At 39.4% G+C, this 278,429-nt stretch overlaps 18 protein-coding genes and 1 long non-coding RNA gene across 31 annotated transcripts in view; 10 read left to right on the plus strand and 9 right to left on the minus strand.

Annotated features, from left to right (window-relative positions):
- The first annotated feature begins 724 nt into the window (after positions 1 to 724).
- dnmt3ba (DNA (cytosine-5-)-methyltransferase 3 beta, duplicate a) lies at positions 725 to 18,914 on the plus strand. Its single transcript, XM_056385539.1, has 25 exons — positions 725 to 855; positions 1,619 to 1,764; positions 2,263 to 2,428; positions 2,546 to 4,281; positions 4,376 to 4,505; positions 4,717 to 4,776; positions 5,017 to 5,072; positions 5,477 to 5,626; positions 7,734 to 7,796; positions 7,954 to 8,103; positions 8,197 to 8,304; positions 8,932 to 9,061; positions 9,413 to 9,529; positions 9,688 to 9,732; positions 9,830 to 9,909; positions 10,063 to 10,175; positions 10,390 to 10,573; positions 11,836 to 11,920; positions 12,152 to 12,297; positions 12,472 to 12,562; positions 12,665 to 12,813; positions 12,900 to 12,985; positions 13,107 to 13,176; positions 13,577 to 13,695; positions 14,419 to 18,914. The coding sequence occupies exons 1-25, from the start codon at positions 732 to 734 to the stop codon at positions 14,558 to 14,560; spliced, it is 4,446 nt and encodes a 1,481-aa protein (XP_056241514.1). The 5' UTR covers positions 725 to 731; the 3' UTR covers positions 14,561 to 18,914.
- A 3,248-nt stretch (positions 18,915 to 22,162) lies between these two features.
- On the minus strand, positions 22,163 to 35,152 carry LOC130174248 (protein SOGA1-like). Its single transcript, XM_056383914.1, has 9 exons — positions 33,912 to 35,152; positions 31,391 to 31,615; positions 30,195 to 30,353; positions 28,024 to 28,095; positions 26,692 to 27,912; positions 26,459 to 26,578; positions 24,986 to 25,035; positions 23,728 to 24,904; positions 22,163 to 22,726 (listed from the first exon to the last, which is right to left on the minus strand). The coding sequence occupies exons 1-9, from the start codon at positions 34,557 to 34,559 to the stop codon at positions 22,571 to 22,573; spliced, it is 3,828 nt and encodes a 1,275-aa protein (XP_056239889.1). The 5' UTR covers positions 34,560 to 35,152; the 3' UTR covers positions 22,163 to 22,570.
- A 1,104-nt stretch (positions 35,153 to 36,256) lies between these two features.
- LOC130174269 (oxysterol-binding protein-related protein 2-like) lies at positions 36,257 to 46,763 on the plus strand. Of its 2 annotated transcripts, none has more exons than XM_056383962.1 (14): positions 36,257 to 36,381; positions 36,674 to 36,819; positions 36,935 to 37,046; positions 39,211 to 39,286; positions 39,782 to 39,916; positions 40,072 to 40,169; positions 40,286 to 40,468; positions 41,005 to 41,112; positions 41,202 to 41,291; positions 41,384 to 41,510; positions 42,123 to 42,242; positions 42,659 to 42,782; positions 42,919 to 43,009; positions 44,482 to 46,763. In XM_056383962.1, exons 2-14 carry the CDS (start codon positions 36,783 to 36,785, stop codon positions 44,582 to 44,584), a joined length of 1,404 nt encoding a protein of 467 aa, XP_056239937.1. In that variant the 5' UTR covers positions 36,257 to 36,381; positions 36,674 to 36,782; the 3' UTR covers positions 44,585 to 46,763. The 2 variants fall into 2 exon arrangements, with proteins under 2 accessions (XP_056239937.1, XP_056239938.1); XM_056383963.1 differs by having other exon boundaries at positions 36,291 to 36,381; positions 36,782 to 36,819.
- A 1,545-nt stretch (positions 46,764 to 48,308) lies between these two features.
- On the plus strand, positions 48,309 to 55,368 carry LOC130174271 (proteasomal ubiquitin receptor ADRM1-like). Of its 2 annotated transcripts, none has more exons than XM_056383964.1 (10): positions 48,309 to 48,416; positions 49,400 to 49,627; positions 49,721 to 49,837; positions 50,165 to 50,288; positions 50,398 to 50,484; positions 50,609 to 50,705; positions 52,197 to 52,438; positions 53,636 to 53,793; positions 54,106 to 54,208; positions 55,003 to 55,368. In XM_056383964.1, exons 2-10 carry the CDS (start codon positions 49,418 to 49,420, stop codon positions 55,104 to 55,106), a joined length of 1,242 nt encoding a protein of 413 aa, XP_056239939.1. In that variant the 5' UTR covers positions 48,309 to 48,416; positions 49,400 to 49,417; the 3' UTR covers positions 55,107 to 55,368. The 2 variants fall into 2 exon arrangements, with proteins under 2 accessions (XP_056239939.1, XP_056239940.1); XM_056383965.1 differs by having other exon boundaries at positions 48,345 to 48,416; positions 49,403 to 49,627.
- Positions 55,369 to 55,601: 233 nt separating this feature from the next.
- LOC130174268 (CDK5 and ABL1 enzyme substrate 2-like) lies at positions 55,602 to 66,527 on the minus strand. Of its 2 annotated transcripts, XM_056383960.1 has the most exons (9): positions 65,822 to 66,527; positions 65,198 to 65,290; positions 62,844 to 62,921; positions 62,598 to 62,697; positions 61,344 to 61,512; positions 61,154 to 61,251; positions 59,726 to 59,832; positions 59,032 to 59,236; positions 55,602 to 57,236 (listed from the first exon to the last, which is right to left on the minus strand). In XM_056383960.1, the coding sequence occupies exons 1-9, from the start codon at positions 66,373 to 66,375 to the stop codon at positions 57,096 to 57,098; spliced, it is 1,545 nt and encodes a 514-aa protein (XP_056239935.1). In that variant the 5' UTR covers positions 66,376 to 66,527; the 3' UTR covers positions 55,602 to 57,095. The 2 variants fall into 2 exon arrangements, with proteins under 2 accessions (XP_056239935.1, XP_056239936.1); XM_056383961.1 differs by lacking the exon at positions 62,844 to 62,921.
- Positions 66,528 to 67,871: 1,344 nt separating this feature from the next.
- xkr7a (XK related 7a) lies at positions 67,872 to 74,625 on the minus strand. Its single transcript, XM_056383959.1, has 3 exons — positions 74,038 to 74,625; positions 71,433 to 71,632; positions 67,872 to 71,177 (listed from the first exon to the last, which is right to left on the minus strand). The coding sequence occupies exons 1-3, from the start codon at positions 74,571 to 74,573 to the stop codon at positions 70,222 to 70,224; spliced, it is 1,692 nt and encodes a 563-aa protein (XP_056239934.1). The 5' UTR covers positions 74,574 to 74,625; the 3' UTR covers positions 67,872 to 70,221.
- Positions 74,626 to 76,743: 2,118 nt separating this feature from the next.
- Positions 76,744 to 87,921, minus strand: LOC130174924 (ras-related protein Rap-1A). 5 transcript variants are annotated; one of them, XM_056385174.1, is made up of 10 exons: positions 87,770 to 87,921; positions 86,213 to 86,353; positions 84,636 to 84,700; positions 83,907 to 83,994; positions 83,087 to 83,155; positions 82,914 to 82,970; positions 82,676 to 82,816; positions 81,664 to 81,807; positions 80,306 to 80,424; positions 76,744 to 77,503 (listed from the first exon to the last, which is right to left on the minus strand). In XM_056385174.1, exons 4-9 carry the CDS (start codon positions 83,961 to 83,963, stop codon positions 80,335 to 80,337), a joined length of 558 nt encoding a protein of 185 aa, XP_056241149.1. In that variant the 5' UTR covers positions 83,964 to 83,994; positions 84,636 to 84,700; positions 86,213 to 86,353; positions 87,770 to 87,921; the 3' UTR covers positions 76,744 to 77,503; positions 80,306 to 80,334. The 5 variants fall into 5 exon arrangements, with proteins under 5 accessions (XP_056241149.1, XP_056241145.1, XP_056241148.1 ...); XM_056385170.1 differs by lacking the exon at positions 84,636 to 84,700; XM_056385173.1 differs by lacking the exons at positions 84,636 to 84,700; positions 87,770 to 87,921 and adding an exon at positions 87,627 to 87,735.
- A 7,073-nt stretch (positions 87,922 to 94,994) lies between these two features.
- kdm5bb (lysine (K)-specific demethylase 5Bb) lies at positions 94,995 to 113,726 on the minus strand. Of its 2 annotated transcripts, XM_056384935.1 has the most exons (28): positions 112,828 to 113,726; positions 111,296 to 111,373; positions 110,687 to 110,809; positions 110,421 to 110,591; positions 109,858 to 109,914; positions 108,199 to 108,354; positions 107,948 to 108,041; positions 107,571 to 107,689; positions 106,841 to 106,999; positions 106,490 to 106,609; positions 106,243 to 106,401; positions 105,854 to 106,035; positions 105,545 to 105,707; positions 105,325 to 105,444; positions 104,461 to 104,655; positions 103,970 to 104,151; positions 103,646 to 103,770; positions 102,355 to 102,505; positions 102,128 to 102,242; positions 100,675 to 101,030; positions 99,753 to 99,891; positions 99,459 to 99,638; positions 98,389 to 98,550; positions 97,784 to 98,269; positions 97,604 to 97,688; positions 97,253 to 97,461; positions 96,902 to 97,168; positions 94,995 to 95,966 (listed from the first exon to the last, which is right to left on the minus strand). In XM_056384935.1, the coding sequence occupies exons 1-28, from the start codon at positions 112,978 to 112,980 to the stop codon at positions 95,829 to 95,831; spliced, it is 4,644 nt and encodes a 1,547-aa protein (XP_056240910.1). In that variant the 5' UTR covers positions 112,981 to 113,726; the 3' UTR covers positions 94,995 to 95,828. The 2 variants fall into 2 exon arrangements, with proteins under 2 accessions (XP_056240910.1, XP_056240911.1); XM_056384936.1 differs by lacking the exon at positions 109,858 to 109,914.
- A 2,558-nt stretch (positions 113,727 to 116,284) lies between these two features.
- On the minus strand, positions 116,285 to 123,127 carry tuba5 (tubulin alpha 5). Its single transcript, XM_056386163.1, has 4 exons — positions 122,771 to 123,127; positions 119,874 to 121,054; positions 118,212 to 118,892; positions 116,285 to 118,136 (listed from the first exon to the last, which is right to left on the minus strand). The coding sequence occupies exons 2-4, from the start codon at positions 119,892 to 119,894 to the stop codon at positions 117,843 to 117,845; spliced, it is 996 nt and encodes a 331-aa protein (XP_056242138.1). The 5' UTR covers positions 119,895 to 121,054; positions 122,771 to 123,127; the 3' UTR covers positions 116,285 to 117,842.
- Positions 123,128 to 124,109: 982 nt separating this feature from the next.
- On the minus strand, positions 124,110 to 134,640 carry LOC130175259 (kelch-like protein 12). Of its 4 annotated transcripts, XR_008828719.1 has the most exons (13): positions 134,127 to 134,331; positions 133,016 to 133,242; positions 132,554 to 132,707; positions 131,206 to 131,423; positions 130,206 to 130,355; positions 129,978 to 130,092; positions 129,768 to 129,874; positions 129,486 to 129,681; positions 129,186 to 129,344; positions 127,692 to 127,790; positions 127,416 to 127,602; positions 124,993 to 125,432; positions 124,110 to 124,511 (listed from the first exon to the last, which is right to left on the minus strand). XR_008828719.1 is itself a non-coding variant. In XM_056385633.1 (12 exons), exons 1-12 carry the CDS (start codon positions 134,519 to 134,521, stop codon positions 125,306 to 125,308), a joined length of 1,752 nt encoding a protein of 583 aa, XP_056241608.1. In that variant the 5' UTR covers positions 134,522 to 134,640; the 3' UTR covers positions 124,110 to 125,305. The 4 variants fall into 4 exon arrangements, 3 of the variants coding, with proteins under 3 accessions (XP_056241608.1, XP_056241609.1, XP_056241606.1); XM_056385633.1 differs by lacking the exon at positions 134,127 to 134,331 and adding an exon at positions 134,509 to 134,640 and having other exon boundaries at positions 124,110 to 125,432; XM_056385634.1 differs by lacking the exon at positions 134,127 to 134,331 and adding an exon at positions 134,339 to 134,640 and having other exon boundaries at positions 124,110 to 125,432.
- A 2,541-nt stretch (positions 134,641 to 137,181) lies between these two features.
- ptpn1 (protein tyrosine phosphatase non-receptor type 1) lies at positions 137,182 to 147,290 on the plus strand. Its single transcript, XM_056385618.1, has 9 exons — positions 137,182 to 137,719; positions 139,585 to 139,675; positions 140,960 to 141,060; positions 142,747 to 142,845; positions 142,955 to 143,092; positions 143,367 to 143,576; positions 143,828 to 143,989; positions 144,191 to 144,351; positions 145,000 to 147,290. Exons 1-9 carry the CDS (start codon positions 137,663 to 137,665, stop codon positions 145,292 to 145,294), a joined length of 1,314 nt encoding a protein of 437 aa, XP_056241593.1. The 5' UTR covers positions 137,182 to 137,662; the 3' UTR covers positions 145,295 to 147,290.
- Positions 147,291 to 159,536: 12,246 nt separating this feature from the next.
- cebpb (CCAAT enhancer binding protein beta) lies at positions 159,537 to 161,114 on the minus strand. Its single transcript, XM_056385856.1, has one exon. It carries the CDS (start codon positions 160,902 to 160,904, stop codon positions 160,002 to 160,004), a length of 903 nt encoding a protein of 300 aa, XP_056241831.1. The 5' UTR covers positions 160,905 to 161,114; the 3' UTR covers positions 159,537 to 160,001.
- A 2,531-nt stretch (positions 161,115 to 163,645) lies between these two features.
- peds1 (plasmanylethanolamine desaturase 1) lies at positions 163,646 to 170,392 on the plus strand. The gene is made up of 6 exons (XM_056384048.1): positions 163,646 to 163,860; positions 165,346 to 165,465; positions 165,622 to 165,713; positions 165,877 to 166,021; positions 166,168 to 166,380; positions 166,487 to 170,392. Exons 1-6 carry the CDS (start codon positions 163,725 to 163,727, stop codon positions 166,606 to 166,608), a joined length of 828 nt encoding a protein of 275 aa, XP_056240023.1. The 5' UTR covers positions 163,646 to 163,724; the 3' UTR covers positions 166,609 to 170,392.
- A 900-nt stretch (positions 170,393 to 171,292) lies between these two features.
- On the plus strand, positions 171,293 to 175,337 carry ube2v1 (ubiquitin-conjugating enzyme E2 variant 1). Its single transcript, XM_056384049.1, has 4 exons — positions 171,293 to 171,398; positions 172,409 to 172,557; positions 173,293 to 173,418; positions 174,663 to 175,337. The coding sequence occupies exons 1-4, from the start codon at positions 171,377 to 171,379 to the stop codon at positions 174,807 to 174,809; spliced, it is 444 nt and encodes a 147-aa protein (XP_056240024.1). The 5' UTR covers positions 171,293 to 171,376; the 3' UTR covers positions 174,810 to 175,337.
- A 27,822-nt stretch (positions 175,338 to 203,159) lies between these two features.
- On the plus strand, positions 203,160 to 206,726 carry slc52a3 (solute carrier family 52 member 3). The gene is made up of 4 exons (XM_056385284.1): positions 203,160 to 203,433; positions 204,191 to 205,277; positions 206,075 to 206,198; positions 206,495 to 206,726. The coding sequence occupies exons 2-4, from the start codon at positions 204,271 to 204,273 to the stop codon at positions 206,705 to 206,707; spliced, it is 1,344 nt and encodes a 447-aa protein (XP_056241259.1). The 5' UTR covers positions 203,160 to 203,433; positions 204,191 to 204,270; the 3' UTR covers positions 206,708 to 206,726.
- Positions 206,727 to 208,854: 2,128 nt separating this feature from the next.
- Positions 208,855 to 256,636, minus strand: LOC130175023 (uncharacterized). Of its 2 annotated transcripts, none has more exons than XR_008828674.1 (4): positions 256,357 to 256,636; positions 256,190 to 256,260; positions 254,887 to 254,954; positions 208,855 to 208,979 (listed from the first exon to the last, which is right to left on the minus strand). It is a non-coding gene; the product is annotated as an uncharacterized LOC130175023 (long non-coding RNA). The 2 variants fall into 2 exon arrangements; XR_008828675.1 differs by lacking the exon at positions 208,855 to 208,979 and adding an exon at positions 247,695 to 247,781.
- On the plus strand, positions 240,258 to 249,859 carry scrt2 (scratch family zinc finger 2). The gene is made up of 2 exons (XM_056385285.1): positions 240,258 to 241,415; positions 245,022 to 249,859. Exons 1-2 carry the CDS (start codon positions 241,256 to 241,258, stop codon positions 245,819 to 245,821), a joined length of 960 nt encoding a protein of 319 aa, XP_056241260.1. The 5' UTR covers positions 240,258 to 241,255; the 3' UTR covers positions 245,822 to 249,859.
- An 8,285-nt stretch (positions 256,637 to 264,921) lies between the features above and the next one.
- On the plus strand, positions 264,922 to 266,477 carry tcf15 (transcription factor 15). Its single transcript, XM_056385255.1, has 2 exons — positions 264,922 to 265,586; positions 266,101 to 266,477. Exons 1-2 carry the CDS (start codon positions 265,110 to 265,112, stop codon positions 266,161 to 266,163), a joined length of 540 nt encoding a protein of 179 aa, XP_056241230.1. The 5' UTR covers positions 264,922 to 265,109; the 3' UTR covers positions 266,164 to 266,477.
- Positions 266,478 to 274,166: 7,689 nt separating this feature from the next.
- The window catches only part of LOC130175004 (uncharacterized), a 5,028-nt gene continuing 765 nt past the window's right edge, over positions 274,167 to 278,429 (plus strand). The window contains exons 1-4 of the mRNA XM_056385265.1: positions 274,167 to 274,263; positions 274,503 to 274,631; positions 274,784 to 274,997; positions 275,847 to 276,013. Coding sequence (XP_056241240.1) covers positions 274,237 to 274,263; positions 274,503 to 274,631; positions 274,784 to 274,997; positions 275,847 to 276,013 — 537 coding nt within the window. The 5' untranslated portion in view covers positions 274,167 to 274,236. The remainder of the gene's footprint in view (positions 274,264 to 274,502; positions 274,632 to 274,783; positions 274,998 to 275,846; positions 276,014 to 278,429) is intronic.

Here is a 278,429-nt window from a genome sequence, read left to right on the forward strand (position 1 = left end):
ATCCAGCAAAGCTGTATCACAAATAAATATGATATCACAAATAAGAACACTATCCATAAATAAAGAATAGAATTTTTAAATTAAATTGGGTCCTTTCACTCTCGTACATCATTAAGTGCATCCACAATTTGGGTATTTAGGTAATTGTCAAATTAAACAAAAATGCAATACAAAACAATCCAGTAAACACTCAAACAAATCCACAAAATAAATTCAAAATAAGTTCATAAGGGGAAAAATCCCTGTCGCTTTGTTCTACACTGCAATGGTTTGCATGTCTATTACGCAGTTGCAGGAAGTATAAGAGTTGGGTGTGGTGGTTTAAGGCAAAACTTCATTTGCCTCTCATTCTCACACACACACACACACCAATGATAGCAGTTTACATTTGAAGGTGCTGGCCTAATCAATTGGTGCAAATTGGTTTCAGTGTCATGCCTAAAGACACTTCAGTGTGGACAGGATGAGCCAGGGATCAAAAAGCTAAAGCTGAGATTAATGGATGACTCCCCCTCTACATTCTGAGTTGTAGCCACCAAACAGTCAAATCTACAAAACATTGAGATTTTATGTTTGATTAAAAATGGAAATGATAGAATTGATAAAATGTATAGACATGAACCAGTGTTAACTATAATAATAATAATAATATTAGATGACATAATTATTACATCATACTTTGAAATTATAAAAAATTATTGTTATTGGGGTTTCTTTCAGAGACCTGCAAGATGGCAACTACAGAAGTTGTGATTCCAGACTCCTCCCATGATAAAACCAGCCGCTTCAAGTTGGTGACCTGGATCAACAACCTGCTGAAGACAGGCTTCAAAGATGTGCGGGAGATGGGTTCAGGTGATTCATCAGAATAAGCAGACCTCATGCAGTTTTTCTATACGCCTGCTTTAGCCCACTTAAGTCATGTCAAGCCACTACAAGCTATGAATACAAGGGTCTCCAGTTTCACTGCACAGCTGTGTGTTGTCACACAGATCTGTGCTGTTGTGGCCTTTTGTCGTGTAGTTGACTGTGATGATCTCCTCCCAAAACATGTCTTGTGCTAAGCTGGTTGGCAACATGTGTATGGCTGCTGCTGGTGACAAGAGAGAAAGCATTGTCTTTAAAAGGTCTCTGTGCTCGGCTCTCAGTACTTTTGTAACTTGTAGTTTAGTTTCACTCCCATGTGCATTTTAATACCCCCAGATACGTTATTCAGATATCAGCTTTATTTTACTGTTTACAGTCATATCACAGCTGTATTTGAGCTGCAATACATTGTAAGTTGCTGCTTATTTCCTGCTGTTGATCACATTGAAAGTTTTCCACTGGCAAACCAGCATGATGTTTTTATTGTGAAGCAGCTATTGGAAACTCAATGTCACTGAGTTAGCATCATTAGAGGCGCTACTCTTTAACAATAAATGGTCAGACAGCGGACCAGGAGTAATTATACAAGCAAAAACAGCCAAAGTCGTCTTAGATGAGGAGCCACGACGTGGCTTGAATGGTCATGGCTGCTCAGCTCAGCGCAGTGCAATATCCCCACTGCGATTGAAAAACAACAAAAGAGTTTTCTTCACACTTCTGAACTGTCTATTATTTGTGTATGATCCTACAGGTGCATGTCACTGTCAGATCATGGACTGGGTTTTGCCTGGTTCTGTTGACATGACCAAGGTGAAGTTTGACGCACAAAGTGAGGAAGACTATAAGCACAACTTCAGTCTCCTCCATGAAGCCTTCAGCAAGAATGGTATCACGAAGGTATGTACTTTTTCTCCAGTGGAGTAGCATTACACCTTTATGTTGTTTTTTGTTTTATTTTACTTCTCTTTTACATTTCTTGAAGGAGAAGAAGATAGTTTACAAAATCTATCCATTATGAGTAGTGCAAGGACCATGCCACTGTTGCATGCCCATGTATATTATATTGTGCATTAGTCATCATAATATTATATGATACAATGCAAATGTAGAGCCAGGATAGTGACTTCCTGGAGTATCAGCTGATTTGTTTGGCAACTAAATGGTGACGGCAAAGACTTTCAGCAGTTTTACTCTGAATCACTGACCTCAAATGCCTTCTTTATTATGAAAGGACAAAGATGTATACTCAAGTGTATGTGTGTTTATACTTTTTTTTTTCAAATGATGGATATCCCTTTTTGGAACCAAATGTTATTTCATAGTAGTGTATCCCTATTTTTCAATATGATTATATTAATTTCAAAATTTTGCCATCTCTTCTTTGTCTTGATTTAGACCATTCCAGTTGAGGAGCTCATAAAAGGGGATTTTAAAAGCAACTTTGAGATGCTGAGGTGGTTCAAACTTTTCTCTAAAGCAAATGTTAAAAGTACAAAATATGATCCTGTGAAAGCCCGGGACAGCCACGATATCAGCCCTATTGTGGTTTCTCCACAATCAGGTAACTGCAATTTCACATTTTCTCTCACTGTGATACTAAAATAAGGCAGTGTATTGTGTTTCAATCATCACATTTACAGTGCTTGTGCAGTAATTATTTTTTATTTTACTTTGTCAGGGAGGTCTAAATTGGATTCAGAAACGGAAGAGAACGGCTCTGAAATGAATAAAAAATTCCCTTACAGTGAAAAGTGGAAGGATGTTTTTTGTTGGGCTGAACGCAGTCCTCTTGGAGAACAATATTCGTACTGCCGCACTTGTGCCAGAAACCTGAACACATTTCATAAAGGCCTCTTTGAACTTAGGCGACATGTGGAAACAAAAAAACACAAGAAAGGGGTTCAGATTTCCAGGAGAGCTACGATACAAAGCCGGCGCTCTGAACTGCTGCCCTGTAGTGATGCAGCTATCCGATTTATCCACAAACACTGTTACAATGGCTCTGCCAATGGTGAACAGGTGTCTAGACAGTTTGCACGTCGTAAGCTGGGGCTGCAGTACCCCAAAGATTTAACATCCGTTTGCCAGCACACTCCTTACTGTGTATACATTTATGGCGGGGTAACAGTGGGAGAGGAGGAGACCGTCTCTGTGGTCCTTGTTGGGTTTTTTGATGTCGAAGCCTGCAGGCACTGCATCCGGTTTCTGGATGCTCTTCAGTCAGTGGATGGTGCAGGAGATCAAACAGCTGCAGCAGTGGGGGAGACCTTGAAGAAATTTGGGTTACCAACAGATAACCTGGTTGCTGTTTATGTCAGTGGTCATGGTGGCGCCTCGGAGCAGATTTGCTCACAGCTCAGGGAACTCAGCCCAAACATAATAGTCTTAGGAGGGCTCTACACCATCGCTGATACTGCTTGCCATGCTGGGGTTAAGCAACTCTCCAATCAGGCTCAAGAGCTGATAGCAGACATCCATGCCCACTACTCCTCCTGCTCTATGAAGAATGATAACCTCAAGGCACTTTTTGGCTCAGCTATTACTGCGGACACTCCAGCATTTTGTATCAACACCAGCTGCCTTAACTTTTGCCAATTAGTCACGAAAATCTTGGAAATATGGACAGATCTTAAATCGTACTTCAGCTCTTGTGACAAGGATGATGACAAAGCCAAGTTAATCTGCTCCCAGCTGCAGGATCCCAAAGTCAGGGCAACATTTATGTTCCTGGAGCAGGCCTTAAAGCCACTGCACAGTTTCCTAAGTCATCTGCAAACACAGGAAGGAGGTTCCCGAGCTGATTTGCCTCTCATCCTAGAGGAAGCCAGTAACCTGATGTACACCTACACCTCGTACTTCCTTCATCCTCAAGCTGTTGTTCGCTTCCTCAAGGAACGCGATGCCCAAATCCTTAAGAACAAGAAATTCCACCTGCCAAGCTCTGAACTCAGTCTGGGTGGGAAAACCGTGACAGACTTTGTGAAGGAGTCTGAGGCTGCAGAGGCAATGTCACTGTTACAAGAGGAGGTGCTGTCTTTCTACATCGCACTCACAGGTTGCATTTCAGAGGAGCTACCTCTCAGCGATGGGTTGCTAAGGAGCATAGGTCAGCTGCTGAATCCTCAGAGCAGGCTGAAAGTGACAGGGAAAGCAGTAGAGGAGCTAGGAACCAAGCTGGGAATCTGCAGCTCCCCTGAGGAGGTCAAGCAACTTACAACTGAATTCCTTGCGTATCAGCTGACTGAGGAGGGAAAAGGTGAAGATGGAGACAAGGACCATTCAGCAGAGATTTCACTGGAAAAACACTGGGCCGGCATACTGAAGGACACCAAGCCAACAGTCTTCAGAAAGCTTGTTTTGACCCTGTTGTCTCTCCCCTGCCCTCCGCTTGATGCTCAGCAAGTTTTTACTCAGGCAAGTAAATTCAGGAGCTGTATCAACAATTATATTGTATTTAGGTTTTGCATGTTTAATTAATTTTGCGCACTTTCTGTATTTCCTGTCTCAGGCCTTAGAGAATGGGGATGCTGCACTGTTCTCTGAGAATGAAGCCTTAACAGAAAGCGAGTATGACTTCACGTCTGACAGCGCTCTCTCTGACAGCACCAGCAACAAAGACTCCCCATTTCACACTAAAGGTAGGAAGACAGATAGTTCACCAAGTAAATTAAAACAAGTTAAATCATCATCTAACTTAAATTAATAATTTGATAAACCACTTTTCATGAAATTATGACAATGATTCATATGATGTACTGTACGTACTTATAAAGGAGGTGAAGAAGTGTATAGGAAGTCATTGCATTTGATAATTTGACATGTTATCTTCACTTTTATCTTATTATCTAGAACTTAATGGCCTTGATATGACAGTGAAGCCGTGTGAAGTCCGCCTGACGAAGATGAAAAGTAAGAAAAACAATGAACATTTTTTATCTGCATAATTTACATAATTGAAGTGTAATTTTCTCCTATATATTTAATTTGTAAATTGGAGTAAATCTTGATGTGGCTTTTTAGCTGGGAAACTGTTGGGGTTGCTGTCATCACCCAGATTTTCAGTTTTAAGATGTCAGAAGGCCTTTATCACTACTCTGATCCTAACACTAAAAAATACTGTGCTGCGATACTTTCTCTTTCCTTTCAAAGAGTCAAAAAATGGACATGATGATATAAATGGAGAGAATGGTGCCCTTTTGAAAGAGGTAACAAATTCTCACCTCTGCCCTTTTTTTTGCTTCACAATCTTCTACATCTTCATGAAAAAGAAGCAACTTGGTTTGAAAAGTTAAGATTGTCAATGACAAATTTTGACCATGAATGCTATCAGCTAGACTTGATAGCAGAAACCAGAACAAAAGAGCAAAAAATATTCTTGCTGCATCATATTTGGCTTCATTTCAAATTCTAAGTTGCTGCTTTTGTAAAGTGATTCCTCCACTCTTCAGTCCTTCCCACCTACTAACAGTCTTTTGTCCTCGCTTCTTTACTCTTTGCACCCCTGGTATGATGAGGTGCAGTTTGCCTATATGGAGGTATGTGAGTGTTTTGAATAACATTTGCATGTGCATGATATTTGAGTGTGTAATGAGAGTGTGTTGTCTCTCAGGGGACCAGTAGGGGATGTTTTGGCTGGGAGAGCAGCTTGCGCCAGAAGCCACAGGCCCGTACAGTGTTTCAGGCTGGTGCTAGCACCTGGTCCAAACCCGTAGATCTTGATAAGGACAGCAAAAAGGGTCTGGAGTCCCAAGATGAGGTGGTAGGTATACTCAAGTATACTGCCAGAATACCCCTGTAATGAGACAGGCCTCTTTGCCCTCTGAAATGCTACTAGATAGAACAAAATAAGTATTCAATGGTTTACCTGACAACATGAGAGCATCCTGCACAATAAGTATTTGATTGCATGGTTACAACCAGGTTTGGAGCGAGTATTTTATCAAATCTTCAGTCTTTTGAAGATCATATCAGATCTAGGTTTAGCTTCAACAATTTTAAGTAAGTTTAAACAACAACACAAAATTCCAACTAAAATCCAAAGAATTACATTTAAAGACATAAAAGACAGATTACATATTTGGTATTTAGTTAAATTGCCATATAAAAGATCAGCATTTAATTTCATTTATTTATTTAAGTCTTAAATTTGATTTACAAAAGTTTATGAATATTTCAGTCAACCCCATCAGACCTTTAGTAAATACTATTGCTAGTGTCGCTATGCAGCTCATAGACTCATGAGGAGCAAGTGCCAGTTTTAGTACAAGACTAGGTCAAAACCTAGTATATGGTTGGATGGTGTTGTAAGCTATTTGCATCCTGCCTAGTATCAGGTGGTTTCAGCCCTTTAACTGTTTGCTTCTTTCCTCCTCTGTGCTCGCATATACAGTATTTTGATACAGCCGAATTCTCAACTAAGCTGTTCTCATTAACATGTTCTTCTGTTTCTGTTGTCAGACAATGGAACAAGTATAAAATAGTCACGGAAACACAGCCCATTAAGACTTCATGTTAACCAGCCGTCACTTCCAAGCCATCTCCAAGCTTCTGCTCCCCTGAAATCCTGATTTTTCTAACTGTGTCTTCATCTGACAAAATGACAAAAAAAGTGATAGACAATGGCTGTGCTGTAATTCCAGCTATACTTACTTTTGAAATTATCACAAATAAAAGTTAGAAGCTCATTCATGTCAGCTGCCGTGTGGTCAGCATAGAGAGGTCCGCTGCAGTGGGAAAGCCTGACCTCACACTTGTGGGGCAATACTGGCGACTCTCTTCTACGAAAAGCCCCTAAGGTTTGTCCAAAACGTAGCTATTTGTTGCCAGGGTTTTTGTTTTTTTATAAAAAGGTGCTGAAGAGGCCTGGAAAGTCAGTTAAACTAGCGACAAAGGTGCTAAGTTGGCAACACTGCTTGTGCGCACTAAAACATTTTCAAAGAGCAACAACGGACTCCAATACTTGGCCGGCCAACCAATGGTGTACCCTTATTAGTCAGTCCCGTGGCATTAGGATATCCAATGGTGTAACTTGATCACTCAGTCAGTCAGTGACAGGCCCATCTATAGGGCTGGCCCCGTTGTTGCGGTCCATCCAAAAACATACAGGGGCTCTGTGAGGCTTATCCTAGGCTGTGTGAAATTACGACAGGAGTATTTCTCACATTTTATAGACCAATCAATGAATTGAGAAAATAAACAGCAGATTTAATTGATAATGAAGATAATATTTAGTTGCCCACCCTAGCTGCATTTGTTACATTTACGTTTACATTCATCATAAAAATGGAAGCATATCTGTTGTGTGAGAAGACTGAGTGATGGCTGTCAAAATGCATTGAAAACACTTTCTGTGGGATTGCTCTTTAGACTCAGAGTTTAATGAATTAAAAATTGAAAATCTGAACCAGCTATCAAAATCCGATCCTACCTCTAACACACCTTCATTTCAGATTAATCATTCGCTTTGTTCACCTGGCGCCAAGTCAGATTAGAAATAAATTGAAAATTCTATAATTCATACTCCAAAATATTATGCTGGCTCCAATGTTTAAATTCAATTTAAGCAATTAGTTTGAAACCACCATATTGGAAAAGACATTTTCTTGTTTGTTATTGGATTTTTCCAATTTGCTACTTTGAACAAAGCGAATGTTAATTTCATCATAATGATGAGGAGCCTTGCTTCTTGTTTTTAACAGATTCTCCCCTCTTTGTCATCTGAAATTAAATAGCAAACACAATGATGATTGCTGATAAGCGATTGGTGGTAAATTTAGAAACACCTTTACCTAAACTTACCCCCAAATACAGTTACACAGATATCTGTTCAGTAAGAAAATGTGGCTCTAAATATGGTTGACTTTCAGCCAGAAGAGTCCTCACCATCCAGTAAATCCACACCAAGACGACGACGGAAACACAACTACCAGGTAATATGTTACAGTTGCAGGAAAAAGCCCACAATACAAAGTTTGCACATTAAACTTCATGTCATAGAAAATATCTGTGCTAGATTTTTTATCTGCTTCTAGGTATGTAATGTAGTTTTGAATAATGTCTGCTTTTCTTGTTTTTTGATGTCTGCAGGATGGGAAAGGGTTTCTGTCAGGAGAGCTTGTGTGGGGCAAAGTGAAGGGGTTTTCCTGGTGGCCTGGGATGGTGATGCCTTGGAAAACTAAGTCAGCTCCTCCGGGCATGCGTAGGGTGGAGTGGTTCGGAGACGGGATGTTCTCAGAGGTAAGGAGTACAGTGCATGTGCTTGACCTGCAAAAAACACTAAACGTGTTGAGTTGTATTTTTTTTTTACATCATTCTTGCTCTCTGTTGCAGATCTTTACAGAGGGTATACTCACGTTTAGTGCCTTCACTAAGTGCTTCTGCAAAAATTCCTTTGCCAGCTTGCCCGTCTACAAGGAAGCCATCTACCAAATTGTCGAGGTAATAGACCAAAACTGTCACAAGACAAAACATCCTGTTCATCAGGATTCATTTTCACATTTGCATATCTGTTTCTCTTCCACCATCTCTTTGTGGGGTTTCTCTTGCTCACCAATTTAAATACTGTGTGGAGCTTCTTCTAAGAAAGGTTCGATCAACTCAGACCATAGAGGATGAAGTCAGTTCTCATCAATGTGCATTTTATAAATCAGAGTGATTATTTCTACAATTTTCTTCATGATTTTGGTGAAAAAAATCCATCTGAAAATCTCCTTCAATCTTCTTTCTGTGGGGATTTTATCAGTCCACTGAGAAGGGGTTTGGCATCATGGATAACATAGTTGTCTGTTGTTGTGATATACTGGGGTATTTTAACCTTTAAAGTATTATATTCAACATCATTCTCCTTTTTCCATTGTTCCATCTCTTATCTTCTGTTCAATTAAGACATAAATAAAGTGGAAAGTCCGACTGTTTTTATTTGACTGTGTGTGGCTTTAAAAAGGACAAAATCCGAAGGTTTGCTGATTAGGGCCAAACATCAAAGATGGATCATGTATCATGGTGTCAAGCAGATTGCTCAGAATCACTTTAGGGAAATGTTTCACCAACACCTGTGTTGTTCAGTTGGCAGGTGAGCGATGTGGGAAGTCTTTTGCTGAGGCGGAAGGAAATAAAGAAAAAGAGCTGAAGTTGATGCTGGACTGGGCCTTTGGAGGATTTCTGCCTACAGGACCTGAAGGATTCACACCTCCTGGTATCTACTCTCAAATACACAATGATTTATTTCTAAAATGTTTTAGAGCTGTAATAATCAGGTGAAAGTTTGAAATTGATCAGTTAGCTGTGTTATTTTTACATACATTACGTCCTCATTGCAGTGTAGTGTATTTAAGCTTTGTTCGTTCTCTTTTAATGGCCACGCATCCAGAATCAGCTTGCTACATAGTTTCAGTGACACAACATATAGCCAGACATGATATATCACACAATTTACAATGATGATAATAATAATATTCCTCAGTGGACAGTTACGAGCTGCATGTATGATGAAGCAGTGATGTTGACACTTCTAAAAACATGATTCCATCTTTTTCTGATCTACAAGATTCTGCAGTACATCTTGACACTTCTGACTCTGCCCAGTCTGACTACCAGCCTCCACCAAAAAGGAAGTATGTTTTTAAAAATAAGGCGAATGCACCCGTCATCACCTATAACAGAGGTATGTATTATTTTTGTCCACATTTAATCCACAAACATGAGAAAAAACTCTCATAAGAGTAAACATTTGTGGAACCTTGTAGATTCGGAGTAGGATGAATGTTATTATCATTATTATTTTTTCCTCTGTGTGATTTGTTTTAATGTTTCACTTTACAGAATCAATAATACAAAAGGTCAAAGAGAAAGGCAAAACAATTGAAGGTATGTTTTGTGTGAGAGTATGGAAGAAGTTTGTATTTTAACATTTTTGATATAAACATACATTTCTGAATTCTAAGGTAATGGTTTGTTATTTCAGATTTTTGTTTGTCTTGTGGATCAACTGAGATTGAAGTACAGCACCCACTGTTTGAAGGTGGTCTTTGTCTTAGGTGCAAGGTAATCTAACAACCCAATGATTTATCTTTGTCTATGTCAATGTGGTTTGCTTTACTCCATTCCAGCCCAGTTTGTAAATGTCTAACCTCCATCCGAAACACAGCTGCCATTAACACCCCAAATGCTGCGGAACGACATTGTCACTGTTTGCAGGAGAACTTCACAGAAACGCTGTATCGCTACGATGAGGATGGCTACCAGTCGTACTGCACCGTGTGCTGTGCCGGCTTAGAGGTCATTTTGTGTGGCAACGCCAGCTGCTGCAGGTAAACACTGCTCAGCTGGTATCTCTCACAGACCAGTTAGTATTTATCACTGCAACCTTATTTGGTATGCTGAATTAGCTGTTTGAACTTCTTGGTTGCACAGTACCCCATGGGATTACAGACAATTATCACTGAATTACTTTTATCCTGAAAACAATGTAAAAATGTGATGATTCTCAGGCAAGTTCTCGGATGTTTTCTCTCTCTCTCCCAGATGTTTCTGTATGGACTGCCTGGACATCCTGGTGGGCCCAGGAACCTTTGACAAGCTGAAAGATGTTGATCCCTGGAGCTGCTTCATGTGCCAGCCGTCACAGTGTAAAGGAAACCTCAAACTCAGACCAGACTGGAGCGTCAAGGTTCAAGACTTCTTTGCCAACAACAGCGCAATGGAGTTTGTACGTATCACACTCCTCCTCCCAGTACACATTTCTATTTCACACCTTAAGACAGTGGAGGGTAAATTCTGAAGTATATACATTTCTAAAAAAAAAAAAAAATAACGCCTGCAGTAACTGAAATAGTTCCAGGAAGGAAATACAGTCAATTATCCGTTTATTAGATACACCTGTCAGCGTTTATTATTATTGCAGCTATCCTAAAGCTCATTGTGTTTCTTGAGATTCTCTGAGAAATGTTTATCCAGCTCGCTGGTTATTTTGAGGCCGTACTTTGTGGGGCTGTTTAATTGCTTTTATTTCCATTATTCCACACCCTATAAACTGGAAACTCAGTTACAACAAAACAGATCCCCTGCTATGAGGAAACCTGGGTAAAGGAGCCGGAAGTGGACAGTAAATGTCAGCAGCATAATATTAGTTCATAAAACAAATCACAATTACAGTTCAAATTAGTTGTTAACATCAAATTGATAGAAATTTAAGCTGGTAGTTTTTCTAGCAGTTATGTGAGTCAAGTGTAAGTGAATCCTCATCTCTGTTTAAGATGAAGTACGTTTGTTAAGGTGAGGGGATGTTAAATTAACAATTGTGTCATCTTTTTTTGTCTCGTTGAAGCAAAAGTTAGCAGGTTTAACTTAGGTTACTATTATTTTCATTATTAATTAATATGCTGATTATTTTCTAGATTCATTAATTGATTGTTTGGTCCATAAAATGTATGAAAACAGAAAAGGTGACTTTGTGAGATGTCTATGTCAAAATGTCAAAATATCAATTTTACAATGATATAAAAGAGACAAAAGCATAAAATCGTCACATTGGACAAACTGAAACCAGAGAATATTAGATGTTTCTGTTTGACAAATGACTGAAACAATTGATCATTTATCAAAAAGATGCCGGTTAATTTTCTGTTGATCAAATTATTAAGCTCTAAAAAATTATTCTCTCTAATGTTAACTGAAATTCAAGGGGAGAACATAACATGTGATGACAGGTGTTGGTAGTGGTCAGTGTACACTCATGCTAGTTAAGATGTATCTTATTTCTCCACATTGCAAAAACATGAAGACACTGCTTAATGTGATAATTACTAGTCTTCCACTCTTAACACTGAACCCTCTTAATTAGGGACAAAACTTATGTTCATTGGGACGACAGTTTGCAGGTACATTACAAGTGTCTCCTGCTGCATCTGCTGTTAAATAACTAGTTGGTTCAGTGATGCTGAAAGTTGTCTATTAATGATTTTATCACAGGAGCCTCACAGAGTTTATCCCTCCATCCCTGCTGATCAGCGCAGACCAATCAAGGTGCTCTCACTCTTTGATGGCATTGCAACAGGTTGGTTCATCGTGTCATGCTTTAAGACATCTAAACCCTAGTTTTGTTTCAAGACAAACTCATCCAGTCTTTGTGATGTTTGGTCTACACATACTACTGAAGAGGAGCCTTTGGGAGCCTCAGAGCTGCTTAAACCAAGAGTACATGCCTAATGGGAAATCAGTAATTGCATAAGATGTGGGAATTCTTTTAATCAGTAACCTGGCTTTAACTACTGTCACATCACGACAGGATACCTGGTGCTCAAAGACCTTGGCTTCAAGATGGAGCGCTACATTGCTTCAGAGATCTGTGAGGATTCCATCGCTGTGGGGATGATCAAGCACGAGGGAAAGATCGAATACGTCAATGATGTTCGCACCATCACAAGGAAACATGTGAGTACAAGCTGCAGTAAGATTACTCACGCCACACACAAACCACTGAAAAGTAATGTGAACCCACCTTTAACTGAGCCGTCATTCAGTTTGTGTATCAAAGTTCACACCAAAGAGGCTTAAAAATGTATAAAAATATGAAGTGAACTAAAGCTCTGCAGTTGTGTGTTGAAGCTGGCTGAATGGGGTCCGTTTGATCTTCTGATTGGAGGCAGTCCATGTAATGACCTGTCCATGGTCAACCCTCTTCGAAAAGGATTATTTGGTAAGCAGCTTCCAAACTACATAAAATAAGGTCACTATAGGTTACAGCATCTTCTACACACATACATTCTGCTTCTTTAATAATTCTCTGTTTGTGCTTCAGAGGGCACTGGGAGGCTCTTTTTTGAGTTTTACCGCATTCTGACCTTGTTGAAGCCAAAGGAGGACGACGATCGTCCGTTCTTCTGGCTGTTTGAGAACGTGGTTTTCATGAGTGGCAACGACAAATCAGACATCTGCAGATTCCTTGAGGTGATTGATTATTGGTGAAAGTATCCTGTCGGCACGCATTAAGTTTTACTGCTCATTATTTGAATCTTCCCTTTTTGTTTTTCCAGTGTAATCCGATTCTCATTGATGCAGTGAAAGTCAGCCCTGCTCACAGAGCACGCTACTTCTGGGGAAACCTCCCTGGCATGAACAGGTACGTACTAAGACACAGTCATATTCCTTTCTTAATGCAGATTCACACACTAAAAGACAAAATAAATTCATTCCTTTAAAAAATGTGTTCAGTTGACATGCCTGTCTGCATTTCTCTTCAGGCCTCTCGCTACATCTTTAGACAACAAAGCGGCTCTTCAGGATTGTTTGGAGTCTGGACGTACGGCAAAGGTAGAAGCATTTATTTTGCTGTGTGTGAGATAGATGATAACCTGAAGTGCCAGAACCATCAGACCTGTAGCAAACAGTATAAACACCACTAGCCACAGCTGATTGGAAGTGGGTCAATTTTAGCAAAAAAGTTAATGAACTGAAGTAAACCATTTTTAATTGGTTGATACATCCATCAATTGTGATCCATTCAGCCCCCCTTGGTTTTCTATTATACTTAGGCCAGTATGATCATGAAACAGCTATTAAATTGCATTCGACATGATATTAAAAAGTCTTAAATTCAACTTGGTGGAAACTGTAGAACTCCTGAGAAAAGACTGAATAACTGTCTTCTCTCAAAACACAGGTCTTAAAATTGTAAAACACCCTCCTTCTGTTTTGTCATCTCTTCCTGCAGTTTGACAAAGTCCGCACCATCACAACAAAGTCTAACTCCATACGGCAGGGGAAGATGGGACCACTACCTGTCACCATGAATGGCAAGGAGGACTACCTGTGGTGCACCGAAATGGAACAGTAATTATTTCCGAAATTAACATTTTCTTGCAAACATATTGCTTACATCACAGTATAATCTCATGTTTAGTATTCATTAAGTAAAGCATTGTGTCTGCAGCTGCTGTGCTCCACAGTCCCCACCCACAGCCAGTGGAAATTAGTACAAAGAAGCTAAAATGAAAGCTGACTGTGTGAAACTGTTTAGCCTAATTGGTCACACATTTTGAAAACGTCAGTCAGTGTTTTGTCAGAAATATTATGTATTTTAGATTTGTTACCAGGGACATATGACGACTTTTCCGTTCTACTAAAAACAATATTTTGTTATATGAAGATTATAGAAAAGCATGAAACAGCCTCCAAATTACAGACAATGTGGGCTTGCCAGAGTCCTGGTAGATTGGTGTTTAATATGCATATCAAATAAATCTCTGTATCTGTATGCTGTTGCTATCTATAAAAGGCAAAATGCAAAAAAGAGAAAAGAAAAAAAAGACAAATTGGGCCGGATGCTGACAGAATAGAATAGAGGAAAACTGCTCTGCCTGATTTTCACAAGTGGAAAACATGGGCAGCCTCGTCCTGACTGTGTTAAAGTAGATCACATCTGGATTGTGACCTTGTGTCACTTGTCTTCAGCAATATACTGAGAAACATTTTGAGCATGTCAGTACACAGACACATATTAGATTATTTGATGTTTTGTATCTTTAGCATTTTCCATGTGGTTGACTCTTACAGGATCTTTGGCTTCCCCAAACACTACACGGATGTGAACAACATGGGCCGAATGCAAAGGCAGAAAGTCCTGGGTCGTTCCTGGAGTGTCCCTGTGATTCGTCACCTCTTCGCCCCACTGAAGGATTATTTTGAATGTGAATAACGACTCTGAAGTGAATCTTCGTGTCAGAGCAGCAGCGGTAATCTACTGCCTTTTCCTGCCCTGTATTACTAGCTCTCCAATCTTTTTCTGAAAGACTTAACGTAGTATTTTCTGTTTTGAGTTTTAGAAATGTTTCGCCCATGAGCTCGTTTAATCCTGTGAGTTGTCACTCATCCACCATCCACCATCACCAGCAGGCACCGACACTTTCCAGATTTGTTTTTTTCCAGGTTTCCTTTGATTAATGATGGTGCTGTGATCAAACAGTAATGCTACTCAGAACATGGGCCTGTGTCATGAAGCATGATGAGACAGTTAGCCAGCTATCTTTGGGCTTTCTTCAGTATCACAAGGCCGGCTCAGCTTAGAGTAAATCATCATGGTAACCTACTGCAGGACTGACACTGACAAGTAATAAAGGTTTTATAAGTCAGTAGTTGTGATCAGTAGATCATTAGTTTACATACCATGATAATTATGTCAGAGACAAAGCAAACAAACATTCTTGCCCAACCACACATGTCCACTGTCAGATTAAAACAGGACTCTTAATAAGCTTCGCTATCAGCCCAATGAATGGCAGTTGTTTCGGTTTTGTGGCCAGTAACTTTACTGTTTTGGTTCATTCTCATCACCCTCATAGCATCATTTCAGCTGTTTTCACAAAGAAGAGCTAAAAACCCACTGTCGTGGCGGATAGAGTTAGAGACTAACTGGTGAACATAATGAAGGATTTAGCAGCTAAAGGGCCAACTCTTCCTCCCAGGAGTTTGTAGAGACCAAAGTAGAGCTAAAAGAGAGTGAATATGCAACTTCTGGTCGTCAGGTGACCAAAATGTCACTGTCTGCTGAACATGTTGAAAAGGACTAGATAATGCTTCCTACACTTATTTATAGCCTCTCTTTTCATATTTGGATATTATTCCTGATGTTTCTACAACTTCTTAGTCCATGCTAATTGTGTGATCATATTATATTAATATATAGTGTACAGACTGATAACCAGCCTTGTGATACCTGTTATTCAGGATTCAGAGAAGCCAGGTAACCCAGCTGTTGAAGTCTCTTTGTGATACAGGCCCCAGGTCTCTACCTCAACACTGATTTATCTGCAGTTACACTTTTTTATCTTTATTAATTTATGAAAAACTGTAACTTTGTTTTCTTTCTACATTAATTTTTTTTTTTTATTGTAAAATCTTACCAGGGAAGTCTGATCTAATCATGTTCATCAATAGCTGTGAATAATTTTATTATTCTTACCTCTTCAGTGAATCGACTGGACAGTTTTTTTAATCTAGTTTTTATTACATTTTTATCCAAATTACATTAATCTAACTGTGGTGCACCAGTGACTTTGTCCAAAATGACCTCACTGGTTTTGCATTTGTGCTAAAATTTTACCTGTTTTAAGAGCTGTTATTTATACGAGACCAAAAATATTTTGTGGCCACTCATTGAGAACAAACTGTCTTTGATATCACTGTTGTTAGTACAATACTGCAGCAGGCTGACCTAAACATAATGTAAAGTGTCTTCTAATGCTAGGAGACATGTACCTTAAAAGCCCATAACAATGGTTTTGCACATTTGATCTCTTTAATAACAAAATGTGTTCTCTACAAAACAAAATCCAGCCATATTTCACAGCACACTATAGGCTCGAGGTTGAAAAAGTCAAGGCACAGTTCTTTGTTGAAGTACAAAAGCTAAAAAGCTTTTATTATTGTGGTTGCATTTTAAAAACAAGACCAACATCTTCCTCAGGGTCAAACAGTAACACAAACACAGGTGAATACTCTAAGAACAAGGTGCCAATTTAAACATAATGCATGCACTGCACATAGGATTTTCTTTGTTTTGGTTGGTTTGTTTTTTTATTTCAAGCCATTTAAATGCTAGGGCTGTAAGTAATGATTATATACGTTATTGATTGATATGTCAATTATTTTTATTATTATTATTATTATTATTTTAATTATGTTTTCTTTGAGCAGCAAATCCTCACAAATGATCAGCTAACATTCCCACTTGAGAAATTACTTCATATTTAATTGATTATCGAAATAAATATCCATTATGTTTGTGTTGATTGGCTAATCTGCTAAGTGTTGCAGATCTCATAAATATGACTAATAACTATGACTAAATAATTAAAATAAATCAAAATGTCATTAAAAAAATAAAATAAAAAATAATGAAAAAATTATATTATTAACTAATAAAATTAGTTAGGAATGACTTTACCGATCATGACTTTTAAAAATGCAGATGACTATTTGTTAATCATGTTGCCACAGCAATAAAAGCTTTAAAACATTTGTACTAATACTAGAACAAAGCAGTGAGCCTTGAATGATCCACCTGGTGCCTCCTTCATTCCTTTTGCTTTCTGAATACAACACACTGAACATTCAGTCTGCTATAGTTTTGGCAAAGTTATACTTCAGTCATGTGGTCATGTAAACAGTGTATTCAGCTGCTTGAGATTTGATGACTGCAACTCTTTAATGCAAGAAATTGTGGCAACTCAGCATTCAAAATCATAACAAATAAATAAGACGGTTTGAAAAAGATAATCACACGAGTAATCACAGATCAAATATGGAATACAACTATGATATCCTGCTTCTTTTCACTGGTAATTTAATTATAGCTGTTTTCCAAAAACTGTTCATGTTTTTATTCAACAATCTTATGTTTCCCATTGGCTGTTTATATCATAATGCCACTTTGCATCAGTGTCTTTGTCGGTTGGTCAAGACAAAAAAAAAAGACAAACAGATAAGTGATTGGCCAATCACATAAATCGCTCTGCTCCTTTTGTCTTGATTTACAAACAGAAAGACGGTTATTGAGAAAAGTGACATGAAATAGAGAAGTTTGTTATTATGTTTCACAATAAACTGAATTCTAAAGGTATTCAAAGGATTATTGCACAGTTTCATGGACATATTCCATATTTATTCATGTGATTATTCATGTCACAATGTCTTGTTTATTCACTTAATTTGAACACTTGAATTTTAATAAGAAATTACCAAATTTACACTATTCCACTTACAAAAGCCACGTTTTGTTATTGTTCATTTGATTTTCTGACCCATCATGCAGCTCTGTATGTGGGACACCTGACATTTCTCGCTCAGTTTCCAGCCTCTCAAATGGCAGAATTTGTTATAAACTGAATATCTTTGGGTTTTGGACTTTTGATTGGACAAAACTTTTTTGAAACTTACCCTTGGACTTCTAATTGTTAGAATAATAGATTATTAAATTACATTTTCAGTGTGAATCTTATTGGATGTTGGCCTGTTGATTGGACAAAAATACCTTTGATGATGTCACTTTGTGAGTCTGGACATTGTGTTGAGAATTTTTCACTCGTCCATGATATTTTTAAAGGAATCGATTCACAGAGAAAATAATCTGCAAATGAATCAGAAATTAAAATTATAGTTATTTGTAGCCCTTCTGTATCGTCAAATTAAGAACTTGTTTATTAACAATGATGTCAGCAGTAATGTTTATTCTATGTATATGCTGTAGGTGCGCATTCAAATGTCAGTGAGATTAGACCCAAAGTTAATTTGCATGTACCATTTTTTTTTTTGTTTTGTTTTTCTTTATGTTTGGTGTGAGGTTGTTTAATCATCAGTACTGTTCAGGTGTCTGTAAAGTCAGGTTTCATGCACACCTGTGTTTCTATTTTTCAAATGGGTGATTTTCTAACTTTACAGAAAGTTAAGATAGTGGTGCTGCCTTAAGTATGAGTCATTTGTTTTCCTGTGATTGACCCTTCATTAGTGTTCAATGACAGTGAGATCAGACTGTTCTGACGTGGTCGACGCCTTTACCTCATCGTTTGTTTGGACTTGTTTCCTAATGGTGCTACACTAACGGTGCTAACTTTTCATGTAAGTTTTTGGTTTTGTCTTTTTTTACCTCTACCGTTAATATGCGCCAGATAAAAGTGAACTTTTCTTGTAGTTTTTTTGTTATGAAGTGTGTTGGACATTAAATTGTGTGTTGCTTTTTATGAAATGAGAAAGTGACATAGCGAAATATTAGTGTGATTTATCATCAGCGACATGTTATTTGTTTTTTTTCCCTTTAATATTCTATTATTTGTCAAAAAATGCCATTTCCTTAGTCAAAAACAAAAACACCTAAATTTGACTTGTTTTATTGCTTCTCAATGACTAAACATACTTTGGTCACCCTTTTGTAAAATCATTATATAATTGTAGTTAACAGTTAAATGTTGTACTGGAGCTCAGAACAGCTGGAGCTCAGAACAGCTGGAGCTCAGTGGTGCTGCAACATTGGCTGATGGAATAAAATCTAAGCTGTGTATCTTGTCCCTCTTGCTTTTTTAAATCAAGTTGTATTGAACATGTGACAACTGAAATGACTTATATTCCACCACCAGAGGTCAACATTGTTCACATTTGTGCTGCAGTAAATCACTCGAGACTTGCAGAGAGAGGACCAGCAGTTCTATGTTGAGCTAATCAGCCTCCTGGGAATCTGCATCCTGTCACAATTACAGCTGTTTAAGATGGATGTGTTAATATGGAGGCAACAGTGACTTTATTTTATTTCACCAGGATAACCACCCAGTATCAAAACTGCTTACAGGGAGTTCTGCGTACATAAAAACAAAAAATCGAACAAAACATCAAACAGTTGGTACTGGTGTCAAGTTTGATCCCATGTAGATCCCATTATTTATCCGATTCCAGATAGTGGTAGTGTAATACAACTGGCTGCTCTTGAATGCAGCATTTCAGGGTTTTCCAGGAGGCGTGGGTCCCTCCTCTACAAAGTTTCTGACCTTATGTGATGGGTTGGTGGTGTACCCTAACTAAAATAAAATTAAGGCTTTAATACCTTTTTACTACCAATAGAATAAAATTTAAAACCTTTTTCCACAGTCATATCTGACGGAAATCAATATTCAAGACCATGTCAACATGTCATCTAGTTGGAATTTTTCATACTCTTTAATTAAAAAATATTGATTTTTATGTACACAGTGCCATAAAGAGGGAAAGGTCACTTGGGAGATGATGCTATTTCCCAAGGTTTCAGTACTCTCTCCATCTGAGAAGGAGTGGGACTCTGGTTGCTGGGTTTTATGTCCAGTTTTATTGTTCCTGGCACTTCCCTTCCCTCCTGAATCAGCCGCATCACCTCTGCAAAGGAAAGCTGCTTTACCTCTGTCTCTGCAGATGTTTCAGCGCCTTGGTTTTTACTGACATCAGAGTCTGAATCTGAAGGAGTCGCCTGGTCCAGCTGCTCCACACTGCAGTCCATCGGTGTCACATGAGAAGAAGCAGAGCTCCACTGTTTGTAGCTCGTTCCGTTAATAGGCTCAACAAACCTGGTGATGACAGAGGAGAGGAATAATGATCTCTTGGTTTTGTGTTCTGTTTGTTTTATAAATGGGGCTTGAAAAGGAACGATAAACAGAATTAATTTTGTGTGGTAACAGCATTCAATATAAATAAAGCCATGCCTTACTACTATTTACACTTACTCCTTTCCTACTTACTTTTATTAAGTAATATTAGAATGTATAAAAGTACTACATTACAAACAAGTATTTTTTTACTATTGTGAATGTTTTTCTCAATTCTTTGTTAGTTTCTTGTATTGTGTAGTCGTGTTGTCTTTGTTGATGATTGAGTCTTTGTGATTGCATCTTGTTTTTAGGTCTTTGGAAAAGTATTTTAATCTCAATGAAACTGCCTGATTAAATAAAAATTACATTAAAATACTTGAAGTGTCAAAAGTAAACCGGAAGTGACCTGACTCCACAACACTACTGGGAAACTAAGGTTGAATGGTTTGGGAACAAGCAGCATCATTGCCTCTGGCACTGCACACCAACATGAAACCTTCATCGCAAAGTTGAAAATTTCTTTTTTCTTTTGCCAATTTTAACAACTGATATTAGAGCAGCTCAGGCTTCTCGAAAATCATTCAAATGTTGAATGAAACAAAAGCAATATGAGGTTGAAATGCTTACAACTCACGTACAGGGTTTCCCTCTGATGAGGGGGGTCACAGATACATCCTGCTTAAATGATACTGTCAGTGAATGAAGCTGCACAGACCTGTCGACACACACCTGTTGTAAAAGAAGAGCTTCATGTCCTGCAGTCTGGTCTCGTCCCTGCTGCTGCTGGACTTGTGTAAAAGCTTCAGTCCGTCCTGAAACCTCTGATCAGCCTCAAAGTCATAAGAGTCAAACCTCAAGAACACAGACTCCATCTCCGCTCGGGTCAGTGTTTAACTTCACTGTTTATCACGAAAGACAGATTTCAGCAGAGAACCGGTTCCGCCATGTTTTTGTTTTTTGTTTTTTTGTTTTTTGGCATCAACAACTGTGGTTAAAGAAGGTTTACGGCGGACAGGGAGAGCAGAGCTGCGGCTGCAGCGCCCCCTGAGGTCACATTCAGTCCTGCAACTTCACACTGTGGGCAAAGGGTGCAAGAACTCAGATTCTTCACTGAAGTAAAAGTAGAAATACCACAGTGTTAAAATGCTTTGTTACAAGTAAAAGTAAAGCATGCAGTTACCAAGCTAAATGTATTAAAATCATCACTTATTGTGCAGAATTTCCTGTTTGAGAGTTTTAAATTGTTACTGGACTATTATTATTACATCGCTGACATCAGGATTGTGGTGAGAGTGGTGTGTTTGAACTTAGAGATATAGTCAACCAATTTGTTTGTTTGTTTGTAACTCTGCTTTGGTTCAAACACATTTATGCACTGCAGGAAATTTAATTAACGGAAAAGATTTACAACAATGTGACACTCACATGATTTTGCCTATTTTTTTATTTTCTAACAAAATACACTACAAATTATAATTATTATTATCATTATTGATTATTCATTAATATTACCTTTGTCAGACACATTTCTTGTTGTTGGTCTATTTTGTGTGTGATTGTCACTACTTGTGTGAAACTAGGTCACAGTGAATTGAAGATACTCCACTGGGCAGTAACCTACATTGTTGTGTATGTGTGTGTGTGTGTGTGTGTGTGTGTGTGTGTGTGTGTCATGTGTAACAGTAGAGGATGAAGGCGTGTTGAGAGCAGAAACATGACACCGTGTCATTGTGTGACTCCTCCACTTGCTCTGTCCTTGACTGCAGCCTCAGGCCGGCTGCCGCCAGTTGCAACCAATTCAGCTTATCTACTCCAAGAAGATCTGAGCTTCCATCTCCCACAGTGAATTTAAATTTAATGTCCAAGTGTATATTAAACAATTACAAAACAGAGCAGTACACTCTGATGTGGTGGCTGCAGCTTTTCAGTGACAGTGAAAGGCAAGAGTCACACAACTGGGGAGGGAGGGAGAGAGGGAGGGAGGGAGGGGGATCATGCTCCTAACAGGCGAGGAAATCTTATCTTATTAACTACTTAGCAGTTACTTTTTCTTTTTTGAGCATGTGAGGTAAAGCCCTCTCCTGAAGCAGCTGATTACTGCAGAGTAAACTCATTTCTACAGCTTAAATAAAAACCTACAAATTTCAGAGTGAGGTGTGACAGAAAAAAAAAAAATCACAGTTACAGCATCTTGGTCAGATTGTAGATGTTTATTCAGTAAAACAGGATATTGTCTACAAAATACCATAAAGATAATATAAAATTAAATCACAATATAAGTGCAAAAGTCAGTTTTAGTTTAGAGTTTAAACTGTTATTATAAATGAGTAATCAACATTTGTAAGATTGTATTTTTTTTAGTAATTGAAATAAGCATTAATCTGTGTTTTTAATTGCACCAAAAGAAACATCTATCACTATCAGTTTACTCACAGCTCTCCTACACATCCCACATACAGTCTACCAGTTCTCCCATTTGCAGTAAAGCAGGGTTTACATTTAAACATTACATGTTAAATTCCTGCCCCATGGCAACGAGCGCTCTCAGCTGTCCAGAAGTATCAGGAGAACTGCTGCTGTTACTCCTCTGCCCGTTCACTCACTCACTCACAGGTGGAGTCTGCGGCCGTGCTCACCGGAGGAGAGTATCTGTGTCGGTGGAGTTTGCTCTGGTTAGACGGTTGTCTCTGGGTGGAGCGAGATGGACGGGCGAAGCAGAAGGTCAAGGTGCTGCCGGAGCTGCAGTCGTAGTTTCCGTCCTGCTCGGAGAGACAGTAGAGATGGAGAGGAGGTGGATGAAGTAGCAGAAAAGCTTTATAGTAGAATGCCAGTTCGTTGAAGCTCATTAGGTCGGTAACAATATGTCGATTAATCAATATGTCAGTTGACAGAAGATTAATTGGCAATTAGAACAATTAAAATACAAAATATTCTCTTGTTCCAGCTTCTCAAACGTGAGGATTTGTGTTTTTCTTTGTCGTATATGACGGCAAACTGAACACCTCTGAGTTCTGTCAAATAAAACAAGCAATCTGAATACATCTCCTTGAGCTGTGGGAAATTACAACTGGCAGTTCATTGCAACACTAGAGCTCATGCTCAGTTTGAAATGAAGCAACTTGATGGTCAGGTGAATGCAGCCTCTGTGTATTGATTAATTGGTCTTTAAAAGGCAAACTCCACTTTGTAGTCAGTTCTCAGGTCTTGGGGAGTGCTACTGCTGTGGCTCCAGCTGATACGGCCATTACTTCTTTTATTCATTTATTTAATTGTATTCATGTTTTCAAATGATCTATTCCCTCTCATGGATTTTATTTATGCATGTGCTTTTCCTACTGAGACATGTCAAAATGACGTCGTGAAAAATGCTAATTGTGAGCTTGGTGTTCAAACATGGGCCAAAGCTGAAGTTTTCACTTCTATAGTATTTAAACTTTTGAAACTTTTTTTTAATAAATAAGTCTGGATAACAATATAAACAATATAAAAACAACACGCAACGCACACCATTAAGGATGAGCTACAGTCTCTTTCCAGTCTCTCCTCACTGTCCCTCTCAATAAAGGCTGAATGTATTATTTACTTTAACTGACGTCTTTCCTCAGATACAATCAATCCAATTTTATTTGTTGATGAACAATGTGTTTACCCTGCTCTTTGTCCACCTGATGAACAATGTGAAAAAAAAAATCTGGTCCATGGCTGAATGTAACTGTTGACCCCTGATGTAGTGATGCATGTTTTTCTTTGATACACTGACCTCTGCTGTGCCCTGTCTGACAGCGTGGTTCAGGCTGCTGCCCCTCTCCTCTCTCTGGGCTCGGCTGGCCTCCTCTCTCTGCTTCATGAACCTCTGGTTGACGATCCTTGTCACACTGTCAGTCCTGTGCAGCGAGGCGGCTGGAGGCCTCGTCGGAGCACGTTCCAGGTTCTTCAGGCCGCTCTTCGTCTTCTGTCCTGACGCCGGGACCGGTTTCTCAGTCCGACCGCTCACCCTGCGCAGAAACTCAGAGACCAAACCGTAACGGTTGGTGCCTGCAGCTTTGGTTGGAGGCTTGGCGCTGCTCAGAGAACTGTGGTTCTGCCCTGCGCCTGCTCTGGTTTGTCGGGTCCATGCGAGGCCAGAGGGGCTCTGGTGATTCAGGTTCCACAGTGCTCGGTCTCTGGAGGTGGATACAGAGGAGGGGGAGCTCAAACCGGTGGTTGAGGGGAGAGGGGATACACCGGAGGCAGAGTGTCGCCGGTACATTTTAGGTGAGGAGGTGGAGGGTCTGGGCCTCTCGACTCGACCTGCTACTCCGTCCAGTGAGGTGGAGATGTGATGAGAGCGGGCGGAGACCAAGGAGGAGCTCAGGCCTCGAGAGGGGCTGCTTCTCATGGCGACTGGCCCCTGATTCCCATCTGTCTGCAGACCAACACTCACCATCTGTGGCTTCATGTGGGTCTGAGTACCTGAGCAGGCCACGTCCACCCACTGGCCAACTAATCTCCCTTTCTTCTCCTGCGAACTGCCATGAACCGCCTGCCTCCAGCTGGCTGTCATTTCCTTCACGTCGTCGCTCATGTTAGCAGATGAGACCAGACAGAGTGGAGAGAAGGAGGTCGGCGGCGTGCACCAAGGAGAGGGAGTGCTGACAGACTCTCTGTCTGCGACGGGGCTTTGCTTCAACTGAGCCAGCTGGACTCTGCGAGCTGACGGGGGGCTGTAGTAGATGCGGAAGGCCGACTTCTCCGGGGCAGTGTGGCTTCTCTCCACTGACATCTGCTCAAAATTGAGATGAGGGAAGCTAAGCGGCATGATTAGATGGTCCCAAGTCTTAACAGGGTCTTCTCGGTCCAGCTGGGCGGCCTCCTGGCTCACATAGCACCAGTTCTTCCTCTTAGGGCCGTGTGGGGAAAACTGTCGCCTCAGTCTTTTCCCCTTTGAGCTGCAGATTCTGTGAAAACAGCAGGAGACAGTTGAGTTATGACTACAACGACCTCATGAATAAAAAGGATTAGATGGAGAAAACACTGACCTGTCAGCTTCACAGGGTCGTTCGTCATGAAAGATATCGCTGACGGCAAACTGAGCAAAGAGAGGACAGACATAATAAGCAGTTGGACAGTTAACTTGTAAATCGTGGTGTTTCAGAGACTTTTTACCCACACTATGGACGACTCTGTTGGTTTGTTGATAGATCCACCACTTTCATCCAGACTAAAATAGCTCAATAAAATTTGGATGGATCGCCATGAAATTTGGTACAGACATTCACGTCCCCCTCACGATGAATTGTAATAACTTTTGTGCTCTTGTAATTTTTCTTCTAGGGCCATCATCAGGTTAAATTTTAATTTGTCCAACAATATTTTCCTGTATGACCAATTACCTGCAAAACCTTCTCACCAGCCTCAGCTGTACTCTGTCTGATAAAAACCACAAAAAGTGCAGCCAAAGTCTGTTAAAGGTAATAAAATGCTGCAAATTAATTGTCTTGTTGCTATATTGAACAAACACAGTATTTTTACCCCTACACGATCAACTCTGCAGTAAAACCTCCATCACTCAACGTTGTTACACTATTTGCTGTCAAGGTAATACGATGTTCTTTAAAGAAATGCAGCTGATGTTTGTGTCTTTCTCTGTTATTTTGTTAGTGTTTATTTATTGAGACAGCCAGTATTTCTGGAACTGAGTGAGAAGCAGTAGAAGAAGACAATTGACAGCTGCCATCTTGAGTTGGCGTGAACGCTCACAATTCATAAACATGGGAATCCGTCCCACCATTACCTTCCCTCCCACGGGACGTGACAGGGCATTTCATTTGTTAAACGTTACATCGTGTTCACGTCATATGTCATGGATGGTACAGATGGGAAAGATCTCGAGCATGATGATGGTAGCATTCAGCTCAATGCATGGCTGTGAGTTATTGCAGCCTCACAGAGCCACTAACGTAGCAGTAGACTCCCAGTCTTGTTTTTATAATGGCAAACTAAATGTTCCTCTGAGGAAATGAGGGATTACAGTCTCTCCCCTGTGGAGTAAGAAGGAGAAAAAGAAATAAATCCGGCCTTTGCAAAGCAGATCTTGAGTCATGCTGTGCTAAGGACGCACCAACAGTCCTGTGGCAGCAACTCAAATGTTGGATTACATTTCTTAACTAATGCATTAAAACTATCTTTCCATTTGCATTTGACCAAACAGGTGGAAACAGTAACTGAACATAGGTAAGTTTGAAATATTACATCACGTTTGGTCACTGCAGAGAATCATTTGAGGTATTTCATGCAGCAGATTTGAACATGCCTGTCCTGTTTGGCTGTCGCCCCTACAAGAGATTAGCCTAAATACTCTGGCATGAGTCTTTTCATGATGCCTGTTGAACCGAGAGTCAGGAGGACGTGTGGCCGAGGAGACAGATCGTTGGCAGGACTTCCCGCTGTATCACACAGCCTCGCACACAGCAGGGGGGGAAACATGCCTGAAGGGTAAACACCATCCTTACCTCAGCTGCCTTGCCCTGCATGGCCTTGGCCTCACTGGGGAATTCAATCCGCTCATCCCGAAGCTCTGCACCGAGGTCCTGCAACAACCCTCGCAGCACAGACATGGTTTTGTCTTTACCCTGAGTCAAAAAAGTCCAAACATATTTAGATATTTCAAAGATGCACCAAAGCGCTAAAGACATACACAATTCTCTTAATCGAAACAGTAAATGATCAACATCTTTAATTTGACCTCTTTTCCCTCCAGCTCGGGTCCTTTAACTTGACACCACCGATGGAGGATCCACAGAATCTGCAGGGAAAGTTGCATTTTTGGGTCCCTGCAGCTGTGGAGGAGGTCCCACTGGAAAGAAGGCGCTTGTCTTGTCGCTCTCTCCTTAACCTCGGTGGTGCGGAGGTCTTCAACACACTCCTGCTCGCTTGGTGTCTCTTTCACATTATGATTATCCACGTCATGATCTGCACAGTCTCCAGAGTGAAAGGAGAAAGCGTAGGAATCCCAAACATGTCCGTCCTTGTGAGCAGAGTTTTTGCCTAAATCCTCTCCAGTTAAAAGCGTCTCCACCCTCCCAATGAAAGCCAACAGCATGGCCTTCAGAAGCTCCAAGGCCTCATTTAAAGGTCCCGGCAGCAATATCTTCTGCGCCTTACCATTCGAGTCCACGTCTGTCGAAGAGGTAAAAGCACATGTGGGAGATGAACAATGCCTGTTTTTTGCAGGTGTCGTCAGGAGCTGTATGGCTGAACTCAAAATGCAGGAATGATCTCTGAGAGCTAGGAGGGTTTCATAGTCTTTCACAGTCATTCCTTTGAGACCACTGTCATTTTTTTTGTTGTCGTCACCCTCCGGACTGTCTGAAGGGTCCCACTCACCGCCTACAGGACCTTCTCGAGTGATGTGACAAGCAGTAATCATCCCTTCAGTTTGTGATTGGTTGCAAAGCAGAGATGTCCCAACATCACTTTTACCTTTTTCTGCTTCCTCATCCTGACCCTGCTCGTAAGCAGGTAATCCCACTTTGGAACTTTGCTCCCTTCCGTCTCTGTCCTTCACCGGCGTTGAAGCTGCCACATTTTCCTCCACAACATCCCGATTCTCTTCCTCATCCTCTTCCCCTCCTCCTCCTCCTCCTATTTTCTCTCTCAGGTCGCTCATTTCTGCTCTCAGTCCACGGTTCTCCACCTCCAGTTCAACGATGCGTCGGCTCAGGAGTGTGGCCTCCTCTTCCACCAGCTTCAAATGAACTTTGACCTCCGCCTCCCTGGCGTGGGCGGAGTTGTGTTTGCCTTCGGGTGATTGGGTGGCATCTATGTCGCCGTAGGCTGAGTGGTATTTGGCCAGCTCCTCGCGCATGCCCTCACTCTCTGATACCAGTTTGGTGAGCTTCTTGCACATGAGAGCTAATTCCTCTTTGGCAAAGTGGAGTTGGCACTTGAGATCGGCGCTGTCATCCTTTTGGCAAGCACAGTAACGACAATTATAATCACTTACAGCCAATAACAGCTTCTCATAGGTGCAGCCAGTTTTCATCATCATCAAACATGAATTATGAATATATCAAACCTCAATCTGTTGACAGAGCCTCTTCTCAGACCTACTGGCTGATGAACGGATGCTTTTCTTCCTCAGAGAGATCTGAGGAAGAAAAACATGGAAAAGTGTTCAGTACATAAAAAGCCATGAAATTAGTTTAAGATGTCTCAGTTTGTTAAATTTGCATCTTTTCATCTTTTGGGACATTTTTAACAGCCTTTAAAACTGTGATATACACAACAACGTAAAGAACAGCTGTTTAGAGACCGCACTGAAATCTGCTCCACAGCTCAACAGGATCCTTTCACTTTAAAGGAACAGTTTGACATTTCTAGCTGAGAGTTCAATGAGAAGATCAAAATTATTCTCATAACTGTTGAATAATCTATCACCAGGACCCAGATAGCAACGGTTAGCATAAAGAGTATAAACAGGGGGAAACAGCTAGCCAGGTGCTGTCCAAAGGTAACAAAATCTACCTGCCAGCGCCTCTAAAGCTCACTAATAAAAATGTTGTATCTCATTTGTTTAATACACCAATTTGTGGTTTTACAAGGTTACATGCCGGACTATTTCTTGGCTGGGCACAGTGACTTCATGGAGCCTTACTGACCACAAATTATTGTTTTGGTTTTTGTATGGTTTAAACAAACAACATGTTATTAGTGAGCTTTAGCTACTACTAGGTATGGTAGGTATAGGTAAGGTATACTGCTGGCTACAGCATCATATTTGATGGACAGACATGAGAGTGGTATCATTATTTTATTGTAAGTCTCATAAAAAAAAAACAAAGAAAGTGAATTTCCCAAAAAAAGTTTTTTTTTATTTTTTTATTCAATTGCTAAATATTAAATGCTCAACACGCCTTTGTGCTACTTTCAGAGATGTTTAAAATGCACTAAGTGTCCATGGTGTGTTTGGATCAAAACTTTTTCTCACCTCTGAGTTCCTCCTCTCTCTACATGAGTGAGTTTATTTGTAAGTCTGAGCATGGGAGGAATGTTAGCTTCTGGCTGGCGGCATTGTCTCACTCTTAGACACTAGACATGATGTCGGAATGTTAATAAAGTAATCTCATAGTCAGGCTAGAAGAAGCAAACATAAGGGTTGCAGTCTTTTCAGTTCAAGGTCAGTGGGCCTGTAGGCTGTGCAGATATACTGTGACCTGAAATGTGATATTACAAATTACAGAGGATAATATACATGATGAAGATAAATGGTGTGTTGCACTTCAAAATAAAAGTGCAGCTGCAGTCTGTTTTACATGTCTTTGTTCATGCTTTTGTTATTGTTCTAGCTTTTTCAGCTACATTATGACCTGACTGTACTGTGTTACCAGTCAAGGCCCACACGCAGGACAGCAGTGTGAATCTCTCAAATGCTCATCCTCCTTCACATCTATCTAAACTGTGTTTTGTGCTCCTAGATTAGGTAATGTAAGTGGATTTCCTTGTTGGGATCAAAGGGACTAGCAGCTGTTTCAGCTGAGTGGACTAGACTGAGCTCACGCCAAAGCACCGAATCCTGGATTAAACCGAACACGTGTCACCAGAGTGCACGATCGTTACCACAAGAGGCGCCGAGGCAGGAGGGGCTGCAAGAATAAAAGGTGGACTGGAAATTCAATCACTGTCAGGGTGTGGTGGGTACAGTTTGATGAAAGTATGTGTGGGTTGTGATGGTTGTAGGTCAGTATGTCAGCACACCAACACTCGCCTTTATGAATGCCATAATACATGCTGATCCAGATTTAGCCTAGCTTAATAGAAGCAGAAAGAGAGAAAGCAAGAGAGAGTCTATTTCTGTAATCTCTCGCACCCTCTCTCCCTTTTCTCTGTCCTCTCGGCTGAGAATATCAGCTGTGCCTGGAGTTCAGGCTTCAGCATACCAGGCTTCTTCTCCCCACCCAGGCACAGGGCAGCTGCGGGCCGAGCCCTCCACTCATATCATTGATCTGCACCAGGGTCATGTGTCACCTGACATCAGGGGGACAACTGGCTGAGATGGGTGCAGCTGTGCGGGGTAATGGAAAGGAGGATTCCTGACCAGAGGGATGGAGGTTTATGAGGGGTGTAAGCTTATGTTTCTGTCAAGGTTTAGGCTGCATATCGAGACCCAGTTATTTAAGAGCCCTTCCAGACATGAAATAGCAGTAAGCAAAACTAATTTTTGACTGGTTTTAATGTAAAATTTCACACCTCTCTGGCCTTCTCTGCCTCCGTCTGTAAGACCTGCTTGGCCACTTCCAGTTCCTGTGTCTTCTCACGAAGCACCTCATTTTCCCACTCCAACTGGGAGTTCTTCTTCTGTACCGCCTCCAGCTCGTTGTACAGCCGGAGAGAAACACTCTTTGCAACCTGCAAGCAAAACAAAGGCCAGGTTATTGTAGCTCCAATCAGAGACTGATTATTAAAATAGTTCCCTGAGCACAGACACGTAAAAGGCTCCCAACCCAAAGCCCAAAGAATGAAAGAGACATAACGCGTCAACAAAAGACACAGTGGTCACGTCTCTTTATGGCCATTCTGTGTCACCATTTGGTCATTTTAATGGCTTTATGACCTCTTTTTGGCTCTTTGTGTTTCTTTGTAATAATCTTTATAGTCGTTTGATTGACCTTCCAACAAGAAATGTTAACAGTCACTTCAAATAGAGGGTCTGGATCTGGGGTCCCCTTGGGGCCCTTGGCCTGTTCAGTAATCCATCCATAGATTCAATCAGGCAAAGTGCTGTAAGAAAATCTTTTGGTCCTAGTTGTACTCATTTGCATTGTTTTGTGACTGCAGTATGTTCTCTGCAGCAGTTGGTTTGGCTAAAGCAGAAAAACTTTACAAGGAAATGCTTCTCACAGGAATTCACCATATTAGTGGATGGGGGGGGTGAAGCTGGGGCTGCTGGGAATCCAACACCGGCACTATACATACGCTGGTTCAGAGAAACAGAGTCAGGCTGCCACCGCAGGGTCTCGTTTTAACGACAGTGATTGACTTGCCATGATTCTGATGAAGATTACTGTGCTTTTATGTTTCCTACTCATGGACAACAGCTCACCACATAATTACAGCATGGTATGTTAAAAATATCAACAGGATGCATGATGAAGACATTTCAACCTAATGAATTTTTTGTGGTGTGGCCAACAGCAGGGAGTACTTTACAGCACAGCCAACAGTCGTGACTCATAGTGCTGTCAGCTGATTACAGTCCTTCAGTGTGTATGAACAAGTTGATCACTGTTTAGTGTACTGAAATGAGAAAAACCTTTGTGGGACTAACAGAAAATGTTCACTTTGATGTCGGCAACTGGAATGGCAGTGATTCAGTCAGTGTGTGAGTTTTAACAAGACCACATGGTTACACACACAGAGGGAGGCGGAGTTAGCAGACTCCTAACCTTGATATCATGCTCCAGGCTCCTAACCAGCTCCCCGTCCACCTGTCCCGTCTGAGCCACTCGGATGCTGCGGCGCTCGGCTTTGCGGAGGCGGTACTGCAGGATGCGACACATCTTGTTGGCCTGCTCCAGCTGCAGCCGCAGCTCCTGCAGCTGGTACACCTCCTCCTCCTGGAACATGTCACGCATTTCCAGCATCTCACAGCGGAGCTCCTCCACCTCATCCTGAGACAGACGACACAGAAATACAGCTATTAAGACCAAAAAAATCAGTTTGGGTTTGAGACCTACAGTTTTCAAGAAAAAGGCTGCGCTACAAACTGGAGGTGTGTAGTGTGAAAGAAGTGGGCATTTAGGAGGCAAGAGGGGTCTAGTGCTTTGCTTATGACGAGTTATTCTAATAATCATCCAAAATAAAAGTTTCCAGAAATTCAAGTTGTAATGGTGACAACTCCAATGGATCTGTCTTGGAACTTAATAATATGGAAGTGCCACCGAGAAGCCAAGAACATGTGGATGCTACACATCAACCTAAGACCATTGTTCAAAATAATTAAAGTCAAATCTACTGGATATAGTGTTATGTTCTAAATAGACAGTGTTTTAATGCTCACATGACCAACTCTGTATCAAGGGGCAACCTCGGAGGCTGAAAAATGAAGCCAATACAGAAGTGCCAAAAACTGCAGTTCCTTGAATGACTTCTTGAGGCTGGCTGCAGAAGTGAGTCAATCCACATCGACTCTCATGTTAAAATGAACAACTTTACAGCAGAAAAACATGTTTACAGGCTGGTACAAAACACAATTTTGGTCTATACAGCTTTCCCCTTTCATGACAGCTGTACTGGGGGTAAAAAAATTTTAATATAAATTTTTTATTAAGGTTTAAAGTTATACATTGATTAAGGGTGAGCTTGCTTTGAGTGACAGGTGGTTGCCATCACAGTTGGCTAGCCACTAGCTGTCGCCTCAGCTACTACAAGTCGCTGAACCTCTCTGTTTGTAATGTTGGTGACTTTCGAAGGATTTTTCATAAAAATTTCAGACAAATAATATTGTTTGTTGTTCGGTTACTTGACTAACAGAATGTGAAGAAGTCTGTGCTCCTGTTTTCTGAGCAGAATTAAATTCTAGTATTTTTCTATTTACATATTACCACTAATTAGCAAGTATCAATGTCTGCGCTCACCTTACCTGGCTTGTTAGCTTAGCACGTTAACTAGCTATTTAGCCAGCAAATTAATTAGCGTTAGGTTAGCCTTTGAGCAAGATGCCTGAGCCCCAGCTGTATTAATGATGCTAACGGGAGCCAGTTCTTGCCACAGTTGTTAAACCTGCAAGCACATAAGTCTCAGCTCCACACATGCCTCACCTCATTGCCCAATTTTGGATTAGCCAGTAGTTATACGAGTCAGGCGCTGCCAAGATGGCGACAGTGAGCAGCCCACTCTGACCTGTTGAAAACAGCTCTGCAGAAAGCTATGGGTGACATCATAGAAGCTATGTCCATCTTTGTATTCAGTGTATGCCGTGAAGGCATTTCTCACTTGTCTTAGACTTAACAAACCAAACAACAAATGGACTGATCAAGAAAATCATCAGCATATCAATCCATTATGAAAAGAATCACTGGCTGCAGCTCCAGAGTTAAAATCTATCTCAACCAACTTCAACAGGAAAATGCTGCTTAACACGTGAGTTGTAGCCTAATAATGCAATTACATAAAACAATACACAGGGGCCATTTCCCTGCATTGAGTAGCCTACTTTTAAGAACATTTTCCTGATAATGTTTACAGAACAACACGTTTTGAATGCTGTACATTTGCTAGTAATTAAGTATTTTTATAGTCCAGTGTGGTATTGATACTTTTACTTGAGTAAAGGACTTGAATACTTGATCCATTGCTTATTTATAAAGCATGTCATACAGGAAATGAAAGACACAGCAGTCCGCATCACTAACAGTACCACAGTACCTACAGACACAAAATTACTGCTCAAATAAATGGCAACAAACGTATGAAGGAGCAAGTCACTGTTTTGCTCATTTCTACTTTTGAATTGCACCAATTAAAAGTGGCCATAAATAATGACTTCTTAGAAATTCTTTGATTTGCAACCAGAACTAATGACTGGCTGTTTTGTTTGACCTGGTTTTCCAGAGATTTCCTTTGTAATTTTTCTACCAATAAGCAGTTTTTATATAGAAATTGACTGATGATACCACGTTATTTAAGTCAGCAGAGACTCTTGACTTTTGATGAGAGCTTCCCTTCACTCATCCTGCAGTCACTAATGAAGACTGACATGAGCATTTAGGCTACAGAAAATCGGCTCTGGTGTCCAGAGTCTGGAGGGCCTCTCATTGGGACTGGCATGCTCTTATAGATTTTATAAAGCCATCTTAGAGATATGAGGAAATTTATTGCAAGACAGGATATCATGCAAACCTAATTAAAATCGCAAACTGAATTAAACAAATTGAATCAAGTAGCCTACAATTAAATTAAACTTACTTTCAGATACTCATTCTCTGATCTCAAATCTTCCACCTCCCTGACAAGATCCTCGGTTGTCTCCCCCATCATAAGCTCCATGAACGTCCCTGAGGAGTTAAACAAACCGAGGGTCGCTCCAGTCGCATCAGGCTGCAGAGCGCAGCTATCTCTGGCCGCTTTTGCGCACGGTTTGCCGTCAGCTTTCTCCTCGATGTCCGGGTTCACATAAGCTCTGCCGTCTATCCAGCTTAATTCATTGTCGCTACTTGGAGAGTCGTGCTTGTTGCCCTCCGAGGGGCAGTCGGATATTTCTGAGCTGCTGTCGGAGGAGGAGAGTTTCCCAGAGAGGCAGCCGGAGTCTTTGCTCAGGTCCTCTGATGCGTTGCTGGCATCGGATAGTTTCCTCTGCGTGCCGGGACTCCTCTGGCATTCTGCGGTGGCACTGGATGACACTTTCCCCGAACGCTTTCCCTGTAATCCGGCAATTTTCACCTCCTTCTCTGAGTCTGACTGACCTGACTGTGCCTCTTTGGAGAAGGGGCCACTTTGAGCATCTTTAGAAGTCGGATCCTTCTTCTTCTTCTGGACAGAAACTTGCTGGTGCGTCCTGGGTGGTTTCTGGCTCCGGAGCGCAGTCTTTGCGCTCTTGTCTCCGTCTCTGTTCATTCCGACTTTTTCCCGTGACTCTTTCTCTTATGTTTTCAGGTGGAAAAAAGTAGGCATGCAGTTTTTTTATTCAAGATGATCATGATTTATTCACAAATAAAATAAGTCTTAAGTCCGCACTTTACAGCTCAATGTCGTTAGAGATCCGACTGGCTGCTCCACATCCTGAAGACTGAAACTTTGGCATAATGCAGACAGAGGGCAGACAGTGACCAGTGTCTGACTTACGCAGTTTAATGATTTCCGGTCATCACTTCCAAAATAAAGGCCTGCCATCCAACCTTGATGAAAACGCTCTGATTTCTTGTTCATTCGACCAAAGTTAAATATTCATTTTATGCTTTAAATTTTTTTCCACACATCATCTATCTTGATAAGGACACACTTTTTTTTAATACACTAGTTGCTTCCTAATATGGCTCAATGGTCGATGAGGCACATAGTGCTAATCAGATTTTATTTCAAAAACTCACTTTTCCCGGACTTACTGTGACTCATTAATTGACTTTGAAGCAGTTGAGTCAATGTTGCGGCCACCCAGCTTCCACTCTCTGCTGTGCAAACCTGATACACAGTTAAACTTACCATTTATCCTTCCGAGTATTCAACTATTATTAATTTATTTACCAATTTTAATAAAACAATTACTTGACTTTAAGAGTCAAAACATTTATGCTCCCTGTAGATTAATAGATTCTGAAGACAACATATTCAAAATTCACACAAAATGTCCTTTTGATGGGATGCATCTTGGGTTTAAGATTTATTTACTGCAGTATTTCAAACAGAATTTTGAAATAAATGTCCAAATTTAAGTTAATTTTAGCGTTGACTGATCACAGGTATGAAGCTGCCACCTTGTGGATTACTTGAGCTGTATTCAGCACTAATTTGTGGGCAGAAATACAGGGGGCGGTTTACCTCGACCCACTTAAGCTTTTACATACGAAATATATGAAATGTTATCAAATAAGACGCTTTGTTGAAAAAACTATAAACTCCTCAATTACGTGAGTATTTGCAACTCTGCATCTGAAACAATTGCTGAAACAGTTGACAGAAAAATAACTATTTTGATAGTCTCGTTTAAGTAATTTTTCATGCAAAGTAACAAGTAGGCCTCTAACTACCTCAAAACTTAAGTAGGCTACACTACCTGAGCAAATGTCCACCACTGGTCATGTCCTCCCAGCCTATATTAATGTCCTGTGTGACTTTTTAAACGTCATATTATTGAATCTTTGTTGAAAATAGCTGCTGGACTCAACATCTGGATGATATGTATGGTTTAAGGGCCAAATTAAAAGGGCCAAATTAAAAGGGCCATTACAACTTATTAAAACTGTGAAAACGACACTTCAATTTACTCCTCAAAAAAGCCTCAATTTTTAAATCAAGAGGAAAATTGAGAGCTATATATATATATATATATATATTTTTTTTTTTTTTTTTTTTTAATGTGGCATTTTAAGGTACAAATTAAGAGGTACATGTAATTTTTTGTACATGTTAAGGGGGTTCTGCCCTTTAAAACCCGTCAAACCATACTTCCTTTATTTGAGGAGTCAGGTCCTCCCAGCCTATGTTAAACTCATCAGTGGCCTTGTTTAATGTCACATTATTGAATCTGTGTTGAAAATAGCTGCTGGACTCAACATCTGTTCTTTACCTTCTATTTCTAGACGGCTACTGGCTGCGATCTGATTGGCTGAAGGAGTTGTCAATCAGGGTGTCCTTGCCGCCCACTTCCGCCCAGCTTCAGAGGCAGTGCACTCTTCGATTGTTTATGTCACTAGCGCTTTAATTTGACCTTAATTCACAGGTACATTTAATTGGATTGTGTTTAAATCTTCGTGTGTGTGCTGGTATGTGTTTGTCGGTGTCTGTGCTGATAACGTTAGCTAATCTCTGCTGTCCACTCTCCAGCTGATGTTTTAACTCAGTGCAGCAGCGATGCTAACGGCTAGTTAGCTAGTCAGATAGCTAACTAACAGCTCCGGGGAACGGATGTACTGACAGCTGTTATTTTATTCATAGCATGGTCTAGAAAATGTTTGGCTTTGACGACCACTGCCAGCTGCCCTGCTCGGTGTAACGAGCTGTCCGTGTTGCAGGTAGTGTGTTTGGCTGTCTGTGATGCTTGGAGAGAGGCTGGGCTGCAGGGACAGGCCGATGGTGGAAACATGGCTTCTGAGTAACGCTTAGTTACTTTTTCTGCTCAGTATGAACAGCGAGGAGGAGTTTTACGACGCTGAGACAGGTGAGACGGACTGAGAGTGGTCTGTAGTTAAACATATTTACTTATCGTGTCTAAAAATGAATGAACCGCGTCTTTACTTTCTTCACCCCCCTCCCCCTCCTCTTGCCCCCAACAGGGCTGGAGTCAGATGATTCCTGTGAGGTCAGTTTTAAAGATGCCCTGGTGTTTGACAGCAAGCAGGTGACCGACGGCAGCACCACACAGGAGAATGGGGTGTGGGAGCGCAGGTGAGGGATGTATAGAAGTCTGTATGCATGTATGCACTGTTGTATTCGGATAAATTACATCTTTTGTTGTAATTTTAAGCGAAAAGAAGTAAATACGACCCCTGCAGCAAACATTACAGCATTACAATTGAGCCTTTCTTCAGATCTTAATGCACCGTTACTGCTTGTGAAACACTCAGATTATCATTAACTCATTTGGCCTTAATTGACTTGTTACGACTTGTAAGGCATGTCAAGAATTGTCATTAGAAGTTGTCAGCCAATAATAAATTCTCCTTGAAGAAACTGACTGAGGACCTGAAAATGATGCCTAACTGGAGGCTATAACTAAGATGTCAGTGCTTCCAGTTTGAAATTTCAACTGTCAGTAAGAAATGAAAGCTATGGATCTCAAAGACACAGACATTTTTCAGATAAAACAGCACAACCGCAGAGAAGAAAGGTAAACCCATCCTATGACAGCAAAGGACGTGAAAGGAAAAATGTCCCACTGTGCAGCGTTGATGCACAAACATGATACATGGAAGAATCTTCAGAAGGAAGCCTTACCTGTGATCTCATCACAAAGTACCTCTGAAATATACAGAGCAACTTCTGGATAATCCAGAGTTGTTTTAGAGATATGTGCTGTGCACAGAAGATGTTAGGATGGAGATCTAAGGCCACAATCACCAAAGGTGTGTATGGAGGAAAAAAGGGAGCGACGTTTGAGGAAAAGAACAATTTGCCATCTGTTAAGCATGTGAGTGGAAATATTCTGCTTTGGGGTTGAGCCAGTGGCACAGGAAACATTGCACAGATACATGGAAGAATGGATCCCACTATATATCAGCAAACTCTGGACCCAAATTGAAACTGTAAAGAGCTTTGCCTCTCCAACAGGATGATGATCCAAAGTAAAACTCAAAATCCAACATGACCTACTTCAAGAGACACGAGCTGAAGATTGCGTGACAGCTCTCTCAGTCCCCTCACATGAGCATCATTGAAAGACATAAGATTCTCAGTCATCCGAGTCATTGTATCTCTTAGCTTTAACTACTCTTGTTTGAGGTTCCTCTCATATGAAAGGCTTCTTCAGGTGCAGCTGGTGAAACGTCTACAAGAACCTCAAGCAAGTCCAGCTGCACTCCTACAGCTCTGAGAGATCATTGGAAATCCGTGTGTAGATCTTAAAACATTCTGCGTGTGCAAGACAGCCTAAAAAGATCTTATAACTTCAAGTGATCTGCAGGGAGAGTGGCTGAACAACTATATAATGAAAAGACTGTAAGCTGTCTGTAAGTAGTGCCAAAGGGGAGGTTACTAAACTGACTTGGTGTGGTGCTCAAACTTTTTGTTTTAGGTTTATGAACTTAAAAAGTAACGGTTCATTAACATTTGAAGAAATGCTCATTTTCTGCAGTGGAGTTGTTTCTTTTTTTCTTCAAAAATCAACAAAATACCTAATTTGCACACGTTTGGCCAAACTATTGTTACCTCCCGCCAGCAGTAGGCTCTGACCCGTAGCTTGGGTTATTTAGCTTGGCTCGTTACTTAGCTGCTAACTAGCTCTCAGTCCGGACCAGGCTTTGCATTCACGTTAAAGTGCTTTGTTCCCACGCGGGCAGCGAACACAACTCCCGGCCTTTCAACACTGTCACGTCGTTATCCTGAACTTATCTAGACACTTCTTTCTGACTACCTGTAGCATGTAGCTTCTCCGGCTGCACGGCACGCGGCTCAGTCTCACTCGACGACACAAACTCACACGACAGATCTCTACTTCCCAGGACACCTCAATCACTACGTCACACACACAGGTTATCCACAAGGCCCCGCCCTTAAGGGGGAAGGCTGGGCAGGTGACACCGGTGACTACAGATGCATGTATGTGTGTATTTATGTATGCGTGTTATCACATGACCACATTAGAGTTTGGGTTCATGATTTGAGGGTTTCATCATGCATGCACTCACACGTGGAGGCAGAAAGGGCAGTGTAACCACATTTTTATGATGTTAGCTAGTGAGCACCTCTTCTGCCAAGCATGTCGGTGTAGCTACAGTCATCAGTTGTATTATTGACCAACCATTAAGAGCCAGCTGTTAACAGATACACTGTCAAAGGTTTTGTCTGATTTTACAAGATCTTTACAATCTTATTTGGTCCAAATGTGTTCCAGGAAAACCCTGCCTGCTGAAATGATCTCCAGAAACAATTTCAGTGTGTGGAGTATACTGAAGAAATGCATCGGCATGGTGAGTCCCTATTACAAGTATGAGAATAGAAAGCTCAGGTTCAGGTACTCAGGCGGTTTAATCTGATTTTCTGACATCAACTTTGCTACGAACAAGCAGTATCCAGATTCTGGGGTGGTGTAGCATGCATTTTATTTTTAAATAATTGAGTACTTTACATACTTCAGCTTTCAACTCGCCTCTACAAGATGAGTCTTGACTGAACTCGCTGTTCTTTCCAATGCTCAGATGGCTATAATTGGTTTGGGAAATGCACTCTTTGCAGCCATCTGAAAGAACTAAAATAACTTGAATGAACACCTGCATACAGTCGATGCAGAAGTCATGGTTTTGTCTTTCACACAGTTGAAAGGGAGTGCATTTCTGTTGCTTAGAAGTTAAATAATATGATGCATGAGCTTCTTTGAGTAAAGTATTTTGTACAACAGTGCTGTTTTACTCTTTGAATCTAGTATATGATTTTATTAATTTTTTATTTTTGTTGGGGTGTTACAGGAGCTGTCCAAAATAGCCATGCCAGTTGTGTTTAATGAGCCGCTGAGCTTTCTCCAGAGGATCTCAGAGTACATGGAACACACTCACCTTATCCACCAAGCCTGCAGTTTATCAGACTCCATAGACCGCATGCAGGTAGAGATAACAGATGACTCTGATGTTGTGTATTTGTTCAATATAATATCACAATGTTAACATAACAGCTTGATTTAGCAATTAATTTTCTGTCGATTGAAAAATCAACTAATCATTGCAGGTCTACTCTGACCCACTTCATGTCTCTGTGACAGGTTGTTGCGGCATTTGCTGTTTCAGCTGTAGCATCACAATGGGAAAGGACTGGAAAGCCATTTAATCCTTTACTGGGGGAGACATTTGAACTCATAAGGTATTAGTCAAGACTGTTGGCAAAAGCCTGTGGAAACTTGAAACTGCATAGTACAGTTTCGCCTTGATGATAGCATTTTTACTTTCATTTATGAGAGTTTTTAAATGTTTTTTAAGGGAGGATGACGGATACAGATTGATCTCGGAGCAGGTGAGCCACCACCCCCCTATCAGTGCCTTCCATGCTCAGTCTCTGAAGCAAGAGTTTGAGTTTCATGGCTCCATCTACCCGAAACTCAAGTTCTGGGGCAAAAGTGTGGAGGCTGAGCCCAAAGGCACCATGACACTGGAGTTACTGAAGTGAGTATTTATGTCACTTATCTGTGTGGATTTTCTGCATGCCCGTACTCGTTGTTGTTGTTGTTGTTGTTGTTGTGCTTTCATATAATTGTTTTAATGATTTGTTCGTACTCGATGTCTGCATGTGGAAATACTTTGAATGTTCTTGGCTTTTCCTGAAATTTCAGTTTTGCTTTGTTGCTTGCTTGATTTTGCATGAAAATGTGAAAGTTAAAACAGCCATGACATCGATATAGCCAAACAATATTTAAAGTAGTTCCACATTATAGCAAAGGCACTTTATTGGTTTCCTAGCGAGAGTTAGATGAGAAGATCGATACCACTCCTGTATGTGTCTGTTAAATATGAAGCTACAGCCAACAGCTGGTTACCTTAGCTTAGCACAAAGACTAGAAACGGGGGGAAACAACTAGCCTGTTTCAGTTCAAAGGTAAAAAAAAAAAAATCCACCTTCCAGCACCTCTAATGCTCAGTAATTAACAATAACACTGTGTAGTGTAAAACTATTCATTCAAGAAGCTGTGATTTTCTTACAGACATAAAGAAGCGTACACGTGGACAAATCCGTTGTGCTGTGTACATAACATCATCCTGGGGAAACTCTGGATTGAGCAGTATGGAACTGTGGAGATAGTCAACCACAGGTACAATGACAAACACTGCATTGCAAGATTTAAACCGTCCACCGGTGCTTACTGATTGATATACATATTTCCTCCATTTATTTCCTCAGCACGGGGGATAAGTGTGTGTTGAACTTCAAACCATGTGGGATGTTTGGGAAAGAGCTGCACAAAGTAGAAGGTTATATTCAAGACAAAAGGTAAGAGCGTAACCATAACAACACTGTGAATAGCCAGTGGCTGTGATTTAATTTTCTCCAAGGTGAATTTTCTGTCTCTGCTGTGGAACCAGTAAGAAGAAGCGGCGAGTGATCTATGGGAAGTGGACAGAGTGCATGTACAGCGTGGACCCCAAGGTTTATGAAACATACAAGAAGTCAGACAAGAAGACGGGAGGAGACTTGAAGAAGCCCAAACAGGTGAGTGACGCTCCGATTTGACTAGAAACTGATGAACCGACTGACATCTAACCTTCCACTGAGATGAAATGCTGCTTAGAGTCTGTTCTCACGCTTGTCTTTGACTTGTTTTATCTGTCTTACAACGTGAAGTAATCTGTGAATTTTACTCATCACTCTAAAATGTTTTTCTCAAACGGTATCTTTTCCTTTCACAATAACATGCAGTGGCTTTAGTAGAAGGTAAGGTAAAAGTGTATTTGATATCTGTAGTGTGCTACTGCTGTTGTCTAGTTCCAGTTATGTTCAAAGTGCAGTGTATGATTAGATCATTGCCAGCACTAATCCATAATGTCTTGCAATGACATGCATTGTTGCTTGAGAGACGTGTTGAATTTGTGGCAACTGTATTTCTGTGAATCACCTGTTTGCACATGTATTCTACGTACTGTAAGCTTTAGCTAGTTGGTCCATGTGTGATGATAATGTTATTATTTATCTGGTTGGATCTGTGTGTGTGTGTGTGTGTGTGTGTGTGTGTGTGTGTGTGTGTGTGTGTGTGTGTGTGTGTGTGTGTGTGTGTGTGTGTGTGTGTGTGTGTGTGTGTGTGTGTGTGTGTGTGTGTGTGTGTAGGAACATAGTTGTGAAGGTGAGGAAGCAGATGAGATGCCAGAAGTTCAAGAGACTGTGACTGTGATACCAGGAAGTGCCTTACTGTGGAGGATAACGCCGCGGCCTACTCACTCAGCACAGGTCAGTGTCACACACACACACACACACCATAGCTGTGTCTCAATTCATGGGCCACATCCCTCAGAGGACGCAGTCTAAGGAGGTGTGGCCTTTGTACTCGCCCTAGACCGCAAAGGCTGAATCAAAATAAGTCTCGCCCACAGAGGATCTCCACTTCGCTTCACCAGCTGTACCTGCCCTTATCGTTGTGTTGCAGCTCCTGTCGCCTAGCAACCTTAAGAACATGAAACTTTTTTTTTTTTTTTAAATTGAAGTTTTAAGGCCCTTGGTTTTTTTTTGGGGGGGGGGGGGGGGGGGGGGGGGGGGGGGTTAACAGTTGTACCGCCAGCTGTTCAACTGAGCTGAAACCCTATACTTTAAAATATTATTTTCATTACTTAACCTCTGCTGTGTTCCGTCCTGCGTTTCCTTTGTAGATGTATAACTTCACCAGCTTTGCCATGACACTAAATGAGCTGGAGCCCAGTATGGATAGACTGATGGCACCGACAGACTGCCGGCTGAGGCCCGACATCAGAGCCATGGAAAATGGAGACATAGGTAACCCCAGCCTCACATAAACGCGACCTCTATAAATGCTGAGACAAGCTGAAACTATTCCTTCCACACATCACTGCATTACTAGAACCCTGACGCGATGCTGTAATGGCTTCTTCATTATTTTTGTGTTTTATAGAGACGGCAAGTACAGAGAAGGAGCGGTTAGAGGAGAAACAAAGGGCCGCACGCCGGGAACGCTCCATGGATGAGGAGGACTGGTCAACCAGGTGTGTGTGAGTTATAAATCTGTAACTTTACATGGTGTATTCTCAGGAGGTTGCAGCTGGAGCCCCTCTCAGACATGCACCTCGTTATGTAAATGTGATGGTAACTTAACTTGTCGGTCTCATGTTGGAATAACACCCGAGTCCCTTCTGCGTAAAAGTCACAACTGCAATCTTAAGACATAAGACGTATAGTAGTAACATTTCCACATCACTGGTCTGAATTGGATGCAGTCAGATTAATTAAAAGTGATAATCCGGGTAATTTGACAGGGGGTTGTGTGAGGTACAGTCAGTTTATTACCTGTCGTAGACTCAGAATGGCGCCCTCGCAGTTGAGAGAAACATCAGGGAGCTCCAGCACAGAAGTTGAGTGATGCACTGCCGTGGACGAGGCCATCCCCAAAAATGTGTTTTTGCCACTTTAAAAAAAAAAAAAAAAAAAAAAGGGTGTATAAAAAGAAAATTCAGTTTTATCAGGGTCTGAACAGACTCTGTGGACACTGAAGATTATCTGTCTAGATGATCTGGTCTGACAGCTGTTAAAAACAGGAAAAAGTCACTCATTAACGTAAACAGGAATTTTACCAAGGGAGGCTTTAAAGATTGAAATGTACATGTGAATCTCTCTCTGTATTTTAAATTTCTTAAAATGAAAGTAAAACCTGATTTAGGTTTCACTTTCTCCACAAGGTTGTTAATGTGAATATGGAGAGACAATTTGTCATTCAGACATAATCTAAGATATTTGTATGCAGAGACTTTTTTTTAATGCAATTCCTTCAGCAGTTTTAAGACTGATGTCATCTACACCTTTTGTACAGAATGTAAATAGATCCTGGAGAAAGTCATCAATCTGTTTTTGTGTGTGTTATTTTGTGATTCATTTTAACTGGTAAAATGATGACACGCGTGTGTGAAAAGCAGTTTGCAAGCCAGCAGTCGCCTCATTTAACCAAGGAGCGACTCTTTATTTCACTGTGTCATCTGCTCACAGATCAATCTTTGCTGGCTGCATGCTCTCCCCAGTATTGTTTATAAAGACATAAAACAAGACGGGTGTCAATAAAGTCTTGTGGTGTTATCCCTTCCTCTGGTGAAAGAAATGGCAAATATTGCACAAGCCTCATTGCTGTTTGCGTAAAGGTTTGTCACATCCGAGTAAAGCCAAAGGAAAATGTCATCATTTGAACAGACTGCTGAAACCAGCAACATGATATATTCCATGTCTCAAAAGAGCTAATGAGTGTCTCCCAATTTACTGGAATTCAGCCATTGTACATGAAATATAATTTCAAAAAATATAAAAAAAATTATTAGAAAAAAATCCCACTTTGAATTAAACTAAATGCAGAAAATGCTCCACACATTATAATTGAAACATGCTCCCACAACTGCACATTGCTCCTGTTATGCAACGTTTTCCCTTAACCCTGTCATTAAAAACAGGTCTCACTTGCCTTCTGTCTCCTCAGGTGGTTCCAGCTGGGAACAAACCCCCACACAGGAGCTGAGGATTGGCTGTACACAGGTGGATACTTTGACAGGAATTACACTGACTGTCCCAACATTTATTGACACAGGAGGTGCTCAGTGTGAAGATCTCCTCACTGATAGGATTTACTCTGTTTCTCTCAGCATCTAAGATTTGTGTCTTTGTGACATCCAGACGCTCAGTGGTACTGTGTCTTTGTTTGAATCAATGAAAAGCTGATATCAAAAATGTGATCAGACAGTTTATCAGATTATCTGCAATTGACTGTGAACGTTGTCCACAGGAAAAGAAAAAAAAATATTAAGGAGAATTTTAGAGTTTACTTACTGTAAATGTTGAGCATCAAACATCTTCATCTTTATATTCCCTAGTCATATTCTGATGTTGACAATAATCCACATGTATGTAACTCACCTGTTGAGGGTTTTAAACCAGTCACCTGTGTGATCCCTGCGGTGCTGCTGCAGGTCACAAAGCTCAGACTTCTAAAGGATATATTTTCAGGTTTAGTTCAGGTACTCAACCATAGCCTCACCTGTAGACACTCCACACACTTCTGTCAAGTTGCATTCAGATATCAGGGGTTATTTAAACACATCTGCTACTTTTATATATAACCTATTTGAATATTAGATGTCTATTTTAGTTAGCACTAAACGTCCCTAAAACATCACAAGTGTGATAATTTTCTGTGAATAGAGACATACAGTAGAAACAAAAGCTGCTTACAACCATGTTTACTGCCACAGTAAACAGAAATTGTTGGTGCATTATATTGTTGTCCGCTGTAACATAGTTAATGTGTATAATAACTGGTGCATGCATGGTCACCAAGATGATTATTTACACACTTTAAAGCCATAAAAACAACTTCTTCTGCACTGAGTATAGTAGGATACTGTAATAATGTATTCACATAAAACTTTAAAGCAAAGGCATACAGAGCGTATTGGTTTAAAGCAGGGGTTTTCAAAGTCCGACACTGTGGGCTCCACCACCTGACAATTGTTGATCTTTTTGTCTAGATGTTCACAGGGTCTCAACGCAGTCAATACCTGCAGATGAATGGATAGAGGAGAGTGTCCGTGTTCCCAGAATATAAAAACCACGTTGATGGGACGTTCTGAGCCTCAGTACTGTCGAAAAATATCAAGACAGACAAGAAATATAATGTTGCCAAGGAAACAGTTAGTTACCTATGGCCGACAACTTGAACACCATTTTTTTGTTTACATTTGGCAAATTGGCCTCATTAAATTTATGCTGAATTATATATTAACAGTTCCTTTTCGCAATTTACCCATGGATGTACAAACACCTATCAATGGTTTAGTTTGATACGGAAGAACACTTAAAAATGTGATGATTCTGAGGCAAATTCTGGGGTTATAATTCTGTCATTTCTAATCTGACTTTTGGATGTTTATTCAAAATTGAAGAAATGACACATGATATTCTCGGGAAGTGTCAGATCAGATTTGACTGCGTTGACTGGGTCCCTTTGTGGAGGTGCACTTTGAAAATCTCTGGTTTAAATAGAAAGCTGTGTCATATTGACTCCTGATTATAGCTACTGTCTTCACATGTGGACAAGTAACTCTGACTGGAGTATCCAGTTTGAATTCCTTGGTCATTTTTCAATAAATCAAAGTTGTGTTTTTGGATACAGCAGGAACGAATAAGACAGGACACTGAAGGCACCATGAACCTATGCAAACTGATCCATCCAGTCTGCCCTCCTAAAATGTGAAAAATAAAATAAAACACTTAATTTTTCTTTAGCTAGTAGCCAATGTGTGCTTCAGACGCTACAGAGGCAGCGGCTAATGAATGTTGTGCTGATGATATGATGCTCACATACAAACTGTTCAGCCGTGTGGTTATTAGACAGTGTAGAGATGTTCCTTCTTGTTTCTGAGCACTAACCTTGCATTAAACTGCACATTTGACCGCTCACAGTCCTATGCACATATTGTATCGTGAAATGTCCAACATCATGTCTTCCCCCAGCTGCTCTCAACTTTACTCTGAATTCAAAGCACTTTGTGACGCCTGCAGACACCTAAAGGTGCAGGTTCAGTCTGATGGTTCCTTTGATCTCATACTCTTTACGCCCTTCTCTGTCTGTCTAGCATCCATTTGAAAATGTTTACATTGTATGTTCATTGATCTGTTTTTCCTCCTCCTCATACTGTTATCCACACATAACCATATGCATACAAGGTATATTTAAGAAATAAATTATGGACTATTGAAATTACAGTCATGTCACTGTTTGAATAATCAGAATTTTAGTATCAGTTCTACACTTTGACATCAATGTGTTTTTATACCAGTGATTCCCAACCAAGTCTTTACAAGATCATTTATAGGATAGTAAAGACAAAATATTTTTCTGCTACACAACATAATGTATTTTTTCTGACTTTTCAGGCCTCTAAAAATATTAAAAAGAAACTGAGAAGGACAAACTACTCTGATTATTGACATAATGCAACATTTGACAAGCAGTTACAAGTAGACAAGTATTTTCATTGTTGATTCATTATTTTTGGGCATTTCTCAACTTTTTTTTTTTTTTTTGACATTTTATAAACAAATGATTTAATCTATTAATTGAAACAATAGAATCTTTAGAGGATAAAGCTGGAGTTTTTCTTTATTCTATTATGAACAAATCCCATAAAAAAACAAAACCAACAATGTTAGTCTGTCTTGGAACTTCTTGAGACAAAAATAATATATATATAATATAATTTAATTTAGGCTGAATAATTTCCTACAACAGATTGAAAATGTAGTATTTAAACATCACTAATAAAAGAGTAAATAGTGCATTTGCTGTAAACTCATTTTGGCAGCAGATTTAGTGCGATATTGAGTATTTATGGCATAAAACACAGTCTGTGTGTTCCTTGTAATCAATGTACATGTTACCCAGTGCAGCAGTGTGGTTTATGTGTTAATTTTACAATTAATTTCAAAGGAATAAGATCTATCATGCTTTGAACGGCTGCTCAAGCAATAGTTGTTAGTGAGATCATTACATGGTTGTTAAATACACAATATTATCACAGTTATCCTTTAAGCCTGGTCCTACTTTATTACTTGATCTTGCAGTCCACACTTGAATGGAAAAGCCCCCGTGGACCACAAAGAGACACATGACTGCAAAGACACAGAAACAGTTAAAATCTCTCTGTGTATCTCTGTATTCATTTTGTGCATATGAATACAGAGATACACAGAGCCACCACAAAGAAACACAAACTACTACAGAAGACACAGAACTATTACAGAGAGGCACAAAACTGCCATCAAGACACAAAACAGCTGAAAAGAGGCACACAACTACACAGAGGAAAAAACAGTTAATACAGACATGAAATTACCACAAAGAGGAAAAAACTGTCTTAACAGATACAAAATGAGAGAAGACGACTGAAATGAGAGGCAAAACAACTACAAGATGTTGCAAAGGGACCAATGCAGCCCCTTTTTGTGTCTCCTTCAGTCTAGGTGTCATGTTCCAATAAGAAAGACTTAACATGTCTCATCATCCATCCATGCTTCATTTTTGATACAAAGCACCTGTTTTTGTTTTTTGTTTTTTGTTTTTTGTTTTCGAGTAGATTTGATTTATTCGCTCTTTACAATTTCATCAGATTGTTTCAAAAAGTCTTGGAAATATTTCTGATCCGTATCTGTATAAAAACTAAAAACAATGAACATGCACGTTCAGTACAAGCAGGCGGTGTTGTGTCATCTCTACCGAACATGCGCAGGGATTTAAAGCCCACGTCACTGACACACAGTTCGACCAATCACAGTTAAGCAACGGCGCCAGTCAGCCAATCACGAGCATCTGCTGTTTGTTAGACCGTCCTGCGGTTGAACGCTAATTCAGAGAGAAATGTAAGTATAAACATCTTATTTTTTAATTGTTTTGAATTTGTAACATATAAACCAGGTGAGAATTTTGTCCGTGTACATGAAATGTGAATTTGAGGCTCAGTCGTGACCATACTGAGCTGAAAACAGGCTGCTGGCTGCAGGATGCAGAGTCATCTGTGGTGCGTCTATGGCTGTAGTCCGCTCCAGTAGCCGTTTTATTATGGGAGCACTGGGATGAGCCTTGTTTCAGTTATATTTTCCATATTAAAATCGGCTTCTGGATCATGTTTTCATTTCAGGAGTCTTATCTGTGAAAGACTCAACAAAATAATAGGTATACATTGAATAAGCTTGAAAAATGTCTAGAGTGAATTCGCATAAAAGAGTTGTCATATGTGATTTACATGAATCAGTACTCGATATATTCGTAATTGAGGGGAGTGACACAGCAAGAAAAATAGTCTCGTTTCTGGGACCAGAGCTGCTCTCATTTCTCCCCCATGATCTTACAAATAACCCGTGTTTCACTCAGACTATTGTCCTCTCTACAGCATAAGTGTAAATATCATGGGCTGCAGTAGCATTATATTTAAGACTGTGATGTCAATGGGCAGTGTTACATGTATTTTGGGATCCACCATACACAGTACATAGAGACAGGGCTTCTATCAGGACAGGCTTTAGTGAGAGGAAAAACAGGCCGAATTTGTATCAAAACATGAAGCATGACATGAATTATGATTCATTGGATTATTTATTCAGACTGAAACATCTGTTCAGTTGGAGTACAACTCACACCTGAGATGCAAGTAAAATTTGAGCCTAAATCAACATAATTTTTACATATTGTACTAATTTTATTTATCTGCTTATATCTCAAATATTGTTTGGTCCAAATGTTTTTATTTGCTAATGTTAGGTTTAGCAACATGTTGTGTTTGCATTGTCATATTTAGGTCAGTAAAATAACAGACAGGGCTTCCTCTTCCTCTCTGTCCCTGCAGCAGTGTGTCCTCTTCATCATGGCCTCTGGAGCTTTGTTCCCCAGCATGGTGTCTGGGTCTCGCGGCTCCTCCAGCAAGTATCTGGTTGAGTTTCGGGCCGGTAAAATGACCATGAAGGGCAGCACGGTGACCCCTGACAAACGCAAAGGTCAGGTCTACATCCAGCAGACCGACGACTCCCTCATCCACTTCTGCTGGAAGGATCGGACGACCGGGAACGTGGATGATGTAGGTGACTCTCTGCATGTAAAACTGGCCGGTCTGTGTTTGACTTTTTTTTTTTTTTTTTTAATATTAACCATTTTCATTTTCTTAATCTAGGACCTGATTATCTTCCCTGATGACTGTGAGTTCAAACGGGTAAACCAGTGCACCTCTGGACGAGTTTATGTGCTGAAGTTCAAAGCTGGCTCCAAAAGACTCTTCTTCTGGATGCAGGTATGCAGCTGGATGGTCTGGAGCACCAAATGTGTATTAATCCGCCGATGAAAATAGTCCACAACAAAGTCACCATTTACTCCTTTTTGAGTAACATTTGCCAGAACTAAAGTTCCCAGTTGTTGAAGGAATTTCTCTCTTGCATTTCTAAACATAAGACTATATATTTGTGACCAGTTTTTAAAGATTTACATCTTGAGTAGCAATAAATGGGCCTTTTGAGTTCCATAGACAGGGTGGAGAAGAAGTACTGAGAGACACATTGTTGGTTTTGATCATTTCATTTTTCTTTTCACCTCGCTCAGTTTTCTGTTTTTCTAATCTCAGGAGCCCAAGACGGACAAGGATGAGGAGTACTGCCGCAAAGTGAACGAGTATTTGAACAACCCGCCCATGCCAGGTGCTCTTGGTAGTGGCAGCAGTGGAGGACATGATCTGTCTGCCCTGGGAGGTAACACACGCTCATGGGCAAGAACCAGAAATTTGGCATAGAAAAACATCAGAAAGCACAGTTTCACTCATGCTGTGTGTCACATGTTGTCTTCTGTTTTCATGTAAAGGGGAGGGCGGTCTGCAAAGCCTTCTGGGAAACATGAGCCACAACCAGCTCATGCAGCTCATTGGTCCAACTGGACTGGGCGGGATCGGTACGTAGCTTATTAAATGAGTCCTGAAGCTGCAGAGGCGACAGCGTGAAAACATGATCCGATGCATTTGCTCTGAAGTGAAAAATATCTCGTTAGATCCTGTTTCATGTTCTCTGATTATCAGGTGGCCTTGGGGCGCTGGCCGGTCCAGGCCTGGCCAACCTCCTGGGCAGCAGCAGCAGCAGCAGCAGTGTTCCTGCGGCCAGCAACTCCTCAACCAGGTATCTTACGTATATTCCAGTTTAATAATTCAAACACAGCTATTGGCTATGTACCTCCATATTTTTGAGCCTTTTTTAAAATTTTTTTTGGAGGCATATTTTTCTCATCATAGCTGGTAAAGAGCCAAACACAGAAGATGAGATGCTGCCAAGAAATCTTTGAGGGGCAGCTATGACAGACAGAAGGTGGGCGAGCATAAGCAGTATCAGCTGTCTAAAACACGAACAGTAAATGTTAAGTTTTAGTGTCAGTACAACAGGGAGAAATCTTGAGCTCGAAGGTTCAGGATCAACCTTGAAAATAGCAGTTTGACAAAACAAATACTGAGCACAAACTCCACTTACTGGAAATTTTCAAGAGCTTTTAGCTGAGAGCTTCATTTCAGAGCTGAAATTTTCTATAAAATTTTCTATAAAATTTCCAATAAGTGGACCTGGTGCTAAAGGTTTTTCTGTTGGAAAGGGTGAATTTTTTTTGTGAAACCGCAAATATCGGTTTCTTCACACACATTTACACTTAGGACTACAAAGATTATTTTCCATTATTGATTAGTCTACTGATTATTTTCTCAACTCATTGATTAAAACCCAAGGTGATTGTTTTTTTGGTTTTTTTTACAAACAATATTAAACAAAGAAAGATATTGTCACATAATACAAAGAGAATTCACTTAAGTCAAAAAATGAGAGATCTGCTAAGCTAGCCACCGTTAGCAGGAGTTTAGCTGTTTTCTCTTTTTCCATCACGAGTTGATTTATCTGCTGCCGTATTTAATCTTGTGGAATGACGAGCCAAATTGTCAGTTCATCGAAATTGATATTTTTCATTTACAGATTAGAACTAAGGGAAAATTTAAAAGGTAAACTCAGCTTTAGTTTTAGCCACGGCTATCTCACAAGCTATCTTTCATTTGATGTAGTCCTCTGACATTAGATGTGGAGTAGTTTTATCTCTATGGAAAAGAGTTCAGTAAATGTGATGACAAGTCTTACAGTTCACAGATTATATGTTACTATGGCATAATATTTTTTTTTTATCTTAGTAAAACATATGTCAGAATGTCAGATACAGGTATGAACTCAATTTTTAACCAAGTATGTAGTTACTGTATTTTACCTTTGTGGGGCAGTATAATCAAAATAGTTACCTATTAATTTTCTGTTCATTGTCTTATCAGTGAATCATCAATATTTCAGATCAGCATATAAAGTGTTCACAAGAGACAACTGGAAAAACGTGTTCTCTGGTTTATCACTGTTGTTCTCTACGCGCTCATACTACATATATGAAATTCACTGTTCCTTCCCTGGGGTTGTTGAAATGCATTCCTGCAAATGAAGGAAACCACTGAAGCAGAAGTAGCTTTGGTTCATCACAAAGCAACAATAGAAATCACAGGCTGATGATTTAAATCTGTACTAATGCTGGAAGTTTGATTCAGTAACAGTCCAGTGATAGACAATGTGTGTTTTTTTCCTCTCTCCTCTCAGTCCGTCCACAGCCGTCACCCCCACCTCTACCTCCACTGCCAGTCGGCTCAGCTCCTCCCAGGTACCCACCACCCCTATCACTCCCTCCGCCACCTCAGCAGCCTCCCCCACAGCCACCACCCCCTCCACCCCTGCTGTGTCCTCTCTGGCAGCAGGGGCAGCCAACCCCACACAGCCCATCCAGCTGAGAGACCTGCAGAGCATCCTGGCCACCATGAATGTGCCTGCGAGCGGCCAGGGAGGTGAGACAGCGACCATAGAGAATGTGTCCTCAGGCAGACCGAAAACTATTCTGCTCAGAGCTGAGATAAGACAAAAACTTCAATAACCACCAAAGGCAAATGCATAATTAGCCCTAATTAGTGTAAATTCAACTAATTATGCAGCAAATAATTAAAACTGTAGACACAACAGTTTCTGTAATAATGTGCAATTTTAACATAATAAATTCAGCTTGTTGCAGAAGCAGTAACCCCCTGTAAACACTGCAATCTGTCGCTGTTTTGAGTTAATTTTACTGTGACGACATGAGGCTCCACTGCATCTTTCCTGTTTCATTCACACTATTAATCACCCTGCCTATAGATTCACATACAAAACTAGAGAGTGCTGAGGGAGTAGAATGAGTAGGAAGTGGAAAGAAATGAAGAATGTGCAAAATTAGTTGAGGTGTTATGAAAGAAGTTGCTATAATCTATCTTTTTATATTAACAATGGATCGCATGACTACTTGTATATGAAAGGGGAGGAACCCACAGAGAATTATCACCTGACTCTGCAGCTCCGTGGATCTTTACAGAAGCTTTCAGCTCAATGTTGTAGTTTAACGGCCTCAACTTTATTGTGTTGATTCACTGTTAAAGCTCTCGAACTGTCGCTTTAAGCTGCAGTAGGCTGATAAACGCACTTTGCACCTCCTGCCAAGGACTGAACAGCAGACAGACAAAATTTTAGTGACTTGCTGGTGAAGAAAAATTTAGCAGCTTAAGAGCCAGATACTATTTTTTTTCTCAGATAATTGATGTAGAGCAAAATGAATACTAATATTACAACTGTTTGCTAACTCGTTTGTCATATCAAAGTATATCTTAGTTATGGTTATCAAATATGGCTTTTCTTTTCAGACGAAGACAAAAAAAAACTAGAGAGAGCTACAACTAGAAGATTTCTCATAAATGCTTCTAAGTGTTTTCATCTACATATGCAAATGTAGGCGAATTAGGTTCAAAAACAGCTGGATGTTAAGAGCAGTTGGCTTATTACAATGTGTGTGTGAATTCCTAAAACTATGTCATTGTTTCAAGCTCTGTCTTGAAAAATGTTGTGATTATACAGGTCTTCATGAAAATCAAGCTGCAAAGCCTGAAACAGAAATAGAAAGTAGTGCTTTTATAACTGTGGGGGATATATTTTCATTTGGTGGTGTTTGTTGCCTGTAGTGGACCTCGCCAGCGTCCTGACACCTGAGGTCATGGCACCCATCCTGGCCAACCCTGAGGTGCAGCAGAGGCTGATGCCCTATCTGCCCTCCGGAGAGTCCCTGCCTCAGAGCTCAGAGGAGCTCCACAACACGCTCAGCTCGCCTCAGTTTCAGCAGGTAAAGTGTTTGCCCTCCTCTGTAGTTTCCAACCAGTCCGTAACTGAATGTGATTTATTTCTTGTGTGGCAGTTTCACTCTGTACATATAATAAACACAAACACCTCTTGGCTATGGGCTTATTTCCAGCCTGGTGCAAAGTTTGACATTAAACATTTTACTGTCCTTGGGCATGAAAGCAGCATGTGAACTGTGAAATACTGTATTTTCCTCTGAGCAGAATTCTGGTCACTGTGAGGCCGTCTTTTGTTGGTATTTAGCATGTTGTTGTGGTATTTGGCCCTTACTGTCTGTATTTATTGTTTCTCTCAGGCTATGAGCATGTTCAGCAGCGCCCTGGCATCCGGGCAGTTGGGGCCTCTAATGAACCAGTTCGGCTTGCCTGCAGAGGCTGTCGATGCCGCTAACAAAGGAGGTCAGTGTTTCACCCACATCAAGCAGAGACACTGTAACTGTTTGTTTCGCTGCCAGAGAATTCATCCTGTTTCTTTGAATTTATACACGACATTGTAATATACTGAGAAAGCCGACAAAACGAAAACTTTACCAAAGCTCAAAGGGAGATATAATTTTTAAGTCAGTACATTTGACAGATGTAGTTACTTTTTCAACTTTTACTTAAGTAAGATTTTGAATGCAAGACTTTTACCTATAGTGGAGTATTTTGACATTGTGGTTTTACTGCTTTTACTTAAGTACAGGATCCGAAAGGTTTTTCTACCTGTGAATGCAGGGATCCCTTACTGTATTATACTGAAACAGTATTTTATATACTTTTTAAAGATGAGTCTGGTGTCATTCCATATTTTTCTTATTGTCAGAGAATCTCACGAAAAGGCCAAAATCAACAATGTATCAGCCCCAGTCTGTGGCTCTCAGCCCTAACCTCACAGGTTCAAACTGAAGACACCCTTCTTTAAAAAAATAGCAAATAAATATATAGTTTCAGGTTTTTAAAAGAGTAATTTCTTAAAACAGCTGGGCACTGCAGTTTTTAGCAAACGTTACTCCAAAAGGCAACTAATTTCACCATTTTAAATACTTGTTAGTAGATGAGTTCATTTTTAGTTTTGGTCTTTTCATGGGATTTGTTGACAATAAGAAAAATATAAAATATCAGCCTCATCAACTGATAATTAATTGGGAGAATAAATGATACTGAGGCCAATTATTTGTGGCCCTGATTTCTAGACGTTTTTGTCTTTGCAGATGTGGAGGCTTTTGCTAAAGCCATGGAGACGGAGACAAAGTCTGACCAGGACGGCGACTCAAAAGACAAGAAAGACGACGATGAAGACATGAGTTTGGACTAAAAAGTCCTGACATTATTATTTAATGTATTTTGCTGCTTCTGCTGTTTTGTTACTATTACACATTAAGGATAAGGATTGTGGTTAATATAGTAGAAACTGTGACTAAGACTCCCTCTCAGCTAATAGTGCTGTGTTCATCCTGCAACAGTGTGTTGATTTAATATATACTGATTTACCTGAATGAACATGTATTCTTCCTGCATGTCAGCTCATAGCCCATCCTGTCCTGACACAAGGGAACAGTAAAGTGATGAGAAACACACTCATCTGTTGGGTTTATTTTCTAGCCAGCTCTACACTCCACTTCATTTAGTACCTTTAACAGCCTGAAGAGATGAAAACTGCTGAACTATAAATTATTGATTTTAGAAAACAAACAACTCTTTTCAGTGTCTGAAAATATATTTCAAAAACATTCATTTTACAGTATGAAAACAATGAATATTTAACAATTTGACATCAACCATACAGATCCATATACTGCAGTTACACCGCTCTTTTTGGACGTTTATTGTGACACATTTTTTACCACTGCAGACACAAAACTGAATCACCATCATGTCTACGACTATAAAGACTGTCCAGAAAGTGTTTCTGATTATCTTTCCCAGACGAGAGCAACCTCAACATTTAAGGATCTCTACGGCAGCAAGACAAAGAAATGTCAACGTTAAATATCACTTGTGATAAGATGGTTAACCATTTCACTGCCACTGTAGTTTCAGGCACTTCTTCCTCCTGCATTACTTGTCCACCTAATGGCACAGAAATCTGAAGAGTTACTTCACAATACATACTTCAGTCAGATAAACACAAACTGGTATTTGTACAAGCAACTCACACATCTATTCATATACTTCAGAGTTACAACAGTCGGATTTCCTGTTGTTTTCAAAGCACTACAAATCAGTTACCCTCCACTGGATTACAATGGAGTGCAGGTGATTTCAGCGATGATAGCTACGGTAACAAAAACGATTTTGTTTCTTTGGATTAGATTTTATGAGCTATTCAAAGATACGAGAAAGCAAAATTCCTGAGAACTGAAAAATACAACAACTAGCCAGACTACTGAGGGATAAATTCCAGTGCTTTTAACAAAACATGTCCCTGGTTAATGACATGAAACAAACAAAAAAAAAACACTTACTATAAATAATGTCTCCATGATCCTGTTTCCTTGCACGTGACACCACAGACACTGTATATTAGCACAGTTTGTCAACCAACAACAAAGTCTGAACACAGTGCTGCCACATGAATATTTTCTTTCTACTAGAGAACAAGAGAAATACATGAATGTGGCGTTGTACAGTACAAAAAAATGAAAGGCCACTTTCTTCTCTAAAAACAGACTTAACTAAAACCATGTTTTACACCCATAATCTACAGTTTCATGTTTCTGTCCAATGGCTAAAATGCTTCAATGTCACAGTGGGTTTAAAAGGCATTTACAAAATCAACAGTGTGGTGCATTGTCATTTGTAATAAAAACTATACAGGCAGTATAGTAATGAGAAAGGTGCAAGTGAAGAGTTTTCCACAAACACAAACATCACAGCATACAATTCAATTAAACAGAGGTGAAGAATACTCGGATTTACCAAAAACTGGGTCACGAAGAACCAAAATAAAAGCACAATAAACGTGCTCATTGAACATCTCTAACATAGAGCTCATGACTGGATCAACATCAGAACGTCACACGTACAAACGTTTAAAAAGACATTCAGATAGACACACATGCCATCAAGTCTAAAACATTTGCCAACAAGTGTAAACAAGTTGTTCTTCATATACAGGGAGTGACTCAAGCCACAACTGACGAGAAATAAATAGTACCAGAATTAATTGTTTTAAACACGAAAGCTTATAAACTGGTCAATCCAACCCACGCACACGCACACACAGTTCCAATTTGCTTTGCCACACACACTTGCTGGTGTTATTATTGAAACCAGCGGAGTGTCAGACATCACCACATCCAGTCTAACCCTGCTGCACCAGTCTGCGGTAGTGTGGCATGACCTTGCTCTCAGGGAGGTAAAGTCCCATCTCCAAGGCAACCAGCACAGGAAACTCCAGAGGAATCAACTCCCGTCTGTTTATACGGAAACGCTCCTCCAGCTTCTGCTCATCCACGGGGGGAGAAAAAGAGGAGGGCGGTTTAAAGGAAAATGTTATGATTTGGTTAGAGTCTAAAATGTTAAAATGCAGATGATCGTACACATTGAAATATCAAAATTGTTGAAGTGGGTTATATTTCCTGGTGCTTCTCTGTCTCTGATGCTCATGCAGTGTCCATTCGAACAGAAAGGTTTATCAATACTAATCATGAGCACTGATGTCACTCTTCTATTAGCTGATCGACATTAGCTGTTTGCAATATGCTTTACGATGACTGACTCATTTACAGCTGTGTGGCTAGAAACATCCAATCATAATAATGCAGGTATACAACATGGGTATCATAATCCAGTTCATCCCCTCCTGGTATTTTGTGTTGTGGATAAGCTAAGATTTAATTTTACGTGTGTGTCTTTTAAGCTGGATTAAGTCTCATCACTGCTCGGATTCTTTGGGGGCTTTTTCTATCAAATTTAACTACATAACCATTTGTTATAAATGGACTGAATGAGGTAAATCAGCTCAGATTAAAGTTATAATCCTTAACATTTTCAGTTTTTGATTCTATTCATGATGAACATTTTTCAGCAATAGCTACTGAATGTATTCATATTCTATAATTACCTCTCTGTATAGTATTTTACAATGTTAGTGTTGGGGTCGATCATTTAAAGTGGGAATCAAACTACTTTCACACGCGCAGGGAACTAACAGGAAATGATGCATGTAACTAATCCATCAGCCTCAGTGTTAACTGTTCACTCCCACAGTCATGTCAGAGCTGCACTAAGTTACTGCTAATTCTAACTAAACATTTCCAACAGCTGCTAGACCACATTAAAAGCATTCAATTGGTGAAATGTGGGGTGACTTTTATTGTGAACCTTTCACAGCAAAGGTTACAGGCCACAGCACCTCCAACCCTTCAGAAAGGTAACCAACTCAACTGTAATGTGTCCTGCTGTTGTGTGGAAAACTACTCACAACATGAGAAGCATGAAATCACATCGCAGTTGCTCATGGCACAATGGAAAAAGGTCAATTATTGACCGACTTCTGACTGAAGTCATCTCTTTTTACAATCAAAAATAATGTTGACATGTTTTTTTTTTCAGTGTATTGGTAATAGTTTTTTACTTTTAAAATGAAAAACAGTCTTAGGGGAAATATAAGAAATGCTCCTTTACCTCACCACTGGCTACAGCTACTTATCAGTGTTTGTGTTTGATTGACAGCAGCTGACAGGTTGAGCTCAAGCAGGAAAATGAGGGAAAGGGTAGATAAACCTGAACTATAGCTTCAAGCCATGCGCAAACAGAGTATTGAGGGTGATATTGAAGAGTAAAGACCACAACAATCCTGATGTTTAATGTGCTGCAGCTGAGCTACTTTTTCCCCAGTTAATGTTTGGTTGGTCAACAAGCTCCGAGCTCTCCATATACATTGCTCATATAATCGGTGTTTAATGGAAATATTGTTAAAATTTATATGTGTGGTTAAATTTTCAGGAGCTGCTGTTCTCAAGACTTCTAATTTCAACATTAACCATCTTAAATAATTTAACTTTCATCCACACAATATTTACACGCTTAACATTGTGAGGAACCTGTTTCTAATCCTGAATAATGTGGGGGGTTGAAAAGATAATGCTGGGTAAATAACACTGAGCTAGATACGACATGCGTTACAGGTTTTTCTTCTTTGTCTACACATCTCTGACACATCTCTGACATCTTCTGACAGAAGAAGGCATCTTGCTTTGTTTGAGGTTTCTACTCGGTGTGGAAACTTTACTCACATCAATGAGCTGCTTGACTTCTGGCTTCCTCAGATCACTGCTAATCTTTGCAGCCAGCAGCACGCACGCTGCTGCCACCAGCTTCCTGTTCTGCTTGTTGAGGCGACCCTGCAGCACCAGCTTCTCAAAGTAAACAAAGGCCATTGCTATTGTGACCGGCTGTAGACCGCACTCCTCGCTCACAGCCCGCATCTCCCTCTTCAGGCTATTGGAGAGGAGGGGGACAGTTACTGATCAGTTTTCTAAGAAAGAGCACATTGTGTGACTTGTTTGAACCTGATTTTTTTTTTTTTTAATTAAAAAGGGACGATGTGCAGCTTTCAATATAAATGTCACCATTTGATGTGCTGAACCATTTCATAGCTTCAAGCTCATTTACATCTGCAGTCCCTTGGCAGGTCATATCATAAAAAACATAGTAATACACAATACTCTTTACAGAGTAAAGACAACATATATGGCTATAGAGAAAGAAAGAACAAAAGAAAGAAGCACACAACAAATATTAAGTCAACAAGGCATGGTTCAAAACTACACATAATAGCACAGTAGAGATGTATGCTTGTCAAGTAAAAGCAAGTCATGAAGACCATAGGATATCACAAGGAAACAGGAGGAGGCACAACAAGGTTCAACCTTCAAAGGCTCTTAGACAAAAGTTTGATAGTCAAAACAGAAGCTAATATATCTGTACCTTCTTATCTTGCTCAGTGTCAGCTTAATGTGAGGAAACTTCTCCTTGAAAGTCTCATTCATATCCTTCTTCAGGTCAGATGGTTTCACATACTCAATAACAGTTGTCTGCAGAGATGGAAAAACGAACCAGCACGTCAGTACAGAAGTGTCAGCATGAATTATAGACCAATAAAGCTTCACAGTGTTGCTTCTAAATCGTCTTGATAAAACTCATTTCACACACACTCATGCTAGAGGTTACAGTCTTGTGATGTGATCTACTGAGCAGCAATAAAATCATGTGAATGGGACATAATGGATGTATTTTTCTCTCAAACAGGAGGTAGCTTCAGTAGTGGAGAACTGCTTCATTTTCCAGGTTAACATCAGAACAATTTACAAGCGAAATTAAATGACCCTGTTCCTGATTTCTGAAACAAAGAACAGCCCATGTGAGACAATTAGAATGTGAACATTCACTTGACAGAGAAACCAGGTTACACAGGTAAACAGAGAACTCATCTGAATGCACTGTAGTAACCTCGTAATTGTAAATCCATGTATACATAATTACTCCCCTACCCACAACCTTATTTTGGAAACATGGCTCTCTTATTTTAACTGTAAGTAAAAGGAGACACTGTGTCGGTTGTGACTTCTATTTGTTTTTGTTTTGTGTGTCTGTTGGATTAATGAGAGCACAGACAGAGTGGCGCTTTCCTTAACAGCACAAACGTCTCTGAATTTAACAAACAGTCAAATGTTCAGTGGCTTCTTTGTGTTCGTTCAGGGTTCCTGCAGGTTTCACATGCACATTTCAGACTTTTTAACACCTCATAGAATGCAATTTAATACTTGACTCACTATCAGAATGAAAGTATGATGAAAAGTCAGTATGGATGATATTGCCTAGAATAATTTCTTAATAAATATTTTTTCTGTACTTTTAAGCAGTATACAACAATAATATAATATAATTAACTAAATGAATGTGACCTGGAGATGGATGGATGGATTAATCAATTAAAAATCAAGTTAAATCAATTTAGGTTTTTTGCTAAACTCTTCACTTGTCCATCATGAGACAATGAGCTTCCTAGCTACAGTAGCCAGCAGTGATCACCGTGTTAAACACAAAGTGTTTGAAATGATAGCCATAGCCATTAGTTCAAACCATTCCTAGGTAAATAGCAGTTGCAGTGATATGAGGAACACAAAATGGTTTGAGACTTAGAGCTTTCAAACAATGTATGATTTGACAAGGTTGTTTGCAGGTTGAGCCTGGTACAGACCAAAACACCCCTACAGTAGCACCATCAAGGCCAAAGCGTGCCGCAGGTGAGGCAGTGTATTTTATAAGGTTAAGAAATTAGTTTACTGTAGATGATTGACTGTAACCTGGTGACTTGCGTGGCTGTAAACGCACTGAATGAAAATGAATTCTCACCACATATGACGCAAATATAAGAACCCTCTTGTGTCTCCCACAGGGCCACTGAGGGTCACTGAGCAGGTTGGGGTCATACTCTGCCACCTCCTCTATACCTGAAAAACACAAAAAATAAACAGTGTGTGTTACAACATATGAGGTCAGTTGAAGAGTGAAGTGTGTCTATAAGAGTCAATTTGAGACATACATGGGTCCTGTGCCACGCTGTTGTTCAGACGAGCCAGGGTGATGTTCCTCTGCCCGTTGCCACGGAAACGTGACTGAGGGGTCTGAGCTGTGCAGTTCTCGGGCACGCCGCCATTCTTCTGCCTCACCAAGGCATTGGTCGGATAAAGGAACTGAGCGTATGACACTGTCTGAGGAAGGAAAACAAGACTGTCAAAGACCTTCACATCAAGCAGATTCGTCTGAGTAACGACAGGGAATTTTCTATTTCTCATCACAGCAGTGCACACCCACTGAGCACTTTATTAGGAACATCTATATACCTGCTTATTTATGCATATATCCAATCAGCCAATCATGTGGCAGCAGTATATTGTTAACATCAAACATCAGAATGTGATCAGTGACTTTGATCGTGACATGATTGTTGGTGCCAGACGGGCTGGTTGGAGTATTTCTGAAACTGCTGATCTCATGGGATTTTCACACAAAACAATCTCTACAGTTTTTACTCAGAATCGAGGCAAAAACAAAAAACATCCAGTGAGCATGTGGATCTAAACACCTTGTTGATGAGAGAGGTCAGAAGAGAGTGGCTACATTGATTGGAGCCGACAGAAAGGCAACTGTAACTGAGATTAACACATTTACAACACGTTGAACCTTGAGGTGGATGAGCTACAACGGCAGAAGACCACGTCTGGCTCTTCCTGTCAACCGTGAACAGAAATCTGAGGCTGCAGTGGACACAGGCTCAACAGAACTGGACAGTTAAAGACTGAATAAATATAGCCTGGTTTAATGAATCTGGATTTCTGCTGAGGCAGCAGATGGTGGGAACAGAATTTGGCATCAACACCATGAATCAATGGACCCAACCGGCCTTGTGTCCGTGGTCAAGCCTGGTGGTGGTATAATGGTGAGGCAAATGTTTTCTTGGCACATTTTGGGCCCCTTAATACCAGTCAATCATGGTTAAATGCCACCGCCTATCTGAGTTTTGTTGCTGACAATGTGCATCACTTTATGCCCAGCACATTTAGTCACCAGATCTAAATCCAACAGAACAGCTTTGGGATGTGGTAGAACGGGAGATTCACAGCTGGCAAAGCTGCAGAAATTATATGATGCAATCACATCAACAAGGAACAGACTCAAAGGAGAGTTTCCAATATCCATGCTACAAAGAAGTGAGGCTGTTTTGAGAGCCCTACCCAGTATTAGTGTGTTGCTCCTATTAAAGTCCTCGATGAGTGTATATTTGATAGACATTTACCTTGCCATAGGCGCCCAGCTCCATGCCTTCCAGGGAGGGGAGCAGGTCCACAGCCACCACAGAGGAGAGCCTTTGTCTCTGAGCCTCCAGCTTAGGATCACTGTTCAGAAAGAGTCACATTTATGTCATTTTCACCACATGCTGCTCACACTGACCTTTCCTGAAAATGATATGGATCACTAAGGAGGGTGATGGAAACATAAAAGCGAGGGGTGGGTGCTCTCTGCTTGGACTGGTGCTTTGTACCTGAGGTGTGCACTCTCTCCATAGGGCAGCACTGAGAAAGCAGCATATAGCGACCGCTTGGCACAAATCAGCATGATCCTGCAGGACACAGCAAGTACAGGCAGACAAAACAGATGGTGTGTCAGTCTACAAGCAACAACGGCAGTCACTGCTGCTCAACAGCTACTGTACACACGACATTCATCAGTGCTGGAGCTGCAGTGACAGCGAAATCAGTCACAGAGCCACTTCTATTTTGGTCACTACCAAAGCTAAACAGCTATCACCAACAATCTAAAGTTTAAAGCAGGAGGAGAGGAATCAGAGAACTGCACGAGCTCAAGTTAGTGCCGCTCATGTATTACCTTGGAGTTGGACAATTAGTTGTTAGACAGACAATTCATTGGCAACTACCTTGATAATCATTTAATCATCACAATAATTTTATGAGTCCGCATGTTAATATTTTCTGGTTTTCTGATAATCTATATAAAGTCTTCTATGATAATTAGCTGTAATATCTTTAGGTTCTATTGGATATTTACTTTTACAAAAATCAGGTGCTCATCTAAAGGAATGTAATTAACAATTATTTTCATCATCTATTAATCTGATGATTATTTTCTCTGTTATTATACGAACTATTTGGTCTGAAAATGTCAGGAAATTGTTTTCAACCATCTGGATTATAAAACACATTGTCCACTGCACGATAAAATTTCTAAAGATGTGACTGCACCTCCTATTCAAGGTAGTCACAAAAGACTGCTGTTCTGCTCTTTTTGTAAAACACAAGCAAAATATCAACGCGTAATTTTGTATGGAAATATAAACTATTGGAAAGAAACATCAATACATACGTTTTCATTATCAATTAATCTGCTGATTAATTTCTCGATTAATGGATTTGTTGTTTGTTGAGTAAAATTAAACTGAACTTTGCAATTGCTTTGCTTAAAACTCAAACATATACTATACTATAACTATAATGACACTGGAACCATCAAACATTTGGTCATTTTTGCTTGATAAATCATTTAAAATAATAAATTGATTATCAAAATAGTTTTCTGAGTCAAAGATTAATTGAGTGATCTTTGAAGTTCTCCAGCAGATAAAACATGTTTTTCATCCAGTTGGTTTTAAGAGTCTTTGAGGCTTCTGCAAATGCATTCAGAACAGAGATCACAGATTATATATTCATTTTTAGAAATCTTTAGACAAATCAGATACTTATCTCTGTGACTTGAATGTAATTGTAAACATGAGAGGCACAAACTTGGGCTAGACTACATAAAACCAGGGGCAGGCAGCCACCAAACGCAGAACACTTTCACTAGAAATGTGGGGAAAAGTGAGCGCTCACAGTCTGCTTAACTGCCTCACAACCAGTGAATACAACATCGCTTTTGGGGACCAAAGCAAACTGCACAAACACCGGAGGCTTCAGCTCCACATAAAACATCAATCAATAACATACAGTCAGCAGCCTCTGCTGTGGACACCCAGCAGTAAACACCCAGGTCAGACCTTGAAGGAGAGATATCATATCTCTTACAGGGGACAATATCTCAACGCATAATCTACAGGTGTTAATTATCTTAGTTATATAACTCTATTAGCTTTGCTTCAAAACATGCAATGTGTGACTGCCTCAAACAGAAACAGAAAGCCACACCTGTGGGGCAGTTTAGGCTTTCTACATCATTGTCTTGCACACACCAGCAGAAAACACAAGACACATTAGCATGTAGGTGGGTATGAATATGGAGCTGTCTTAGATGGTGAAATGTGGAGGAGAAATGAAAACTGGGGAGTCAAAACAAACTAGTGGAAAAAGAAAAACCTATGACATGTTTTTTTGTCAGTAACTACACACAGTAATCATTTTCCAGAAAACAGAATCCCAACAGATACATTAAAACACTCTTGTTTTCTAACACTGTTTCAAGAAGCTTAACAAACAGCCCGCAGTGTGATATTTCAGTCCAGTCTTGCATTGGGGTTACCTCACTGTTGGTGCAATAGGGTGTTACATTTCCACACTGCACCTCATATGGCTTTTGCTAAGCTTCCAAGGGTGATTAATTTCACTGTAGCAATCGCCACTCAGCAGCTGTACCGCTGATATTCGTCTGCAGGCCAACCTAAGTCTCTGCCAAGTCTCTGTTAAGCAGCTTATTACAATACTAGCGGGAGGAGTATGACACAGCTAGAGAGGGCCTATTTCAGAGTCCATAATAAAGCAGCCATTGTTTTTTTGAGTTTCTCTGACAGGAAAATTGGTATAGTAAGTCAGAGTTATTCATGTATTCCTCTACTGCATTCTGTGTGTAAATGTATTTTCTACATGTAAATATATGTTGGACACTCACCTGCATCCTCTGGTATCATACTGCCGCATACTCTTGATGAAGTGGACTTTCTTTTGCACCTTGGGTCCAGGAGAACCAGAGACATTTCTCAACCTGAGTAAAGAGTAAGAATGACACAGAGGCCTCTCAATTAACACTGGAACAACATCAACCAGACAAAGGACTTTCACATGATATGGCTTGTTCTAAAATCAGGACTTTCAATAATGTAAATCTCTTTTCATCACAGGTTTGGAGTACCAAAGTAAGGCCAAAGTAGAGGGTCAAATCCAACCCTCCTTATACCAGAGGGACAAAATGTGTTGGGTGTTTTCTCCAAACAGTAACTCACACCATGAATCTGTCGACTGATTAAAGAGGTGCCTTATTTTAAAGCAGGCAAGTGACTGATTTATATCTAAGACACTAATAATACAGGACACAAAGGAGCAGTGCTCACCACAAACAATCCCATTGTAAATCTACATTAAATTGTTAATAGACATACATAATATTATACTTAAAATATATAGATAGATATCACTATACGAGAATGAAAGTGCATTTCTCTCATGATAACCGATGGTTTCATTTTATGCGGAAGTCAGTAAAGGCCCATGGTGATACACCAACCACTATGCTCACCTCTGCCGTGAATCCTGAGAATTACCGGTCGGGACCGGGCTCAGCGCGGCGGGCGTTGACCTGACACGGGAGCAGGGCTGGTGGCCCGTGGGCACAGGAGACAGAGGGGTGTCCGGGGTTAGCGTCTCGGCCGCACTGCCACCCTCCAAAAATACATCATTAGCCCCGACAGCACTTGCCAAGGCAGGTCCCGAAGACATTACCAAAGAAGGTCGAGTAGGACTAACCACTCCTGGAAAACTGGAGGACGAGCCACTACCGGCCGAGGGGGTTTCTGTCACCGGGGCGACGGGTCCTTGGCTTTCCGCCGGCGTGGGTATGACCGTTGCGCCGCCGTCTCTGTCCCCGAGTCGGGGCTCCTCGGTGGCTTTTTGGTCGGTATTTCCATCGTTAAACTGACACTGGGGCCGTCCGTCTAGTGAGATATTGTTGAGGAATAACAGAGCCGCTTGCCTCCTTCTGGAGTCCTTTGCTTTCCTCCGGTGCTCTCGGTGTACCTTGGCTGGTTTACTGTTACTGCCGGTGGATTGCAGACCGCAGACAGCGGTCGCCATTCTAGTTTGAAATGTGGCTGTTGAAAGTGAAGGCAACGAGTGACCGGTACCGCGCGTTAGCCCCGCCCCGTCTGTGTACTGATTGGTTGTGACGGTAATTGTGCAGATTGTAATACGCTTGTCTTGTAAATACTCATAGGCGATTGGATAAGACACATTTTATGCAAATATATCATTGGTGCTCGTATTTGATTGGGTGGATGGAAATAGTGGGCGATGCGCTGGAAACAAAGGAAACATTTAAAATCACTAACTTCAATGATTCACCTTAATTCTGTAAATCAAACATGATTTTTTAGGTTGTCTTTTGTAATGAAATACATTAATCCTTTATGCAGGGTTGGACTAGAGTAAATTGGTCCGAGTAAGTTGGTTCTCAATTTTGGCATGGGTATGATAAAGACCTAAAACAATGACTAATTATCTATAATGTTGGAAGTGGTTAATATGTATGTATGTATGTATATATATATATATATATATATATACATACATACAGCCAATGTGTTTCTCACTTTCTAATAAGCCATTAATTTTGTTATTTATGAATATTACCAAATCATTAATAAAGGGTTGTTTAATCCACCAAGTCTTCTGTGTAGATGATGATAAGTTGTTAATAAATGGATTTTGGTCCAGATGCCCGATTAACCTGCTAGTAGTCTAACAGTCCATTTGAAAGGTGTTTCTGATGAATGGATTAAAAACTCATCAAAGCCATTTGTTACTATTTATAAATCCTTTATAAAGTGTGTCTTATAAAGTGGAATCAAAAATGACTTGCATGAGCAATTGAACATTGTGAGCTACACAAAGGTAATATTAACAATAATGCATTGTATGAGAATTGTACTTGTGTTTTTGTCAGCATAATAGATGTTGTTTATCTATTATTACAATTTCTCTTCCTGTGAGTGGTCTCTACTAATTATCACTGATAATAAACAATAAAACAATTTAACTGAATCACCAACCAACCTCCAACTCTGTGGTATCCGAAAATAATCTCACATCAGAGTGTTTCACTTTTGAGAAAATGGCACCAGGGGTCTATTTAGCATTTGTGAACAAATCAGTGTGAAACTGTGTGATCAATGACAAGCTCCAGCAAACTGCTCGGCAGCCTATTCTCTCATTTTACTACTGCGATAGGAGTTAACAGGGCAGTTTTCACATTTTCATTTTAGTTTCACACCTCATTGACTTGTAAATATAAAACTTGAGGGAGCCTGTTTCTCTGAGACGGAACCTGGAGTGTGAAAGTGTCTTCTTCTCCTGAGTGGGAGTGATCAATGCAGTAGACTGATGGGGACCCTGGTCCTTTCTTCCAGTTAAGATGAATTACAATGATAAGAGCATGTCAAAGATTGCATTTTGAATTAGAGAGCGGGTTCCTTTGTTTAGAGGCCACTCACCTTTGTGGATACAGTAGTTACTGGTGACAAGTTCAGTGTCGTGTCATGTTTCTCTGTGTAAAAAGGAACAAACAGTAAAAGTCAGGTAAACACATTGCTCTTTATTGTAGCAACACCAACATAATGAAATTGTCTTCACCTTCTTGTTAACTTTTTTTTCTTGCTCTGAACAGCAACAGTCTGGCATGACCAGTTTAAGGCTTTTTGATTCTAGCTTTGTTTGAGGTACAGCCCCGACCACCTCCTGTCACAACAAGCTCATTTTATGGTTCACTGTGTGGTTGTTATGTGATGGACTCAGACAGTTAGCACCATAATCGAAGCCTCTTTGGCTTTGTTTCTGCGACAGGGGTGGTGAAGGTGCTCTGTGGGCTATTTCTTTCTCTCATTGTCATCTGGAGAAAAAGAAGATGAATGGACAGTGTTTACAACAAAACTGTCATTTCTCAGTGAAACAATTTCAAATTAACTTAAATGCACATGGCAGGACTCTTTCCCTCCCACATACAGCCATACACATGCTGGTATGTGAGCTCACACACACATACACACAGACACGCAAACACTCACAGACACACGCACAGTTCAGAAATTTTCCTCTTTTGACTATTCTATAGAAAAACAACCCTGATAAAAGAAAGCACGGTATAGCTTTATTTCAGGGGTCCATAAATTCCTAATTATTTTCCATAAAGTTCCATGGAAAGAACTTTAACTAGCATTAATAATAGGGCAATACAGACAATGTTAAATTACTAAACTACTGAATGATCAGTTCCAATTAGGGCTGCAACTGAGGATTTTTTTCATTATTGATTTTTGATTAATCATTTACTCTATTTCAAATTTCACTGAGCTCTGGTATTTGGAATTTTTGAAAAATTATTGAAACAATTAATCATTAATCAAAATAGTCAATCGTCTGCTGAATGAATTGACTCACTGTTTCACTGAACATGAAAAAATGTGCAATTTGACTACGGGCATTTATGCAATTAAACATTTATGCAGAATTAAGTTTCTGTGAATGATGAATACACTTTTCCACTTTTTCTTGGATTTAAATCGAGCATTGATTTTGAATAAATTGCTAATATATAAATAATATAATATAAAATAATAATAATATGAAAATAATTTTAAAAGATCATACCAAATGACATATTTCTCTCTAGGAAAGTTTTGAGGAAAATATAAGGAAATAACGGACCAGTAGAATAAAGTGTTACCAAAAGTACCACATGCCTGTACCATCAATAATATCAAAGCTATTCTGTTAGGAATCTGGAGTCTGCAGCTAATTCTATTTTTACATTTTTCAGACAACAAAGTATGGATACAGTACAATTACAGACAGCGCTGTCCCTCTGTAACTTCTCCATCATTGTACAGTTTAATTTACATGGAAATGAATGCCTGTCCTGTTGCCTTTGTTCTGTAAGATGGGTGCAGTACGAAAATACAGCTGTTGAGAATCCTATCTGTAAAACACATCCTGCAAATGTAATGGAAATCATAATGTTGCAATTGTTCAGTACATACACATTCTGGAGGAAGGTGCATCTGGTTACAATAATAGTGATGGCATGTCCCAAAAACAACAGATTGCTTGTAAACACACACAAATCTCTTTTTTTTTTGTTCTAGCTTACCTCAAAAAACAAATAGAGTACCACAGGAATGTTGTAAATCCCACTAACAGCATGAAAATGCTTGAAGCCTTGTCACAAATAATCACATTTTCAACTGTTTTTACATTCAACTCAAATGTTGCTTTTGAACTGCCCTTCAGGTTTGAAGCAGCATTTGCAGAGACTCCTTCAACATGAGTGAATAGCTATGGAAAATCATGATTATGATGATCAGAACCTGTGCAGCATTTATTGTAGACTGTGTTTAAAATGACAGTGCGAGTTTAGCATCTTTAATGCCTCCCCTCCACATCTTGTTCGGCGATGTTTCGGTTCTAGCTGCCATAAGTAGTCATGCATGTTGAAGGCTTGCCTCTGTTGTCGACCGCCTTTAGAGGATGTGCTGAAGCACCTTCACTGAGGAGGACTTTCTGCCTCTGATTGATAATCACACCACTCCACTTCTCTGCCTGCCTGTGCTCCTCTCTAAGTTCACTGGGCAGCGATCTTTGCCGCTAACCTCGACCTCTTCCTGTACCACATCCTGACCTGAGAAATGATACAGAAACTTAAATATGCACCATCATTAGACAACATCACAGGTTTGTGCCTTTGTATAAAATAAAGACATCACACTCTGTCCCTTTCTTTGCCCGTTTGTCTCCACTTCCTGACAGTACAGAGAGCAATCAAGTGGGCGTGGAGCTGAAACAGACTGCTCAGTGAGAGTCCACCTGCCATTTTATTCTAAGGCAGGATGTCCACATGGCAGCGAGCTGAGTCACAGCGCCTTCAGCACATCATACGGTGGTCTCATACTCCATCACTTCTTTGGGTGTGCCCAGACAGCGGTACTGAATCCTGGGTGTGACCGGGGCAGCGCTTTCAAGCACCAGGATGGTTTTACGCAGCCGGCGGTCAATGAAGTGAGCGTCCCAGGCGGGGTACTTCTTCCTGGGCAGGTCTATTCGGATGACGGGCCCCTCTGTCCTGGGTGTGAGGTGTGGCACTAGGGCCTGCGCTCCCCGAGGTGGTCGTACCTGAAACACGTCTCCATCTACCCCAGGCCCTTGCTCTCTGTCTGACCCTTTAGTTCTCTGAAGGGTCCTGGGGGGGCTGCTCACCAGGTCAGGGGGGAGGCTGGAAGCTGGTGAGGCCAGCGACTCCAGAGGCACCTCCTTCTCCACGATATAACCCCACCCTGAGACTGGGCCGTCAGGGTGCAGCAGACAGTAATACACAAACATGAAGAAGGTGCCCAGAGCATAGCTGCTGGCCACCACACACACCATGATGACGGCGTAGAAGTCTGAGCTACGAGGGCCGCGGTACAGGTACCAGGCAGTGGTGAGTGCCACATTCTCAACGAATACAGTCAGACTATAGATGAGCATTCTGCAGCGAGTGCGCCCCTCTCTCACACTGAACCAGCAGAAAACATACACAATGCCCACCATCATGTTATAGATGATCTCCTCCCATTTGGACATGCAGAAGTCTGTTTCACCTTGAATGATCCAAAACGTCATGATGCACCAGTGGGCCACGATGAAGATGCCAAAGTAAAGCTGGAACACGGAGGCGAACAGAGCAAAAGCCAGAGTGCGGGCCCCGATGGTGAACAGGTGCCACAGAATCTGAACTATGACGGCCTTGTAGGTCATAGGTAGCTTATCGTCTCGGGAGTCCCTCAGGACTTTCTGATAGGAGGAGACCATCCACGCGAGGGATATCAGTGAGGCAGAAGCTGAAAGACCTGAGGAGACAGTAAAGGGGAGGCAGGAAGAGAGAGATGGAGAAAGAGAAGTTAGACAGGATTAAAATGGCTCAGGGGTAACTTGTCGTTTAGCACAGCAAAAATATACATTCCCCTGCTCTGTGGGGCCTGATTGAGGCGAGCACAAGTGACTCATGCGCAGCGTGGGCTGCAGACAAATGACTGACTGATGTCTCGATTTATTTCTGACAGGGTGATGATGGCTGTGGTGATTGGTCATTTTGGGGCACTCACCCTGGAGGGGCAGCACCTGACTGGCCTGGATCATGATGCTGAGCTGCAGCACCAGCTGAGGGGCGCTCTTCAAGAAGGACTCCAGCAGACGCAACATGCTTATATCAGCGCTCTCAAACATCATACGCCAGTAGTAGTGACGGCGCTCGGGGTCCCTGTGCCAGCGGCTCTGCACACCCAAATACAAGGCGTGGACATACCTGTGTATCAGAGGCAGACACAGTCCAGACACATTCATCAGTACATTACATTTTTGTTGAAGGAAGGGAGATTGAGCTAAATTTTAGGTTTTAATACCGTGCTTCAAAAACTTTTCAACATCAAACACAGACTCTCAGAAGTCATAACTCATTATTCCAAACTCTGGGAGCTGTCAGTAGTTCTTGCCAAAAAGCTGGTTGCTTGCTCCTCTGGGATTTAGATTAGACTGAAACTGAACTAAGCAGCTCTGTGGTTTTAATTTTAGTACAGGCAGTTGGGGGCTGGGGGGGGGGGGTGCGGCACTTGTCTGCAATCTCTCTTCAAATAAAATAAGTCAGAGGGCTGAAGAAAAGGCAAAATATGATGGGGCTGCTGAGAAAAGAATTGCTCTCAATCCAGTGTTCAGATTCAAGGGTGGGGGTATGTTTGTGTGTGTGTGTGTGTGGGTGGTTGGGGTGGGGGGGCTTGCTGTAAATCCCTTGTTGAGCTTTTCTAACATCTAGTGCCACCTCTGTCTCATCTTCTTCTATAATGACCTTGTATAACTCCACATGTGGCACTGTGCAACCATATTTCTGCACAAATGTGTTGACATGTGACTATGCAAATATACAATGTGTAAATCATCATCTTTATCATTATACTCACAGTTTGAAAAAGACTGCCGGTTGCCACGGAGGAGAGAAGCTATAAATGTCTCAGTAATTGCCTGAGGGAGAAGGGTCAGAAGAACCCTGTGTCAACAAGCCCACTGAACCACAAGGGAGTTTGTGTAACCCTTTTTTGTTCTGGTTTGTGCTACACAAAGTGTGCCTTGGGATGTAACACACTGAGAAAATAGAGCATACATGCAGTAATGAGGGTCAAAGGCTGAGCCACGCTGGAAGACATAAACACACACACTTGGAGTTTCATTGTGCACACTCTGTGTGTAATACAACCCCATATCCCATCTCGCGTGTGCTGACATTTAATTCTGGTAGCCAGCCCAAATTGATCCTGGTTCACCTGACTAGCTGTGTATCAGTAACAGATCATTCCTGAGTTAACAGCTGAGGGTAAAACACACCGTGGTAATCCTCTTAATGTGCAGACACGCTGGTCTGAGAGCAGCAGCAATAAACGGAGCGCACACAACAGCTTTAATGGCATTACCGGTAATTCTGTGCCGCCACAATTTTTTAATGTGCTCCTGGACACACTCACACACTCTCTATCTCATACACACACACACACACACACACACACACACACACACACACACACACACACACACACACACACACACACACACACACACACACACACAAGTCTAAGTCTCCAGGAGGAAATAAGGAATCAATATATATTACCCATAGGGCTGTCTAAAGAGGCAGGAAGAAAGAGACCACAAAGAAAGACACAGACAGAGAGGTTATGCAGGCCTACAGATTAATCAAACAATTGATTTGCATCTGATTCCGTTGTTACACATGATTTGTCTTTCTGCAACATCCCAATTTGTCTTTAAAACACAACTTGTCTTGAATGTGATCACGTTTTGTCTAACCCTCCTCCCACCACAGTTCAGCTGAATGCCTCCTCCCGGCTGGCAGCAGTTCAAGCCTGTCAAAACCTATCAGAGCACTCTAAGCTTGAGCACTGCCTCACCATCACTGACTGAGGAGCTGACCTACAGACCTACTACCATCCATGTGAGAGTAATGCTAAAGTGTACACTGGTTTGTTTTCAGTCTCAGAGCATGCCTGGTAATTAAACACACTTTTGAGCACAGCTGAAAGAAACAGACGTTAAACTGTGGGGAGATGTGAGAATATTGATTTTACAAACATAGGAGCAGAAGCCTCAAGCTAAGTACTGGAAATACACCAATATGAGATAGGGATGCAAGTACACATCTCACAGCAAACAGGAAGCAACTCTCGTGACATTTATGACTATTCATCTGTCTTCTTCAGCAGCCAGGCTCTTTCTCACCCAAACCCCAAAAGACAAATAGATTTTTCTTCTATATAAGGCGATTGGTGTGGATGAGTTGATGATTTTTTCCTGGGAGATGATTGACCTAAAAGCGCATCAGGGGGTTGGGGTTGGGGGAGTGGGTGGGTGGAGTCAAATTCTCCTTTTCCAAGCCAGAGAGAAACGTCAAACAATACAAAAAGACATTCTGGCATTTTGGGCACAGTCCTCCCTGAATGATTACGTTTCATAAGCGTTTAGCTAAAGGGAGTGATGCTGGGCTTTGGAGGATACATGTGCACACAGATGCGGACGCGCACGCACGCACGCACACACACACACACACACACACACACACACACACACACACACACACACAAAGGCAGAAGCAGAATGTGTAGTTTCCCCCTCCTCTCAGATCACGCTATGAGTGTTCAGACCTACCTCCAGACCTGTGCCAGCTGAAAGATGTGAACGATGGCCTGGAAGAGCCACATGAATACTCTGCAGCAGCCCCGGGCTCCTCCCGCGGTGCCCGGCCCAGGCAGCACCCCGGCCCCGGCAGTGCAGCCAGCGCCCCGCTCGCCGCTGTCCTTGGTGCTGAAGTCGCTCTCCTCCGCTCCCGACGCTGCCACCACGGCGGCCGCAGCCGTGCCGCTCTCGACGGTTTCCGAGAAATCGTAGGCGAACCATCGGAAGCTCAACACTTGCACGACCACGGACGGGACTATCACAAAGACCAGAGTCAGTGCAAAGCACCAGTAGTCCCTCCTTAGGTAGTAGTCCGCGGCCAGCCACAGGTCTGAGGCCCCGTCCGAGAAGAAGACCAAAAGGGCGCACAGCGTCCAACAGCAGTCCGGGAGGGAGTAGCGCTGCTCGGCGGGACGGCGCTGGGGAGGCCGTGGGTCCGACCTGGAAGGACACTCGGGTGGGATTTCGTTTCGTAGAGAGACGGGTGCACCATCAGATTTCGCGGCCATGTTTGTTGTAGGGAAGAGAGTGAGTAAGAGATGGGAAAATGATGGAAGGGGGGAGGGGGGTCGCGTAGCCTGTCGGGCTCTGTGCATACGTGTGGGAGAGAGGGAGGGGAAAGGAGGCGGGGAGGAGGGCCGGGGTAGGTGAGACAGAAGGGAATCACCGCCGCTCATCAATCAGCGGAGATCATAAAGAGAAATAAGACTTTAATAGCTCTGACACGAAAGCTGCATGTCTGGTCTGATGTCTTCAGAGGGATTCTTTCTCTAATTGTTTGGTTACAGCTGGTACCAGAGGTTACTCCCGTTCATGTGCCTGCACAGGTGACACACCCACCACTAATACAGCAGGACCAGGGGGACTGTGACCTCTGACACAAAACAGAAATCGTCTGGGGTGGAAGAAGTACTCTGGCCTTTTACTAAGTAAAAATATCAATTCAACAATATAGAAGTACTCCATTACAAGTCCTGCATTCAACGTCACACTTGAGTAAAAGTAAACTGGTAAAAAAAAAAAAAAAAACGTGGTTAAAGCATCAAAAGTAAAAGTACTCCATCTGCTGAAAAATGGCCCTGAGAGTGATATATTATTATACACTATATTGTTAAATCATGCATCAATGTTAATATTTAACAGCATATAATAACAGCATTTCACTGTTGCAGCTGAAACCGTCTTAACTACTTTTAGGTGGTGTAATCCTGTGGTTTCCAACCTAGGCACCGGCCTCCACAATAGGTAACCAGATAAAGCTGAGGGGTTGAGAGATGATTAATGGGAGGAAGAGGAGGAGGAGGAAAAAACAAAGTTCTGAAACACAAATTTGTGTTAAATTGTTGTACTTGTCTCTGATCGTAGCTCTCTTGTGGAATGTTGGCAACAGTAGATTAACCTCTTTGGGCCTGACAGATATCAGAAACAATCTAAGAGGTTTGGACAACAAACATGAGAAGGGGCCTCAAGTGGATGGGTTAAGGCTGGATTACCAACGAAGCAATTAGGGCAACTACCCATGCAGGGGCCCTGGAAACCACAGGTGTGGTATATGCCATATAATTTGTGTCTACATAATTTGATTAATCACTAATATGTTGTAAACTTATACCACTAAAGTTCAAAATGATCTGACGGACTGTCAATCTTTTTTTTTTTTTTCTATGCCTTTATTTGATAGTACAGTAGAGAGACAGGAAATAGGGAGGCAGAGAGAGGGGGAATGACATGCAGCAAAGTCTGTCCAATGCGGGACTAGAACTGGGGCCAGCTGCAGCGAGGACTGTGGCCTCTACACATGGGGCACCTGCTTAGACCACTACGCCACACGGGCTGTCAATCTTGAGGCCCCAGTCTCGTTGACAACCTGAAGCCATCATATTGGGTTCCGAGACACAGGAATGGAGATTTTTCACCATTCTGAATAAACAATTAATTGGGAAAATGATCATTAGTTGCACCTCTAAGCGCCACATAATACATTTAGAACTTTTCACATCAACATGTCTACAGATATCAAATCTGCAGCTGAACACTCAAACACCTTACATTTTCTACCGGCAGACGTGCAACCAGCATGTTGTTTTTGCAGTGATGTTTTAAATGTTATCACACTTTAAAGAGGCCTTTTGGTCTCACCGTCACTCCGAGGTGCAGCAGCAGTTGAATGAGCCTCTTCCGCCTTCACTTGCCCAAATCCACCATCTGTTCCTCTGTTCCTATTCTGCTTTTTTCTGCCTTCACTTCCTCTGTTTGCCTCCGAGAATCTGGAGTCATGGTTCCTCTTTCTCTGCTGCAGATCAGCTGAGCCAACTCCTCGGCTAAAACTCTGGCTCAGGCTGTCATGTGTGCCAACAGGAAAAAACTCTAGTTACACTTTCAGCTTGCTGAGGCATTCTTGCAGGTGCTGATTGTCTCACATCTGTGTGTGTGCAACAGCATCAAGACAGGAACTTTACCAGTGCATCACGAGCTTTGGCTATTGTCTGCTGTGGAGAAAACAACTGATTAAAATAAAAGCGGTTTTGTTCACATCCTGCATCTTTAACTCAAATACTTTAAGCAAATCAGAAATTGCAAATATCTATAATTATATTTCATAATTCTTCTGATAAGCAACAATAACAGCATTTAAGACATTTAGCAACACTTTCAATAAGAAAAATACAAGACCAAAAATAATGAAAATGTACTAAAATTTAATCATTCATAAAAGCTGGAAAATCATCTGTGACAGGGTAACACAAGAAGCAATATTAGAGTTGGTTTAGTACAATATATTTTCAGCCTCAAGACACAAATCAGAACAAACCATTTTCCCCATCAGTCTATAAAATACTAATTTCCTTAGCTTTATTATGCAAAAATGGAAGTAGAATATATTATGGGAAATATGGAAGGCTTGCAGCTCTCAATATAAAACAAAGTCACTTAGGAAAGATGTTACCTCATCAATACACATCCTTGTAAGTAGGAACAAGTAACTTATGGACAATGACGCATCTCCGCTGACACTGTTAGTGCAGAAATGTATGAGAAGGCCAACATTTCACATGGTTTCTTTTGCAAACATATTGTCACAATATGCCCAAGACTGATGTTACTTTTAATAAAACATTTTAGTTCCCATATATGGATTTAAACCCACGGTCTCTTCTTTTACACTGATATTTCCAAAAGAAAGACACCTTGAGAAGAAAAAAAAACAAAAAAACAAAAAAACAGACAAAAACAAGAGTTGTCATCAGGCTGACAGTACAAAAAAAGAGGCGAATTTCTTTGCCATTAAAAAGCAGAGAAGAGTATCTTGAGAGTATGTGCCGTCTCCTGCCATTTTGCGAGTGGTGAAGTTATCTCTGTCAGCCTTTTTCAAAATGCTCTGGAGAGGACTTGGAATGCTGGCATGATCCACTGGGAAACAGTTAATCATTACAAGTTTCTGCAAGGAAGAAAAAAAAAAGTAGTGTCAGTACATATCATCACAAAATGTGTTGGACACAAGGTGTCTGCAGTGCATTTTTATCCATCAATAAATTTTAACTATGTACACTCTAAAGCTGAGCAAGCTCTCTCTTTCCCCCTGTACCTGTTGTACTGCTCTGTGTGTTTCGTAAGGTGCTGCTGATATTCTATCCCGAAAAAATCCCAATGAAAAATTTATCAATTGCCCACCTCTCTTGAAACTCAGCGGCCATGGTCATCATTTTGGTGTCAGGTTTGCCACAGTAAATCAGAGTACAGCTGATCCGAGCTTAAGTGTTTTTGTTGCGGCTTGCTAATAACATTCGTTAGTGTACATGATCGTTAACAACATTAGTACATTAGATGTAACAATAAATACTTAATGAGTGGGGGACGTAATGAAATTATCTGATGGGTGCCAGCAGTTTGAGTCGCCCAGAGACTAAATCTGTTTTTGAAGTTTATCCCAGTGAGATTAAGACTACCTGATTACTTTTCACCTGATTAAGATAAGATCAGTTTTGTATGTTCACCAGCTAGTCTCTAACAGTGTGTGCTCGCTGTTTGGCGCTGAGCAGGTAGTTTACAGTGGGTCTTTAGAGATTATTTTGTTGAAATTGATGCTTTAAGAGCGGGACGAGTGAACTAAAACAGTAAAGTTGCAGGTCAGACAGCTAAAAGAAAAGCTGAAACTCATTATAAAGCTCCAGATTCAGGTGATAATTCTGTGTAAGAAGTACTGTAAATGTAAAATGTAAAATGTAGAGCAAAGTTATCTGAAGCTTATATGAAGTTTCAGCAGAAAAATCAAGACGGCTTTTCCTTGCTGAGCTGCAGTGGAGGAATTGTACATATAGTACAGTATTTTTGTACCATTGAAGTGCAATAGCATTCGGAAGTATCGGAAGGGGAACCTGTTAGCTGGCAGCATTGACCGTCACTGAAGGAATGATTACAGCAAGCAAAACGAGTTTCAGCGTTCATAAAAGCCTGACTTGAAAAATAGAGAACAAATCCTGTAACACCCGCTAACGTAATGACACCTCACAAACGTAATTCAAACCTGTAATGTAATAATCCCACAAATGTAATAGCAGTTGTCTACTACAAACGTAATTTCATGTAAATGTAAGCCCACAAACGTGAACCTGCTGCAGAGAAATCCTCATTACAGGGAGATGTTTTGCTTATGCAAAAAAAACCCCAAAAAAAACCTATTTAAACAAGATATTTATGTGCTTAAAGACAATTCTGTGAACTGACAAGGAATGATAAAGCCGCGTGCAGGTTTGAAAGACAGAGAGAGAGAGAGAGACAGAGAAAGTGGAAGAGAAGGTAGAGGTTGACTTGTTAATGCACAGCCTATATTGCGCACAATGTTTCTGTAAGTTATTCATAACTTACTCATAGCACTGCTTTGACACCTTTTGACCCACTCTGCCCAAACCCATGATGTATTTACTAATGATATTTTCTAATGAGCTGACTCGAACCCATTGGTAGGTGTATAAGTAAATAAACAATGACCACAAAGATCAGTTTTCATTTTCATATTACATTTGTGGGAAGTTTTTACAATTTTGAAAGCTGAAGATTTTCACCTTCCCACAAAAGTAACAAATCCCTGCAAATTACGTATTACGCTTGTAGTAGACAACTGCTATTACATTTGCGGGAAATTTATCACGTTTGTGGGATTATTACATTAAAAGCTGCAGATTTCTATTACGTTTGTGGGCTGTTATGATGTTGGTTTGAAATGTTTGAAATGTGTTTTTCCTACTCTCTGCGATTTGGAACTTGGTAATGCATCACAGAGAACATAATGTTGAATCGAGGGTCTTAGGGATAGAGGATGTTGTAGGCTGTACAGACTGTAAAGCCCCCTGAGGCATATTTGTGAGCTTGAGTGATATAAATAAAAATAAAGTTGACTATGTCTGCTTTTATTGATGCCAAAGTTAGATTATCATAGTGTTGCAATGCACTGCAAATTAACTGAAAACTCAGCACAGCATGATGTTCACTGTGATGGATAACATACTCAAACAAGCTTTAAAGTCTCCAGAGGCTGGTTTTCATATCAAAATGAGAAGACTATAAACCAGTGATTCACATTCACAAACAAACAAACAAACGTAAAAGACACTGTGTTGGGAAACATTGGCTGCTAATGTTAGAAATCAAGTAAATACGTACAGCACTATATTTGAAGTAAATGGGCCAGAACACGCAGTCACACTGGTCGTTCAAAGAGCAATTACAGTAACAATGATCCGACAGCAGGTGGAGCCACAACATTCATCAATGACTTCCAACTTTTAATTTACATGAAACATTATGAACCAACTTTGATAAAATAAAAGGTGAAGCCATGAAATTGATTGTCACACATGTAGGTTTCAGTCATTCGGATGACACTGAACCATGGTTCCAGGTTCCTCTTTAAAAAAAAAAAAAGAAAGAAAGAAAGAAAAGATGGACGTGTGGCACCACAAGACTAAAAATGCTTTATTTTACCAGAAGATCAGCTTTAAATCCTACAGAGATGCTTTTTGAATCATCTGTGTTTCATACACATCAGTGGTGCTTTCAATTCCGTTTGCTGAGTTTAGCCTGTTACTGCAACACACTACTAACTAGCTTTCTGTCAGGATTAATTATATCACCTCAATAATTATTGCAATAGACCTCTAAATGTTCAGTGAGAATCAAGAGCTCAGTGAGCAGTGGGAGCTCTTACATGTCTGGAATAAATTGTGTTCCGACACCCACTCACCTGGCCTGGAGCGACTGTGGGAGGGCATTTTAGAGCAGTGTGCAACCTGACTTCTTTTTTGTCTTCTTCTTTTCCATCGGCGTTTTTCTGTTGATCTGTCGCACCAGATCATAGAAAATCTACAACAGAGAAAGTTCAGTGGTCTCAACAATTTGCTTCAGCAGTCACAGAACATCTTCCAGTGAAAGTCGCCAATGGCATTTTAGCCACTTCCTCATAAAATCATAAAAGCTCTCAGTATAAAACACTTAGGAAAAAATGTTATCAATACAAATGCATTTTTGTTGTCCCGCTTAAAGCAGTAGGAGACATGACATTTTACACAGCTTTGGTTTCTCTGAAAAACAACAATCAAGCCTCTCGTAGTCATATATGATCATACAATGAAAATGACTGACAGGAAGTCAATAAGATCACACCACTTATATTCTGAATAAATTAAATATGTTCAGTTTTGATCACTTTAGTAACACAAGGTGCATCTGTGGGGAAGTGAAAGGAGCACTTTTATAAATCCTCATTTAGGCAGATGGCTTTTTCAGCTGATGTGGCCAAAAAATAAAATCTTGAATTAATCTGAAAGACTAAAACATGTTTGAAACATCCCATCTTTAAAAAAGACCTAAGCTGCCTTCCCTTTGAGCATGAATAATACAAAAAACAAGCTGTCATCATTACACGTCAAGACCAAAATGCAGGTTGGCTAACCTAACCTCAGCTATGGACAGCTTCTTTTAAACAGAGCACCATCCAACATTTTAATAGTCTGTTTATGCACAGATAGACTAGAAATGTCTGCACACTAATTCATGTGCTCCTGCTGTTTGTGTTTCTGGAGCTGGACTGGACATCAGCCCAATAACTGCAGACAGCTAGTGTTAGTTACTGCACCCAGGAGTCAGGGAGGGTCAAAGTAGAATCAAATGTTCAATTGACTGCGGGGGCTTTGATACCTCGTTACCAGACACAAAGCGAGAGCACAGATCAGGATACAGAGTCGTTTTTCAGTCTGTGTTGGTCGTAGACGCAACTGTTAATTTCACCGTGCGACAGCCAGAGGTGGCTAGCCACCTGGAGTCATGACGGTGCCATAAACTGTGGCGCGCCAGAGTTTATGAGACTGTCGTGACTCAACAGCTAATGTTGCCAGCTTTCGCCTATGTTATCTTTTGATTAAAAGTAAACTTTCTGTGCAAATTGTAATAATTAAAATTTCACAATGCAGACATTTAATAAATCTGGTAAAAGTGCAAGTTCAAGTTAATCGAATTAATTTCATTTATCACCCAGCCCCGCCCTATACAGTTAAACATCTGATAAAATAAATATGTCACACATGCTTTAGTGCTGAAACATACCTCATTAACATTGATCTTTGATTTAGCTGAAGTCTCTAAAAAGGCACAGTTGTTCCACTGACGGGCCAGGTTCTGACCCTGCTCCTTCCCGACCACACGCTCATCCTCCAGGTCACACTTGTTTCCCACCAGGATCATGGGAACCTGATTGATTAACAGAAATGTCAAAAGGTTCAAGCCTGTTCAAACCGATATCTTGACTTATACAGCAGTTACACAGCCAAATATAAATCAATTGTGTCTACAACACAATGTTTCATCACCCACTATTGGTTCATCTTTACATCTTATGTTTTCGCAAAGTGAGACCTTAACCGAGACGTACAGTCTAATCAACAGTTTGCTATGAATAAGTAAAGCACACACTCAGCGTGTCGTATATCCTCGCTCTAAATTAACAGATGAGGAGACCAAGACTGAAAGTGGCAGATAGCATCTAACAACAACTCTGACATTTCCACCGTGTCACAAAGTTCCTGCCCCCCCCTTGGCGTTGCCCTCTCTCCCACAGAGCCGACTCTAATGAGGGAGTGATGAGTCTCAGAGGTGACACAGGAAGATTATACAGAGAAACACCAAAGGTTATCACTGAAGAGAATCTCTCCACACACAGAGAGTGTCTTGTTAGCACTGCAGTGCTGAGTGATTCAGACTGATTAAGCTATTTTAATACTTATTCATACAGTGAAATTTACTATTATTGCTGTCCAATGAAAATGATTTATCTTCAAATTTGTTGATTTTTAATTAGATAAGAGAGAGATAAGACTTCATTGATCCCTGAGGGCAAATACATGTTACAGCAGCACAGATGCAGGCTTAGAACTATTGGGGGAAAAAAAGGAGATTAATTAAGTATAGAGGTGGCATGAAAAAGTTGTACACAATACATACATTACAAACTCTCACACTTTTTAAGCAAAATAAACCATAAAAAAAAAAAACTTTAAATGTGTCATTACAAAGATGAAAACAAATTTTTCTTTTAACATTTTAAAAGAGTAACACTCACGTCCTCAGTGTCCTTTACTCGCAAGATCTGTTCCCGGAGGTCCTGTAGGTCGTTAAATGTTGACTGCGCTGTAATGGAGTACACCAAAGCAAAGCCTTGGCCATTCTTCATGTACAGGTCCCTCATAGCTGTGAACTGTTCCTACAGAACGAAAAAAGATGGAGCAGACCATCAGCCGCCTGTTTGCATTTATCTTATAAGACACCTTGATCTGAAACCTGCATCTGACTTGACTTACTGTTCCAGCCGTGTCCAGGATTTCAAGCATACATTGCTGCCCGTCGACCTCGACTTGCTGTTGGAGAAAATAAAACATTTTTACATGACAAGTGGATGGAGTTAAATAGTCAGTCACTGACTTTCTTTGAAAAAGTTCAAAAAGACACACAATGTTTAAATTGTGTTTCCGACCTTTCTGTAGGAATCTTCTATTGTGGGGTCATACTTCTCCACAAAAATGCCTTGCACAAACTGGACTGTCTGGAATGGACGAATGAAGCAAAGGAAAACATCAGACAACACATCAGTATTGATCAAAAAATGGAAAATTACCATGTAGCTTATTGCAAAGATAGTGGGACTAAAAAAACAGCATGAACTGAACCATTTCATTCAAATCTTCTCCTAAAATAAAAACCTTGTCAACCTTCAACTTTAAGTTTCATTTGTGTTCTTGAAGCTGCCGAGCTCCAGACTCAGACTTATTGTCGTGCCTCAGTTTTTCTTAGTTTTTATGGCCTGTTGAAATATTAACTCCTGAACATTTTATTAGATAAACCTTCGAGCTCCAGAGGTGTCAGACGGGAAACAAAAAAAAAACATACTGGTCTGTTGATGATATATTGGAGGTCCAGAACACAACTAACTGTAACAATTACTGCCTTGAAAAAACATTTAAGACTTCTGTAAATAAAATTTGACTTTATGTTTAATGGCCTTTTTTGAGAAATCAATTCTTTTTACGATTTTTCAAGACTGTTGATACATTGTGTAAACATTCAAGAGATCTCAGAGATAACATAATGTTGTGTTAAACGGGTGATGGTTTTTGTAGGACTAGAAATCTGTCTACAGTTTTATAGAATATATATATTTAGTTTTTTTTACATTGCTTCATAATCACATCAATAATATCAATACTATATCATAAAAACTAAAAAGCCGTAATCAGTGTTGACTCATTTTGCTGCTGCTGCTGCTGCTGCTGCTGATGGCACCAGCCGTCACTCACCAGCGCTGATTTTCCCACGCCTCCTGATCCCAGCACCACTAGCTTGTACTCACGCATGGTGGGCAACTTCACTGGACAGCACAAGAATCTGTGAAAGTACAGAGGGAAGGATGATAATGTGAGACAGAGAGTAGCTTTGTCATTTTCAGCTACAGAAATAAAAAGAAGCCAGCTAAATCTAGGCAAGTCATAAATTGTTCCAAATTACCCTGTGCCAAGGGAAATATCAGTAAGAATTACTTTAATAACCTGACTGAAATGATCACATCCGTAATCCATAATTCATCATAACAATATTTCATTTGAAACAAGGTGCTAATAGCAATTTTTTGAATAAAACTACCATAACATTACTTTTAAACTGTCACAGATTGTCTTTTTGTAACCCAAGATGTTTTTCTGCAGGACACCAAAATCAGAAACTTCAACATCACCCACGATGTATACTGGAAATAGTAACCCTCTAAACTCAATTGGTGGCAGTGTGAACGCCCTCTAGTACAGTGTCTACAACAATGAAAAATCGCTGCTGACATCAACAGATTAAAACGTAATTTCTCTGCCAAAAAATGAGCTCTCTCCCCCACCCACTACCATGGGACTTCAGTTGTCATGATGATAGGGGTGTTGCCTCTCTTAAAATAAATAAATAAAATAAAATAATCAAGAAGCACTGAAAGGAACTATAGCCCGGCTCCTTAGCTCGAGGAATAAAAACCAGTGTTTCACCTGGTAGGAACACTCAATAGTGAAGCGTATCCATGACAAAAGTCGACCCAAAAGACACTGTGAAGCTGTGGACACAAAAGTACAGTAGATAGTTGGTAGGTAAGAGTTCCAGTGCCACAAATAACTTAATCTCATTACAAAACGGAGGAGAAGGGCCATGGAGAATGACCTATCTTCAACTCCATCAGCCTGACACAGTTTAGACAGCGTACATGGCCTAGAAAATACTGGCAGCATAAAGGACTGTCACAGACATGACAATGTTGAGGATGAAGACAGCAGTTTTTTTTTCTAAAATCAATTTGTGATCATCCAAAAATTCAGGGATTATCCAGTGAATATAAAGTGACAAAATCTTTGACTCTTCTGATTATTAGTATTATTATTATTATAATAAATTCATCATTAAGCCCTTGAGGAATACTCTTCTTCTGTGGTGTCATTTTCCATAAACTACTTTATTTTATTCTAGTGTTTTGTTGGCTTGTGAATGATAAAAATGTGTGCAACAATAAGAAAATCACCACCTCACACTAATAATAGTGGTTTCATATGTGACAGATTATTTTCAGCAAAACTTGAGTATATCTTTCTAATTTCCTGTGCATTTTGATAGAATTGACTTAAAGTGGATATGAAAGTTGAGTCTTTTGATCACAAAAATCTCCACAAGACAGATTGGGCAGGCAATAGTCACATAACAATACTTTTTACAAATATGTATAATAGCACACGTGGTGAAAAGTTTTAAAGTACTGCTTTTGAGGAGCTTTGTTTTAAATGCTATTCTGAAATGCAAATGTAATCTCCATTTGATATACAAATGTCAAAGAGGGGGTGATGCACAATAAAATCTCATTTAAGAACCTCTTTGAATCTGCTAATCACAATACATCTGTAGGACCTTTGTCAAATGTTGAGACAAACAATACAAAAACCACTCTTGTCACACTTGACCAGCATTTGCAATTCTAACTACGACGTATGAAGCACCACCAGAAACCCACAGTGTGAGACAGGCACACGAGACACTCTACAAAGAGCCATTGTAATGACCCTCGTCTATTCAAGTACAGCATACAAACAGAAAATAGAGATCAGAGGGTGCATGCATGACCACTGCACTGAAATCATTACCAGTGCAAGGGGGTGCACCTAGGGGGAGGGGTAACACCAATGTGTACATGATGCATTTGTTAGCCTGAAAATGTACGCAAGAGCAAATCACATCATTTAAAATGTAAATTTATGTGGGTGTCACAAAACTGGCCACATCTGATAAGAAACCTAAGCCTTCGGCTGATTAGATATGAGCTTGGACTCAAACATTTCAAGTATCAAGCACTCAAACTAAAACCTTCACCAATCCAACTTATTCATTTTTGCTGGCTTTGCTGATGAGTGCCTCCCTGTAAGGGGACCCCAATGCTAACAGCTAATTAACACTTCATGTCACATTTATGATGAAGTAGTAAAATATAAACAAATACCCACACCAATTTACAAATGCACAAAGCCTTTCACAAAGGGGACTTTGCACAAAATCTGTACAGTCAAACAAAAAGAGCTTAACCTACTGTGTACACGGCTGCTGCAGATGACAACTCCCTCTACATCTGGGGAGAAGGGGTGGGGGGGCAGCAGATCCTCAGGTACACTGATGTCAGCTAGCAGGTGATGTGGGTCGGTTGGGAGCCAGAAAGCAAGTTTACACCAAACTGTTAAGACAGGAAACGAGCCTTGCATTATACCAATTAAATATTTGTGTCAGCTCTATGCTATACTGACTCTGTTTAGATATGCAGACACAGGACAGTAAGAAAAACAGGAAATAAGAAGAATCCCTAACATCATCTGCTTAAGTTTTACATGTGTTGCGCTGTGCGCAAAATCACAGGGTGAATTAATGATGACTTTTTTTGCCAGTTGAAGGGCTATGTGGGTCTATTTTATGGAGTCAGGAGGTGAGTTGTCACATGTTACATAACAAACAAAACTGTTAAAACGTATTCCTCCAAAGACCTGTTGCTCATCAACACAAAAACTGCTAAATATATGTTGGTCTAAACTATTTATCTCAAAGTTAGTGTTTTTCAGCCTGATATGTTTAACGGGGTGACTCTCTACTTCACAGATCAGATCAACAGAAAATCTTGCATCGAAAGAAAATGAGCAAATGGATTTAAACTCAACACAGGGGGACACACATACATCTGGTTGACGTCCTTTAACAAAACTTTTTATAGCTTTGCATCTTGGGAGTAATGCATCTTTTGCATCTGATACATGAAATACAGATGAACTTACTTTCGTTACAACTTAAAGCGTAGTTGGTTTCGAAAGGAAGGGTGTGGCTATTAGTTTCCCAATGCAGTGGACTGTGACTGTTAAACCGTTCAAAATAATAAGTTAAAATCGGCAGTATTAACGGGCCAACATAATATAAACATTAATTTATTTCAAGTTTGGGAGGTGGTAGCAAAAAGTAGCTCGATTAAGACTAAGCTTGACAACTCTTACGTTAGCATTCAGCTAGTAGCAACGTTGGGGCAATGCTAGCTAACGTTATAGGGTGTTAGCCTTGAAAAGAAACGGCGAGCTGTGCACAAACAGGCTACTAAGTTAACTAACGTGGCGTCGGCAGAGGGAAAAAGCTGAGCTCACAGTTTAACGTTACTTCTTATCAGACAAACATTAAAGTCCATTTTAAGTTTCCGAAACAGTTTAGCGAACACCGGGAGCTAATAAGTTAGCTAGCCAGTTAGCATCCGGCTGGACTCTCAAACCTCCTTTTTTCAATTTCTTCTAACTTTTAAGCGTTAAGCATTTTAGTATGTGGATAACCTGCTATATAACCGAAGGCAAACGGTACACAACAGGAGATTAAATTAGTTGAACCACAAACCGAGTTTTCGTTAGTTAGTCATTAGCTGACGTTAGCTACTCATCTAGCCTGGAAGCTAAGCTATTTCACCCACAAAAATCACCCACTGGAGCCAGAAGTCGCTTTAGTGACTCATCGGAGGCACACAAATGTTCCGGGACTAATCGTTAGACTTATGAAGTCACAGGCTGAATAATTAGCTATCACATTGGTCCTTTTACAGAGGAGCAAAGCTTGAGAAGACACTCACCGTGTTCCGCGGTGTGTGCGCTAAATCTCACTGTGAATGTACGGAAGGGTCCGGGCAGCAGCCGGTGATTGGATCAGGATGAGCCTATCACAGCCAAACAGGTGAGGACACACTAAAACTTATTCTCTTAGTCTCATCTCAATCTGTTGTTGTTACAGCCGCCAACAGAGCAGACGACTTTCTCACGTTCTCTGTAAGTTATATCATACAGTGCGCTATTAAACAGGCCAATGAAGTGAGGCATGGTCACTTTTTGCAGTGTTTACCAGTAATAATCGGTAGAGGAAAGTAACTATTGTGCTATTTGGTTATTGAATCGATCACAAGTTATTTTTCAATCAAAAACGATCAAAAATGGCCGTTTCAAGCTTCTCAAATCGTAGTCGACTCTAAAACAATGCATAATATTTTGTAAGCCATCATATGTTTTGTATGTAAAAGCATCATTTATAAAGTAGCTGCTAACAAACAAATAAAGGTAGTGAGGAAAAAGAACTGTAGGCTAATTGATTAATCAAAAATTCCGTTATATCTTCTGTGACAGTGGAAATCTTTCTTTCGATTTTTGAACTATTTCTTCAACAAAACAAGCAATTTGGGTTTGGGGAAATTATAATGCATCATATTTTATAAGACAATATATGCTTTGTAGGCAAAATCTTAACTATAAAGTAACTAAGAGTTAACAGATAAATGTAGTGAGGTAAAAAGGAACTGTAGTGGAGTACAAGTAGTGGTGGCATCAAAATAAAAATGATCAAGTAGGGTTAGGGTTAGAGAGACCTGAGAGGTCACAAGATAAATTTGAGAGGTTGTGAGATGATTCAAGGGAGAGGAAAGAAGGAAAAGATAAAGTTCTCTTGCAGAAAATCTGTAGCTTTTTTTGTCCAGAAGAATATAGAAACATAATGGGTTTTTTCATTTTCCAAAATGTAGGACAAGCACCTCAGAGGTAAAAAAAAAAAAAAAAGACTGTGGAGGAGAAGCCTGATCTTATATAAAGTGATTTGCATTTCCTGTTAACATTTCATACAATGGCATTTAGCATTTGCCATTTGTTTAAATTTGTATTCATATAGCTGAAGCATCTGATTACATCTCAAACATGACACTTGATTATCAAACACTCCAAATAGAAAATAAACAGCAGACTGAGAGAAAGTGCCTTGTTTATGAAAAGTAGCACAGCTGCACTGAGGACTGGTGTTTGGCAGGTGAATTTTGAGGTGATGTTTGAAGTTGAATCCAGTAACACGTGCTTTGATGCACCCCCCATGTGACTTAGAAAGTCGTTCAAGTTCTTGTGTTTGTTCATTTTGGCATTTAAAATTGCACTGAGATGGGATTTCCTTTCAGTCTTATAACACAAGAAAACAACAAGGTTGTTTTTCTGACATCTACACAGTCTTACCATCTGATTTCAAGGTTGCTTGTTCTTATCCGTCACTCGGTACCGTAAGGGAGGCTTCTCATTGGTCCCATATTCTGATCGGTCCCATATTCATTCTGCAGCATGACTCACAATGACCCCAAATATACAGCCAGAGTGATAAAGAACTATCTTCAGAGTCAGAAAGAACCAGGAGTCTTGTAGCAGATGGTCTGGCCCCCACTGAGTCCTGATCTCAACATCATGGACTCAGTCTGGCATTACATGAAGAGATAGAAGACACAGAGAGAGAATAAATCCACAGAGGAACAACCTACCTGCTGTATCTTGACAGCCTGTACAAGGAGAACTGGTGCTCTTCTAAAAGCAAAGGATGGTCCCACCAAACACTGATATGCTATAGGTTGGATTATTTTTGAAAGCACCCTCACTTTAAGTGCCTAAGACTTTTACACAGCACTATATGTTCTTTGAAACATCAGTCTGAGCTCCCTCTGTTCCTGTTTCTTTGTATTTGTGGATGAAAATCATATGATCCTTGTTGCTGAATGGATTATAAAGCTGTATAAAACACTTGTGTAATGTGTGATGTTATCTCACTGCTAAATTGAAATACATGCACTTGCCATATGAACCGTATCTGTCTGAACTAGTAATCTGATAAGGCAGTACATATTTAACTTTCAGATCACATGCTGTGCAGACCCAGTGTCTGCTGGTAGTCAGTGGGCAAAATGAGGTGCTGCACTCGGCCCGACCTGCAGCTGTGGTCGCTGTGGTGTGTTGTATGAGGTGAGGGCAGCAAACCTGAGTCACTTAACATCTGTCCTGCCAATGTTCTGCCAATCTTACAAATCAACATCACACTGAGGGAGTGGTGACCTCCCTGCCATAATGCTTTTCTCTTTGAGTTTACTCACCTGAGAGGTTCATGTGTACACAACACAGACTCAGTGAAGAACAATAAAAGTGATTCAGGGCCCTAATGGTTGGAGATGCAGAGCGAGTTGACACCACACAAAAGTGAGTATCCTTTTCAATACAGAGCATTCAGAAACTTTAAACACACTCAGTTTTAAGTTGCAAGCAGTCATATCATTTATTGATGTAACTAAACACCAATGTGTTCACTTTTTTTCTTTTTTTCCTGTTCAAATTGTTATTCAGTTACAAAGTCATAACTCTGTGATAGAAGCCTTGTAATAATTTAATGTCTGTTCTTTTTTTTATCTTTAATACAAAATTATCCAGATGCAGGTTTTTGGGACCAGGTTCTCTGTGTGTGTTATTTTATGGAGAAAACCTAGAATTATCGCCTCATGGTTGTATGCCTCTGCCAACCAGCCAAATTACAGGCAATTTGCGCCAAATTTTAAGAAATTCCCTCAAGGCGTTACTGAGATATCATGTTCACAAGGCCAAAACTGTGATTTAAGCAGCAAAATCTAATCAGTTCATCAGAGATATCACCTTCACGAGATAACCCGAAAACATAATGCCTCTGACCCTGGTTGTCGCGGGCACAGAGGCATAATATATATATATGTATGTATATATATATATATATATATATATATATAATATATATATATATAAAATTAAGACATATATATATATATATATATTATATATATATATATATATATATATATATATGTGGGTATGTGGGTGTATATACATATACATATATATATATATATATATATATATATATATATAAGCATTTAATGTCTTAATTTTATCTTTAATACATTACATACATTACTACATACCCCACTTCGGATTCAATATTATTATTGTCCAAAACTTTGGTTTATGATCAAATACCTAAAGAACTAATGACATTTCAGTTGTACTCTGTGGTTAGTGCTAATTACCAAAGGTTAGCATGCTGACATGCTAAACTGATGAAGATGGTGAAGATGGTAAACATTATACCCGCTAAACCATAGCCTCAGTCAGTACCAGCCCATTTTACAATAAGCTGAGTGGAGTGTGGTCTCCTCTCCTAGTTGGTTAGCTAAAAGTACTTTAATTTTAATTTAATTTATGTTGGTGTGTCACATTAGTGTCTAAATATGATCTTCAGTTGGTCACACACTATTTACATATGTCCTCTGTCACTGTGTGTGTGCCTATTCTCTGTGACTGTTGGCATGACAAACGCCCACATGAAAGAGCATGACACCCAGCTGGTCACGGCTCAGTGACTGAATGGATTAGGTGAGTTACCCTTACTGCATATCTTCCTCATTAAACTGGCTAAATATGGACGTTGAGTTCATCGCAGACAAGAGGCTGTTCATCATCAGATGACTTATGACTGCAAATATCATTTGATGCAGTGTGGACTGAGGACAGTGTTGCCATGTTACTCAAACAAGATGTTCCTGCCTTTATTTAGACAAACAAATTAAAGAGTCATCACCACAGTCATTGTCATAAACCATAGATATGGAAGTTGTAAATGACAGGCCTAAATTTAGATAGTGGGAAAGTAAATAGAATTAAATACAGCATACAGTTTCGAGGGTGTGCTCTGTTTTCTTACAAACTACAGATCATCTTATGAAGAGCCACACATGCTCATTTGTTCTCTTTGTGCCCCGTGCATACACAATCGCTGAATAAGAACTAAACACGTGCATCTTTAATGGTTATTAATCAGTAGTGAACTTTTTTATACCTTGTTTAATCAAATATTACTCCAAAAAAATCAGTGATGCTTTTACAATGAGGTTTGCTTAGAGAGTATTATAGAAGATTATCTCCTACATGGTTGTTTAGGTCTGTATATGTCCTGGGGTTAAGTTTAGTTATATGATATATCACCACATCCCTGCCAGTTCACCGCAACACTGGTGACTGAGCTTCAGGCCAAACTTGCAAAACAAAAGAGTCATCAACAGAAGTAATATACAGTATATGATATGAGGAGAATCCATGAGTCAAAAAAAACAACAAACATACTGTTTTGATATCCTTACAGCTGCAGTCACTTTATGTGTCGACCAATTACACTAAATCAGTCAGACGCTGTCAGTAATCTATTACTTCTTATTCACAATGTGTGATGATGAAAATCCATTCAATTGATTTGATGAGTACTCCTTGTTGTTTCTCACATAATTAAATAACATCGGTTTTGTCTGATCTAAGCTTTCATTATGCTGTTTGAACAGAGTCCAACAACTGATCCCTGTAGTTTCTCCCCTCCACTCTCTCATCATCTCAGCCAATCTGCTTCACTGTGCAAAATGAGACAGGGACAGGTCCGACATAGGAGGAGGAGGAGAGTTGTAAATATTTTTTTTCTTTAGAGTATTTTTTGAAAGAATAAAACAGATTAATAAAACATGCTGTTTTAGATTTGCATCTGAGGGCAAAGACTAAAATAAAAGAGACTAAAAGACTTATAATGTAATTGGCAGGTTATCAACACTCAACAAACGATGACCCGTTTCATTCATGGTTGAATGAAAATACAGTTTTTCTTGTTGATGCCTTTTTTTTTAATCAGCACTTCATGTTGATTAGACTGCTGTCTATTTGTTCATACATCATTGATTATAGTTGTAACAAGATCATATTGGGATTTACACAAGCCTATTATTAAGTATTCAGATCCTTACTTGTGTAAACATACCAATACAACAATGCAAAAAGTTCTCCCACACAAGTAAAAGTCCTGCTTATGTAAAAGTACAGAAACATTATAAGCAAAATGTACTTAAAGCATCAAGAGTAAAAGGTAAAAGACTGAGGCTGTGACTGATAAATTATAATATACTGGAGAATGTAGTGGAGCAAGCTTCAACTACTATATTTATAGTTGCTTAGTCCCCGACCTTCAAATGGTCACAAGATTAACCTGAGGGGTCATAAGATGATTAATGCTGAAGGGAGAGGAAGAAAAAGTTCTGCGACATTCATTTGTGTTCAGTTTTTGGACTTTTCTCTATGCCTTTTTTTTTTTTTACCTTTTGGGAATGAAACAGTTTTTTAAATGAAATCATATAAGTTTACTGGGGAAATGTCTTGTGAAATGTGACGATGGGCCTAAGTCACTGCTATTTATTTAAGTCACAGGCCAAAAAGGTTGTGATAGAAAACCGCAGGCGTTACTGATAACATGAACTACATTAAGCCATGACAGTGTGACTGTGAGTCTGCAAGCACAAGAGCAGGACCCTCAAACTGAAGCAACTAAATGGAAATCAACCAACACTGATTTTGTTATTCACACCTGTCTATAGGAAGCTTGGACCTTGGTAATATTTTCTACCAGGAAGTATTCAGATCTTCTGTTGAGGTATGTAAGTTTCCTCAACAAAATGCACATTTAAATAGTAATTTTAAAGTGTTCTATGTTTTATGGTGTTTGGTGTTTTATTTCATCGTGTATATTATTGCACTTGTGTTGTTTTTATCTGCTTTTTATTTACCTGTACCCCTGACTGGAAATCGAGTTTCCCACTTGGGATAATAAAATATAAAGAGTATAAAAGTAAAAGTGCTCTCTATAGGCAAATTGGCCTCTGTTGTGCTCCATCTTTATATTATTATTACTGATGCATTCACATGTAAGCATCAAAGGAAATAAAGCTGTCAACTAAATGTAGTGGATTAAAAAACCCAATATGTCCCTCAATATTCAAGTAGCTACAAGTACATCAGAAATGTACTTGAGTAGATGTACTCATTTGCTTTCCACCACTGATAACATATATCTTCTGTGAAAATGGCCTATTACTTTCGGTTTCGGTTTTCAGTCTTTTTTTGTCCCTGTCTATGTCAGTAATGTTTTCCATTTTAATTTTGAGCAAAGTCATGTGTTTCTCTGCCACGTCATTCACCATACATACAAGGATGTCAGTGGAGTCAGTGGAGTCAGCAGTGTGTGGCAGTATCAGGGAAGGGTCTCAGCAGTCATAAACCTACTCCATGTTTGTCATCTTCGGGCTTCCTCTTCTCCCTCTGCTGGCTGTTGGCTCCCCCTTCAGTGAGAAGTGGATAAAAGCTGAGTCTTTAAAGAACTCACATCGTCAAAGAACTTACACACAAAACTTCAGTTTATAACAGAACAGTAACATGAAGGTTATGAGTGCACCAGACAAACTAACTGCGGCTTTGTCTGACTGGAAATTCACACAACAAAATAATGAGTTTTTTGAGCATTTATTTCCATGTCATATGAACAGGGAATATATGTTTTATGACATAAAATTACCAGGTTGCTGGATGTTTTATGTTTATTAAACACAAACAAAATGATGTGTCATAACGTGAACATTTTCATTATTCAGCTGAATCCCATTTCGCTCACTCTACTCAAAGATTTAGTGGGAACAGCTTGTACACAAAACTTTTAGATTACAGTACACTAACATGAAATTTAAGAGCACACCTGCCACATAATAAAGTTTTACCTCTGCAACAATTCCAGAGTTGTTCTGGTGGATAAGTGACATTGAGGCAGTGGTTTGTTCAGAACATGATCATTGCCAAAATTGGGGAAACTGCCATTCAATATGGTCTGGTCCACTGCAAGCACCAGGTGTCCAGCTGTCAGGAGAGAACTCTGAATGTGTAGCTTTAAACTGGTTTTGTGAAATTATGTTTCAGCTGAGACCAGGACAACATTTTCATTACAAACAATACAACTATAGTAAAAACTGTGTTTCATAAGACATGGGTTGCAAATGATTCAGCTAAATGTACTCTGGGTGTAAAGAATAAATGAGTGTAAAAAGTCTGATGGTCCCTTATAATGATTACAAGGACATCTAGTGGTTTCTTTCTACCATGTTCAAGTCAATGGACGAGACTTCTCCATAGAACAAAAGGGCTTTATTCCACAATATAAACTTGTAACATCTTCAGCTACCCCCCAGTCCTTCCCACAGTATCATTTACCAGCTTACATGCTGTGGATGTACATGTCAGCAGAGACTTTTTCCTTCGGCCTGCTGTATTTCGACTCCACAGCAGTGAACCATCCACCCCTGTAGCTTTCTGTACATCACACCATCGCTAAAGCACCAACACAACTCAGCGGAGATCAAACCATTGAAGTCAATTCAGACAAAAATTATTGCTCAGATAAATAAACCTATTCTACAAAAAAATGGGAATAATTATATTAAGATGCATGTACTAAACACTGGATTTCAAAGGAAAAAAAAAGTTATAGTAATTCTTTTGGGGATAGGGGATGAAAACCTTGACTTCTGTCCCCTTAGCTCTGGTTTAACATGCAAGGAAGTTCCAGAGAAGATAATATTACCCCTTGATTAACCCTCTTTACTGGGTGCACCATGTTTAAGACTCCTTTGCGCCAATGTAAAGGAATCCCATGCAGCACACGTCACATCCTGTGTTTTGTTTTTTTTTTTTCATTTAGACAACCACAAACAATTCAAAAGAAGAAAGAAATATATATAATATATATGTAAAAATACAAAAAATAACTAAACATTATAGTTCTGGACAACAAGTCAAAGAGGAGATAGCACCGTTGTTACAAAAGGGTCAGACAGACAAGACAGGGGTGAGGAGGGGGGTGGGTACAGGATCAGTGACACATCCAGACTGGTGGCTCCAATAACGGGCTGACGACAGACAGGCCTCTTCAGCCATTCTTCTGAAAAATCTCCGCTTTCTCTTCATTTATTTCCTCATGTGTCCGTCGTTCAGTGTACACCTGACACAAATGTAGTCCTCCTTCTCCGCCATCTCAGCTGTAACACCAACGCACACTTGGTGAAACCACTGGTTACAGCTGCCGTCACACTGAACCCAATCCACCTGCAGGCAAACACACAGAAGATGGTTTCACTATGACAGAGTATGATTTAACATTAAACCTGAAATAACAGATTTTTCCTGCAGCAGGAAAAAAAAAAAAAAATTGTAAACCCGTTGATATTGTGAACTGTAGAGCTGTTTATTTACACATCCAGAGAGTTAAGTTTCAGGCCGCCTCATGAATCTAAGTCCAATGTTGACTCTCTTTTAGCTCTGATTCTGGTCGCCATCAACTCCTGAAGAAAACATGTGACTCTGTAGTTGTTAAGTGCTCCGCTACTCTTTGTTCGTCAGCTAGTCTCAAGCTGTGTGTGGTGCCGTTTGGTGTAGAGCAGGTAGTGAACAGTGGGTTTTTTAAGCTTTTATGCTGAAAACGAAGCTATGAGATCAGTGGGAGTGAACCAAAACAGTGACCTTACAGCGCCATAAAACCAAAGAAAATTGAACTGCTCAGTATGAGGGGAACGGCAGAGTCGAGTGATAAGTCTCTTTGGGTGCTTTGCTGCAAGTGGATCCTTGTTATTTGTTGTTAATATAAAAATACTGATCACATCCACTTTAAATGGTTAATTTGGTGTCATCAAGTTCTTTATTTGAAAGTTCAGTTTCTTAAAGAATAGGTTCACAGTTACTTAGATCTTCATACTCGTATGTACTCTGAAACAGTTTTTGCTGTAATCATTTCTCCTGTTCATGCTGGCCATTAAAAGATCCTTCTTAACCTGCTTCTTGAAACAAAGAGGTCATTTAAATGAAGGACTTTTAAGGACCCTTCAAATAACACATAGAATGTAATTTACTACCTACAATAAGACGTTCAATTATTTCTCAAGAACATGAATTTATTTTGGGTGGTAAACTGTCCTGTCCTGCAGGGTAGAGATAAACTGTATGTCACAGGTTTTATTGTGCCCTTGCAGTGACATTTTTCTCACCTCATCTCCCTCTGGCAGCTGACACCTCTCTGCTGGACACACAGCCATCTCCTCATCAGAGTCGTCAGACTGGGAGAAATCCGAGCGCGGGGAGGACGAGGTCGAGGCTGGTCTGCGCTGCAGGTTCTTCTTATTCATCTTCTGTCTTTTGTGAGAGTGTTTTTTGTCCTTCAGCCTGCGCTCTGCATCTAAACCTTCCCTCTCCAGATGCCGCTTCGTTTTCTTTTCTGAGCCAGTCATGGTTTCCCTCATGGCGTTGACACCATCCTGAAAATAAAAACAACACAAATGAAAACTGATATTGAGGCAGTTATTATGTTATGTGTTTTCATAGATTCTCTTTGTTTGTACCTGGTCCAGTGGCAGATTTTTTCCCTGAGAGTTAAACTGCATGTGTTTGTCACAGTCTGTGGACTCGTCCTGTGGTGGCAACATGCATCTGTTTATGTGCTCGCTCGTGGCTCTGTCCAGTAAAATGTGGTAGAGGCTCTGAACCTCTGGCAGAGACACCTGCAGCAGGAGCCCCTCCACCATCAGCTCCTCCAGCTCCTGACTCAAGCCTGTCACACAGAAAAACACCCAGAATATAAACAATACTAATCTAAACTGAACAATTAACCACGACTCATGTTTTCAAACTATCTACAGAAAGAGTTTTCTTCATTTAGTCACTACTGCAGCTCAGAATAGGATGACACAGACCCTGCAGTGGTATGCATCTCTGCTCGGTGTAGAAGACAGTCTGAGAATGGCTTGTCCTATTCCACTCTGGAGTCAAGCAAGGAGCCTGTAACACACACATCAAATCCTACAGTTAACATCTGCAAATAATACATTTTCACTGAACTGCAAGAACAGTGACACAAGCTGATGATGAGGCACCTGAGTGTTGTTGTGAGTGTCATTGCTGCCTGAAACCCAGCATGTCAGGGTGGGAGGAGTTCCTGGTCTCTCTTCCAGCTCTGGTAGGTTACATGTCTGTGAGATCTGCTGTGTTCGGTGCTGCCAGTTAACTGTCCTCTCAACCAGGTGGTGCAGAGCGTCGCCTTCCGGCAGGCGCACTTCAATGTGCCGCAGAGACGATAGCAGGGAGAGGACTTTGTTCAAGGGTGGTTTTTCTGATCGCTGGCAATACGGACAGAGCCACGGCTGTGTTTCGCAGGAGTCTGATGCCTCTCTGACACACACACTGTGGAAGGCATCCCTGCAGAGTTCACACTGCAGCATCGCACCCATGGGCGCCTTCTGACAGACACACACCTTTAGGTCCATGCAGTCTGCTGTGGGAAGGAGTTTTGACTCATTTGCTGCCCTGAGATTAGAGAAAGCCTCCATCTCCCGAACCTGCAGCTCCTCCAGAGTTGCCATCTGGTGAATAAAATAAAGGCAGATTGAGAACAAGTCAGTGTTAGTTTGGCAATTGCATCTACTCACATTGTCCCTTATATATTTGTGTTGAAGGCAACTGCTGGAATGGCCATACTTACCGCAGAGGTAGAATCCTTGGTCTCTGAAAGTGCTTTTTCCACTTCAGTGAGAGTGTTGAGCCTCAGCGTTTTCTTTTTGTTACTTTTAGGTGATTCTTTCCCTTTCTTGGCCTTCCTCTTTGGAGAGCGTACATTTCCAACTTCACATCTTGGACACAGAACCTGTGATGAAAAGAATAGCTGTGAGGCTTCTTTTGCACTAACTGGCCCAGATAGGTAAAGGCAGACCACCAGCTCTGCTACCTTTCCACACCAGGTCTACTTTTGCTGAAACAGCTAACATCTCTGAAGCCTGAAACTGACTTGTAAATATATGTATTGGCTATATTTATTGGCAATTGACTTAAGATGAATATCTGATGATGCATTTCCTTTGATACAGACTTTGTCTTAACAAATATACAGTGTTTGTAATTAGTGAGAGAGAAAGAAAGGAAAAAAGCAAAGGGAAGGAGGGAGATAGAAAAACCTCTGTTCTGTCCCGTCCTGCTGTCTTTGATAACACATACTTTGTTTTAAGATAGGCAAACTCATGACTTAGTTGCTCTCATTTACTTATCATCTGCTTCTGTTGTTGGACAAAGGAACCAGAAAGAAATAGTGATTAAATCATGGCTCATTTCACACTACTTGCTGATGCCGTGCACATCAGATCCATATTTCATTATACATAATGATGCCATCTGACAAAATTAACATAATAACAGGTTTGTTAGAGTATGAAAGCAGATGCGGTGTGTGATCAGCTTTACAGACATTTAAAATGGGTAATCACAGAGAAAGTTAGGTTGTCTACAGCCACTAAGGATCTGTGACCACATCGACATGTAAAAGTGTGTTCAATATTCTTGTAAAACACCACAAATGGTGATGAAACAGCTCTAAATGTTATTAGAAATGTGGCTGCTGAAGAACAGGTTAAACTTTTCCAGTGCAGATTAAAATCCAGAAGGAGCTGGGACATAACTAGGACACGATGCAGCTGGATACAGTGGATGTAAGAAATAAGCTGAGCTGAACAATGACAGCCTTATGGTCTTAATATTCGTTTCGAATTTGTGGGATTTTACCTCCAGCAAGGTAAGAGTTGAGTCTTTCTGAAGAAAAGTTGAAGCTGCAGATTCTTTCCATTCCTGCACTTCTACCATTAAAGACTCCAGCCTGTCTAAAGGTTCCAGGTGGACTTGAACGGCTTGTCCACGTAGCACCATGTCAGAGAGGCTGTCCACCATCAGTACGCAACCACTGGCCTGAAATAAGCAGATTGTTTTAGTGTTGAAATCACTTTCAAATCAACCCACACAAAGAATAACACCCACCCGGCCCCCCCCCCTCCAGTCATGTAGAATAATGAGTGCCCTAACCTGAAGCTCCTCTGCTTCTTGGAGCCACTCTTGGGCCTTTCTGATGGTGTCCTTCAGGAGCAGACAGTTTGGGAGGTAAGCGGGGATGCCAGATGCTTTCTCAGCAGCAGCACTGAGGGTTTCTATGGAGTGTGGAGGTCTGATGGGCAGTAAAACACAAATGATATACTGCAGGTAATAAACATTGACACAATACCTGCATCACTTCCAAATTAACATTTATCTATAACAAGACATCCTCACAGGAAACTTTCAAATTGTTGAACATGTCCTGTACACAGAGTTTTTAACGGATATTTTAAAGCCTACCGTTACTTTTAAAATCAAGACTGCAATATAATACAAGTCTTGAGAGGTGTCAAACATCTTTTGGAAAATACTAAGCTGCAGTAAACTAAGCATGGTGAAGGAACAGAACGCTTTTAGAAAATGTAGAAATTTAAGCCCTGACTTGAAATTAGTTTTTCTGACAATGGAGAGAAGAGATGCACATTCCTGACAGCCATGCCATTAAAAGCCTCTGAAAAGCACTTGTGACAGTTAATACTGAACAGCACTGAGTACCAATGGAATGAGGGCAGAACTAAATATGATGCTCACTTTTTGTTGATCTTGTTGAATATTCTAGCAGCAGCATTTTGCACTAGCTGTAATTAAAATGAAGCAAAATCAGGAGCACTGACGTCATATTACATTATAAAGTTACAATAAGTCAGTGCAAATACCTGGACAGAAAGTTCAAGCTTTGACTGGTAGAATAAAATTACATTAAGGAAAAGATTGGTCTTCTGATTAAATCTACTGGTAACAGAGCATGAAAACCTATCACAACTATCACTTCCTGTTGATGTTTTGGATGTTTTTTTTGACCCTATGGTTTTAAATGCTAATATCATCATGGATCAGTCGATGCTGCTCTCACCTGGCTTTGAGGAGACTGCTCGCCTTGTCCTCCCAGTGCTCGGACACAGTGAGCAGCTCCTGAAGACGTGCCATGGCTTTCTCCACGGAGGGATGAGGCGACAGGCCGACCCCCTGGTCGATGAGCCTCCTCATGGACTCCAGAGTCAGGGTGGCAGGCTGGGTGCTGGCCTGCTGCACCGCCTCCAGCCAGCGTGCCTGCTCCAGCCTCACTCTCAGGCGAGGCAGCTCTGGCAGCTCCACGTCAAAGTCAAAGCTGACGTCTAACAGGCTCTGGATCTCAGCGACGCTGGGAACTTCATCTGCCAGGACCTTCTCGCTGTGCTGCTGGAAGTCTTCGATGCGATTCAAGAGTTCCTGAAAGAAGAAATCAATCCAGACATACAAGTAGTTAAAGTCTAGTGATTTCTGTGTTATTCAAAATCACATTCATTATATCACACAGGAAACTATGCAGTAGTTAAGCCCAATTTTAACCCTGAATTTGAGCTGAATGTCTTCCAGATTGGTTGCTGTTTGAAGTTCAGTTTGAGGGGTCACAATGCCAGATTAAGTGTCTGAACGCTCAACGATCCGGCTGTCGGATGTTCGGCTAGGTTTCTGGCATGACTGAAGTTTTGGTTCAGCGTCTGGCACTTTAAGCAGTTCCACGGTGTCAAAAGATCCATTACAAACTGTAATGAGCATGTGAAGAAGTATTTTAGATGTTGTGACTAAAAGTCTTGATTGAACCTGATGTGATATGAAACTGCACTTTGTAGCAGAACAGACAAGTGGGACCGAATCTTCCAGGCAATTGCAGCTCCATTTCTTCTTACTTAGAACTTTTGATGATGATACTTTTTTTGTCATCATTGTTGAGGAGGCAGCTCTTGTTTGAATAAACTTTACTGCGACTGTTCATGGGCAGAACTGACCGACTGTGTGAACACTCGCGTTGTGGCACACCAAAACCTAATCAGATCTACTCCACCTGGGGCACCTGAGTTCTTGAGTTATCGTGTTCACAACAAAAATCAATTAGCCAGTTAGCTCATTAATTAGCAGAGATTTTCCATACCAACACGTTTGTCTCTGCATGCTACATATTTGGTATCAATTTGAACTTATTAGCTTGAAGTGCTGCAGTTACAGCAATTTCTGTGAAATTATAAATTCTCTCATTAATATGCAAATTTATGCAGAAAGGTGCTCCAATCTAATCAGTCTAATCATGCTCCATATCGGGTACCTGTGGTGTAAGTTTCTGTGCATCGTTTTGAATTATCATCGTCACATGAATGTATCTACAGAGTGAGAGATCATGAACCATGACAACATAATGTCCCAAATGCCATGTAGCATGGTGGCAGCAGGACATAACAAAAATGCACAGTGTTTGTGCAGCTTTAATTAAAATAAATGTAGTTTTATTTTGGTAATGTCACAGGACATGTTTCTTCTCCTCAGCCTACCTTCAACATGGGCGCCTGAGGGAGACTGCAGGAGAGGTTATACAGCTGCCTCACAAATGAACTCAGCTCCTCCACAGTCAACTGGCTGCGTGATTTCCCACTACCACACCGGTACCTAGCGGAAGAAAAAATAACCCCATTATCGCACTAAAACTATTTCCAGACATGTAATTTGAAAACAACTAATCTATGCACCTATCTGATATAGCAGAGTGTATTAATGGTACCTGGTCTGCCTCTTGCCGTTCAACAGCTGCTGTGCCACCGATGAGCACTTCTCTGCGTCTTGTGTCACCAGGCGAAGCCGACGCAGCAGGTCGTTGTCAGGGAACACCTTAGACTCTGATTCACAAAGAAGGGAGCGGAAGACTGGCAGACCTGAGGAGAGAACACCTGGTCAACCATAGTCTGACACATACAGAAACATTCATAGTTTAAATAGCCTAACACATTGCTCAGCAGTGCGTTCCAGTTGTTTTTCATTTTAATTTAATTTTTGGTCACAGCAATTTGTTCAGTTGTGTTGTAACATAGACCACACCACTAGTTTTGCACAGCTCAGTAAATCCTGTGGGCTTATAACTTATATTACTGACAGCCATTTCCCAATTCATGCAAGTGGTGCTTTAATTTTTAAATGAGTTTTTTCCTCCCTCCAGGAACCCATTGTTTTCAGTTCATTTTAGTATCTTATGAAAATTAACTCAGACACTTGAAACCTGCTCAGTATATCTAAACCATCATAATAAAACACTAGTCCACACTGGTTTTTGTTAAATCCACCTAACTTTAGAGTTTTAATGTGTTAAAATGACGGAGTGGATTGTGAATCCTTCCTGGTGGTGCATTCACGTCCTGATGACAGAGCAACCACATGGCATTGCCTTTATAAGTTATGATGCTTGGAAACTCAAGAGGGAATAAAAATAATCATCAGACATGAAGGTTGTAAAAACGGTGATAAATTCTCTAATAAGTTAGTTCTACTGAATGGTCCCTGAAAATCATTTTGCTGACTTCAGAGTGGAGAACAGTAGCTAAAACAACAGCATATAAACACATCATTCCTCTACATCAGACTCAAATGTGCTGTATCATTAGATGATCAAGACCAGAAGACCTGTAGACTGGTTAGTACACAAAAAGTAGCAGAATAGTGATGCCAGCTAATGGTGTGAATACAACACACGTCACATTGTGTATGTTGTGTATCCACAACAATGTATTTTTGCTGCTACGAATGGGACATTAAGGAACTGCTGTTGGTGGAGGCACCTACATACAGTAGGTGTGACAAGCCATCCCTCCTAGCTACAGTGTTTTGGTAGAAAGTGTATCTCCACCATTGAAATTAGTCCCACAATAAAAGATTGCTTTACGAGTGAAAACATAATTAACAAAAGTTTGCAGATGTGTGTTTTGGCTGACGAAGACCTGAATTTTAAGTTATTTGGCTTAAGCATGTAAAACCACGGGTATCTTTAATGATTTGTTTTCTTATTTTCTCCTGCTGCTTACCTTTCTTCTTCTCCAGCTTAGCCTCTAGAGTCTCGGTCACACGGGAGGCCCATTCATCATACAGCTCAGCTCGCTGCTTCACAGCAGTCATCATGGGGAACAGCTCGTCCAGTGTGTATCTGTAACTGCAAGAGCAAACACAACACTGAAGTTATAGGGCACACAGTGGTAATAAGACACACAAATCTCCTTCAGCAGATTCAGAGTTTTCAGTAATAAAATATTAATTTTCCAGACATATTCATTACATTCATACATCTTGTACTCTGATGTCTGCACAAAAAGCTTGTTAACTGCCTCTGAATCAGATCCAGAGGGACTTACTTCAGTGTGTAGTTGTTGACGGGGCAGGAGCAGAGGTCACTGATGTGGTGCAGACAGACCAACACTCCTTGGCTACAGGGACAGGTGACGGCAGACAGGTAGCAGGTGGTCCTGCACTTGGCACACTGCCGCTCATCATCCTGGAGGTGATCATATTTTGCCTCCTTGCAGTGTAACAACCCCTGAAGGTGTGACACAACAACAAAGGTGTTAAAAGCAATCCAAGTAAAGCACAACACAGAGAGTGTGTCTGCTTGAATGAGCATGATATCTCTTTGGACTTGTAAAGACATGTAATTGTTGTAAACCCTGCACTGTTAGCAATCAACAAAGCTTACATACAAATGACACTATTATATGGCTTTACTCTGAAAATTAAAAAGATGTAATTTTACAGAAAGATAATTGTGTGCACAACCTGTCTCTATTAAGGTTGTGAGCAGAATAAGTAAAATCATGTGCTAACATAATGAAAATGAGGACTATCTTACCATTTTCTTCACTTTCTCTCTCAGTTGCTGCTCCTCTCGGATCATGACGACCATGTCCTTGTGGACAGCTGAGGCCAGGACCACATCGAGTGTGCCGGCTTTCGAGGCCATGTTGCACACCATTTCATCATGGGAGAACACATTGTAACGGTGCAGCATACGATAGTGGTCAACACACCGCCTGCCAAGAGGCATCTGGTATCATAGATCGGAAAGAAAAGGGTTGTAAGGACAAATTATGTCAGGTCGAGTCCAAAATAAAATGCAGGTAACCAAAATACGATGTCACAGGAGTTGCTTATACATCAAATTCACAGAAAATTACCTGCAACAATTTTGATAACTATATGATTTTGATAACTATATGATTTTTGAGCAGAAAAGGAAAAATTTCACTGGTTCCAGCTTCTCAAATGTGAATACGTTCTGTTTTTCTTATTCTTTTGTTACAGCAAACTTAATATCTTTTAGGTCTGGGTCTGGTAGGTCTGAGAACTTGTGAAGGACATTTTTGACTCTTTGATACATTTTATAGACCAACTGATTAATTGAGAAAATAATCTGTAGATTGAAATAGCATATGAAATAATCATTAGATCCCACACATCTCTGAACATGGAAGTTACCGGTAATCTGAATACTGATGCATTAAAGAGTAACAACTCATACCAGTACTTGTATGTTGCTTGGCAGCCACTTAGATTAACGGCTGTTTTTAGTGTTATGTTGTAAAATCATAAATAATACTAAATTCTGTCTCTTACAAGGACTGCCTCTTTATGCAGGCAAGCTTGAGGAAGTAGCTTATTTTCATAAACAACTGGCACGTGTTTTTAAGAATAACATAAATGAAGTGATGCATACCCAGTCCACGGTGCAGAAGTTGACCGCCTCAGCAAAGTTGAAGCCTTGATTGAAGCCACTGTGATAGGCTCTTGGAAACGTGATGACAAACTCACCAGCACACTGGTTTGTTCTGTAAATCTGAAGCAGAGGGGAGACAAAAGAAGATGATTCATGTTCTGGATGGAGAGACCAGCTACTTGTTCATTAAAGTATCAGCTGTGTGAAGCTGTGGGCTTACTGGCACTCCGTGAGCCATCAGGGTGTTGGGGTTCATGATAGTGACCAGCTGGTGTAGCAGGTCTGGCTGAGACTCGAACAGCTCTGGAGCCAGTTTCTTCATCACCTCCTCCAGCTGTTCTGCTGCAAAACCAGGAGCTCCATACCAGGTTTTGGGTTCCCCCCTTAAAGTAAACAAAATAAACACAAAGTTTAGTTCTACTGAGCCAAAAATGAGGAGCAAACAAAGTCCAGATTCTAGCAACACAAACTAAAGAAACACAAGAAGAGCAGCTGAGCTTTAGTATTAGCAGATGTTTTTTTTAAGTACCAGTGCAGGTAGTTGATGGAGTAGCTCCAGTGATCCTCAATGTGCCAGCAGAAGGATGAGAAGCACATGCCAACATAAAGCCAAGGCAGCGTCATCCCACAGATGTCAGCTGTCACATGAGTCAGGACAGAAGGGTTCATCATCGCCAGGTTGTTGAGGTTCCAGCCACACTTGAGGTATTTCTGCAAGAGGGACGACATACTTGGATCAATTACACATGAATTATTGGGCGATATACTGCTCATACCGCTTAATCTTTATGATAGACTCAAACTATCAAATAGAGTCAAAAACCTATGACTGCATTATTTTGATTCCACAGACAGCGCTCTCAGGTTTCGAATACCTTATGTCAGAGGTATATTTAGAGTGTGTGGGGATCAGTTTACCTCATCTGCTGGGGAAACTTTTAATTTTCCATTTGGAATGGGGAATCCACTCCCAAACTCCTTTGAGGCAATATCTGCCCCGTATTCCACAGTGACATCCTCATCGATGGCTCCAACCAAACGCCAGAACTCCTTCTCCACCAGCTCTGTGGGTACCATCTGTAAAACACACGAAAAACACTTTCAAATTCAAAGTACTCAGACCCAGAGAGACTAATGGGTTTATTTTGAAACTTTTTCTACTTACATGAACTGGCATGTTGAAGTAATCAGATTTGAATGCATCAGCCATTTGCCCAAATGCACGCAAGGAATAGTCTCTGTATGCTTGTTCAAAGCCGAACGCCTCGTGAGGTTTGCTGCATTCCTGCATGTGAGATAAAAAAAAATCATTGAACAAATAAGTTAAATGTGTTTTTGGAGTAATTTAATAACTTTCAAAGTCATTTCTATAATTTCTTTTTTCTCTTTTCTTTCTTCTTTTTTTTTGTAATTATTTTTTTGAGGTAGACAGGCTTGTTGTTTTAATAACTTGCACGGCTCATTAACCAAGAGTCAGTTTACATCTTGTTAATCAGACTTTGCAGTTCATCCTCACCTGAGCCAGACACTTGGGGCACCTCCAGTCTCCTCTGGGGACGTCGTGTAGAGGAGGAATCAGGCAGAAAGTGTGGTAGCTGTCGTCACAGCCGTCACACAGCAACAGACGGTCTTCATCTCCCCCACTGCCACACACCAGACACACAACCAGATCCACCTGGAGAACAAAAGGAGGAGTTTGTAATGAATCTGTTTCAGAGCCATGACTACGGACTGAAGTGACAGAAATCATCTGCCAAACAACAACAAATTAATTAAATAAAAAGTGAAACTTACACGCATTAGTTTTAGCCGGGTGTACCTAATAAACTGGCAACTGAACTTATTCTTGTAACTTTCATCTAATGAGAATTTCTAATTCTGAGAGCACTGAGACTGGGTTATGTAATAGTTCAAACATGTTTTAGAACAATTTGGACTCCTTTTAATTCCTCCTGTAAATGTATGTTTTACCTTTTCTTTTATCTTTTATGTAATTACATGTAGCTTGTAATGCAAGTTTAGTTTTGTTGTTATTTGTACAGGAAGACTATAACCTAGATTAGCAGAAGCTAATGGAGCCCTATAATCAATAAACTTTATAAAAAAAAACAAACAAAAAAAACAGGAAAAAGGAAATGTATTTTACTGAAAGTTGAGTGTGTACGACAGATGATGCATTAAACTATCCAGCCTATTCATTTTTGATCAGGAAATTTGATATCACATGCAGAGACTTTTCTACTTACTGGACTTGGAGGAACTTGAGGGATGAATTTTTTGTACCGTGACTTGAATTTGTCAGTTTCAATTACTGGTTCTTTACTTTCAACTGGTTCCTGTTTCACTGGAATGGGAATCTCTTTCTCTGCAAGACAACAGGAAGCATGCTATCACCAGTAATAAGTGTTGTCACAACTGTCATAACAAGAAGTTCTGAATAAAACCATTTAATTACTTTTACTACTACTACCACCACTTACCTTTGCTACTACTACTACATTAATTAAATGTTTATATACTGCTTACAAAAGCTGAATATTGGTGGTTAAAGTAAAATGTTACTGTAAATACTGTAACTGACATCAGTATAACATTTTTTTCACTCTGGGATGTGGAGTCTGACCTGGTTCTGGCTTGGCAACAAAAGAACCCATCCTCCGCCTCAGGTTTGGCCTGTTGTCGACGGGCTCACCTGGTTCAGTCTTCACACAGATGGCCTAATTAAGAATAAATGAGAAGTGAAACTGCTGGCAACTTATAACTACTAAAATGATGATGTGTGTGGAAATGTGTGGAGAATAGTGAGGAATACTGTGCTGCAGGTTTCAGGACAGTTTTAACAAAGTGTGTGTCACTCTCTTCAACAACACCGACCTCACACTTCATGCGTTTGGCTCTGCGGGCACTGGGGCAAATGTCAGGTGCCTGGGCAGGTGGCCTCAGAGCCTGGTCCTGCAGCTTGTGCTCCTTGGTGTCCATTATCTCCATGCCTTCTGTACTCTCCAGCAACTGGACTGGCTTCTGAATACACTGAGGGAAATAATATGCCAGTTAAAGCCACAGTCACTGATAAAAAAGCTGTTGTGTGCCTAACTGGAAATACCTGTCCGCTCAAATGCAGTAATCAGATGTCCAAGGAATATTATATAGAGCTTTTAATATGAATATAAACGCAGTCAAAATAGATGTAACTATTTTAAACAAGCAGTGAGAGCGTACAGCGGCCTACAATTTAAAAAGGATCAAATTATATATGACATGATTATTACTTCAGTTTATCAGTTATAATAAAATGAACTGAACAAACCATTGTGACAGTTACTGGGAAGTATCAGCAGCTACCACGTGTGGTTGAAAGTATGGGGCATACTCTATCAAAGACTGTAGTTTGTATTAAAAATAGTTTCATATTAAACAGCCAGAAGACAAAAGTGGCCATAAGAAGGATGTGGTTAGAACTCATCACCCCAAACAGAAAGTCAAGAGGAACATACCAAACCAGAAGTAGACAGACAGATTTGATCTGAGGCAGTGGAGGGCAGGCAATGAATATCAGACGTTCAGGATTTATCTTTGAGTTATTAATTATATTGTAATTAATTATAGGTTCACTTGACAAGGACAGAAGAAAACTGAAAATCTACTACAGTATTTTAACTGATACATAACTGTCACACAATGGCTGACTGCTGACTGTGACAGAAACAAAAGCATTGGGCCTCATTCACCTTCCATTCTTAGAAGAAATTTCTTCTTAAAACGCACTTACGCACTTTTTCAAAGATTCTGACATTCACCAATGTTTTCTTATTTGGGATTTGTTCTTAGGAAAGAACAGAATCTACGTACACTCCAGAGCACTCTTACGCACTTTTGAGTGCTGACATGTTTGAACAAAATAAGTGGTTATTGTGTTTTCTTTGGTTCTACTAACCGCTCGTTTGCAGCTCACTTCCTGCAGCAGTATGTCCACTTCAGAACTACTAAAGTTCCTTTTGCGTTTTGATCCTGGTGCTCCGTCTTAAGATTTTTACTTTGGCATTTTCTCAACTTTCCGTTACAGTATCTCTTTGTGACTACTGTCTGTGTCTGCACACGACCCTTCAGTCTCAGCCTTTTTATGGGCATTTTTGAGTGTTTACTGATGCTAATTAGGGCCAACTGCCACACACTTTCAATTTATGAGGAGATTGGCATTCATCAATATAAGAACACAGGTGCGCCCAATTCTGCGGTTAGGGAAAACACATTCATGAATCTGATGTAGAGTTTTCTTAAGAACTTTAACAACTTAAGAAAGAATTAAAGAAAATACTTAAGAAGATATTGGTGAATGAGGCCAATTGTTTTTTATGTTTGTCCCAAGAAACATGTTAAATGTAGACTGACATGTAGAGGGAAAGATTGCTTGTTTTATGTTAATATTAAAATAAAACGGTTCTACAATGGGTTAAATTCTGAAAAACAAATCTAGCCATGGATAAGCATGCATTTTGTTAGCCAAGTGGCTTCTTAACCAGGACACAAACATACCTTTTCAAGTTCAGGATCAGCCTCCAAACGCATCAGTTTGGAAGCTGCCTCTGGTGCCTGAGGCAAGAGAGAGCTCGGGTAATTAAACAATTTAGAGTGACCTGTCCAAGAGGTCACACAATACCAATCCAATGACCTTGAATAAGCTCTCTTGCGAGATATTACTGAATATCAGGGTGCTAAAGCTATAAAATGACATACTAGACACCAGATGATAAATTCACACACCAGTATATTAGTCAAACAACAGAATTAACTTTAGTAAATTTGAAATGTTTGCGATATATAAGCTGTAGTTCAACACAAACATGCATAACCTAATAATGCATTTGTTTTATGATTTAAATTTGCTTTCAATGTTTTTCTAGGACAAATGGCTTCTAAGTGAAACACATTTGTAATAATTGCTTGAAATAATTAGTAGTAACAAAAGCTATGGCTAAGCATTATTAGGTCTTTCTTCAGATATGAGCCACCCATTGCTGTATGCATGAGAGCCATCTCTTTGTGTGTATCATCAGGAACAAGATGTCCTGTCAAAGTGATGCAAGTGTCCAACTCACCAGCAGGTTTGCGCCACTCTGAAAGAGATTGTAGGGATAGAGGATTTTCTCATAATGCCCTCGCAGGTGTGAGCCGACAGCTTTGCCAGGGGCAAAGCCCATTTGTAGTGCAATCTTGGTCCATCGTCTGTCCCTACAGACAATGTCAAATCCTCCCTCATCTGCTACCAGCTGAAATGACAGTGAGTTACATTAATGTTGTAACATTGGTTAATTGCATTTTAAAATATTTATAAAAATAATGTGCAGTGACGTAAATTATCAACCTTGTTTAGCTTATATAGATCCAAAATCTTCCTCTCCACATGAGGAATCTTCAGGGCACATCCCTGCAAATCCCAAAATTTGGCAATCTGGTCCAAGAAGTTGAGCTTAACTCTGGTCTGTGCCTGGGAAATGACATATAAGCAATGACAACAGTCAGCTACAAACAAGTTCAATTCAAGGAAATCAATGTAGACATGGAATTCAAGGCATTCAAGGAAAACCCAGACAGTCACTGGAGAAATATAATATGAACAGGCCTATACTTATCAAGAACCTATCAAGGAGTGTTGTGTCCTATTTTTCTAAATAAATAAATAAATCCACTTTAAATTTAATTGTTGAAAAACTGTATTAAATGGCAATTAACCCTCATAATTGTCAGTCTAAATTTGAAATCCACTCTTTGTTACATAACATTATTACAAGACAATAGTAACATTACTGTTCTATGTTCCATAATTGTTATTATAAGTGTAGCCTGCCTTCACCTAGAAATAACATTAACACAACAAAAAACATGGAAATTAAATGGATCAATTTAGAGTACAAACACACACATGTAGATATGGTCAAATAATCATTGGTATAACTTGACTAACAAAACTCACCTCCAGTTCATTGAGCCTCTGGATCCGAGGAACAAAGTGAAGTCTGTCCACATCACAGGCAAACGGAGGCTGCCAACCCTGAACAGCAACAAAAATACAAATGAAGGTCATCACAACATCTAGCCTAGATAGTGTAATTATGATTTTCATTGTTGCATTGATAAGTCATACTGGAAAGTCTGTTTGTTTTTCCTCTCAAGACTGCCCACTGCCAAAGACTGTGAGCATTGTTTTTCAAAGCACGGATCTAAATTTCATAAATTTTCATAGTATTTACCCATACTGACTAAATTAAGCTGAAATGAGGTAGATTGGTTGCAGGTTTTAAAACTGATGTTAGGATCAAGTTTGGCAGAGAATGAAGGCCTGCTGATACTGAAAGAAGTGAGCAGTGAGTGAGCAAAGAGTGATCCTTTTCAGTTTATAGCTCACAAGATCAATCAATATTTGCCTCAATACCACGCACGGCCTAGCATGTACAATGACAAAACCCTGTCACACAAGCAGCAGAAACCCAAATTCTTGTTTAAAGTCAGTAGCCAACAAACCCCACTGGCACACAAAATGGCCAGATGGAAGACTCACTCACCAGCCCAGCTTACCACAAAGCCAACATGGAGGACAACACCCTACAACACAGGCTCATACATGAACAGTGCTTCATCTTCAAGAAACATAAATTATAATAATGTGCAGCACAACTGTAACGTTGCGTAATAAGGCGAGTTAAACCACAACTTCAAAAGGCCCAACTTGTTATTTAGCAAGTATAGTGATCTTTGTAATGAAATAACCCAGTGTATTCTTGTCCAAAGCATGGCCCAATTTGCTTGACATTTGAACATAAAAAGGCTTATCACGATTATTTAGCCAGGCTCATGAAACAAATAAGCACTGCTTCAGTTATTCATTAGAAAATGTCAGTTTGACCGAGAAGTGATGGATCACATACACACATACACGTACACACACACACACACACACACACTGGAGTACACTGGGTGACCCAACTGCATCATGATGCTCTTCAACAAATAACCCATAATTAACTGAAGGGCTGTCGGGAATTTAAAGATAAAATGGCGAAGAAGTGTTCAAATTAATGTTTATTGTATTATGATATCACCATAGCCTTCTACGCAGCCGAATGGCTTCCGCATAGCCACCTATGTCAAAGCCGTGTGCTAAATTATGACAGGTTGAGCTGCTAGCTGTTAGTTAGCACACAAGCTAAGTGGCTCAATGACCGGACCACAGGGACTTTGTTGACACACGGTGAACCACGACTACAGTCCACTTTTAGCTAGCTGACACATCCACATTGCTGCCACCGAGCTCAAAGTCGACCAAAAGAGCACGACGTAAATAATCACAAATGAGAGCTAGCTAGCTGTGGCAGCACAAAGAATGAACATAGCCGTGTATCCGCCATGTTGAACAGTCCCTTTAAATCCCCGGGTCCATCTACAACCGTCTTAACGGTCAACTAATTCAGCATCCGCGTCGGTTTTATCAGGTTTTTTCGCACTCACCGGAGGCGGGCGGACTTTGCAAATGCCAGTTTTTTCAGCGATGGGACGGATCTTATTAATGAAGGCAAAAGGATCTCGAAATTCTTCCCAGCTGGGCTCGAAGACCGGGCACTCCGGAGGAGGCTTGAACTCGTCCGGCCGAGGCTGGCTCATCGTTTCGGACCGACCCGGTGGAGGCTCGGACAGGACGGGTCACTGCTTCCAAAAGAGCGTGGAGGTGTTGCGGTTCACCTGGAGTGTTTTGTTTTTTTTTTTATGAAAAAGCCCGTCTGTTCACCGTCAGACTCAATGGCAGTCAGTCGACATCAACACCAGAGGAGGCAACACATACACACGCAGACACACACACTCTCTCACACACGTACACACACACACACGCACAGTGAGGAGAATGTTCCAAGGCAGTGAGCACGTCCGCTCAAAAAACTAGACACCACACAGTTCTTATATATGCCTGTGTGATTTATCAGTTTCCACAGTGTTTGGTGTTAAATCGACTTCTTAATAAGCAACAAGCGGAATACGTTTTCCATTTTCGTCAGTGTTGTTATATAATAAATAAGTTGTGAATAGTTTCTTTTAATTAGACCCCGTTTTATATAAAGACATCATATTGTCACATTTTGATGTTTAATCTTCTCATAGCTTCAAAATGCAAATCTATACCTCTCTTGTAAAGCTGGATAACCAACCAGGCAATTGCACAGGGGCTTTAAAGCCCAAAGTTTACTACAAATGTGTCCCTTATTTGTGTCTATCTGCCCTTATTGTTTTTATTTGATGTAATTCTGTTTGTCTTAACTTGACTTTTTAGGATAGTCTTTGTATAAGCTTTCAGCTTCCTGTCTGTCCTGTACAAGCCCTTGTTAACTTTGGTTTAATGTATATATGAGTATATGTTGGCTACTGTAGGTAAACGTATGTTTGTATACATGCAAGTGTCTTTATGAACATATTGTATGTATTTCTTATAACTGCATTTATTTTTAAGTAAAATATATCATTTGGTTCTACATAATTGGATTAATCACACATTTGCACCGCTGCAGTACAGAATCATCCCTGACAGCTTCTCCATCCTCCATCTCATCCTTCTGGTCTTGAGGAAGGATTCAGTGTCAAAATCTAGTTTTATTATAGTTTATATTGTGCTCGTTTTTCTCTTTGTCAAATAATTAACACACAGAAAACCTACTTTAAAGTAGTGTTAATCCATAATAGGAGAACTAATCGACTAATCTATCAACTAATCATTTCAGCTCTAGATCACTGGTTGGTTTCTGTGTGAAATAATGAAACTGCCATGTATAGTGGAGGTCAATAAAGGCTGAACACCATATGCTTGCCCTGGGGCGGGGCAGGTTAATCCAGCCATGCATTTTATAAAGACATCATATCATGAAATTTTAATTTTTAATCTTCTCACAGTTTCAAGATGCAAATCTATACCCCTCCAACCGGTCGCCCAGGGGCCCCAAAAGCCCCAGGTTTACTACATTTCACTTGAGTTTACATAATTTGATTAATCAGAAGCTTGTACCACTGAAGCACAGTATATTATCAGCTATGTTAAGTCTTCCATCCTCCATCTTGAGGCCCTGGTTTTGCAGAGGGACCATGAGCCAGAATGTAGGTTTAAGACTTTCATCATTTTAGTTTATGTTGAACTCATTTGTTGTATTTGTTGTTGCTCTTTTATTAGTATTATCAAATTGCTTCTATTGTTTCTGTGTGTCAAGTAATCAACACTCACAAGAGTCGTATTAATCCATCATAGAAGCAGAGCTGCAACCAACAATTATCTTCATTATCATTACATCTGTGAATTATTTTCCTTAAAAACCAACTGATTGTTTAGTTTATAAAAGGTGAGGGACTCAACAACAACTTTTTGCCCGTAGGAGGTTAATCAAACCCTGCTCTCCTGCCATTGGATTCAGTCGGATTTACTGGAACTGATGAGAGCTGGGGCTTTTCTGGTGACCGAATGTGTAACCATTAAGCTACAGCCAGGATCAAGATAATAAAAATAGCTGGACCTAAGGCTGTGGTTTATCCTCATAAAATCTGTATTGGGCTTGTTTAGAGTGGTAATTGATTTTTGGACCTAAACCAAAAAAAATTCAAAATGTCATATGGTTAATAAGTACACAAACATTTCCAGTGGTGGAAACTAACTGAGCACATTCACTGTAAAGTTTTAAAGTTTTAAAGTACTTGTACTTTACATGAATATTTCCATTTTCTGCAACCCCCTCTGCCTCTACTCCATTACAGTTTAGAGCAAAATATTGTACTTTTTACTCCACTGCATTTATTTGATTATTTATATACTGTTACTTTTTCAGAATTCATATTAGTACAAAATCAGTATCAGTATCACAATCAATAAAGTATGATATATTGACTAAGATAAGTTAAGGAGTTTCTTGATCCCAAGGAGATAATTAACAAGCTCAGCACAGTAAAGTAGGCTAATTAAAATGACCTCCACCTTTACCAGCTACTACATTAGTTTGATGTACACATTAATGCACCAATTACTACAATACAGCAATATAATACACATTATCCTAAAACTGGCCATTCTGCACAATGACTTCTTTTACTTTTGGTACTTCAAGTATATTATGATGCTGATATATCTTTTTGCACTTTTACATAAGGAAAATGTTTAATGCAGGGCTTCTACTTGTAACACAGTATTTCCAAATCGTGATGTTGCTTCTTTTACTCAAGTCAAATGATCTGAGCAATTTCTTCCAACACTGAATATTTCCATATTTAAAGCAGGAAAGAGCTATAGGCGATTATCGTGATGTCAGCTCTTCAGGCTGCAGCCCAAAGTCTTACAGAGACATCGTTCAATGTAACGTTTCTCGACACTTTCCACTTTATCACTGGCCTGAAAAAAATTACATCTAATGGTGATTAACATGACGTAATTTGTCGCGTCGCGTTATCAAGAGATAGTAAATTGTAGCCTGATGTATAAAACAATTCTCTTCTTTGTAGGCAGTCTTATGTTTACACTTGCGCGGATGAATATGTTCAGGTGACACCTTCATGGCTACCGGGACTCATTGTTTAAATAGCCAGTGCGTGCAGTTTGACTGGATGTCTCTCATAAGCGTTTTGTAACATCTGCTGCTAGTAGATTCTTATCCATCCCTCTGTATCACCAGGGAGGAGTGAAACCGGTCCCAAATCTATTCTGCTGCGGGACAATGACTCCAAACATACAGCCAGAGTCATAAAGAACTATCTTCAGAGACTAGAAGAACAAGGAGCCCTGCAACAGATGGTCTGGCCCCCACAGAGTCCTGATCTCAACATCAGAGAGTCAGTGTGGGATTACATGAAGAATCGCAATACACAGAGACAGTCTAAATCCACAGAGCTGTAGCAAGTTCTCCAAGATGCTTGAAACAACCTACCTGCTAAGTATCTTTTAAAAAAAAAAAACAACAACTGTGTGTACTGAGGAGAAGTGGGGCTGTTTTAAAGGCAAAGGATGCTCATCAAATATTTATGTATATATTTTTCTGTTTACTTCAATCTGTTTATTGCAGTTTGTATGAAGTCAGTACAAAAGGTAATAAACAATAAGTGTTGTTCATGTCATTAAATGCATATGCAAAGACAGTGAAAGTGAAATAATACTGGCTTTACATCAAGACAATGATGCGAAGCAGACCTCAAAATCCACCATGAACTACTTCAAGAAACACAAGCTGAAGCTCTGGGTGGGTGAAAATACCTTAAACAAGAAACGAGGGACTGAGCTGGCTACAACGAGCATTTGCAAGCTGTGAAATCCGCCAAAGGGGGGATTACTAAATACTGGCAGTTTCTTATGCACACCTAACTAAAACTAATGCAGCTTGATACAACAGTCCTGCAATAAAGCTTCATGAAGGTTATAATGTTCAGTTTTTATTGATATTGATGCAGAGAGGTGTTGATTCAATTCCATGGTCATTTTTAAGGATGCAGTTGGTGGTGCTGTTGAACTGTGTTGCATTATATAGAGAGGTGTTTCAGTTTTTTAGCCCAACCTCATTGAAATAAATGGGGTTCACAGAATAATATAGTACAATGCAGCACAGTTCAACAGCACCACAAATTGCAGACTCCAAAATATATGTATAAATATATATCTATGTGAAAAAATTAGATTTTTTTCTTTAACCTAACCATATCAACACCTGGCATGTGTGTGTAATCTTGACAGGAAAAGATGGGTGTGTCCATACTTACTTAATTTAATCAATGAGATAAGGTACTAATTATGTAACCCTGTAATGCTCTGTTTGGGGCCATGGTTAACAGCTCAGAGAACATGTGTTGGTTTTGAACTGAAGATATGTCTCAAAAGTCAGCTACAGAAAATTATGCATTACTTTTGCTTAGGGTCTCAAAACCCCAGCTGTAAAATACAGTGGATGCTCAATATTTATGAATCTTGTTAACAGTAGATTTTACACTACGCAAACTCTCCCAAATAAGTCTACTTAGAAATCTGTTATCGGGGTGTAATTGATCAGAAACCATTTATCATGTCACCATGCAGACCCCGAACAATGAGAAGTAAATACGAACAAAACACAAGGGTGAAGCCTGTATTTCAGAATGTTTTCATTTTACCTCATTATTTTATTAAAAGGCTATTATTAGCTTGCTAGCACGTTCGTCTTAAGGCAATTGGGCAGGTTTGACTTTATTCAGTAGTCTATACTGTGAGGCAGACAGGAAATATGAAGAGAGGGAGAGGAGTGACATGCAGCTGGATTTGTTTCAGAATATGAAAAGACAGTTTATTTCAAAGCACAATTCAAATACCACTTAGAGTAGCTTGTCTTCTTCTTCCAAAGCTGACATTATAAAACCAAGGCAGCGAGAAAGACCATCAGTTTGTTTAACTCTTTAGCTTAAAAGATACACACTAAAATATTGACTCATTACAGGATAAAATCGTTGCTGTGCAGCCATCCCAGCTCAAAGCCTCACAAAGCTCAGTATTCTTGACCCTCATCGTCAGAGTCGGGACTCATTTGACCCAGCTCCTCGTAATCCTTTTCCAGACAGGCCAGGTCCTCTCTGGCCTCTGCAAACTCTCCCTCCTCCATGCCTTCACCCACATACCAGTGGACGAACGCACGCTTAGCATACATGAGGTCGAACTTGTGGTCGAGGCGAGACCAGGCCTCTGCAATGGCAGTGGTGTTGCTCAGCATGCACACGGCCCTCTGGACTTTAGCCAGGTCTCCATCTGGAACAGCAGTTGGAGGCTGGTAATTAATGCCCACCTGTTGAGACAAAGAGAGTGATCAGAGAGATGAAGTGTCTCAAGTTTCATTTCTCACTCTCATAATGTTACTCACCTTGAAACCAGTGGGGCACCAGTCAACAAACTGAATGGAGCGTCTGGTTTTTATATTTGCAATGGCAGCGTTTACATCCTTAGGGACGACGTCGCCTCGGTACAGCATGCAGCACGCCATGTACTTGCCATGGCGAGGATCACACTTGACCATCTGATTGGTCGGCTCAAAGCAGGCGCTTGTGATCTCGGACACAGTCAGCTGCTCGTGGTAGGCCTTCTCAGCGGAGATGATGGGCGCGTAAGTAACCAGAGGGAAGTGGATACGCGGGAATGGCACCAGGTTGGTCTGGAACTCCATCAGGTCGACATTCAGGGCACCATCGAAACGAAGGGAGGCAGTGATGGAGGAAACGATCTGTCCGATCAATCTGTTGAGGTTGATGTAGCCGGGACTCTCAATGTCCATGTTGCGGTGACATATGTCATAGATGGCCTCGTTGTCCACCATGAAGGCGCAGTCAGAGTGCTCTAAGGTGGTGTGGGTGGTCAGGATGGCATTGTAGGGCTCCACCACAGCTGTGGAAACATGGGGAGCTGGGTAGACAGCAAACTCCAACTTGGATTTCTTGCCGTAGTCGACAGAGAGACGCTCCATCAGCAGAGAGGTGAAGCCAGAGCCGGTGCCACCTCCAAAACTGTGAAAGACGAGGAACCCCTGCAGGCCTGAGCACTGGTCCGTCTGATGAGAGGGACAGAAGGACAGGACCACTGACTGAAAGTGGCTGTAATTGATTATTTCATCAACAATGTAGTAAACGACAATGTGGAAGAGATACAGAGAATTATCAGCTCGTGTTTGTGAACATTAACCACAAAGTTAAAGTGACTTAAACATCCACAGCAAATGAAGGGTTTGAGGGCCAAATGAGGAAATTCAACAAACATAAAAACAGATGTGAACAGATGTTGTTCGGTGTTGTTGGTAGGAGCATTTTATGATAGAAAGTTGTTTTAGCTGTTAGATTTAATGAAAACGTTTGACTATTACGAAATTAAAGGAATGGTTCAACATTTTAGGAAATATTCTTTTTCACTTTCTTGCTGAGAGTTAGAAGAGACTTGATACCACTCTCATGTCATTCTCACGTCTGTCTGTGGAAATATGAAGTGAGAATGTTAGCTTGCTTATCTTAGCATTAAGACTGGAAACAGGATGCAACAGCTGGCCACCCACACCTCTAAAGCTCACTAATTAACATGTTGTATCTTGTTTATTTAATCCCTTCAAAAACTCCAACATAATAACAACAATTTGTGGCTCTATGGGGGCTTATGTGTTGGACTATTTCTTGGCTGGTTGCAGTCATTTCCTGTAATGATGAAATAAATTAAATAATATATGGATAAAAGGAATAAATGCATGTTAAACTATTCCTTTATTACAAATGTAGTGCAGGAAGTTAATGTGTTAGCTGATCTATGCGGTTTAGGCTCATGCAATAAAACAGTGATTTCTTTGTATGAGTAACATTATTAACACTATTATATTATATGTAAAAGCAAAGAAATACATAGCAGGAAAAATGTCATAAATGCAACAACGCTCTTTGTCTTCATAGCTCTTTCTGGAAGTTGTATAATAATGGTTATTTATATTAAAAACCATAGAGGAACTTATTCATTTGAAAAACATTAACAGTAGTTTGATATTACAACAGACCATTTTACGGACGCGCTCCATGACTCCATCAATGATTTCTTTCCCGACAGTGTAATGGCCACGAGCGTAGTTGTTGGCTGCGTCCTCCTTTCCAGAGATCAGCTGCTCAGGGTGGAAGAGCTCTTTGTACTTTCCAACCCTCACTTCATCTAAAATGAAAGATTTTATTCAGAGGGGTCGTTACAGATCAACTGCAGCTTGGTTTAACTTAACAGACCAGGTCAGCTCCAAATGTGGAGGTTTTGCACTAAAACAGACATGCCCAACCTTATAAACTATTATTTTCCATTTCCCAGAAATACCAACTTAAAACCAGACTGACTTATAGGGAATTGTGTGTAAAATGATGCACACAATATGTGGAATTTTACATGTAATGGAAGTGTTAAGGCATAAAAATCAGGTGTTGAATTTGAATAATGAATAATTTGCTGTATGTGTGATATGATATGGAGCCCTGAAACTGTCAAAATGTAGTGAGAGGTTATTAGATAAGTCAAAAGTACAATTATAAATAATGATAAAAAATCATGCCCATATCATTGTCATGTAAGCCTTAGGAAAAAGGAATGTGTTGCTTAGAAAAAATTGAAAATAAATAAATGGTTAAACGTGTATATAAAGTATAAAGCTTTATATCTTTTTTTACACTAAGCAGACATTGAAGGGGCATATTGAAAAAGGTTTTTATCTGGCTAAAATCAATTCATGCAAGTTACTATTCATACAATACACCTCTGTAAATGTTAGCCAGGATCGAATGAAAGGTAAAAGAGCCACCACTGCACTTGTTGCCTGGATACCAGTGTTCACATCAGCAGTTACCTGCAGGACCCATGAGGATGGAGATACACTCACACTGGACGCATACAACCACACATAATAGGACGATGGGAACAGTAATAAAAAAACAAAGATAAGGAGAGTAAAAATAAACATATACAGGACTACTCGCCAACCACTGTGGGCTCCAGGTCTACATATATGGCCCGTGGAACATGACGCCCGGAGCTCCCAGTATTGAAGAAAGTGTTGAATGGATCTTCTCGTGAGTTCGGTTCTGCAGGACCGTCCAGGAAGACGCCATCAGGACCGACGCCGTGCTCAAGGCAGAAGAGCTCCCAGCAGGCGTTTCCTGTCTGGACCCCTGCCTGGCCCACATGGATAGAGATGCATTCTCTCTGTACACAAAAAACAATATAGAGAGAAGTTAAGATACCTGTCAGAAACACCAAAGGCACAAAGACTCACAGTAATGATTTGCAGGGACATCTACCTGTTGGAAACATAAACCTGGGAAAGAGGACCAAGGGGCTTCTTTACAATATCTGTTCTGCAATCCATGAATCCATGAATAATAACCACTTACTTAAGATCTCAGAATTACATCTAAAATTTAAAAATGCTTCTCAAAATAATGGTTGTGGATGTATATATCTGGGATGTTATTCCAGATAAACATGCACATGTATGGAAGCAAAGAAAGGCGATAATAATTTGAATCTGAGAAGTGACTGAATACCTAATTGTGAAATTTAAGCATTAAGTTAAATACTATCTTATTTAATAAACTACTCCGCCAGTGTAGAATTGCACCTCTTTAACATAAAGGTCGTGAGTGTGCAGATATAAGCAAGTGAATACATTTCACCTTAAATTGAATAAGCCTGCCTAAATCACTGCTGAATAAGACAAATTTCAACTGAATTTAAAGTATTAAAATGCTTTACCTGGAAAACCATCTGTGAATTCCTGTAGTATGAATTATCATCTTTGTCCAGTATCTTTATGTGATGTGCAATTTCAAAGATTTTTTTTTGTTTGTTTGGTAGGTAGATAGAAAATTCAAGTGTCAATTAATCAAAAAATGAAATTCAAGTTGCTTAAATCTAATAAATCAAATTATTTGGTACTAAAAATGAAACCAGGTCAATGAATCAAGTGGCTTCGATTGGGCCGGTGAAATCCATACACTAAAATTCAAGATGAAAAATTAAAAGTTGAATTAGAATGAAACCAGTCAGACCTCTGTGCTGTTGGGTTATGGCGCATCAGTTATGATCCAAGGAAAAGAGGTTCAGATGAGCAACTGAAAACCTGGCACACTTGAATTTCCAGTTTAAACTACCTGGAGGGAATTTAAACCTCATAAATTCAGACAGATGATTTTCAAAGTAAAACATTTTTTTCCAATAAATTAATTTGTATTGTAGTAATTAGATTTCACAATTAGTTGTTTATAAGCCTAAAATTCTAATTATTGTGGCCTCTTTTTGCTTCCATACACATCAGCTAAGTGCGCAATACACTGGATTGTTCATTGCATTCGTGCACTGCTTTTCTAATTGCTAAGTATAAACAATGTCAAAAATAGGACAGGCTTATTTCAACAATTTACTGTTGCATTTCCCAAGTGCTTCCAGCAGTCATGTTTCAACATGTTGAGAATTTCAGCTTTTGTTTCCCCTGGAGGGAGAACATCCCCCAAGATGATTTTTTGCTGTTGAGTGACATATGTAAGACATGGATAGGCTAAAGGTTGGGATATGAAGACTTCCAAAAACTTACATATTCATATAGTCAACTACAAGCTGTTCAGAGCTAGAAACAGAATATGATTTATTCTGAGGCTGAAGCTTTGAGCTCCACTTGCAATAAACAGTCTGTCAGTGATTATAAACTCATAAAACTAGAGTAGAGCAGAGTATTAGCCCATGAGGACATTATTTAGGCATTCAAAAGATGTGCATGTTCACACAGTCAGCAGCATCTTTAATGTCGATTATAAAATCATATCTCAGAAAAACTAAGATGTACACTGTGATTTATGGTAAACACATATCAAACTTTCCCAAAAATAAATGGTCACCATTTCTAATAAATTGTTATTCTCTTACCATGTTGCTCCAGATGTTATAAATAGTTGGTTCTGGTGTAGGATGCTGTACTTTTATTGCGTGTCAGCAAGGCTCCAGACACACTGTAATTCCTGTGCAGTGTCCCGGGACGAGTAAAGTGTCTCCACCAACACAGCCTGCTCTGTCCCGCCCGCTGCCAGCTGCTCTTTATACCTGCAGACAGTCTCACCTGTGCGTCTGTCTGACGGTGGCGGCGCTTATTCAGGCTTTAGAAAACTAAGGAGGGTGTAGATAGAAGGAGGGAGGGTAGGAGGGATGATGACTTTTGAAGACAAATCTCCCTCAAAAATGTTGTTTTAGTCACTTCTTAGCCTTTTGTTACTGGCATGCAGATTGACTTGTCATTGTCTCAGTTCAGCATTACTCTATTCTATTCTCTTATTTTACAAATAATCTCTCTTCTATAAAGCCATACACACAGTTTTTGAAATCTTATCTTTTGTTACAGCAACAAGAGTAGGAAGAAGTTCCTTTAGTTAATACAACAATGTTAAACTGCTCCATTAAAAGTGGCCGATGTCTTGCATTTGGAATCATATTAAAGTAGGATTAGTAGTAGTAGCTTTACTAAGTACTAAGTAAAATTACAGCATAAATATTATCAGCAAAATGTAAAAGTACTTGTTCTGCAGAAAAGTTACCTGTGTCTTATTATTAACCACATTATCAGATTATTAATACTAATGCATAAATTCATAAGTAGCATTTTACTGTTGTAGCTGGTTGAGATGATTTTAACTACTTCATGTAGGCTCATGTAGTTTAATACAGTGGTTCCCAACCTAGTGGCCAAACCTCTCAAAAGGGTCACAAGATAAATCTGAGGGGTCACGAGATGGTTAATGGGGAAGGAAAAAGTTCTGAGGAAAGTTCTGCTACACAATTTTCTATTCTTATTTCAAACTCTTTTCTCATCTTTGTCTTTTTTGTAAAGTATCTGATCATTTTACCTTTTTGGGCTTCAGTAACTGAAACCTTCTGATGGGAAATGTTTCTTCGATGAGCTGCTAACAACTAATAGGCATTTGAAATGTGACGGTGGGTCTAAGCTAGACACTGTTTTTTTGTGAGAGGTCACAAGACAAAAAGTTTGGAAATCACATCACCACCATACCCTTTAAACACTTTGTAGTGTCTGATAAACTATCATATGTTTATTTGTGTAAAATAAACATACAGTAACTATAGCTGTCAGACAAATGTAGTGCAGTAAAAAGAACAATCATTTTCACACCAACACAGTTAGCATATATTTTCAGTGGCTAGTATGGCTATAAAAAAGTATTTGAACGGGAAATAGCAATCAAAGACCCAGTGCAGCTATCACAAAATGCTTAGCTTTATTAAAATAGACATATTGGGAGGTTGGATAGTGAAACCAGTCATTTTGTGGCATGCGGACATTCAGTTTTTACCATTTCCTTATGTTAAAATGGAAACATTAAGTTGTGCAGTGATAAAATGGAAGCATCTAACCTGTACAGTTTGGTGAACGTGAGACATCAAACTGCTTCGCATGGAGGGTTGGTTCGTCAGATGCCACTGACTCAGCTGACGACGTGTGAAGCGTGTATACAGCATTTTGTCTTGCTGCATCACTCAACAGGTGTTTAGATGTACCACAGATAAAATGTGCCAGTTCTCAGTGTGTTTATTCACTTCCCAGGCAACAGTGATGTTAAGACTTTGTGTCCTACATGGACATGTCCAAATTTATAAGCTGAGGGAAAAAAACAAACAAAAACAAATCACATGCACCTCATACTTGTTGTGATTTTTCAATTTTGCCAAATAGAGGGACAAAATAATCAAGTCGACAGGTACAATTCAGTCATTTTCTAAAACAATATTCATCTCTAAATATATATTCTGAGAGCAACAATAAGTATTAAACCTTTCGTAATAAAGTGATTAGAATCTAAAAGCACTGTTTACAGGAAGAATTACAAAAACAGTTGAATTATTGACCCATTAATGACCTTGCAAATGCCAAATGAGTAAACTCAATAATAAGCCAATGTACTGTAACCATCATCACAGTAAAATGGGAGGCAACATGAATGTTCACTGTTCAATATAGGCCAAAGTCATAAGGCATATAGCAGCAACTTGGAGTCTAACTGTGCTCCAACCTTTTATGTTTTCTTATGATGAGTAGAAATATATTGCACTTTGAAGACAAACTGAAAAAATAATCTCACAGGTAACGACAGCAACATGTACCACCGACGAGAGTCATGCAAGTGGTGATGGGCTCCTCGGAGGCCTCTTTTGAGGTGAAGTCGACCACGGCGAAGCTGAATCTCTGTTGCACGGTCCAAGTGGCGAAGGGTTAACCATCCAGTGGAGGTGGCAGCCCAAACTGCTGCACTTCTTTTTTCGAGAGAGAACCGATTTGTATACTGGCAAACAAACATCTCCCTTTGTGGCTCTGATGTACTGACATCTTCGTAAAGTCTAGCTGCCTGTCCTTCTGCCTGCTTTTCCTCTTCTGGCTCTTGCTCTTCACAAAGATCACTTTTCTCGTAGAACGCAGACGCCTGCATCGCAGCGCTGCGTCGCCATTGAAGTAACGACTTCCCAGGAGTCGATAACCGGGTCGTAACATTCAATACTGCTGAGAAGTGAGTTCCCATCATATCTAGAGAGAGATATGAGACAAGCAGAGAGGAACTGAGAGTTTGAATCACAACAATTAACAATGTTCAACATTGTAATGTTGGCCAAGGTCACATTACTAAACTGTGATTTGCCTGCAGCGGCCTGTTGGACCAGATCAACACAAGCTCAATCAAAAGTTCATTTAAATGTTCTGTTGAAACTATTTAAGTGGCACACTACAACTGTGTGTGCGTTTGTACCTGACTTAACTAGCAGACTGAAAACATTTAACAGAAACACTGCAGTGGCTCCTCTGCAGTTTCCAGCACCATTCCTAAAACAAATTACCCAATTACCCAGATACACTTGATAACTTGCCTGATAAGGAGAGAAAAAGGACAAACTTTGCTGATTTACCATCATCATCCTACAACTGATCATTAGAACCGAGTGTAAATCATCTATGTAGCTCTTTTAACTCTTGAACAACTTAAATACACAGAATCTATATTTGATGCCCGACAATTAACATCCCTAAACCTACTTCAAGTTTCACGTATTTCATACAGAAGTGAACACAAACCAACTGCTGACAGAGGGGGCGGGAAAGATGTTTTCAAAGATCAAAAACCTGCTTTGGAAAAAGTTTAGAGGAAACATACAGTCTACAGTTAAGTAACTTGTAATATATGTGCATGCAAAAGCTCAAACAATTCTTACCCTCGCTTACAAGGTGGAAATTATTTATATAATCTGCATACTTTACTTTTAGCTAACTAAAATTATATTTTTGTTTCCCTGTACTTCCCTGATCCTCTAGGGCCTCTAGCAAATTTACTTGTTGATTAACTTGATGCTGCATGCTAATGATTATTGGTACAGAACAAAAACACACCTGCCTTAAAAAAGAAAAGAAAAGAAAAAGGATAAACAGCTGCGTCGGTGAGGGCGTGTTGATTCAGGTACTGGTGAAGCATCGAAACATGATCCAAGAATTCCAGTTTAAGCAACAGATCCATGAGTTTGAAGGATTATCATTATCCTAACACTTCACAAAACAATTTATAACACTATGAAACAGGATTTGAAGAAGACTCTGGCAAGTTATCAGCAATCTTTTTAACAAAAATTGTGAGGTAATGAGGTAAACAGTAGCAATATGTCGTCCATGTTACACAGTAATCTACCACAAATTTGTGCATGCATGTATCTGACTGGCCAACGCTAAATCTTCCCAGACAACGTCTACAGATGACTGCTTTATGGACTGGCCTCATTCAAATGAGTGCAAGTTGGTCTGATATGCACACATTATATGGTAACTTACAGTATATATGTCTACACTGACTATTTCACTTGGTGAAACCACTAAAAAACTGACAATTGTGCATCAACTTACTGAAAATCTATGTTCAATCCTGCCTACATTTAAAAGGACACGCTTTTAAATGTGTATCACATTACAATGTATATGTCATATATACATTAATGATCATTTATTATTCCTCTTATACATACTTGCTATGAGGAGACCCTCTTGTGCAAGGACTACACTGTAAGGAACAAAATCCACAGTCCTTGTGTGAGAATGCACTCTGAAGTAAAGTGAAGGCTAATGTGAAGATTTAGCAGTCTGACTCAGCCATATCAAGGAATGCCTCCAAAGTTACAGAGTTTATTAGTACAAAATTCCTTGTTTGTGTTCCCTTGGACATGGTTTCCTAGCTGAGCTGCACTGCATAGTTGCATTACCAGGACCAAACTCGATCTGATTTGGCTAAGAAAGACTGCTGAAGCTTCATGTTTACTTTGGCTAAACTTCCAGATGCAAGTTTGCACTGAACCAGGACTGTGGATTTTGTTCTTATCAGGTAGTCATTCTAAAATAAAAGCAATAATGACAGGGGCATAAAAATCTCTCAACATAAATGTGCTATGTGAGTATTGTAATAAGACCAATTTGAGAAAAATCAAACTTATCCTTTCAAGCCGCGGCCACAGAATCCAGGACACTCTTTCTTACCCGGCGATGGCGTAGAGACGTCCTCGGAGAACCGTTGCTCCTACGTAACATCGAGGAGTTGTCATACTGGCTACAGTGGTCCAATAGTCTGTTCTTATGTTGTAGACCTCAACAGAGTCGAGGTGTGAAACACCATCAAAGCCTCCCACTACGTAGATGTGGTCATTGAGTAAAGCCACACCAGCCCCTGAAAACAGAATAAAAGTCTCAGATGAACAGTCGCACACACAGTTCGCTGTAATATTCGACTTCTTCTGTGTCAGTTATCTCACCCACCTGACCGCTTGGTGGCCATGGGTGTAACACTTGTCCAGTGGCCTGTGTGTGGGTCATACCGCTCCACTGAATTCAGGATATTTAGTCCATCGTATCCACCTATGAGGAGATATTAGGGATACGATTGACCAATTTTAATTATCGATTATTAGTTTAAGTTGTTTCTCAAGCATACATGCCAAACATTCTCTAGGTCCAGCTTCCTCGAGGATGACGACTCTCTTCTTCATGGTTTAATAGTAATGTAGCCAGGTGGATCAGATGTTTGGGGTTAAATGGTCAGGACCTGTAATTCAATGCATTGACATTGGACAACAAGGGGCGCCTGTCATAAGGGGATTACTCTACTCCATGCAAAGTTGGTGCGCAGCGTGTAGTGAGTGTGAGTGTACGCTGATGTTCCTGCTGTGCTGTGAGGAAACTATTTTGGTAAACTATTTTCACTTTACCCCTTTCGAACTGGGAGGGAAATTAAATGAATAAATCTGTTTGTAGGAGACTCCAGTGTCTCAGAGGCGGCTTGCCTTGATGTCTTGTGGTCGGTGCTAATAGACCTCTTTTACGAGGTGCATGCTTTCATTGAGTGTAGTTTCACTCTGAATCTAATTTATGTGAATCAAATGTTACCTGTTCTTGTTGTACAGCTGCGGTATCGCTGTGGAGTATGTTTTATTTTTGGGTTTGTTGCTGCTGTGACAAATAATTAAATCAGGTTAATTATGTTGTTTTGTTTTGTTTGTAACTGCCTCTGTGTTCTTTTCATTTTCCTTTTTTTAATTACTTGTTTCTCTTAGCGCTCACCTCATGTTGCTCTGAGCCAGCACCTTGTCAGCAATACTGAGTGCACTGTATATAGGTTGTGAGCCTCTGCATATGGTTGTTGTGTTCTCATGCTCCTTTAATCCAATTCATATATTGCTAGATGGTGTTTGTGTGAATCGCTGCTAACCAACTTATTTCTTTGTGCTTAAAATTGTTTTATTCCAACTAAACTATATTTTTGTGTAATAAAGAAAGACAGCAGTGTCTGCACATTTTGTTTGTGGCTTTAGGTGCCACAGTATCTCAGGGAAACAGAGATTGAAGTGAAAGTGTGTCATATCTTCAAAAAGTCAAAAAGTCAAAAAAAAAAAAAAAAATGGCATGAGGTCTTATAATCAGAGCGGTCTTATATTTGAGCTGCATGTTGATAAAGGATCATTTTCATGCAAAATATCAAACATTTGTTGGCTCCAGGTTTTCAAATGTATTTGGATCTACTGTTTTTTTAATTTATTTATGTGTATGATGGTGAACTGAATGTCTTTGGGTTGATGGTCCACCTCACTACACCGCCTCAGGCCCAGGGAAATTAAAATGTCAATTTTTACACTGTTTTCTAACATTTTATACACAAAATGATTCTTCGATTAGTTGGGAAATAATCAGCAGATTAACTGATAAAATAATAATAGTTTGTTGCAGTCCTGATATGGCAAGATATTTTCTCCATACCTAGACAGTATATAAGTCCACTGGCCACTACCAGACCAGCTCCTTCTCTAGCTGTCTGCATATCTCCCAGCATGCTCCACTGGTCAATGTTTGGGTCATATCGCTCCATGCTGGTGTGACGCCGGCTGCCATCGAAACCTCCAGCAACATAGATCATGTCTGCAAAGAGCCAAATGAGACGGAACAAAAATGGAGAAGCACGGCTGTATTGTTATTGCATACTTTGCTGAGAGAGAAAGAAAACCTTCACACTGGATTTCACAGAGGCAAAACCTGTGAAGGTGTAGGTAACTCCCTCACCTCCGAGTGTTGTGGCCCCTGCAAGGCCACGACGCACATTCATGGTGGCGACGGTGTACCAAACGCCGTCCTCGTCCGCTGTGTAGTCCAGGCACTCCACGGAGCTGAGCCTCGATCGACCGTCGTAGCCTCCGATCACATAAACTCGATCGTGGAGAGAGACCGTGGCGACGTAACGCCTTTTCCGTGCAATGTTCTGTTCAAGACACACCTGTCTGTGTTAGCCAAATCCACTGAGATAATAAAAATCACAAGGCTCTCTCTCGTGTATTCAGTACTTACAGGAAGGAAGCTCCATTCTTGCGTTTTTGGATCATATTTCTCAACTATGTCTATTGGTGATTGTTGGCTGCCGAATCCACCTATAACCAACAGGACTTCTTTGGCACCTGAAAAGACCCATAAATCATTTTGCTGTCAGTGTGGATTACAAAGATAATATACAAAAGAACATGCATATAGCTAGCTTGCAACTGAAAACAGGATTCCTACCTAATCTGGCTTGTGTGCGTGGGCCCTGCATTTCACTCCTCAGCTCCGGTCTTAAGTGGAATTTCTTGGCCTCATCAACAAGGTCTCGACATGGCAGGCTACACCGAATGAGTGGCTAAAACGTGTCAAAACGTGCGTAATTATCGAATAAATACATCAACGCGTATTCATTCATTGCAAGCTTGGTGTATAATTACACTACAACCTGCTGTGTGTCACCTGGCTCACCTCGGCATCAATGACATCTGTAATGTAGCGTGGGGTCAGCAGCGGCATTCGAACAAACTCAAGCATGTCAGGCAGGTATGGCTCTCGCTCTTTTCGGTTGTGTTTGACCCAGTTTAACACGGCTTCAAATACCGGCTCCTCTGAGTCCACCTGCATATAGACAGCCAATACAGTAGGAAGAATTACAGCTGCATTAAAGACATAAATCAACATGATAATTAAACAATTAACTGACGGCTCAAGTGAACGATGTTGAAAATTATTCATTATGATGCAACCACTGTATCTAAGCTATTAAGCTGTATATTAATCTATTATTAGTAGTTCAGAGACACAATGTGTAACAGTAAGGCAGTGCGGTCTGCTAAAGCTAAAACAAGCCATAAATTCTCACCCTAAAATCTTTACATGCGATACAACACAGAGAGAACGGTTTCTACTGAGGGCAAATGATGCGTGACTGTGATTTACATGTATGGTCTAGTTTTATTTTAAAAACAACAAAAATGACAGGAAGAAGCATTTGAGAGAATTGATGATCTATAAATCATCGTGTGATAATAACTGTGTTTTCACAAAGCACAACATGTGGTTTGGGTCAGGAATTTCCTGAGCACAAAGGTAAACTTAAATCAGGTTTTCTTCTCTGCAATTTCATTGCCAGCCCAATCTGCAAACCTGAGTGGAATTGGAGGGGGGGCACACTGACTGAGATTACAGCAGGTTGGTACTTGATTTTCTCTTCTTTTCGCACTCTCAGTGTTTGAAAGACAATATGAAAGCTGTGAAGGTCGAGCTCAATTCACACTATTTAAATCACGACATTTTTCAGGCATCTTCACACCAAATCTAACCATTACAGTCATGGCAGGAATACTGTATACACAGATGTATTGGAGAGCAGATATGTTGTTACAGATCAATTTCAGGTTTTTCAAATAACAAATTTAGTCCACAGTATTTTAAGACACCAAAAAGTAGAAAAGCTCATTATTCCTACCTGGATTTCATCACATTTTATAAGCTTTTCCACTTCAGTCTGGCTGAGCAGCATGAACTCCTCATGCTGTACCACCTCGGAGAAATGCTTTTGGGAAAAAAGCTCGGCGGCCTGCATCAGGTCAAGGCAATTGTGAGTTTCGGCAAAGTCACGAATACCCAGACAGTTGGAGGGATCAAGCTGACTCTCCAAAAAATCACAACATGCTCTTTTCACCCCTGAGGAAAACAAATATACATTTGTATATATTTGTATATACACACGTATCATTGAAATCCAGCCAAACTCTAAAACAAAAAAAAATTATTTTAGATCACTCATCGTCTCTTAATTTGGAAATGCCTAGGCTACTTCATTTAAAAATATAGGGCCACACCATGCCTCAGGGTCTCTGCAGGGTGGGTTCACCACATTAAAATTAAAGGGGCTATTTGTGAGTTTTTTCTGCAGCCAAACATGGCAGCAGTGAGTTGCTATCGGAAAGGGATGAGATGGACCAGGATTAGCTGGTTAGAGCGCTAACTTCAGTAGAAGAAAAGGCATGATAGTGACGAAAGTTAACATCTGTGTTACTTTCTACCACTGGAAATTGCTCTTGGTGAGTAAAGGAATGAAGTTTGATGCTGAACTCACAATGGTTCTTCGAGACTTGTAATTAAACAGCTGTTAATACTAACACTGGCTATGTAGCAAATCGCTACTTTAAAGCTAAGACCTTTTTATTACCACATAGAATGACATTTAATACCTGTTTCATGATCATACTGGCCAAAGTATGACTGTATGATGGAAAACCAGTGATGGTGAGAGAATTATTTATTATAGTATCACATTTCTGTTAGTACTTCCAAGCAGCCCCTAACAATAACTCATAATGATATAATTAAATTATAAAAAATTATGGACTCATATAAAAAGCAGAAAATGGATGGATGACGTACACAATTTTGAAAAAAAAATTAATTAATTTAAGTTTCTGCTAAAATCAAAAACATGATTTGTGAGTTTCCTTCAGTAGCTACTTTAGCTATCATTGGTGACAGTGCTTGCTACAGGTCTGACGCTGACTGAAACACTACAAAAAAAAGAATTGAACAGCTTCCTGCGGCACAATCCACAGCCACATGTCCAACAATCACACTTTTAGTTTACAACAGGTGTGTGAGGTTTCCCAACAACCTGTGATCAGATAACATATTATAACTAACAACTATAAAATACTGCCAACGACAGAAAAGAGGAAAAATTTTGGACTTTTGTAAATGCTTTGAGAAAGACTTTTCAAGACCTGCAAATACCCTGTCGCTGTTGTCACTGCGATATCAGCAGCAGGCAGTCCTACACCTACCTTTAAGCTGCAGCAGGCATGCTGCTGGGAGCAGTTCTTGTACATTTTCCACTGTCACTAGCACTGTCTCCGTGTAGACAAAGTCCAACAGGATCTCCATAGTCGACGCATTGAGCCCCTGAATGTCGACGAAAGATTTCCCCTTTTCTGCAAGCTGCAGAGCCACAACAACAAAGACCATCAGGTGTAATGACAAGAAACATACCATTAAGGGTTTACTTAAGAGCATCAAGTATTTAGTTAAGTCTAATGCTGGCTTAGAGACTCAGAGGAAAGCCAAAAAGGGAGATGAAAAAAAGAAAACAGATTGAGAAAAAACAGATTTCATACTCAGACATTGACAGAGAATGGAAAAATTATTCTCTTTGCCATGTGTGACATGCTTTGTACAGCAGAGGCAAAGAATTTGATATATTTGACTGTTAATATTGAGAACTCAACAATAAAGATTTTTAGTGTTACCTCGCTGGTAAACATGGCACAAAAGTAATCACTGCAGGCTGCCAGAACAATCCGGTGAGCTGGAAAATCTGTGTTCTCCACCCTCAGAGTGATATCACAGAGTGTGTTGCTCTTGCGAAGTGAGTTCATTGCATTGAGGATGGATTTGGCATGGGAATTGGTCATGATGTCTTTGGGAGCCATGCTGCCTTGAGAATCTCTCAAGGATCTCAAACTGCTCAAGGAATCTAAAATAAACAGACAACCACTGTTGAGAATCATCTTCAGGGACACAGTGAGTATAAAAAAACCTCCACTTATCAGCATGGTTACACACTTACTGTAGGTATTGTCATCTGGTGAGAGAGTGACTGTGTATGTTTAGTATGTGAGCACAACATGGGTGTGTATGTGTGAAAGAATTCAACAGATGACTTGTGTTGCACAGTGACACAAACAGCACATTTACTGTATGTTACTTAATGTATAAAACATGAAAAACAAAGATGGAAAGTAGCAGAATATTAGGGCTGCAACCAATAACTATTTTCATTATAAATGAATCTGCCAATCATTAATCAAATAGTTTGGCCTGTAAAACATAATAAAATAGTGAAAAATGAGTCTGATGTGAATAAAACTTAAAATAACTTTGTGTTTGACCAATAGTCCAAAACTCAAATATATTCTGTTTAAAAGGCAAATCCTCAGACTGGAGAAGACAGACCCATTAAATGTTTGGTGTTTTTGCATATATATATTTCATTCCTGAGTTATTGGAACTTCAGTATGTTAAATTTAAGAGATTTCCACTGCATTTCAGAGGACAATATTATATTCTATACTAGACTATACTATAAATAGCAGATTAAGATTTCCCATGCCAAACATTTGATAAACAGATAAAAATGTTTTGCTTTAATTTGAAAATATTACACATTATAGCAGCAGTTACATCTTTCACAATATCAAAATACCTTTTTGCAAGTAAATCCATAATGTAACAGACTGAAATGGTCTCTCCTCCAGTGCTGATACTTCAGTATTTCCTCGGTAACATTTTGAGTGTAGGACTATTACTTTTAAGGCAGCATTTTTGCATTGTAACGTTAGTATTGCTCAAGCGACTTACCGTTAAAAGATTTGAATACTTTTTCCACCACTGGGAGGCAATAACTATAGCTACACATTAGCTAGCCGCAGCCAACGACAGCTGAGGGCTAACGCCAACGCTACACAACAACAACTAAGAAAACACAGCCATATAAAGTGAGCTGATGGCCAGAGGAAGACAAGACATGAAGCGACACACACAGAAGGACTTGTCAGAAATTTGCATAATACCTGTCGCTGCAGTAAAGCTGATTCAAAACGTATAGGCTAAGTTGCTTTAGCTGCTAGCTAACGTTAGTAGCACCACAGTCCCTTGTCCCAGTTCTTGCTGTCACTCAGAAACCCACTCGGCTACAGCTAATCCATGATGACCTCTGCTAGGTCACTCTGTGCGCGCTCACCTCGAGGACACATATGTCTGTAGTTTCAAAATAGTTTCATATTATCGCCGATACGAGTTTTAACCAGCTAGAATATTTCGTTAACTAAACAGCAGCAGGTCACAGCAGCAGCATTGACTCCACGGATTGGACATAAACACACCACATTACGTGTCTGTACGTGCGCGCTCCCGATGCCGGACGCGTTAAAAAACATATCAGTAGACTAGGAACATGTAACTCTAAAACACACTTCTTTTCTCAAAAAGTTGGTTTGACCAGGTGATATTCTGAGCCAGTGTCACTTTGTTTCACAGGTCTTTATTTCATTATTACATTATTACCTGATATTCCTGGGAAATTTCCTGGAAAGAACAATTCCTTGGAAATCAGAGGTTATCAGAGTTATTTCATTACACCTTGTCATTTTAGTTACACCTTGTGTTGAGTTTATGAGTTATAAGCAGTTAATTGGCAACAATTATGATAATTGGTTAGTCCTCTTCTTTATTTTATTAAAAATGCCCAAAAAAAAGAGTAAAATTGAGGATGAAAGACCCATTATAGTTTATGTTGTACTTAAGTGGTACAAATTTCCAACAAATTTCCGATTAATCTAATTATGTAGACCCAAATGGCATGGACTAAACCTGGGGCTTTTGGGGCTCCTTGACGCCTTAGGCCCCTGTCCAGTTGCTGTGTAATCCTGCTCCTGTTAGTCCTAATCTTCATTTATTCCATCAAGTCCAGTCTCTCTGATTTAGATTTCTTGCAGTTAACAATCACATGTTCCACAGTTTCTGGTACATGGAAATTTTCACAAATAACTTGCTTCCCTATAATATGAAGAATGCTGTTTAGACTGTGACCTGTTCTTAATCTAGTCATTATTCCCTCCTCTTTTCTATTTCCTCCCCTGCTGCTTCCTGATCCCAGTGATGTTACCACTCAAATAGTAAGTGCTGGTGATCACAGGATCCACCTGACTTAAGGCTAGAGAGAGCAGAGGCTGAGTCACTACAGAGCAGGACATTGTTTAAAGCCATCAAAATGGCGTACAACTCAAGAAATTTGAATAGTACAACTTTGTGGCGAGGAACTGCAGCTGCAAAATCTGTTTTATCTGTTACTGGATCCTTCCATTTACATTCCCTATAATGCACTTTTATTTCTTGCCTTAATTTTAATTCATTCAGGATCTACCAACAGTGTTTCTTGTAATCACCAGGTTTATATGCCATATGATAGTAACACAAAACTCGACAGAAACTTGACTTTGGTCATCTTCCTTTCCCAGCAGTAGCACTTTTTGGAGGGGTAACTACCTCCATTACCTCATAAATTGAGTTTATTCAGTTTATTTGAAGCTGTTTTCTGCATAAACACAGCAGCATTTCTCCTGTCTCAACTTGTTTGGCACACTCAGGTTTCTTATTGCTTCTATATGTCCATGTGTTTAATCCCTTTTTGTTTCAGTTTGTTCTTTAATAACTGTCAAACAAAGATTTTATGATCCACAGTCTCGATTTGAGAGCAGGCATCAAAGTCCCAGTCTATTTCTACCAATCAGACACTCTTCTTTCCTATTTTGCCACTCCTACTTCTGGCTGGATCTGATACATTAACCTTTGCCACTGATTTAGTTTCAAATTAAAAATCTGGTTTTCTGCTCTTCTTATTGGTATTACCAACTCCACTTGATTTGCTTTTCATCCATTTTTGCAAGATGATCTACTGTTTCATTCCCTTGAATGCACATGATCTGATAATCATAAAACACTGTACATCAGCTCCTAACCTATCAGCTCTGCAAAGATGATAATGCTTCATAATGAATATTCTGCCAGAAATTCTTACTGTCACAACAAGATTAGACCTCTTTTTTAACACGATATTGTTACAGTACCTGCAGTACTAACAAGCTAACTTAGGTACTGCAGTATCTAACTACCTCCTAAGGGGATTCTTCTTTGTAAGAAAGTCTGGACTTTGCCCTTCAAGTATCTCCTAACCAATAAAGTAAGATAAGTCCCTTTTAGACTGTACATTGACTCTCTAAATCGGAATGAAGAATTAAAATGTCAAAATTGTGAGATTAAAGTAAATTTTTACTTAAAAAGTCAAGATATGACTTGGACTTAAAAAAACAAAAACAAATTAGGAATTAAAGTTAGCATTTTGATTTTCTGAAATAAGGGGATTCTGATAAAAAGTCAAAATTATGAGATGAAAAGTCAAAATTCTCACTTACTAAATGAAAATTATGATATACAAAGTCAGAATTATGCATTATTCAAAATTATAAGTGTGTGTGATATGTCAAAATCATTACATATAAGTTAAGAATTATGAGTTAAAGGTCAAAATTATGAATTAACTGGTCAAAAATTTGACTTTCTAAGTCAAAATTGTGAGCTTGAAAGGCAAAATTGTGTGCAAAAAAAGTCTAATTCCTAAATTATAAAATGAAAATTATAAGATTTAAAGTTAATTTGGATTTGGCCTACTAAACTTTGAAATGTCAAGCAAAATAAAAAATAATGGGGGCTTCCACATTTCAGAGATCAGTGGTATCATATATTTATTTATTTTGTTATGTTATTATTATTTACTTGGCAGTTTATTTAGTTTATTTTTGCTTTACTTGCATCATTCTCTGTCCCCTGGTCAAAAGTTGTGCATCATACGTTATTAAATAAAGTATTGAAAAAAAAAAAAAAAGTGAAAAAAAGATGCCTTCCGCACCTCCTCTCCGGTGTCTACAGCCGCCACAAAAATGGTGAAGTGTGAAGTGACTCTCTCAAACAAAGTCACATATCACTGCCTGAAAAACACCTTTAACCCCTATTTCACTTTCAGAGAGCCCACAGAGGAGCATTGTCTGTGAAAGGGAAAAAAAAAGCACATTTTGCTGTTTTCTACCACCCAAGGACAGAGAGCTCCTCGCGGTGGGAGGAGCCAGCGGCGTGTTTCCGCTCAGAGCAGGCCGACAGAGGTTACACGGTGATCTACGCAGCCGTGCGGAGAAATCACCGAAGAAGTGGCGGAACAGTTGTTTGTTACCGAGGAACACTGTCTGACAAAAAATTTGTTGGAGCATTTGTTGTCCACATCGGGGGAAGAAGAAGAACAAGAGGAGGAGGAAGAAGAAGGAGTGGCAGCTGGACTGTCAGCAATGGAAGCCGAGTTTCGGGAAATCGATGAAAACGGGAGCTGGAACGGCGTTTACCAGGTAGGACCTATCGGTAGATCAAGGTGGGAACGGACCGTCGGCGGAGCTGTCACTTTTAGGCCAAATGGTTTCTACCGCACAATGAGTCTGCAGCATTTCTCTCTTAATCAGCCTGCTTTAGTTTAGTCCGGGTTCCGCCTGCTCGGACCAGTCCGATGATTGATGAGCCTGCCTGGGTCTCAACCAAACACCACATCCCATCACTGATCTGCTTCGTTTGTCTCATACTAACTGTAGGTTTAGTGTCCGTGTTTGTTGCACATGTTTTCACACAAATATCTCAGCTTTCAGCAGTGATGGAGGAAGTACTCACATCTTTTACTTACTCAGGCTGAATACTCCACTACGAGTAAAGGTCCTGCTTTAAAATGGCAAATTTAGTGATACAAGCATGTAAGTGTGATTGGTGGGGGATGCTACTAATGATTATTTTCATTATTGATTGTTTTCTCCATTAATCGATAAGCTGTTTGTCTATCAGAATATGCCCATCACAAGGCCAATGTGACGTTTTCAAATGTTTTTTTTGAGCAACAGTCCAAACCCCAAAGATATTCAGGTTACTATCATGTTTAGCTTCAAAGGTTAGTCGATTAATTGATCAGTCGATCGTCATAATTGGCAACTTTTTGGAAAAATGAAAAATCATTTAAGTCATTTTTGAAGCATAAAGTAGATGAAAATGTTGTTTTCAGCCTCATAGTCATTGACTTTTTCAGTGATGCAGAAGATATATTTTTATACCTTTTCTGACATTTTATAGACTAAATGAGAAAATAATCAATCAATAATGAAAATAATCCTTAGATCCAGCCCTACTTTCACAAGAAAACCAGAAAATATTCACATTTTAGAAGCTGGAACCAGACAATTTCGGCTTTCTTACTTAACTAAAATAACTCAGAGTGATTAGCCAACTGTCATAATAGCTGCTGATCAGCTAACCAATCAATCGAGTAATCATTGCACCTCCATTAATCAGGAGAATGTACTTTAAGTGCTCAGTGCAGAGAAATGTCCCCTGTGATGATTTACTGTCATTTATTTATTAGATTATTATTATTACTCGTCCAGTAATGTTACTTCTGTTTGTTGAGGTGGAGCTACTTTTTAACGTTTTACATTCGGCTGCAACTAATAATTATTTTCAATGTCGATTATTCTGCTTTGCACCTTTTTTTTTATTAATTGTTTAGTCTATAAAACATCAGATAACAGTAAAAACTGCCCATCACAATGTCCAACAACCAAGGTGATGTCATCAACTGTTGTGTTCAGCCAACAGCCCAAAACCCCAAAATATTAATATCATCATCGCAGACAAAGGAGGAGCTGCAAATCCTCGTATCCAGTTCAAAAGCTGGAGCCATGAAATGTTGACATTTTGCATGAAAAATAACTGAAATAATCAGTGTTATAGTTGCAAATTGATTTTCTGTCAGTCAATTAATAGACTGTTTCAGATCTACTACTACAGACCTATCCACAGTTTCTTGCACAAAATACCCATTAACTACAGCTCAGTGTGAATCATCTGATATTATTATATGTTTTAAACAGACCTGTGTGTGCAAACATGTTACACACACACACACACACACACACACAGTAGGTCACTTTTTGAGAGTTGTTATCTTCAGTATGAGAAGTTGACCGGTGGTCAGTTTTTCTGCAGAATTAAATATAGGAAGGAAAAACACCAACCCCCCCCCCCCCCATTGTTTTTTATACATGCTTGGATTCTGTTTTAGAGCATGGAGAAACAACCTTCATTATTCATATTGCATCAGACTTTTAATGTGACATAAGTGTAATGTTAATGCAATGCTGTATTATATATGTATATATCTTCTATTCTGTCACAGGAGATTCGTCAGCAGTCATGTGACCTCCCCTGCAAGTTTGCCAAATTACCTGAAAACAAGAGTCGGAATCGTTACAGAGATGTTAGCCCATGTAAGTTGCTCCTTTCCTGCTTCTATACACTTTACTCAACAGTCTTAAACACTTAGAATATTTATTTAAATGAATGACCACTTGGGACTCTTTGCATAGTACTCCACCCACAGTGTTGGGTCGGTTCTAACATCAGCCAGTGGTGACTCTTTAAAGTGAGTCCTTCCACAGAACTACATGATATCAGGCACAAGTATTGTAATAATCGTCTCAAATTACACTGTTTTATTATTACACAACAGGCAGAACATTGAATCACCATGGAGAGACTAATGTAAAAAAGGATGTGACTTCCAATTCACATTTTTTTGTCTGCACTGTGTATTTATGAAGGCTATCAGTATGGTGATAGTAAATGTAGGTAAAGCTACAGAAGTCCTGCAGGAGATCAGGCTGGCAATATCATCCTGTTAAAGTTGTTATTATTATTATTATTTTTTTTTTTTGAATTTAGATTGTTGTGGTGAGAGATTAGTTACATTTTATTTTGTTTATTTAAATATTTACCTTGAATATTAAGGTGACGGTGCAAATTAATCAACATTTAGCAGCATCAGTGTAAATGTGCTGGAGCTATACAGCTAATTTTTACCCATCTTCCAGACACAACCAGATACTGACAAATGATAAAAAGTATTAATACAGCCCACAGTTGTAGATTTTGTAGGTTTTGTTTTATCTAATTTCCAGTGTTTTTGAGCTGTCAATCCTGTGTTATATTTACTTTGTCTCAGAGAGGCAACACCTAAATACATTTAATTGTTGTTTTATATGTGATCACTGTTCAGTCATCCTGCCTTCAACTACTGATGTGTCTTTCTCTTTTTGAAAAGAGTTATTGTTCAATAAAATACATTTTCTGTGACATCACAAACGGTCCAGCAGCTGAACTGTGCTGAACTTTGTGGTTTCCTCTCTTTCACACTGAATTAACTATGCAAATTTGGCAGACCGGGTTGCAAATACTTACTGCACTTACTTAATTTTTTTCCTTTTTAATTCACTTTGATGAGAGATGTGAAAATACGTAAACTGAAACCTCTTCACACTGTATACTTCTTAACTAAGATGTTTGACTGGGTGTCCAGAGAAGTCGACACCTCAGTATTGAAGCCAAAAGCTAACACCTGTGTTTTGCTCACAGACAGACGTTGCCATTAGTTCTCCACAGCTGTGTTGATCTGAGAATTGCATTTATACTCCCCTGGGGGTTGTGACATATGAAAAACACACAAGCACACAGTATTTACATGAGTCTATTTTTTTCTTTTTCCTTCTCCTCAGTTGACCACAGCAGAATATGTCTGCAGCTGGGTACAAATGACTACATTAATTCCAGCCTAATAACAGTAGAAGAGGCACAGAGGAACTACATCCTCACTCAGGTAAGTGTGGAGATGAAGAGTCCGTGCACTCCTTTGGAAATGTGGCTGCAGCTGGACAGTGACAATCCTCCTTTACACGCAATTCATACCCGTTATTTGTAGCATATTATGAACAAATACACATGGATGGAAGCATGTGTGCGTGTCATTAGCAACGACGTAGGTTTGTCTTCATAAGTGTGTGAGGATATGACTGTACTGTCTCCAGGGCATTTTATATATATTCATATATCAATCTAGAAAATAACTTTATTATGATGAAATAGTAATGTAAGCTGCTGCAGTATGAATGCACTGATCTTAATTCAAATAACATTTAGTGTCTCTGGTAGAGATACTTTATGTTAGATAACGTAGCCCCTCTTTAGCATTTTTAGGCAGTATACACTCAGTTAGACACACTTAGCTAAAACTAATGCAGTCTAATACAACAGTCCTGCAATGAATCTTTTATATATAATATAATATGTATGGTTATAATGTGGTTCTGTTGTGCTGTATTACATGATTCTGTTATTGAGCCTACCTTCATTGATATATGTGTGGTGGATAAAAAAAAAATGGAAACACCCTTCAGTATAATGCAAAATAGGTCACAGCACCACAAAGTGCATCCTCCAAACTAACCACACAGTTGGATCAACACCGCTCTGAAACAGTTTCAAAACAAACTGAACATTACAACCTTCATGAATGGAGGATATATTGCAGGATTGTTGTATTAGGCTGGATTAGTTCCAGCTAGGTGTGTTAATGTGTTTGCTAACAACTATAACTCTGAGGCTCAGGTGTAAACAGATAATGAATGACAATATAGTAAAACACAGGTGTAATCATATGTAACGTGTCTTCATAGGAGATGTTATGACAAATACTGTACTTTAATAAGAACTTAAAATGCCCTCATAGCTGCATATAGCTTCATTACAGTGTGTTATGAACCATTTATTACATGTGTTATATCTTGCCTATAAATGCTAAAAAATTTGACTTTTATTAAAATATTAAATCATAGATTACATTAATTTAACTTAAAACTGTCACAAACTGGACCGCAAGGCCATGACAAAAGAGGGAGACGCACACAACCAAGCCAATTAACAGATGTTTTATTTTTATTTTTTTAAAACAAACAAATAAATCTAAGGGCAACTTAAACTAACAATTGTGTGTGTGATCAGTAAGAGCAGCAGTGTAACTGGGTGCATGAGTGGGGCCAACTGCAGCGAGGACTGTAGCCTCTACACATGGGGCGCCTGCTTAGACCACTACGCTACACGACGCCCCGAAAGTGCTTTTTAAAGCCATGAATCCATAAATCCAGTCCATAAATCACTCGCTCACAAAGCTCATTGTAGTGAAAGCACGGTGCCAGTTAAAGGCAAACGTATTTATCGGCTGGACCGTTAGAGGACGGCGCTCAGGGATTAAATCAAACAAAAATAGGATTTTGAAAACACAACTCTTGTGGAAAAAGTCACACACAGTCATTAGTACATAACTGAAGTTTTGAAACGGATGTATGTTGAGCTAGAATATGAAGGCAGTAGACTGATGATTCAATATACTCTTTTAAGAATAGTATGATCATTACATTATCAAACGCCTTGCCATAATCTTTACATTTCTGCTCTTACGTAGTGATACTGAGAATAAAACCTGGTGTTCTCTGTCATTCATTCTTAGGGACCCCTTCCAAATACATGTGGCCACTTCTGGGAGATGGTGTGGGAGCAGAGGACCCGCGGCGTGGTGATGCTGAACAGAGTCATAGAGAAAGGCTCTGTAAGCACTGGTTTCTTTTTTTCCTCACAGTGTCACTTTTTAAGCCCACTGCATTGCTCTCCGCCTGCTTGTTACGCTGTGTGAAATGTGCACTTTCATTTGGTTTTAGGTTAAATGTGCCCAATATTGGCCACAGAGGGAGGAGAAGGACGCTGTCTTTGAAGACACCAATTTCAAGCTTACCCTCGTCTCAGAAGACATCAAGTCTTACTACACAGTCCGTCAGCTGGAGCTGGAAAATCTGTCTGTAGGTTTTCACCTGTGGTGTTTTTTTCTTTTACTGTGTGTGCACAAGTAGACGTGTCTACAGTCTTTTAAAGTATGTTCACAATTTTTTAAGTCTGTCTTAGATCAATAGTTGATAATCGGGCACCCATATAAACCTTGAAACAGGTTTTACTTGCTGTAAACATTCCTCCGGTTCATATTAGCAAAGGCTGAATCAGTCAAATCAAGTGGGGATGTTCCAAAGTTTGTTTTGTACAAAATTACAGGGTTTTCTCTTTGTTCTTCTTCTGCAGACTCAAGAGACTCGTGAGATTTTACATTTTCACTACACCACCTGGCCTGACTTTGGGGTGCCAGAGTCTCCCGCCTCCTTCCTTAACTTCCTGTTCAAGGTGCGAGAGTCCGGGTGCCTGAATTCAGACCAGGGGCCAGTGGTGGTGCACTGCAGTGCTGGCATTGGTCGCTCGGGGACCTTCTGTCTTGTGGACACTTGCCTCTTATTGGTTTGTACAGAGCTCTGCTATTGAGAAATCGTGATGTTAACAGACTTTTATCTATTGCACCTTTTTCCCATTGACACAGTACAGGAAATTAGCTTGCACTTATCTAGAAGTACAACAGTAGAATGAATCATTACAAGCAACCAGTGACACAGTTGTTGGGCATAATATTTTCAAGCTTGAACTGAATTCATCAGTCAAGTGCCTAAAGCTTAAGATTCTTATGTGCTGAGTGTTTTTGCTGTTAAATGCAGATGTCTATCCGTAAGGACCCGTCTTCAGTGCGTATTCGCGATGTGCTGCTGGAGATGCGACGCTATCGAATGGGCTTGATTCAAACAGCGGATCAACTTCGCTTCTCCTACCTCGCTGTCAATGAAGGTGCCAAATACATCAAGGGTGACACATCTCTGCAGGCAAGTCCTTCCTGTCCAGTCGGCTCTTTGTTCTTCAGTGACACATTTGCAGATTAAAAAACTGCACACGCAACATTTACTATATTTTGCCGTGAGAAATAAAAACACATATGCTACAAAACTACCAATTTTCTTCATTTAATATTAAATATTTCTGCAAATGCTGAAAGAGATTTTTTTTTTTTTTTTTTTTTTTTGCAGGAGTCATGGAAAGAGCTCTCGAACGAGGAAGACGATCCTCCAGAGTTCACCCCTCCTCCTCCTCTTCCTCCTCCCAGAGACCCTCACAATGGGAAAGTTGAGCCATCGTTTTTCCCTGAAAATGATGAGATCATCCAACGCATTGAGCACAGGAATCTCGGGTATTCATCAGAATCATTCTTTTGAAAGATTTTATCTCAGTTTTATTTATCGTCATTGGTTGAAAACTACTTTTAGTATATGTTACAGCTGTTTGAAAACCTGTCGGTAAGCACAAAAAAGTGAAGTTTTTGTGCCATGTGCTGCTTGTTAAAGGCGGGAAACAGTTAAATGGAGTGCAGGCGATATTATGAGGCGGCAGCTACTGGCAGGGCGCTTAAGTATTGGCAGAGACACTACAGAACGTTTTCTGTTTGGATTCAGCCACGGCAAGCCAAGTGGAATGTGCGTCTATTAGTATGTATTGTTTCCAGGGCTGATGCTATACGTATCCATATTTTCTTTTCTAAACATTAGCAAGCTAACTTTAGTTGTGTTCAGTTAGCTATGCATCTCTTACACTTGGCATTCAGTGGGTGTAAACATTTAGCAACAGCTAATCTCCATCTATGAAGCGGTTTGTGTGGAGCAACACATCTTAATTTGGTTCGAAATTCAGTAAACTCGTTACACAGTAAGTAGGCTATGTTTGAATTTTGAAGAGCTGCTGCATCTGGCTCGCACCTCATCTAATGAAACCAGAACAAACACACAGACTCTACTCTCCTTGACTCAACTGTACTCTCCTCTTATGTTCTTTCTTCATTTAGGTCCTCACAAGAGTCGGAGCTGCGAAAGAGGAATGTCGATGCTCCCCAGCCTCCTCCTGATCACGTTGAACTTCTCGATGGCCACATCGGAAGCCAAGATCTTACCTCCAAAGCCCCATCCAAATCCCAGCAGCAGCAGCACGAGGCCCAGGAGCAGGAGTCAGTCGAGGCAGCAGAGCAGCCAAAGGAAAGCTCTCCTGTTCCGGGGACTTGGTCTCCTCTACTAGCCAACGTGTGCCTGTGCACAGCGCTGGCTCTCAGTGCGTATGTCTGTTATCGAGCCTATTTCCACTGATGTCTGTCCTTCCTCCTCTTTTTTTTTTTTTTTTTTTTTTTTTTTGTTCCTCTCTGTCTCTCCACTGATGTTGCAAAGTGGACTACGTTGGCCAATCAGCCTGCTTTGAACTCTGGGTTTACTCTGCGAGTGAGTGGATTATTTGGACTTCAGCAGATTCAGGTTCACTCGTTTCATTTTACAAATGCAGTGGGAGGGGGCGACTGGGTGGGAAGAAGTCTTGCCCCTTCTCATAACCCACCCAAAACATTCGTTCAGTATGTCATCTTGGATGCTCAGGGCCTCAGTTTTTCAGGTGTCACATCTCAAATCCGAGACTCAAAAATATAATACATATCGCGGTCAGTAGAGGAAAAGGGTTTGTTTTAGCTCCCTTGTTCCGTGAACCAGGATGAATGGCCTGTCAGCCCATTTTACATGTGTCTCCTCTCTTATTTACCAAAATTACATAATTGTATGAGTTCTTCCATTTCATCTTTTTACTAATGTGTCCGTTATGATTTCACATTTTCTCTCTTTTGCTTACACAAATGGATCAGAAATTACAGATCCAGATCTTTGACCAGCCTGTCTGAAAATTTGCCAGTTTGGGAGGTAGCAGTTTAAAAAAAAAAAAAAAAAAAAAAGTTATTTTGTTTTGGGTCAATATTAAACCCAACAGTAAGTTGAAGTATGTAAAAGTAAGAGGAAAGCAATCGTGTGCCCATTAGATAAGAGATGCATGCTGGGGTGGGCACTGAATTGTTATCTGTCCTCACTCCTGGCCTGTGTATAGCTGCAGGAGGCATGCTGGTTGAGTCCATACAGTATGCTTGTTTTTGTGTGTGTGTGTGTGTTTGTGTGTGTGTGTGTGTGTGTGTGTGTGTGTGTGTGTGTGTGTGTACGTACATATGAGCGAGTGGTAGTTATCGGAGCTTTCTACTGATGCTTGAGTTAAATCTACTCAGTGAAAAATATTAATATAACATTTACAGGATGTTAAATGTGAGATACGTAGACTGGGTTGCCTCCTGGCAACTGACCCCCCCACCCCCCCCCACCCCCCCACCCACACACACACACCCCGATCCTGCGTTTTCTCTCCCTGGGAGTTCAACAGTGGCACAGAAAAGTTGCTTTAAAAACAAAATGTTGCAGGAACAGGGTGATATGCAACTTTCTCCATTTGCCTGGCATTCTCAACTTGACTTGGGAATAATATTGACATCTTGAGGTGGCTTTTTTGCTAGTTTGGGATAGCAGCTTTTCAGTCACAGTGGATTAAAAAAAAATAAACGTGTGGAGGCTGTTCATGCCAAGAGATTGTGTAACATAACCTGAAAGCAGCTGATACATGTTGTAAAGTGTGTTCAGTCAGTGGAGTTATGCCAGCTTAACGAACGGAGACACCCAGCTATTTTTCGCCAGCAATACAAATACTTAATAATGTGTCACCCTTTACTTCAACAAACTCTTGAGTTGTACAGGTAGTCGTGGATTTTGAACAAACCAAAAATCAAACACCAGCACAGGGATGAAAACAATACACTGTAGTAATGATCTGTTGTGTCATGGCGTGGCCCTGAGCTGGCTATATTGTTTTGTATGATTGTCTTTTTGTTTTTTGTTCTTTAGCATGCTGCATTTGTGAATCAACAGGTTTGTCCTAAGAAGAGATTAGTTAAGCTGCTAGCGTTCAGTTTACCTTTGTGACTCGACAACGTTCAGTACTTGAGTCCAACAGCTGTACCTTCGTTTAGAATGTATAAATGTCCTGTCCAAGGACACACCCTTATTAGATAAATATATTTTTTTCAAATCAGGTTTCAGTGTGCTGAGTTTTTTTTTTTTTGTTTTTTTTTTTCTGCTTTAGCGAGGGATAAAATCTCAGCACCTGTGCAGCCATTGCACCAGGTTTTCCTGTTTTTTCTATACTTATGCTGAGCTCAAAAACATGTATTTTTTTATTTACATTTGTTGTGTTCCTTTTTAAATAAAAAAAAAGTCTACTGTTGTATTTGTTCTGGTTTTTAAGAACAGAACCTCATTCTCAGTCTTACTTCTGAACAATGATTATGGTAATAAAAGATCACACAGCACTGTGTTTTTATCTTATTGTCAAGTCAGTAGTATGAACAGAAAAATCAACTGTTGGTTTTGAAACAGAAACACTAGAAAAACAGACTGTCACAAACTTTTATATATACATTTCTATTTATTTATTCATAGGTACAGTAGCTTCCATCTCTGTGGTCACTGCAGATTTTCCATTTGTCTCAATGAGCTGATGTTGACATTTGAACATTTTGAACTATGAATGTATTTTTTCCTGAAAGTGTCTTTTCCACTTTTCCGTTTGTCATCAGTTCGAAAAAGTTAAGAAATTGATTTTGGGCCATTGTCTGTGGCCTTGTAGAAATAAGTGGTCAAACAGAAAAACCAGACAATGGGAGCCAATAAATGGTTCTTATTGTTTATAACTGATCTGAAAAATGAAAAACATTAGAACATGATTTAACAAGAATTAATAATTAGTTACTATTAAATTAGTTAAATTAGTTACAACTGGTAAACTCTTTTCAGAGGATGAAACATCTGCAGTGATCTCAGAAAATCTTGTCTTCTTATTGTGCAGACAGTGACGTGCGTTAAATAGACCACAAGGTGGCTCTGTAAGACTGTAAAACTCACTGGCTCTTGGCGGCTTTTTCAGTGAACATGGAACCTTGGCTTCTTGTTGCAGCCCACTCTTTCCTGTTTTCTGTGTCGTACCTGGGTTTTCACATCAGTTATGTTTTATTTATGGTGAACTGTAGTCAGAAGCATTCCTCTATTGGCAGACCATACAAAATCTGAAGTTTGTAAGGGTACAGTCGTGCTGCACGCCACAAACACTGCTCTCATTTTATTCAAATTCAGATTCTTCCACTTATACAAAGAGTACAAAGATGCTTTTCACCTTCCTTAAATTCTAATATCTATTCTGGCTGATCTCACCACAGCCATTACTGATAGACAATTATTTCTCAACAGCCTGTTGTGAAAACACACCCAGTTCCTTTTTAATACATCGACACACAAACTCTTATGGTTGATGTACAAACTGTTCCACAACACAAGACCCCAAGAGTGAGTTTATATTTACTGAAGTGTAAAGACCATCACAATGATGGGGAGTGAACACTACAGGAAGGGAGAACATGTCTAGAGGCATATGCATTGCTTGTGCGAACTCTACCGCTCGGGTGTAGCACAGATGATTTGGCAAGAGTCTTGGCTAGAACTTCCTGTTTGGGAAATAAGAGGCAGGCACTGGTACGCGGTGTCCAGGAATGCAACTTAAACAGTGAGTAATAGCACTCCCAGCCACCGCTCTGCTGACGTCAAGCGAGCAAGCAAGCTTGAACAAGCTGCAGTAGGAAAACTACAATCAAGGTGTGGGGCCGGAAGTCATCTTAAAGCCACAGTTGTTTCTTTTGAAACTAAAGTCTGTCTGATCTGACAGTGCAGTCATGACTCATGCTGTTTGTGGTGAAGACTTTTGTCATTTTGCTATTATAAATAAATGAAATAGTATTTTGAATGTATGTCATATCTATATATGTCATCTACCAGGCCTACGCTTTTTTAAAAAAATGTTTGTGATTCTAGTGAGAAATTCAACTTCAATTTTGTAAAAAAAGAAAAAAAAAGTGGCTTGAACAAATGTCAGAAGTGCACTATGGTGACTCTTTACTCAGCCTAATTCTGCACAATGCTGACTCCACATTCACAATCGACCAAAAAGGATATCTGCCCTGCCCTGCTGACTCTTCCAACATGTGTCCTCAGTTTAGTTATTAACCTGGAACTTCCCAATGGCTGGCCAGCTGTGAGGGTGGGTGGGACGATCTTTGACTGTAAGTCTCTTTTGTAGCCTGCAGATCATTTTCGCAGGGAGCCGAGCAGGGATCAGGAAATTCCTGAATACGAAGGGAGTCAGGTCTTTCCAAGCATGACTCTGCAAAGTCTGAGTCACCATACACACCAGCACTGTGCAATGGAAACTTGATAGCAATAAGTGTGAGTACACTGTCAGGTGTACCATGTCTCTTCATGCCCTTATCATTTCAAAACTTTGCCAGCCAGGGGGGAGGGAATGAGACAGCTTTCAGTATTGACCAGTGCTGGAATGTAACTCACTACATTTACTCAGTTACTGTACTTGAATACAGTTCTGAAGTACTTTAACTTTAATTGAGTATTTCCATTTCATCCGTCTTTATACGTTTACTCCACTGTATTTCATTACTCAATTACATTTATCTGGCTGCTTTAGGTAGCTACCAGTTATTTATAGATTCGTAATGTGCATTAAAAACACAAAAATATAAAATTCACTGTTAAAGGAATAGTTTGACATTTTGGGAAACATGCTTATTCGCTATCTTGCTGAGAGTTTGATGAAAAGATTGATACCACTCTTATGTCTACATGGTAAATATGCAACTAAAACCAGCAGCTGGTTATCTTAGCTTAGCAAAGAGACTGGAAACGGGGAAACAGCTAGCCTGGTCGTGTCCTTCTCTAAAGCTCAGTGATGAATATATAGCTTAAGATTAATCTGTAGAAAAACCGTGGTGTGAAAAACAGACGTCACTGTCACTGGTCTGTACACTTTGGTTTATGTATGAGATGTAACATCTTAATTAGTGAGATTTAAAGGTGCTGGTAGGTGGATTTTCTTACCTTTGGCAAGAGCCAGACTAGCCTTTTCCCCCTGTTTTCTGTCTTAGCTAAGCTAACCGGTTGCTAATGGTAGCTTGATATTTAGCATACAGATATGAGACTGATTTTGGACTCTTTGCAACAAAGCATATGGTTTTTCACCTTTCACCTGTCAGAAATCTACCTCCCAAATTGGACCTAGTGACAATCTGGGCGAAATCATGTTCTAGGCTACTGATATTTTTATTTTAAAACTTGGCTAAACAAATCTATCATTGATAAAGACATTGCAGTTAAAGATTTACAGTTGTGTTTTTTGTTGTGACTGTCCCCAAAAACGTGGTGGCAAGAAGAAATAAAGGTAAGAAATAAATAATAAATTTCATTCCGTCATCCCTCAGCAGATAATTTGAACTTTTGCCTTGTAATTTAAAGTTCTTAAGGGCCATTTTGTCAGCAAGTAGTGAGGCTTTATCATCATTGCGCAAACAACTATCAGCCTTAGATTTTTAACTAGAACTGGTTGTCGTCTTTCTCTGACAGTTTTAAATCTACCTGTGAGTCATTAGATCTTACACAACAAATCATTTGTATTTCTCTTCCTTCTTCCCTATACCCAAAGGTATGCCCCAGGGTTCAATACTAGGACCATTGTTATTCCTTATAGGCAATATGTAAATAATCTTTGTGATAATGCTACATTCGAGATTTGTCTCAGCTGCTCAGGGGGTTGAAATTGAAATGGTCAAAACATATTTAGGTATTTTTATTGATCAAAACCTGTCATTTAAATCACACATTGAAAACCTTGTTTCTAAGCTGAAACTTTACTAAACTACTTTAAATTTCCTTTTTAGGAATAAATCCTGCACTTTATTATGGCAGATTTTTATTTTTTATTTTTTTACTTTCATTGGATTATGATGATCTGCTCTTTATGACAGCCATTGTGCTGTATGTTTTATTACTTCTGCCAAGCAGGTTGTGTTTTCACCTGTGTCTGTTTATTTGTCACTGAGCTGATTTGCACCAAACTTGGTTGAGGGATGGGGCATGGGCCAGGGAAGAACCCATAACATTTTGTGGGAGATCTGGATCATTTAATATGAAATTTAATTTTTTTCTCTCTCAATTGTGGTGTGTGTTGTTTGTTTGTTTGTTTTTTATTATGACCCCTCTAAAAAGCAACATCTAGTTGAGGCCTCTGATCAACAGCTGTTAGCATTTCCACCAAAGACAAAATTTCCCTTCTAAACTTCTCAGATAGTTTCATGTATGTAACAGTTCAAGGCCCAAAGCGGAAAAAGAGAAAAACAATCTAAACTTCTGATCGTTTAACTTCAAAAGAGATAATTTAATACAGTATTTCACAACAAAAAATAATGAAAAAAATACAAAAATGTGCATAGTTTTCCTACCACATTAATCATCTCACAACCCCTCAGATTTCTCTTGTGACTCTTTGGAGGGGCCCAGCTAAACTAAGGAACTGTATATAACTAGGTCAAAAGTAGCTCCAATTCAACAAGCTACAATAGTAAAATGCTAAAAATATATTAATGCATCAGTATGAATCTAATAATGTGTCTTAAACATGGCATTGTGTTATATCTAATAGCTTATCAAATATCTGCTTTTCCTAATGACGCAACTTGATTGATTTTAGCTCAAATGGAAAAACACTGTGTTGTTGTTCTCATTAAACTGCAGTCTCGCAGTCAGAGGCTGATGTCTTTGGTTACGTCTGTTGAGACATTCACCCGTGAGCAGTTCCTGTTCCTGTTCCTGTCCCCTCGTCTGCTGCTGTTGAGGACCAACCGTCCGACACACACACATTGATGTGACATATAGTACCTCGACTGTCATAGCCATGCATGTAGGTCATAGCGTAAATACAGAGGTTGGAGCTGGTGCTTCCCCTTAGTGCGCTTCAAGCTCCCGCATCCTTCCTCCCTGAACGCAGCAAGAAGTGATGACGTCGACGTCGACACATGGTCAACATGTAAACAAAGCTGGCTGACCTGCCTGCCTCACCACAGATGTCACCACAGTGTTCCTTTGCGTCGCTATAGATGTTTTCATCATAGCAACAGCAGAAAAACATGTCAATTTGTTACAACTGCCGTGTGTTTCTGAGCGTCACGCTGATTCTGCGCTTGTAACACCAACCTTTGCAAATGAAGTGAAAGGTAAAATGTGTTCAACGTGATCACTGTCACATAGTCATAGTGTCGGTGGTGTTGTCATTCCTCCTACCTTCGTCAACGCACCCTACTTCCTGTTGCATAACATGTCAAAGCTCACACATCATTAATACTATTAGATCTAGCTGGTATCTGTTATTTTGTGAGTGTACAGCTGAGAACCTACAGCACATTTTGCGGCTCATCAACAAAACAGTGTTGTTTCATTTTTAAAATATTCTCCTGCAGGCTGTCTTACATGCAGTCACAGGACCAGAGGAAACATTTCCCACAGATTATCTTTCTATCACTGATCCAAACTCACATCTGTCGTCTTTTACCATATTTTTGCCCTCTCAGGCGGGGCTACCGCTCATTTCAATTGCAATTACCAACCTGAATGTATCCTATCCACCTGCAGGATTGTCCCACAAATTGGAGATCATTCATCTGTCCCTCCTTGATTGAAAAAAACATCTACAGTTTACAGTAACAACCCCACTCGTGCAGGAGGACAAATTTCACTTCCATAATATTCACAATTTCAGAAGTCTGGTTGTCAAAATAAAACAGGATGTCAGTTTAATTGACCAGTGTGTCAGAGTGTCTGGTAATCTAGGAAAGTTTTAGATGTGAGCTTTGAGGAACAGTGCCATAGGCTGAACTTTCTATAATGAAGGAACTTTGGCACCACGAAAGATAGGTGGGGCATCTTCCTTTTTCTGGAGTCATGCCATAGTGAACTACAGAAGAAATTACTTAGGTCCATTTGTATGCTTGTAGGAGCCAGCATGGTAAAGGTGTATCAATGTTAGATCAGTGTTGGTTCATATCTGATGAAAACTGATCTGAATGACTTTCTTGGTTTGAGGTGACACTGAACTCATACCTGCAAAATTATTGAAGATTGATTGTGAAAATGTCACAAGTTCATTTGTCTCTCTTAAATATAGTGCATAAAATGTAATCTTTTTCTCCAGTGGTGGAAATATGATCCTTTTGTACTCTACATTAAGCTTCATTTATTTGACAACTACAGTTACTTGTTACTTACAAATACATATTTTACACACAAGTCATATCATCAGCTTGTAAAATTTGATGCATTGTTATAGATTAAACTATCTAAAAGTAAGTAAAGTTATTTTATTTGGTTAAACCTCAACCAGTGCTGGGAAAGTTACTTTTGAAGCGCAATAGATGACTAATTACCCTGTTAAAATAGGGTGAATTATATTACATATAATAGTAAATTGATGATTAGTAATGACTAATCATTTCATCAATGTAATCATAAAAGTAATGTAACTACATTTCATTACTATTTGATTACTTTTCAGTAACATTCATTTAGTCTGTTTGCACGCTGTAGAAATACCACAACCAAATGATCTCTCCAAGTTAATATTAAATGAAAACACAATTCTGAATAAAGTTAGTGAGTGGTGTTAGATCTCTCGCCTATCTATCACCTATCTGAACCATGCTGTACACAGAGATGCCAAAAGAAGGCGTTGCTGCACAGCCAAAAAAGAAAAATGCAAAGCAACAGAATGAATGTCATATTCTACATATCAGCTTTTAACCAAAAGGAATTTATTCAAATGGAGCCCCCTTTGTAATCAACTACATTTTGATTAGTAACTTTAATTTAATTTAAAAAAAAATCTCAGTAACTGTAACAGATTATACTTACACTTATTTTGTAATTTTATTACTTTATCCCGTTACATCCCAAACACTGACCTTGACCAAATTTAACAGTAAAATGATATTTATATATTAATGTATCCATGATAGTTATACAATAATACATTGTACATAATACAAGATATATAATCTAAGTACATTTTGCTTATAATATTTATGTACTTTTAGGCTAAATACGGATTTTCTTATTGTAATGGGATGTATTTGCATCATGGTATTGCTACTTTTAAGTATGAATATGTCTTTACCGCTGTTTTCCTTTATCAATAAATTTGAATATAAAAAAACAATGAGAAAGAATAAAATGTCGCATAATAGTGAAAAATGCTCATGGAAATTTGCCTGAAGTCTAAAGTGAAGAAAATCAGCTAATCTTCATATACCAGAAGCTGCAACTGCAGAATTTGTGGGCATTTTTGCTTTAAAATATACATAAATGATGAATTGACTATTAAAATATCAAAAACAGTTAACTAACTTCAGCTTGACCAATTTAATGACCTGCAGTGGGCTGAACAAACTTCTCAAATATATCAAAAAGTATTCTGACTGATCATCTGTTTGCACATGATTAGCAATTAAATTATTTTAACCTAACGGGCATCTAAACCAGCACAAGTTGGCACAAAATATTTTTTACATCTACAATTTACAATTATCCTGTCAGATTACAAAATGTATTAAAACCCCTGTGGAAAGTAAAGTTTTAGACTTAAATTATATAATTACGTATATATTGATTAATTAATGAGATGTCATTACAATGTAATGTGTACATTTAGGAAAACACCCGTTGTTCACTCTGCAGAAAGCCCCAATCAAACCTTGACATACTGTCAGTGTATTGAAATAAACTTTTCTCACACACAAATGTTGCTCTAATAATTAAGAAAACGATAATTTTGCAAGGAGCGCCTTATGTTACACAAGATCTGGGCAGGGATACTTGCTGTGTAGTGACCGCAAGTCACTTCTGCTCGTCAGTTTTGTGTTTTCACAGTCATCTACAGCAAAATAGCAGAAGTGAATGAGAGATGTTGAAATCTTGGTTCACTTCAACACAGATCATGTTCTGGTCCGTTTACCGTAGCTCAGGAGGTCTGGCTTCCCGTTACAACCCATGGTCCGGATATCCGTTGTTCCCTTTCACTTAGAGGAGGAACTGTAATTAAACAAGCAAAATCAAAGTGTTACATTTATAAATATCTGGTTTAATTATGACGTTAAAGATGGCACAGGTTTGGCTACTTGCTATGTCAGATATTTCAGATTTAGGGGCCCAGACATCCTGGCCATCCTTTGTCTTTGGTCTCGATTTGAGAATCATGAGAGCATTTAGGATGGTCAGTTATGTTTTTCTTTAAAACTCTGAGCAAATATTTCTATACAAACTGTTACAGTGTCTGAGTGTTCTCAATTACTCTAAAATTAGGCTAAAATCAACAGGAGGTTAGTGCAAGTTGGTGCAAAGTCTGTGGGATGAAACAAGATTAGAAAAATTAACAAAATCAACAAGGATGGATCTTGAAATGCTAGACACAACACAACTGAACACTTCTTTAAAACTATTTTTCAAAATTCTGTCTGGAAACAGAGCTGACTCCCAAGTACCTAATTAGAGTATCTGCATGCAGCTTTATGTAATGTACAACTTCTATTTAGTCAGCAAAACATAGACATAATGTGCAAAAAAGACATGCAAGTAGAAAACAGACCAGGACCCAGAATAGAACTTTGAGGTACTCCACAGTTTAATTGTGGTCTGATGCAGGATAACAAAGAGGAAGAGACTAAATGACAGTGGTATCTGTCAGTAACAGATTAACTAAATTAAAACCTTGTTGATATTCTATATTTTACTTTTTGTCAACAAATCTCATGAAAAGACCAAAACAAATGATGAATCTACTAACAAGTATTGTCTGCGTAGTCACAACACAATATGTCTTGTTCCTCTGAGCCATAGAGCTTCATTGTTGTCCAACAACTATTAGAAACACACCTTATAGCCACACTGTTGTACCAAGTTATGTGCTAGGTGACACATTCCTTCATTACCATAAATGTTGGCACCGTAGTTTATTTTGACTCAGTGCCACATACACCATCCTGCTGCTGGAAATACTAACTAGAACATCAAATGCGAATTCATCTGCAACTGAAAATAGTTCCCAACAAATGCATTTTTTCTCCCGTTTCAGTGTTCTGACTTTACTACAGTGCCCAGCTGTTTTAGGGATTTACATACAATGAACTAAAACATTGTTGGTTTTGGTCTTTTGATGGCATTTGTTGACTGTGATAAAAAATGTTGAATATCTTATCCTTTATATAGGCCTGACAGAAGCCTTTCTAATAGGTGCCAGTGCATTTATTCAAATCAACCCTTTTTACAGAAGACATTTTGACTTGTCATTGTGGCTGAAAATTGTCCCTTAAAAATGCACTATTTACTCTTGTTTGTGTATAGTTTGCTAAACCTACAGTGACCAGATGTTTTGGGAAGTTACGTGGGTCTGTAAAAAAATGGAAGTATGTATTTCTCACCTCTTCTTAAAGATTTCTTTCTTCAATAGGAACCAATGAGCTTGGGGCTGAATTCCACAGACGGGGTAGGGAGGTAGGAATGTATTGAGAGATGGACTAACACATTGTTGATTTTTGCTCTTTCCATGGGATTTGTTGACTGAAATAAAAATATTGAATACAACAACAAACAACAACCTTATCAGTTTAGCTGCATTGATAAACTTATTGATTAAAATAGTTTATAGCCACAATCTTTAATTTTACTGAGAGAGAATAACTTTGTTATAGTTGTGTGTGCTGTTTCCTGTTTCATAACTGGTTTGATGACAAATTTGAAATTGAATTATAAAGACATGAAACAATTAGTCATGTTAAAGCTGGCTGTTACAGCTAAATTTTGGTTCCCCATTTTATTACAAAGTACCATGTTAGCGCTGCACCTAACATTATAATGTTAATTATTAATCCATTTGTCTACACAATGCCAGAAAATAGTGAAAAATGACCAGGATTACATTTACAAATGTCTTGCTTTGTATGAGTATGAGTCCAAAATTCAAAGATATTCAATTTACTATCGTGTTTGACATAGAAAAGCATCAAATCTTCACATCCAAGAAGCTGGAAACAGCAAATACTTGACATCTTTGCATACAATGTGCCTAAAATAATTATTCAATTATCAAAATAGTTGTTAATTTTCCATCAGTCAATTAAGTGATTAATCGACTAATCGTTACAGCTCTACACCATACATTAATGTGTCATACAATGTGTTATACATGGTTCTAAATTAGCTTATCTGTGGAGATGCCTCAAATCCTATTCAACCCTTAGTGTAATTGCTCTGTAAGTTGTGGTATTCATGATGTAAAACAGTAATAAATATCTTGTGTCTGCTGAGAAACAGTTTAACTAAATACGTCAGAAGAACTGGACCAAAGCCAAATCAAATGATTAGAAGTGTTAAATAATACTAGGCTGTGTCTACAGCATCTGACTTTTTTTAAATTAACAGAATCTGATGTGTTAATGAAAAGTGTTTTGAGGAACAAACAACTGCTAATGAGCGTAAAAAAAAACTAACATGACTCAGAGGTAAAAAAAAAAGAAATTCTTCCATTTCACAACATCTGGTACACAGTGGACATCAGCATGACAGGTGTGTGCGTGTGTGTGTGCATGTGTTTGTATTGGTTTATCAGAGGAGTTTTTAGGAGGCCAGCTGGCCTTTGGAGGAGCCTGTGATGCAATGAGGAGAGTTTACGGACAGACACTGCCCATTGACGGTAAAATGTTGAAAGGGGGCTGGGCTAAACTTTCAAGAAAAGAGGTCATCCTGTGTGGGAATTTCCCTCTCTCCTGTCAGCATGTGAGCCAGGAGCAGGGAAAGACTGCGTGGGGCTTAAATAGGAAACATGGGGTCATCAAACGAAGAATGCCTAGAATGTTTGAGTGAATCTGTGCCAACATTAAGAGCTACGACTAGAGGAGCAAGAGCAGGATCTGCGCTGAAAAACTCACAACAGAGGAGTGTTGAATGTTACATTATTCCCACGTCATTTAAAGCATTACTATGTTTCTGCGATTGTGTCTTAAACATTTTTTACAACATTTTTTGAGATCTGTGAAAAATGATCATTTTTACTTTTGTACCCAGTAAGGCATAAAGCCAGGCCACAACTACTTACAGCTATTGTCATGGACATGGAGGATAACAATGTCTTATTTAAAAGTGGGTGTAACATTCTTCAAGTGGTGATGTGTTGGAAAGGGAGGATATTGCACAACAGCTAAAAGCTAAACTGTTCATCACTGAGTGTGTTGAAATATCCACTGTATTCAAAATGTCATCTCTCACTGAACAAAACAACATCACACAGTTTTTGTTATTTAGAGATTTTCACCTAGTGTGAGTGTCCTCTACAAAAAACCAGCAGAGTAGGTTTTACCTCTTCTCTGCTGTTTGAAGGGAGAGTTGGAAAACACTCCACACCCTGAATTGTCACGGATCACCTACAAATCCCACCATGCCCCGTTTTCTTTATCTTCTCTGTCTGGGGTTTGCTTGCTCCTGACAGATACGTTTCATATTGTGCACACAGCGAAATGCAGTCTGAGGGCTTGGTAAATTCCACAGCAAACCAATTGTCAACTTATCTATCATGTCTGGTGTAACCTACTTTGTCACTCCCATTTCTAACTTCTACATTTTCTGCTGAGTGTTTTTTTTCACTTGAGGGATAGAGGAGGTTTGCTTTAGGATTATTCATATCTCTCCAGCACTGACTCCCAGCCAGCTTTTGGCTGTTGAAGTGTGACCTGAAGTGGTGTGAGGAGGTTAGTTGCTGATTAATTTCCATGCAACCTTGAACCTCTCTCTGGGCCAGTGGACCCAGCAAACTATTGACAGAGCCATGTGCTAAAGATAAAACTAACATTTCTGTGCTGCGTGCAGTGTGACCAAGTCTCTCTTTTTTTTTTTTTTTTTTGCTGTTGTCAGCAGATTCATTTCAGCATAAATTGGTTGGATGTTTTGTTTCAAATCACTAAGTAAACAGAGGAACCAAAATGGCTGCAGGATTAAAAGTTACCCAGTAATAGTGTGAAGAGTCTGTTTCTTGAATTTGAGGAATCACCTCATATTTCTATTTTGTTTAATGGCAATGGAAAAACACAAATGCAATATTCTGTATTCAGTAACTGAGCAGATTTCTGTCACTGTGCAGCTGTGCTGATCAAACCACTGGATGCCATTTTCTGCTTCGTGGTTACAATAAATGACAATTAATTACAATGATGATCCAGGGCATTATTAAAATGTCTGTATCCTTATTAGTGATGACTGTATTTATCAATTTTACCTCTATCTCCAAAGTGAAAGATCAAATTCCTACAGTGTGTTGGTGTCTCTTTCAATTTTGGCATATTGGCCTAAAGTAAAAGGTTGCAAATTTGCCTTGTCCAGACAATTTTTATCTGCAATATGTTGTAATTTACATCTAGGCCTACTAATGCACAGTCTGACTATCATGATTGTGAATATCTAAGGCGAGCATTAGGCCTACACACCCCTGTCTGTCTCAGCTTGCACCTGCTTCAAAAGGACAGAAAATAATAATTTACAAAAGAAATTGTTAAGACAAAGTATAAATCTTTTTAATTCAATAAAATATCAATTACAATTAAAGCATTTCACCTTTTAATATTAAATAATTAGACTTATTTCATTCATTGCCAATAGTATTACAAAGAGTTGCATCATTTCACTGCAGCACAACTCTTCCCTTGACAACCATTGCTCTGAATACACAAAACGTAGAAATTCACTCGCATGTATGTAAAACCTGCACAGAAATACTGCATACACCAACATTAACATCTGAGAATAAAGCTAAGGTGACACGTGAAGAATCGTGAATGATTGCGCAATCCATGCACCCACTTCTATAGTCCCATTCAAAGTGTCCTTGTAAACTGGTGGTCCCTGTCTTCACCTGTGAAGCGTACCCTTTTCAGCACTTGCTCCGCGGATCAACCCCGGCTCTTACAGTCCATCAATGACTAGACGAGCAGCCCAGAGGTCCGCGTGGAGTCTCTTAACATTGTCCGGTGGCAGAGAGCAGGTTGCGCAGGGTGGCCAGCTCTCTGGACAGCTGCTCCACGCGCTTTTGTAAACGATCGTTCTCTGCAGCCAGTTCCAGCACTTTATGTTGAGTCTCCAAGTTGCGCATTTTGGCTTTGTCCCTGCTCTTCCTCACGGCGAGGTTGTTCCTCTCCCGCCTCAGCCTGTATTCTTCACTGTCCTTGTCCAGGCGTTTCTTTGATTTGCCGCTGGACATTTTGCCGCTGTGCGATGGTGACCTGCTTTTACCTGACGGGGCAGGTGTGCCGGGCGGGCTGGAGCAAGTCGAAGACGCGGTGGAGATGTTTCCAAGACTACCGCTGGTGGACTGGTAATGAAGGTAGGACCTCATGTCAAAACTAGACGACCCGTTCTCCATCTTTGCGTCTTCCCGACTGTCGTCTCTCTCAGCAGCAGCAGCAGCAGCAGCAGCGGCAGCTCTGTAGCGGTTCCCGACGAGGTCAGGGCTGAGCACACTATCCACACGAGTCTCCTGCAGCTCAGTGTAACCCAGCGAGTAGGGCTCCCTGGGGTCCCGCAAGTTGTCGCACTGACTCGACTCCAGCTCGTTCAACAGCGAGTAGTTCTTATAGTTCTGAAAAGCTGCAACTCTCTTGATCTTGTTCTCCGCCAGGAAATCTGAGTAAACGTCCCCCTGGTGCTGCTGCTGCTGCTGCGTCTGCCCCGCCAGCTGCGGACAGTGCAAAGTTGAATCCAGGTAAGCACTGAAGTCTATCGCTCTCTCCCGCTCTTCAATGCCCAGCTCCGACATCGAGTCACCGAGCCTCCAGTAAGAGCCGCCGCTGATGGGACTAATAATGCTGTCTCTACTGTGGATAGCAAAGCTTCCCTCGTCGTAGAAGCCGGCCACTTCCATGGATCTTAACACCCGCCGGATTGCAGGAGCATGGAGGGCTGAGATGAGACGCCCAGAGTGGTTTTGGTTCAGTTGCCTCAGTTGTGAAATGACTCAAGGGTCGGATTGCAGTGAGTTTAAATCCCCTTGTGTCACTGCCTGTGACAACATGCAGCTGAATTTATTTGAAGTGCCTGTGATCATGGATTGGGAGGAATTGACAGATCTTCCTGTCTCGTGGGGGGGTTTTATTACATGCGAGGGGCGGGGCTTAGCTGGGCAGGTGTGTAACGCACAGCGAGGAGCCAACCGGACAACCTGTGCTGCTCTTACAGGACCTTTCCCCACAATCAATTATTTGTATTTGGACATAATAAAAAAAAAAAGTGACTGAGTCTGTTTTCTCGTAAGGCATCGTTACGGTCAGCTGTGGCAAAGACTTTGGTTTTCAGCAGCAGGATGAAGAGGAAACATGCCTTAGTGGCTTTCACTGATTTATCATAAAAAGGAAACTGAGGCAACTGGCATGAAAAATAAAAACTGAAAATACAAACCAACGGACAAACAAACACTCAACCCAGAGCACACCAAACAACATCTGAATACTTAAACCCAGTATTTGTTGACACGACGTCAATTCACGCCCTCTACAGTCGAAATCTCATCATCTAGAAGACAATCATGGAAAAATCCTATTCACTCAGTGGCAACTTGTTTACCATTTACTGACTTCATGCGTAATAACCTCAGAACAGCGATGCTTGTGACAGCCGCCCTGGACGCATCTCCAGACAGCTGTTTCCCCACAGCATTTACACAGACTAGTTGAAACCAGTCTCTGTGTGCTGCATGAGGGTTGGTGTTTGGTCAAAATCTAGTTAGCTTGGTTTTCTATAGGCTATATGTCATGACTTTTGACAATACATTTGATAGTAAACAGCCCAAAAACAAGTAACCGGACACAGTGACTTCACTCAGGTGCCATGAACAGGTGCTCAGGAGGTGTGGTGAGTTTAAATGCGCTCAGTCATCTCCTAACTTGACTCTTTGCTCTATACTGTGGACCTATAGTACAATTTGTGATCAGAACTGAATGCTTTGGATTTAATATGAAGTCCTACTGCCATCTTGTGGTGAACTGTAAAAATGTACATAAACGACATCAGTCACAGAGTCAATGTAATCTAAAATGTTTAGGATGTGTATCTCTCCATAAAGTGTTTCACTGGTGTTGGGGCCAAAAAGCCTTTTTTGTTTGGGTGTGTCTTCAACGCATCTCTTGGTTTCCCAGAATCACACACTGTCCAGCACATGCATAGCTTCTAGTATGCTTCATTTTATGACTCATTAGAATTTGTGGCTTTCCTGGGAATTTCAGCGGTATTATTTTTTCCTTTTTTGTTTGGATTAACAGCAGTTAGGCTACATTACAATGGTGACTCCGTAGATAGGACGTAAACAAGGCTGGATTAACAAATTAGGAGGCCCTAAGGTAATAACAGCACCAGGTTTTCCAAATAATAAAGGTCTTAATTGAGAAAAGATTCTCACACAAAGTTGCTCTACAAAATTGGGTCACAAGATAATCAATTAGCACAACATGAACTTTTTAACCTGGGTGTCAATTACCTGCTTTGCCTGGTTGGTGTTGTGTGGTTGTGTCTAGCTTTGGACACATGTTTTGAAGTACTCAGATCCTTTACTTAAGTAAAAATAAAAATATCACAATGTTTAATTTACTCCAGCACAAGTCAAAGCCCTGTAAAGAATAAATACTCATTATGTAGCATGGCCCCATTCACATTGTCAGAGTATTAAAATGCTCGCAGAGTAAATCATCAGTTCTTGTAACCAATAATACAGTGTACACTCTGACAAAGGCCTAATATGTACTTTCAACTCTGATACCTTTATCTACATCATGGTGGAAGAAGTATTTAACAATATCACAGTGTAGAAATACTCTGTTACAAGTAAAATGCATGCATTCAAAATTTTCCTTGACTAAACCTATAAAACAATTAGCAACAAAATATAGCTAAAGTACAAGGAAAGTACTCATTAGGCAGAATTAGTACAATACAAGTAGTATAATATTTGTCTCCAAAATGCAGTAGGACTGAAATATAAAGTACCATTGTACATTGTACATTGTACTTAAGTAGGCCTACAGCACTTGAGTAAATGTACTTAGTTATTGTACATTTTGCTAACAATACTTATGTACTTTACTTGAGTAAAATTATGAATGAAGGGCATTAGGCTACTTGTAATGGAATAGTTTTATGTTGAGGTTTTGCTAATTTTACTTAAAATGATCCTGTTTAACTTTTTCTAAATAGCAGCAACTGTGGCAAAAAGGGGAACTTGTTAAAAGTAACGAGAAAGGGGCGTGTTATGACTTTTTTTAATAGTTACAAAAATTTAAATACGTCATTCTTCACTACTACCTCCAGTATTTAACACCTAACCTGATTATATGTTGTCAACATTTGGGTGTTTTCTAGCTACAGCAGAAGTTGTCGCTGTAACACATACCTCGGTGTTTAACGTGCTTTACGTGTCATGTAAGCACCGACAGCCCCATCTACCGTACAACAGAGGGCTGAGAGCAGACAGGACGGGTGGGGTCGGGAAATGCGGTCTTTCCCCTCGCAACTCCTATTGGTCACTCGGCTGTCTGTGTAACATTTTTTAATCCGGTGATTGGTTGAAGCACTCATCGACTTGCTCCTGATTGGTCGAAATCATTACGTTGTCTGTGGGCTGAGAAAGTTGATGATTCCGTTGGTTCCTGGCTGTGAGTAGAGAGACTGAAGGGGCTGGGCCCACAGGGAAGAAATGGCGAGAATGGTTAACCAGAACGGGTGTGGAGTGGAAACACAGAACCCGGAGCCGCAGGGACCGGGCCGGGGAGCGGCTAGATGGGGTCCACAACACGCCGGTGCCCGAGAACTGGCCACTTTGTACTCGCCAGGTGAGTCGATCCCCTCAGCAGCTCCGTCTTATGGGCTTGTTCCCCCGGTTCAAGTGTCCACGAGTGATGTGACATAACGACTGGCTGTATATAGTTACCAATTATCAAACTGAAAAAAAACTCCTAAAATAAGACAACACCGGTTTGTCTTGAGCCGCCACAGTTGAATGACACCGAGCAACCAGCCACAGTTCTGGGCTTGTTACAATCACAGTGCCGTTGTTGTTGTTGTTACACAATAAGAATCATGTGAAATTGGTTGAAGTCGTGATTGAGTCGTACTTGTCCTGTGACATTTCGAGCATTAGACAGAGGTTAGAAGAATCCACTGCTTCTGCTTTAGGCTCAAGAAGCCTCGTTTGTCCACGGAGCTGCTTTGACCTTTCATAACAGTGCTGTTGCTAAGTCAGCCCGTGGACTGTAACTCAGAGAGCAGAGCATAACCAAAAACTCCTGGTCGAAATAGTTGTGAGGTCTTGGCCATTCCTCTGAGCCAGTCCTCCCACTATCACTCCTGCCATTTGAACTTGACCACAAAGAAGTGAATGGCCTTCCCACCCATTGTACAAATACTTGATGCCTTTTGAGTTGCACATATTTAGTTGAGGACCTCAGTGGCATGGACGGATTATGAGAACCCCCCCCCCCCCCCCCCCCCCAATAAGAAGGACCCCTTTGACTTGTGTCTCTTTATGGTCATGTTGCATCTCTAGCCTCTTTCTGTTTTTTGTTTTGTTTTTTTGCATCTCTTAATTGTTGTTTTATTTTTTTTTATATATATATACTCTTGTATTTAAATACTCGTGGTCATTTTGTTTCTGTTTCTTGTTTTGTTTGTTTGTTTTGTTTATTTTGTCTCTTTGTGGACTTTTGAGTGTCTTTGCAGTTGTTTTGCCTCTCTTTGGCACGTTTTGCTTTTTTTGTGGACATTTTGTGCCCTTCACCTGAGTTCTATGACTTTAAGGAAACAAATATTTACAGTCACTTCAAACAGAAGCACAGGCCCAGGGACCGAGGAGGTCAGGGGACCCCTGGGCCCGATGTGCCCATTCAGTAATACGTTTATGCTTACAAGGATCTGAATCTGATAGCTTTGTCTGTATGATGGTCAGACTTTTACCTGCTGGAGGGTTTTCTGTTAGAGATTGCAGCCGTCTTTGAGCTACAAGATGTGGACAGGTATTTCAAGCCCAGCTGCTCAGCATTGTCATGTAACTAGCAAAGTGCAGAGGAATGTGTCCTCACTGAATGTCTTTGTCGTAACGAAGCATCTGATACTTAATCATGCTGACTAGTTTACTAAACCTTGGACATTTTAGTTCTGATTATGTCACGTCAAGTAAAAGGGCTGTGGACCAGAGACGTAATATGACTGATAATCTTATCAGGAAACTCATGTTTCCAAATCCACCCTGATAAGAATGAACAGTACGCTCTTGTGCTCTAGTTGTACTAATATGTATGCTATGTATGTTTTTCTTTAAGGCAAAAGATGTCAAGAATGGATAAGTGTTCTCTTCTGCTTCTCTCTCATGGCCTTCAATTTCATTCACCTCCTTGCCAATTTCCACCTGGGGCATTTGTGGTACATTCTGTTGGGCATTGGTAAGTGCCAACTGAAAAATTATATAATGTCCTGATGTTGATTAGTTCTATTGTTATTTTTCAGAGCTGCAATCCAAACAAGTGTTGGCTGTTCTCTTTTAATTTGAATGATTTCCTCGTCTTTTTTTCTGTTCTACTTTCCTCATTCATGTTCAGTGGCAGGAATACTCACCGCAGACTTTGCGTCAGGACTTGTTCACTGGGGGGCTGACACGTGGGGATCAGTGGATCTACCCATCTTTGGAAAGGTAAGGTATCCATGAGTCAGTTTCTCATTCTTTTTTCCAAAACTAAAATCCATTGTTTGTTCTCTAAACAATCTGCTTTTGAAAAGAACCAGAATTTTTTCCTGCATTCACAATGTGTATGTCTTGTTTTTCACCCAACTGTACCATCTGATCCATCCTGCAGGCCTTTATACGACCATTTAGAGAGCACCACATCGACCCCACAGCCATCACCCGTCACGACTTCATTGAGACCAATGGTGACAACTGCATGCTGACCATAGTCCCTCTAGCAAACATGGCCTTCAACTTCCTCACCCTCTCCCCTGGTGAGTTTTATATCAACAAACCAAGCCTGACATTTTCTTCTACATGAAAATCCTGTAATCTGATCTAAAGTGTTATTTTAAAAACAACCCGGTGGAGGACAAACAAGTTTCTGTCTCACCTTGTTTCTGTCTTTTTTTATTTTCAGCTGAGATTTACCATATCTACCCCTGGTACTGCTACTTGTTTGCACTAGCCATCTTTGTGACCCTTACCAACCAGATTCACAAGTGGTCGCACACGTACTTTGGCCTACCTCGTTGGGTCGTGCTCCTACAGGACTGCCACATCATCCTTCCCCGCAAGCACCACCGCATCCATCATGTCTCCCCCCATGAGACGTACTTCTGCATCACTACAGGTTGGTCTGTTACTTCTTTATGGGGAAATAAAGAATCAGCCTGGTTGTTTTGAAGATGAAAGGGATGAGAGTCAGGCAGATTTGTCACTGAGCTTTGTGTCTCCAGGTTGGCTGAACTACCCACTGGAGAAGCTGGGTTTTTGGAGGAACCTGGAGGATCTTATCCAGGGTGTGACAGGAGAGAAGCCCAGGGCGGACGACCTGAAATGGGCTCAGAAAGTCAAGTAACACTGCAGGCTAACTGCACCCTACCTCAGAAGACGCTGGCTCCGTCCAGGCTTCTCATCCCCTTTTTTGCCTCACTTAAACTGTAATCCATTGGAAGGAAAACTAACAAACAGTTTCTGATGCCATAGCTTTAAGTCTTGCACATTTTGTCTGTTTTTCAAGAGGAGGGCTTTGTTGGAATTTTTCATTACTCAGTCACTCACTCACTCAGTCACTCACTCACTCACTCACTCACTCACTCACTCACTCACTCACTCACTCACTCACTCACTCACTAACGGAGATCATCATTTCAAATTGCAATATATCCGTAACTCTCCGTATGTCTAACACAGCTCATCACTTTTTTTGAGGTTATTTACAAAGCCTGTTACTAAGAAGGTTTGGTCAGATGCATAATTTTAAAATCGCCGAACAAGGAGATGAAAAGATTCCCCTTACGTCAGAAAATTCAAACGATTCAAAGAAAGAATACTTGAAAGCGTGAACACTCAATTTTTTTTCTCCTCCAGAGTCACAGCTGCTCATTTCAAGAGTCGATAAATCACGTTATATTTAGCACTGCTTTATTTCTTCTGTATCAGTCTTTTCATCTCCACCTTATCAAGGGTCTACTTGATGTGCAAGTAATAAAATTGGATTTAGGCTATGGTAGGTAGGAGGGCTGGGGTGACGTAGGATTTTAGGAAGCTCTACCAATGTTGATAGCTAAAGAACAAATCGGTTAATTATTGTTACATTTGTTAACTGTTCTTTAAAGAGAGGTGATGAGAAGAAGTGTTGTTTTTTTTTTCCAGTGCTAACCAGCGCCTGTTATTGATTCTAGTAACTTGCTACAAATCAAAATGCAGCCATATTTAATAGTTTAGTTATGAGTTTGTCAATCCTAGATAATGACTACAGTTACAGTGCTACTTTACAACCAAACTTGTCCCAGCAGGATGATAAATGACAGGTCAGACGGCTCATAAAACACGTTTTAAAATGAACAAACCAAAAAGAATAAAAAACCAAATTATTGCTGTCAGATCCTGAGCTGGCATTTTTATTACAATTTGTTATTTTCTGGCCATTGAAACTGCAAACATGCAGGATGAGAAATGTTCAGGCTAAGTGGAGATTTGATTTGAAAAATCACATGCGCGTAACTGTAGTCAGTATTGATCGATAGAAAATCTGGGCAAATATACATATATCATTACTGTTGTTCTGCTCAATTGTTCTGGACCTACTATAAGTAGTCTTTTCAGATGATCACTGTGTCCACTGTGAAAAGCATTTTTACGTTTTGCCTCCTGGTAAACAGACAGCTCTGCAGGAAAGGGGCACATGCAGTTTTGTCAAGCTGCCTTACACTCACCGTAAATGCAGTTCTTGTGTCTTTCTTTTGTTCTGTTTTTATTTGCAGCACTTCCTCGTGTCGTTGCAAAGGAAATTCCGTCTTTCTGGGATCTGTGTCTCACTTAATCAGTCACAGATACTCCAAAGTTATGTGCCAACTGTATGTTACATTGTTTTCACTCTTCACATCTTTGCTACTCGTTTGTAATGTGGGAAGGAACTGGCAGTTTCAGAGCGTAACATTCCCCGTGAGTAATGTTGCCGCAGCGTACCGTCTTGGTAACTGTGACAAGTTGACTTGGTGATGTTACAAGGGCTTCAGTGAAGGCTGACGATCCAGGAATTTCTTCACTCCTATAGATGAGATTATGTAATTAATTAATTGGTCGAGAGTTTTTTAAATGCTTTAGTCAGTAATTTGTAAATGTATTGTACAGCAAATAACTATGCAGTGTAATAAGAGGCCATTAACTATACGTCTTAACTCACTTGATTAGGTTAAAAATGCCTTTCTTTTTTAATTGTTTACGCATATTTACTTAGTTGGAAAACTGGAGCTCAAAAAAATTAGCTACTTAATGAACTGCATGACAAAATTACTTTTACTAGTGAAGATGTCACAGACGTAAGAATGCGTGCATGCATAGAGCATGTTGGCTTGTGCAAGCAATATACTGGGTCACCAGCTTTCCTTTGAGTTTGTGTAAAGCAGACACTGACCAGGGAGGATTGTGCTCATTCCTGATGAAATTAATTGTACCTTGTTCAAAAGATGACCCCCAAACTTTGACCAAATGGTCCCAGGTTTGAGCTACCAAAATGTTATCTTCATTCCGAGGAAATCCTGGCAAAGGTTTTAGGGTTTAAATGGGAGACCCTAACCTTGCTGTTCAGTTGGGCTAACCAGGCTGAAGGCTTAATGATTAAGCTTTTGGTCTTATACTCCAAGTAGATCATTTAAATATACCTATAGTTCACTTTGAAACCAAAATTATGTTTTATATTATGTAATATTCCAGTTGTTGAATCCTTCATACTTGATTATATAAAATTATTCACCATAGGTCAACAGCAGACGTACACAGTACACAGTTTGCATAGTGCTTGTAGAGTATTGTGAGGAGCAATTCTGTGTGCGCTAGGTGGTGTAATGTATGTTGGTAAATGGATGGCGTTATGTGTCACTGCATCAAAGTTTAAAGCCTGCATATAAGTTCTACTCCTGTAGGTCTTTTTTGATCAGTATCAGTATTCTTGGGGCACCACTGACTGCAATCAGTAGACACATTTGAACTTTGACACACAACTTATTTTCTAAATAGGACTTTTTGCATCGGCCCCTCTGGATGTTTCGGCGCTTCAGTAAATTGCTTTTTGTGGTAATATAAAAGTAATGACAAATTTAAGGACGTTTTGTGTTTTTGTAATACTGAAAAATAGGACAAGCTAAGGGTAATGCTTAGAAATACTAGACATGACATGCCATAATTAGTTTGGAGACAAAACTGACAACCTTACACAAAAACTATATGGTGAACTCAGAAGGAACCCATACCATAATAACCTTTGCGTAGAGACAGACTTCCTATAATTGCTATTTATAGCTGTTGTAGTTGAGAGTCTGGTTTTTGAGTATGGATCTAACATGTATTGACTTATGTTTCATTCTTATTCTCCAGATGATCTCAGGATTGTGGTTAAGGTGATTAAAGTAGTTTAGTATGAATTTGTAAAAAAATAAAATCACAAAACAAAACACTCCATTAGTGAAGTTAAGGCCGTTATTTAATAGATAGATCAAAGTTGTTTAAATCACTTATTTCTATCAAATTTTGTTTGTTGGCCATAGTAGCCGAATGATTTTTTAAAAATGCAATATAGGTTCTGTTGTAGCCATATCAGTTCAGTTAACTTGGCCTCTTGTTATTGAGGTAGAATTTGTGATCAAGCTGTGTTTGGTTTTTTCTGCTTAAAGGCAATGGGCTTTCATTAGTGGATTCGAAGGGTATTTTGTGACAATGTGTGGTTAACTAAATTTTTTCCCACTGGAAACAATTTTGTGGAAACAAATGAACTTGTTAGTAAGTGGGGTGGGCAGTTGTTGGTATGTTTGACATGATATGTTATAATTGCTTTTGTATTGATCCTTGGACTTTTTATTCAATTGCCTTATCCTCTCCTTAATTGATTTACTGTAAATCTTGCCAGCGATATGGGAAAACACTTCATTGACTGACTTTAAATTGCCCTTCACTTGCCTCTCACTTCTTCTGAGGCAAGACCCATATGGATGTTGTAGTTGGTTATATATGCTGGTGGTGATGGAGTTTTAGATATCAGAATAATGCCTTGATGCCTTTTTGTTGTCTTCCATGTTGGAGACTTACAATGTATATATTAAACTGTATTTATAAATAAACTAAATAAAAACAGTTGATAATTACCGCTTCATTCTCTGATACATTTCTTTCTTTCTTGGCTGTGTTTTAAAGATGTTGTAGCTGGATAATTAAGCTTCACAATCTTAATATTGTTACATTCCTCTTTCTCTGCCTGCATAATCTTACTCTATTGTGGGTCTACAGTCAGAGCAAAGAAGGTATTTTGACATGTCACAGCAAGAAAAGCACAGATGGTGATGATAAAACTGAATAACAGAGCCATATTATTAATAGCACTTGTTCTTTTCTTACGATAACAAATCAAAATGTTTGGGCTTTTAAGAAATGCTCTAGTGCCTGCTGGAAAGGCCTCTATCAGGCCTATAAGGCTGGTGATATTCAATATTTTTATTTGATTCAACAAATGCCCTAAAAAAGACGAAACCCAAAATTGTTAGTGCATCTTTCAATACATTTCTACATCCCTACCATGTTTGTGGAGCTCCAGCCCAAGCTGGCTCCTACTGAAAATTTAAATCTTAAAAAAAAATTGTAGTACACATTGTAGTAAAGTCAAAACACTCAAACAGGAGTGTTAATGTACTACTACAGGTGTAGTAAGCATTTGCTGAGAACCATTTAGTGAGTATTTCTGGCAGCAGGATGGTGTAAGTATCACGATAAACTACAGTGCCCGTGTTTATAGTAATAAAGGAACATGTCATGTAGTTCAACAGGGAGGTGTTTTAATAGCTTTTTGACAACAATGAAGCTCTATGGCTCAGAAGAACAAGATACATCAGGTTTTGGCTACACAGGCAATACTTGTTGGTGAATTCGTCTCGTTATTATATTTGGTCTGTATTGGAATTTTGCAGAAAAATATGCAATATATAGAAAGTTATGTTCTAAATGGCCACGTATTGTCTGTCAGACTATTGGCCAGAAAACAACAAAGGAAGCGACGCTTTGCGTTTCTTCCGCGCGCACGCACCGTTGGCTACAATGGCAAAGCTACGTGCGCGCTCTCGCTGTGTAGCGACAAGATGGCGGTCGCCGCCGGATCAGGTAAATGTTCGAGAGAAATAAATCATAATTAAAAGCTGTCGTTAAATAATCGGTTCAATGAATTCTCGCGATCTAGCTATCAAGTTTCATAATGAGGTTGATTATCTACTGACGCACCCGCTCTGTGAAAAGATGCATGCTAACGCAAAGCTTAAGCCGCCGAAGAGAATGAATAGGAAGCCATGCTATTAGCTAAGCTAACGTAAGTTAAGGTGGATAAAAGGAAATGCAGTATGACTGCCGATAGAGGAATTTCATGTCGTTTAACGGCCGTGTGACAATTTAGCCCCAGCCATCCGCATATATAACATTGTGTAGCTTGTTTGCTTTCATTTAATAATGTGATTTCGTATGGTGACAGTCCTGCGCTGACGCTAGTGAGCCACACCACCGCCTCCCTAACGTCCGGGTTACGTTAGCTCATTTGCAGCATAAAATTGTTTACCGACTCCGAATACGGATGTGACACAAACCCAGTCATTTTCGTTAAATGTCATTAGTAAATGTTAGATGAATCATGATTCAGCCTTCGTGCATAATTATCAGTAGATTATTAAATGTCAACAATGACGGCACGTTTACTGAGATCACAGTCGCAGCTAATCAAGAAAACATGATCTAATATTGTGCTGAGTTTCAGTGAGGGCTCTCTTAGCTTGATTGCTGCATCAGCCGGCAGTGTGACTGTGAGTGTTTGCATGGCTCAGTTAACAGTGCAGCACCATCATATCTCACTGCAGAGGCCAAATGATGCAGCACCGTCGAAGCCACATGCTAAATTAAAGGAAATGACTAACGTCTGCCAATATCAAAGGGCTGATGAAAGCTGGTCGACTAAGGCGTTCCTTATATTACTCTGTGTGGGAGAGTCATGCCACAACCAGCTCATACCTTTATAACTGCAAGTCATTTCTCTGGCAAGATCGGTGGTACCTAAATCCACTTGTCATGTTGGAAATGTGCATATGTGAGTGTAACAGTCTTACTTTGGTGTGTTTGTCCACAAACAGCCGTTAAAGTTCCTCGCAATTTCCGGCTCCTAGAAGAGCTGGAGGAAGGCCAAAAAGGTGTGGGAGATGGGACAGTGAGCTGGGGTCTGGAGGATGATGAGGACATGACCTTAACACGATGGAGAGGGGTGATCCTTGGTCCTCCTAGGGTGAGTGGTGGTATTTTTTAAAACACTGCTCACTGCACAGTCATCATTAAAATGGTCAAGAAGTTAACAGACTGCCATGTAACCAGAAGGTCTCAGCTGTGCAGTGTCTTCTGACAGTGTACCAAGTTGTAGACATGCACTAGCTTCACACTGCTGTGAATGAGTACATCAGCTGAGTTATATCATTTAAAGCGGGCGCAAAGGGATGGAGTGTAATGAATGAAGTGGTGCACTAAAAGGTCTAAGTCATGGTAAAATATTACAACATATTGACAGGAAGCAACAGGTACTACATTACAAAGCACAGAATTAATTCCCTCTCGGATTTAGCATTGATTGTTTAAATGCTAACACTCTGAAAATGTTTCTTTTTGATTTGGTTCACTACCTTTTGAAGGGTAGATTAATACAACTGCAGCTCAGTATCCATCCGTAATGTATATTATTAGACCTCAGTACCTCAAAGACCTTTATAGGAGGAACGTGGATATTAACATTTGTCAGACTACAGCTGATTCAGCCATTTGGCGTCCTTTATCCAAACATATTTACTGTTCCTGTGGAACTGGTTAAAAATAAATAGTTAAATTTTTAATGGTCATAACCATGATTTGGATTGTTTTCTTCCATGAAGTTCACATTGATGGTATTGTTAAATTCACTGAACATTGTGTGCTGGGTGTTGATGTTTAGTGTGCCGTCCACTCACCTCTCCTCACTTGTCTCTGTCCACAGACAAGCTATGAAAACAGGATGTACAATCTGAAGGTTGAATGTGGGCCAGGATACCCAGAGTCACCACCGTTTGTCAGATTTGTGACAAAGATAAACTTGAATGGCGTGCACACCTCCAACGGTGTGGTAAGTAAATTGAAACCAGCTTTTACTGTAGATTGACTGATTGATTGCATGCCTTTGCTGTCTTTTTAAAATATATGATTGTCTTCTTGATCCTGTTCTTGCTACACCGATAAATGTATTTGGAGAAAGAATGGCATTTGGCTTATGTTAATTTTGTAATTAATAATTACATTACATTATTTAGGAGCATGTGAATGCAACACAAGGCATGTTTACACGTTAAAGTAGCATTTAAGAAATAGGGTTAGGGTTAAATTAAGGGAGCAACAAGTAAAGGAGTTTTTTTTTTTTAAAGTTTTTTTTGCATCCCTTTGTCATGCGCGCTCTGTGTACTGGTCATTCCAGATTGACAAGTTCCTTCAAGTGCATTCTTGAATCTTCTGACAACTAATGTAACCATTACATTAATTCTGGCACAAGATGTAGAGCAGTGTACAGTATGTGGTATGAGACATTCACACGAACAGTTTTTGTTTTTCTTTCCTTATTTGATTTGTCCTATTTTTTTTTTTTTTTTTCTTTTAGCTTAGTCATCTGTGAAGCACTTCAAACTGCACTAACCTGTATGAAAAGTGCAATGCAAATAACGTTTGAATGAATATGACCAAGATCAGACCGAGAAACGGCACCAGATCCACCAGAAGGAGCGGGTGTTAGGTTGCTTTCGCTCAAACTGTAGGATGTGTATCATTCTTGATTTAGGAACACAGAAAACATAATTTCATAAGGCAAACATGACACGCTTTTTCCTAGTAGGGCAGTGGAGAACATGCACTTGCTTTTTCCATTTCTTTGCAAGTGGTTGTGCTGCTTCCAAATGCGGCTACAAGCACCTATTTATTTTTTTCTGTTTTTTTAGTCTAATAATAATAAATTTAACGAGTGCCAACATTGTGTCCTGATGACTATGGAAAACACTTGAAATTTAATGAAGAAAGCTTTGCTTAAATATACCACAGATTGAACCAAATAGATACCATGTTTAAAAGCAGTTAGTCAGTTAGTTGGGGGATGAAGACAAAACCAAGGTGTGGACTCAAACAAAACAGTGTGAAAACTGATCTGAGATCTACACCATAAAATATCTTAAAATCCAACATTTTGGTCATTTAGAAAGGTGAAAGATAAGACTGATGATTTCTGTTGTGTCTAATGTACAGCGCAAATTGTCCTAAAAAAAAAACAATATGCAAGGGTTCATGGTGTTGCGTCACATGCATCCTTTCTTGTTCTCTGTCCCCCAGGTTGACATGCATGCGGTGACTGCACTGGCCAAGTGGCAGAACTCCTACAGCATCCGGATGGTGCTGCTGGAGCTGCGACGGCTCATGACGTGCAAGGAAAACATGAAGCTTCCTCAGCCACCCGAGGGCCAGATCTACACCAACTGAGCCCCTGCTACTTTTGCCTCCATCTTTTATCCTCCTTTCCACTCCTCTCCCCCAACTCTTCTGTTTTGCTTTCATCCCTTTATCCCCCATCATCCGCCATGTGACATTCCACCACCTGCCAACACCTTGGCTGAGCACACACAAAGACACTCAATCACACACACACACCCAAGTATACAATGACAGGTACATGCAGACACACACACACACACACACACACACACACACACACACACACACACACACACACACACACACACACACACACACACACACACACACACACACACACACAAATCTGTATACACACTTAATGAGCATTCATGAAAATCATTCCAGGCCCCCGGCCCCCTCTCCCTTTCCCATCACTGGAGCTCTGGGTGGACTCGATGTGACGAGGCAGGCGGAGTCCTCAGTCCACACCAGATATGATCATTCAAATACTGTACATCTAACTAATCTTTTTTTTATTATTATTTGTTAAAAAATGCAGATTGTACAATAACATAAATAATCTTATTGAGTGTACCTCTTTGTCTGTTGCCTTTTTGTAACATTGAAAACGGCCACTTAACATAATTGCACATAGTTCACTAGGCAGTTGGTTGCTGTAATCATCTCTCAAGGTTTACGTATAAAACCCCCACACCCAGAACACATTTAACTTGGCAAATAATGTGAAGAATGTCTTGTCATGTGGCCAGATGTTTAAAAAAAATATTTAAGTCAGTGTATGTTGACATGGGCTTGCACAAATTTTTTTTGTTTTTATCCCCCCCCCCCCGCCGCCGCCGCCCGCCGCCAACAACACCCTTATTAAATGCATGAATGCAGCTCAGCAAGGTGCCTGGAAGTGGTCACCTTAGTCACACATGGCTTTTTTTTCTCTTCTATGTAAGAATTGTCCAAAGTGAACGTTGTATCTATGCCACTATATCTGATCTTAATATGCATATTAGCATACCGGTAGTATGCATATCTGCTGTAGGTCTGCAGAAGTCCCAGTTAAACCATGCTTGAAAACAGAAGTGAAATCAGCTACCTCTTTTGGTCCTGTGTAACGTCAGGAGTTATCTGACTTGTGAAACTGTCTTTGCTACTTCATGTGACAATTTGTTTTTACTTTCTCCACTTCTTTCATAAATCTTCATGCTTTTCATGCATTTGTGTCGTTGTAGATCACTACAAGTGTTAGTGCTTTTGGGTTGCAAGAAAGTTTCGTGGAGCAGTTCTACATAATGTCTGGTCTTATGTACAGTGTTTATTTACATAACTTGAATGGCCCTAGCAAATTCAGGAGAAGCCTGATCCAAGCGCAGACCACTTAAAGGAAAAGTTCAACATTTCTGGGAAATGTTCACTTTCTTGCTGAGAGTTAAATAAGAAGATTGATTCCACTCTCATATCCATAAGCGGAATATGAGGCTAAAGCTAGCATGTGCTTAGCTTAGCATGAAAATGACCCAACATCTCTAAAGCTCAATAATTAGCCCCTCATATATTGTTTAATCTGTACAAAGTCACTGACCCTGCAAAGAAATGGTTCTAGTAGTTCTTGGAGATAGTTTTTTTTTTCATGTTACTCTTGGCAAGAAAGCGAATAAATACATTTCCTAAAGTGTCAAAACTATTTCTTAAAGATTTTACTCACAGTTAAGCTCTTACATGTTCAACATCACAGTTTGTGCTTATTGGTAAAACATCTTTGCGTGACATGTTAGTGGTCAGTTTTGTGCGGAGACAACTTATAAGCAGTGGTGTAAGAAGTCCTCAAATCCTTTACATGAGTAAAAGTAGCAGTGCCACAGTGTAGGAAATAATAAAGTTCATTCATTCAAAACTTTACTTAATTAAAAGTAGAAAAGTATTGGCATCAAAATATACCTAAAATACCAAAAGTAACAGTACTCATGCTTAATGCCCATTTCAGAATAATGTATATAATATTATTGTATTATAGTTATTGATGTATTAATGTGAACATCACTTTAATGTTGCAGCTGTTAAAGGTGGAGGTAAATTTAAATGCTTTATAAACTGCTGGCTAGCCTGTGCATTTGCCCCTGGCAACCAATTAAGTCTTCTTTTAATCTATAATATATCATGTTTTATTAATTGGTTAGTGTTTGTATTAAACTGAATCTAAGTAAAGCTTTAAAATAAATGTAGTAGAGTAAAAGGGACAATAGTTCCCTCTGAGATGTAGTTGAGCAGAAGTATATATTGATAAAATGGAAATACTCAAGTAGAACACAAGCATCTCAAAAGTATATTTAACTACAGTACCTGAGTAAATACCACCTACATTTAGTTAAATCTTTAATAAATGCTGCTGGTATACAGTGACCTTTTCTGTTTTATATCTACACTTTTTGACATGGATCAACAGAAAAGGCTTAAACCTGTAGTAATGTATTTATTTTTTGGCCACTTGGGGGCAGTGAACACAATTAAGCTGTAACTTTAAAACATTCCTGTTGGTAACAGCTCTGTTCTTGGTCTCTGCCAACTTCTGGGGGAAATATCTGGTTCTTCAGCACCTTAATGCTCCACTATGTCCACTAGCTAAACTGTGTCTGTCTGGTGATGAGAGGGTGGTGTTTACAGTGGGTTTATCAGAACGTTGTCTGTAAAAACAGCTGCAACCAGAAAGACAGCTATGAGAGCAGTGAGAAAGAAGGCAAGAAAACCAAAACATCTGACAGATGAGCAAAGGCCAAAGGGTTACAATCCATTCTTTTAATAAGATGTAGTTTGAATTGGAAACAGGAAAAAAAGATTAAGCATAAGATATGAATCTAGACATAATGATTCCTTACAGTGAGTTTATAATTCAACAAAGATAGCTTGTCCAACACAATATTGTCAAAAACCCACTAATAACTTAACCATGACTGAAACTCACAGAGCTGTTAAGGGTAGAATGCATTGTTAAACTACCAAATAAGGCCAACTTACGTTTCATTTACACAGTCGAAACTATGGAAGTCTTGAGGATCCACATGAGTTCAGCCAGCTTTCTATGTTCAAAGAGAGTTTGTCACAGTTGAGCTGGTTTGCTATGTAAATTCTGGGGCTCCACCCATACAGGAAGCAGTTAGGACAGGTAAAACAAGAAAATCCTTGCACTTCACTTTAGTGTTTCCATTTTCCGCTACGTTATACTTGTACTCAACTACATATCAGAGGGAGAATATTGTACTTTTTATTTCATTAAATTATTCTGATGTTTATAGTTACTTAATAAATTAAAAATTTATATATAAAGATATGATGAACTCATAAAATATGATTCATTGTCATAAATTAACTATGAAAAATAGTTCAAATTAGCTCCACCTTGACCAACTAACTACAATGCTACTTACTCATTATAGCATCAGTAATGATAATCTAATAACATATAGTTGAGCAACTTTCACAAAATGCATTTTCTGAGTACTTTTACTTTTTTCATATATACTATTTTAATATAGGCTAGTATAGTATATTATATATTTATGCTTTTGTATTTTTACTTAAGCAACATTTTATGTACAGAACTTTTTACATTGTGGTATTACTTCTTTTATTAAAGTAAAGCATCTGAATACTTTTTCTTCATCATCGAAATCATCTGTCAATCAATACATTTTCATGCACACTTGTCCCTGTTATGTCTTATTCTTGTTCAAATTATATTCAAATTATGATGTGGAACATAAACTGGTTAATATCTCTGTATGGTTCTAACATCATCATCAACATTGATGACCTATCAGGTCATCAATACGATAACTTGATAAGATAACGTTTCATGAGACAATATAATTTCCCCCCTTATTATACAACTTACAGTGCACACTGTAGGCCTGCATTAAAACAAATAAAGCAGTTAAGTTATAGTTTACAGTTGTCTTATATACTTTCTATGATATACATACAGAGAGGATGGGGGTGAATCTGTTGAGACAGGATGGTCAAGACAAGATTAAGACTTGTTAACCTCAGCAAATACTGATTTTTTTAAAAACCAGCAGCAACTCTTTATAGGTGTGGTTCACTTGCAAAATGTTGCGAAAATCTACTGAAACAGAAGCAAAACTTGCACCATGCTTGGGTTGTTTACTGCTTCTTACTGTCATGTCATTAACTGCCATTGACCGCTATTTTTACATATTTATTTGATATTTTACTTTTGTCCTTTTCAATTATTTTATTGCCATTTGTGAACCACTTTATAACCACTGATTATGGTTGTGTTCTATAAGTAGGCTTTATTATATTACTGCAGTGGAAGGTGTCATTGATATATGCTGACATTACAGCAAGAGCACTTTGCTGTGGATAAACATAACTTTTGTCTTAGTTTTAGGTAACTAAAGTTGTCCACAGGCAAGAAAACTAGCTAGGCGGTCTGAGGGAAAATAGAGATGAGGTAAAAATAGCAAATATTTATCTAAAACACCCAAAGCCTCAAGCCAAGATAAAGTAAAAAAGCAGAACTGAGAACATGTACTGTGTGGGTGACAAAATTAAGATCATGAACACCTGTTTGTTTGACCAGATATAGAGCACAAAGAAAAATACATCATCTGTACTAAAGGTTGAAATAATGTTGGATTTCATGACATTTTCACAGGTGTAACTCATAATATTAACAAACTCATTCCATTTAGATGAGCTTGTTTTCATGCAGGGAAACAGAGCCAATGTGATGAATTACACCTGCGTTTCTCATGCTGTTATGCGGTAAACAATGTCTACATGGCCAACAGTTTCATATTTGTTGTTTTGAGTGTCATGTCTTGACAACTACTTAACGTATTGTGATGAAATTTGGTTCAGAAGTTAATGTTCCCCTATAAGACCTTTGGTGATCCCTTATGCTTTCATCTAGCACCATCATCAGGTTGAAATGATAATTTATCCTGCAGTTTGGTTTATGACCATATACTTGCAAAACTGCTGGCATCCCCATCGGCCTCTGTTGTACCATTGTGTTTATTATGTGCTAATTATCAAATGTTAGCATGCTCAGAGGCTAAACAAATATGGTGATCATGGTGAACCTGGAATGGCTGTGGACTTTTGCAGTGTGAACAGAATAGTCAAAGTTTGCTTATATTTGGTATGTATTAACTGAGATTCATGTGGCAGTTAGTCAGCATGCATAATACCAGCAGCCTGAAAATGAAACAGTGACATGGCCTTCAACCATCATTAATGTCATTATTTACACCTCTGCTTTTTTCTACATGTCAATGTCACATTAATAAAAAAAATCAAAGAAGAAAAATGTATCACCTTGTTATGACAGTTTTAAGCACGTAAAAATAGGCAGGTGATGTGGACTTCATGTGTATCTTATTAATGAACAGGAATGAAGATGTGTGTCTACTTCCATGAAATCATTTTGCAACAGTTTGTTGCACAAAACTCCACAAACCTTCCCACTTACGGTCCAACATGTAGCTACAAGTGAACCTCTTGAGGTTTCTGTACCTCAGTGATACACACACACACACACACACAGTGGGCAATGCACTGGGATCGAAGAGCTGCTTGTCTTTCAACTTGATTGTGTCTGCAATTTGACTTTTGTGTTAAAACAGAGGAAGTCAGAAATGCTTCTGTTAATCCTGAAACATGCTTACACCAACATACAGTGAAAAACTAAACAAATTTGCTGCTGTAATGTCAGCAGTGATTTTTAGTGTATAATATTGATAATTTTGCACCATTAAAAGTGTGCCAAATTAGGTATTAGCAATTCCTTTGTTCAATGTAACCATGGATATACAGACAGTCATCATTAGAACACTTTAATACTGAAAAAGTGTGACTATTCTCAGGCCAGTTCTGAAGCGTCTTTTCCTCTTGTTTCTGGACGTTTATTCGGTTGCATAAATACGTATGCATCACAAAGCCTGTCAAGATGTTCTTATTATATATGTAAATATAAAAGGTGAAGATGAATTCATAGTAATTCATAAAAATGTCATAGTATAGTAAGTTATAAAACTCGTAATGTAGTAAGTCATAAAAATGTGAAGTATAATATGGCATAAAAAGTTATAGTAGGCTATAATAAGGCATAGAACGTCATAAAAACATCATAATATAGTAAGGCATAAAATGTCATAAAAACTTCAAAGTATAGTGAGGCATAAAAACATCATTGTATACTAAGGCGTACATCATAGTATTTTAAGGCACAAAAAAGTCATACTATAGTAAGTCTAAAAAGGCATAAGAACGTCATAGTAAAGTAAGGCATAAAAATGGCAAGAAACATCATAGTATAGTATTTCATAAAAATGTCATAGTATTTTTTTTCCAAATTTATTAACAAACCACTTACATCAATCAGTATAACAGCATTTACAAGACGTTTTGTGTCATGGTTTGCTATGGCAGACACTTTTTGTTAGTTTTGTTTTGGAGTTTTTGCACTTCCTGTTTTATTTTGTAATTGGTTTCCTTGTGTGTCAGTGTTTTTGCTTCCTGTCTTGGTCCTGTGTCTGTGGTGATTGTCTGCCCCGCCCTAATGTGTTTCACCTGTGTTCAATCACCCTTGCCTCCCTTGTCTATATAGTCTTTGTGCTTCCCTTTGTCTGGGTTGGTTCGTCTGTTTAGTTCAGGGTTTGTTCACGTCGTCTGTTCATGTCTGTATTTTGTTAAATAAACCTGCCTGCACCGTCCCCCAATGTGTTGGCTGCCTTTGGGTCCTACTTACCTCGCAACCCTTGACAGAACGAACCAACCAAGAAATGGACCCAGCGGCCTACACCGGCCTCATGGCTTTTTTGAGTGTGCATCCATCATGTCAGCAAGGACCTTCATCAGTCTTCAGGCCTCTTTGCACACTGGCTGACCTCTTCTCGGACTCTGACCTGGAGGACCCTGACGAGTCCCCTTTCTGGGGAACTCGCCTGGCTATCTTTAGGGGATTTCGTGGAGGCCACGGAAGGCGAGGTAATCATGGCGCCCGTCGCCATGGGGAGGCTCGGCCTCGGCCCCAGCCCCAGCCCCAGGTTCCTCGTTTCCGGCCCAGGCCAAAGTCCAAGGTCCCCAGCTTCCAGCCCAAGCCCCAGCTACCCCGGTGTCCAGCACCTCTACTTGCGTGTGGGAAGGAGCCCTCGCCAACTACCCTGGCTGATGCAAAGGCTGTTCCAGCGTCGGGGATTCCAGTTGGCGTTTCATCGGCTCCTGCCCCACTTCCCGGGTCGACCATCCCGGCCGGCGCATCAGCTGTCTCAGCGTCGGGGGTCCCGGTCGATTCCTCCCTAGCTCCTGAATTGGGTGGGCTGGACAAAGTCTCCCCTGCTCCTCTTGTCCTGTCGGCGGTCCAGCTGACTCCTGACTCTGGTTCCCGGTCAGTGGTCCGGTCGATCCCTGCTCCTCGTTTCCTGTCGGCGATCCGGCCGATTCCTGTCCCTCCTGTGGTGTTGGCGGCCGCTACTCCGTGTTCCCCGGTGGCGGCGTCGATGACTACTCCTGTCTTTCATGTGGTGTCAACAGCCGCTGCTTCGTGTTCTCCAGCTGCGTCGACGACGGCTACTGGTGTGACGTCACCGCCTCTCCTGGTTCCTGATGTGACGTCACCGCTTCTCATGGTTCCTGATTTGACGTCACCACCTCTCCTGGTTCCAGCCGTGACGTCACCTCCGCTCGTGGTTCCTGCCAGGGCGCCACCCCCATTGATTCTTGCCCTGACTCAGCCCACGTGGCACTTGGTGTCGTTGACTCCTGCCGAGGCGCCGCTCCCGGTGGCCCCTGACTCTGTGCCGCCTCCGGTGGCCCCTGACTCTGTGCTGCCTCCGGTGGGCCCTGACTCTGTGCCGCCCCCGGTGATCCCTGACTTTGTGCCGCCTCCAGTGGTCTGGCCGATCCCTGTTCCTCGTGTCCTGACGGCAGTCCAGCTGACTCCTGCCCCTGGTACCAAGTCGGCTCCTGGTCCCCCTCCAGAGGGGCGACGCCATCCTCCGGAGTTTTTGCACTTCCTGTTTTATTTTGTAATTGGTTTCCTTGTGTGTCAGTGTTTTTGCTTCCTGTCTCGGTCCTGTGTCTGTGGTGATTGTCTGCCCCGCCCTAATGTGTTCAATCACCCTTGCCTCCCTTGTCTATATAGTCTTTGTGCTTCCCTTTGTCTGGGTTGGTCCGTCTGTTTAGTTCAGGGTTTGTTCACGTCGTCTGTTCATGTCTGTATTTTGTTAAATAAACCTGCCTGCACCGTCCCCCAATGTGTTGGCTGCCTTTGGGTCCTACTTACCTCGCAACCCTGACAGTTTTGCAGTGATAAGACATTAAAAGAACCATGTAAATTGCACATTAAAGAAAAAAAAATGCGTACAAAATACATTTTATATAAAAATAAAAACAACAAGATGAAGATGTGCACTTAAACACTGATAGGATGATAAATTTATAATTTATTAGTAAGCTACAGCAAATAGTAATGTATTAAGTAATTCATTTTAAAATAATTAAGTAATTAAGACCTGATTTAATTGAGCTGACAGATTAAGCAAACCGCAGATATTTGATGGAATGTCTGATGAATATATTAGTATAGTAAGTCATCAAAATGTCAAAAAACGTCATACTATAGTAAGGGATAAAAATGGTAAGAAATGCAATAGTATAATAAAGCATAAAAATAACAAGAAACGTAACAGTATACTAAGGGATAAAAATCACAAAAAATTTCATGGTTTAGTAAGGCATAAAAATGACAAAAAAAACGTCATAGTGTAATATGGCAAAAAATGTCATAGTATAGTAAGGCATAAAAATGGCAAAAGACTTCACAGTATAGTATGTCAAAAAATGTCATAGTATAGTAAGGCATAAAAATGACAAAAAAAAGTCATAGTATAATATGGCAAAAAATATGATTGTACAGTAAGGCATAAAAATGTCAAAAAATGTCATACTATAGTAAGGCATGAAAATGTCAAAAAATGTCATAGTATAGTAAGGCATGAAAATATCAAAGAAAATTTCATAGTATAATATGGCTAAAAATGTCATAGTATAGTAAGGCATAAAAATGGCAAAAAATTTCATTGGACAGTAAATCATAAAAAAGGCAAACAATGTCATAGTATAGTAAGGCATAAAAATGGCAAAAAATGTTATGTACAGTAAGGCATAAAAATGGTAAAAAAAGTCATAGTAAAGTAAGGCATAAAAACGTCATAGTATAGTAAGGCATAAAAATGACAAAAAAAATTTCAAAGTATAGTATGTCAAAAAATGTCATAGTATAGTAAGGCATGAAAATGTCAAAAAATGTCATAGTATAGTAAGGCATGAAAATGTCAAAAAATGTCATAGTATAGTAAGGCATGAAAATATCAAAGAACATTTCATAGTATAATATGGCAAAAAATGTCATGGAAAGTAAGGCATAAAAATGGCAAAAAATTTCATTGTACAGTAAATCATAAAAAAGGCAAACAATGTAATAGTATAGTAAGGCATAAAAATGACAAAAAAAACTTCAAAGTATAGTATGTCAAAAAATGTCATAGTATAGTAAGGCATGAAAATGGCAAAAAATGTCATTGTACAGTAAATCATAAAAAAGGAAAACAATGTCATAGTATATTAAGGCATGAAAATGGCAAAAAACGTCATAGTATAATATGGCAAAAAATATGATTGTACAGTAAGGCATAAAAATGTCAAAAAATGTCATAGTATAGTAAGGAATAAAAATGGCAAAAAATGTCATAGTATAGTAAGGCATAAAAATGGCAAAAAACATCATAGTATAGTATGGCATAAAAATGGCAAAAAACATCATAGTATAGTATGGCAAAAAATGTCATAGTATAGTAAGGCATAAAAATGGCAAAAAACATCATAGTATAGTAAGGCATAAAAATGGCAAAAAAATCATAGTATAGTAACGGATAAACATTGCAAACAACGTCATAGTATAGTATGGCAAATAAATGGCAAAAAACATCATAGTATAGTAAGGCATAAAAATGGCAAAAAACATCATAGTATATTATGGCAAAAATGGCAAAAAATGTCATCGTATAGTAAGGCATAAAAATGGCAAAAAACATCATAGTATAGTAACGGATAAACATTGCAAACAATGTCATAGTATAGTAAGGCATAAAAATGGCAAAAAAATCATAGTATAGTATGGTAAAAAATGTCATAGTATAGTAAGGTATAAAAATGTCAAAAAATATCATAGTATAGTAAGGCATGAAAATGGCAAAAAACGTCATAGTACAGTATGGCAAAAAATGTCATTGTATAATAAGGCATAAAAATGGCAAAAAATGTCATCGTATAGTAAGGCATAAAAATGTCAAAAAATATCATAGTATACTAAGGGATAGAAATTGCAAACAATGTCATAGTATAGTATGGCAAAAAATAGCAGTATAGTAATGCATAAAAATGTAAAAAAAAAACGTCATAGTATAGTAAGGCATAAAAATGGCAAAAAACGTCATAGTATAGTATGGCAAAAAATGTCATTGTATAATAAGGCATAAAAATGGCAAAAAACATCATAGTATAGTATGGCAAAAAACATCATAGTATAGTAAAATGACATAAAAAATGGCAAAAAATGTCATAGTATAGTAAGGAATAAAAATGACAAAAAAACGTCATAGTTTAGTAAGGCATAAATATGGCAAAAAAACGACAGTATACTATGTCAAAAAATGTCATAGTATAGTAAGGCATAAAAACGACAAAAAACGTCATAGTATAGTATGGCAAAAAACGTCATAGTATAGTAAGGCATAAAAATGACAAAAAAAACGTCATGGTGTAGTATGTCAAAAAATGTCATAGTATAGTAAGGCATGAAAATGGCAAAAAATGTTATGTACAGTAAGGCATAAAAATGGCAAAAAATGTCATAGTATAGTATGGCATGAAAATGGCAAAAAATGTTATGTACAGTAAGGCATAAAAATTGAAAAAAACATCATAGTATAGTATGGCAAAAAACATCATAGTATAGTAAAATGACATAAAAATGGCAAAAAATGTCATAGTATAGTAAGGAATAAAAATGACAAAAAAACGTCATAGTTTAGTAAGGCATAAATATGGCAAAAAAACGACACAGTATACTATGTCAAAAAATGTCATAGTATAGTAAGGCATAAAAACGACAAAAAACGTCATAGTATAGTATGGCAAAAAACGTCATAGTATAGTAAGGCATAAAAATGGCAAAAAATGTCATTGTACAGTAAATCATAAAAAAGGAAAACAATGTCATAGTATAGTAAGGCATGAAATGGCAAAAAACGTCATAGTATAATATGGCAAAAAATATGATTGTACAGTAAGGCATAAAAATGGCAAAAAATGTCATAGTATAGTAAGGAATAAAAATGACAAAAAATGTCATAGTATAGTAAGGCATAAAAATGACAAAAAACGTCATAGTATAATATGGCAAAAAATGTCATAGTATAATAAGGCATAAAAATGGCAAAAAATGTCATAGTATAGTAAGGCATAAAAATGACAAAAAATGTTATGTACAGTAAGGCATAAAAATGGCAAAAAACGTCATAATATATTAAGGCATAAAAATGGCAAAAAATTTTATGTACAGTAAGGCATAAAAATGGCAAAAATGTCATAGTATACTATGGCAAAAATTGTCATAGTATAGTAAGGCATGAAAATGGCAAAAAATGGTATGTATAGTAAGGAATAAAAATGACAAAAAAAGTCATAGTTTAGTAAGGCATAAATGTGGCAAAAAAACGACACAGTATACTATGTCAAAAAATGTCATAGTATAGTAAGGCATAAAAATGACAAAAAAACGTCATAGTATAATATGGCAAAAATTGTCATTGTATAGTGAGGCATAAAAATAGCAAAAAAACGTCATAGTATACTATGGGAAAAAATGTCATAGTAAAGTAAGGCATAAAAATGGCAATAAACGTCATAGTATAGCAACGGATAAACATTGCAAACAATGTCACAGTATAGTATGGCAAAAAATGAAGGCATAAAAATGGTAGTAACATCATATTATAGTAACGGATAAACATTGCAAACAATGTCATCGTATAGTAAGGCATAAAAAGGGCAAAAAACGTCATAGTATATTGTGGCAAAAAATGGCAAACAATGTCATAGTATAGTAAGGCATAAAAAGGGCAAAAAAACGTCATAGTATAGTATGGCAAAAAATGTCATTGTACAATAAGGCATAAAAATGGCAAAAAAAGTCATAGTACAGTAAGGCATGAAAATGGCAAAAAATGTCATAGTATAGTCCCGAATCCTGCATCGGACGGCCCTGCGCTGCATGTCATTACCCCTCCTTGCCTCCCCGTTTCCTGTCTCTCTTCACTATACTGTCAAATAAAGGCATAAAAAGCCCCAAAAATATACTTAAAAAAAAAATAGCAAAAAATGTCATAGTTTAGTAAGGCATAAAAATGGCAAAAAACGTCACAGTATAGTATGTCAAAAAATGCCATACTTTAGTAAGGCATAAAATTGACAAAAATACGTCATAGTATAATATGGCAAAAAATGTTATAGTATAGTAAGGCATAAAAATGGCAAAAAATGTCATAGTATACTATGGCAAAAAATGTCATAGTATAGTAAGGCATAAAAATTGAAAAAAACATCATAGTATAGTATGGCAAAAAACATCATAGTATAGTAAGGCATAAAAATGACAAAAAAAACGTCAAAGTATAGTATGTCAAAAATTGTCATCGTATAGTAAGGCATAAAAATGGCAAAAAAAACGTCAAAGTATAGTATGTCAAAAATTGTCATCGTATAGTAAGGCAGGAAAATGGCAAAAAATGTCATAGTATAGTAAGGAATAAAAATGACAAAATGGGGCGTCGTGTGGTGTAGTGGTCTAAGCAGGCGCCTCATGTGTAGAGGCTACAGTCCTCGCTGCAGTTGGCCCCGGTTCGAATCCCACATCGGACGGCCATGCACTGCATGTCATTCCCCCCCTTGCCTCCCCGTTTCCTGTCTCTCTTCACTATACGTCAAATTAAGGCATAAAAAGCCCAAAAAATGTCATAGTTTAGTCACAGTATAGAATGTCAAAAAATGTCATACTTTAGTAAGGCATAAAAATTGAAAAAAACGTCATAGTATAGTATGGCAAAAAATAGTATAGTAAGGCATAAAAATGGCAAAAAATGTCATAGTATTGTAAGAAATAAAAATGACAAAAAACGTCATAGTTTAGTAAGGCATAAAAATGGCAAAAAAACGACAGTATACTATGTCAAAAAATGTCATAGTATAGTAAGGCATATAAATGACAAAAAAAACGTCATAGTATAGTAAGGCATAAATATGACAAAAAAAACGTCAAAGTATAGTATGTCAAAAAATGTCATAGTATAGTAAGGGATAAAAATGGCAAAAAAAATGTCATTGTACAGTAAATCATAAAAAAGGCAAACAATGTCATAATATAGTAAGGCATAAAAATGGTAAAAAATGTTATGTACAGTAAGGCATAAAAATGGCAAAGAAAATGTCATAGTATACTATGGCAAAAAAGGTCATAGTATAGTAAGGCGTAAAAATGGCAAAAAATGTCATTGTACAGTAAATCATAAAAAAGGAAAACAATGTCATAGTATAGTAAGGCATAAAAATGGCAGAAAATATTATTGTAAAGTAAGGCATAAAAATGGCAAAAAAAACGTCATAGTATAGTAAGGCATAAAAATGACAAAAAACGTCATAGTATAATATGGCAAAAAATGTCATAGTATAGTAAGGCATAAAAATGACAAAAAAAAACGTCATAGTATAGTATGTCAAAAAAAAGGCAAACAATGTCATAGTATAGTAAGGCATAAAAATGGCAAAAAATGTTATGTACAGTAATGCATAAAAATGGCAAAAAGTGTTATGTACAGTAAGGCATAAAAATGGCAAAAAATGTCATAGTATACTATGGCAAAAATTGTCATAGTATAGTAAGGCATGAAAATGGCAAAAAATGGTATGTATAGTAAGGAATAAAAATGACAAAAAAAGTCATAGTTTAGTAAGGCATAAATGTGGCAAAAAACGACACAGTATACTATGTCAAAAAATGTCATAGTATAGTAAGGCATAAAAATGACAAAAAAACGTCATAGTATAATATGGCAAAAATTGTCATTGTATAGTGAGGCATAAAAATAGCAAAAAACGTCATAGTATACTATGGGAAAAAATGTCATAGTAAAGTAAGGCATAAAAATGGCAATAAACGTCATAGTATAGCAACGGATAAACATTGCAAACAATGTCACAGTATAGTATGGCAAAAAATGAAGGCATAAAAATGGTAGTAACATCATATTATAGTAACGGATAAACATTGCAAACAATGTCATCGTATAGTAAGGCATAAAAAGGGCAAAAAACGTCATAGTATATTGTGGCAAAAAATGGCAAACAATGTCATAGTATAGTAAGGCATAAAAAGGGCAAAAAACGTCATAGTATAGTATGGCAAAAAATGTCATTGTACAATAAGGCATAAAAATGGCAAAAAAAGTCATAGTACAGTAAGGCATGATAATGGCAGAAAACATCATAGTATAGTAACGGATAAACATTGCAAACAATGTCATAGTATAGTATGGCAAAAAAATGGCAAAAAACATCATAGTATACTAAGGCATAAAAATGGCAAAAAACATCATAGTATAGTATGGCAAAAAATGTCATAGTATATTAAGGCATAAAAATGGCAAAAAACATCATAGTATAGTAACGGATAAACATTGCAAACAACGTCATAGTATAGTATGGCAAATAAATGGCAAAAAACATCATAGTATAGTAAGGCATAAAAATGGCAAAAAACATCATAGTATAGTATGGCAAAAAATGGCAAAAAATGTCATCGTATAGTAAGGCATAAAAATGGCAGAAAACATCATAGTATAGTATGGTAAAAAATGTCATAGTATAGTAACGGATAAACATTGCAAACAATGTCATAGTATAGCAAGGCATAAAAATGGCAAAAAACATCATAGTATAGTATGGTAAAAAAATGTCATAGTATAGTAAGGTATAAAAATGTCAAAAAATATCATAGTATAGTAAGGCATGAAAATGGCAAAAACGTCATAGTACAGTATGGCAAAAAATGTCATTGTACAATAAGGCATAAAAATGGCAAAAAACATCAGAGTATAGTATGGCAAAAAATGTCATAGTATAGTATGGCAAAAAATGTAATTGTACAATAGGGCATAAAAATGGCAAAAAACATCATAGTATATTATGGCAAAAAATGTAATTGTACAATAGGGCATAAAAATGGCAAAAAACATCATAGTATAGTATGGCAAAAAAACATCATAGTATAGTGTGTTAAAAATGTCATAGTATAGTAAGGCCTAAAAATGGCAAATAATGTCATAGTATAATATGGCAAAAAATGTCATAGTATAGTAAGGCATAAAAATGGCAAAAAACATCATAGTATAGTATGGCATAAAAATGGCAAAAAACATCATAGTATAGTATGGCAAAAAATGTCATAGTATAGTAAGGCATAAAAATGGCAAAAAACATCATAGTATAGTAAGGTATAAAAATGGCAGAAAACATCATAGTATAGTAACGGATAAACATTGCAAACAACGTCATAGTATAGTATGGCAAATAAATGGCAAAAAACATCATAGTATAGTAAGGCATAAAAATGGCAAAAAACATCATAGTATATTATGGCAAAAATGGCAAAAAATGTCATCGTATAGTAAGGCATAAAAATGGCAGAAAACATCATAGTATAGTAACGGATAAACATTGCAAACAATGTCATAGTATAGCAAGGCATAAAAATGGCAAAAAACATCATAGTATAGTATGGTAAAAAATGTCATAGTATAGTAAGGTATAAAAATGTCAAAAAATATCATAGTATAGTAAGGCATGAAAATGGCAAAAACGTCATAGTACAGTATGGCAAAAAATGTAATTGTACAATAGGGCATAAAAATGGCAAAAAACATCATAGTAAGGCATAAAAATGTCAAAAAAATATCATAGTATACTAAGGGATAGAAATTGCAAACAATGTCATAGTATAGTATGGCAAAAAATATCAGTATAGTAATGCATAAAAATGTAAAAAAAAAAACGTCATAGTATTGTAAGGCACAAAAATGGCAAAAACGTCATAGTATAGTATGGCAAAAAATGTCATTGTATAATAAGGCATAAAAATGTCAAAAAACATCATAGTATAGTATGGTAAAAAATGTCAAAAAACGTCATTGTATAGTAAGGCATAAAAATGGCAAAAAAACATCATAGTATATTATGGCAAAAAATGGCAAAAAATGTCATAGTATAGTAAGGCATAAAAATGGCAAAAAACATCATAGTATAGTATGGCATAAAAATGGCAAAAAACATCATAGTATAGTATGGCAAAAAATGTCATAGTATAGTAAGGCATAAAAATGGCAAAAAACATCATAGTATAGTAAGGTATAAAAATGGCAGAAAACATCATAGTATAGTAACGGATAAACATTGCAAACAACGTCATAGTATAGTATGGCAAATAAATGGCAAAAAACATCATAGTATAGTAAGGCATAAAAATGGCAAAAAACATCATAGTATATTATGGCAAAAATGGCAAAAAATGTCATCGTATAGTAAGGCATAAAAATGGCAGAAAACATCATAGTATAGTAACGGATAAACATTGCAAACAATGTCATAGTATAGCAAGGCATAAAAATGGCAAAAAACATCATAGTATAGTATGGTAAAAAATGTCATAGTATAGTAAGGTATAAAAATGTCAAAAAATATCATAGTATAGTAAGGCATGAAAATGGCAAAAACGTCATAGTACAGTATGGCAAAAAATGTAATTGTACAATAGGGCATAAAAATGGCAAAAAACATCATAGTAAGGCATAAAAATGTCAAAAAAATATCATAGTATACTAAGGGATAGAAATTGCAAACAATGTCATAGTATAGTATGGCAAAAAATAGCAGTATAGTAATGCATAAAAATGTAAAAAAAAAACGTCATAGTATTGTAAGGCACAAAAATGGCAAAAAACGTCATAGTATAGTATGGCAAAAAATGTCATTGTATAATAAGGCATAAAAATGTCAAAAAACATCATAGTATAGTATGGCAAAAAACATCATAGTATAGTAAAATGACATAAAAATGGCAAAAAATGTCATAGTATAGTAAGGAATAAAAATGACAAAAAAACGTCATAGTTTAGTAAGGCATAAATATGGCAAAAAAACGACACAGTATACTATGTCAAAAAATGTCATAGTATAGTAAGGCATAAAAACGACAAAAAACGTCATAGTATAGTACGGCAAAAAACGTCATAGTATAGTAAGGCATAAAAATGACAAAAAAAACGTCATGGTGTAGTATGTCAAAAAATGTCATAGTATAGTAAGGCATGAAAATGGCAAAAAATGTTATGTACAGTAAGGCATAAAAATGGCAAAAAATGTCATAGTATAGTAAGGAATAAAAATGACAAAAAAAGTCATAGTTTAGTAAGGCATAAATGTGGCAAAAAACGACACAGTATACTATGTCAAAAAATGTCATAGTATAGTAAGGTATAAAAATTGAAAAAAACATCATAGTATAGTATGGCAAAAAACATCATAGTATAGTAAAATGACATAAAAATGGCAAAAAATGTCATAGTATAGTAAGGAATAAAAATGACAAAAAAACGTCATAGTTTAGTAAGGCATAAATATGGCAAAAAAACGACACAGTATACTATGTCAAAAAATGTCATAGTATAGTAAGGCATAAAAACGACAAAAAACGTCATAGTATAGTATGGCAAAAAACGTCATAGTATAGTAAGGCATAAAAATGGCAAAAAATGTCATTGTACAGTAAATCATAAAAAAGGAAAACAATGTCATAGTATAGTAAGGCATGAAATGGCAAAAAACGTCATAGTATAATATGGCAAAAAATATGATTGTACAGTAAGGCATAAAAATGGCAAAAAATGTCATAGTATAGTAAGGAATAAAAATGACAAAAAATGTCATAGTATAGTAAGGCATAAAAATGACAAAAAACGTCATAGTATAATATGGCAAAAAATGTCATAGTATAATAAGTCATAAAAATGGCAAAAAATGTTATGTACAGTAATGCATAAAAATGGCAAAAAGTGTTATGTACAGTAAGGCATAAAAATGGCAAAAAATGTCATAGTATACTATGGCAAAAATTGTCATAGTATAGTAAGGCATGAAAATGGCAAAAAATGGTATGTATAGTAAGGCATAAAAATGACAAAAAACGTCATAGTGAGGCTTAAAAATAGCAAAAAATGGGGCGTCGTATGGTGTAGTGGTCTAAGCAAGCGCCCCATGTGTAGAGGCTACAGTTGGCCCCGGTTCGAATCCCGCATCGGACGGCCCTGTGCTGCATGTCATTCCCCCTCCTTGCCCCCGTTTCCTGTCTCTCTTCACTATACTATCAAATAAAGGCATAAAAAGCCCCAAAAATATACTTGCAAAAAATGTCATAGTTTAGTCACAGTATAGTATGTCAAGAAAATGTCATACTTTAGTAAGGCATAAAAATCGAAAAAAACGTCATGGTATAGTATGTCAAAAAATGTCATAGTATAGTAAGGCATGAAAATGGCAAAAAATGTTATGTACAGTAAGGCATAAAAATGGCAAAAAATGTCATAGTATAGTAAGGAATAAAAATGACAAAAAAAGTCATAGTTTAGTAAGGCATAAATGTGGCAAAAAACGACACAGTATACTATGGCAAAAAATGTCATAGTATAGTAAGGTATAAAAATTGAAAAAAACATCATAGTATAGTATGGCAAAAAACATCATAGTATAGTAAAATGACATAAAAATGGCAAAAAATGTCATAGTATAGTAAGGAATAAAAATGACAAAAAAAGTCATAGTTTAGTAAGGCATAAATGTGGCAAAAAACGACACAGTATACTATGTCAAAAAATGTCATAGTATATTAAGGCATAAAAATGGCAAAAAATGTCATAGTATAGTAAGGAATAAAAATGACAAAAAACGTCATAGTGAGGCTTAAAAATAGCAAAAAATGGGGCGTCGTATGATGTAGTGGTCTAAGCAAGCGCCCCATGTGTAGAGGCTACAGTTGGCCCCGGTTCGAATCCCGCATCGGACGGCCCTGCGCTGCATGTCATTCCCCCTCCTTGCCCCCGTTTCCTGTCTCTCTTCACTATACTATCAAATAAAGGCATAAAAAGCCCCAAAAATATACTTGCAAAAAATGTCATAGTTTAGTCACAGTATAGTATGTCAAGAAAATGTCATACTTTAGTAAGGCATAAAAATCGAAAAAAACGTCATAGTATAGAATGGCAAAAAACGTCATAGTATAGTAAGGCATAAAAATGGCAAAAAATGTTATGTACAGTAAGGCATGAAAATGGCAAAAAATGTCATAGTATAGTCCCGAATCCTGCATCGGACGGCCCTGCGCTGCATGTCATTACCCCTCCTTGCCTCCCCGTTTCCTGTCTCTCTTCACTATACTGTCAAATAAAGGCATAAAAAGCCCCAAAAATATACTTAAAAAAAAAATAGCAAAAAATGTCATAGTTTAGTAAGGCATAAAAATGGCAAAAAACGTCACAGTATAGTATGTCAAAAAATGCCATACTTTAGTAAGGCATAAAATTGACAAAAATACGTCATAGTATAATATGGCAAAAAATGTTATAGTATAGTAAGGCATAAAAATGGCAAAAAATGTCATCGTATACTATGGCAAAAAATGTCATAGTATAGTAAGGCATAAAAATTGAAAAAAACATCATAGTATAGTATGGCAAAAAACATCATAGTATAGTAAAGCATAAAAATGGCAAAAAAAACGTCAAAGTATAGTATGTCAAAAATTGTCATCGTATAGTAAGGCATAAAAATGGCAAAAAAAACGTCAAAGTATAGTATGTCAAAAATTGTCATCGTATAGTAAGGCAGGAAAATGGCAAAAAATGTCATAGTATAGTAAGGAATAAAAATGACAAAATGGGGCGTCGTGTGGTGTAGTGGTCTAAGCAGGCGCCTCATGTGTAGAGGCTACAGTCCTCGCTGCAGTTGGCCCCGGTTCGAATCCCACATCGGACGGCCATGCACTGCATGTCATTCCCCCCCTTGCCTCCCCGTTTCCTGTCTCTCTTCACTATACGTCAAATTAAGGCATAAAAAGCCCAAAAAATGTCATAGTTTAGTCACAGTATAGAATGTCAAAAAATGTCATACTTTAGTAAGGCATAAAAATTGAAAAAAACGTCATAGTATAGTATGGCAAAAAATAGTATAGTAAGGCATAAAAATGGCAAAAAATGTCATAGTATTGTAAGAAATAAAAATGACAAAAAAACGTCATAGTTTAGTAAGGCATAAAAATGGCAAAAAACGACAGTATACTATGTCAAAAAATGTCATAGTATAGTAAGGCATATAAATGACAAAAAAAACGTCATAGTATAGTAAGGCATAAATATGACAAAAAAAACGTCAAAGTATAGTATGTCAAAAAATGTCATAGTATAGTAAGGGATAAAAATGGCAAAAAAAATGTCATTGTACAGTAAATCATAAAAAAGGCAAACAATGTCATAATATAGTAAGGCATAAAAATGGTAAAAAATGTTATGTACAGTAAGGCATAAAAATGGCAAAGAAAATGTCATAGTATACTATGGCAAAAAAGGTCATAGTATAGTAAGGCGTAAAAATGGCAAAAAATGTCATTGTACAGTAAATCATAAAAAAGGAAAACAATGTCATAGTATAGTAAGGCATAAAAATGGCAGAAAATATTATTGTAAAGTAAGGCATAAAAATGGCAAAAAAAACGTCATAGTATAGTAAGGCATAAAAATGACAAAAAAACGTCATAGTATAATATGGCAAAAAATGTCATAGTATAGTAAGGCATAAAAATGACAAAAAAAAACGTCATAGTATAGTATGTCAAAAAAAAGGCAAACAATGTCATAGTATAGTAAGGCATAAAAATGGCAAAAAATGTTATGTACAGTAATGCATAAAAATGGCAAAAAGTGTTATGTACAGTAAGGCATAAAAATGGCAAAAAATGTCATAGTATACTATGGCAAAAATTGTCATAGTATAGTAAGGCATGAAAATGGCAAAAAATGGTATGTATAGTAAGGAATAAAAATGACAAAAAAAGTCATAGTTTAGTAAGGCATAAATGTGGCAAAAAACGACACAGTATACTATGTCAAAAAATGTCATAGTATAGTAAGGCATAAAAATGACAAAAAAAACGTCATAGTATAATATGGCAAAAATTGTCATTGTATAGTAAGGCATAAAAATGGCAAAAAAACATCATAGTATACTATGGGAAAAAATGTCATAGTAAAGTAAGGCATAAAAATGGCAATAAACGTCATAGTATAGCAACGGATAAACATTGCAAACAATGTCACAGTATAGTATGGCAAAAAATGAAGGCATAAAAATGGTAGTAACATCATATTATAGTAACGGATAAACATTGCAAACAATGTCATCGTATAGTAAGGCATAAAAAGGGCAAAAAACGTCATAGTATATTATGGCAAAAAATGAAGGCATAAAAATGGCAATAAACGTCATAGTATAGTAAGGCATAAAAAGGGCAAAAAACGTCATAGTATAGTATGGCAAAAAATGTCATTGTACAATAAGGCATAAAAATGGCAAAAAAAGTCATAGTACAGTAAGGCATGATAATGGCAGAAAACATCATAGTATAGTAACGGATAAACATTGCAAACAATGTCATAGTATAGTATGGCAAAAAAATGGCAAGAAACATCATAGTATACTAAGGCATAAAAATGGCAAAAAACATCATAGTATAGTATGGCAAAAAAACATCATAGTATAGTGTGTTAAAAATGTCATAGTATAGTAAGGCCTAAAAATGGCAAATAATGTCACAGTATAATATGGCAAAAAATGTCATAGTATAGTAAGGCATAAAAATGGCAAAAAACATCATAGTATAGTATGGCATAAAAATGGCAAAAAACATCATAGTATAGTATGGCAAAAAATGTCATAGTATATTAAGGCATAAAAATGGCAAAAAACATCATAGTATAGTAAGGTATAAAAATGGCAGAAAACATCATAGTATAGTAACGGATAAACATTGCAAACAACGTCATAGTATAGTATGGCAAATAAATGGCAAAAAACATCATAGTATAGTAAGGCATAAAAATGGCAAAAAACATCATAGTATATTATGGCAAAAAATGGCAAAAAATGTCATCGTATAGTAAGGCATAAAAATGGCAGAAAACATCATAGTATAGTAACGGATAAACATTGCAAACAATGTCATAGTATAGCAAGGCATAAAAATGGCAAAAAACATCATAGTATAGTATGGTAAAAAATGTCATAGTATAGTAAGGTATAAAAATGTCAAAAAATATCATAGTATAGTAAGGCATGAAAATGGCAAAAACGTCATAGTACAGTATGGCAAAAAATGTCATTGTACAATAAGGCATAAAAATGGCAAAAAACATCATAGTATAGTATGGCAAAAATCATCATAGTATAGTATGGCAAAAAATGTAATTGTACAATAGGGCATAAAAATGGCAAAAAACATCATAGTATAGTATGGCAAAAAAACATCATAGTATAGTGTGTTAAAAATGTCATAGTATAGTAAGGCCTAAAAATGGCAAATAATGTCATAGTATAATATGGCAAAAAATGTCATAGTATAGTAAGGCATAAAAATGGCAAAAAACATCATAGTATAGTATGGCATAAAAATGGCAAAAAACATCATAGTATAGTATGGCAAAAAATGTCATAGTATAGTAAGGCATAAAAATGGCAAAAAACATCATAGTATAGTAAGGTATAAAAATGGCAGAAAACATCATAGTATAGTAACGGATAAACATTGCAAACAACGTCATAGTATAGTATGGCAAATAAATGGCAAAAAACATCATAGTATAGTAAGGCATAAAAATGGCAAAAAACATCATAGTATATTATGGCAAAAAATGGCAAAAAATGTCATCGTATAGTAAGGCATAAAAATGGCAGAAAACATCATAGTATAGTAACGGATAAACATTGCAAACAATGTCATAGTATAGCAAGGCATAAAAATGGCAAAAAACATCATAGTATAGTATGGTAAAAAATGTCATAGTATAGTAAGGTATAAAAATGTCAAAAAATATCATAGTATAGTAAGGCATGAAAATGGCAAAAACGTCATAGTACAGTATGGCAAAAAATGTAATTGTACAATAGGGCATAAAAATGGCAAAAAACATCATAGTAAGGCATAAAAATGTCAAAAAAATATCATAGTATACTAAGGGATAGAAATTGCAAACAATGTCATAGTATAGTATGGCAAAAAATATCAGTATAGTAATGCATAAAAATGTAAAAAAAAAAACGTCATAGTATTGTAAGGCACAAAAATGGCAAAAAACGTCATAGTATAGTATGGCAAAAAATGTCATTGTATAATAAGGCATAAAAATGTCAAAAAACATCATAGTATAGTATGGTAAAAAATGTCAAAAAACATCATAGTATAGTATGGTAAAAAATGTCAAAAAACGTCATTGTATAGTAAGGCATAAAAATGGCAAAAAAACATCATAGTATATTATGGCAAAAAATGGCAAAAAATGTCATAGTATAGTAAGGCATAAAAATGGCAAAAAACATCATAGTATAGTATGGCATAAAAATGGCAAAAAACATCATAGTATAGTATGGCAAAAAATGTCATAGTATAGTAAGGCATAAAAATGGCAAAAAACATCATAGTATAGTAAGGTATAAAAATGGCAGAAAACATCATAGTATAGTAACGGATAAACATTGCAAACAACGTCATAGTATAGTATGGCAAATAAATGGCAAAAAACATCATAGTATAGTAAGGCATAAAAATGGCAAAAAACATCATAGTATATTATGGCAAAAAATGGCAAAAAATGTCATCGTATAGTAAGGCATAAAAATGGCAGAAAACATCATAGTATAGTAACGGATAAACATTGCAAACAATGTCATAGTATAGCAAGGCATAAAAATGGCAAAAAACATCATAGTATAGTATGGTAAAAAATGTCATAGTATAGTAAGGTATAAAAATGTCAAAAAATATCATAGTATAGTAAGGCATGAAAATGGCAAAAACGTCATAGTACAGTATGGCAAAAAATGTAATTGTACAATAGGGCATAAAAATGGCAAAAAACATCATAGTAAGGCATAAAAATGTCAAAAAAATATCATAGTATACTAAGGGATAGAAATTGCAAACAATGTCATAGTATAGTATGGCAAAATATAGCAGTATAGTAATGCATAAAAATGTAAAAAAAAAACGTCATAGTATTGTAAGGCACAAAAATGGCAAAAAACGTCATAGTATAGTATGGCAAAAAATGTCATTGTATAATAAGGCATAAAAATGTCAAAAAACATCATAGTATAGTATGGTAAAAAATGTCAAAAAACGTCATTGTATAGTAAGGCATAAAAATGTCAAAAAATGTTATAGTATAGTAAGGTATGAAAATGGCAAAAAAAATGTCATAGTATAGTATGGCAAAAACGTCATAGTATAGTAACGGATAAACATTGCAAACAATGTCACAGTATAGTAAGGCATAAAAATGGCAAAAATCATCATAGTATAGTATGGTAAAAATGTAATAGTATAGTAAGGTACAAAAATGTCAAAAAATATCATAGTATAGTAATGCATAAAAATGGCAAAAAACATCATAGTATAGTATGGCAAAAAATGTCATTGTACAATAAGGCATAAAAATGGCAAAAAACGTCATAGTATAGTATGGTAAAAAATGTCATAGTATAGTATGGCAAAAAAAAGCTAAAGATATCATAGTAGAGTAAGGCATAAAAATTAAAGAAAACGTCATAGTATAGTATAGCAAAAAATGTCGTAGTATAGTAAGGCATGAAAATGTCAAAAAATGTCATAGTATAGTAAGGCATAAAAAAGTCAAAAAACGTCATTGTATAGTAAGGCATAAAAATGTCAAAAAATGTCATAGTATAGTAAGGTATGAAAATGGCAAAAAAAATTTCATAGTATAGTATGTCAAAAAACGTCATAGTATAGTATGTCAAAAAATGTCAGTATAGATAGGCATAAAAAAGGGGACAAAAACGTCACAGTATAGTATGTCAAAAAATGTCACAGTATAGTATGTCAAAAAATGTCACAGTATAGTAAGGCATAAAAATGGCAAGAAACATAATAGTATACTAAGGGATAGAAATGGCAAACAATGTCATAGTATAGTTAGGCATAAAAATGGCAAAAAAAACCTCTTACTATAGTAAGGCATAAAATGTCATGAAAAGGTCATTGTATAATAAGTCATAAGAAAGTCATAGCACAGTAAAGCATAAAACATTATAGCATAGTAAGTCATAAAAAGTCATAAAAATGTCATAGTATGTTAAGTCATAAAAAGTCATAAAAATGTCATAGTATGTTCAGGCATACAATGTCATAATATAGTAAGGCATAAAACATCACAGAAAGGTCATAGTATAATAATAAGGCATAATAGTCATCATATAGTAAGTTATAAAAAGACATAAAAACATCATAGTATAGTAAAGCATAAACATCATAGCATAGTGATTATAAAGTTAGTTATAAAAAGTCATAAAAAATGTATTTCATATTAAGGCTTTAAATGTCATAAAAACATCATAGTATAGTTATTACGACTCTGTCAAAACTGATGTGGGACCCCAGAACAGAGACAGAACACAGAACACACCAGCAATAACTGTCCAAGTGAGTTTATTTGGGCGAAGGCAATGGTGATGGTTAATGTGTACGGGGAGTGGGTGAGTAGATAGATAGATAGATAGATAGATAGATAGATAGATAGATAGATAGATAGATAGATAGATAGATAGATAGATAGATAGATAGATAGATAGATAGATACATACTTTATTTATCCCCTAGGGGAAATTCATGTGTCCATTTACTCATTGTTGATAATAATAATAATTAGAACAGTTAATGACAAATGAATAATAGTAATTAGATCATTCCACTTCCTTTGGCTGAGATGTTGTATAGCCTGATGGCAGTGGGAACAACCTCTCTGTTCTGCAGCGCATTGAGATGAGACGTTTGCTGCAGCTGTAGCTGCTTCTCTGTCCTGCCAGGATGGTTGGTATCGTCCAAGATGGCCTCCATCTTACATTGCATGCGTCTCTCCACAACAGTCCTGAGTGAGTCCAGACTCCTGCCAAACACAGACCCAGCTTTTTTGACCAGCTTATCCAGTCTCCTTGTGTTCGTGTCTGACATGCTGTTGCCCCAGCAGACAGCAGCATAAAAGAGTACACTAGCCACCACTGACTGATAAAACATGTGCAGCAACTCACTGTAGAGCAACACACTCTGGAAACACAAGGGACAGCTGGAGAGCAAAAACAGGGGGGTTGTGTGATGTGACGTGGCGTGGCGACAGCGGAGACTGGCAGGATCAACAGCCCACAAATCAGGAATTCATCTTGAGCACAGGAGAATGAAAGTTACTACACACAAAATCATTGGGAATATCACAATATAACTTTATGGTCACAAAAACTAATCATTTGCGGCCGAGAGAGTACTACCACTGTGAAGAGTGGAACAATCTGGCAATGAATGGATGGATGACCAGGGTAGATATACTACAGGTGAGGAGTGATAGATCACAGGTGTGGTGGTGAGCTGCTGTCCAGACCACACCTCGGCTGAGTCACCTGATGTCGGGGGAAGCACACAGACACACACTGTATAGTATAGTAAGGCATAAAAAGTCAAAAAAATGCCATAGTATATTAAGGCATAAAAACGTCATAGTATAGCAAGGAGTAGAAACGTCATATGATTTTAAGGTATAAAATGGCATAAGAACATCATAGTATAACAAGAAATGAAATGTCATAAAAACATGGTCAGGCATAAAAGGCATAAAAAGTTCATAGTACACTGTGGGATACAACGTCATAGCATAGTAAGGCATAAAAAGTCATAAAAATGTCATAGTATAGTAAGGCATGAAAAATGATGAAAAATAGTAGGCATAATAGGCATATTATGTAATAATAAAGTCAGAAAAAAGTCAGAAAAATGTCTGTTTGGTAAGGCATAAAAACGTCATTGAATACTATACTATGATGTTTTTATATCTTACTATATGATAACGTTTTTATTCCTTACATCATCGTATCATAAGGTATAAAAACATCATAGTATAAGGCATAAAAATGTTATAGAATATCAAGGCATTAAAAACATCTAAGTATAGTAAGGCATAAAACATCAGAAAAATCATCATGGTATAGTCAGTCATAAAAAGGCATAAAAAAGTCATAGTATATTAAGGGATAAAATGTAATAAAATCATCATGGCATAGTAAGGCATAAAAAACATAAAAACATCACAGTATAATAAGGCTTAAAAAAGTCATAGTGTAGTAAGGCATGAAATGTCATAAAAACTGCATAGTATACTGAGGCATAAAATATGATAAAAACGTCATAGCATAGTAAGGCATAGAAACGTCAAAAAACATCATAGGTATAGTCAGGCATAAAAACGTTGTATTATAGTAAGTCATAAAAATTACATTGTATATTATAGCATAAAAAGTCATAGTATAGGTAAGGCATAAATTTTAGAACATACAATCTCCAAAGAGGTTCAAACCTACATCCTACTCACATAGATCATATAGTAAGGCATAAAAAAGTCATAGTATTCATGGTTACATTTTCATGGGATTTTTTGACAAAAATTAAACTCATACTATCATATACCCACCATTTTATGTTTAGTCCTGCTCGCTACCTGACTGCTAGCCTACAGAAGACAGAAGCCAGGGTTAGCTTGATAGTTAACGCTAGCTAACATGGTTAAATAACATCAATTGACATTTTTCTGGTGACATTAGGCACCAGTGTGAATTTCTCACATGACATGACCCTTCAGATAGTCCCCGCCTCCTCCTGCAATGTTGATCCTGTGAGTGGGGGTGTAGACAGTCAAAAACAACTACTGCAGCACATTTCATTTTTCTGCTGGAGCAGGCAAATGTGTGTGTGTGTGTGTGTGTGTGTGTGTGTGTGTGTGTGTATGTGTGTGTGTGTGTGTGTGTGTTTGTGTGTGTGTGTGTGTGTGGTGTGTGTGTGTGTGTGTGTGTGTGTGTGTGTGTGTGTGTGTGTGGTGTGTGTGTGTGTGTGTGTGTGCCAAAATGTCAAGGGCACCTCGAAGTGCTTCACTGACTTGACCTAATTAAGAGGTGAGTGCAGTGAAGGAAGCTAAGTGGATTTTAGACACTGCCCTCTGTTATCCAGCAGAGCTGATCAGTGGCTGCGCTGGACTCTGACCTTCCCAGCAGCCATGTGATTTCCATCAGCATATGTATGTAAGAACAGCCAAAGGAGATCTGTCACTAACCTCTATGTAAGATGACAGCAAGTCGTATTCAACACCTCCAGGGACTGAAGAAACTTGTAAGTACATTTTCCCTGCCTAAAATGCAGCTTATTTGCTTGTGGGATCAACAGTGAGTGTTTAGTAAACTCTGTTAACATGAGACTCTGTACTTGGACCACATTTTTTTTCCATTATCTCCAGTGATCACATCTTTTAAAGGCATAATACTGTTTTTCTCAGCAGCCTTAGTGACAGTCTCTAGAACAAACACAGCTAAATCATGTGATCATTTGCACAAGACATTTCCTGACGTTTTGTCCATCATCATGAGATCAGTGTGGAAGCTACAAGCGTGCCAAAAGACAGAGCATGGAGACTCATATGGTTTGCTGGATTCCTCAACAACATGTGATAGGGATGTGAAAGTTGCTTGAAACAGGAGTGGCGTACTCTGAGTGTGAGTTTCTGTCAGGAGAGACGTGATTTCCCACCAGCTTTATCTATGAAAGAAAGACACTTGTCCTTGACTTGCTTGTAACATTACCTGATAAAGTAACATACCGGGCCTCAGCTGACATTTGTCCTACTAAAAGTAAAACAGACATCATGATTATCAGGGATCAGTGGTAGAAAGAACATTTACTCCTGTACTTACTTTACTTTTGATACTTTAATTATATTTTGCTAGTAATACTTAAATATTTCCTCCACCACTGGTTCAGAGCACAAGTTTTAATAAGTCACAGTATTTGATCCATGTGACCACAATTCAGTGTTTACTGGAGCAATAAATAACTGCTTAAATTCATGCCTCTGACTTTTGTGTTTCTGTAGGTATGACACACAGCAGAGGTGGAACGATTTGGGCGGACTGTTCCTTCTTCAGAGTTTCATCAGACTAATCCAGCTGCAGCATGGCTCTGCTTGTCCACATGTTGGCCTGCGCCTTTGGCCTGGGCTCTTGGGTGGCAGTGAACGGTCTGTGGGTGGAACTGCCACTCATCGTTAACACTCTCCCCGAGGGCTGGGAGCTCCCCTCATACCTGACAGTCATCATCCAGCTGGCCAACCTGGGACCTCTGCTGGTCACTCTCATGCACAAACTGTGTCCTGGTCGTCTTAAGGAGCATGTTGTCATTTACTCCATCGTCTCCATCGGTGTCCTGTCCTGCATCCTGCTCGCCTTCTTCTGGGACAAGACTACGATTGTGGCCGGGGCGTCACGTAGCACGGCCTTCTTCATCATAACCTTCTTCCTCTCTCTGGTGGACTGCACCTCCTCAGTTACCTTCCTGCCTTTCATGATGCAACTTCCAGCAAAATACATCACCACATATTTTATTGGAGAAGGGCTAAGTGGTTTTATTCCTGGCGTGGTCGCTCTGGCACAAGGAGTGGGCATCGCCAAGTGTGTCAACTCCTCACAGACTGCAGGAAACCACACAGGTGGAAACATATGGTCCTTACATACAGAGTATCTCCCTCCAAACTTTTCCACCGAGGTGTTTTTCTTCTTCCTAGCAGCCATGATGTGCATAAGCCTGGCTGCTTTTGTTGCACTGAACAGGCTTCCTCGCACGTATGAACTGTCCACTGAAAACCTCGTGCCAGACACTGTGGCGTCTGTCAGCTCCGGCCTGGATAACCCTGGAGCAGAGACTGATGGAGAGGGTGTGAAATGCCAGGTTGAGGGTGCAGCACAGAGCAGGCCTCTGCTGCCTGTTCCAAAACACTCCATGTACCAGCTGACCTTCATCTACTTTATGGTGGTGTGGGTTAATGCTGCCACCAACGGCCTGCTGCCCTCTGTGCAGACATACTCCTGTATGCCCTACGGGAACCTGGCCTATCACCTCTCTGCTGCTCTGGCATCAGTGGCCAACCCCGTGGCCTGCACCATCGCCATGTTCTTCCAAAACAGGTAAAAATTAATGTTTGCCTTTATGAGTTAGAGTTTTCATTCAAGTCTGTCTTAAAACAAGTGTCAGGTGTCCAGATGTACAATGAAACAGCTCGCTTAACTGGATTTACTACAGAGAATCAGTGTGTCACAGTACTACAGAGCAGAGTGACAGAACCTTTTCCATGATCCTTGTGAGAACCATTACAGTACGTAACAAAGATGGCGACAGCTGTAGCTTCACAATGCTAAACAAAAATTTAACAAAAAACAAGCAAAAATTTGACTTTTGTCAAATAACTAAGACAAAAACAAATTCAGGTGCCAAACTTCTTTTTCTACTTTATCTCCCAAAGTTACTGTCTATTTGTTTTAAAAATCCCTCTTTGTGATTCTGTCCCTCCACTGCAGCTCAGGAAGGAGAAACACAGTCCAGGGAAAGAAAAAGAGGGAATCTCACATAAGATATCCACTTTATATGATTAATTCAGACTGCTGAAGTCTCATATTAACTTCAGTCAGACTTTGGAATATATTTTTGCACAGAACAAGGACTGTGGATTTTGTTCCCCCATCACTTACTATACGTAGGACGGCAATTATGTCTTAATGGCCAGAATGAACAGGATGAATGAGTACAGCATGCAAGACCTGTTTCAGTGTTCATATGGGCACCTGACTGTTTCTTTAAGACGGACTTGAAAAATCCTTGCTTGTTATCTCAGTGTAAAAAATGGCTCGAATTTTTCTTTTATATCTAACTGAATTCCTAAAAACTAAGGAGACTGCTGCTAATAACAAACCTCGTTTGTTTTAAGATCACTGGTGTTTCTTGGTGTGCTGACAGCGTTGGGGACATTATTTGGCAGCTACAACATGGCCATGGCAGCTATGAGTCCGTGTCCTTTGCTTCAAGGGTCTGTGCTGGGAGAGATGATCATTGTAAGTGAAACACAAACAAATTGTGTAAGAGACATGTGGCCTAGAAAGAGTTGGCACAGAAAACATTTCTCAGTTATCAGGGAAATACTTGTGGCAAAGTTCAACTCCTCCTTTACAAAAGACTTGAGTGTTGAGCAACTTTGCTTACTCTCATAACATGAAGTAACATATTTGTGCTGTTAGTGTGTAGCTGAGATATTTGAAAATGCTGATGCATGAACTCTTGGTGCTTAACATTTCCCAGATCACCGTTCAGGTGAACTGCTGAGTCCATTTTTTTCTTGTGTCCTCACCAGGTGCTCTCATGGCTCCTCTTCACTGGAACACTGTCTTATGTCAAAGTTATGGTGGGTGTCATCCTGAGAGACCGGAGCCACAGCGCCCTGGTGTGGTGTGGAGCTGCAGCACAGATGGGCTCACTTGTCGGCTCTGTCACCATGTTCCCACTGGTAAATGTCTACCGGCTGTTTACGTCGGGAGACTTCTGCAACACTGAATGTCCTTTGTGACAGTTAATCTGAGAAAAACAGAACTGAATGGGGGCTGGAGACACATACAGGCCACATCATTTAATTTCTATTAGCTTTACTCTCCAAAGTGCCATCTTCCACCTGTCAGCACCTGTAAAGCTCATATGTTGTATCTTGTAAATTAAATCCAAACACAAAGAAAAATATATAAAAACGACAGATTATCGTTTCTGCATCCAAAGAGAAATTCTCCAGCAAATAACTCCCCATAAAGCTACAACTTAATGTTTTTACATTTTCTTTTTTGTACAGGTTAAACAAATGGAGATATAACATGTTAATTAGTGAGCTTTAGAGGCGCTGATAAGTAGATTTTATTACTTTTGGACAGAGCGAGACTAGCTGTGTCCCACTGTTTCCTGTCTTTATGCTATGCTAAGCTAACTAGCAGCTGGCTGTGACTTCATATTTAAGGTATGTGAGTGGAGTTGATCCTCTCATCTGTAAGAAAGCGCATAAGTATTTTCTCAAAATTTTGAACTATTGCTTTGACGTTTTTCTGCATCCTTCAGCGTTTTGTCAAAATGTTGATGTTTTTACCTTTTTATGATTTTTAAGCCATGTTTACACTTAACTTTATCAATGTTTGTGTCAAAGTAATTTAATACAATATAATGGAAAAACCTACAAAATTGTAAAAAAAAAAATAAAAAAAAAAATAAAAATGAATAAAATATAAAAATTCCACAGTGAAACAAAGCTGTTTTATTCATTCTTTTGGTCAGAACATTGCACCAGTCATGAGACTGTTAGTTTGTTTATCCACTAGATGGAGCAAGCACACTTCTAAAATCTGTTACTCATAATTCTGCAGGCGCCCACAGTGACCACTAATCCTGTCACAGGAACTACATGTATTCTGTGCACTGGAGAAAATAAAGCGAAGGATTTAATGCTGACATTTATACACCTATTACATGGCATATTTACCTTCAAAACAAATTCATTCAAGAGTAAAATGAAAAATGTATGTAAAAACAGGTTGTTGATGCATTTTATCACTCTGAATATAACAGTCAGGATATGGACAGCTACATATGGTGTTATACTGCCAACTCCAACACAAGATGCATCTAATATAGATGTCTAGCTGTTGTGAAATACAGTTGCATATGATACATACAATGTGAACAAAATAAAATAGCACAACATGGGTGCTGCAGGAAATATGAACTTTGGAAAGCTGAAAATAGTTCAGTTCATGTTGAATTGCTCTTATTAGATACACTGTGGATTCAACTACCCAGAAGTATATAGCGTTGTTAAAATTAGCCCCACCTTTAACAGCTGCAACCATAGTGATGCTTATACATTAATGCATCAATAATTAAAATCCAATAATATAATGCATATCATTCTGAGATGGGCCATTCTGCAGGGTAAGTATATAGTTACTTTTGATACTTTACGTATATTTTGATGCAAATACTTTTGTACTTTTACTCAAGTAAAGTTTTGAATGCTGGTCTGAGTACATTTAATGTCATAAATAATAATGTATCAGTCACAGGAATTATTACAAAAAAGTACTTTCACTTTTGATACTCATATCTTATATCATATATTTTGATGATGACACTGTACTTGGCTTTTGAATGCATTGTTGTATTGGTACTTTTACTTAAATAAAGGATCTGTATATTTCTTCCACCACTAATATTTTGTCACCATCCCTGAAAACTGACCATTATAAGGTCCAGCAGATTGACAATCCCAGGCTTCACAAAGGTAGTAATTATTACAGGACATGTTAATGTTATTGTCAACTCATTGTAATTTATTGCTGTGATGCATGTGTGAGTCTTAGAATAACACCTTTCAGAAACAGACTGAAACGTTTGCAGTAATAAACCACCAACAGATAAATAAATCAGTCATGGAAAATGGTGATAACAAACAAAAAGAAAGACAAGAGTCAAGAGAAACCAGACAGTACGAGACAATGATGCTATGGTAATGTCTGATCCAAGCCTCCGTCATGGCTATCAAAGATGCTGCTGCATATCCTCTGAGGAGGACGGATAGACGCTGGTCATCCATGGGAACTGGAGAGTGGTTTCCCATCAGCAGCTGTTCCTCCTCTTTGCCCCCGTGCCCTTCAGAAGGAGAGCGAGAGGTTCCCGGCCCGGATTTGTAGGGAAGCACAGGGAGAAGGAGGGGGTGAAGGAGGGCTCTAATTACTGATGCTCAGCGGGGGCCGATGGCTGTTGCTCCGGCCGCTGGTCACTTGGGAGCTTCCCTGACCCCGACACTGAGTAAAAACAAAAAGATAAGGAAGAGAAAATGGGGCTACAATTAGCCCTACGTAGCCTCCAGGGCCTGGGATCAGTGGAGGAGAAGCGCAGATGGGACTTTCTCACTTGGATTTGTTGAATCTACATTGCAGTATGTGTAAGCTGTACAGAAATCACTCCGGTCGGTTGCTGATGGAGATTTGAAAGATGGGTTTGTATGAAGTCTTAATCACATCAAACAATGTGTCACATTCACTATTTTTGTCTTGAAATCAAAAAATCAGAGCGCAGGAGCGTTCACCTGAAGATCGCATGTAAATGCTGTTCTCTTGTTGTCAACATGACCTTGGGTATTTATATGTAATCAAAAGGATTTTTTCTAAGCTTCATTAGCTAAATTCCTTGATTGGCCCGGGGCTTTTGTGTCGAAACAAAACAAAGCAGCAAAGAAAAGTGTATCATTTGCCTGCGAGTGTCAGATGGCCCCATCGCTCCTCCAGCTGGACAGGAGGGGCTGTGGCCACCTGGATGCTGTGTCCCAGTCCTGTGAGATCCTGCAGTCTCCTCTGCCATGTGAAGACTCCACTTACTACGCCACTGAGAGGTCCATCTGCTCAGGACGACACCTCCCAAAGAGTAACCCCCTACTCCCACCCCCACCAACACCACCTCAGCTCCCCTCCCTCCAGTCATTCACCGTGCCTCTCAGCTAAATGAGCAGCGTGTCAAATGGAAGGAGGATTTACCCTTCCTTTAACTGGATAAGAGAATGAATTCACAGCTCCATGATGCAATGAATGAATGAACCCACCTGCTCTCCTGCAGCTAGGGCTGCTGAATCGACAGATATGTCACCTGTGTCTGACTTTGCGCGATCTTCTCGTTCCGAGGCATGAATGCAGGGTTCACTGAGTAGCATGTTAACATTTGACATAACACACTGAACACAGTAAAAACAAAACCACACTAAAGGAAGGAAAGCTGTTTCTTTTTTTTTTAGGTCAAAAATAACAAAACAACACCTGCAAAGTGTCTAAATTTGCTTGGGTGAACCCGCAGGCCGACAGATTTTGGCAGCTGATGTTCAGGTGAACAGCTTGTGGGTAAACCAATTGCTGATGCATGCAGACAATTCACAGCTCAGACAGCATCTCACAGCCTCTCTCCCATCAATTTCCACACACACCTCATTTAATAAATGCTGTCTGTTTATTTGAAATTGGATGTGACAGCCCTATGTCATTTCACTATACTGTCTCGGAGCAGACAGTGATGCACGCAGGCCCACTCCTCGGTTTCCATCAGCAGGTATTGATGTTGCTTTAATGAAGTGCCTAGCACTCCACCCTAGGAAGAGACAAGTCTGTCAGCATATGTAAATGCTTCCTGCCTGTCATTGTTGTGGAGGGTTCAGCATGGGTCAGCATAGATTCCCCCTTTGGGAACCCTTTGTTCTGGGGCCCGACTGTGCCACATGAGGGGACCAATTACAGAGCTGCGCAGCAGGACGGGGGTGCAAACTTGTTACCCTGCTGTAGTGAGCTAATTATTACCTCCACACTGTGGGTAGCATAGAGCCAGTGCATCATGGATGGCAAACAAAAGCTAGCTTGTCTGTGTGCTTACAGCTTCTAAATAAATGCTTTAAATTTCCAATACATACTGTAGGATAAGACTTTTCCTCGCTCATGAATTAGTTTATATTGAAGGCACCATTATCACAGTTATGGAAAAGGTCATCCTAATTTTCCAGCTATAAATAGCAACTGAACTATTTAAGTCCCAGTGGAGCTCCTTTGCATTGTCAATGCAAAGGCAATTTACAGGCTACTGACTGCCAACCACATAACCTTGATGTGGTGTCAAGAAATGATTTATGAAAATGCATCCTGCTCTCCTAGTCCCGAGTGGGACCTGGCTGGACCCGGAGTGTTGACACAAAGCCCATATGGCTGAGCAAACAGGCACTCGCTGAATTATCAGTCCTATCATAACATCTCAATGGGCTTTTGTTTCCAGTTCCTGATGAGATATTGGCAGTCAGTTTATCATCAATGAGTGCAAGACATTTGCCAGGTTTTCGCCAAGCAATGAAATGTTCCGGCTGATGTGCAAAAGGATGCTTTATGTCAGTGCCAGTGAGCGGAGGTATAGGTCAGTCAACCTGCAGAGGTAAACACACCTGAGCAGTAACTGCGTTATAACAAGTGTTTTGGAGGGTAAAGTAGAAGATAAAATACCAAACATACCTCTTGATGTATATAGATGCCCTTCCCTTTTCACTATTAGCCCCCTTCCCTTACATGCAACCCATTCATCTCCTTCTCCCCACCCCCAGTGACCAGCCCAGCTGCTAGGGGCTACCAGTCCCCCTCGTGTGTGGGGCCAGTCAAGTGGAAAATGGCTGCTACCGAGAGAGCCCACTTTAGAGAGCCATCATCCTTTGAAGGGGCATGATGGCCTTTGACAGCCACAGTGTTAACATGGAGCCCACACAAACACATCACTGCTGTTTACCAAAGCAAGAGGAGAGGAGAGGGGATCAAGGGGAGACCCTGTTGGTTGATGTTTAAAATCCAGGGGTAGCGGGGCGCTCGTGTGAGCCACGTCACAGTGGCATTGTGGGGAAACATGACATGGGATCACTCACAGCCGGGCGGAGATTGTATTTCAACACGTCAGTTGAGCTTTTAGTGAACGAGTCACTCAGTGCGTGGTGTGGTGATGTGCTGTTGTTTTCCTCATGCGTTCTCATCTGGGTACAGTGTGGCTCCATTGCTAACGCTCACCTGTCTCGGTCAGACATTGCGGCTAACATAACTCCTGCTCTGACAGATTTTCTCAGCTGAAAACCAGGATTCTCAAAATGCTGTGTGCCATTCTTTTTCTCGTTTCTTTAATACAGTGGTGAAATGTACAAATGTCTTCAAATGAGCCAAAGTATTTATGATGCAAGAAGATTTGTTGGACACTGGGGAACCAGTGAGGTGTTGGAGGAAATTTACATTTTGTTTTTTCATTTCTAAAAGGTCCCTTGTTTACACACAAATTTGTTGTATTCAAGCTTTGAATTTTCTATTTCCTGGTTTAAATCAGTGGCACAAATGACACAGAGACACAATTTTGGCGTCTGTCACTGATATATTTTTTCGTTTTCCTGGCAGTGTAAACAAGTTGTGAACACAACATTGACATATCCCCTTTTAAGTTGACATGGTGAACTTGTTAGCAAATAGTATTAACTCACCCACAAATTATGGAGCAACATTATGATTAATTTGGAGTGAAGTTTCTGCCCATCTGATGAATCTAAATTCAATATTCACTTTCTTTTAGCTCGGTTTTTGCCCTTAACAGGGAATTATCTGGCTGTTTAGCTGCCAACAAGTGGCTAATTGTGTCTGTTTGCTGTTTGGTGCTGAGCAGGTGATGTACGGTGAGATTTTGGACGTTTTTCTCTGAAAACAGCTTCATTCTGTAGATATAAACTATGTTATGAGAGCAGTGAGAGTCAACCAGAATTGTAAAGTTGTGGCCCAAACATCCAAACAAGCTGAAACTCAGTTATAAAGCTCTGTTAAAGCCGAGCGGAGCTGCAGATTCAGGTGATAGATAGATGCATTGTTAGTATGAATAATAACTTGATTAAGAGACATGATGGCTTTTTGCAGGACAATCGAACAATATAAAATGATGTGTTTGCTCATATTATTTTGAGAACAGCAACAGTTTCAGAAAATGTACCTAAGCTATTGCAAAAAATAGTAACATGCTCATTAGCTGATCCAGTGTGCTCGAATCCACCTTTGCCCTTATGCAATGTGTGCAGTCCAATTTATGGATGCAGGTTGAACCAGCCGCAGATAAAAGCTGAAACCGTTCCATCCGGCCCTGCTCAGCTGGCTGGAGTCCAGCGCTGGCTGAGTGCTGATCTATGGCTGTAACCCGACCAAGCCGCTCTCCCAGCTCCGGCACATGTTGCTGGAGGACACACGTGGAGCTCCGAATGAGCAACAGTGATTTTAACTGCAACAAATGGTCGAGGTATGTCATTATCCAGATTTCTGTTGAAGGGATCATTACCTGCCACAGATGCCACTGTTGTTTTGTGTCTCCATTTGTCCTGAGGCTAGTATAACCCTGATACTTGAAAAGAGCAGGAGGTGCCTTTGTGTAGACGCACACCTGATCTTAGCAATCAATTGGCAGCTCTACCCTCACACAAGTCTCTCAGGCTCTGCCTCAAGGCCGTCCATCTGTTGCTGCGAGGAAGTGTGGCTATGGGTGAATGTGCCAGTGTACAGGTGCAGCATCTATCTGTGTGTGTTGGGAGTGGGAGGTTGCAGAAAATACTGTATGTGATTTGGGGTTTTGCGCCTGTTGACATCTCTGCTGCCAGAGGTGTTGCTCTCTCAGTGTCTGTAGTCATGAAACTGATATTTAAAACTGAAAGAGGTGACAAACAAATGTGGCAAGATGCTTGGTGTGTAATTAGTACAAACAGAGGTAGGATTAAAGAGCTGGGAGGAAACACTTGGATCTATACATTCTGAATATCACACCCTTTTATCTCATCTTATAACCAGATGTAAAGGTATACGTGAAGGGAGGAAATGTGAGGTAAAAAGGACAAAAAGATGCATTCACTCTGATATACTGTAACAACAGATTTTTATTTCCTGCTGAGTTTGCATTATACTGCTGTTTCAGGAGCACCTTATCTTCTCTGGGAACATTAGAAAAGCCTTTTGATGGTGGTGTTGAATGCCTTGAGCATTAAATACTCCTGTGTGTGTGTGTGTGTGTGTGTGTGTGTGTGTGTGTGTGTGTGTGTTTCTGAGTGAAACTGCAGAGACATTTTACCCATAGTGTCTTATTTCAGTGAAATTCAAAGAGAAACACAATGCAGAGGAACAACGTAAATGATTACGGCTGAAAGACGCAATGTCCTTGAATATACAGGGACTTTCAATGGTTTTCTGCCTCATCCACAGGACTTGGCCTGTCCATTGCTCAGCGTGAAACATGGTTACAATGAGAGGAGGCGAGAAAGGTGAAGAAGCATCTGAAGTTTATTATTTACACCCCACAGGACAGTGATAGTACTGTTTCACTTTCAATTCACTTTAATGTCTCTTCAAGGGAAACTTGTTTTCTCATAGTTATTATACTCCAATGCCCAAGTTTTACTCCCTCATTAAACATATTGTTTTTCTTCCACTGTACCTACATTTAAATACGAGTAGGAACTGGTAAGTATTTTATTGGTGCCTGATTCATGCAGTGAAATTACCTGCAAATTGTACTAATTTCAGTACCGTTATATTATTTTGAAATATCTGAAGGAGGGTGTTGGGAGTTCTTAGTCGGGGAGGGTCCAAAGAAAATATTAATAATGCTAGAGAGGGTCTTGCATAGGCATAAAATAAATTTTAAAACACTTGGGAACAAATAACAAACAAGAAAAAAGGCAGGAAACTAATGGACTTTTCAAATGTAAAAGAAAAAAAAAGGGACAGCACAAGATACACACTTTAATACTTAAGCAGTTTAAGCCTTAACCCTGGGCTGTGCATTACAGCGAAGAAGATCTGCATCCAAAGAGCTCATGGGAACTGCTGACCTTGTAAATATTGAACCTTTCCGATAGTGTGCAATAGGTAACCTGATTCAGGATTGTGCTGTGTTGAGTCTGGTCATATTTGATGTACATAATATATAAGAAACTGATAAATAATTAATGGATAATGGAAAAGAAGCATGTGTTGTACTGCTGCCATGTTCTGTATTGCTTCCTTTATTCTCTCCTTTGTGATTGAAATAATATTTAATTTGCGGTGTACTTTTATTAAATCTGTGTGACATTTGGTTTGTAATTCCTTTTTATTGGTATCAAAGGACTTGCCGGTTATTTGGCAGTAACCAGTGTGGGGTTTTTAAGCTTTAATCATTTATTTCATTATCTCATACAGATTATTGATCTCTCTCATGCCTGAACTCCTGCTCTCTAAGTAGAATAGTTGGGGATGAAAAACAGTAATGTGCCATGTTCATACCGGTCCCCTCTCTCCCTGGACGCTCTCACTTCAACATGATTTAGTTCATTATGGGGATTTGGTGCTGGAGAGAATGTCATATGCTAAGTTAACCTCTGCACGCCACACTGGCTCGGTGCCGGTTATGAAAGGACACGAACATAGACACACTCTCTTTGATGACGACAACTGGCAGAGTCCCCAACCTTTAAAACAACTCGAGCTGCTGCTGGATGTATCCGACGGTGTGAGTGCACTCAATAAATCTGCGAGGGTCTGATTCAGACTCCCACACATCGCCATCCAGTGTCCTTGAAAGCAGCTAATGCCATATCAGTTCAGGAAACACAAGATCTCTCCGCTGTGCCACAAGTCAATGAGTCACCGAGAGGACTTTTAATTGTGTGGATAGCGGGTGATGTCCATTTCATAAATATATTAAGTAAAATACTCACAGATCATTTCAAACCAACCCTCTGAGCTCGTCTTTTCATTGGACGGCCTACTGTGAGGACAGCCAACAATCCCATTGAGAAATTAGCAGGGTCCCCTGTGCTTTCCTCTGCTTTAATGAATAATTCAGCTGTCAGGGTGAAAGCAGGGCGAGGAGACCTTGTCACTGGCGACTGACTCAGCACTCTGTGGCCTGAGGGTGACACTCTAAACCTGAGCATTGCATCCTGTTCCTTCCATAACAGGTTATGGTGCTACAGCATGTCTCCTGTGTTGGTGGCCACATGATCGTCCAAGTGCAGAGGAAATAGGAAGGAGGAAAGGAAGCTTTTCTCAGTGTGGATCTACTGAGCTGCAGGTGCCGATTAAAAGCTCTGTTCATCAAGATAGTCTGTCGGCTGTCATAGCATTTTTTTTTTTTTGCCACATTAGGAGTATGTAGCTCTAGAGATGGAAATGTTGGTGTCACCACTTTTTACCAGACTGAAATGTTTCAGCGGCTATCAGCCAACAACCAACAACAACAACTACTAGACATTCACGATTGTAAAAAACTTGGCTGATCACTTCACTTTTCCGTGAGTGACATCATCAGGTCAACTGTTTTAATTTGTCCAATACTTCGAAAGCAATGAGACGAAAGTATTGGACTAACGTTACAGGACAGTCTATAGTCCTCCCAAGAGGAGTTTCAGTAAATCCCCCAGAACATCATACAGCGTGTTTATCTCTCGCAGCCTTAGGATTTCAAGAGCAAAGGAGGAAGTAGCGTAACATTACAGAGCAACTAAGTCCACAGAGGTTTGGGGTTTTGGAAAATGTTTTGAATAATAAAGCATTTGAAAAAAAACAGACACAGGGTGAATGGATGGTTCAACAGAGCATTTACAGCCAACACTAGTTTCTTTTAACCATAACTATGGTCGTTCCCCGACCTCGACTACGTGGGTTATATTGTAAACGTGACAACGAAAGTTTCCTAACCTTAACAAAGTTGTCTTTTTTTTAAATCCACCCTTGGTTTGGCTAAACCTAACCAAGACAATTTTATTCCAAAACCTAACCAAACTTTAACCACAGCACTGCCAGATCATAGATTAATGTTTCAACAGTGATTTGTAACAGACAAAGAAATGAGGTCACCTTGTTGATAGCTGCGTTGGATCAGAACAAGTATCGCTCTGGTGGGCACGGATCAGCCTAAACTGTACTTTGAGCTAAGAGCTAATTAGCAAATGTTAGCATGCTAAACTAATATATTTAATATTATGTCCGCTAAACATCAGCACATTAGCATTGTCTTTGTGAGCATGTCAGGATGCTGATGCTGGCTTTTACCTCATACCACTGCTGTGCCGGCTCTGGCATGGTATACTCGTAACGTCAGATCTCTCTGCCACATCATTTGTGCAGTCCATGTTTATTTGTCCCAAACAGTCAAGCCATACGTCCACTCCTAGCTGTAAACCAGCTAACAATGGACATAACAACCATGTCTATGGAAGTATGTGTTTGTGTGACGGCTCTGATCTCAAAATACACCGTAAACTCCAGTTGTTTCTGTCATTTGGCTCCAGTCTCTTTTTTCCCCCTCATCACTTCTATGAAGCAGATTCACGAAAGACTTGAAACTCAGTAAAATTATACTCTAATTGCCTTTATATGTAATTTGAATGTAAGTCTTATGTTTTGATGACAATGATCCATATGGGAAGTAGCAAGTAAGATATACTGCTTTCCATTCATCCCTGTGTGCATGTCAAATTAATCTTTCCTTCCATCTATTTACCCCCATTTCTAACATCAATCCTTATTCCAGAGTATATTTTGTCCTTTCTCTCTTTCTGATGAGTGCATCATGCCTATGGCTGTTTCCTGTATTCATAGGCAGTGGAGGAAGAAGGCATTTCAGCACAGTTACAAAAGATGATTCCACATCCAGGGCACACAAGCCCCCTGGGCCCTGTGCATTTGCCTCCTATGGTCCACAGAGCTCGGAGCAAACATCTGTTTTGCTCTGGAAACAACCTTTGATCTCAGAACGAAGACTTGCTGTCAAATTAATGAAGAAAGGGATCATTACAAACACTGAAAGTGAAAGGGTGAAGTCTGTTTTCCTGTTATTGATCAGACATGCAGGTGTGAGCTTAAGGATGATTCATTTCTTCAACCTCTGCTTGTGAGCGTATCGCTCTGGATCAACGCATTTCAGGTTAGTGGAGACCCACACTCGGTGGGTGTCACAGGGAAAATATTACAAAGTACAACCCATTGTGAGTCTATTAAACCTGTGCATACTGTCACAGTGAAGACCTGTTCGCATGTATACGGTCTACATTTTCAAAAAAATATGTAAATTGTCTCAGAAAATTCTCCATTTTCCCACTTTGTGGGGCCAGGAATTTAAATAATCTAAGTCAAGAGATACTGGAATCAGCAGTATTGATTATGTTCTAATTAAAATCTGATGTAATTGTAATACAGTCATGTCAGTCATTACATGCCTTTGATGGATAAAGCTCTAATCTGCAGGAAAGGCATTGGTTTACTGCTGTATTCACTTGCTGCAGGTTTTTGGTCTTAGATTTTAAACTCCCCAAAACTCGCAGGAAAAGGGGACACAACCTCAGAGTCCTCTGGCTGTACAGCAAATACATGCTATAATTACCTTAGAGTAAACATCTGAAAATTAGCATACTGATATTGATTATGTTCTAATTAAATACTGATGTAATTGTAATGGTTATCATTACGCCGTTTGTTGAATGAAGCTCAAATCTGCAGGAAAGGCACTGGTTCACTGTCATATTTGCTTGTATTTTACACAATATGATGCCATGTAGGTAAAATTTTGGGAGTTAAAATCAAACAGACAAATATGACCAGTCCTAAAGATTGGTATCCGGGTCAGTTGGACCATATTTTAATGGATCGGTATAGGCTAAAATAAAGCAGATCATAATCTAATCATATGTGTTTTGTCATCGTCACCTGCTCGTGACGCAGAACTGCTCTCCTTGATGACAGCTGGGCTTTACACCGTGTGCATTTCCACACATATAAGAGTGAAAATTAGTGTGTGTGTGAATGTGAAAAATTACTTCCTCCCATTGGTGATGGAATCTGTTTTGACACTCGAGTTGACAAAAAACATAGACTCGCTAAACTCCAGTTCTGCTTATTATTAGCAGAGGGCGCAGACCGTCACTTTCTTCGGTTAAGTTGAGAAACATCACTGCAGGTCATATCAGCTGATGCTAATTTATGTTAATTCCATAAGTAAACCGATGGCAGGCCAAAACTGAACTTAGCTGTTGTTGGGTTGAAGTACTCTCTGTAAGTCTGTACTACTAGTACTACTACTGTACTCAGGTAAAAACTGTTAATGAGGTAAAAGAAACATCATTCTTTAACACCACTGTAGAACCATGTTTCTGTAGCTCCAACAACTCCAACAGAGCAAAACACCCTCTCTCTAGTGGGCTGTGTTTACGAGCTGCATTCATCAGTTCTATCAAATCAATAATTTATGCTTCTAAACTTGACCCTGGACCTTCAGCGTTTGGATCAGGTAACTTGTGAGAGATCAAGTGTCAGATTTTGTAGCTATTCCAATGTGTCAGATACACAATTAAATTACATTTCGGTATTTATAAAGATCGTTTTGGACTCTGTATTGGCTCTGGACACAAAAAGTTGACCCCTACAAACAAACAAACAAGACAATAGATTAAAGGCACAGTGACATAAAACTACATCTTCCAAGCTCTGTCAGGTTACATCTTGGTTTCTGAGTATTTATATCAAAATGAGTCATCCTGCACTTGGGGGCATTTACATAAACTTATCCAATCAAACCTGATTTGGGGCGACCTTAGCTAAACTCACCCATCATATAAGACTACACTTCACTGTTAGCTAGTGGATTGCTAGCTGAGCAATATTATATGTCAGAGGTGTGGTGGAGGTCCGGATCACAGTTTGTTCACATTTCCGTAAGTGTGTAGTTATGCTCTAATTTATTCATATGCCCCTCATTGTTGGCTTCCTGATATAATAACACCTGTGAGGGAGGTGATCAAATCCCTCTCGTATAACTACACCTCCCCCACATATTCCATTTCACTCAGAAATATGTCACATTACAGAGGTTAAAGACTCTTAAAGACTTTAACTATTAGTAGTTTAGCGCTTACTTAAAGCAACCCCCTTTAAATTGGCATAATTTATTTTTTCTGTTACGATTAAAATTGCTAGCAATATAATAATCATATTCCATGAGAAAACCATCCTAGTCTGTGGTAATCAGACCATGACAAATTTCCATCTATCCATCCATCCATCCATCCATTATGTATACCTGCTTATCATATGCAGAGTCGCAGGGGGCTGGAGCGTATCCCAGCTCACACTGGGCGAGAGGCGGAGTACACTCTGAACAAAGAACAGTTTATCACAGCTACAATTAATATGACACATTAAATGAACAGTAGTTATGATGTAATGATAAGTTTTGTGATTAAAAGGGCATACATTTTCATAATTACACAGTATATACATCAAAAGAAACAGCAACACTGACAATAGTTTTTTGACCTGTTCAGGGAGTTTCCCTGCCTTTTGCCCAGTGTATTCAGGGATAAGCTTCAAGCATTAAGTGGGTAATGTATCAAGAAGATGAGATAATGGACCACACAGAGTCAGCAGTTCTCTATAGTTCCACAAAGAATTAGATTTTAGCTGTGGTGTAAAAGGAAAAATGAATTCTTTGACTTTGGAAAGCTGATGTGACAGTCATTGTGAGCCCGTCACTAAAAACAGAAACGTTACTATCGGTCTCATAAGAAAAGCACAGCAGCAATCATTAGTGGTGTAGAGAGAAAGATTAAGTGACAACAGCCTTCTTCCAGACATAAAAAAAGCCTTTTATTGAGAATTCAAACAGGTGTCATACTGGTTTCTGAGAGGCAAAACAAATGACAGGCTACTGAGCCGTAAATAGCACAGCAGACGATGGGAGATTGGCCATATGTCCACTGTGTGTGTGAGCGCCAGCTACACTGGCTTGGTTTTAGACTGGATTCTTTTGGGAACGACCCAGTAAAAGCTCCTCGGGGACGGACAGGGATTCAACTACAACATCAATTCACTCAAATTCTGGTCAGCTGAAATGCTTAAACAGTGCGCCTGTCTTCTCTGAGGTTTGGATTTATTAAAATGACAATTTTGCTGAGTGTTATCCGTCAGCGCTAAGCAATTAGCTGACAATCAAAACACTGTTGGAACTGGCGAATCACTGTTGCTGGAACATGAATGTCACACACACTGAGAAAACATGAATCGATCCAAAAGTGTGATATCAGTTAGATATTCATATTTGTGAACCTCATTAACCCCCTCTTCACGTCCCCTCTACATTCACCACCAAGCGAGCGCAGGGTCTCGAGACTCCTGGGTGTGTGAGTGTGTGTGAATGTACGGGTGCTAGGCAAGGAAAGAGCGTTCTCCGAGGAGCACACAGCTCCATCTGGGCCAAAGTAATTGGTCTGCTATTCATATTCAGCAGTGTAATAGCCTCTAGCTATTCATACAGTCACACGTGAACTAGTTACACTGAGAACAATCAAAAGATGGTTTGACCCAAGTGTCAGTTTTCCAGGAAGGGGGGGGGGGTCACTGAGACAACATGGGGAGAAAATCTAACCTGCTCTGATGGGATGCATAAGAAAATAAATCCTCCTCTGATTGAATCTGTCAAACATTATCCACAGGCTTCCATTCTGCAGCATTTAGCAGGAGATGCAGAAACATTGTGAGATTGTGCTACGAAGGTGAAAAAGAGAGCAGTGAATCTCAGCAAGTCAGTGAATCTTGCATTATGATGAACTGCCATTAATAGAACCTGCTGCACTTTGAATAGAAAAAAATATCTGCCCTCCTTTCCTGAGAAAGGCCTACAGCAGTCCTGCACCCTGAAATGCATGCAGTGAATCATCAATTACAGTGGCACATCATGGTGAATTATTATCATGTTGAATAAATAATCATGTTAAAGTACCAAACTGTTGTGAGTGCAGTAATAATAACATGCACAATAACACTGTATGTGTGCATACACATTTCCTTGGCAGCCACAGAACAGAACATAACAATAAACTGGATCTATTTCCCCTTTAAAACCACCATCAGGGCAACGGGACGATACTGTAAAGCCCCCTGCTGTAAAGGTAAGCTGTCGCTGATGTTTTTCCTGTGTAAAAACACCTATAATTACCCGCGTAATAGAAGAAAGCACCCTTCATCATCTGATCATTCCTCAACAAGATAAATACGGTGGTCAAGGCATTTAGAGACAAATGCTATCCTCTTGGTGGCGAGGGTTTGGAGTGGTGTATTTATCATGGTTTGAAGTGGTGTCTGCGTCTAACCAAAGTACTGATTATTCAGACTGAAGAAGAGCTGCCAGCCCATTACCTCCCAGAAAATAACAATGTGAACACCCGCCTCCCTGGCCTTTCCCAATGTAGTCTGTCAGAGCTCGTCAGCTGCAGCACCATTCATTCAATCTCAACAAGCACCGTGCTCCAGGATTCATTCCTCGGCCCGCGCTATCTCTCCCTCCTTTTAGCTCCACTCTCCCTCGCATTACCTCCCAATGTCTTGCAGGTTGCCCCCACCCCCCTACCCTCCCCTTCTCCTCCCCAACAGCCCCACCCGCTCACTTCCTCCTCTTCTGCAAGCCTGCGCTGCTCCACCCCTCCACCCTACTTGGTCCCGATGAGCCATTGTGAGATTCAAGCAGATGGATGGGGAACAAAGGGGTGAGTGGGGGGCCCCCTCTGCCTGTCCCCCTTGTATCACTGCCAACCAGGCTCTGGGTAATCTTCTCAAGCTTTCACGGCAGAGCAATGAATAACCTCAGCCTTCTCTCTGAGACCCAGGCTCCGCCGCAGCCACCCCCCTCTTATCTCACCCTCTGCAGACTCGCCAGGGCCGGCTGCTCCCCGGATAGCATCTCTCACCCTCGCTTTCTACTCACTGTCTCTGCCCTCCACACCCAATCAGGTTTTTTTTTGTTTCTAGGGGCGTGTTACAAGGCCCGGAGATTAATTGGGGCTGTGGCTGGATGACATCTGGTCCTAGCCTCATAAAAGTCTGGGTCCTTGAGGTCTGCTGGGTTTATAATGAAGTGTATATAAGTTAATTTTCTCATCAACAGAGCGTTAATCAGAGCTTCTTCAATGGCCATTTCAACACTTATGTGGGGATCCTTCAGAAAACTGTCTGGTAAATTTGATTACCGGGACACAAAAAGAAAACTGTACTTCTAATAAAAATCTTTTAACCTGTTTACCAGTCGCACTTTAACTTTAATGTCTGGAGATATTTTACTCATAGTCAAGAAATCCCATGAAAATCTCTCACTGTTGCACAGATTGACATATTCCTTCATTATTAGTATTTTCACAGTCCCCCAAAAAATCTATATTTATTGCTGTTTGAGTGACATTTGGTAAAAAAAAAAAAAAAATATATATATATATATATATATATATATATATATATATATTTATATAGTGCCTAAGTGTATTATTTTGCCATTTTGTTTTTTTGAAGATGAAAACGCATATTCATGTTTTTGTATTTGTGTGTTGTATTTATTCTTATTTGTATCGGACATCCAAAACCTGTCCCAGAAAGAGGAAATAAAGCCAAAATAATATATACAGTATACACATATGTACTTGCAAATATACATACTGCATGTATATACTCATCCACTCAGATGGCAGTTTATAAGGGACACCTAGCTACAACTAATGCAGTCTAATTCAACAGTCCTGCAGTAAATCCTTCCTTCATGAAGGTTATAATGTTCGGTATTAGTTGCAACTGTTTCAGAGAGGCATTGATTCAAAAACCTCATGGTCATGTTGGACGCCGCAGGTTGTGGTGCCGTTGAATTGCATTGCATTATACTGACAAATGATACTATTATTTCATTCACCCTGTTTAAATCAATGAGGGGTGGCTGAACAGCAGAAACACCTCTCTGTATACACCACACACTACTGCACATCCTCCAACATGATTGTAAAGGTGAACGACACGTCTCTAAAACAAAAACTGAACATCAGAAACAGTTTTTATTGCAGGACTGTTGTATTTGCATTAGATGTAGGTAATAAACCAGCAACTGAGTGTATATAGACATAAGTAAAATTACATTAATTTACATTAAAGAAAAGCAAAGGCAACAAAATATAATAAATATATAAATAATTAAACAAATACATATATGGAGCCCAGTTGCTTTCATGGAATTTGTTGACAATAAGAAAAATGTAAAATACTGACAGCCTTATTCTTTAAAATGCCACGGCTTACAGACTTAGACTCACACATTCTAATTCTGTAATAATACTAATAATCGGCTCCTTGTGTTACTAAATCATTGCACTTGAAGCAGAGAAGTTCAGTCAATTATTAGACCTGAATAGAGAAGCTCTGCAGCCACTAATAGGAGCTTTTTGCCTGTGGCTCTACACCAAAAACAATCCACCTGTTCTACTTTACAGGAACAGCTCAACCACTCCACAGCTTCCTTGCATGGCCCTGTTAAAATATTGAGCAAGTACTTAAGTGCTATTTGGCCAAGTGTCATTTAGGCTGAAGGGCTCTCCATCCACAAAAGATGTCTTGAAGTGACTGGATCAGAGCTGCTAGTGAACCACAGAGGAATACACAGGTGTTGAATTATTTACTCTCAATGAAATATTTATACTTTTGTCCCACAAACTACGAACTACAACTATGAAGTAGGGCTGCAGTTACTCTGAGAGCAGAAGCCATGTTAGGGAATCATACTAACTTCATGTTACATGTGTTTTTACTGTGTATAAAGTAACTGCTTTAGATCATTAAACCTGAATTTACCATAGCTCATAATACAATTTGCACAGGAATTTGTGTTTGCATTGTACGCTTCATTGACATTTATTAATAATACAGCATTTATATAACATGACTTCGATTCAGATTTCATAATAAAAGCCTCCTGGATCCACCTCAGCCACTTGTTATTCTTGTCCTTATTCTGTTTATAGTGCAGCATAGAGTTCAGGCAGCTTCTTACTTTTACTTTATTATCCTGCAAAATTAGCAGCAGATCTCACAGTCTGAAGTCTGTATTGGATCCTCAGCTCTTTGACTGCAACGTTTCCATCTCCTCTTGTATTCTAAACTAATTGATTTCACTATAAACATAAAACATAAAAACCCTCTGCGTCTTCACACTCAGCCTGTTGTGCACAGAGCAGATCAGCTGAAAGCAAATTGTACAAAACCTTGTCTGTCAGCTCTCCATTTTGCTCCATAAAATGTGATGACAGTCTGTGATTAAATTATGGCTGTATTGACTTTTGGGAACCACTTGCCTAAATCTACAAGATTAGCCTATGATTAATGATGGACACTTAATCCTTTGTTCAAATTGGACTGTTCAAAAAGACTGAAGCAAGGGAAGACAAGACATTTACTTTCTCCTCTTCCAACACCTGTCACCTGCTATCATATTACAGGGGCGACTGCACTGAAGAACAGCCTGTAAAACTAAATAACCACATGATGCATGTTTGTATCCTTTGTCCTTTCAAAAATGCCACACATAGCACGGCTGTATCATTTTCATACAGATAAAATGTTGACAGCATACAAATCTGTCAGGGACCTTTACGTGATATGAAAGCGGAGTAAGCTCCTGTGCAAAGCCTTCAATGTTGAACTACAAAAGAACAAAGATCGATTGTCAGGAGATTTATGGATGGAACAAGAAAGTGAGTCAATTCAAATTCTGCAAATAGAGGTCTTCAGGAACCAGGAACCAAAACCCAACCCTCGACCTGATTCAAACTGGGTTCAAATTATATTCAATCTAAGAAGCTTGGATAGGGTCTTGTTTAACTGCCACAGGTCTCAGGTCAGTGAGTCAAAATGTCTGATACCCAAGTGGGTCCAAGACTACTTAGTATGAGGTCTTGAATTAGGAACACAATTAAAGATTTTATGGAGATTTTAAAGGACGACAACTGTTTGGAATTTGATTCACAAATATAAAATGATTCTCTTCTGTCTATCGTTCGGCGTCTACAGGGTGTTTTGGGGCATTAGGTGAGGACTTGCAGCACGTGAACAAGTTATATTTGGAATTAGTTTCTGTGACTTTAAACTTATTCTCAGGTTTATATTATATTTTTGCTAATTTTGAGCTGCTTGTTAAGTTAAATTTTCCTCCCTCTCTGTTACTGTATGTTCAAGTTGACCACACATAAGATCAAGACTAATCATCCTCGAGTCCCCTTTTGTTTTCATTATCCACTTCGTCATCTCATTCGTAAGCATGGCATTTCCACCTTTACGCTGATGATACACAACTATTTGTAAAGACTGAAACCACTAGTTTGTCCATCATAAAAGATACTTAATCGTTTTGTTTCTGATGAAATCTGAAATACTTACACTTGGCCCTGACAATCTGCGGAAACACTAAGTCTTCTGTCAAAAAAACGTAAATAAAAGTGTGATTTTATTTGTTTTGATTCATAACCTTAATTTTGAATTGCATATTAGTGGCGTTGCCCAATCTTGTTATTATCATCTACACAATATTGCCACAATCTGTTCATTCCTGAGCTTCAGAGACTCTGAATCCATCATGCATCTCTTCTCATTTCCTCACATTGAGATCGCTAATGTGTCTGCTAACACGCAACAATTCACAGACTCAAGACTGTGCAGAATGCAGCAGCTACACAACTAAACCATGAAAGGAGGTCATATTCCTCCCTCACCAACGTCTTTACACTTGATCACGGAATCAATTATAAGATTTTACTCATTAGCTTTGAAGCACTTCATGGCCTCGACTGTATCTCTGAATATACTGTATCTTTGGGTCCTTATCAAGCTGCACACAGTCTGAAGACATCGATTGTTCTCATGTTGAGGTGTAAAAGGAAAGGGAACTGAGTTTTGTTGTTGCAAAATCAATATCTTTTTTTTTGTTTTTAAATAAGTTTATTTAATCTGGTGTCTATGTCTTGTGTGACATGTATGTTTATGTATTGATCAGAATTTTGATGGTTAACTTTTTCAATGTATGCATGTGTGAATATTTTTTCATGTAAAGTTATTATTTATTATTTTATTTAGTTGTTAAATAGTAAAAAGACACAGCAGTGACACTACGATGTACTGCAAGACGAGATAATATTGCACTTCTGTGGTAACTATGGTACATGAACTAATCTGCTTTTCTTTTATAAATATGTCATGAAATAGTTTGACATAGGCTTTTTAACAGATGTGCTATTTTTGTTACAGTCTGTATTACCTGTCAGACGAGTGTATATTCATGTGTCACAGAGAGAGAACTAGAAAACTACCATCAGACGTTTGTGGATATCTATGAAAGACAACGAAGAACACAGAACTGTAGCCTTATTTAGACAAAAAGGGTTTGCTGGGATATCAGACATCATTGCTTGACACTTCAGTCACTGACTGAGCAGCTGTTTATACATAATTCCTTTGTAGTTTCATGAGCTCATTCTGTGGTTGATCATATTCTCTTCTATCTGTGTTCAGACGCTGACCTGTTGTGCAGAGATGTGCATATTTACTCTATTCATAGGCTCCACACAGCACACATGCTACAGGCACATATTCATTACTAAGTAGCCTGTGGCGACTGTCATGTGCAGACAATGGTGGAGGACAAAAACAGTGTATTCGCCACACAGGGAATCTTCCACACTTGTAGCCACACTATGGAGATAGGACGCCCAAATAGCGTGTTTTTTTTTTCAAATCATATTCAGATAATCTTGTGAGAGTCGTATGTGGAATCACAGATAAGCCTCCTTATGTTGCTCAGATATTACTGCAAATGAGCATGTCTGAGAAATGTAACACCTTGCACAGACTCTTGCATTTTAATTTCTGTGGCATCTGTGACCAGTCCGTCATGTCCCTAACCCCCTCGGGGGACCCCCAACCTATCTGCTGCAGACCCCCAAAACCCAGGAGGAGAGGAGGGGAGGGGAGGGGGGAGAACAGGGACACATTTGATTGATGATGGTGTGAATTAAACAGAAAGAGATGGAGAGAATCCTTTTATCAGGCCAGAAACACGAGTGGATTAAAATGTAGTTGTACAACCCCTCTGTATAATGCAGCAGCCTGGGCGCATATCACGAGGCAGCAGAAGCCAAGATGAGAGCTGCTCGTTATTACTGCCCCCACCTCAACCCCGCCACATGAAACTTTGCTGAAGCAGGAAAACAGGGCTGAAACATGTGAAACAGGGCTGGAAAAAAGAAAGTGCTGAAATGATAAGTTGATCGGCAGAAAATTAACCTGAAAGCAGTAAATCTTTTTGGTCATATTTCAAGCTAAGATGCCAAACATTATCAGGTTCCTCACGTGTGAGGATTTGCTGCGTTTCTCTTTTTTTTACATTTAATAAATTTAATAATGTTTGTATATCGGGCTGTTGATGGAACGAAACACGACATTTGAAGATGTCGCTTTGAACTCTGAGAAATTATATTTCTCTCTATGAGCACATTCACTATATTCTGACATTTTACAGAACAAAAAAAAAACAAAAAAACAATTAACTCAGAACAAGAATCCTCAGATTAATTGATAACAAAAATAACTGCTTGTTGCAGCCCTAGCTAAAAATACATCAAACAGATCCAAATCATCCCATCCTGTCCTTTCCATATTTGGACAAATCTCAGTCACAATCTTTCAGATTTTGGCACTTCACATAATTAAGCCATTGTATTTATTACAACGGTAGACCTGAAATTATTCTAGTAGAAGCTGGCAGGAGTTGTGGTTGTGTTAAAATAAAACATGTTATCATGCAAAATTCTCTGAAGACTTTTGTTCAGGTCATCTGATCATGCAAGCAGAAGCCCTTGATTGTCCTTAAAGCAGCATCACTGAGACCTTCATGACCACGTCTGAGGCTTTAATGGATCTGCAGCATGTCTCTGTCTGGCACTAGCCTCCGTGCCCGACTCCACTGCTGCTCTGCTGATGTTTTGTGCCACTGTATAATTTATTGCCCTCTTTGCAGGCCTCTTCTTGCACATCCCATTCTCGTGGTGCAGGTGAGAGTTCAGCTGTTTGGTTTAACACATCACTGAGAATGGCCTCAGACCTGGCTCCACAGCAGCAGACCCCACATGTGACAAATGCAATTAGAGGGAAATATGCAATTACCGCAATCCCCACTCTCTCATGCGGCCAGACAAGGACAATTTGTCAATGAGGCCCCAGTGGTATCTCCTGAGCCTGGGTAGGGACCTGCAGGTATCATTGTCCCTGCCTCCTTCTCAAGAGCTAGCCTGTGGTGTTGGATGGCCTGAAGCCCCTGGGAGGCCTGGCAGAGGAAGATGTATGGCCAGAGAAAAGATACAGGGTTCAATAATCAAAAACAAACCCCAGTGTCTTTGACTGTTTCCGTTACAGGGAGCCGTTTCCTCCTGTAAGCCACAGAGAGGCTGCATTTAATAACTACAGGCTAGATGGGACAAAAAATACTGCATCAAATAATCAAGTGATGAAAGTTTCACTCAGTTTCTTTCTTTTTCTTTCTTTTTTTTTTTTAAATTAGTCTTATTTAAAATCTTTAATTTAAAGCAATGTACCATATGGCCTGGTCTAATGTATTCTGGATTTAGAAACATATTGTGATAACACAGCTGAAATGTACTCATAACCCTGTGGTTTTTTGCATATCCTATCAGGAAGTATTGGCTGTCTAATAGCTAAGGCCGTCAAAGGAAGGCAGCTCCTTCATGAAACTCTACACAACTTTGTCAAAATATCAATATCCTCAAAAGTGTTTCAGGGACTAGTTGGTCCACATATTTCTACCTTAAATGGAAAATGAATTGTTAAAAACATCCATAGACACATTCAAAATAAAGACGGACAAATTACCTAATCATATTGTGTCCAAATATACTGGCCCGTCACTGTTTGGCTCATCAGATGTGTGAACTACTTTAGCTGGATAAGCTAATAGCTAACATGCTAGCACTACTCAGTCACAATAGGTCTGAGACTGCCTTTCTTTTTTTCTCTGTACTGTGCCATTTAATCCCACTTGGCCTTCTGTTCACAGGGTCAATTCTTTTGACTTTTATTTAGAAAGGAAAAAGCTCTCTGAGCCAGCTTGCTAACTGTTAGCAGCTGTTGCAGAGCAGCATTATCTTATATTTGGAATCGCCACCTGATGAATAATATTCTCTCTCTTTTAGCTTTCTTTTTGGTCTCTATCAACTCCTGAGGGAAATATCTGGCTCTCTAGCTGCTAAGTGCTCAACTATGTCCACCAGGTGGTTGCTAACTGTACCCATGTGCTGTTTTGTGCTGGAAAGATAGTGTAGTATTTTTTTCAGTGAAAACTGTGGCCAAAAACTACGCTGTGAGAGCAGTGAGAGTGAACCAAAACAGTAAATTTATGGACCGGACAGCTAAACTAATGAGCTGACACCAGCTATAAAGCACCATAAAGCTGAGCAGAGCTGCAGATTCAGCTGATAATTCTCTGTAGGTTCATCACTACAAGCGTTTCCTTTCACACTGTTTTCACATTGTCACTTGATATATTATTAGTGTAAAATAATAAAATAAAAAAAATGTCGTTTATAGCTGTTTTAAGGTTCCCTGGATCTAAACCACATGGCGACCTGATTAATCACTTTGCTTTTTTTTTTTTTGTACGTCTCTTTCAAGAAAATGTTGTCAGCTCATATAGGTAATAATGAAGAGAGCAGTTTCCTGCCCGTGTGAGGCTGCAGACTGAGACACTTGTCTGAAGTGCTCAACACTGGTCGACATGTGAAGTGCACGACCTGCTGCATGCCTTTGTCCCCTCTTTGAATGGACATGATAGATAGAACTGGAGCAATGGAAGCGAAGACCATGACAATTTGAGCACTGACCTGGTTTTCACTGTAGTCATCATAAAACACAGAGCCAGCGTCCCGGGGACATGTAATAACATCAGGCCTTTGGTGTTATTCACTATCTCAGTGTGTGGCAATATAGCAAAACCCATTACATTTGCCTTGTAATTTGCTGTCGCCCCAGCGAGGGATTCAGGTGACTGCGACCCCCGTTAATGGAGTTCCAGTGATAAGGACAGGTCTGTTTATTAGCCACATGCGGTCAAGCGTGGCAGGAGCAGCTGAGCGCAGGCAGGTGTCGGGCCCTGCGAGGGCTCAGGCACCGCTGGCAAGCCTCGGCGCTCATTTCACGCACGTTATCGTCACACTCGCTAGGTTGAAAAAGGGGGTCGCTGGGTGCACAGCAATATAACTGCTGAGTGATGAGGTTTCCTCAGAGTCACACTGGTGTGTACCACTCCTGGCAATTTGGTTTGTTTGTGGAAATCAATGAGTCATCTGCTGTTTTGTTTTTATTCCAGCTGGAGGAGGGGCTAATGAAACATCAGGATTTATTTTTGTTTTTTTTAAGCCACTTACATGTAATTTAGAAAATAAAAGCCACTGGAATATCCTGAATTTACACTCGTCCACAAAGCCCAAATGTGGCAAACGATAGTGAACATTTCATTAGGACACAAAAATAAAAAGATCACATACTGCAAAGAAAGGTTATCTCTTCCAGCATGCGTGCTTGCAGACATTTACAGAGCCTTGAGGAGAAAATGAACTTCAAATTAAAATGTCTATTTGATGCATTATCCTAATAGGGACGGATGGGAAAAGAGAACTCTATGGCGCTCTCATCCTTCAGCCTGAGGGGACAGACTTGGGGAGTTGTCATTACCAACTTAGCCTATCAAGATGAGCCTATTGGGAGGTGGATTCACAGAGATTGTCTGCTGTTTTGACAGGTGTCTGTGCTGGTTAATTTATCAGGCAATTACAGAATAAATTGAGCTATCTTTACATGGGAAACATGATTGATCCTGTTTAAAAAATTACACAACTACACAATTTCCTCTTAGAGTTTGATTTTGAGTGTTGGGCTGAGTGTTGAGAGGGAGCTCGGGGTAACGACAAAGGCAACCTAACTGGAGTTTTGAAGCATGTAAACGATAAGTGCCTGATGATTTTATCTTGATGAACAGATTCTGCTTGGTTTATATGCATCTTGTAACATTTAGTGTAACTTCATCTGCAATTTATTAAACAAAAACACTTGCACACATCACACAGGACAGTAGCAGGTCAACCTACTTCGGTATATGACAAAGAATTGATAATAACTTAAGTAGGGCTGCAACTAGTGATTATTCTCATTACTGATCAATCTGCAAATATTTTCTCCATCAGCCTAATCAGCAAAAAGGGATCATTTTTCATAATCACAATTTGCTAATGCCTTCAGAAGTCTTTATTTTTCTGATCAACAGTCCAAAATCTAAAGATACTCAGTTTATTATCACATAAGATGAAGAATAGTGACACATTGGCACAACTAAGATGCAAGAACTAGGGAATTTCATGAAATTACTTAAATAATGACTTCATAATTAAAATAGTTGCAGATTAATTTTCTTTTGACCCACTTGATCACTTCATCAACTAATCATTTCAGCTCAAGATATAAGAAAAGAGACCGATTCAAATGGTCTCTTCACTTCTCAGTCTGCGCATCATGGCCGTTATCGATGGGCCAGACAGCAGACGGGCAGGCAGCCTTTATGTAGCCTATATAAAGTGTGACCCAGGAGCCAGGGCTTTCTGTAAGTGTGCCAACGTGGACGTGCTTCCAGCAATAGTCATGCTTCTGCCAGCTGCATCATCTGTGCCTGCACAAAAGCATGCCCTTTGAAAAGCGCTCAACACACACAGAAGCAGTGATGCGTGTTGCACATGCATCAGTGTGCAAACGTGCATGCTCACATTACTCTTTATTCAACTTTTTGATACCCGATAAAACTGACTGTTGCAATGATGAACTGTATCGCATTTACAATTTGGAAATTAAATTAGGTTTCTCACAAGTGGGATTTACTATTCTGTGTTTCCGTTTTTTTTTTTTTTTGCTCTCACGGTAAATCTTCTCTTTATTTAGACGTAAATCTTGCACAAATATTCAAAAACAGCATAAATACTGAGGCTGGTTTAAAAAGATTGGAGGTGAAATCTAAATATGCAGTGGCAGATTGAAGTAGAAGCAACAGAGCTCATCTGTCCTCTAGCAAAAGACTCACTATGAGTCATACCAAGTGCACACATCACTGTAGAGACACTCAATTATGATTCAAATCTCCATAACGGGGCAATAAAGCCATTTGTCATGTGACCATCTGCAGTGCATCTCCTCTGATTCTGCCTGACTGTAGTTAGCCCCTGCACACTGTGAAAGTGCAAAGAGTGGAACGTGTGGATTTATTAGTGCCAGGCTAAAACCGTAATCACCACAGGATCAGTGCTGTGCCGATAGATTAATTTCATTTTCTGTGAATTTTGTAGCCCCTGCTGAAAATCTCTGGGAGCTTGGAAACAAAGACGTGCCCCGCAGCCGTCTTTGTTTTACTTTTTCTCCTCAGATTTAAAACAATGTGTGAAGGGAGAGAGCAACACCAGTTTAGTTCCAGCACCGTAATTATCGCCTGCTTTCGTCTCCCAGGGATGTTCATGGACAAGGGCCTCATAACAGGTGACATAATGCCTGCCAGCCGCCCCCAGTTCCCCACCCCCACCCCAGAATGGTGACTATTATAAACCAAAAACGTATGCTCTCAATATATATGCAAATGATGCTTGGTCCCAAGGTGAAGTTCGCAGAGCAGCAACGCCGCTTGCCTCTGTTTTGCTCATTTGCAAAAATGTTGAGAGTAACAAAGACCACAGGAAATTGAAAAATTGTTACTAAGTATTAGAAAAAGCAATCATTTTCCCCAGGCAGCCTAATCCTGTGGAAATTGATCTCACCTCTCTCCCTGACATGCACTGCTAGGAAAAACACATAAGAGGAAAATGCCTGTCTCAGTGTTACCTGGTGGAAAATTTGTTTGGTTGTAGATTTTTTTTTTTTTTTTCTTTTTTCATAAAAACCACACCGTCCTGTGTTGTCAGGAGCCGGTCTCTTTGTTTGCCCCTTGGCTGCAAACAGGTGTAGTGAATCCTCAAAAAGAAAATTAGTAACTGGTGTGTAATTGTTTTCTAGACTAGCTGCTGCTGCTTCTGCTGCTGCAGCTGCTGCTGCTACACACAGCACTGAGTAATCTTCCTGCCGGGCAGATCCATTCATGCTACATGCATGCAGATCTGTCCATTTGTTGTCTAATTTTGAAAAGGCTGATACCATCTCACTAATGCATTTGCTCTTCCTTTGCGTGGAAGTACAAATTGGAAACGACAGTCTATTACCCACTGCTCTGACCTTCGTGATGGAACATAATGTGAAAAGACCTACAATGCCTTTATTTGAGGGAGGGAGGGCGAGGACACAGTCGTGATTAATTAACCCAATTAATTTAGACTAAGATTATCTGAACAATTATTTCTCGATAAATCAGAGCCAGGTGTGATGATGACTATTATACTTAAGGTTTAATTACAGCATTAGAAAATTAAAGTACTTCGCTAGGAACACACTGGAACGCTCCAGTAGAACATCTTTGGCTGTGGATGAAATTATTACAGCTTCTGCTGAAATGAAAATAATATATGAGAGACAATATAACTAAAAGTAGAAATCCTCCTCCATGTCAAACTCATCCGAAGTTAATGGAAAAGTTTGACTTTTGGGAAAACACACTTATATGCCTTTTATCTGAGCGTTACGGGAGAACACTCTCATGTCTGTGGGCTAAGTATGAATCTACTGCTAGCAGCCGGCTAACTTAGCTTAGCATGAATAATGTGAATGGCCTGCTTCTGTCCAAAGGCAACAAAATCCCCCTCCCAGGACACTTAAAGAGGGTTATGTAGGCCCTACCATGCACTTCTCAGTTTGGACCAGTAACTTCCTGGAGTATCCAACTGGTTCTATCCAAGAAACAATTTGGCGCTAAACATACAGGGAACTGTCATTTATATACGTTAGTTTCTGTACAGATTAAAGAAAAAACATACAACATGCTAATTAAAGAGCTTCTATTTCCAGTCTTTATGCTTAGCTAAGTAAGTGTTCTGCAAGTCACTTGATAAATGTAATTAATTACCCGTTATATTTTATCTGCCAAAGTGCAAAATCCAAATCACAGGAGCTGCAGTTTTTTTGATAAAGGTAAAATGTGTCAAAACAGACCATTGATTTTTGCATATCGTTCAGCCCTACTTTTATTATATACTTGGTTACTGTTGCTGCCACTGACGGCTAACTTAATGTTAGCACTCCAGACGTCGGGTTCTCAGTGACGCTGTGGGATCCACACAAATCCAGGTCATTCATGATTGGGGCTTTCCACGTTAGCATGTGAGACAACTCTGAAGTTGAAGAGAATTTCCTTGCTCCTCTCACCACCTCCAGTGTGTCCACTGAATGGTCCAACACCAAGCATCAAACCCTGCACATAACTGGCTAGTCAACTTAATATAATTACTAAAGTTCAGATTGCAATGCTTCACACTACCCTCACTGTAATGTGCCACTGAGTGATGTGTTACTGCCCAACACTATTAGCCAGCTGCTGGTGGTGGCTTCATATTTACTGTACAAACATGAGTGTGGTATCGACCTTCTCATCTGACTTTTGGCAAGCAAGCAAAAAAAGCTTTTTCCCCAAAATGTCAAACAATTCCTTTAAGACCAAATGTTTGAAGCTGTAACCCACATCCTGCTCAGGCTTGATTATTGTTGGTGGTACACAAAAGAAATTATCTTCGCCTTGGAAGCTGACACATTTGTTCTTAGTGGCTGACATGAGAGCTCCTCACTGAGCATGATAGTGGGTAGCTGGTAGAGATTTCATATGGTTTATTGCTCCCACTTTCACTGAGGTTATTTATTGAACTGCCATCGTGGCCCCTGCTCTGCACAGCCACCCAATGCCTCTGTGCCCCTCAGTATGATGGAGGAATTTATATCACATGAACAGCATACTGAGCTCGAGTTTAAGTATTATTAAGAAGCATCATTCATGCATAGGATACTATTTACAGTAATACATTCACACATGCTGCGACTTCCTATGACGGCTCTTGAAGGAAAAATGATGATAGATTGTGTGCAGAGTGTGCGGCTGTAAGAGAGAGCAGGGGGGTGGGGGTGGTGGGGGTGGCGGAGGGGAAACTAGGTTTCAAGTATTCCACAGGCTAAATGAAGAACAAACATGCACCATACAAGACAGTGAAGGAGAAAAGATTATCATCTGGAGATGAAAGGCAGAGAGAGAGGGAGAGAGGTTCATTCTCTGCCACACAGCTGTCTTATTTGCAAGGTGTTGAGAAACCAGTTTTTTTTTTTTTTTCTCTCCAAGAGGATGAAAAGATTCTTCTGAAGCCAAAAGGGTCTGCTATCATTTTTGGGCAGCTTGAGCGGTAGAGATGTTATTAGCATAAATTATCTCCCCCACCAAAGAGATAGGAACATGCTAGCTCCTTTCTGCTTTTCACACTTAATTGCCCTATTTACTGAACAGTTGCCCATGGACAACAAATGCACACACGCTCCGAGATGCATACAGGACAACAGGCAGACACAAGCCAAATAGGGCATGAGTGATACACTGAACTATCTGCCAAACAGCATTAGATACAGTACAGCTGGGGAGGCTGTTAAAGTCCATTCAGACTTCATGTTGGACTGGGAATCCACAGTAAAATGTTAAATATTGCCTTCGTGACCTTAACCATTGAGCCATGTCTGATCAGTGTCTGTGTAAACAGACATTTAAAAAAGGATTTTGAGCCAAATGCATGCATGACGGCTGCCAGAGTCACAAAATAAATAAGACCTTTGCAATGAAATATATACTTGTTGCATCTTAAACAAATTCATGTTGTATTTTAAACTTTTTAATCATCATCAGCTCTTGTCTTTCTAAAGAGCACAACAGTCTCCTGCTGTAGCAGCTCAAAAAAGCCTCATTGAAGTGACCCAGTAAGCAAGAGTGAGGTGAATTATAGATGGCTATGCCTAATGGACTCTTAGCTTCTCTTCACCTACCCCAACAAGCTCAGAGTGTCTTTATATAAGCAGTGGCTATTAGGAGACCATAAATCATATTTTCTGTTCAGTTAATCTTCTTTTTTGTCAGAATTTGCCAGGTGTATGAATTAGCTGAAAGCTAAATGATTAAACAGACTTCACATGTCTGTAAATAGAGATAATAAAGCTCTGCAGATGGGGTAACTGTAGGTGGAGTCTCCTGTGGAACAGTGCGAAGGAACAAATCAACTAGATTGACTTCATTCATTCGGCGGGGCCAGGTCATCTCTGTAACCCTGGAGGGCCATACAGGATGTAAATGAGGCTGATTGTATCACAGCTTCACCCCCCCCCCCCCCCCCCCCCCCCCCCGTCCCGTCCCATCTGACCAGAGTGAAGCCCCCTGCTCCAGCAAAGCAAAGTAAAAACCATTCCTCCAGCCTGAGGGGGTCAGTCACTATGGTAACGTCCTGAGGCAGTGACCACATGTCAGAGGGAGTCTGGGGGCCATAAGTGGACCGGAGCTCTGGCATGAGGAGGAGGAGGAGGAGGAGGATGTGGGAACAATTGGCAATGAGTTTCCTGCTGCTGGAAACGAGTAAACTGAAACAGCATGTTTCCTCTTGTTTGTCACAATTCACCTCTAACCTGTAGCTAACTTGTTGCACTCATTCTTTAACTTGTCTTTAAATCTCATACGTGATGGAGCGGTGCAATAATTAATTTACATATTATATTAATATGAGGCAGAATACAGCCTGAGCACAGAATATTTTATGTGATGTTACTGTAAACAGGCTGACTGACGTCTTTTCCAGTTACAGGTGGCTTCTTCCATTATGTCATTACATTTCAGCCCGGGCTCAGCTGGGGGAGCGGACATCAATATAAGTGCTTTTCCAGTATCAATAAATATGGCAGATATATGAAATATTGATATAAACTCATCGTGGTTCAGAAAAACAGAAACCTTAATGACTTGTTACTAGGTTTCAATCAGTTATTTAAACAGCATTGTTGTTGTGTTGGAAAAAAACAATAACAAAACATGATAGCATCGTCACAATACGATTTACCTGAATGCGATTTATGACTCGATACGATTGTCATCAATCAGTTAGTCGATCAGCAGAAAAATAATCTCTAAAAATAAAGTACTCTGTTAAGTGATTAGTCGTTTCAGTCATCTCTCAAGCAAAACTGTGAAAAAATGCTGAATATTTTCTGGTTCCAGCGTCTAAAATCGGTGGATTTGCAGATTTTTTGTGTCATATATTACTTTAAGATGAATATCTTTCAGTTTTGGACTAATGATCTGGTAAGTTGGGATGGGTGTTTGTTTTTTTTTTTATTTCATAGACTAAATAATCAATTGATTAATTTGTAATATTATTCCAAAATAAAACTACTTATTATTGCAGCCCTGATTGAGATTTTTCCCATCCCCACTATCGCCGTCTAAATATCTACTCAAAACTCCTTGCACTTGCCATATTGATGTGAGCGTTGCCATGTTTATACTTTAAAGAAGGAAACTGGCTGAGCTTCACTGCACCGTACAGAGGGGCAGAATAATGAGAGCGTCTGTCAGAGGTGAACTGTAGCTCACCAAGATACCGACTGCAGGTTTGAAAAGATGCTGAAAGAGTTCAATATCAGTCAAGGCAGGTTCATTGTTCATTTTAACCTTCCTGCTCCATGGAATCAAGACTGAAGAATAATTTAGCAGTTAGAGAGATTTTTTCTTCTCATGAACAAATCATGATCTCTGCAACAACCCTGACGTATCAACACAAGACGCTGCAGGTGATGGTATCTTTAGGAAAACAGGTGGTGGATAATTAAAGAAATGGAGTTTATGATTTTCTGTGAAATATTCCCCTGACGACTCATACAAGATGATGTTTATTAAAAGAGATATTACACCACAAAAACAAAAACAAAAAGCTTCACTTCAGCTCATTATTTTAGACAGTGATTCTTGCCCTGACCTTCCTCGTCCTTGCCTCTACACTATAAGCTCAGTTTGGTGACAGCAACGTGAACTTGTCCCGTAATGTACAATCACATATGTGTGATAAATCCTGACTGCACTGATTTAACAACCGCCCCCTCTTGAAACCTGTCGCGTCCGAGATGCAGGGTCACTCGTAGCGGCAGGGATGATTTAGAGTGACCCGGGTGAGGGGGGCACCCCTAAACGTCTGGATAAATCTATAGCACCTTTAACCACATTCAAGCACGATTTTAGGAGCCTGATCGACATGGAAAGTGCAAAATGAAATGAATGACATCAGTCATGAGTTCAACCTTCCATCTCAAGGATGAAGGACCGTGTCAAGTTTTCCAGGGGATTCTACAAGTGGTCTTATACATTTCTCATTGTAAACATGTTGTTTGAGGATATGAGTGTTAAAATGAACAAAATGATATAAAACTAATGCAGATACTGTGAAAATTAGCAGAAAATTAATCTCCAATAATTTTAGGAATCAACCACTAAAGGTGCTGTATGCAAGTTGCCGCTGAACATGGTTTCTTGCCAGGAGCAGGTGGTGGTGATGGTCACTTGCCAGGTGGACTGGACGCTACTATAATGTATTAATCGAGTATTATTACGAGATGGAACTGCGAGGGCTAGCTGGTTAGCATGCTAACTTCAGCAGAGGAAGTGATAGTAATAGAAATAGAAACAAAACAAAAGTGGTTCTGTTTCCACCACTGGTGTCAACTCTTGGTGAGTACAGGAATGAAGTTTGATTCTGAACCCGCAACATTTCCTCTCGACTGGTTAGCAAACAGCTGTTAATGCTAACGTTGGCTAGCAACATCAAATACAGCTCCTTTAAGACAATTATCAAGCAAATATTTACAGCCTCTAAAACATGAGGATTTTTTGCTATTTTTTTGGTTTAAAATTAAACTGATTAAATTAAATAGCTTTAGTTTCTAAACTGTTGAATGCACAAAATGAGCAATATAAACATGTCACCTGGGGTTTTTGCAGAAATTGCAATTTTTCACTATTTTCTAACATTTTATTTTTTCTAAATCATTTGAAAAAAAAATCAATTTCCTCCTGCAATACTTTGCTTTTCCATCATGATGACCTCACCACAGCCACTGTTACACAACAGCCACAGAAGCAGAACAGCTGCACAATAGGACAGAACAGAGTAGACACATAGATCTGCACTACTTTCTGATGCCTACACTTGCTCCACCGATATTATGTTTGCTGTAACAGGAATAGAAGTGTTAGTCGTTAATCTTATTGTTTTAATGCTGTCAGATGTTAATTAATCAAACAAGTGACACAAGTGTTTCCAGTTGATGATGAATCATACAGGTGAATCATTTCTGTTTCAATTGAAAACTTGTTGCTTTTAGAAGCAAACACAAGATTTTTTTCCTCTGTAATTATTTCAATTTGATTTATTCTAACGAGGGAACAACAACTGTTGAGCTCTAATGAAAAATACACTGTATAATGTAGCATAAAATTCATAGAGTGAACTAATGAATCCACACATATACAAACCAACCCAGAGATATCTGGCCAATTTAGCAAGCACGGATCTAATTCTAGATTTCACCCTAATCAAAAAAGATGTAATTAATTAATCAGATAATTCACTGCCACGCATGGCAGGACACACATCTGTGCAGTGATAATGGGGAGAGAGAGACAAGCTGAGCAGTGCAGCACTAGTACTTCCCCCCGGTAGCCCACTCGTCAACAGTGCTGATATCCTGTGCAGCTTTAGAATAAAGGTCCTGCACTGGCAGACGCTCAGCTAACCTCTCCTCTACTGTATGTGTGCTCTGTGATTGTGAGTACAGTGCAGTGTGTCGAAGGGACGGAAAGATCTGAGGCTGTTTGAGGTAACAGAGATGACATGAGGGAGGCAGCGCCTGTACACGGCAAACATAAACTGTGCCACTTCATCTGAAAACAATGGGGGACAGGACACTGAGTGTGCTCTCATCCACATCTCCATTGTCTGCCTTCCTCTTTTACTCCTCCTCCGAGCATGGAGCATAAGCGGGGTGAAAGAGGGAGGGGAGTGGAGGAGAAGGGGGAGCAGCAGTGGGGGCAGTGGGGGTCTGGCTGTGTTCTTTCTCCTCTGTCTGTGTGCGAATGCACAGACGGTTCAGTAGTAATTTGATGTGTGTCCCCGGGGACATTTGATGGATTAAAGCTAAGCAGCTCCATTTCGCAGCACCACCTGATCTTCCACTGCCTGTGCCCCATATAAAGGCTGGCGTGATTGCTGATCTCAGCTAGTCTGACAGTCTCTCTCTCTCCCTCCTCTCTCTGTCTGTCTCCATCTCTTCTCTTCCTCACTGGTCCCTTAAGCCTGCTGCATCACAGGAGCTATCCAGTGCTGAACAGGATCGCTTTTATTTTTTATTTTTTTATTTTTCTTGGGGGAAGCTGGGGGAGCCAGAGAGTATCACACAGCATTGCCGTCAGCCTTGTTCTCCACTGATTTCCATTTTCTTTCTTATCTTATGTTTTTGGCCGTTGTCTTCACATTAACCGCAAGGATTACCGTCAAACCAGCTCTGCTCGCGTGCTTCCTCAGAGGGTCTTTTTATTTTCTCTCATGCGTTTTTCTCAGCTCTGTGTTTTTATCCATTGAAACATGCCCCGCTCATTTTTGGTGAAGAAGATCAAGCTTGATGATTTCTCTTCGTCCAATGTGGCCACATCCAATCATCATCACCACCTGGACGACTCGTTCACTTTTGCACGCTCCATCACAGACTCGGTGACCAGCCTTGGGGTTCGTCTCAGTGAGAATGGTGAGTTAACATGCCTCCACTAGTCTGCCCCGCTCCAGTTAGAGATGTGCCAGCGCTCCTGCCTGTAGTCAGCTCCGGTGCTGATTTCAGCATGCCTGACATTTCCACACTTAGCACAGATGGCATCCTCTTTTGTTTTTGTGTCGGCTGAGATTTTACTTTAGCTTGGGGCCAACAACATGCTCGTAGAGTGTAAATTAATATGAGATGCTACATGCAGCCAGCTGATTTTTGCATCAGTATCCTGAATAATCCCCTTCAGAGGCACCCCACCCCCATCTCTGTGCTCCCAGACTTTTGTTTTTTGACTCCAGTGAAGGACAGACACAATTCAGGTCACAGCCACGGATTAGCTTATGTAAATAGGCAACACAACGTGTGTCTAATCGGGAGAAGCTCCAGTTACGTATGTGTATGAATTCACCAACCCTGTGGTAGCTGAACACGCATAGACTGACTGTATCTGGTCATCATGTGCACTAAAAAATTCATGAATATGAGAGATGAGTATCAGATGATACATTTGTCCTTAGCTGTTATTGTCCTTGAGTTCCCATCACGGTCCGATCCTCCCTTGCCCCCCTCTTCCCATCCAAATGGAGCATGCACAGTCTCCCCACCCCCATCGCTACACTACATCTTTCTCTTCCTTCCGGGCATTTGAAAACTAGCAGGGGTTAGAGTTTCAGCCATGCAGGCCTATCGTCGCCACTAGAGACATCTACACACTGTACAGTACGGCCGGGAGGGAGGTGGGGAGCTGGGCTGAGGGGATAGTGAAGGGAAGGAGAAAGAAGGAGACAAAAATGCTTGGGGCAGCAATGAGGCCGATCACGTGATAGAGGTTGTACAGTAAACATGAAGAAAGGCACATAGCTGCACTGTGGTCAACACACAGACCGACCACGTTAAGCTCCAGTCAGCGCTGAGCGGCGACCTTCACTTTCACGGTCTGCTTTAAGCTCGCCGCTTCCATTTTGTGGCCACGTTTAGAGGGCCATATGTGTGTCTTTGTTATGATTTGTTGGGATATCTTCACAGCGCGAGGGGCTCCACAGTCCACAGTTAAATGTTGTGATGAAGCCCACCTGTTATTCAGCTGTGTCAATAACAAGGTTGAGTGAAATTTAGATGCATCAGGATTAGTGGATTTCATTTTATTTGTGCTAAAAAGAGACTGGGCTGGTTTGTAAACTATAGAGGTTTGTTCAATTCAAAACAAGCTGCTGGGTAAAGACAAAAAAAAATATGGCAAGAAATAAAAACATTATTTATATTTACCAGGTATGTATTGTAGCTTGTAATGACTGTTCTGCAGATTTCCTGCTGCGTGATTTTATATTATTATTAAAGAATCCATTTGTATAGTTATTGTCACTCTCTATTGTTCCTGAATCTATTGTTCAACACCATGAAAAATAAGCAGTATATTAAAATAGAAGAGAGAGCGATAAGGCACTACATTGATGTTGACAAAAAGGCGTTTAATTTGAACAAAAGAATCGTCCTTTTCATGCTGTGTTTAAAAAAAAAAAAAAAAAAAAAGGGAAAAGGCAAAATAAAAGAATCCTCAGCAAGGCTGAAATACCTAACATCAGCACTTCTGCCGTGCCAGGAGATTTTCTTTCCCCCCATTGTGGAGACATTTGACTTGAGTGTCTGTTGAACAACAAAGAGGGGTGGCTGAGAGGGTCCATTAATTACATGCTTGCTTTGCATTAGAGAAATGAGTCTATGAGCTGTAAAGGCTGATACAGTGCAAGTCCTAAATGATGAGCTCCATGTCTGACCTTGGGTAATTGAAACATAGTAAACAACTCTGCTTACGCTAATGCACTTTGGTTTGTTGAGAAAAAAAAAAGATCAGCAAAATAAAGGCCGTGCTGTTGTATGTGCTGTTTACAGCTATTTTCATGCCACTCTGTGGTGGGACTGTAAAACAGGTGGATGTGGCCACGAATAATTGTTGCAGCTGCAGAATTTAATTGTACATGTAAGAATTTCGTTTTGAAAATTACAAACAACTCATCTTCGTTCATGTTTTTATTTTCTTTGAGGAAGTGTTGCTCTCCCTATCAGACAAACACCATCTGTGTGGCTGAAAACAGTGAACCCATGCAGTGCAGCATGATAATGTGTGCACAGGCCTGGTGTTTCCCTGTCCCTGGGTGTCACGGTCATGTCTTTGACAAAGTGGGTGTGTGAACAGGAACCCTTGGGAATGGAGACGCTGTAGTAAGAGAGCACTTCAACTGATTTCTTAATGGCCTGTTTCTCGAAGGCACTTCAGCGCCGTTTGCCGCTGTAGGCAGGTGACCCTCTTCACAAACAATGTGTATGATGCCATGTTTCATATTATCGGTGCTCGAGCAGCACCGTGCTCAATGAAACATTATTGTGTGTCGCAGATACTTGATCTTTCTCCACTGTTCAAGCAGCTTCACTATTTTACAGATGATAGCCTATTGATCAGTTCAAAACTTTGAATTTCATTAAAAAGCAGTCAATACCTAATTTCCACTGCTTGCTGCACACAGTGCTTAGGAATGGCTTTTTTTCTGCAGTTATGCACTATTTCTCTCAGGAAAGGAATTTCACCACATCTTATATTTGCTCTAATATGTTCAACCTGTACAATATCAACCCTGAAGGTAAATTGCATTTAGTATTTATTCAGCTCCTGAGATTCACAGCATAAGAATATATATATTGAGTTCTGTTTGGATGCGTTTAGCTGCCAGCAAGCCTTTTAGCTCCTCTGGCACTGAGCAGCTTCGGAGGGAAAGGAAAGACATGAATGATGCCAACAAAAATATATCTCTCTGAAATCATGCTCTGTACAGTTGGGGGAGATTTAATTCGCTCATAGCACTTTGTGCTTTGCTGCATCATGCTTAAACCTGCTTGGAGAAGTAGCATGAAATCCTACAGGATGTAAGTAGCGATGTAACAAGTTGATCTGGTCCAAAACTATAAAATGTATTAGTCTGCAGGGAAACAAACAAACAGTAATTCATAGAGAAAGCTTTCAAATCAGCAACCTGCTTGAGGTGTTTGTTTTGTTTTCTTACAGCACTTTCATTAAAAAAAATACAAAACTGCAAAAAGAAAAATTCTTGAGAAATAATGTATTTAAGGTTTAGTGTTGAGACTCGACTAAAAATCCTAATGCCAGCGCTCACAGAGCATTCATTAAGCAGCCATGGAGACAGGCCCCAGCCACAGAAGTGATGCACCATAGATGAAGAAAAGGATGTCTGATCAATGAGACTACTTTATTTAAGAGGGGCTTCAACGTGCACCTTCTCACACAGGAGACTTCAGTGATGAGCTATTATCTAGCACTCATCCTCACTGTAAAATTGCAACCTCCCTGAACGCAGCTGAGCGCATCCTGTTTCCCTGCATCACTGCACTATTGTGTGTACAACCTGTGAGTTGTGGAGAAAAAAAAAATGCAATTAGCTCTGTGCTGCCACTCACTCCTTTCACCATTTTACGAAGGGCAATCATCCAACATGATAATCATGTAATCACCAGCGTGTCACTGTGTCCTTATCCATCACAACCCCTGGCCAACTGTGTTTGCGTGTGTCTCTTACCCAGGCTACATCCAGGATTACATCACGCCATCTGTATACCAGGGGGAGAAGAAGATGGAGCACAAGCTGGCTTCGCCGGTGTCAGACCCCCTGTACACCCAGGTGAGCAGCGGAGGGGAGTACTGTGACCCCGACCTGAAGCACCCCGACAGCCCCCAGTCTGGCATGACAGCCAGCGGCTTCTACAGTGGTGAATCGGAGGCCCTGGCCGAGGGTTACACCATGGATGCCTTCTTCATCTCTGACGGGCGCTCGAGGCGAAAGGGAGACACCGAGAGTCGCGGAGGGGGCTCAAGGAGCAGCAGTGCGAACGCTGGGGCTCAGGAGAGGGGATCCGGCACGCCTCGCCACACCTGCAACGAGTGCGGCAAGACGTACGCCACCTCCTCCAACCTCAGCAGACACAAGCAGACGCACCGCAGCCTGGACAGCAAGATGGCCCGCAAGTGTCCCACCTGTGCTAAAGTGTACGTGTCCATGCCGGCGTTGGCCATGCACATCCTCACCCACGACCTCAAGCACAAGTGCGATGTGTGCAGCAAGGCTTTCAGTCGGCCGTGGCTCCTTCAAGGTCACATGCGCTCGCACACGGGGGAGAAGCCCTTTGCCTGCGCCCACTGTGGCAAAGCCTTTGCTGACCGCTCAAACCTCCGCGCCCACATGCAAACACACTCTGCCTTCAAGCACTACAGATGCAAGCGCTGCAATAAGACCTTCGCTCTCAAGTCCTACCTGAACAAGCACTATGAGTCAGCTTGCTTCAAGGGCTCTGCAGACGAAGACGACTCTGGATCAGAAAACTAACCACAAGGAAGAAGCAAAATTCTGAACCCCTGTTGTAGGTTCGCCACCAATAACCCTGTTCACTCTGCCCTCCATGCCTTTTTTCTTCCCTTTTTTTAGAAAGCAATATTTTCACTGAGATTACGTGAAGAAACTCTAATGATTATGGCAAAGACAATTTCAAAAGATGCTGGATTTTTTCCCTGCACAGTAGCTAATCGTCCACAGAAACATACAATCAAACAACCTTCCCCCAAATAGAGACTGTAGATGATAGTTGTACACAATTAAGCAACATGTGCTCGCATGGATGTGGGCACATGTAAACACACACATTCACACAGACATGTATGCACACACACACACACACACACACACACACACAGAAACACACATTCATGTACGCACGTGTGCACACACACACACAGACACACACACACACTTACACAATTATATATGAGGCCTGGCATGTGAATTTTTATCAATGACTATAATGATATTGATATCAATAGTAATAATATTTAGATTCCTGATATTTTATAGCAAATAGTAAAGAGAAAATGAAAAAAAACAAACATAAAAAAGGACTAACAGTGTTCTTTTGTTTTTTAGAGACAAAATGACCTCTTGTATTTTTATGCTGCTTTTTATTTGCTAAGAATTGAATTCTTTTGCAACTGCCAACATGAACTTTTTATGAAAATGTGAACTATGACAGTATTTGCAAAAAAAGGGAGATCATTTTAAAAGGTAAAAAGACAAACCCCCTTTTTCCACACCAATGTTTCAATTCAACGGATGTTATTTTTGTATTTGATTTTTCTAAATTTATTTTTTTGTGCTTATTATCCCTTGTCGATCAAAAGCATCTTTGTAACTGTGGGTATTCAAAAAACAAAAACAAAAAAAAACAAAAAAAAGCTCATTTAAATAAGCTATACAAGATCATAGGCCATAGGTCATTCAGTTTAATCCTCCAAGTGATTTTAAAAATGTTGAACAGGCCTGTTGAACAGGTTATCACACACTACGTCTGATCAAATTCATATAGTCTCGCCCTGATGTACAAACAGACTCGGACAAAAACACTAAGAGCCAGACCAAATGATCTGTTGTTATAAGTGCCATGTGCAGTTGACTTGTCTATAGCAATGAAAACTCGTTGTTCTTCCTCCACCATGGTGGCTTGCATAAACTCTGCTGCCTTTATGGTGCATCGTCCAGTCTTAACAAGCAATTCCCCCCCCCCCCCCAGTGTTTGAGGTGCTCCCCCACCCACCGCCAGTGTTACCTCAGAGTGACGGTATGGACTCACACACCCTCAGTTACAAAGTGACAGTCAAATTATTCCGTTTGTCTGTTTTATATGTCGCTCAAAGCTCCGCCCACGGTTTAAGATGCATACCATCTATTTATCATGTAAATACTTTATTTATCTTCCTATTTATCTATTTATTTAATTATTTATTTACCTTATTTTTTGTGTATTTATTGAAAACTTGCTTATTTGTTAATGATCATGTATTTATTTATTGGTTTATAATTTAAAAAATGAACATCCATTGACCTTGTAAGATGCTGCTGATCTTCAAAGAAAAATGTTTATATGCATGAAAACTGTAGAGAGTCCATGGGACTTAGTTTTTTAAAGAGGAACAATGTACAGTACCAGTGCTAGAAGACTTCAAACAAATGAATGCAGAATTACTTTTTGTTTTTCGTGGCAATAACTTTACTGACACAGCAACTGACATGTATAACAATCACAGCTGTCCTGTTTTCAGTCAATTTAGGGCAATAAAAAGAAACAATGACAAATGAAAGACTAAAATATTCTCCATCTTGCTGTTTCCCCCAAAAGTCCCCTGCCTCCTGATGACAGGAGGTGTTTGGCCCCCCCCTTTTTTTTTTTTGTCTTTAAATCTCAGGCAATATATAATTCCCAGAAATGGCGTACGTTGATGTGCATGTAGAAGTCGCCCTGAAAATGTAACAGTATCCATTTGTTAAAATTAGAGAGCAGAATAATGTAGGTGTAAATCCAGCTACACCAAGGTTGAAAAATGTGTAAAAGCAATAACGATAGTGATGCAGTAACTATGAGCAACACTCAATCCTGTATTGAGCGGTTCCCAAACTGCTACAAGTGTTAATTAGACTGGAACAAAGCTGCTGATCCTTTATATATATATTTTATATTATTATTTTAACCGTCTCTTTTGTTTTAAAGAGCAACCAGGTAAAATAAAATCTCTTCTGGCAGCTGAAGGGCAGGCGTGATTTGACTGAACTGTTAGAAGGTCACATATTATACAACAGGATTACAATAATTCTCATTTAGGTCACTGACATAATGAAGTATTTAAATAGAGTTAAATTTAAAGTCATCCACAGTTTTCAGCACCGTTTAAAACAGCTAAAGCGGATCTCTGAGGTGTGAGAGGAGAGAATCCTGCTGAGATAACATATGGATGGCTATATACATTTCTAACCAGCACTAATGGAAATGATCTTGATGCGAACTGTCTCGGCAGAGAAAGTTTTCCAGAGATTGTTTGAAATAGAACTGAAACGCTGTAATGCGCTTCTAACTCCCCCATCATTTGTCCCTGCCTGGCATCCCTCCCCCCTCCCCACCAGCCGTCCTCATCCCGTCCCCAACTGCCTCTAAACAGACGCACCGAGGATGAGATGTGCTGAAGTGGGATTGGCGGAGGGTGGCGGAGTGTGGGAGGATAACAGGTGTTTGCAGACAGACTGCAGATAGGGAGCGTAATTGAGTCGGTGAGCGACCTCCAAGGGGAAGGTCAAGCACCAGCAGGCAAATGCACTGTCAGCTATTTGCATATTCCAAATGGATGACACGATCGCAGTAATGCTGAGCTCGCCCCCCCAAAAAAAAAAATGTTTTAAAAAAAACACACACATATACAAAACTGAGGAGAAAAAAGACAGAAAAGAGGCGTCTCTGCTGTGATTTTCTCTTCTCTCCTCCATGCTCCACCATCATCCTGTCAATGGTCGTCTAAGTGCTACAGCTGAATCACTGCATGAGAGCATCCAAACCACCTGTCTCCTGATTAACTTGCAGAACACAGTGTTTGGCACGTTGCTGTATTATTGAACTAATGCAGAAATCATTACTTCCAATAGATTCTTTTTTAGATGTTTTATATTTTCCTGTTGGACAGAGATATAATGTACCTCCAGAACCTGGGGACTGTGTTTTAATAAGGAAGATAAAAGTAGTGAGATCATTAAAAACAATTTGGAATTGGAAATGTGCTGCAGGCTTGTTGTCTATGAAACTGGCAGCGATACAGATACAGATCGTCCTCAGAGAAAATCCTCTTTACAAAATAAAAAAAAAAAAAGGAGGCACAATTTGATTCTAAACTTCTGAATTTAGATGTAGGGAAACATTGTTCCTCTTTGATAATTTTGTAAATATATTTGTAAATATATCACAGCAATAATATGACAATGCATGTAGACATTTAATTGCTCTTTTTCTATTCATGTTGTCTTTTTTTTTTTATTAAAAAGGAAAAAAAAGACAAATACAGGTACCAATTGCAGTCGTCTGGGTGGCCATTTGAATCAGGGAGTGTCTTGATTAAAAAGCTATCTGTTGTAAGTTACAAACAAAAACTTCAAACTCTGTGTATTCTCAAAGATTTGATCATGTTCTGTATGATTTCTCTGTTCTTGTTTTCTTTTTATTTATGTGCCCGGCTTGGCTGCGCAATGAAAAAGTGCCAAAAAGTATGATTTCCATGACAAAAGCCTTCAACATATGGTTGGCTGCTTGAAACCTTCCATATGGTCCTCAAAGAAAAAAAAAAAAAAAAAACTGATTAAGATTTTCCACTTTCTTTCTCACTCTCTCACTCTGTCTGTCTCTCTCTCTCTTTCTCTCTCTCTCTCTGTTCCAGCTGAGTATGAAGAAACTTAAGCCATGATTGCTGAGGGGTGTTTCGATTTATCTTGTTCTGCTACAATTAATAATGATGACAACAATAGCAATGATAACGTTAATAAAAACAATAGCACAAGGAACCAACAAGTCCACTCTTATTTCTTTTAAAATAGTCCAATTTGATTTTATTATACAAAGAAATTGTTTTTTTGTTCTTTTCAAATCACTGAGAAAACACACACACACACACACACACACACACACACACACACACACACTGCAGACATTTACGGACAAACCAACCTGTTCATTCACTTTTCTTCATAATATATATCTGCAACAAAATGAAACGCTGAGAGCTGGTGAGTCTGGTGTGTGTTTGGAGGAGCCCTTAGTCAACATTAACACAGTGCGTGATTATAGTTATATGACTGTAATGTTCCATCAGCTGTAGCCTCCTCTGTCAATGTTTGAGGGATTTTATGAGTTTCACTGTCAGTTTACTAACTTTTAATTTCACCGCTATGAGGCACCAAAACAAAAAAAAAGAAGAAGAAAAAAAAGCCAATATCCTTTGTTTTCTACAGCAGCGGAGAACGGGAACAGTCAGAGGACCTGACAACACCAATATAGCTCTGAATAAGAGTTCCTGAGATGTTCGCGTTATCAAAAGCAGAGGCATCTGTTCCACCACTATTAAGCCCTTCCTGGTCATTAAATTTTAATGGAACATTGATTTCATGCTGGAACTACTCTTTCTGAGTGACTCAAAAGCCAGAGAAAAATATGGAACAAAATAAAAATGAATCATGACAGCGGACAGGGATTATTATTCTGGGGCTTTTCTTGATTGGTTTCCAGGGAATATACAACACTTGAATTCAATCGCTTGTGTCCTTCAGTGTCCTCCAGCAGCACAGCAGCTGTATAATGAGACAGCAGAGCAGAGCAGGGACTCAGAAACAAGACACTCTTGCTGCACACTCCTCTCCTCGGTGTGGAGAAGCAGAGATTTCCATTGCTGCTGCTTCTATGCCAGTTATGTTGCTAAAGGTAAACAAATAACTAAATCGAGTGCCATGTCTGTTTTCACACGCTGCCTCTTCTAGGAGTCAAATGACGAGTCCACAACCAAGTGTTGATTCTCGTGCGCGCAGCAGCAGCAGATCCGGAGAGCTGCGGATCAGGAGTTTGCAGACCGCACATCAACATTCATGTGCAGCACTCGCTCAAACTTTACCCCAGCAGATGTTGTCCCTTATCAGATTTTATGATGAAAGTAAATAACTGATTTCATTACATGGCAATGGACTGTAAAATGGGGACCCATGGAATCCAATTACATGACCCGTGGGTGTGCTGTGTGTGTGTGTGTGCTGTGTGTGCCGTGCGTGTGTGTGCGCTGTGTATGTGTGAGCTGTGTGTGTGTGTGTGCTGTGTGTGTGCTGTGTAACAGCAGTTGTGAGTGATCAGCACCGGGAGGCAGGTAGGGAGACCATGGCCTTGCATACCTATTCCAACAACACTCTATAGCACGACACACACACACACAGCCACACACACAGCCACACACAGCCACACACAGCCACAGCCACACACACACACACACACACACACACACACACACACACACACACACACACACACACACACACACACACACACACACACACACACACACACACACACACACAGAGCGCATATCAGGTACATTATTGAAAACAACCTTTAAAATTGAGCGAGCTACACTCACACTTCAAAGATATTGACCTGAGAATGCCATCATCTTCTGAGGGACTGTCTGAGAGGAAATATTGCTGTCTTGTGATGGGGTGAGGGGCAATCACAGGGTTACTACAGCTATCTGCAGCAGCAGACACAGAGCTATCAAACAACACAGGAAGCAGGAAGGAACACCAGACGTTTGTCTCTAAGAGGTTCTTCTTCTTGGAGAACCTCGAGCAAGTCCAGTTGTCTTCATATAGCTGGTGATTATCAGGCTATTTATAGGAAAACAGTGAATATTCAAATGAGCTTTGAGCTGCTGCCGTGCACAGAATAATTATCTTTACCCCAAAAAGGGAGCTGGAGAAGAAATGATATCTGCAATGGACGTTGTTGTCAATTTCAGCATTTTTGCTGCAACTGGTGTGTTTGTTTTTCTCATACTTGACCGAGAAACGTCAATTCGGAGCTGAAACGATCGGTCACATAACTGATTAGACAATTAACAGTAATTAATTGGTAGCTATTTGATAATCAATGAATTGTTTGAGTAACACTTGTTCATCCCCTTGTTCTAGCTTCTCACCCTTGAGCATTTTCTGTTGTGTTTTGTGATTGGAAATTGAATTAGAGCTGAAACAATCAATCAATTAATCGATGAGTTGAATGACAGAAAATTTAATCCGTTGGTTTCAGCTTCTCAGTTGTGAATATTTTTTACTTCATAGCAGTGCAAACTGAATGTCTTTGGGTTTTGGTCTGACAAAACAACATCCGTGACATCTGGATATCTTACATCAAATGATTAATTGAGAAAATAATCAATAGAGACGGGCCTAAATTGAATTTCTTTGTGTTTTGGACTGTTGGTCAGACAAAACAAACTATTTGAAAACGTCACCTTGGGTTTTAGGAGGGTGTGATGGGCATTATTCATTGTTCAATTCATCTAAATTATAATCACCAGATTAGGTGATGATGAAAATAATGGAGTTGCAGCATTACAAAGAGGAATAGTTGTTGCTTCCATCCATTTAAAACTCATTAAACGTATTTTAGTTGCAACTGGTGTCTCTCAGTTGAATAGAAATCAACATGTCCTCTTTGTAATTACATAAACTATCAGTTACTTGATACAGTGCTCCTCAGCTGGTGCTGGCCCTGGCTCTGACCCTTCTCATACATCTGGCGCCATCTGTTGGCTAATCACCAACTGTCAGCAGGAGCAGTTCGACGACAATAAACAGGGTTTGTTTGATGATGATAGTGCCATCAGATCAACTGCGATAAACCAACTGAAGGAGGGACTATTTTATTTTCCAAATGCAAACATGAATCTCTATTCAAACAGTCTCCACGTTATAACCGGTCTGCATGCACACTGACCAAAGTCACTCAGAAAGAGGTTGGTAAAACCATTTGGTTCAACCACTCAGGGCCAAAAACAAAACAAAAAAACCATAACTGCCCCTTTAAGAGCTAACAGTTTGTCTTTTCACATTCTGCATCACAGGAGAGATGCTCATTAAAAGCGCCTCCATTCCTCACTGTTTCATCAAGTGAGACTGCCAAGCTCTTTAACTCAGTGTTCTTGATGTTTGTGCTGTTTGTGTAAAAACCCATCTGTTTCCTCGTCTCTCTGTTGGCAGAGGGTCCACCTCATCCGTATGCTTCTCTTTTTGAAGTCATGTCAAAATCGCATTTTTATACATCTAAGATATCCAACTTGTCATCAACACTCAGGGAGAAGTCAAAGAGGGCACTCCTTAAATAGCTTCTTTTCCTGTTCATATGCAATACATGCAGAAACAAGGATCGCAAAGGAATTAGATATTTTATTGTTTGTTTCAGAGACAAATAAGATCATTTTAATAATTCTTTTGTGGCATTTTAAGTTGCTAAAACATCTTATCCTGCTTCTGTTTTTGGGGTTAAGATAATGAACTGAACGAAGTGTAAATGGAAAGAAAGACTGACTACCGCTTAATCCACGTCTAAATAACCTCACTCCAGAGCACCACTTGTTCTCTCTCAGGGTGAGGTTGGGAGAGCAAATTTATTTCAAGGCAAAGGAAGATCATTAAACAGAAATCCCGCTCTGGGCAGCTGTACTAGAAAGAGATAAGGTATAAAATAATTTCAGAGGTTTAAGCAGCGACAGCCACCAGTGAATAATCAACATCGCCGAACAAATCAGTCACACATCCAGCAGCAGGAAAACACAGCAACATCCACTGTTGCTAAGCCATGTCATGATTTCAGACACATTCATCTATCACAAAGCTATAGTTTGAAGACTGAAAATCGCTGTCAGAATAATTATCACTTTAAAAGCATGTCAACGTGTAAAAAAAAAAAAAAAGAAAAAAAGAAAAAAAAGAGCAGGTTTAAATAAATATAGCTCACTTCCCCGTCGGAAAGCTGGCAGGTAATTTTCTCCAGCTGCTCTAAGTGTGACAATCCCAGGGGGACTGAAATCTAATATTAACAGCAAATCATTATGTGGGAACTGTTCTTCCATGACCTGCCACTGTACCTGTGTGACTAATTCAATCTAAGTAATTGAGATACGTTAGCAGCTAGAATGCAGTCGTGCTGTGACAGCAGAGGGTCACGCAGAGTGTAGTGGGACTCCAAACACACCTCAGCACTGCGGATGATTTACACGTCTATATGCTTTGACTGACAGGGTCTCTACTCTTCATGTGACGCTGGTTTCTTTTGGTGCTTTCGTTTGGTGCGTGATGAGGTTGCTTTTGATTGACAGCAAAGAAGGGACTCGACTTTGACATTGTATAAAGCAGCAAATGCCCAGGGGGGATATGTCACCATACATATTTACTATACTGTAGTTATTCATACAGAAACACCAAGTCATGTAGCCAGCTGCACATTCAGTGTCAGCGTATTTCAGTCTAATTGGAGTTTTTCAGTTGTTTATCCACCACACTGGTGTCAGCTAAATTGCTCTTGAGGAAAAAAAAAAAAAAAAGTAAAAAATATAAGGTGGCGTTCAAAGCTGAGCTGCTTTTGGAGAAACTATAAACAGATTGTTGCTGTTACTGCAAAACTATCACTTGGCAGTCAGGCAAAAAGAGTTGATTATGTTCACTGCAACATCTAAATTACACAATGTATTTTGTTCAGTTTGATTCTACAAGGAAAAATAATGTGTTGATACCACTGTAAATGATTATATACTATATATATATAGAGCTCCTTCATGTTATAACTGATCCCTGTGTGACCAATTAATCAACATAGAAGGCGCTGCCATAGAAGTTCAAAGTATTTGAAATAATTCAATACAATGGCCTGCCTCTCCTGTCCAAGAAATCATTTTAATTGTCTCATTAGAAGATGCTTTAGCTGTGGCTTGGAAAAAACAACAATAGTTCTGTTTCCGCTCCACTGCCGCAGATCTTTGAAGCTTTCCACTTACCTGTGCAAAGCTGTGAGCCCAGACGTCCTTTTTGTAACCACAGCAACCTGGCTGGCTCTTTGAAATCCCTGCAAAAATAGAATATCACCAAGTAGTAGCACTTTGAAGGAGAAGGCCTATATCACGCAACAGTCGACAATACAAAACACTGACTTTATTAAAAAAAACCATTCTCACCAAAGGGTTCTGGGCTTGTAGCAACTCTTTTCAACTGCATGACTAATTGCTGGAGTGAATTTTAATGAGAAACAGTTTGGCCATGAAATGAATAACTTATCTTTCAAAAGGGCTAAAGTTTATGTTTGCTGCAAATATATGACATGAGGTACTCAACAACACACCCCCCGATGCAGGCCTGTTTACATGGAACAAATTAACCCTAATGTTCTGTTTGACAGTTCAAAAAACTTTTAACATTGTTTCATCAGCTTGATACTTCATGACATTTCCTAACAATTCCTTATTAACATGATTTTTATGATATGTTTCAGAGGTCCGCTACAGTATTTCTGTTTGGGCTCTGAGAGACTCCAGCTGTGAAACGTTGTTAAACAAGACTGAGTATATGGTTGGACCATCCTCTAGGCTATTTGCATTCAGCCTAGTATCCGCCGGTGTCAGCCCTTTATCTGTTTGCTTCTCTCCTACTCCCTGAGCTCACATATACAGTATTTTAATGCAGCCAAATACCCAATACAGCTGTTTATATTTACATGTTTTTCTGTTTCTGGTGTCAGACAACAGAACAAACATGAAATAGTGACAGAAACACACCCCAACATGTCAACTTCCAAGGTGTTTCCTCTGCAAATTCCTAATTTTATAATTATGACATCACCTGACAATCACCAAACACACAAGTTAAAGACATTGGCTGTGCTTACATGATTAATTGAAAAAGTAATTAACAGATGAAGATGAAAATTTGCTTTTCTTTTAACCTTTAATCAAACCTTTGCCTCCTTTACAACATTTACAAATTCATTGTTAGTGTGTGTAGAAGTTTTTGAATCTGTACCAACTAAATATTTTTCCAGCTAATATTTTTCAATTTCAATTTTCTTTTTAAATGCTATTTCCAGTCTTCCAAAATTTTGATTATTTCTGATGGGGAGGAAACAATGCCCCTGTGGCATGATTTTCTGTGCTTGCTGTCTTTATCTATTAATATTTGAAATATGCAAACTTTAATTATTCCAGGTCTCAGGAGGTAGTTTAAAATGTCTTTGGGGAAAATGAATAAAAAGTAATGTTAAAATCATGTGAACCTTTGAACGCCTTTGCATGATTAAAAACTGGTTACCTGAATACGTTGGCCTTGACTCCTCGTCCTGTCTTGCTCTTTGACTCTGATCCTCTTCATCACCGACACTACTTTTAGACCGGAAAGATTCACCGCATCTCGTCAGTAACATCAAAAATTACTTTTTAACTGCCTGTATAAATCACATGACGTCTGCTCTGTCTCACCTGCCCACATGTTGCCCTCCACGCGAACTCGCCTTAAACTAATCGCTGATTGGGGTATTGAACGTGATTTTAGGAAATCTTTTTAAGCAACTGGACGTGCTTGGATGCGAAAACAACAGTATTCACCTGTTCCGACAGCCACCAACCACCACGGTGCCAACACCTGATGAATACCAACCGCGGTGAATGGATTGGCATCGCCGCTCAATCTAAGTCGCGCATGCGCGAGCGAGTCAGCCATTTTGGAAAATTTCGTACGGAAACACCCCTTGGACATATCACATTGCCCGATTTGCGTCGCCAAACAAAACACACAAAAAAAAAAAAAAAAAAATACGACACTATTCTGTACAAGGGAGATTTAAACTTTAAAGTTCTTCTACAGACGTGTTGCAAATAATGTAAAAATACTTAATAATATTATAGAGATATTCAGTATCCGGCCCATGCCCCGCCTACCACCGCTGCATGTGCAAGGTTGACAGGTGAACAAGCTGTCTGAACCCCAGTCATTGGTTCACTGCGGCTACAAGGTGGAAATATGCAGTCATGGCGTTGACTGCTTATTTTCGCTCATAATATGTCTTCTTGTATTATAGGCTATACAAAACAGAAAACGTCATATGGACATGATTTCCTTCAGAGGGGGCCTTTAACATTATACAAAAGTATATTATTATTATTATTAGTAGTAGTAGTAGTAGTAGTTATTCATTTCCCAATTTTTTGAGAGGTCTTAATAGCTTTTTGGTTCCTTGTCTTGTGAACAGAGTCAAAGAGATGTTGTAATTTAATACATAACGAACAGATAGTAGTTATGATCTGAAGCACTCTAGGCATATGGATATGATATTTGCTTACAATATCTGTAGTCAGATATAGTTGACTAATGTATGTAAACTTGCCACCATGTGAACAGCACTTACACAACCTTAGAAAATTAAAAACTTACATGTGAAATAGCACCACACCTGTGCTTGGGGGCTGCAGTGAAGCCGGAGCAGATTGGAGGTTATTTTTTTGTTGTTGACTTGGCTGAGGTAGCTCACACACAGAGTTATGACTCTTCTGTTAGAGCTGGTGACTGCAAAGCAAAGGACTTACCAGCAGGGGGAAGTGTAACACATGGCATTGAAATGTAATTTAAAGGGGCAGTGTGTGTGTGTGTGTGTGTGTGTGTGTGTGTGTGTGTGTGTGTTTGTAAATGTGTGCCATACATTTGAACATTTTAAGCAAGTGTCTGTCATTTAATATGCAGAAAATTAATAAGTGCACAGGTGTTACTAATATTGTTGTCGTCAGATAATTCACGAAAAATTAAAATACAAGTCGGATGCTGCTAACATAAAGGCTTTTCCCAACTTGACTGCTCTTGATTACGGTCCTGGGGCCCATTTTCAATAACGATCGATACTTTCTAACTCGAAGAGTATTTCTCGAATTAGAAGTGAGTACATGTGCATGCCTTTAAGAGCTTCTTAACATGGTGCTGAAGATGTTTTATACATCAAAAATACACCCATTATGAAGCGTAAACAACACAAATAAATGTTAAATTCTTTTGTTTAGTGAGAAAACAAAGCTTAATGTGCAGTAAAGGGTCCACAGGTTGCTTTGGTGTTACTGAGTGAAAGTTTAAAAATGCAAACTTTGAGGCAGACGTTATAGTCTGACTAAATTCTAGTCAGAGTAACTGTAACTCTGTACTCTTAAACTTATTAATATGTACATCATCTGTTTTGAATGTCATTCAATGATCATTTCTGTATCAGACTTGCTGTACATGCATGTGGCAAATGGCATACACATATTAAAGATGCATCGCACTGGGAATAGTGAATGAGTGAACAAGCGGGTGACTTCAGACACAGCCCAGGACCCTGAATCTCAAGCAGGTAAAAGGAATTCATTTTATTATTTACACCTGTGCTTTTCCTACTATGACATGTCAAAACGTCGCCGATGTCCTTCAAGTACACCTTTAGAGCTCCTCCTACTGAGAAAGATATAAAATGCAAGTTGTCTGACATTCAAGTTATTTTAGTCTGAAATTATATCAAAAACATCCCTGTAGTCAATCTGTCTTTTTGTGTTAATTTTAGAAATCAACTGGTGCAGAGCTGCAGCAGAGTGTGAGGAACATTTGAATTGCATTGTGTGATAAATCTTCTCATAAACTAAAAGAAAAAACACGACTGTACCAATGCTAATAATTGAGGAGGACCGGAGCATTTTATTTTCTATCCAAACCTTGTGAGGTGTCAGTGCTTCTGATGTCACTCGGTTCCCAATATCTCTATCTGATATGAACTTTGTCAACTCTGGCTATGATGTTTTAGATGAGGTAACAGAAATGAGCCTATGGAGCAGATGGTTTGTAGAAGGCGACAGATGTTATGTGAACATCTTATGTCGAGATGTTGAGTCTTGCTGAGTTTGCACCTATTTCCCCATCATCAGTCTTTGTTACTCGTCGTCTCTGAAAAGCATCCCTCCTGCAACTTTCCAGATCGCGTTTTGCCAAAGAAAGAGGAGAAAAAGGAAAGAACATTCACACCTTCGTCGTACAGATTAGTTCATATGAAAACCCACCTAAATCAAAGCCTTCTCTCACTTCCTTGAAGTGCCATCAAGTAAAATCTTTTCAAATTTGTATAAAAAAATAACATTGATTGATGATTTACTCTTCATTTACTGCTTCAACAGTCCCTGATGCATTTAAGGGAACATATGCATTCCACTCACCAGATATAACATAGAAAGCAGTCTTTTGCCTTCTTTAAAAATACAAAATAATGGTATTAATGGTTTGTTCTGTTATTGATAATGTTCAGTAAATGTGTAAGCATATTACGTAACGCCTTGTTTGTTGTCGGCACTGACCTTGAGACTGACCCTGCTTTCCAAATTAAGCCAGACAACAGTTCCCTCGCCTCTGTTTTTAGAGGAAGGAACTGTAGGTTTGAAGAATGATATAGGTAAACTACACACTGCAGGTCACTGCACACAGACAAGGCCTTTCCGACGTCAGCGCCTTCACAATGCGAGCACAGAGTCGCTTGATGGTCTCCCTTTGTGGCCATCGAGGAAATGAAGGGAGACCTGGGGGCAGCTTTTACCGACCGGCCCTAAAGGACTCTAAATTTCTCCCCTGAATCGTCGCGTGTGAGAAGATTTCCTGTAGCTCGCTCACTGTCTGGAAGTAACCATATCCTCAAAGGGTTTCTGACACGCAACACCGGCATGAAAAAATATATTGCACCTGTTGCTTCGGGGAGCGGTTTCCATGGGTGGTTCTGTACGCTCTATCTTTGAGGATTTAAACAGATCAGGGGGATTTAAGGGGCTAAGAAGAGGAAGTGTTTGTGGTCGTTTTCACAAATGGATTGGGGCCATGTGAATGCTCATTTTCTGGCAATTTTTTTGCCATTTGCTGTTGTATTGCTCAGGGATTACTTCACAAATTAACTTGTGATGACTGCTTCATGTTTCATATGATTTTCGTGGGTTTGATCTTCTCAGCTCAACATTTTTTCTCTCCTGCAACATCAGAACAAAAAAAAAGATTGAAAATAAAACATAAAACTGAATCTAAAAATCTATTTTTACTATTGCTGTAACAACATCACAGTGACTAATGACTGAAGAATATAAAACTAATATTAAGCTGATTGATATCAAAATTGTTTTTCATGTGCAGAAAGTTAAAATGGTTCACACAGTAAGTGTTTTTCCTTTTTTCACACTATTTTGAGGGCCCTCGTGAGGCTGTGGGGCTCTAAGCAGCATCAGTTGGTTTGTGATGTGGACAGACGATGATGAGTAGATTTTTACAATTAGAAGTATTGAAGAGGCACAGCTAACTTCCAATGCAAAAGGACATGTAGAATTAATTTTAAAGCACTAATTATGACTTGAGGAAAACACTGGAACTTAGAGTTGTGTATGCATCAAATTCATATTATTTGTTTGACCAAAAGAGTTTTATTAGTTGTGGCTTTTGCATGATTTTTGAGTAGGTGTCAAATTTATCTGAAAAAGCTCTGTGCTCACAGAGCTGATCAGAGATTTCAGCATGCCACCCCTCACTGAAAATACATTTTTGAATCAATTTTAAAAAGGTATTTTCCTACGGAGCATCGCATGGTCTTGTAACATGTCTGGATTGTATAGTGCTGTACAAAGTAAGAAGATTAGATTACTAGACTCTTGAGCATATTAAAGGAGACAAATCTGCCCGTTGTTTAATATTCTACAAGCCTGCTGAGATAAGAGATAAACATTGATAGACAGAGCTTTTCCCTCTGTCTTCTTTATAACTGCTGGGTCTATAAAGGGATCTAATGGCAGAATAAAACTACCAAAACATAAGCTGATTCTGGCTCTCCTGTAGAGTCTGTCTGCATTTAAAATAACGCTGAAAAATGATCTCTGGTTAGCCAACTCACCCATTTGTTCCACTTGGGGAGGCATTACAACCAAATCCTCTTGAAGGAGTTTAGTTTTAGCTGTTCGAGCCGATGAGGACTTCTCACAGCTTCCTATCCGGAATTCCCTCAGACCACTGGTGGCTGCAGGCGTGTAATTTGTGCCAGATTTGCAATGCCGTATCCACCCTCTGACCTCACCGCAGAGACACATTGTGTATAAACCTTCATGTCTATGTGGCTTTGTCAGAGTATACATGTGGCATAGTAGCAAAAGGTTGTATTTCACACAGCCTTCAAACTTGTAGTGGCTCTATTCGCTTAAACACTTATCTGGTTTCCTCAGTACAGTGAAATTTGCATGGGTGTGCCCTGCCAATCAGAGGGAACATATGCAACTTGACAGAGCACCACTATGAAAGAAGCGGCAGACTTTTAAAAAGGCATTGTCTGTGGTATAACATATTATCTTGCCCTTCACATCAGCCTTGTCCTCTAACAGCACTCTGCAGAGCTCAGAGGAAGATTCATGTTGGAAATATTCATTCAGAGATGTGAAGTATGGAAAGAACATCTTATAAGTCCACCTTGTATGTGAAGTACAAGTTGGAAAGACCTTTTGCAGGGGGGGAAAAGAAAAAGTGGTGATGAGTAAAATATTTTTGGCCTCCAAAGGGAGACAAAGATAAAGCCTGATTATCTAACAGCGTCTCAACCATGATGCACAGTATGAATCTGAAGCGAAATATGTGATGAGTCGTTGTGCTGAAGTTCCCATCAACTTGTTTCCACTCAACACAGCCACAGCCTTAACCCATTTATCTCTGTAACACCCGACCATAAGCTACACTAAGTACTGGCAGAAACACCATTGAAAGGGTAGGCAGACCTCCCAAATCCCACGAAAAGACTAAAACCAACAGTGACCCTCTGTCAATACTCTCTGATTTTGCCAGCCTAGTTATGGCTCTTTGTTTAGACTGATGATATGAATCTATAAATGAATAATTTCTTAAAACAGCTGAGCACTGTACATTTCAGTAAACATTACTCAGACAGGAGTAAATCATGTAAAAAAGGTTGGGGAGTTTTCAGCTGCAGATTTAATGCTAGTAAGTATTTATGCAGATTGTATATGGGATCAACTCAAAATAAACTACAGAGCCTGCGTTAACCTTAATAAGTGCAACACTGTGGTGCACTGATGTGTTTTTAATTGTTTCTGAACGACAATGGCGCTCTATGACACAAAGCAATAAAATATATCTGTGAATACACAAACAAGAGTTGTTAGCTGAATCTATTCATTGCTGGTTTTCAGGAAGTAAGACAAATATAGAATAGCACCAGACTTGTTCTTTAAAGGGACGTAAAGGGCGGCATCACCTGGCTCTCTTGACATTTATGTAAATGTGTCAGCAGCAGAGGAGAACTGAGCAGAGCAGGAGAGAGTCTCCATTGCTCTATGTTATTGTGTGTAAAGAACAACAGGCCATTAGTGAGTGAAACAGTGGTCCGACACCCTTCAGCAGTGCTGAGCAAAAGTAGATGAGGAGCAAAGTAACTTCTGCCCAACAGAATTAAGTAGGCTCGATCTGATCGGCTGTGCTGTAACTATACCGTACTTAAGCCACAACAGCTTGAAATTTTTCTTTCAATGGTGTAGTTCATTACTAGGAAAAGACACAAAAACATCAATTGATCTCTCAACATTTTAATGGTAAATAGCGAGAAATTTCACTCAAGTCAGGGGATCAGCAAAGTCATTAGGGTTCATCCTCTGGGCACCATGAATGTCAGTACAAGCTTTTGTGCCAATCTATGCAGTATGTTGAGATATTTCACAAAATAAGTGACAACTTTAACCAGCTGGTGGCGCTAGAAAAAAAAGTAAGAGGATCACCAAAGTTAGAAGGATTCATCCTCTGGGTAACATGAATATCTTTACCAACTTTAAAGGCAATCAGTCCAACAGTTGTCGAAATAACAGCCAGAAACGTCAACCTCATTGTGGCCATTTGATTTCATTCTCTGGAGATGATGAATGTCTGTACAAAATTTCATGACAGTCCTATCTTGTAAAGTGATGGACCGTCAGACTGAAATAGCCATCCATAATGGCGTCTAACAGCACAGACACAGAAAACCTCTCACACCTCTGGCTCTGTGGCTCAGACAGAGCTGCAGTTCTCAGAGATTTACATTTACATTTACTCCTTCGGCAGACACTTTTATCCAAAGCGACTTACAACACTTAAGATCTCTGAAGCACAACAGCACAGACCTCAGCGGGGGGCAAACCCGACATGCTGTCACCTCATGACTGTAGATAAATGGATCCACTTCTTAAGGACACAAAAGACCGTCTCACACTTCCATGAAATAAGAGAGTTGTTGTATGAAAAATTCAACTTCTGTCTATAGTTCCAAGTCAAGCTGCTTGCTCTCTCTCTCTCTCTCTCTCTCTCACACACACACACACACACAGTAAATGTAATCACCCATACAGTAACAGATACAGTAACAGAGAGTGTGTGAGACCCATGTGACATATGGCCATGTAATTTGTTGGCTGACAGTTCAGGGGGTTTGTTATTGCTGGATCATCAGATATCATAACAAATCAAAATGAGTTAGTGTTTCTTTCATAGCTCATAGTATTTTTTAATTAAAATGTATGAAGTCGAATCTCTGGAGAGACTACCTTATTTTAGCTAATTGAAATATTCACACAGCAGATTCCTGCGTTTGGTTCATGTCCTTTGGAAGACCTCGGCGCTCCTTCAGCAGACAGTTTTGGTGTCTGATGTCTGACTGTTGATGCAGCTGAGGCACACTGAAGTGGTTGGAGACTTGTGTCTGCTGATGTGGCTTTGAGGGACTAAATCACCCATTTGCCACCACTTTGTTTTCTTGAACTCAGGGCAACGAGTAAATAAATCCCTGCCATTCCAGGATCATCTGGTCAGTGTTTATTTACTCACACTTAACTTTCTCCTGCTGCCTGACCTGTGATCCTCAGTACGAGCCAAAAGCAGCGTTTAATATGGGGGACAGTAGGCTTAAACAACCTTGGATACTGTATTAACTCTACCCTGCTGAGAAATAGTGACATATGGTCAAACATTAAGTCAGGCTTCCTGAAAAAGATATGCAAATTAAAGAACTTCTTACATTTGACTTTTGACCATTTACATTGGAAATTTAAGAGCTGGCAAATCAAAGAGAATTTACATACACATCCACTGCACATGTTCTCCGAATGCCTGCCCAATCATGTTAAAGATGTTCAGCAAAGTCCATTTTGGTCTGGACTGTATTGGTGTGGTTTACCAGCCAACAAAAACAAACCTCAGCAGGTGGCAGCATCATAAACATGTCAGACTAACACAAGACAGTAAACTGGAGCAAACTTTACTCCCTCAATGCCATCAGAACAGAATAAATAGAATCTGTATAATCTGTGTACATTTGAATTTGACAAGTTTATAATCAAGCGCATAACCCAGAAACATTCATTTTATACAAGAGGAGATTTCACTTTATCCTGTACATACGGTCTTCACATACAGTCTTACTTTTGATATGCTAACCTGCTGCTAACACTTCTTTACTAAAGTAAGATTATGAATGAATGACTTTAACTTGTAATGGAGTGTTTTTACTAAGCTATACCACATTTATAGTTTTATTTTGGTAAAGGATCTGTATATTTCTTCTAACACTGACTACAGGTACAACGTACTGCGATACTGTGTCTTGCAGTACTACAGTCTGCAAAAGTTCTTATTCTACTCGTTTTTTTTTTTTTTTAAATAAAATTAAATCTGTTGCTAATTGCTTGAAAAGTGTGGAACTAAATTGCCAAAAAAAAAAAAAGCCAATGTTTCTAACATGTCTGGTAGTCACACACAGTTTGTGGCTTCCAGTGACATAAGAATCACTTTATCTGTTCATGCATCACTGTAATACTAATATAGGCTATAATCATTCATTTCTGATTTGTATTAATAACATTTAATCATATTTATGTTGAGCTATTGCCTGTGTATAGTCTTTTCAGCAGTTGTTGAGCGGCTACTGTAACTCAGTGAGCTGCTGGCAGCTCCTCCCATCCAGCTATAAGAGCCCAGCTGACCAGGTAGTCAGGCCAGTGAAAGCTGACTTATGAAAACACGGTCAGCGTGTTAAAAACGTCTTTTTTTTAACAGGTGGTTTTACGCAGACTTTTGAGCCATATGTGGGATGTATGAAAAGTCCCCGCGGTTGTTTTGGGACTAAATCTAACAGAGGACTTGGAGCTGGGGGGACTGGTGACTTTTAATCATGACTTTTGCCATGCTGCGGCCCGTGGCGACGCACTTAATCTATTCAGACTTCGCTCTCATGTCCGAGGATGATGAAAACCGCAGCGAAAGCGACGGCAGCTCGGAGCAGAGTTACTGCGACTCCAGCGAGAAGCGCAGGAGGATTTCACGCAAACTGGAAGGAGAAACCGCTGTGGTCATGAAGCAGAGGAGCGCCGCTAACGCCAGGGAGAGAGGCAGGACCCAGAGTGTCAACACCGCGTTCACAGCTCTCCGGACTCTCATACCCACCGAGCCGGTGGACAGAAAACTCTCCAAGATTGAAACTCTTCGCCTGGCGTCTAGCTACATTTCCCATCTGGCCAACGTGCTCCTCATTGGAGACGGCTGCGTCGACGGACAGCCGTGCCTCGGCGCGGTGCATGTGCAAGGAGAGAGCGGGGCGAAGCAGCCGCGGACCATCTGCACCTTCTGCTTGAGCAACCAGAGAAAAGGGGTAAATGCAGTTTCATATCTCCACGGTCAAACGCAGCGGATGCGTTAAATTGATCACAGAACGTGAAACATGCTCATCAGCCTTGAGCCCAGACACGTTATTTTTTATTGATCATGCTTTACAAGAGTCTTGTGTGATGCAGCATCTGCCAATGTTTTAAACTTCGTGTTCAAATCGCTTCAACTGGAAGTGTGCAGCGCGTAAAAAGCACTTTTACGCGCTGCACACGTCTGTAAATTCAGACTGTCACACACAGATGGTTGTTTTTTTTTTATATACTGGAAGAACTTCACTGTGGCACAAAACATGATGTAACAGACAACATAGTTTTCAGCTTCCTCTTGCATGTAGAAATCAATGTGACATTAAATGATAGGGCTTTAAATCGGTTGTTCGTTTGCAGACAATAAAAATGAAACATGTCTTTATTTCCCTAGTAATGAATACAGTGACTTGTGGTGCAGTTAAACTGCTGATGAACCTTCGTGTGACTGAGACATTTCTTTCTCTCCAGATAAAAGATGGAAAAGACTGTTTAAAAATGAGAGGGCTGGGTCCACTGCGAATGAGACGCTGACTGAAGACCAGCGACTGATCAGCAACCTGAAAATAATCAAAAGACTTTCTCAGGGAAGAATCAAAGCTGGTGTTACACACTTAAACACAAACACACACACACACACACACACACACACACATAGATGTACACATGCTGGATCAAATGATGGAAGAAAAAGAGAGAAAAGACTATTTATACTTGATCGAGAGATTTAAGCATAAGCCTTTCAAAGATGCAGTGCATTTGTTTGAAACTTATGATTTTTTTGTCCTTTTTTTTTTTTTTTCTTTTTTGAAAAAGTTTTAAATAAAATATATTTTATCAAAATAAAAGTGTTTTTTTCTCTTGATTCCTGTTCATATAAAATCAGATTTGTTATGACAAAAAGAACCACGCATGATATAAACAAAGCCGTCCAACTAAATGAAGTTGCTCTTCTTGTGGTGATGACAGGGAAATTAAGTACATGGAGAGTGTATGCATGAAATGGAGAGTAGAAAAAATAGAAAATGTTTATTTGTTCAAAGAATCTTTCGAGGTCTTCTCTGTTTCAGGTTGAGCGGCACTTGAGAAAGGTTGCTCTTATTACAAAGCTGCAGAAAGCGACTGTTCTCAACTCAAACACTGAAATTTCAATTAAGAAACTTCAAATTTCTGTTTGACAACTAAAGGTTCAGTGAATGTACAGTGTTCAACTTAAGCTCCCTTTGCAAACATGGATCCTCCTAATCACCAATTTAGAAGGATAAAATGTCAAATTTTTGGTCTTTATGGAAAGATGTCACACCCACACACACACCCACACACACGCACACACATTTCCATTGTTTCCAGTAATGTTGCCAAGTCGTTGTTTATGAAGCCTGCAGAGCCACAGCAAAGGTTCAGGGTTTCTGGTGTCATTGCCTGGTGTGTATTTTTTTTTTTTCCTCCAAATCTCACGATTGGTGTTTTTTGAAGTCTGTTATCGATTAGTCACGGCGGCAAATAGTAGCCCACACTCTGCTGGGAGCCCCCAACACAGCTGTTGGTATGTCAGGGGGATAAATCACTGCTGTTGGCCCAATAGACAGGGAGAGATGGGGTGAGAGGTCAGAGGTCACGGTGGAGCACAGAAGCGAAAGCCTTTTGACTTGTAATCGTAGCAAGGCTCATGCTCTTACTATCACCATGACAGATAATTACTGTTCTATTTATTTATACGTTTGTTAATTGTCTTGTCATATTTTCTTGCAACACGGCCCCTGCAGCACACAGCCGACTCAGACCACTTGCACTGGAAAATATTTCATAACTGCTGAGAAATGAAAAGCAGCCCGGCCTCTAGGCTTCTCTCTGTCTTCTCCAGTCAAAAAAAGTCACTGTAGTGATCGGTCTAACAGGCATATTGCGGCTCAGACACACAAGACAGCTGAGCCCGAGTTCCTGTCTGGCATCGCTTTGAATCAGACCGCAAACTTAGTCCTCAAAATGACAGAGGAGGGCTCCCCGGTGACAGAGGAGGCTGTATGGAAAGAGAATTTTAAGGCAGTAAAAAGGTGCATGCTGGGGGTCTGACCCCCCTCTCCCCCCCGCCCCCTACCTCCCCCACCTGCCCTGTCAGGCTAATTGGAATTTGCTGTGCTAAGTTCTCCATGCTCGGGGGCCCGGGCCTCCCCAAATGGCTCCCCGAGGCTCCCCCCGGCAGGAAGATGTCACGGAGGCACAGGAAGGGAAAACAACGCCCAGCCGACCTCTCCGAGGAACTCTCTGTGCGGCGGGCTTTGGGTCAGTGCCAGTCTTGACATCATCCGGCGCTGGGACCCAGATGTACGGCTCTCTGGTGGTACTCCTCAGAGTGAGCGAACCAAATAGTGAGTTTTCAACAAAATCGGAAGGAGAGTTTTTCTTCCCCCCAAGATGAGAGGTAACAAATTGATGGCAGAGAGCATCAGAAGAGGTGTAGAGGGGGGAGGGAGGCAAAGGCAGCAAATAAGGTCAGTGTGGATCTGTTTAACATGTCTGACAGGCGAGGATCCACCTGGGGACCACTGCAAAGGTTTACAGCTTCAATTTGGTGAGTTTTTCCTCTTCCGTGGACACTCGCATCTCTTAATCCCAACAGAGGTTTTGAGCAGGAAGAATTTCAGCGGACATGAAATGAAGCTCGACTGCAGTTCCACCTCCTGCCAGTTTTGTGACCTGAGATGAAAAATGACCTTGATAGTCTGTGCGCTATTGTTTTGTGAAAGATATATATAAAAAAATGAGAACAGCAGCAAAACACTTGTTACTTTTCTTTATTTTCTATTTCTGCTATATTTCATTGTCATCTCTTTGATGGATGAAGCCTGAATTCACCTTTGTAACTTTATATAAACAACCATGTAGTTAAGTAGCACAGAGACAAAGAGGTCCTTCCTTTTTTGCGGCAGAGTAAAAATTACTGAGTTGAAAATTAAGGTCAGTGTACGACCCACACAGTACATATTGATTGTTTTGACCCAGCGTCAGTGTTATTTTTCTTTTATTACTGTTGGGTTATTTACTGAAACTCAAGCTCAAGTTTTACCTTAAAACTTTATTGTTAGATGTACCAAACAATATGGTAATATATCAACATGGCAAAGGATTATTAATCAATCAAAAACACATATTGACATGAATGTGTAAAAAATGAAAATAAAAAAATGCAGATAACCCATGGTAGTATTGAGAAAAAATAAACACCAAAACCCGTGTTGCCATATTGGACTGATAAAAAATAACCCAACCACTTTTCATTTTCATTTTCAAGTCTTTAAAATTACAATTATTGTTTATGACATTTTCACCCATTTGAACAGATGTAAGCTTTTATAACAGAGCAATATTTTTGGACTAGGGGAAAAAAATTTCAGTTTCTGTTGTTATGAACTGAAATGACATTTGGTTTTGACGTCATTAGCTGTCGGTCACTGCATGTCAAGCTGAACTCAGTGCCCTGTCGGTCTCAATCATAATACTCAGATGAAAGGAGGGGCAGATTTATGGGAATGCAGCCTAACTTTTTCTTGGTGGAAACAGAACAAAAAGCAGCTCAAAGAGAGTTTTAGCCAACCAGTTAAATGAAAAGAAAGAAAACCACAGAAACTGGCAGCACTGGTAGAAAACAAATCCTTGTCTTGGGTGGTTTTCTACACATGGGTCCTGGGTAAAGTCAAAACAGTATTGCGTAGGTGCTATATTGACCCAAACCAGGTAAACCAAGTACGTTTTAGTGGATGGGATTAAATGCTGAAAATAAACCTGATAAAATAGAAGTACCAGATTTCATGACGATTAGAAGTTATGTGTATAGGATTTAGATGCAAGATGGCTGCACTACAGCAATAAAGTTCAATTGCACAATAAAAATCCCTTAAAACAATATTGAGTGTGTAAAAATTGTCGTCTTTATGTTGCCCATTGTGCAGCTGTGTTTTATTGCACATTGCAGACTGCAGTTTCATGTTTGTGTCTACCTCATTCGTGCATAAATGTAACTGATGTGATGTGACATCTCAGTGTGTTCATGTTGAATAACAGTTGTGTGATATAAACAAGCAGAAGAGGAAACAGATTTAGGAAGAACGAATTCATGAGTCCTGTTGAGCCATGTCTCTGAGATTAAACACAAAATCACTCCTCAGACTGACTGTTGAAACATGTTTCTGTCCTTGCCTCAAAAAAAAAAAAAAAAAAAAAAAAAAAATCTAAAATAGATGATCCAGAAACAGGAAGGATGTAAAGCGTTTTTTCAACATCATCTGGGAGCGCAGTCCTGATTCCCAGATGGGTGCTTATGTTCGGGATTTTGTAGTCTTGCCAGAGAGCTCTTGTTAGAAACAAACCTGCACATGGTAATTTTTAATAGCTCTTGCTCTCAGAGTCTGTTTCAGCATGTTTCAAACACTCACTGGCTGGGGAGATGGCCCCTCACTCCACCTGCATGTCAAAAATATTAATGGTTCTGAGTCACTTTTGTGGCTCAAGACTCAGATACCTCACTTCCGATGTAACTGAACATGACCGCTTTTCCGAAAAGAGGAGGAGGCGGAGGAGGAAGTCTGTCTGCCTGACCGTCAGCCGAGCTTCTGTGGGGGGTGGGGGTGGGGGTGGGGGCCCTGTCTGAGGAGCTGATTGTGTCTCCTCAAACATACAAGAACAATTGTTTTCATGTGCCAGAGACTTTGGCAAGGCCTTCAGACAGAGGGAGGATGATGGAGGGCTGCGCAGTGAATAGGAGGGGTGGGTGTGGGGAGTTGGTAGGAGGAAATCCCAGAGAAGAAATTAGGGAACAATACAGATCGTCGGAACATAGCCCCGTTCTGCTGCAGGCTCCGACAATCAACCCCTAGTACTCAGCAGCCTGCCAAAGAGGCAGAGGTGAGAATCCAGCGATACCGACTTAAAGGGATTTTCGCTTCCTTAAGTAAACAATTGAACAGGCAGCATGATGCAGCTCTGCAGCCTCAACTCCTCCACAAAGGCAGGACATCATGTCAGGCAGTTACAGTCATATCCAATAGACCTAAACAAGATGTAACGGTAGAAATCCCTGTATTCTGAGTGAACATAAAAGTGCTCGTCGGTGTGAATTGCATAAGTTTATTATAAAAGATGTTTGAGGTGTGTGTGTGTGTGTGCTCCTTCTAATTAAGAAGTGGGTTTTGATTTGACAATTTACTGAATCAGTCTTATATTGTTGTTTTACTACATGTGAGATATCAGTCAGCAGCGGTGCAGGAAGTATTCAGATCCTATACTGAAGTAAAAGCAATAATGCAACATAAAAACACTCCATTTTAAGCTTAAGTTCTTTTCTTTTTTTACTGTCTTGTAGTTTGATCTATAAATGTCGTATTTGATAAACTTAGACATGTCTATAGCAGTCAGATAAATGCAGTGAAGTTAAAGGAGAATATTTCCTTCTGACTAAAGTAGCATGAGAAATTGAGGGTAAAATGCCTCAAATTTGCACTTAAGAACAGTTAACCCAAAGGTTACTTTCCACTAGTGTCAGGAAGTTAAGTTATTTTCTGCTGCTGATGTGGTGGAGGATTCTCAATGTAACCATTTTGGTTAATTGAATCTTTAGTTTTAGGGCATTAAAGTTTTCCAGAGTTTCTTTTACTATGGTCATTCAGACTGAAAGAAGTGCTAACTAACTAACTAACTTAAATGAAAACTTAAATTCTTTTCAGGGGTGGGAGGTTACATGGTTTTAATGTTGACAGAAATTTGGGTTTGTTTTATCTTACTAATCACTCTCACTAATTTGTTGGTGCAGGAATTGAAATGCAGTCAAATCAGTGGGGAGCAGCAGCCTTCTTTGTTTGAGATTTAATATTCACACTGAAAGCCATCACAACCAAATGTGAACCATCCTCTCTTTAAGGAATTATTTCTTAATTCCTAATTCTAATGTAGCGTAAATATGCAATAGGAACTTGCCCGTTCCTATTGCTGTGGTTTTTATTTGCTGTTTTGTCTTAATCTGTTCTATTGTGTTTAATTGTGTTTATGTTTTAACACTTCCCTGTTGCAAAAACAATTTCCTCTTTTGGGACAATAAAGATGATGTATGAACTGAATTAAACTGAGAAAGATTTGATCAGATTCAGAAACATAGGTGCTGTTGTGGTTCATCAAAGAGCTTTATATCTGTCAAACCCCAGTAAGCATGCACTCTTCATGGGAAAGTGTCTGTGCGTGGGGCCTTTGGGAGAGATGGCGGAACCATTGGGACGTTTCATTTCAGCGAACAGAGCAAACAGTCAGAGGATTTCCTCAATCAGAGGCTGAAGAGTGTGCAGTGAACAACCTCGCTGACAGAAACATGGAGACCTGCTCTAGCAGCTGGGCGTGCTAACAACGTCTGGGATTTACTGTGGCGTGCAACACCCTTTAGCTACAACACGGAGAGCCAGAATCAAACACATACATGCACACGTCACATATGCACTCACTCACACTTACACCCACAATTAAACCTTCAGAGAATCCCAACTTTGATGAACTTCAGCAGTTTTTGTCGCAGATATTTTTTCTAAAATCACACTTTCTTTTTTTGCTTTTTTGCTTATAACACATACTTTGTATAAATATAACACTCTCTGGTGCTTCATTAAACAGCAGTGGTATATCAGCACCCTTGTGTTAACTAACAACAGAGAGATATGTCAAGAATGTGGAGTATCATGTTTTTGTCAGAAATCTAAAACCTCTCACAGCTGCAGTTACTGGTGTCCAATTTAGGACGCGGCCAAAAAAATCCTCATTTCCACTGATGTTCTGTTGTAACATCAGTAAATTTCTATGTTGAGCTTGCTGTGCCAGCTGCTGCTGAATGAGGCATTGTTTAATGCAGATGGTGGAATCCAAAGACCTCACTCTTCCCTTTTCCATAAAGACAGTCTGCTATTAATAACCATATATCGACCTCCTTTGTCAACAAGAGCGACACATACAAATAATATGCTTGATGGAAGACAATGGGGAGTTCCCTGAGATGAAAACAACAGGATGAGCCAGCCTCATAACTCAGTGTGTGTGTGTGTGTGTGTGTGTGTGTGTGTGTGTGTGTGTGTGTGTGTGTGTGTGTGTGTGTGTGTGTGTGTGTGTGTGAGTGAGTGAGTAAGTGAGTGAGTGAGTAAGTGAGTAAGTGAGAGAGAGCATCTCATTGACAAATTAAGTAAAGTCCATCTTAAAACCAAACATCCTCCCCTCTGGACAGCGATACAGATTTCTGAACCACTTTAATCAAATATAGCATAAAAAGTCTCTAGGTTCCGCTTTCAGTCTAGCAAATAAAAATTAAAATATCCTGTATTTTATCTTATCCTTATTCTTAGGCCTACGTATTGCAGTCTTTTTTTTTTCATATGTGCATAGTATTGCATGTATAATATTTACACATCTCGTGTTTCCTTTTGCTGTTTTGTTTGCTTCTTTCATATAGTTGAGTTGAGGAAATTACACTGCACCACTAAAGCATTTGGTCAAATCACAAATAGTCCACAAGTGATTGTCGCTGCCACTAGATGTTGCACTATACCACCAGCATCTTAGATCAAAGCAAAGGCTTCATCTGCAATAACCCCCCACCCCTTTCACATTCTCACTCAGCAAGGTCTCATTAACACAGTGAAAGAGTCACTAAACACACAAGAAGAAGCATAACTAAATAAAGTTACTTTCTGAGTCAAGCTAAAGCCATTTAGGAAATCTCCAACTGGGAAAACCCACACCACTATTGCCTCCACATTCAGACTGGGAAAGAAATTCAGCCTTGGACTTAGCCACACGGATAACACTGATGGAGCCTGTAAAAATCTTTAAATCTTTATGGATGTTTTGACAGGACAATGGCCATCCGTGAGTCCGCCTGTGCTCTGGTCTCATCTCTTTCTTTGTTGGAGGCCTTTTTAGACAAAAACATGGTTTCTTCAGTGGAGGAAATTCTGGAAGGTGGCTTTTACCTGAACCGTGCATACTGTACTGTGCTCACCTGTGGGCGTTCACTATGTGTTTATGAACACTCAGTTTAGGGAGGGCCAACAGTTTAACAGGAGGGACTCACATGCACTAACATAAATACAACATGCACGTGCTGCAGAACTGGCTACTAAAACAAAACAAAAAACAGAGAAACTCAGATTACTACAAGCTCACAGGGGGTGTGAATTCGTTCTTTGCTCAGGATGCCATTACTCCACTATATCTTTACTTAGAAAATAGTTGTTTGCTATGTTATTGTTTAAAAACTCATTTATTCTGCTGTTTTGCACACACACACAGAACAGACAGCAAGTGCACAGACATTTACTGAATTTGACAAAGTGTATTGGATTAGAATCGATTACTCCATCTTTAAGGAAGTGATCCAAAGCTCAAATGTTTTGGTTGTTCTGTTAAAAACAATATGATCATGAGTTGTAATAGTAGTAAAACAGTAATGATGCACTGCTCTAAAGACCCACATGGTGGCATTGTTTCTTAGACGATACCTCCCAAAAATACCTCAGTGCTTCAAATATGTGCCTTTGACAGGAAGCTGTGGCTCCATTTCAAGTGAAGTGAAGGTAAAAGATGTCACACACGATATTCTTCATTAAGGTGAGTTAAATCTGACTTTTTATGTATACAATTCAAGCTCATTTTACATCAAGATTTCACTCTATCTTCATGAGGGCTACAATGGTCAATTTAATCCTTTTTTGAGTGATGCTGTAGAACTTTTATACAGAAAGGAGGAGATGATAGATGAAATAATCAACATCTGTCCTTTGATTACTTTGAGCCAAATGTCTCTAATAAACTTGAATCTGTCTGTAACTGTGGTGTGATCATCTCAGCTGCTGTTGGTGCATTACACAACCCAGAGTCAGGTGGGAATTCAAGCCCACTGCAGTCAAAATGTTTCACTGAAGTGTTCAGGTGATGACATTGACAACATGGATTTCCTCTCAGTGACATGGTACAAGGTCAGTCACCCATTTCAGGCTTTCAGGCATAAATTATGCTAAATTTAAGCTATAATGAAGCCAGAGATATAGTTTGTTACATCTTGTATGCCGCTACTTTTCCTTTCATTTGATATGGAGATCCAAACATTTTTGGTTGTTTCTTTGTACAGCTCAAGGACAAGGGACAAGTTGGCATTATCAGGAGAGATAAAGGTGAAAACATAACGTATCCCTATGACTCCACTTCTGTGGCCCAGTTTGGAGAAAATTACAGTTTGTTGCTTCCCAGGGTGAAACCTGAAGATTCAGGAACCTACGAGTGTGCCATCAGTGCGGATATAGGACGTCAAAATCTGAATTTCAAAGTCAGCCTTACAGTTCATGGTAAGCTTTGAATTTAATTTCGACCATCATTGGAGCATCTGTACAGAGTTCAGTATCAGCTGTATCAGGAGAGTGTGTGGACAGGTTTTCTTTACTGTCATCTTTAAACTCTGAATTTTTAATGCATAAATTTTTTTTATGGCAGCTAAAGCAGGTTCTATTCCTTCATATTTCACAAGCAAAGTTTCAGAATTCTGTCACGGACTGCACATTATCAAATAAACTAAATGTACTGTACAAGACTGGAATCTAACTGTTTGCCATTTAACCATATGTCAGATATAATGTATTGTCACATATACCATTATATTACAATATGATAAGAATAGATGGCTAAATACATGTCTAATGCTCAAAAATAAGCCTGTTAGAGATTTCTTGTTATAGCTTTTGAAGATGCACTAAAACTCAGACCTTTATCACTATAAATTGTATGAATTTTGACAGCCAAAGCAACATTATGAGTTATGGTCCCAAATTTGTCTACTTTAACCTAATTTGTGCTTCTGAAAAAAGACACAGAAGGTGCGGAGCCACATTAAAAAGCAGGAAACCTACTTTAAGATTACCCATCCCCTCAAACACTGACATTTTTCTTTCCACTGTGACATACGCATGTATGCTTGGAAAGGTATTCTCCCATTCATTCTGAATAAATGTCTACCAATGAACAAATACCTTTGCTTGATAAAATCAGTCAGCTAAACTCAGCTAAAAAAAAAAACATGTTCAATTGACAATGAAATACACCAACAGTTATTGCTGTAATAGATTTATACCGGTTTGGAGTGAAATATCTCATTCATACACTGATTTCCTCTATTTTTGTTTTAATTTTGTTCAAAACAGAATGTGTGACCCAGCCTGAACTGACAACAATGGCAACTGTGTCGAACACGACTCAGTCCATCCTATCCTGCCAGATTCAAGTCGAGGACCTGCCAGTCATATGGAGCATTACGGGCTATGTGGCAGTGAGCATCGTGAAAATCCTTTTGTGTGTAATCAGCATTTGGGTAAATAAACTCTATTTATCTGCATTATCTATTTATCATGCACTATATGGATTTGTTGCAGGTTATGTTATCATTTTCAAGTGAATTGTTTATAGACCACATTTATAAACTAATTTAAAATAAAATAACTTGAGGGGAGGGCCTTGCTGCTGCATGTTTATGAGCTTAAGGCGAGACAACCATTACAAAGAGAGTTACACTAATCAGGTTGCAAGGAGATGATAAAGAATGATAATCAGTAATAATATAATCTGAGTTGTTCCGATCAACATCATTTTCCAAACAAATAATGACCGAATAAAAAAGGAATTTGTGACAACATAATGATTAAGTTTAGCTAGGTTTAGGGAAACCTGGTTAAGATTGGGGAACGATTGTGGTCAGAAAGAGGAAACAAACAGCGATCTCCTGTATTAAAGGACCAGTGTGTAGGATTTAGTGCCATCTTGTGGCGAGGTTGCAGACTACAGCCAACTGAATATCCCTCCCATCCATTTCCAAGCGCGTGGGCGGTGGCCTTCGGGTTATGTAAAAAAGCGAAAGACCCTCCCTAAAGCCAGATTTTGGTTTGTCCGCTCTGGGCTATTGTAGAAACATGGTGGGCTCTATGGAAAAAAACCCACTCCCTGTCTAGATATGAAGGGCTCATGCTAAGCTAACAAAAACACAACGATTCTTAGTTTCAAGCGATTAACTGATACATAAATGTAAACATAATTATGAGTATAATATTCCATGTCAGCCAAGAGATCCACCCTAAATCCTACACACTGGTCCTTTAAAGTGCAATATTTTGTTGATCTATTAATGCAACCATGGATGGATTATGAAATAATGGGCCCCTGAGCACAGGCATGTAAATTGTCATCTCATGGCATGTTCATCTCTTTGTAGTCATTTTGCGTCTCTTTGCGGACATTCAGAATTTCTTTGAAGTAATCTGATTGACTTTCCAACAAGAAATGTTAAAAGTCACTTAAAGAGGGTCTGACCCATGTGGGCTCCTGGACCTGTGCCTGGAGGCCTCTTCAGTTATTCCTCCATGTATGCTCCCCAACATCCTCCATATGCAGACTTTGTTGTTGTATAATAACAACATTTCATTCCTTCTTTGTTCCCGTGATAATTACTACAGCTGCTAGACAGCTTTGTCACTTGAACATAAACATGTGCTGTTTTGGGTCATTTGCTGAAATGACTGAAATGCTGTCATTCATCTTGGGAGGACACTTGCCTCAAGAAAAGATTTGATTTTCGCAAAATATGTATTTATTTGTCTGTTTTTCAAAGGTGACACATGAATGCTCAAGATTGGTGGTTATATCGCAGATAACAACATGGCTGAAGAATGTGAACTTTTACTTCCACTTATTTAAATAGAGAGAGCGATTTTTCCTTGGGCTTCACCTGGTTTGAACGGAAAGTACAGCTGCATGACAGACTTCTGTTGAAATATCTATAATTAGAGTGGTACTTAACTGGAACCTCGAGACAGAGGTGCAGAGGAGACAAAACCCTTTAACTCTGAGACTGATCAGGCAGCAGCAATATACAGACATAAATAAGTGACCACATAATTGAGCAAGCACAATACAAAATGTTTTAGTCAACATTTGAGGGTGCGAAGGCAGAGATTTATATGAGCAGAATTCTTGGTCAAGTGAAGATAGAATCGTTTTAAACTAGGGCTCCAACCATCAATTATTTTCATTATTGATTAATATAATTTTTCATTAATCAGTTTAACATTTGGCCTTAAACAATAACAGAAAATACCCATCTCAATTTCTTAAAGCACATCTGCAAACGTCTTGTTCAGTTCAGCCAACAGTCCAAAAGGTAAAAGGTATTTAACTTTTACATGAGAGAAAAAAGTAGCATATGAGAATGTTTTTAGTTTTTTTGCTTGTTTTGATTGAAATGATTAATCGATTATCAAAACAGTTGTTGGTTGTATTTCTGTCAATCGTTTCAGCTCTAGTTTTGACCCTGCAAAAGGAATTATGTAACTACATCTGAGTCATCAACAGGGTTTTTCAAACTCACAATTATCAAAAGTGCTAACTCTCACTTACAGTGCTCAAAACAAACCCAAACGGGAACAGAGCAAAATCTGGTCGAGTTCTTTTTTAAAGTGAAGTGTCATCATATTAGACCAGATTATTACTGTTATAATCTGGTGTCTGCACAATTATCAAAAATTCAAATGTCAAGTTTAGTGTCAGAGGACATTATTGCAAGCAATCAATTTAGTCATTTAACTGGGAGGGATTAGTCTGTCTGACTCTGTAGCCACTTCACTCGGTATTGTAACATCTAATGCAATCCAAGTCAACATCCTGAAGAGATAAGTTATATTCAGTGTGAAAACCCTATATAGTTCTGTGGGTATTTGACATTTCTGACTAAAAGATGG

The sequence above is a fragment of the Seriola aureovittata genome, chromosome 9, assembly GCF_021018895.1.
Source record: "Seriola aureovittata isolate HTS-2021-v1 ecotype China chromosome 9, ASM2101889v1, whole genome shotgun sequence".
Taxonomy (NCBI): Eukaryota; Metazoa; Chordata; class Actinopteri; order Carangiformes; family Carangidae; genus Seriola; species Seriola aureovittata.

Coding starts and splice junctions, on each gene's coding strand:
- dnmt3ba (XM_056385539.1), top strand. CDS start 732: ATGGCAACTACAGAAGTTGTGATTCCAGACTCCTCCCATGATAAAACC. Junction 2,429..2,545: donor TGTGGTTTCTCCACAATCAG/GTAACTGCAATT, acceptor TTACTTTGTCAG/GGAGGTCTAAATTGGATTCA. Junction 11,921..12,151: donor CTTTGATGGCATTGCAACAG/GTTGGTTCATCG, acceptor ACATCACGACAG/GATACCTGGTGCTCAAAGAC.
- LOC130174248 (XM_056383914.1), bottom strand. CDS start 34,559: ATGAACAGAGACGGAGACAAGAGCGCAAAGACTGCGCTCCGGAGCCAG. Junction 27,913..28,023: donor GGCTCTGTCAACAGATTGAG/GTTTGATATATT, acceptor GCTTGCCAAAAG/GATGACAGCGCCGATCTCAA. Junction 22,727..23,727: donor TCAGACAGGGCACAGCAGAG/GTCAGTGTATCA, acceptor CTCTCCGAGCAG/GACGGAAACTACGACTGCAG.
- LOC130174269 (XM_056383962.1), top strand. CDS start 36,783: ATGAACAGCGAGGAGGAGTTTTACGACGCTGAGACAG. Junction 39,287..39,781: donor TGAAGAAATGCATCGGCATG/GTGAGTCCCTAT, acceptor GGGGTGTTACAG/GAGCTGTCCAAAATAGCCAT. Junction 41,511..42,122: donor ACTTGAAGAAGCCCAAACAG/GTGAGTGACGCT, acceptor GTGTGTGTGTAG/GAACATAGTTGTGAAGGTGA.
- LOC130174271 (XM_056383964.1), top strand. CDS start 49,418: ATGGCCTCTGGAGCTTTGTTCCCCAGCATGGTGTCTGGGTCTCGCGGC. Junction 50,485..50,608: donor AACTGGACTGGGCGGGATCG/GTACGTAGCTTA, acceptor TCTGATTATCAG/GTGGCCTTGGGGCGCTGGCC. Junction 52,439..53,635: donor GCCTGCGAGCGGCCAGGGAG/GTGAGACAGCGA, acceptor TGTTGCCTGTAG/TGGACCTCGCCAGCGTCCTG.
- LOC130174268 (XM_056383960.1), bottom strand. CDS start 66,375: ATGGCGACCGCTGTCTGCGGTCTGCAATCCACCGGCAGTAACAGTAAA. Junction 62,698..62,843: donor GGAGAGAGTGCACACCTCAG/GTACAAAGCACC, acceptor CTTTCTGAACAG/TGATCCTAAGCTGGAGGCTC. Junction 59,833..61,153: donor TTATATTTGCGTCATATGTG/GTGAGAATTCAT, acceptor CCATCTCTGCAG/ACAACTGTTATTGAGTATGT.
- xkr7a (XM_056383959.1), bottom strand. CDS start 74,573: ATGGCCGCGAAATCTGATGGTGCACCCGTCTCTCTACGAAACGAAATC. Junction 71,633..74,037: donor CAGCTGGCACAGGTCTGGAG/GTAGGTCTGAAC, acceptor TCTGATACACAG/GTATGTCCACGCCTTGTATT. Junction 71,178..71,432: donor TCAGGTGCTGCCCCTCCAGG/GTGAGTGCCCCA, acceptor CTGTCTCCTCAG/GTCTTTCAGCTTCTGCCTCA.
- LOC130174924 (XM_056385170.1), bottom strand. CDS start 83,963: ATGCGTGAGTACAAGCTAGTGGTGCTGGGATCAGGAGGCGTGGGAAAA. Junction 82,817..82,913: donor TCCTGGACACGGCTGGAACA/GTAAGTCAAGTC, acceptor TTCGTTCTGTAG/GAACAGTTCACAGCTATGAG. Junction 81,808..82,675: donor GAGTAAAGGACACTGAGGAC/GTGAGTGTTACT, acceptor TTAATCAATCAG/GTTCCCATGATCCTGGTGGG.
- kdm5bb (XM_056384935.1), bottom strand. CDS start 112,980: ATGAGCCAGCCTCGGCCGGACGAGTTCAAGCCTCCTCCGGAGTGCCCG. Junction 108,355..109,857: donor CTGATCCTGAACTTGAAAAG/GTATGTTTGTGT, acceptor TATTTCCCTCAG/TGTATTCAGAAGCCAGTCCA. Junction 95,967..96,901: donor AGCTGCCAGAGGGAGATGAG/GTGAGAAAAATG, acceptor GTTTGCCTGCAG/GTGGATTGGGTTCAGTGTGA.
- tuba5 (XM_056386163.1), bottom strand. CDS start 119,894: ATGGAGCGCGTCCGTAAAATG. Junction 118,893..119,873: donor TGGAGCGCGTCCGTAAAATG/GTCTGTTGTAAT, acceptor CCCTCTCATCAG/ACGGACCAGTGCTCAGGCCT. Junction 118,137..118,211: donor GGTGCCCCACTGGTTTCAAG/GTGAGTAACATT, acceptor TTGTCTCAACAG/GTGGGCATTAATTACCAGCC.
- LOC130175259 (XM_056385631.1), bottom strand. CDS start 134,184: ATGTGTAGCTATAGTTATTGCCTCCCAGTGGTGGAAAAAGTATTCAAA. Junction 131,424..132,553: donor ATGCCTGCTGCAGCTTAAAG/GTAGGTGTAGGA, acceptor TGTTTTCCTCAG/GGGTGAAAAGAGCATGTTGT. Junction 127,603..127,691: donor CATGGCCACCAAGCGGTCAG/GTGGGTGAGATA, acceptor TTCTGTTTTCAG/GGGCTGGTGTGGCTTTACTC.
- ptpn1 (XM_056385618.1), top strand. CDS start 137,663: ATGGAAGCCGAGTTTCGGGAAATCGATGAAAACGGGAGCTGGAACGGC. Junction 137,720..139,584: donor GCTGGAACGGCGTTTACCAG/GTAGGACCTATC, acceptor ATTCTGTCACAG/GAGATTCGTCAGCAGTCATG. Junction 143,990..144,190: donor AGGGTGACACATCTCTGCAG/GCAAGTCCTTCC, acceptor TTTTTTTTGCAG/GAGTCATGGAAAGAGCTCTC.
- cebpb (XM_056385856.1), bottom strand. CDS start 160,904: ATGGAAGTGGCCGGCTTCTACGACGAGGGAAGCTTTGCTATCCACAGT.
- peds1 (XM_056384048.1), top strand. CDS start 163,725: ATGGCGAGAATGGTTAACCAGAACGGGTGTGGAGTGGAAACACAGAAC. Junction 165,466..165,621: donor GTACATTCTGTTGGGCATTG/GTAAGTGCCAAC, acceptor ATTCATGTTCAG/TGGCAGGAATACTCACCGCA. Junction 165,714..165,876: donor ATCTACCCATCTTTGGAAAG/GTAAGGTATCCA, acceptor TCCATCCTGCAG/GCCTTTATACGACCATTTAG.
- ube2v1 (XM_056384049.1), top strand. CDS start 171,377: ATGGCGGTCGCCGCCGGATCAG. Junction 172,558..173,292: donor TGATCCTTGGTCCTCCTAGG/GTGAGTGGTGGT, acceptor CTCTGTCCACAG/ACAAGCTATGAAAACAGGAT. Junction 173,419..174,662: donor TGCACACCTCCAACGGTGTG/GTAAGTAAATTG, acceptor TCTGTCCCCCAG/GTTGACATGCATGCGGTGAC.
- slc52a3 (XM_056385284.1), top strand. CDS start 204,271: ATGGCTCTGCTTGTCCACATGTTGGCCTGCGCCTTTGGCCTGGGCTCT. Junction 205,278..206,074: donor GCCATGTTCTTCCAAAACAG/GTAAAAATTAAT, acceptor GTTTGTTTTAAG/ATCACTGGTGTTTCTTGGTG. Junction 206,199..206,494: donor TGCTGGGAGAGATGATCATT/GTAAGTGAAACA, acceptor TGTCCTCACCAG/GTGCTCTCATGGCTCCTCTT.
- scrt2 (XM_056385285.1), top strand. CDS start 241,256: ATGCCCCGCTCATTTTTGGTGAAGAAGATCAAGCTTGATGATTTCTCT. Junction 241,416..245,021: donor GGTTCGTCTCAGTGAGAATG/GTGAGTTAACAT, acceptor TCTCTTACCCAG/GCTACATCCAGGATTACATC.
- tcf15 (XM_056385255.1), top strand. CDS start 265,110: ATGACTTTTGCCATGCTGCGGCCCGTGGCGACGCACTTAATCTATTCA. Junction 265,587..266,100: donor TGAGCAACCAGAGAAAAGGG/GTAAATGCAGTT, acceptor CTTTCTCTCCAG/ATAAAAGATGGAAAAGACTG.